Genomic DNA, 250,544 nt, shown 5'->3' on the forward strand with positions numbered 1-250,544 from the left:
CTTTTCTCTGGTGCAGGATCACTGACAATGCCAGCTTTGAGGTTTATTATCTCCATATAACAAAATTAGACAATGACCAAAGAGAAAAGAAAGATCTGCCGTGAAGTGAGGCAGAGATTGGCAGCCATCGATAACTCTTCCACCTTCATGGAGTCCTAGTTTCTTCTCCCTCCTCCCTCAAGGTCTAACTGGACTAGAAGCCCAACACTGTGTCACAGAATCATGGCTGATAAAAGTCTTTATAGTCAACTAATGTAAAGAAACTCTCAAAAGGAAACACGGAGGAGGCCCGGCCTATGTTACCCTTAATTAGCACCCCCATGACAACAGAACCAACAACTGAAAAATGACAATCTCTATTTTGTTGTTGTTGTTGTTGTTACAAAAAAAAACCATAGATTTCATTGGCCCCACACCTCTCTCTAAAACCCAAATCAGTAAATGCTCAAGTCCATTATAGATGATGGAATCATATTTACATTTAGTCTGTACACATCCACTTGTTTGCTTTAAGTTGTCTCTACATTGCTTATAATGCCTAATTATACAGTGTACATACTATGTAAATAGTGTTTGTGACATATTGCCTTGTAAATAATAACAAAGCAAAACTATTTAGAGCAGATATAGTTTAGGGAGTCTAAATTGGAGGTCTCCATCAGGCCTTCACTGGAAAATGCCCAAGGAAGAGGAAGAGGAAAGATTGTAGGAGTCAAGGGGAGAGAGGACACAAGAACATGGCCTACTGAATCAACTAAGCAGGTCTCATATGGACTCACAGACTGACGCAGCAAGCACATGGCCTGCACGCATCTGCACCAGGAACTCTGCATGTATGTTATGGTTGTTAGCTTGGTCCTTCTGTGGTACTCCTAACAGTGGGTTGGGTGTGTCTTTGACTCTTTTGTCTACTCTCCAGACTCCTTTACTCCTAGGGTTATTGTGTCTTGTTTTGTTTTGTCTTTAACAAGATGCGGCTGTGGTCTCTTGGAGGCCTGCCACTTTCTGAAGAGGAAAAGACAGAGAGTCGATCTGGGGATGAGGGGAAGATGGAAGGATCTGGGAGAAATGGAGGGAGGGGAAATTGTGGTAGGGATGTACTGTATGAGAGAAGAATTTATGTTCAATAAAAATAAAAACATTTTTCTGATGCAGATGGTTAAATCCACAGACAGAGAAACATTGGTCCTGAGAACTGACCATGTGCACGTTGAGGAGCTGGTAGGCACAATTCTTTGAAGCAGTCATCTGGCTGCCTGCATAAGAAGATACACACTTCCATATACAGCCAGCGACAGTAGAGTGGTGGCAATCTATGTCTTAGATCACCTTCCTACCTGCCATAGGCTTCAGACCCTTACCTATGGTGTGATGGCAATAGCAGGCCTGTTGCAGAGTTCTGGGGAGTAAGAAATGATGTTCATGCAAAGGTGCTTAGAGCCATGTGTGTGGTAAGCGTTCCACAACTGTTAGCAAGTAGGATCTGTCCCCAAAGTGCAGATGAAAAGGTCATTCTGATGACACAGTTTACTAATCACTAGAGTTTTTCAAATCTTCATGGTTTCTTTTTATAAAAGTATTCTTCAAGCTGGGCACGGTGGTACATGCTTTGATGCCAGCAATCAGTAGGCAGAAGCAATCAGTTCTCTGTGAATTCCAGGGACATAGCAAGTCTACATAGCAAGTTCCAGGGCAGTCAGGGCTACACAGAGAAAAACTGTGTCTCAAAGGACAAATGCAAAGATTCATAATTTACTAAATTTCTCATTATTATGAAATCACTCAGAAGGCAATTACAAAAAGAAATAACTACTTGCCAGATTCTGAGATAACATCTAGAAACCTAAGGAGGGAAGAAAGATGGTACCCACCATCAGAAAATGTACAACCAGTTTGACAAGACAGACATTCACAACCACTCAGGAAGTGAGCTCAGCAAGGACACATAAACAATGGGCAACCCCACACAAGAAGATCACCTTGTTAGGTGTCCCACACAAGCGTTAAATGATGGTATTGTGAAGTCAAAGTTTACAAGCTAATAGGAAGATTTGGACCAACAAACTGTGTGTGACAATACTTTGTCTGGTGAGACGAAACACATTTTTCCACACATCCAAGATAGGGAGCCTGTGACAAACCGAAGTGCAAATACTACCAAAGACCAACTTGGTGAACCAATGAGTTTTATTGCTTTTACTCAGAGAAATATGGGTGAAGGGTTACTTACTGGAACAGAGATGACTCAAAGACAGCTGCATAGACAAGGCCCAGCCCTAAAGCTGGGAACCTGGAGCTCACTGCATAGCCTACAGGCAGCTCAATTGCTTGGGAAGTGTCCTTTCCAGGTGACTTCATCGTAACTGCTTCCAGGAAACTGAGTTGGTTTATGCTGCTTCCTGGCAGCTGGTCTGATCTCAGAATCTTCTTGTTCCTCTGAGAGGGATTCTCAGTAGACTTCTTGCTTAACTCTAGCAGGGATGGGGCCCAGGGAATTTGGTCAGTTTCAGGAACTTCCTGAAGCTGTTTTGAGTTGTTTACATTCCCTGAAAGTTGGAATGTTTCAATCTAGGACGAAACTGTTACACAATACAAATCCATTTCAGTCTTCCTACCTATGGCAGAACTCCCAAATTAGCTCATACTGCTTCAGGTTAAACTAGACTCTTATTTTAAAATATAAACTCTTTCGGAAAGTCAACATCAGGGTTTTCTTCAACATCTATCCCCTGTTCTCTGGGAGACCTACTGTCATTGAAGAAATGTCACATGTCTTCTATTTGTTGTCTGGACACAGATCTGGCTCTGTCCTGGGCAGTGCATGTGTTTTCTGATTCTTTAACAGAGGGCTGGAATTATTTGGACGAGCACTACTCCTTTTCAGTGCTTCTCAAACCCTGCCCAGTATACCAGTGCACACACAGCTCCTGTTCTGAGACCTTCCACATCTTCCCTTTGGCCTTTGCTTTCAGCTATCTCCTCCTTCCATCCCTATCTGAACAATCTCCTATAGACATGCTGATGTCTCATTCTTAAATACTATCCCACACACTCTTTGTTAAAATACTTGGAGAATTTTCTTGGACTCAACAGACATGGGATAGGGAGGCAGGCTGACAGCTGAATATCGGGTCACAGCATCCCAGGTCCTACAGTAGCTAGCATCAATGCCCCTTTTGAGATCATCTCTATGCACAGTTCTAGTAAGGTCTACACCCCAACCTTCTCCCGTCAAAGATTTCCAAACACTCTGGACTTCAGGCCCCATTCAGGGCTCTGTAACCTCCATTCATTCTGCCCTTGTTCCTTTCCAGCACACTGGGAAATTACCATTCTGTTATTCGTATATCTTCTCTCTTCAGTGGCTTGTAGTATATCTTTCATTCCTGAATCCCCCAACTTCTTAATATTTTAAGGACCTGGTTAATATTTAAAGGAAAGCTTCTAGTTTCTCTTTCAACAAGCCTAGGGACTGCAAAGTAAAAACCCTGGCTTTTCGGTACTATTGTCTCTGAAATTAGCTTCAGAAACAAATTTTGGATTCCCAAACCTGAACATTGTATCCTTTGTTCTTTTCTGGGCTCTGCCTCCCCCTGAAGCAATGGATGTCATGACTCAACAGGAGAGATCTGTGGTGCTGAGTGGAATGTGGAGAAGGAAAAGTACCGAGCAGATTTGAAATACAACTCTGTCATTTTTTTTTTATTTTAGTTCTTAATTCCAAAAGACTAGAGAGGAAACAGCACTGAGCACACCTGTTCTCTAACATACCTTTGCTATCCAGTGGCCTCACACTTGGTGTAGCAAGAATACAAATGTGGGGACACATCCCTGAACGGGAAAGCTGTCTCATCACCCTGATATACTTGGGGTGAGTGAATATCCCAACTTCAGCAGAAAAAGGGCTTCCCACTGTGTGCAGTGAGAAAGGCTGTTCTGCAGAGGGGTGAGGAAAAGGGCAATAGGGGAGGCTGATGTGAATAACAGAAGCCAAGGGTACTTTAAAAATCTGTATGACTTCCTGAGGGCCACCATCAAAGACTACCCAGTTGGAGTTTTTAATACCAACCCTACATAATAAGAGCCATTGTTCCAGGCTGCTACAATGCACTAACTGTTATCCTCCCATTATCTTATTTGCTGTTCTGTGTGAAATGGTTATAGCAAGCCAATTTCCCCTCCGTGACCCTGAGGCTCATTCACTTTCTTAAGACCAAAAAGGAGCAGAGGTGGAAAGCAAACACAGTCTCCTCTCTCTGCAGTGGAAGCTCATTTCATACTCTTTTCCTTACAGGGACCAATCCTTCCCTCCCCTTTTCTAGAATCCATCCAGATCTTGACTCCACGACTTACAAGCATTTGTACAGAAAATATCCGCAGATTGCCAGTGTCTCTAACTGGTACAGACTCTACTGTCCTCTGATGTCTCACTGCTTGCTTACCTTAAGTTACATGAAACCATCAAATCTTCATTCCATTATTGTTCATCTATCTTCTGAAGTTCCCTCTCTATGGGGGAGGAGTGTGTCTATCTTCCTCTCTCATGCTCTGCCATCTTGCTTTGCTGGCAGGGTCTCTCACTCTTCCTAGAGCTCATATTTTACGTCTAGGCTGACAGACAGCAAACCCCAGTGATCCTCCTGCCTCCCCAGCTGTCAGGGTTGGCTTCACCGACATGTGAGGGACTATACCCGGCCTTTTTCATAGGCTTTTTACAAGGGACCCTAACTCTGGCCCTTATCTTTGCATACATGGTCTTAAGTGTCCCTCCAGTTTTGAAAACCTGTGCATTCTTCACAAGATTGTTCTCTGAAGATGACTTCTTTTATTACTTTCCAAAATCATTCCAGTTGTCTGTCTCAAATTTCCTATGGTCCAGATAGTTAAACCTAAGAACCTTCTTCCAAAGCAAAGGTTCAGGTCAACCATCACTGCCTGTCTTCTACAAGTACCTTCTCAAAGGACTCCTTTCCTCCCATTGGGCTGCCTTGCCCAGGCCCCATATGAGGGCTCTTGCCTTGTCTTGTTGTATCTTGTTTTATCCTGTTTGGCTGTGGTCTCTTGGAAGCCTGCTCTTTTCCAAAGGGGAAGCAGAAGAGTGGATCTGGGGAAGAGGGAGGGTGTGGGGCAGGGGAGACGTAGGGGAAAGGTGAGAGAGAAGCTGTGGTAGGAATATATTATATGAGAGAAGAATCTATTTTCTATCAAAAGAAGAATATATATATATATATATATATATATATATATATATATATATATACTAATTAACTTTTGCTACCTAATAATCCCAAATCATAATGGCTTACAAGAGCGTTTGTTTAGCTTACAATTCTGTAGGTTGGCAATTTGGGTTGGGCATGGCTGGGAGTTTCTGGTTTCAGCTGGACTCAATCAGTGCATCTGTGGTCACCTGCCAGTTCATCTGGGAACTGGTTCTTCTAAAATGACCTCATATAGATGACTGCCCAGACATGGTCATGGAACAGTTGAGCAGAATCTCAATGGTTTATCCTTAGAACTCAAGCAGTATCATTCCTGCCACATTCTATTAACTAAAACAAAGTGTACGGCCAGCCAACAATCAAAGATTCGATAAAGAGACTCCATGCTTTTAATGAGATGCTTACTAAGTTGCAGAATAATTCAAATGTAGCAGAAATTCAAACAACTGTAACCACACCACCAAAGTATCTATAACTAAATCTATAACTAAAATTAGTCAGATCCACCCCCAAAAAAGTCATGCCAATTCATAAGTCCCTTCCAAACCTTCATTAACATGAGATAAACATTTAATGAAAATGAATTTAGTTTGTCAAGCATCCCTCAGACAAATGGATGCTGATATGAGCTACCCATGAATCACTGTCAAGAGGAAGTTATGTCCTAATAGAAAAGAGAAATAGGTGAATATATGCAATTATGGATCTAGAAGTAACTATGGGATTGCAGAGGAAGACCAGATTACATTCGTACAAGTATCCTAGAGGAAACTGGGGGAATGTTTGTTACCTAAGAACCTCAAAACACTAAGAAATGTGGTGTTCTTCTGTGGACAGATATCACTGAAGCCAAACCTCCCAGATTTTTTGCATCACTGACAAATCTGGGTTGCCATGAGTGGTATATTTGATGCTATGGTACTAAAATGATTCTCCCCATCACCTCCCCACCTCTGTTACCTTCTATTACCTAATGATACCAGGTATATTTTTGTCTGTTTTTGTTTATTCAACTATTAAATATTAGCCAATGTTGCTTGCTTTTTGACTCTAAAAAGCCCTACCACTCAATGTGTTTTTAACATGCACATTCTTCTATTTTTAGCACTTAGTATCCCAGAACACACTTGTTTTCAATATGGAGATGTGACTTCCATTTTAATTGACTCAAGCAATTAAGTATGCATGCAATATTTGAAGTATCAGTACCAATCAAATATCCATTCATGGAATGATTTATCAAGGACCAGTTATAGGTTAGAAGTATTATATAATGGTTAACAAGACAACCAAACCCCTCTGTTGCCTTTACTCTTTATGTTTATAGAAAGATATTGATACTAAAGCAAGAATTACAAAGATGACTTTAAACTATGCTTAATACCCAGTAAAGAACTATATAACAAAATATGAAAACGACACAAGGAACATTTAATTAGTCATATGACAACTAAGCAGATATTAACCTCAAATGAATTGGAGAGTTCCAGGGGAAGACCTCTATGATGAGGACATCAAGTGAAGACATGATGTGAGGATATCTTGTGAAAATATCATGTGTGGACATCATGTGAAGACACCATGTGTGGACATCATGTGAAGACACCGTGTGTGGATATCATGTGAAGATACCATGTGTGGATATCATGTGAGAACATTGCGTAAAGACATCATGTGAGGACATCATATGAAGACATCATGTATGGACAACATGTGTGGATATCATGTGAGAACATCCTATGAGGGCATTGTGTGAGGATACCATTTAAGGATATCATGTGTGGCATGGGTCTGCTAGAGCCTAGCACACTGGAAAAGCAGGAAGAGGGCCAATGTGTCTGTATCCAACTGAGTGATTAAGAAGTAAAATCATTAAAGATGGGGTATAAAGAACAAAAAATACCTAATCTTCAGAACAAGACCACCTTTTATCTTAAAGATACATTTCTCTAAATCATGTCCTATTTGTGATGTGTAAAACACCAAACAGCCTGGACATACATACAATGTCCTATTTAATTTTCAGTTTGTCATTCTGAGGGCATCCAACTTCGCAGCCCACAAATTCACTGTCAGTTCTGACTAATCCCAGTTTCTTGGGTATTTCCTCAAAATAAGATTAGATGAACTTTGATCAGTAGTTAGGATCTAAATAGATTCCTAAGAGAGAAAACATTTGACAAGACAGACAACAATCTCTCGGAGAAGTGAATGAAGGATGCTAGAGGTACACAGATAGACTCTAATTTGTTCAATTTTATCTTTCCTTGGAGTTGGTCAAGATAAAAAGCCATGCTTGCAATCCCAGCCCTTCCACTCTGAGGTTTGACTGACTCCCAGGATGTCTAAGGATTCTAACAACCGCCTCATCTGCATCTACTCTCCAAAAATTCTTCTTTATTTGGAATCTTCTGTTTTAACTTTTCTTGAAATTAGAACTTGGAACAAATGTGCTTCACATGCAATGAAAATATTTGGCTGTTGCTGCATGCAAAATGAAGCTGAAAATCAAAGCTATAAAAACAAAAATAGAAATCTTAAAATCCTGGTTGGGGGTGTAGCTCAGCTGTAGAATACTTGCCTAGTATGTGTTCCCTAGTCACACACACACAAACACACACATACACACACACACTCACAAACACACAGGAAGAGACAGACAGACAGACAGAGACAGAGACCAGAGACAGGATGCCTTCCACACCCAAGTAACTTAGAAATGAGTTAGAAGTGGTAATGGGAAGCAAATCTGGAAGTAGGGCCCAAACCTTCTTTTCAGGGTGCTTGGAGTTTCTCACTACATAGCTCAGGCTGGCTTTGAACTCTAATCATCCCGCCTTAACCTCCTTAGTGTTGTGTTGGGATTGTAGGCCTGTGTCAGCCTGTCTGGCTTTCAAAATTCTGCCTTCCCTGAGGCTCACATATTTGGCATTGTTAGAACTGTTTTTCTTCTCCTTCTGATCGTATAGTCTCTCTAGCAAATAATTAATTTAAAATCATTGTTCTCTACCCCCAAATACGACGGCCTGCCCCTTCACAAACAAGCAGTGAGGTCACTCTGTCCCGAGCTGATTGTCACTGTGATGTACCTGTTGTTACCTGTGGCTCAGTCCTTTGAATTCAGCATCGTTTTGCTTCACTTACTCTGCATGCAACCCTTTGGTCCATACCATTGAGTTCACCTGAATTTAAAGCAATCTGTCCAAATTCTTGGCTCAAAAGTTTCTCGGGCCATCTTATTCCCCTGAGGTCACTTTTTCTGTAAGTCAATGTATCATCAATGACCAAAGTTGAAAGTGTAGTGCAGAAACCCCTTCTATTTCAGAAGCTTAGCTCCCACCCTGGGTCTTGTTATTTTAAACCTTCAGCTAAAAGTTGCCTGGAGGTGACTGAGTTTTCTCAGTCCCTGGGGAAGCTCCTGTGAATGGCTGTTCACAATGCTTTTTCTCGGAAAGTTGCCAAGTTCGGTTTTTGCAACCTAAGTGATTATGAGTTTAAATGCATGCCAGGGGCCATTCAAATTAAAGGCAGGAATGAAAGTTTGAAGCAGAAAGCTTAAAAAGAAATAGACAGACACACAAGGAAAAGAAAGAACAGAGTCAAAAGCAAAGCTTAGGTTCTAACCTGCTTCACTTCACTCTCTCCTTAGAGGACTGAAGTTTGAGTTCTAATCTCACCCTAAGCAGAGGATCCCAAGGCAAGCCACCTCCAGCCTCAGTTCTATCATAGGAGCTACATGCAGACCCACCATCCCCTGCCTTGAGCTTAATTAATGTCAGCCGACGTAGCGGCACAGGAAGTAACTCACACTCTGTTTTCCAACGAACTAATGGCGATGCGTTGATTTATGCCGTCAATTACAAGTGTGAGCAGCAGCCAAACATGCAAGTTACTTCAGGAAAGAAAAAAAAATTCCTCAGGTCACTGAAGTGGCAATTAGCATGTACTATGAAGAGAATGAAGAGGAGAGGAGAGACAGGAGAAAGGGCTGATGAGGTGAATTGCCTTTAATTATCCTTAAATATTTTCTCTTCTTCTTTTGATGCCATAAGACCCCCTGCAGCTCCAAAATAAAATAAGTCTGAGTTTTGTTTCACTCTTGCAAGTAGGAAGGCAATAGCCACTGTGGAAACATGTTCTTAATCAAAGGTATTAAGCTCCTGGCTTCTCTTCTTTGTTTGAAATTGCCTGGGCTCATTATTACCATGGGGAAGAGAAGTCTAGTCACCATTTAACTCACATCTTGGTAAATTAAAATATTAATTACAAAATCCGTTATTTTTATCTGATATCATAAGCGATTAGTTTCTGTGGCTGGAGAAAAGAGCATCTTCCTTCACCCTGGGCTAAAGTGGTTCTCCTCACAAAGCTCTGAGAACATCTCTCTCATTCCTGGTGGAAATCAAATCAGGGCGTGACATGTGACATTTCTGAGAGCCATTCGAATAAATTAGATACCAGCATTGTTTATCTTTTATTTTTTTTCCCTCTGAGATAAGTGCCCACTCACAGTGGCTGCATTCACGTGCTAGAACCATGTGACTCTGTATGCTTGTCCCTTGGCTGTTCCAGGGTCTGTGGTCAATGCTGGACAGAGCTGAAAGGAGAAGGAGGAGGAGTGGTCTCTGTTCCCTTTTGTTTCTGCCTCACGATGCAATGAGCAATCTTATGGCCATAGACCCAAATGCTTCATCTCTGGCAAAAAGGCAAATAAAGCCACAGTATCAGCGTCAGAGCCCACTAAACCTTTCATTGTCTGCTTCCTCAAAGACCCAAATTACCAGCAAGGTATTGAGGCTGCGAGAGAAAAGGTAGGCTGCTTGCCAACAAACTCACTAAGCAGGAGATTAAGTGGTACCAGGGTACTTACCGTCAGCTCAGATGATCGAAAGCTGAGTCTTTTTTCTCCTCGTGACGTATCTACATCAGCCCTAGCCACCATGCCTGTTGTAAAATAGTCCCTGCTTTGCTCACTACTTGTGTGAGACTTGTCCCCTCATAACTGGAAAGGTTCTCAGTGACTAAGTCACTAGTTTCAGAAAGAACTGAAATGTTGAAAACTATAGTCCCAGCACCATTTATGGAAGACCCTCTCTGTACTAAGTGCTTCAGTTTCTCGTTATTCTGATACTTTCAGCATACAGTGCATGTGAGTGTACACATGTGTGTGTGTAAATCTTTGTTTTTGTTTCTGTCAGCTTCTAACTTTTGAGGTGCTGGGGGTTTTGGTGGGCAGAATATAGAAGCTTTTGAAAACAGAAGAGACTACCGAAATTAGATAAGGACAGCAACCTAAAGAGTCACATGTCCTCTGAAGAGAGCCCCCGAGCTTTCTAGGTTGCTAGATAGAAATGCTGGTGATTGGTCTTTTCATTCTCTCACTAAACATCACCCCCCTAAAGACCTCCTTTATCCATCTTAGTGTCTATCTCTCAAGAGATTCCACATAGCACACGAGAGCTGACAAAACAGTCTTCATTCTTTCACATACACATGCTCCTACCCTTAACTACTTAAGAAGTGACCCATAGGTCTCTACATTTCACAGTCACTGGGAGGTTGTAAAGCTTGGAGAGGATGCCTGGCCCAACACCATAGTTTAAGAGACCTGACTCAAGCACCCAAGCCTCATACTCTTCATATGAAAAAGCAGGTCATGACAACGCCTCGTTCTCGGAACATCAGGGACTAGCAGAAAGTTTTGCCAGGATGCTATAGTAAAAATTTGCACAATCCTCTGATTTTATTGGGTGGAGTAGAATCGCTCCAAAGTGTTCTACAGAACAATTCCCAGGCCAGGTAAGATTGGAAATGTTAACTCCTCAAACCAGCTCTTGCAAACACACAGTGAGTTTTAGCATATAAAAGTCACCCCAGCAGAGAAACCTGTTTCAATATATTTAACATGAAGCACCCTTTGGGATTAGAGTTCTGAAGAACTCCCCACAGGAATGTGAAGAACTTGAATGGAGGAGAGAGAACACTGGTGCATTTAACGCCACAGGCTTTACTATAAACGTTACAGGGAAGGAAAGTGATGTAGAAAAATTACATTCTTCAGAACCAAAACCTTTCTTGATTTAACACTCAGATTAGGAGACTCGTGTCACCAAGGAGAATAGCCTTGAACACACGGCTGAGCTCTGACATTTTAGTTTCTAAGGACATGAACCTGAGTATGTGGCAAGGAAGACCAGGCTCGGCCTTATTTATCCTTGAACTTCCAGCATCTCGCAGGAGAAAAATACTCTTATCAGTATTTAAGATACTGTGGAATGAGAAAAATGAAGCCCCATTTTAGAAGAGAACAGCACAGAAAGGGTCCAGTAGATCATTGACCCTGTACTTAATCCCGTACTTAATCCTGTAGTCCCTTGCAGGAGACTTTCTCATCCTCCTGGAAGTGAACTTTGGCATTGAGGGAAGAGTACAGGAGATGGGTCCAAGATGCAAGCGAGACCGAGCACAGAGGGACTCAGTCTGCAATACGGAGCCAAGCGACACTCATTCAGCTCAATGAGGAGCCCAGCAGAGACAGGATACTCCTTCACTTAGTTCCCACCATGCTTTGGTATTGGTTGGCACTGCCCGGAAGGACATGGCACAGCAGCTGCAAGGCTGATAAAGTAAGTAGCTCTCCACAACACTGTTCCAGGAAAGGCCATTCTATCCACAGAGTTGAGTGAGACATTCTTTTCTTCTTTACCTTCTCCTCTTTCCCTTCCATCCTTCTTATTTTTCCTTCTTTCTTGATATCTATTCATCATGCACAGTGATGATTCCATAAAGATAAGGGTTATCTTTCTACTTCAGTCTCTCTGGGAGGGAAGGGAATGAATCATGGAGAAAGACAAGGCTGGGCTGACTCACGGTTCTCTGTTGCTGCTTTTGAGACAGGGTCTGGCCATGCAGTCCAGGCTGCCTCCAACTCTATCTTCAGTCTCAGGCTCCTAAGGAGGAAGCCACCTCCTTAATCAAGTCATTGTGCCCCCCTTCATAATTTCTTTTTTAAAATAATATAACTTGTATACATCTGCACATATTTATCATATAAAAATAACATTGGTTTCTAAACCTACTGAAGTTGAATCCACTCATATGCATTTGGTTGGTTTTTTTTTTTTTCCGTTTTAGCTAAAATGATCATTTGACCTGTCTAGAATGTTCACAGTATTTAAAGTGAGGAAACATCTTTATGAAAATCTCTTTGAGTGTTTACCATAAAATTAGTTCTCACTATATTTCATATGTTTACCCTAAGTGCTCTCCATTTGGATCCCAGTGCTGACTAAGAAGAGCAGCAGAGAGTGCTGGGTTGATTAGCCAGGTGTGGTGGCACATGCCCATAATCTCAGCAGACTCAAAGCTGAGGCTGGAGAATTGGTAGTTCTCAAAGAAATAAAGCTATCTAGTGATACTCTGTCTCAAAAAAAAAAGTGGGTTTTCTGAGGGTTATAATGAAGATTGGAGGGAAGGGCCAAGTCATGAATAACAGCCAGCTTTTTGGGCCAGCTTCCCTGGGATCCAGATGATGCTGTCTTCCCTGGGATCCTGACGATGTTGTCTTTCCATTAACCAAAAGACAAGGCTGTGTCCCACATCCCTGCCCAGTATACATATCTTCAATAAATGAGACTTTCATAGGATTGTGGTACCCCTGTCACTTCTCAAATTTGATTTTGACTCCTGTAAAATCTCTTTATTAAAGCCAGGTGTACCTTCTGGTTGCTTATGTAACAAATCACCTCTTTCTAAGCTGATGAACTGTTTTTCTATTTCAAACACACTATCACCATAAGTGCTGAGCATTTTCAAATCACAGGGAGAGAATTTTCTTTCTCACCTTGTCTCCTGTTGCTATGAATTCAGCCAGGACTCCCTGTGTTCTAGGCATTGTGGTAATCTATTAGGAACGCAAACCATAGGCCTTTGCATCATGAATCTCACTACTTGTGGTAGAAAAGAAGCAATTAAGCAGGCAACCGGATATAGGAAGTTATACCAAACTGGTCACTCCCCAAGACTTAAAGACATCACAGGGAGGTTATATCAGCATGGGAAGCACAGAAACCAACCCCTCAGCAATGATGCTAGTCAACTGTTACCGTTTAAACTGAGTCATCTTAAAAATAAAGGTCAACAGCTAGCCCTAAGTACGGCAGAACTGGGTCTAACATGACACTAAGGCCTTGATAGAAGTAATCAAATTCAAATGGGTTCATGAGGGCACGCTTTCATCCAGCGTGACCAGCGTCTACACCAACATCCCCACAGAGAAAGGATCATGTGAAATCACACAAGAAGGAAACCATATGAAGACGGAAGGCTAGAAAGTCACAGGTACAACTCTCGGATCCTAGAGGTTTCCAGCAAACTAACCGAAGCTGGAAGAACCACAGACAGTTTTTTCTTGGACAGAGGGACCAAGTCCTGAAGACACCTACGTCTTGGCCATCTAGCCTGCTGAGTCCCCCAATGTGCTGCATAGACATGTGGAATCAAGGCCCATTCCTGGGTTCTTCCTGCAGCAGATGAGCTGTCCTCCGTTGTGCCCCAGCCTGTGGCATCCCTTGTGCATCCACTGTGAAAAGTTTCTAGACTTGGTATGCTCTCCCCATCAGCTGATAAGCCATAAACAGTGAGCTTCCTCCACGGTCAGCAGCCTGGAACATCAAAGAGCGTGGCGCACCACATCAAAAGTCAGGAAGTGCTAGCTGGAAGGAGACACCCAGACCAAGGCGGGAGGAAAGCCATGCGCGATCTCAAGAATCCTCTGAAAATAAATATCAATGGACTTTCAGTGAAATCCTGGAATGCCCTTTCAGTCTCCATGTCTGCCCTAGCCAGAAACATAAGGTGCTGTGTCCCTTTAGTCTGAAGTTGTCGCCAACTATCGGGAGTCGCGACTCAAGTGGAAGGAAATGTAGCTCTCAGGCCACAAAAAGCATGTGCTCTTCTGCTTTGTAAAGACAGCAAGCACCCTGAGCCACAAAAACATGTTCTCTTGGGAATGTGCTTTCTTCCTTCCTTCCTTCCTTCCTTCCTTCCTTCCTTCCTTCCTTCCTTCTTTCTTTCTTTCTTTCTTTCTTCTATTAAGATTTATTTATTTATTTATTTATTACCAGTTAAAAACTACTTTTAAAAAAATTTTATTTTATTGGATATTTTCTTTATTTACATTTCAAATGTTATCCCCTTTCCCTGTATCCCCCCCCCCCGAAAACCCCCTATCCCATCCCCCTCCCCTGCTTCTATGAGAGTGTTCCTCCACGCACCCACTCCTGCCTCCCCACTCTCGAATTCTCCTACACAGAGGTATCAAGCCTTTACAGGACCAAGGGCCTCTCCTCCCACTGATGCACAAGGCCATCCATCCTCTGCTACACATGCAGCTGGAGCCATGGGTCCCTCCATGTACTCCTTGGTTGGTGGTTTAGTCCCTAGGAACTCTGGGGGTCTGGTTGTTTGATACTGTTGTTCTCCCTATGGGGTTGCAATCTTCTTTGAAATATCTCCATACCACAGAAGGCACTCTTAACAGACTTCCGTGAGGTCCAGCCACATGGATACCCTGCCAGGCACTTGAATGGAGGAAAGGAACTGATTCACCAGAATAACTATGTGTGTGGAAGAGAATGGAAATTGAATGGAGCTAAGAGGAGGTTAGAAAGGCCTGTTACAGGACTCGCTGCTCCCTGGAGATCAGGGATGCTGCTTTAATGAGACAAACCACATTAGGAAATAAAACACAGGATAGGTAATAATGGACCAAAATCAAATCCCAGGTCTCTTAGTCTAGTAGCTCAGTTGCTGAGGCAGCCTCTGGAGCAGTAGCATCAAGTTCCTCTTCTTCCTCCTCTTCTTCCTCCTCCTTTTCCTTCTCTTCTTCTCTTCCTCCTCCTTCTTTTTCTTCTTTGTTTTTCCATTCTTACTTCAGATATAAATATATGCTTTCTCATGGGTTTGTTTGTTTATATTCAATACATCCTGATCACAGTTTCCCCTCCCTCCACTCCTCCTAGCCCACCCCACCACCACCAATCCACTCTTCCTCCATTTCCCTTCAGAAAAGAGCAAGCCTCCCAGGGATAGCAACCTAACATGGCATAACAAGATACAATAAGACTACACATATACCCTCAGGTCAACGGTAAGAGACAGAGTCTAGGAGGAAAGGGGTCCCAAGAGTACACAAAAGAGTCAGAGCTATCTCCACTCCTACTGTTAGGAGTCTCACAAGAGCACCAAGCTAACTGCCAGAAGATATATGCAGAAGACCTAGTGTAGACACACACAGGCTCCGTGATTGCACTTTGGCTCTCTGTGAGCCGCTATGAGCCCTGTTAAGTAGGTTCTGTGGGCCATGTTCTCCTGGTGTCCTCCACCCCTCACTTCTTTAAGCAGATGAAGCTCTGCTCTTAATGACTGAAGGGATGAAGGAAAAAGGCAACCAAACCAAACTAGACTGAAGCTAAGGAGAATTAAGGGTCATCTTTGTGCTTCTGACAAATTCATATAGTGTCCAGAGCTGTGAAGTCTGTTTCAGTCACATTGTGTTTACTCATAGTGACTGGATTTCCCATCCCTGGGTCTCCTAGTGGGACCATCTGTATCTCGTTCTCAGAAGTTTGCCCAGTTTGTGAGGCACTTGCCACCACTTTATTGTGGTTTATGACCAGCTTACTCTGAAGGCAGCATCTGCACCTACCTATCTCTATGCCCCCCAGGTAACAACCTAGAGCACATACACACACCATTAATTATTCTGTAATGAATGACTGGCCTTGAGCCACCAAAACACTATTGCACCAAATTTGCTTTGACAGACTGTGTCTTCTCCTGGAAGCAATGCTAGTTTTTCTTCTGCCTGGGATTGTCAGGAACACAATAGTGTTAACCTCGATACTTTTTGCAGTTCAGTGATCAAATCCAGACCTGTGCATGGTAGCCTGCTACTTTACCACTGAGCCACGCCCCTAAGCTGAGTCCTCTTTCCTGTCCTGCATTCTTCTGTAAGTCTTGTTTAGAAGCTACAGTAAGACTAGGCATATACCCTATGTGCCTATGTATATATATGTAACTCTATATCTTAGAACACAGAAAATAGATAAACTGGCAAGCAACCTGTACATTGTTTTACATATTTAAAGGAAAGACGTTGAGACTTTACAGTGCTTGATCTGTACAGATGTTGCCACTCAATGCTTTTAGAAATGTGCCTATGCAAACTGTGTGCTACTCATAATTTCTAGTCTTTATTTAAAGTTATTCTATATAATACACAACAAACTCTTTTATCATTACAGTACCTTCACTAATAATAGCTTGCCTTAAGAATTCAAAACACTTCATAGACATTCCCATGTGCCATTTACCACCCTTCTCATATAGGGATTTTGAGGCCGCAACCTCCCTGCAGGAGTGTGAAGGAAACACCAGCCAATTGGTGTCTGATCTTAAAAGGTAATGCACTGGAGCTTCTCAGAAGTTAGTTCATGGACTTCAGTAGAAGGCTGAGGCAGTTTGGTTTCTGCCAAAACAGGATTTGTTATGTAAACCCTGCAAAATCTTTGCTAATGAGAGAACTATGTCCAAACTATACATTTTATAGTAGAAAATTTTATTACCAGAGTTCAAAATAGATGAGGTATTGAGACTATACTCTAGACCATAAGTGACAGAGCCAATTCCTGTCTTCATCACATCATCAACCCAAATTGAAATCATAGCAAATGAAAAGAAAATGATGATTCGAAGGGTCTCTGGGTATATGTCTAAGTTAGGGTTTAACTGCTGTGAACAGACACCATGACCAAGCCAACTTTTATAAGGACAACATTAAATTTGGGCTGGCTTACAGGTTCAGAGGTTCAGTCCATTATCATCAAGGCAGGAACATGGCAGCATCCAGGCAGACATATTTCAGGAGGAGGTGAGAGGTCTACATCTTCATCTGAAGGCTGCTAGCACAACACTGGCTTCCAGGCAGCTAGGATGAGGATCTTAAAGCCCACGGCCACCGTGACACACCTACTCCAACAGGGCCACACCTACCCCAACAAAGCCACACCTTCTAACAGTACCACTCCCTGGGCTGAGCATATAGAAACTATAACAGTAAAAAAAAGATAAAATTTGGCTTGGGGAGTCTGAAAACAGAATTGATCAGATAAACTTCTTGATACTTGAAGAAACATGTGTAGTAAGCAAAAGTATATGTTCCAGTGTTCTCATCTCAAGACCTCCACCTCTACCCAGGAACAGGAAGTGAGTATCCAAGAGGCAGAGCGGGAACTATGTGTCTTATCGACCCCTCCCATAAGAGTCAGAAATCATGAAAGGGGAGAGATTTTTACTCTGTTTTAGGGCTCTACATAATGAAAAGGGAGAATGGGGGAGAGTGGAAAAAGAAGACAGGTTTGGGGACCAGCCCATCCAGAATGAGACTCTGTGTGAAGTCAGCTAAATAGCCTCACCCAACAAAACCTTACTTTTCCTCATTAAAAACAAATAAAAATAATAAGTGCAACAGTATTTACCTGGTGGCTGTGAAGATTTGAAACCATGAAGGAAAAGCAGCTAACGTGTTTCCTGGTAAATACCAGATGTTCAGTGGAAGGCAACTATTATTACAGCTAGAATATTAAATTACATTTGCCATCAGCATAGACTTGCAGAAAATGAGATTCAGTTGTATTTATGCCCAAAAGCAATTTGTCCCCTATTAAAAAGATTTCAAATGTCAGCAAACAAAAGGGGAGAAAAGTTCTATTTTTTATGTAACAGAAAATGATACATAAAAGCTAAGTGGCTGAAAGGTTAAAACTACATTAAAATTAATAAATCAATTGCCAAGTGCAAGCTGTTGAGATTCTGTCCTCTCCAGCTTTGTTCTATTTTACTCAGAAAAACAGGAAATATGAGAAAGAAGAGGAGGAGGAGGAGGAGGAAGAAGAAGAAGAAGAAGAAGAAGAAGAAGAAGAAGAAGAAGAAGAGGAAGAGGAGGAGGAGGAGGAGGAGGAGGAGGAGAAGGAGGAAGAGGAGGAGGAAGAAGAGGAGGAGGAGGAAGAAGAGGAGGAAGAGGAGGAAGAGGAGGAAGAGCAGAAAATAACCCATAGTAGAGAAGAAATCTGGGAAAAAGTGAATGAAGTTACTATAATGGAATTTATTAAACTGTTAAAGACAATTTTGCAGAAAAAAATGAGGTGAGAGAGCTTATTTAAATCTTATGATTCATACATTCTTACAGTTTCCTATATTGAAATGCCATGATACTAGATAAAATCTTAAAGCATTTTAAAGGCTATATTGTACAAGTGCGCCATTAAGGAGTCCATAGAAATAGGAGCAAAGTAACAAGACTCATGCAAAGTTCAGTCCACACTTGACCTTTGCTTTGAAAAACCTTGTTAAGTGTGGAAGTCTTAAGCTCCATCTTTGACAGATACAGTACAGCTAGGAGACAGAAGATTCAGCCTAAAGTTGTCCCAGGTATAGTGCAAAGCAGTAAATATGTGTGTCCCCAGGTATAGTGCAAAGCAGTAAATACGTGTGTCCCCAGGTATAGTGCAAAGCAGTAGATACTTGTGTCCCCAGGTATAGTGCAAAGCAGTAGATACGTGTGTCGAGTCAGTATGAAAAATGAACATCTTTAATGTTAGGAGAAAACAAGAAATAAAGCATTCTGTGTCAGTTAAAATGATTTAAGACATGATCTTGATTCTGGATTGATAAGACAAGAAATGATCCCAGACAGTAAACGCAGCTGGCCCATAGACAGGTGATTGACTAAATATGTGTTCTTTATACGTCAGAAAGTTCAAAAGAAGGCAATTTCATTGAATATAATATTTCAGTGTTGGTAATGTCAAGAGTAAGTGTCAGAAGAAATAGGAGTCTTCTTTACAGGAATTAAAATTTAACTCAGTCCTTAGAGAATATTATGGAATGTATAAGGAAAATATGCCACCCACTGTGGAAAAAAATCACAAAATACATCAAAAGAGAAGATACTATGAATGAGAATCAAGCAAAACAACATAAATAAAATATACCTAAAAGGACCCCATAAGCTCATAGCCATACACTGAGTGTGAAATAAACCTCGTCGATCTGTGTAAATTTCAAAAGGATGAAAATAAGACTATTGTAATCGTTCAGGTACAAGAATGGACAGACATATTGCAATAAGAACCAAAGTAGAATTCATAGAAATTGAAAATTGCAATTATTTAAGTTAGAAGAATCACTAGAAAGGATAATATTACTGAAAAAATTAGTTAGTAAGAAGATAAATTTTAAAAACTATAAAGAGTGCCCTTAAAGGAGACATGATGTAGAAAATACACCCAGAAATAGATGTAAAATAAGGCAATCTGTTCTCATTTCCTTCTATTGTTCTGATAAATGCTTGGCCAAAAGCAGCTTAGACAAAGAAAGGATTTCTTTTGCTTACAATTTTAGGTCACAATCATCCTTATGGCGAGTCTGGACAGGAGCTCGGAAGAAGAATCCATGGAGGGACATGATTTGCTGGCTTGCTCACAGCCTAGGCCCACCTACATAGGGAATGGTGCCCACACACAATAGGCTAAACTCTTCTAGATCAACTGATAATCAAGACAACCCCTACAGACATGCCAACCAGCCACGATGACTCAGACAATTCATCAGTGATGCTTTTCTCGAAGAACACTCTAGACTGTGCCAAGCTGAAAATTAAACATCGGATCAGAAGTTGGGAATGAGTTAAAAGAAGAAAACAGAAAAAAATCAATAGCCAAACACACAAAAGCTGGGATATTTCTAGAATCAATGAAGCAATACCAATAATCAGATATAAAAAGCCTTAAAAATTTCCCAAAGACAAAATCATAGAGAAAGTACACTTAGAGAACATAAAGGAAACTAGATGGTACAGAGATTCCTTTAAGGAGTTTGCAAAGCTTGAATACAGCCAGAGGAAAATGGAGATTCATTCATCTACAAAGAATAAAGGTGGTTAAAATAATGGTTGATATCTCTGTCACTGCACCAGCAGAGGCCAGAGACACTGAAAAAATATTTCATGTTTTCAGAGAAAAAAATTGCTATGTACATTTTTTTATTTCTTTGAGACAAAGAAGCAAATGTTGAAGGACTGGGTTAGGGGTAGGCATATGTGCCATCTGAAATCCAAAACATTGAGCTTTGGGACCCAGTGTAGATCTTCACTAAAGGAAATGTACAGTATCTTCTAGAAATACTCATTTGATGTATCCATCAGCTCCTCTTACCATGGTTCATCAGTCTGGTTTTTCACTCCTCATCAACTATGAAACTTTAGAAGGAAATAATCCAATAGTTAAGAGGAAGCTGAGGACACTGATTGTTAACTATGTAAGTATTGATGACCTAGAGTCATTAACTGCAGATTAACTGTTGAATTGAGCACTGATGTGTGTGTATGTGTGTGTGTGTGACAGAGACAGAGAGAACAGAGACAGAGAGACAGAGACAGAGAAACAGAGAGAAATGGAGACGGAGACAGAGAGAGAGAGAGAGAGAGAGAGAGAGAGAGAGAGAGAGAGAGAGAAACAGAGAAACAGAGAAACAAAGAAACATAGAAACAGAGAAACAGAAATCGACAGACAGAGAAACAGAGAGAGAGAAACAGAGAGAAAAGAGTTTCTGTGGGGGTTGTATGTGTTGGGCTGTGGATCTGTGCATTTATGTACATCAGAATCTCAGATGCAATGTCTCAGGTGCCTTTCGGTTTTCACTGATCTAGAGCTGGCTGGCTACCAAGCTGAAGGTATTCATCCGGTCTGAACTCGTATCCCATCTGTCTATGCTAGGATGAGAAACATGCCTCTAGACCTGTCTTTCCATCGCTTGGACACTGAGGTCCTTCACCAAGTGAGCTTTCTCTCCAACCAGAGCTGAAGCTTTTTTATTTCCTCTCTTGTTAGATGAAGGGAGTTCCTGAGGGCCACATGTATGCTAGGTGATCGTGGTGCCACTGATCCTTATCTCCAACCCCCAGTGGAATTTTTTTTGTCCCTCTCCAATTCCTCCTTTTAAGGAGGGCTATGAATCCAGGCACAGTTATGGCTGTCCCTTAAACAAGACGTCGAATCAATTAACTTCATAATGTCACACAGCTGTCATCTGACATCACTACACCTTTCTCTTCTCACCTGAGGAATGTGACACATACTCAACCCATGAGTACAAAGCACAAAGCAGTTCGTGTCTCTAAGGGACAATAGAAATTATTGATAAGTGATCATGAGAAATCAGCAAATAATACCTCAGTCTGGAAATCCTTTAATAAAGCTTAACTTAGAGTGTTAACAGGTTGTCCTCTGGATCTGATGAGAAGCCAAGAGTGCATATTAGCTCTGGCTTCTCCTCCATCCTTCCTATTTTCCTCACCTTTCTTCAGAGAACATACTCCTAGGTAAACAAGTTGCTTGTAAACTTTTCTTCAAGTTCTGCATCTTGGGGGCACAGAATAATGTAAAACTTACCATTTATGATAATGGGTAACAAATTTATTGAAGGTGAGGGAATCATCTAATAAACAGGGTCATATATATTTTAAAACAAAGGCAGGTAAGTTGATGTTTTGATTGGGACTCTGGAGAAATGGACTATAAATTATATTATATTGTATTTGTTATATTCTATTTATAAATCATATGGAACATGTAAGATTAACTTGCTTGGTTATTGCAGTTGAGAAATCCTATGATCTGTCCTTCACAGCCAGGCACCCAGGAAAGGTACTTGTGTGATTCAATCTGACTCCAAGATGCAAGGACCAGAGAAACCAGTGATTCAGACTACAGACAGTCCAGAGGAAGACAAAGAGACAAGGTATCCTGGCTCAAGTCAGGGAAGTAGAAGAGAGAAATGAGTTTTGTTTCTCCTTTTTGTTTTTTATCCAAGCCTCACTGGATTGGATGATGTTCAGTCACACTGAGGACAGAGGGGAACCTACTTTATTGAGTGCATCTGTTCAAAACCTGGAACTGTCCAGAAACACCCTCACAGATACCCCCAGAAACAGTATTTTGACTCTGCTACCCTAGGAGTCTACCCAGAACAGCATGAAAGGAACCATCAAAGTCCAAGAGTTGGTAAGAAATTAAGCTCTCTAACATCCTTTTACAGTGTGAGCGATGAGCAAAATAGGAAAAACTTTAGACTCCGTTAAGTGTTGTGTTAAAATATGTATGAAATCACTGAAGAATTAAAGTAATACAGCGTAAGATTTCCAAACAGGGGAGAAGGAGAAATGGGGCAGGGGAGGGGGGTGGCAGTCAGAAACGAAATGGAAACCATAGAAGTGGAAAACCAATTCATATAGATCAAACATAAATTAGACAAACTCCTCCAACAAGATCACAGTATCAGTGCGGAAAATAAAATCCAGCTGTAAGGAAGAGATACAGCTGAAGCATAAAAGCAGAGGAAGAGGCAACTAGAAAGTGAAACGGGAAAGCGAGGTGGGAAGCAGATGACAGCCATGCATTCTCCTTGCTGGTTTCTGATGTCAACACCCAATTGTTTTCCACGTTGTCACCCAGTTACTGAAGAAAGCCCAGGATCTTGTTCTTCTTTATGTATCTATCGCCCATCATAGAAACAAGGCAGTGTCTACTGAATACATGAGATGAAAATTATACAGGTGTGCAATCCATCAGAAACTTGTTGAGTCTTCTCGAAGGAAGCAATGATATTTCATATAACTTATGAAGATTGATTTCTTCTGGTGTTTCTGTCATAATAAATGGTTTTCTTTCTCCCCGGAGAAGAGCATCATGGCATAACTCAACCTAGAAAATCTCTAGATATGAGGTCATTTGAGAGGTGACAGAGCATGCTCATGAAAGATGGCCTTCTTCATGCATTTATTCTGCATGTATTTATTTACCTGATCAGTGTGAGATTCTGTGTAGGCATAGAGCATACAATGAAATTAGATAAACACAATCCTTGACAGTTTGGAGATTACAGACTAATTTTTGTAAGGCAGATCTGCCATCAAAGGTAGTTTAATGTAGGTATTATACAAGCATCTTAATACAGTTTAAATTTTATTTCCCTTAGATTATACTTCTTTTAGGAAATTCCCTGTCTGGGAAATAAAATTCCATCTTGTCTTAACACTATTAACTAGATAACTCTGGGCTCATAATTCAGTCAGTCAGATCCTTTGCTGCTGAGGAGTTCAAGTTTCTTATCACTGAATTTGAAAATAATCTTTACCTCTCATTGTGACCGTTACCTAAGATCCTGTGCCAGGTGTGGTGATGTTTAATAAATGTCAGTTTCCTAAGAATCAAATTGTTCCTTCTATGCCCAAAGTTAATATGTACCATATCCCATTTGTAAATATTAACCATTATTCATGGCAGGCATCAAGTTTCAGAGAAAGGGAGCTGTCTAGATGGAGCAAGGCCATTATTTATTAGAAGCAGGTTTTGAGGACGAAGCAGACATTAGATGTATGCGTACCTGCTGCTATTTTGTATCTGTTACATAGCTGTTAGACTGTTGGCTATGCTTTGAATAATCTACTGGCATTTTTCTTGCAATAATGATCACATTATATTCTGTATAGTTAACTCAGATAATTTTAGGCATTGTCCCCACACCACACCACACACACACACACACACACACACACACACCAAGGCATCTGACCTACACGAGACTTACAAAGTGCTGTTTTGGCCATTGTCTCCAAAGCTCCGTCTTTCCACAGCAGATGGAGAAATCTATTGCTGGATATGCTGCATAAAACTAAAGGCTTTGAAATTAATAGAGACCTGGTTGTTACAGGATACAACTACGCCTAATGGGCTATTAAAAATGATTAATATATGTCCCATTGGGACAGCAAAGAGAAGGGCCATGATTGTGCATAAAAACGAAAAATTAATTTGACTTATCATGACAACAGAAAAGGTTGATCCAAATTACTGTACATTGACCCTGAGGAGAGTTTTACACATCTTATGAGTTTCTAAAAATAGTGTTTTTTTAAAAGTGACAAAAGCCCAGAGTTTATTAGAATGAGCCATGTCTTCGGCTTAATCTTTCACTAGTAAGTGGTACCTTGCCTTTCATTCCCCATGCCAAAGTACTCCGAGTCAACAGCATGAGAGAAACATTAAATCAAGCCTTTGAGGAAACCCTGAAGTTCTAAAGATGCTGGGATGAAAGATGCTTTGTAAACAGGGGAGTTTGTTAATAATTATTATTATTCCAGTGTTCATTTCCCCACATTTCCCACTTTAGGCAAACAATACAGAAAGTCATTTTTGCTTTCCAAAACAAACTAAAGATGCTTGAAATACTGCAAAGCTTTGTCTCACTACTCCTCTGTATTCAGGACCACGGAAGAATAGATGATTTCTTTCTGCTCAGCAACTATGAGATGAGCTATTAAATCTCTCAGATAGTTTGGATGCTTTAGTCGTTGAATGGGACATTTTAAAATTGGTTTCTTTTTATTGTTTCTTTTAAAATATTCCCATCCTAGCTTCATCTGTAACACACATTATTTCTTCCTCTAATAACCTAAACATTGCCAGTCAAGTAATAGATATTCTAGAAACCATGCATGATAGAATATGTTGCAGAAAATACTTTTTTAAAAAAACATAGAAATGCATTTCTCTCATAAAATTAAAATCATTAATTAAATATTTTTGATATTTGGAATATATATATATATATATATATATATATATATATATATATCCATTCATCAGTACCTGTTTTAGAATTCCAGTGGGAACTAGTGAAACACTACAGAAAGTAAGTAACCATGTAGAGGTTATCTAACTATAAATACTGCCCACAATCACAGGAAATCACTCCTGTGGCAGTTGGGAGAATGGGAGCCTGGGAGACTTCAGAAAAGGCTAAATTACCTACTTAGAGATTCTTCCATGGACTAGACTTCCTTCTCTGTCACACTAACACAAATTCACACATGTGCATGCTCACAAGAAAGGTAAGAACTATATTTCTGTTTATTTTGTGCTAAATTCTCGATATATATTTATTTCAGTTAAGATTTACAAGAAACTTAACAAGGAGATATTATTAGGTGCATTTCACAAATGCCTGAATTACATGAATAGAATGTGATCTAGTTCACACACAAATATAACAGTGTATCGATGTGTGCTCTTTGCAGGATTTTCATCCACTCATTTATGCATTCATTTAGGTCCTCAAAAGTTGTCTGTGTTCTCATCATTTACTGGGACTACAAATACTTCTCAAGTCCATGTCCACACATGACTCCCTCTTCCTTCTCTGTTGTCTGTCTGTCTGTCTGTTGGTGTATGTATGTACTATCTGTCTATCTGTCTATCTATCTATCTATCTATCTATCTATCTATCTATCTATCTATCTATCTATCTTATATTTGTGCTTCTTGTATATGTGTATGTGTTTGTGTGTGGGTATTGTTTGTCTGTATACATCTGTGTGTAGGTAAGATCAACTTTAGGTGTCCTTTCTAAGATTCCCTCGACCTTGTTTGTTGAGACAGTATTCTCATTGGCCTGGAACTTGCCAATTAGGCTGGGCTGTCAGGCAACCTAGCTTCAAAGAGCAGCCTGTTTCTGCTTCCCCAGCACTGAGAACTAGATAAATACTGCCCACAATCTTAAGAAATCACTCCTATGGTAGGTGAGAGAACGGGATCCTGGGAGACTTCTAGAGAAGGCTAAATTATCTGTTTAGAGAGTTTGCCACTGACCTCAGACTTTCATCTTTGCCACACTAACAGAAATTCACATGTATGCATTCAAACAAACACTGCCAGTCCTGGTTTTCTAAATGTGGATGAGTCTAGGTCCAAACTCAGGCCCTCATGTTTATAAGGGAAGCACTTTGCAGTCTGAGTCTCTCCCTCATCCAAAACGAAAGGCTCCTACAAGAGAGCCGCTGTCTTGGGTGGTGGTGGGGAGCCCTATCCTGCTTGGAAGCCTGTGAAGGCAGAGGTGTCTGTAGTTCTCCATGGTTAGAATGGGTATTGGACTGTTGAGTCTTGTCACATCAATAATCCTGAATTCCATGCTCAGACAAATGCTCCTAAGGGAATAATTGTATTTATTTCCACTCTTCTATGAATATTCACTTATTTATGAGAGAAAGACAATTGAAAGTTTTCTCTTTTTCTCAAAATTTTCTTTATTTTCTTTTATTGAATATTTTCTTTTTTATTGGATATTTTATTTATTTACATTTCAGATGTTATCCCTTTTCCCCATTTCCCCTCCCTAGAACCCCCTATCCCACCCACCTCCCTCATTTTTGCTTTTATACCATTTTAGTTACATGCAAGTATTATTGTCAGTTCTAAGTTAAGGGACTAGCAATATAATAGATGCAAATAGTTAAGGAACAAGCAAGACAATAAACACACATAGTCAAAAAAAAAAACAAGCAAGGCAATAAACGAAATTCTATGAACACTCTCATGATCACTGTTTCTAAGGGCTTATCATGATGACCAAAATATTTGAGCCAACTTCCCTATCCTAACCCAAAGTCATTTTTATGTCTGAAGCCTACTTTCTTGTTCTAGCTTAAAATTTAGATTCCTGTCTGAAGTTACTTCTTTGTTCTAGCCTAATGTCAGATTCCTGCCTGAAGCCTACTTCCTTGTCCTTGGCCAATGTCATATTCCTACCAAACAGCCCATTTCCTTGTCCTTGGCCCATGTCAGATTCTTGCCAAGCAACCCCGAAGGCTTGAGAGTTTTCTTATGTTTCTTCTACCAACTCAATCCAATTGCAAGAAGCACAAACAGATGGACCGTTTCTAAAGGAAGCTGTGTACTCACTGTGTGCATACTCTAGGCCTCCTGGTCTCAATACCAGTGTACTCACTGGGTCTACACCCTAGGGCTCCCTGGTCTCAGCACCCATCGACCTTGGGGGTTACCAAGACACATGACAACACTAAGAGAGAAGCTTAAAATGTGTGGGATCAGTACTTCCCTTTTGAGGTTCTCCACACTTCCCAGCTACTCCTGTGATGTGTTCCCCATCTGTCTTCATGTTGGGGAAGCTCACCAGACTTCTTTTTCTTCTCCCAGACCTGGTCTTCACCCTGGAAGTGAAGGTGAAGAGGAACAAAAGTGACATTCCCTGATTACAGTGCCCTGAACATAGCAGGAAACTGGACAAAGCCTGACAGATTGGCTAGAGTTGGCACCATGTTCCTTGGGACCCTTCCAGAAACATCTATTGTGCTCTTTAACTGTCCTGACCGACAGTCTCCCAAGGACCAGGACCTCAGCAGGTTTCATAGGAGTCAGTCAGCCTCTGTACTTGTAGACCAGCTAGCAGCAATATGCTTGGTTCTGGGCTGGGTGACCGAGTATACAGAATGAGCTCTTTGTCATTTCTATGTTCTTTGCATCTCTGATGCTGGACAGATGAAGAATGGTGAGCTACAGACGGACGTAACAAATTACCCATAAAATATATTCATAATCATCTGATAACCAAAAATGGGAAGCAGGCCACCGATCACATTAAACTTCTGTTGCCTTGGCAAAGACTGTTAAATTAACCTTGAAAACACCCATAATCCCTTGGTAGTTCACAGAAAAACAACATTTCCTGTCCAGCACCATGGCTGCTCCTCCCGTGGCCTTCCCTCCTTTCCCCTTCTGTCTCAGCAATTGTCACTTGCTGTCACTCAGCCTTTTTCTATCAAGGCACGCTTTCTTCAGAATTCTGTCCTCATCTGGGAAGTTTGTGAAAGGGCGTCAATCACCACATCCATCATGCCTTCATGAGCTAAAAAGAAGCCTGTAGGTTCCTGACCAAAGCAAGACCCATCCTCAGATTTCAACTATATCTAGCAACAAAATGAGTCTGCAAAATCATTTCCTTTTACAGCTCTCTGAAAATCAAGGGAAATAAACAATCTCCTGCAATGAATGTTTGTGTCAGAAGATAAGAACATGGCCCAACTAATCAATCACACAGCCAGCCTTTTTCCCATTTATTTTAAGCAATATTTCTTCTTGCCAAATTTTCTTCTGCTTTCTTTGGAAGGGTGGAAGCTAGTGACTTCCAGGCACACAGATATTGTTTCAGGCTCTGGGGAGAGAACTTCCTTGTGACACACACACCACATTTAAAAGTTTATTTATATCTATGTGTGTGTGTGTGTGTGTGTGTAGTATGTATATTATTACTCACCTCCTAAAGTGAGTGAATGAACTCATTATCTGTCTAATCCTTATTTCTTAAAGGTAGATTTGTAATGAACTATTATATGCCCCTAACTAATCTGAAGTCCCAGCAATGCGGTTCTCCGCAGTCTCAGCATGCCATGGGTGCCAGCTGCATTTATAAGACTGACCTTAGTTTGCATACTCAGTATCAGGTATGTTTCAGTATTTTCATATTTTCTACACTGGCTTGAAAAGGCTATTTATTACCACAGAGTCACTTCACCAGTAAATATTTATAGGCAGTTTTATTTCCAGTTTAGAATTTGAGTATCGTATCTTATGATACCTACAAAAGGCATTGTTGATTTGCTATTTTAGCTTTTGATAGAGAACATGTTTATAGCCTGGTGGTGGGAGGTTTCTTCTTTAATAATTTACAAAATTACCTGCAGTAAAAACTTTCACCTGTTCTTTGTTTCCTTAGTGCCACAAAATTGGAATTACATATAAAAACCTTTCCTCCAGGAGATTTATAGCTACCAGAGACAGAAACTCTCCACTTAAATTTTTATGAAACATCAAAATTACAGCCAGGCTTTAGCAAAACAATAGAAAGAAGCCTTCATTGGGCGAAGAGTCTTTCCAATATTTGAAGACATCATTCTTTATCTCCCGTTTAATCTTTATTTTCCTGTGGCGGCTTCTTTCTTTGGTTCTATCGATTCCCCTGTGTGGACGTGCCGTCTGTTCATTTGTCTTTCATTACAGAAGGTTCTGAGTCCCAAGCACAGGGGCTAACTCTAGCCACAGGATCTGTTTCTCAAATACTTGTGCTTTTCCAATTTAATTTGACATTGTTCTACGAACACACTGATGCCCAGTCTCTTTCTTTTCCCTAGGATTGACCACTGCATGCTTGATTAGAGTGATGTGGAAGCAACCTGGTGGCCCCAAGTAAAAAAATCCAAAGAGATACAGAGACAGAAAAATCCAAAGCCTGTCCTTTATAACTATTCAAATTTTAAATCTCTCTTTATTGGATTACATTTTAATAAAGGGTTTATGTAATATCCACAAAGCAGTTATCAATTAATTGCCCATGGAAAGTTAAGGCATGTTACACAAGAGTAGTTATTGTACTCAGGACATTAGACATATGTTACATAAAAGATGCAGTCACCTTGAAATTATACTAGTAAGGCTGCCTTGTTCCTATAGAGTATTTTATATTCCATTGTGAAAATTGAGTTAAAAACCTATCAGGAGATGAAGGCAGCTTGTTCCAAATGGTTCAAGGTAGGCTTAAAGGTACTTACATTTAGCTCAATAGAATTTGAAAGCATTGCATTCCATAATTGAAGAATTTCTGAAGTTCTTCATCCCCTCCTAGATTCTGTGGACTGAGGCTCTGTATTTCAGAGAAGAAGCAGGTCTCACACTTGGGACCTTGGTTGGTCTCATGCATCAATACAGAGTTACTCATGGATACTGACTCTGACCTTGGCAAGGTAATGTGTTCTATGCAGGCAGCTGTGTCTGGAGGACTTGAGAGCACCAGGACATAGGTCTAAGGTCCAGAGAGAACTTAGTGGCAACATAGTCCCTAGGTCTGACATACAGAGATAAGGAGAATGGTAAGCTTCCAGCTTCAAAATGGTGGTATCACTCTGAGAGAATAGCAGGGATCTCGGAGAAGAACAAGTTCAAGTAAGAGAGGAAAGAGGACAGACTTAAGATATACTAAATCTGTGGACAACAGAAAATTTCAGCTCCAAATAATGTTGTCATTTAGGAGAATGGAAGTTTAGCATACTTGTGGGGAGGTTATATACCATTGAGTGTGTTATTTTTGTAGTTACCGGAAGTAACAATCACCCCCTCGTGAGTCTGAAGAAACGATGGCAATGTGTGCACTATAACTATAATCTAAAGCATCAGAAAATCAAAGTCATTACTTTAGGGCATTATACTACATTGATTTTTAGGGAAAATATTACCTTCATGGTTATAGTTTAATTTAAAAATGCCAGAAACCCATTTAACTACTCATTAAATTAATTTGAACAAAATCTAAGTAAAAATTTAAAAAATATACCCAATATCTAACTACTTGAAAACAATGATAAATGATAAACTCATTCATGCATCAGCCTTTATTGCTTATGTATCTGTTCCTGGGGGTCACTGAAGGGGAAATGGGACACAGGATACAACCATCACCTCTAGTGAATGAAAGCAAGATCAGGGGGAGATGAGCTATCATTCCAAGTTGAGAGTGATCTGTCAGGAAACCATACACAGGCATGTGTGTATCTACAATTGTCTAATTCTACAAGGAAGAAAACCTGGGAAAGCAAGGGTGCTGGGCCCTGATTGGCTGACATCACAGTTTCACATGAGGAGGGATGTTCTAGGTAAGAGATACCAGTGTCCATGACTGATTCCCACAACTGCTTATAAAAAGCAACTTACACTAGATTGGACTTAGGTTCAGGAATCTACAGGGGATTAGGACTTAGAAGGGGCCTTCTTCTCATGCCCAGGAGCCAAACTTTTCTCTGAAGAACCCAATGGCTCTAATGGAAATATTAATGATTCTGCGGAACTATAAGTGTCATAGATTTTTGCCTGACAAGCTTTTCATCTAAGGCCTAATTTCCCTGTTGCAGTTTTGGTCATTCATTGCTGTCAAAAGTAGCTTCAATGAAAATTCAGCTAAGTACTTATGACCAGTTTTGAAATGAACTATAGCTGATGTATGAAATGTGAAAGATCATCACATTTCTATGGAAATAACCTGCTGAACTCAGGGACTTGATGATGAAGCCTCAGAATTGCAGCTACACAGTTAAATTTGTTGTCATGTGACAACAAATCCCTGATGAGTAACAATGTACTTGTATCCTGGGGAATCATAACAATACCCAGGAGTCAGGAAAACAGTGATTATCATCATCGTATAGTTCACGATGGTTTGATTTACCAGGACTGGTTTGATAATGCTGTCTATAATCTTAAACCCTAATGTCTGTGTCTTACATTAAAGGGCCCCAGAGTACAAAGGCACTAGAGTGAATGGATAGATGACAGAGAAAGATACACCTAGAGATAGGTAGGTGATGAATAATATATAGCTACATAAGTGATAGATAGTAGATACATAGTATATAGATAGTCATATAGATGATAGAGGTGGAGAGATAGAAGATGATAGATAAATAGATATAGATTCATAGATAGATTAGGCACATAGATACCTAGATATAGATAGATAGATAGATAGATAGATAGATAGATAGATAGATAGATAGATGATAGATACATACATACATAGATACATAGATAGATGGATGATAGATAGACATCGATACATAAATAGATGTTAGATACATAGATAGATAGATAGATAGATAGATAGATAGATAGATAGATGATAGACAGGTAGATGAGAGATAGATAGATGCATAGATACATAGATAGATACATAGATAGATACATAGATAGATGGATGATAGATAGACATAGATGGATGATAGATAGATAGATAGATAGATAGATAGATAGATAGATAGATAGATACATAGATACATAGATACATAGATACATAGATAGATAAGGGTTGCTTAACTGGGTGATTAATCAAGTGTGATTTTTTAGGTAGAACTATCCCATGAGGACATCTGGAAACAGGAACCTGCTAGTATGGCTGAATGCAAGTCTAATGGCCTAAGAGTCAAGGGAGACAAGACTATAAATTAAAATGTGAACTGGAAGGCCTGGCATCAAGAGGCAGAAGAAACAAGACTTCTGATATCTAAAGGTAAGAAAAGGTTGTCTCAGCTGCAGAGACCCACAGAGTACATGATCTTTCTTATTTGATATTCTGTTTGTTTCCCCTAACTGTTAAATATTGTCATCTACCACTGTGATAGGTCTTCCCTATTCTCCGGCTATGGAAACTTCCTCCCAGGAAGTGCCAGGAACACTGCTTTACAATGCCTCTAGCCACTCCTCAGTCAATTCCTCTTGACAACTGAAAACAGCCACCACAATACTGAGGAACATACCTCGTCCAGACATTTTCAAATGTCTGTGTTAAAGTATAAAATTTGATCACAATCTCTAAAAACTGTTTAGACTTTGGGAAAGAAAACAAAGATTATCCACTAGCTGGTTCAATTTGCATCCTGTCTTAGACATGTGTGGCTTGACGATTCTTGCCATTTGCCTAGGACAGAAATACCAGGAATTGCCAAGAGATCTGAGGGTGTGGCAGGGGGCTGATCCTGACCGAGAGAGTGGCTGAGAAACTCTGAACTCTGATGTGCAGCAGACATTAAGAAGATGAAAGGAGATTAATGCTTATATTAAGATGGAAAAATGTTTCATCAAGTTTCTGACCAGAGGAAGTCAGAATGAAGCATAGTTAAACAGATAATGGATTCTGGGCACCAAAGAAACTCAGAGATTGTGGTAGCCTGAGTTAGCCGGTTTCATGCCTTTCTTTGAATAATTTTTAAACATTTAAATAATTTTTATTTTTATGTTTATGTGTGCTTTGCTTATGCATGTGTATATCTGTGTATGTACTCTGTACATGCAGTGTCCACGAAAGCCAGAAGAGTTCCAATGCTCACCATACTTCTGTCTAGTACATAAACTTATGACTGTTTATTATAAAGTGAATCTTATAGCTTTATTCTTATAGTACTTGAAGTATGACTTTTGATTCCAGGTTGAAATGTAAATATGTCACTGATTGTTTCAGCCCTGCTGCCATATTCTTTACTTGAAAAGCAATTGGCTTTGGGGTAGGGGGAGAACTGCTTTTTGTTTGAAGTAAGGTCTCACTACACAGTCTAAGCTTGCAATGATTTTTTTAACATTTTTAAACATTTAAGTAATTTTTATTTTTATGTTTATGTGTGCTTTGCTTATGCATGTGTATGTCTGAGTATGTACCCTGTACATGCAGTGTCCACGAAAGCCAGAAGAGCACCTTGAATACTTGAACCTGGGTTGCAGATTGGTTTAAGTAGCCTCATGCATAATTAGAATATGACCTAGACTCCCTAAAGGAACAGCAGGTGCTCTTAACCTCTGAGTCACTTCTGAAGCCCTGGAAATGAATTGATGATTCTCCTGCCTCCATTTCATGGATGCAAGGTTACAGGTCTTCAACCCCACACCTGACAAATGTCAAGTTTGGTAAGGAAATTCAAGGCAATTAAAGATGGGCAGGAAGCTCTTTTAAAATAGTATGTGAGGGAGCTGGAGAGGTGGCTCGCACAGGAGCCTGCTTGTCTGTAGGTATGAGAACGTGAGCTTGATCCTTAGAATCCTTCCTTGGTTCTGGAAGCTTTCCTAAGCTTAATTACTGAATCCTAGGTTGATGATAACCTTTGAATTTATAAACATCTGATCAGAAACTTGTGGCTGAAAGGAAAAGAATAGCTCTGTGGAGGACTGGCCTCTTTACTTGTGAAACTTGTGATCTTCACACAGTTGATGTCAGAGGCCACAGCTTACTTAACTGTATTTCATAGGTGCCTGGTACAGTTCTGAATCCTGCTCTCTCTAGTTAACACACACTAAATGAGAAAAAAACACAAGTTTATCAATAATTTTGGAAGCAAGAATCCTAAAATCGATTTAGTGTCATGTTCCTCTTATAGCAGCTCTAAGAAGAAATATTTTTCCTTTCCAGTTTTCTTTTTTAGTTTCCCTTCAGTGAAAATACCTCAGAATGCCATAATTTATGCTCTCTTCCTTCCGATGTCATCTTCTTTGACATTGACTTTTCTGCTTATGTTGAATGGAGATCAGAGGATTACATGCCAGAGTTATTTTCTACCTTGTGGATCCAGGGATTTGAACTCAGGTCATCAGGCTTGCTAGGTAAACACACATGACCTCTGAGCTGTCTCGCAGTCTGCTTCCTACAAGGATCTTGTGGTTCTCTAGAGAGTTTCCCATCTCAGGATCCTATGTCCATCCCATTTAAACATCTGTGAGCACATTACAGGTTTGAACATAGGCTTGTTGGGGACCACTGCTCTGCCTATTACAAATACTCTTCTCAATGGAAGGAGATTCAAAAGCAGTGGGGTTAAAGCTGAATTTGCATTTTTTGAAATCCTTCAAAAGAAGCAAGTGTATTTTGTTAAATGTAATTGCTTTCTGTCTACATAGTCCTTTCCTGTTAAAATTTAATTATTACTACCCTTAGGGTTGACTTTTTAAATTTTTTTCCTTTTTATTTCCTCTTACCTACCTATTATTATTAACCTAGATCTCTTACATTCAAAGTTTATATCTGAGAACGGAGAATAGGATTCTAAATTCTATAGCTAACTTCATTATTTTTCTTCTTAAAATGGCTTCTGATCTTAATGCCCTCATTTTTTTTTTATTATTATTATTTCTGCATTACCGATACAGCAGCTTAGCCAGTGAATGCAAACATGAGTAGAAGCATTGGGTGTGTCTGATTTACAAGTTGGCTTCCACATGAACTGCTTGCATGTTACTGGAGAAGTCGGTCTCTCGAAAGTGTAGTTGCTTTGCCTACACCAAAGAAATAACAACAGTGGCTTGGTTACAATGTGCTAATTAGATTTATCTAAGCATCACCTTACAATAGTGGACCTGGAATATATTAGGCTTCCTTTGCCATCTTCCCTAGTGTTCAGCTGAAGTGAAGTCCTATTTGCTCTGATGAGAAGCAGTTGACACAAGGTCAAGACGTCAGGTGTTCTACACCAAGAATCCAGTGTCCTGGTACAGGAGGTCAGATGCCAGTTCTCATGGTTAAAAATTACTCTTTTTTATTATTTACTCTTTCTCTTTGTTTGATTTCGTATTTGAGAGTATTTGAGAGACAATCTCATCCAGCCTAGGCTAGCCTTGAACTGGCTATATAGCTAACCATGGCCTTGAGCCCCTGATCTACACCTTCCCAATTGCTGGTTTCATAGCTGTCCTCATCACATGGGGTCTTTGGAACAAGGGCTTGCTGGCTAACACAGGCTATCCTAGGATTCATCATCTTCTTGCCTCTGCCCAAGTAGTACGACTGTGGAAATGTGCCACCCTATGCCCATTAACACCAAATTGTTTTGTAATTCACGCAAGCAGGTATTCTTCACTTGGCTGTGCTTGCAGAGATGAAATAAGAGACAGGAAGTGTCTCCTCTGGTCTTCACTCTTTCCTGAACTTCAGTTCATCGTATTCTTTGGCCAGCATTTCTTCTCTGTAATCTCCTCAAGGAAAGAAGCAGTCTGCCCTACTGGCCCTCATTCTGCAGCACCTAGAAGAGCAGGGCATGCATGTGCATCTCGTACTAATAATGAGTGAACTAGTAAACGCCTTGCTTGCTCTTTTCCTCTTTTGACCTTTCTCTTGGACTCCATTGTTATTTCTCCTCTCTGAACTGTAGTAATGGTTTAAGGGCTAGCCTAGTCATTTACCCACAGCGTGTTGCACTTTTGATAAGACTTTGCCATCCTGGGGGCTGGTTCTGTAGGCTTGCCAATGCTAAGCAAGTTCTTTACCATTGGGCCACAGCCCAATCCTTATTTTTGGTAAGGTTCCTCTGAGTAGTCCAATAAACGTACTCTCAACTGCTTTAAAATTCTTCCAACTTTCTTATTTATCTAGAACTTACTTTACATTACACGTTTCATCACCTTTTCACCTCTATGAAGTATGCTCTCAGAGTCCCCCAGGGCACAGAGTGCAAACACATACTTGCTATGCTCAACGTGCCTGACACTGGAGGCAATGGAAAGACATCCTCTGCCCTGCTCACCCTTTTCCAGATTCTGTGTAATTCCTATTAACTTGAGAAAAATATCCATCCATGATCAATAGTAGTTGCATTATTTTGACTGATTTGACAAAATTGTTCAACAAAATGTCTTCTTTGAAACAATATGGCAGATTGTTACTCCCCATTGATCATACACATTTCAAATGCAACCTCCTGTTTGCACTTTGCAACTCTAAAGTGTGAGCGGTGCCTGTTGCTGGGCAACCAGTGGTATTCTAGGGACATGGTTACAGAATTTTTGCTTCAAATTTTTGGGCTCACCAATGTTTCCTAAAGTAATAGCTCTGAGGTATGAGTAAGGGGTTGGATTGTTAAAGCAAATAGCAAACCAAGCTAACGAAGAAAGTCAGTGAGGTATTTAATTATTCTCCCAATTTCCAAAGGCAATGATGTATCACGCTAATACTTTTTGCCTTTGACTCTGCATCACGCTAGTAGCTGAAAGCAAAATGATGTCCTGTTCCCTCATGTGTCTGCAAAGGTGTCTTAAGCAGCATCTCTGTGACTTTAGTAAAGAGGTTCTTTCTCCTGTTGCAACTTATCCCCAGGTACCAAGGGCAGAAGGACACAGCCCCCAGGAAAAAAGAAATTGAGCACTGATTCCCAAGTTATTATAGGAGGAGTCATCTTTAAATTTGGATAATTTTTTCCTAAGTGATTTCTATTCTGCATAGTTGATTGTCCTTACTGATATTCTAAAGATGTTGTATTTTATTAACATATTCAATTAACTTTTTACCATCATTCTCAAAAATCTTTGAAATTTCTGAAAAATAACAAGAGCTTTTTACATAGAGTGGCTCCATTTCTAGAGTAGAAATAAAAAAGATCTGGAGATAAAGACAGCTAGAACCTTGGAACCTCAGCCACACCCCAGTAAAGCTAATCACAGGCTTTGAAATATAGTGGTGGGACATGTCTAAGACACTTAGCTGATCAACTATTTTATTTTTGCAACACAGGGACAGTAGAGCACCAGGTTTTTTGTCTTTGTTTTGTTGTTGTCTTAGTTTGTTTTGTTGTTGTCATCGTTTTTTGTTTGTTTGTCCTTCAAATGTCATGGTTGACTGGAAGATGGGGCTACCAGCATCTCAGGAGAATATTGTAGTCCCCCAAATCATTAACATAAAAACATTGAGCTATAGCTTCTATTGAAAGCACACTGATTTCCCCACGTGTGGGGTGAAAAAGGTTGAAAGTCAAATTGTTAAGAATGAGCACCAGGTGCCCTGTGATCAGAGAGGTTAACATTCAGTAAGGGAGGAACAACAACAACAACAACAAAAAAAAAAAAATGCCTGGGGTGTTTCCTGAAGGAAGAACCAGGTTCAGTGTTCCTGTGTCACTCGAAAAGCCTCTCACAGTGGGAGGTGTCAGAACCTGAGGCCTCCCACAGTGTGAGACTCCTTAGCACACCAAGCCTTGGGTAAAACTCACTCACAAGGCTTCTCCAGCTGGTACCATCAATCCTCTCCTTAGGACTGGAACCACTGAAGCACTGGAAATCTGTAGAAATCAACATTTCCCCGAATTTGAAGTCTTATAAAGTCAACAGCATTGAGTGAAAAACTTTGTTTAAAGGCAGGACATTTTCTACGGAAAAGTGGAAAAGAAGAGAAAGAAAGAAAGGGAAGGGGAGGGGAAAGAAAGGCTGGGAAGGGTCTAAAGAGAGAGGAAGGAAATGACCCCAGAGGAGCTTTCACTCCACAGAATGAACTCTGTCCAGCATTTATACTGAGTCACTTCAGAGTCTCTTCTTTTGTGCTTACCTCTGATTATTTTCTATGAATCATACTAAGTGGAAATGAAAATTGAACTTCACAGAAAAGTCCATACAGCCATGCCCCGGCCCGCGGGGATTCGATGAGACCTTAGGGAAGGGGTGAAAGAATGAAGGGACAAGAGACACAAGGAATGAGAGCAAGTCTGGGGTTCTGATCAAGCACTGAAACTTTAATTTTGGGTGCAGGTTATAAAGACACAGCAAACCAGGAAGTTTGGGTGAGGGTCATTGCTTAGGGCTATCTCACTATTGAATGCTTATTGCCCTAGACCATCCCACTGTCATGACCAGCTTCCAGGAAATGCCAGACGTTCTTTAAGTTCCTGGGGCCTGAGACCTGTGAACGTCCTTTCTTAACCTTGCACTGACTAGGCTTTCAAGAACAGCAGGTAACTTCCTGGGTTCTCTTAGAACAGCAGGTAGTTTCCTGGGTTTGGCTCCCGACACAGCCAGATTTCCTACAATAGACTTTAGTCAGCCACCCAAGATCCTTTGCTTGTTAAGAGAGACAGAGAGACAGAGAGAGACAGACAGAGAGAGAGACAGAGAGAGAGACAGAGAAACAGAGAGAAAGCGAGAGAGCGAGAGCGAGAGAGCGAGAGCGAGAGCGAGAGAGAGAGAGAGAGAGAGAGAGAGAGAGAGAGAGAGGGAGCGGGGGAGCGGGGGGGGGGGGGGGGAGAGGGAGAGAGAGAGAGAGAGAGAGAGAGAGAGAGAGAGAGAGAACACTGGGGCAGGGCAGGGCGAGGTGAACAGAAAACGGAAAGGTAGTGGGCGGATGTGGTAGACCTGCCTTTAATCCCAGTTCTTGGGAGGCAAATGAAGGTGACCTCTGTAAATTCAAGGCCAGCCTGATCTACACAGCAAGTTCCAGGTCAGCTACTTAGTGAGATTCTGTCTCAAAAATAAAGTTACTTTCTTTGTTTCTTTTTTGATGAAAAGTGACTGAAAATGAATGTAAATTTTACTTTTCTTTAATATTTCTTTTATTGATGATATCAATGTATTAATTTACATCATCAGTGTTTCCAGACATATTAACGAACTAAGGGCTCAGCTGAATCAGAAAGAAGCGGGAGAATTCTTCCTTTCTAGAGAAGAACTGAGTCCCTAGCTCAGAACGAACGCTCCAGGGGCTGAGGTAGACAATGAAAAATGAACGCCATAGCCAGGGCCATAGTTGGTTTGCGTTCTTTCCGATTTAAGGCCCTTTTGTCTTCTACTGTTTGTTTCTGCTTTCGCTTGGTCTGCTTGAAGCAGTTTATTGAGCTCTTTTAGGTCAGTTCAGTAACTTGAAATTTTGACGCTGACTGACAAGTAAAAGTAGCTGAACTTGACCAGGAGTAAGGAGTAGGATGGGCCCTGGGTTGCCCATCTGCTGCTTTGGCCCGTGGCTAACTCAGCTCTGCTGCCCTGGCCTGAGTGGCTGTGGGGAGGTAACGTGAAGTCTCTGTTATGTTTCACTTCTGTCAGTAAAGCAACCAGGGGTGAGACTGTCTTCCTCACTAAAGAAGACGTGGGCCATCAACATAGAAGGCTGCATGTTTACCCATCATATCCACCGTGAGGGATGGGGACAGAGAGGATGAAAGATCCGTGCATGAATCCGATTCAATGCCTTGAGTTCCCACAGAGAGAGACACAAGGGACTGTTCACCACTTGGCTTCACCGAACTGTAGCTCCTCTTATTAGTATGGTCTTCAGTGGTTCCAGAAAGAGAGGGAATTTCTGTGAAAACTGTGGGTGCTGTCTGTTATCCTTTGTGTGTTATTTATATGCATGAAGCCCCTAAGCAAGCCAAAGTTTTAACTTAAAAAACAAAATGTAAAGTGGAATAGCCAGACTCTGAAACACAACTATCACATGTGTTCTTTCACAGGGAAATCTAGGCTTATATTTATAAACATATATACATATACAAACATACATGTAGAGATGTAGAGGGAAAAGTTATGGATACTGGGTATATAGAATCCTTTTTAGATATAAAATATTCTTTAGGCTTTCTTTAGGAATGTGGAAAGACCAGTCACCATTACTGGAACTGGCCGACCTGCAAAGAGAAAGGAAAGAATGCAATTTAGTCAGGTGGAACCAAGCTGAGAACCATAGTGACAGGGCAAGGCCACAGTGACAGGACAGGACTACATTCTTGAGAAAGATAAGTGTACAGAGAGTTTTCATCTGATCCTGACTCATGTAGGTTGGGTTCCTTTGGAATGTCCCACTATTTTTATGTTATACCACCCTAGCAACCCCCTCACCCCCTCCTCATTTCCTTGGTTTGTGGTTTTTCCCTTTAAAAACACCCCTCAAACTGGCAGTCGGGGTCAATTCAGCTCCTGCGTGGGCATGCGAATTGACCGGCAGCTAGTTGTCACGCCCTAATAAATAACCTCGCAATTGCTCCGGTATATGGTGTCTCGAGTAGATTACTGGGTGGTCGCGACTTTCTGAGACTTGAGAGAGGGTCTCCCCTCTGCGGAGGTCTTCAGAGACATACATATACAAACATGCATACATACATCATAAATACATACACACATATATGTGCATACATACACACATGCATACAATATACACATACATATACACAGAAACAAACACATGCATACATGAACATATACATACATGTGTAAACACATACATAAACATATACATACACATGGAAACATACATACATAAACATATACACATACGTTTATACATACACATGCACACATTCGTTTTTGGTTTTTTTGTTGTTGTTTTTTTTGAGACAGGGTTTCTCTGTGTAGCCCTGGTTGTCCTGGAACTCACTCTGTAGACCAGGCTGGCCTTGAACTCAGAAATCCGCCTGCCTCTGCCTCCCAGGTGCTGGGATTAAAGGCATGAGCCACCACCTCCCGGCACATGTACACATTTATATACACACTGTGATAGTTTGAATAAGAATGACCCTCATAGGCTCACAGGTCACCAGGGAGTAACAGTATTAGGTGTGGCTTTGTTGGAGTGAGTCTGGCCTTATTGGAAGAAGTGTGTCACTGTGGGTGGGCTTTGAAGTTTCAAATGCTTAAGCCAGGCGCAGTGTCTCTCTCTTCCTGCTGCCTGTGAATGCAGGTGTAGAACTCGGTCACCTCTCCAGCACCATGCTTGCCTACCATGCTTGCCTACATGTGGCTGTGCCTCCTGCTGAGACAATAATGAGTTAAATCTCCGAACCTATAAGCCAGCTTCAATGAAACGTTTTCCCTTATAAGAGTTGCTGCAGTCATGGTATCTGCTCACAGCAATAAAAACACCAGCTGAGACATATACATGCATGCATACATGCACACGGATACATATGCGTTTGAGATATTGAAACAGAAAGGTGACCCTGAGGGGAGATAGAAGTGTAAAGGGATTGTGGGAACAGGACAGAATGTGGCCTGTGGGACATGAGAGCAGAAGGAGGAACTATTTGGGTGAAGAAGAGACCAGTGGAGAGGAGAAAACCAGAAAGAGTAGGGGAAAGGTAAGAAATAATGTTACAATGATAACATCATTTTGAATGCTAACTAGTAGTAATGGTAATGAAGACCTCCGCAGAGGGGAGACCCTCACTCAAGTCTCAGAAAGTCGCGGCCACCCAGTAATCTGCTCGAGACACCATGTACCGGAGCAATTGCGAGATTTATTAGGGCGTGACAGCTAGCTGCCGGTCAATTCGTATGCCCACGCAGGAGCTGAATTGACCCCGACAGCCAGTTTGAAAGGGGTTTTTAAGGGGAAAAACCACAAACCAAGGAATGGGGAGGGGGCTCATGGTTGTTAAGGTGGCATAACATAAAAATAGCGGAACATTCCAAAGGAACCCAACCTACATGAGTCAGGATCAGGTGAAAACTCTCTGTACGCTTATCTTTCTCAAGAATGTAGTCCTGTCCTGTCACTGTGGCCTTGCCCTGTCACTGCGGTTCTCAGCTTGGTTCCCAGCTTGGTTCCACCTAGTTCACTTGCATTCTTTCCTTTCTCTTTGCAAATAGGCCAGTTCCAGTAATGGTGACTGGTCTTTCCACATTCCTAACTTGCTTCATGGCTCGGTTTCTCCATGTCTTTATAAAGAAAGCCTAAGGAATACTTTATATGTCTAAAAAGGATTCTGTATACCCAGTATCTATAATTTTTCACTCTACAATAATAACAAACCAAGTTTCCCAAAGATTTAAAGAATTGAATCCTGAAGTGATTCTCCAACACAACAAACTTCAAAGCTAGGATGGCTTACAGGAGACAGTGTCTAAAAACAAATTAGAAAATAATTGATGGTGATCCAAACAGGGAAACTGTGTTGTGCTGGATCTTCTGCTGCTGGGTTGCATTAAACCCTGTAGGAACTGGAAGCTTGGGATTTGTCTTGGAGGTCACTGTCTACCCCTGTGTGAGGACAGGGGATGCTGGGGGGAGGGGAGCGGGGGGCATACCTACTGGAGTTACTGTGCACTTCAAGAAGAGATAGAATGTCAAAGATCTTAGTGCATGACTCTGAACACTGAAAACAGCACACTGAATCTTGCCATTCCCCCCACTGTTTTATTAGCATTACCTGTTGAGGGGAGGGTGATTAAGCAGCGAGTGTTGTCTTTACTTGCAGAGTTAGAGGAAACAGTGCATGTGGGTGGAACAGTGCCTGTTCTGTGATTAGTGAATGACTCAGACGGGAGAGCAATGGAAAGGGACAGCAGCCTAAAGCAGGATGAAGGGACACCCACCACCTCCCTGAGGAGATATGAGTGCTATTCAAGTTTCATTCTGTGGTTGTGACAATTACCATGACCAACTGTAACTTAAGCAAAGGAAGGGTTTATTTGGCTTGCACTTCTAGGCCACGATCCTTCATTGGGGGAAATCGGGGCAGGAACAGAAGTAGGAGCTTGAAGCAGAAACCGTGGAAGGACACTGCTTGCTGGCTTGCTCACAGGCTCATCCTGAGCTAGCTTTCTTCTACAGAACAGTCTGCCTAGGGATGCTGCCCCCCACAGTGGCCTGGGTCTTACTATATCAATAAGCAATCAAGGCAATCCCCCACAAACATGGCCACAGACCAACTGAATCTGATAATTCCTCAATTGAGGTGTTCCTTTGAGACAACTAGGCTGTGTCATCTTGACAATTAAAGCTGACCATGACCGTGGCAGGCTTACAAAATGGGGACAATAGACACATGTGACTTTATTTTCTTTCATCTTTCTCTTATACTCTCACTCTGAATCATGAACCCTTCATGATTCTCAGCGTTCAAACACTAGTTTGAAAAACACAAATATATGTAGCCAAAATCTTACTTGCCAGTAAGCTTCAGCCTTATTCCTGGTACCCAGTCTCCAAGATGGTCCCATAGCAACGCTTAGCCTCATCTTGCACTTAGTACCGTTGCGTTGTTCTTCTGTGTTTCCCAGTGAGTTGGATACAATCAGTTCCTACCCTCTACAGGCCTGCACTGCAGACCGCTTGATGTTACTATGATGACGAAATAACAACCATCCAACTTGCGTGAGAACAGAACAACGTTAAGTCCAGTCTCCATGGGCATCATGTTGGGTTTTAAAGTCAGCATCTGCAGTGTTTGCGGCTTGAAAAATAAACAGACCAGAACAGAGGAGGAAGAAAGAACAAAGACATCACACATGGCCCGCCTGAGGGGGGTTTTGTGGGGGAACAGAAAATGGAAGAAATCTCTGATTGCCAGGTGGGAGAAGGTATTTGGCAAACCCAGGCAGAAGAAACATGTTACACACAGGTTAGGGAAGACATGAGGGTGGACAATGACAAGAAAATTAAAGTGTCTTTAGAATGAAGGAGAGCAGAAACTGAAGGAAGGGTGTAAAATTGAGTGAGATTAGTGGAGGAGGAGAAGGAGGGTGTAGAAACCAGGATGCTGAGAATAAGCAACTTGGCTAGACAAGGGTGTAGGAGAGACCTCTGTCCTTTGTTCTTGATACCCATCTGTACAGGCTGTTTCCTCTCCTGCTGAGTTAAAAGGATTGGTACTCAAATTTCTTTTTCCCTTTAATTCTCTTGGGTGTTATGAAGCACCGCATTCCTGTGATTTGTGGTTTTGTCATCTGAGCTTTCGATTAGACTCAAAACTTAGCCTAAAAGTCCTCAGCTTGGTCAGAATGACCTGGGAGGGACTATTAGCTCACCTGCCCAAAATAGACTCTTTGATGGATTGTTCCAGTTGGTGGATTTGAATGTTCGAATCTTAGCCACATATTCAAAAATGTGCTACTCATTGATCCACAGGCATAAAAGGCTTGGGCAGGACGTTTCAAATCTGAATAAACAAATTAAACTCTTATGAAGGTTAATGAGTAGGACAACCCATGCGTTTAAAACATGATACTGTTTGTGATATGCAATCCCGCATTTTAACTTTGAATGTGTTTATTCAGCTGACACAGAGTCTCATATAGCAAGGCTGAAATGGTACTGAACTCCTGGTCCTCAGGCCTCTTACAGGCAAGCACAACACATTTGAATCTCTTATAAATTTACATTATTGTGAATGGGCATGGTAACTCATGAGCTAGTCAAAGGACACATTTAGAGAGTTCTCTCAGTCTGTTGTGGGTTCAGAGATTAAACTTAGGTCTTCAGGCTTGCACAGCAAGCTCCTTTACCCTCTGAGCTGTCTTGCTGGTTCCCTAATATCAGGCGTTTGAAACTAAATTTATGAAAGAAAATGTCTTCAATGTCTTTACTCACTCCTAGAGATAACAATTATCAGTTAACATCCTGCAAATCCATTTTCTATTATTTCTCAAGAAAGTTCTCCCCTGCCTCCCTCTCCTCTTTTGCTTATTATTATCTGAACCATCTCTGAATCTGAAGAGTAAGGCTCTCACTTCCAGAAGCCACTGGCCACTAGTGTGAAAACAGTACATAATGCTATCACACATCCCTGTTTCCCTGTCCTGTAGAACGGGCACCACACTGTTTTTAAAACCGTGTCTTAATGATCCCTAAGCCGTCTGACTTCTCTCCTTGATGGTATGTCATTCTCTCTGCATCTCCTCACTTCCTGTAGCCACTCTTCGCCATATCGGGGATTCTTAGAAAATGACAGTGATAGTTCCTTTTTCAAAACATTGTTTGTGCATGTGTGTGTGAGTGTGTGCACGCACATGTGCATCGGTGTGTGGTATCCATGTCTATATGGACGTGCCCATGTGGATATGCATGTGCACATACACATATGTATGCCCATGTGGAGATGATACGTCAAGCCAAGTGTTTCCATCTTAGTTTTTGTGTCAAGGTCCCTCACTGGATCCAAAGCTAGGCTCTGACTGTCTCCTTTCTCTGGTGATGGAATTATACATACATGCTGTCACACCCCCAAAAGAGAGAACTCAGATCTTCACACCTACTTGGTAGGTACTGAATGCACTGAGCTATTTCCCCAGTTAACATGTGTGTGCGTGTGCGTGTGTGTGTGTGTGTGTGTGTGTGTGTGTGTGTGTGTGGTGTGTGTTCCTTTGTTTCCATGATTCTTATTGACTACGTGGAAGACTTGACTGGCTGTTGTCCTCTGGCCTCTTCCTTCTTACGCAGTTCACGTGTTGCCTCATCTCATTTGTTCCCTATAAACCAGAGAACACCCGCCCTTCACAGACCCTGGAGAAAGTTCTTCTAGTGAAGCAAATAACTTGCCCTGTTCGCTTGATCTCGTACCCAGTCAAGTGCTCTGTGTAAGCAGACTCCAGTACATTAGAAGGATATGACAGCTGAGTGCAGGAAAACCAGTTTTATCAAAACGTTCAATCTATTTAAACCATGCTTTGGTAAAGCTGGCTTATATAAAGTCTGGCCTTGGAACCTCAGCTCTGAAGGGGTGCTTGAGAAGGGTTTGGAGCAGATCTCCGACCCTAAAACAGAACCACCTGAGATAGAAGAAAAATCTCTTCTGTTTTAAATAGAACACAAAAAGATTTTCAAACCACCTTTCATAACCCACTGCAAAATTGGTGGCTTACCAGACCACCTCCAGCATAATGTAAATCACCCTGTTTTCGTTCTCTGACAAAACTGAACCCAGTTAGTTCCTTTTGACACTGTACTAATCCCACTTCCACAGCCTATAGCATAATCTTTTGGGGAGTTGCTACATAGTCTTGACAGTCTGATTCTCTCTGTGTTTGTACTGAATTCACTTATAAGTTTCTCACGTAACTTCCTGAAAGTAAAAACAAAGCAAAGTATGGTTGAAGAGCTTAGTAAAAAAACGGTAACTCAGAAATCTCAGCCATCTTGCTCTGATGCTGGAATCAGTATTTTATTAAATAACTAGATCTTCATGGCCCTACTTATGTGAGCATGGTAATAATAGCTGTATTTTAACCTTTTTATTATAAGTTTCTTATTTTATGATCTTTCATCATTTCAATATATAGTTTTATATATTCTGTAATCTAATTATGTTTACACAAAAAACTTATTTATTTGCAAGTGGTGTTTCTCTACCCAGATCCCTTTACCTGCATTTTTAATTTAATTTAAAGGAAAAAAAATCCTAATTTTCGTGTTTCAGTTTTGTATATGTGCTGAGGAAGCAAGGCCCCTATTTCAGGTTTGAATGCTCATGAGTTTTTGGTTGTTTTTTGCTTGTCAAGTTATAGTTGTCCACCTCCACAGAAAGTCATGGTGCTTTTATGGTGTTATCAGATTCTCTTTCATGTTCAGCACTTCTCCTAGAAACCTATGGCCTACCTTATGAGCAAAACTAATTTTAGTTGGTCTCTGGGCCTATCTTATATTACTTATAAATGGATTAAAATTAATTTTAACTAAATAATTGATGTTTTACGCTAAAGAACTAAAAATGCCCAAAGTGCCTTTTAAAATTGTGGCAAAATAAATGAGATAAAATGTATTATTTAGCTGTGGCTAATCATGAAGTTCAATGCAGTTTGTGCAAAACCTTTACCATCATTCATCACTAGACCTCTGCTAGCTTCTCACAGTGAAACAATATATAAAAGAAGAGAAACCTGAGTTCTTTCTTTCTCTTATTCTTTATGCTTTATCATGCTGGCTCGTCCCATTTACTCCGTAGGGGGCTCTAGTCATTGGCCCAGTTCATTACTCTTCCAAAAGTAATAGGTTCTCCAGCCTGTTGGAAGGTTACCATAGTTACTTCTCCAAATCCCAATGACTAGCACATATTCTTGGAGATGAAGGCTTCTTCTTTACTGAGGCAAGACCAGGCAATTCCAGGACCCTTGTTGTTTGGCATTGATGAGACTCATGAAAAAGAACTGGTTTCCAGTGTCTGTACTTTCCCTACCTTGTGTCCAGAAACAGTGTATCATCTCAATTGCAAAATTGTTACACAGTTATTTATTCTAGATGGAAATGTTTTCCTGTGAAGGAAATGGGAAGCTACTATTACTATGGAATCTCAGGAAACATATCAACAGGCCTTTCTGGAGAATTCTGAAAGGAGTAAATAACTGAGGGGCAGGGACAGGACAGCTGCCATGAGTCCTAACCAATTCTCTCTGTGATGCAGCTGTCTTTCAGTCACCCAAGCTTCTATAAGCAGCCTCTCACCCATGTTCCTTCCAGAGTCCCAGTAAGCTCATCGCTTTACCAACGTAGATGTGGATTTCTCTTATGGGTCTCTCCAGGGGAACAGGCTTTGGTGCACATCTTGCCAGAAAAGGTCATACAACCAATTTGCTCTCATTTTTTACTGACTAGATTAGGAAAAAAAAAAGAACAATGAGTGTTAATTTAGTATTCAGACATGCACAGGACACAAGATGTGGTACTGGAAGCTGGCCTTTGGGATAGCGTGTCTGGTTAAGAAACACATATTTAGAAACTCCTACTGGTTTTGTTTGTTTGTTTTCATGCAAACATGTCCTGTCACTGGTCAGTGGGGTTTTGTTATTATTGTTTGGTTTGTGATGCTGGAAACAGAACTCAGGACCAAGGCATTCTAGATAAACATTCTACTGCCCAATTACACACTAGTTCCAGCCGAAGAATACTCTTTAAAGTACTATCAGATGTACAAGTGTCCAAGGATGCATTTGAAGTAAACACCATTTTAGATTCCATTTGAGGTCATGTTTCAGAAGAGGTCCTTAATTCCTGTACCCCAATAGTAAAAAATAATAATAACAAGCCAAATTAAAGTTCATGTCTCAAAGTGTAGCTCAGTGGGAGAGTGCTTGCCTCATATCAGTGAGGACATAAGCTAGATCCCCTGCACCATGGAAAAATGTAAGACAGGAAGAAAAGCAGCGGCAGCAGGAGGAGGAAGAAGCGGAGCAGGAGGAGGAAAAGGAGGAGAGAGAGTAGAGGAGGAGGAAGAAGAGAAGGAAGAGAAGAAGGAGGAAGAGCAGGAAGAAGAACAGAAGGAGGAGGAGGAGGAAGACTAGGAGGAGGAAGAAGAGAAGAAAGAAGAGGAGAAGTAAAGTGACAACTATGATGCCTTAAGATGTTTTTTTCCGAGGTCTGAATAAGGGGTGGTCTCACAAACCTATAATCCAAGCATGAGGGAACAGGACTGATGCAAGTCTGAGACCATTTTGGGTTACATAATGAGTTACAGCATAGCCTCAGCTACAAAGCAAGACCGGGAGAAACCACACACACACACACACACACCACACACACACACAGAGGCACACATGTACATATGCACCCATATACACACATGCTTACACGCACATGCCACACATGCACATATGTATACATGCACACATCACACATGCAGGAACACAAACATACATACACTTGCAAGATTCAGTACAAGTCCCTGATGAAAGCTACAAGATTTATTCTGTGTCTATTTGGATCATTTTGTCTCTGGAGACTTTATATTCTTCTCTATAGTTTTGAATTTACTGCCTTGCAAGTATATTAACGCTTTCTAAAAGATATTATCTATTTATATACTAACATTTTAATTGTGCTTGACATAGTATAAGACAAGACAGCTAGTTTTTACCTGCCAAAAGAGAATTTTGTCCATTCAGATATTTAATGTGTACATAACACATGTCAAGAACTCACGTAAGGATCCGGGGCTGCTGCTCAGAAAAGGAAACTTGAGGAACTCCCTAAGTTGGGAGCTATATTTAATGGAATTTAAAACCCTAAATCAGAAATGCATACTTACATTAGGGAAAACTTCTTGAAATTGCTTACTGCTGATGGGATCATGGTGCACAGAAGTCAGAGAAAAAGCAGGCTGCTAAGACAAACATAACACAGGAAAGGGAGCCCACCATCTGGATGAGGGGTAGGGATGTGGGGGATGGTCAGATGAGGATGTCTCCTCAGGGTCAGATCACAGGCAGCTCTGAAGGTCAGGGCTGCAGATTTGACTTTGCTGCCCATAAGAAGGATGGCAAAGGAAGAGGGGAGCAGAGCCTTGGGAAGACTTAGCTGGACTGTCTAGCAGCAAGGGAGTGGAGGGGCTTTCTGCAGGAAGGTTAGATGTGATGCAGTATGTGCCCAAGGCAGCATGATGGAAGGGGACATGGGATGGGCTGGAGACAGGGGGATTGAAACAACTTGTCCAAATAATAGGTGCTCAATAGGCCCAGCGTTCCCTTTCTTCCTTCCATGAAAAGGGAGCCAGGTTGAATTGGTGAGTTGTTCAATGCACAGGATAAGGAGGAAGAGCAGGGGGACCCCAGTCTTCTCTGAGGCCCTCTCTTTCCGTGTCTCAATCTCTGAACACTCCCCATTCTGTGTTCCGGCTTCTACCTTCCACATCTACTTCACCACAGTCGTTTCTGATTCAGATGTGTAAAGTTCAACTATTTGTAATATTTTAAAAGGTAAGTCAAAGCAAAGAGGCCACAGAGATATTCTTTGTACATGTCTCTGATGGAATATGAACATGAAAACTCTAAAACTTGGCATTGACAATCATGGTCACATTCATCTTGGCTTGAAGGCCCCACAGTGGCTGTCTCTGTGAAGACGACTTTGGAAGACACTAGCATCTAAATTTGTGAACCTAAAAACAGAAATGACTGGCCTTCGAAGCATGATAGTTCTTACCCAGTCTCTGAAAAACCTGAGTAGGACACACGTCTATCTTCTCAGCTTCACAGCTGCACACACAAAGGTGAACAGTGGCTGTTCCTAAGTCCCCGGAGACTATGACTTACCTTCTTCCCTAACCTGATGAACCACACCCTCAACAGACACACACACACACACACACTCACACACACACTCACACACTCACTCACATGCATAGAGACATGTACAGACACATACACACACACATACAGACATACACACGTATACACATACAAATGCATAGAGACACAGACACACATATACACATACATACAGACACGCATACTCATATGCATAGAGACATGTACAGACACATATACGCACATATACAGACATATACCCTCAACCACACATACACACTCACACACACACATATATACAGACATACACATTCAACCATGCATACACATACACACACACTCACACATACACACACACTCACATGTATAGAAACACATACAGACACACATACACACACAAACACACACACACACATACATACACACACCCTATTGGTTCTGCATCTCTGGAGGCCTCTGACAACGCAGCAAATATGAAGTTTTAATTTTATTAAGAAAATCAGTGCCTTACGTGCACTGCTAATTTAGGGCAAAGCTTATACTGCTTCTCTGATGATCAAACTGGATTCAAGAATAAAAAGACCTCTAAGTGTTAGTGGGTTATAAAAACCTCAGGGATACTGTACTTCATTTCAAACACTTTCACTTCATAACCGTGAATCTTTCTTACAATATCCTGTTAAACATGGGCCCAGGAACATTGAAACTGCACCAACTTGCTATTGATAAACATTCATATTTACAGCAAACCAATATTATTTAGTACCAGTTGCCTTTTTAAAAAGGAAGACAGGCACTTTAACCGGCTACATAAATGACATTCTTAAATCTTGCAAACTTTATCTCTGTTCTTTTTTCTCTTCAGCACATGCTCCGTTCTTATCTGCTCCTGCCTGCACTGTTTGTGTGTTCCTCGGTGTTAAGTCAAGATTGGGATAATTAAATTTCACTTGAAGTTCAGAGAGAAAGTGATTAAATTTGAACCTAAATCTTTCTGAAATCGGCACCTCTCTTCTTTTTCAGAGAGGAGAAATTTGACTTGCATTTTAGTACAAATATAATTATCCTGTTCAAGATACTAGATCTTTGGAGAAACAATACAATATTATCTTGGGGAAAGAGAGGGTAATCAGAAATTCAAAGCAGGTTTGTCTTATGATTATTTTACATATTCAGGGAGTAATTGAACTTTGCTCATGTGCAGACATTTGCCACAGCCAAATGATAGGCCTACCAAGGAAGCCTCTCTCTACCTCTCTCAGCATAAAAGCAAAATGGGAGAAAAATTGGATGCCTCTAGGAAGCAAGATGAGGGAAAACAAAGCAGTATAGGTGCCAAATGCTGCAAAATTAGGGCTGGGGCTGAGGCTGGGGCTGGGGCTGGGGCTGGGGCTGGGGCTGGGGCTGGGGCTGGGGCTGGGGCTGGGGCTGGGGCTGGGGCAGGGGCAGGGGCAGGGGCAGGGGCAGGGGCAGGGGCAGGGGCAGGGGCAGGGGCTGGGGCTGGGGCAGGGGCTGGGGCAGGGGCTGGGCCTGGGACTGGGCCTGGGGCTGGGCCTGGGGCTGGGCCTGGGGCTGGGGCTGTTAGTATAGTGCGTGTCTAGCATGCTCGAAACCCGAGGTTCAGTTCAATCCCAGCATCCCATAAATTGGACAACATGAAGACAACCCGCAATCCCAGCACTTAAAGTTTAAGGCAGAAGGCACAGAGTCTATCCATCTTCCTCTGCTCCCTGAGTCGCTGTCGTTCAAACAAACAGTGCTACATCACCAAGCAATGGCAGCTGCGATTCATTCCCTCCAGAAGTGACCTGGAGGTGACAGAGGTGACTCTGGGACTCTACAGATGTGGGGGTCAACTTCCCACTGCGTGACAGCACTTGGAAAGGGTGATCTCTAGCCAGAACTGGACATGGTGAATATATGTAGCTGGACTTTCAAATCCATTTTTTTCTAGCAGCAATTCAACCGTTCCCGTCCCCCAAACTGAAAGGCCGTTCTATTCCCTACAAGCTGCAACTTTAAGTTGACTGCTCCCCTCACCCTCCATCCCAAGTTGATTAGGGAATCTGAATGCAGAACTCACTCAGAGTGCATTCCAGCGGAGGCTGAGAGTCGGTGCCAGAGCGACAGCTAGCCCCATTCTCGGGGGTGGGGTGGTGGGAGGTGGGGGGAACAAGGAGCAAGGGCTAATTAAAATTACAAGCTAGAAAGAGCAGGCATTGAGTAGAAGAAGCCAACCCTAGCCAATAATTCCAGAGATAAATCATACTTGATTTGCTAACATATAGATGTGTCCAAGAACTATGATGTACAAATGTCTTGAATACAGTTCCAATCAACCTGCAGAACAGTAATCAGGGAGGCAGATAATGAGAAGAAGCTCGTGATGATGAATAACAGGAAACACTGGGTCACCTTGAAACAGAGCAGGACACAGAAGCCCAAACCATAACTGATCTAAACAGGCAGCTTCTTCAAAGAAAATGTCCTCTGTCAGATTTTGGACTTTCCAGAAAAAATCAAAAAAGAAAAAACAAAAAACCCCAACAATCTGTGACTTCCAAAGAAAGTTTTAGTTAGTTGAACAATCAACTTGACACAGTCCATAGGTTACCTGAGATGGGAGACTCAGCTAAGTATTGCCCAGGTCAGACTGCCCTGAGCACGTCTTTGGGGGATTGTCTTGATTGTAAGAGGGCCTAGTTCATTGTGGGGGGCACATTGGCAATTCTGTGTCTGCAGTTTTCCTGAGCATAGAGTCCTGGTCTGTAGAAGAAAGATATCTAAGCACGAGCCTGCAAGCCAGCCAGCAAACAGTGTTTCTTCATGGTTTGGGCTTTAAGTTCCTGCTTCAGTTCCTAGTCCGACTTCCCTCAGTGAGGGACTATGACCTATAACGCAAACTAAGTAAGCCCTTTCCTCCCCTAAGCGGTTTGTAGTCAGAGTATGTTGTCATAGTAACAGAATGAAGCACTAGGTATCTTGGTCAAGTTTCACAGAGCCTCCTGCTCATTCTATCCTCTATGCCCGTAACCTCTTGAAGGGGCGTTGACTCTGAATGCCTATTCAAATGGCTCAGTTCCAAACTGCAGTTTACAACTGCAGTCAGTGATGGAAAAATACAGGCATGGAACTGCAAGATATGAGCTAGTCATATTCTCTCGCTGACTATGGGCCTTCAGCAGTTCATGGGAGGGTGGTGGTGGTGGCAATGATGGTGGCGGAGGCAGTGGTGGCGGTGACAGGGGCAGTGGCAGCAGCAGCAAAGGAGGAGCATCACTCCAGAATAACCAGAGTAAGATAAAACAAAGTTTGAACATTGACACCTTGTCAATGTAACAGTGTGCTAGCCTTTGTGCAGATAAAATATGTGTTACGCTCTAGAGACCAATGTGCTCAATTAGGATGCAAGAACCCAGGAAGACAGCTACCCGTAGATCCCACTCCTCCATCCATGTCTCCAGGATCCCAACCACACCTGGTTAAGCCCTCACTCTCTCAGTCTTTGCTTTATTTCTAGTCGTTCTGTACGCTACCCTCATTCCTGACCCGGGCTCTTTTTTTTTTATTATCTCTGTCTTCTGTTCGCAATAATGCCTCTCCAGAGTCATAAACCAACATCTCTTCTTCACTATTCACCTCTCTATTGGATATGTCGGTCCCTCATTGAATCCTGGTTAGGTCGGTATCCTCACTACAACATCAGTTATAACTTACATTTTCTAAAGGTGTGGTTGGTACACTGGATCACGCTCCATGCCTGGACGTGAACATCATTCCCCTGCTCACTTACTAAGGATGGGGTAGGAAGAAAGAGCCACACAGCATGGCAGAGCATCTTCATCTGCCCACCTCCATAGAGTTGGTTTTGGGGGGGATGGCCCATAGGAATAAATACAAGTGAAGTTCTTAGACTAGTGGACCTGCTACCAAAGATGCTGTACACGGGTATCAGTGTTTTCATGGCATCTGCTGGCAGCGTGTTTATTGGAATATTATGAGGAATCTCCATTCCTTACGGTGCTCTTGGAAGCTAGGGATCTTCCCCAAACATAACACGTCTTTGATCAATTCATCAACTATTACAGTTCTTGTCTAAATATGAAATCAAGCTTATGGTATACTGCCCTTTAGGCTTTTAAGTAAGATGACACTGGCTCAGACTCCCCATACTGTACTTTCTAGCTCTATGGCTGAAGACTGAGTCTCTAACTTGTTGAGGTTTTGGGCTGACCACATTTTAAAAGGACAGAAGGAAAAGAATCCAAGGGAAAATATGCAATATACAATAATATTATCCGTGGAACTTTATATAGCAAACACAGTAAGAGCCACAACTGTACACTCTTGCAAGGGGGAATTTGGTGAACACAATGTTGATAAACCACATATAAGGTTTTATACTGCAATATCCATGCTTATACAGTTAAGTGTAGGCAAGAGTGAACTACAGAGCTGGAAGTCAGATGTGTTGTATTTGGAGTTGTAATATACAGGACAGAGGAAGTTCCTGTTTCTGCATTTGTTTCTTGATGTTCGAACTATTTATATTATGTTCTTATGGAGGAAATTTAAGAAGTATCAACTGTGGTGTTTTGTTTTGATAACTTGATTGGATTGAGAAAACACTCTCTTGATGTGGGTAGCTCCATCATACAGGCTGAGGATCTCCGATGGGATTCAGGGAGAAGGCGGCAACCAGCTCCTGGGTCTCATCAGCTGTCGTGATGGGAACCGGTATGGCCGGCACACTCTTCCTGCCAGGACGTTCTGACACCCGCCTGGATCAAGGACTGAAACAAAACTCTCTTTCCCCGAAAAGAGTCTCCTCAGGAGTTCCCTCACAGCCACAATGCACAATGAAGGGTCTTTCTCTGAGTTAGTCAGGACTAAATGATGCTGACAAGGCAAGAGGCTCCCTCCGTGTTCCTCCTACACCACTCACAGTCCGACTCAGGCTCCCTCCACGTGCTGTGTCCTTGGTTTGCAATGATGTCTGTCCAGGGCCTCAAGCTTGAAGAGATGATGTGAGAGAATGCACCCAGAGCTAACACTGCTTCGCCTTCTTTGCCGTGACCTGGGCACAGTGCAGCAGCTCCTGGCTCTCTATGCAGAGCTCACTAGAGCATCAGCTTAGGCTATCCTGGGCTGTCTCCCTGACCGTGTTCCACTGTGCCTTTCCTCTGCAGATCACCCCACCTGCTGCTTCTCCTACACTTTTCCATCTTTCTAACTCATTCCTCTGCACTGGGTTCATCCAACAAAATCCTACCTATCCTCCAAATCCCAGATCCAACACTGTCTCCTTAAATTTTCTCAGGACTCCATCAGTCAACTGCTCTCTCCTATGTTCTCAAAGGAGCTAAGCCTTTGTGTTGTTGGGTTGTAAATATCCTTGAAAAGCAAGGTGCTTTTCCTTAACACTGGGAGAAGGGAGGATTGAGGCAGAAAGATCAAGAGGTTGGGCTTAGCCTGGGTTTTATATCGAGACTTGTCTAAATAACAAACAAAGAAATAATTCTCTCTTTCCTGTCTGGGACAGCCATTTGCAGTTAATAAAGACCTCAGACTTTCTCTTGACTCAAGTTTTCATCTTTAACAGCTATTCCACCTTGCCAAACCTATTTTTCACTTACAAAATACAAAAATTATTTGGTTACAGACTTGGTACAAGAATGAGAATCTTAAAGACAAGTGAGACAATGCTCTCCATAAAGAGTTTAGTCAAAAAACGGGTGCTCAGTAGATAATCATCACCGTGACCAGGGCAGGGTAAGGCTGCTCATGTCTGTGCAACCATTCTCATAGTACCCGCTAAATTAACTCCAGCCACTGAGAGAAAGGAACTATACAACTCTATCCAGGAAAGAGTGAGAAGGTGTGAGAGAAAGAGGATGCGGACTCAGGTGAAAGCTGGGCATGTGTACTTTGTAAATTAGCTAAATTAATCCTATGTGGGGGTGGGGGGCTGGGGCCTGTTCTCCTTTTTCTTTCCCTAACATAGATTACTGCGAAGAGCTGAGGAGCCCATTGGGCCACATGAAGAAAGGCATTCCTTACAGACAGGAGCCTGGTGGCCCAGGGCTGTTGTTCACAGGATGCACCTGAAAATGTTTCCTGGCCAGGAGGCTGGAGGAAGATAATGGCGAACCAGAAGTCTCGCTGGCTGATTGTTTTTCTCAAACTTGAAGTCATGAGGAGGTATTTATGCTGCTTACGATCTTCCTAATGAAAGAGGCTGCTATGGAGTCACTGCCTGTTCTGGCAGCGGATGGCAAGGAGGCTCTTTACATATATTACTGATAATCCTCGGGCTAACCCTGGGCAAGGTAGGCTGATTCCAATTTTCCGGAGGAGGAAACAATTTAGGAGAGGTTAAGTAAGAGAGAAGAGGCTTAAGCCCGTGTCTGTGAGCAGCCGAAGCCGCACGGATTCTAATACCTCCGTTTCATTAAATGATCGACACTAATATATTAGCATATAAAGGAACGCTGAAATCGGGTAAATACGTAAGAAAGGGATAAATATTTTAAAAACGTTAAATATAGATGTTTTAGATAAGTGTAAGATGTTGTAATTATTATATTAGTTAATCAACTCTGAAGGTATGTTTACACGATTAAACCAGCCCGTTCAGCAAAAGTCCTGGCATTGGGTGGGTCGTCAAAAGTCCGTTTCTGCAGAGTCAAAGGTTTTCCACCCAGGTTTGTAGTTTTAGAGCCCCAAACTGATGGCAAATCCACCCCCGCCCCCCGTAAAAAGTGACACCTAGCAAATCCATCTTCTCTTTTGAGTGAGTCAAAAATCAGACAGTGATTTGAACAGAGGCCAATGCAATGAGGTCGGACCAATGCAGCGAGTCTGGCGTGCTTGTTCTCACAGTTAGTTTGACTACATTTTACATGAGCTGATTCAAGTAGTTAAAACAAATGTTCCACGGACTGAAGGAAAATGAGTCACTCGAGTGACCCTTCTAAAAGGACCTGTAGGGGTAAGATGAATCAGGGTGAGTGTTTAGGGTTAGGGTTAGAGTTAAGTTGTATCAGATACGGGGAAGATGACTGGAAAGATCTGAGAGTCACAAAAAGTGTCCCAAGAGGACACAGTACACGGGGAGTGACCCAGCTGCCAGCCAGGACGGCAGTAGGGGCAACCCACTTTATGTCTCTCTGTCACTGAAGACTCATCCATAGTCTACACAGCTTCTGCCATTTAAGGTGCTCTCTCCTGATGTGGCACCTGCTGCTGCAGGGTAAAATGGCAGTTACTATAGAAGGCAAGGGAGAGGGGCAGAGAGAGGAGACTTCATTTTTTCAATGAGTAGAAATAAGGAGAAATGTAAATACAAGCAATTTTATAATTTATATATTTTTGAAATAACAAAAATATATGATTTTCTTTCTTTCTTTCTTTCTTTCTTTCTTTCTTTCTTTCTTTCTTTCTTTCTTTTTTTTAATTCTTTTTGACAAGTGTCTAGTATAGTCCAGGCTGTCCTTAAATCCCATTCCCTTGTGGAAGTCTCCTGAGTGCTGCTGGGATTCCAGGTAGAGCTGCCATGCCTGGCCAGTGTTTAAGAGTTTTGAAAAGAAAGTTATGACGCTAGAAGAACATAGAGGCAGAAAAGAACAGAGGCAGAAAAAAATACATATACATGAATAAAAAAGGCTAAATCATAAAACAAAAAGATGAGATATTAAAAAGTATGGCCATAAGAGTAAAGTAATAAAAAAATTTCAGGAGAAAAAAACCCTCAAAATTCGGAAAGCACTTGATGGGAAGAAAGGGATGGAGGGAGGGGCAGAAGCAGGGACAGAGGCCAGAGCATCAATAAACCATCCAGCAGCCAGGACAGCTGGCCAGAAGCTACAGACTGTCTCAGCCCGCCTGGAGCCCAGGGAGCAAATTCCCTGCTCCCACTGTACCCTCCCTTCCCCTCTGAAGCAGTCCTGAGTAAGCAAGGTGTATAAGGCTTAGTTGCAGGCTGGCTGAAGGGGAGCTCTCAGGGGTCGGAGGGGGTGGGGGGATGGGCGTTTAGTAGGGTCAGCCTGTGGCGAAAGCTGAAGAGAATTAAGCACACTCTAAACTCTAGTTCCTAGCCACTAGACCACGTGGCCTCGGGAGCTGAGAGCAACTGTGGGACTTATTGCCAAGGCTCAGAAAGAGCAAGGGGCCAGTGGTAACCCTGTGAGAGGCAAATGTCTATTGCCCAGCATGTGGGAAGGCTTAGTTGGCATGGGACACAGAACTGTCACAAAGGGCCACAGGGGTAGGGCCCTGAAAAACATCTTATTTTAGTGAACGTTTTACTTGTTTAAAGCAAAATATCACGTTTCTGTTCAGACAGTGAAAAGACAGGGAGATGACAATATCTGAAAACCCTCAACGATAAAACGAACTTTAAAAATGTAAACAACACATCAAAAGAGCATAAGGAAACAGAGGTACTGTGATTTTCTTCACACAGCTTTGGCGGGTTTTAGTGCTTGGTTGTTCAGGGAAATAAAAATAAAGTCTTTAACATCTTAGGGGTGTGTGTGTGTGTGTGTGTGTGTGTGTGTGTGAGAGAGAGAGAGAGAGAGAGAGAGAGAGAGAGAGAGAGAGAGGCGCAGAGAGAGAGAAGGAGGGACGGCAGAAGAGTGTGTGTGTTTTGGCTCAACTGCAAAGTGTGTAAGCAGTATTATTTTATTAGTCATGTAAAGATCAGAAATTGGATGCTGTGATTCAAATCTTCATATTTTTCCTATGTTACAACTTCTTCTAGAAGATTTTTTGATTGAGTTATAGCCAAAGTGATAAATCAATAACCAGTATGGTCAGTATCACATTTGATTTTCAGCCTGGTTAACGGATCTGCTTCCGGAAACTGTTTTTTGTGTTTGCTTTATTTTGTTTTGGTTTTTACTTTTTGTTTTTAGCTCTTTTGTTGTTGTGTTTTGTTTTGTTGTTTGTTTGTTTGTTTGTTTTAGTCAAGTAGACTATCTTTACCAGGAGTTTGTATCTCAGAAACTGTCTCCAGTTCATTTTCTTTTTCCAGCTCTGTGGATTCTAAACCAACAGAGATACCCTGTCCCTGAAGGCAGAGACCAAACCATGAGATAGAGGGATCTTCTCTGACCTCCAAGCAAATTAAGTTGGTCAGAAGTTCAGACTCAAAGAAGACTTCTGAAGTGGGTGATGTCATTTGCTAGCCAGGAGCCCTTGAGAAAATTCTTTTTCTTTCTCTCTCTCTCTCTCTCTCTCTCTCTCTCTCTCTCTCTCTCTCTCCCTCCCTCCCTCCCTCCCTCCTTCCCTCCCTCCCTCCTTCTTTCTTTCTTTTTCTGTAAAAGTTTGAAATTAAAATTCCAGGAGGATTGGGAAGAGGACTGAGTAAATACCACGCAGCGTTAGCCGCAGCTGGCCAGCTCCACCAGCAACTATGAAAAGGTACATGGTGGCAAATGTATTCCTGTTTCAACACGACACAGTGATGCCACAAAACTACTTAGTTTATCTTTTAAAAATCAGCCTATGTTTGGGTGTAAGAAGCTATGATTATTGCTCTTGTTAGATCTCTATGGTTCTTGTCAGTCCCTTTATTATTGTTATTATCATCATTATTATTATCTTTAATCTTTTTTTCACAGTCTGATCACTATCCCCCTCCCTCCCGGTCCACCCTCTGACAATTCCTCAACCGATTTCTCCTCACCTCACCTTCCCACCCCCATCTCCAAGAGGATGTCCCCACCCCCACCCCCAACTCCCAGGTCTCCCCACTCCCTGGAGCCACAAGTCTCTCAAGGGTTAGGTGCATCTTCTCTGAGGCCGGACCAGGCAGGCCTCTGCTGTCTATGTGTCAGGGGCCTTGTACCAGCTGGTGTATGCTTGGTGACTCAGTGTCTCAGGGGTCCAGGTTTGTTGTGACTGCTGGTCTTCCTATGGGGTCGCCTTCCTCCTCAGCTTCTTCCAGCCTTTCCCTCATTCAACCACAGGGGTTGAACTTCAGTCCATTGGTTGGGTGCACATATCTGCCTGCATCTGACTCTTTCAGCTTCTTCTTGGACCTTTCCGAGGGCAGTGATGCTAGGTTCCTGTTTGTAAGCACATCATAGCATCAGTAATAGTGTCAAGCGTTGGGGCCTCCCTTTGAGATGGATCCCAATTTGGGCTGGTCACTGGACCGCCTTTCCCTCAGTCTCTTCTCCATTTTTGTCCCTGCAGTTCTTTTAGAGCAGCAAAGGATTTTTTGTTTGTTTGTTTGTTTTGTTTTTTGTTTTTTTCCTAATAAAGTCAAATGAGAAAGCCACATGGCTGGAATTGCTAAAATGCTTTTTCAAGAGCCGGATTCTGACTCATAATTCAAAAATGCTTGTGAAGAGCTATGCACAGACTGATCCGCCATCGCTGGTCTCTTAGGCTCACAGCACTGGCTTGCTTAAGGATAACTACGCCTTTTAAACATTTCCACAAGGTTTTTGTCTTTCAGTTTCAATAAGCACATAATAGAAAGATGTGCGTAGGTGTGTGTGTGTGTATGTGTGTGTGTGTGGTGTGATCTATAGCAGCTGTAAGCTCACTGGCACTGACTTCCCTAGGTATTAGTTCTAACTTTAAACACTCATCTGTAACACTAAGGCCTGTATACATAATGACATCTTACACTCTATTGAGAAAAACTTCCAGAAACAATAGGCTTTTAAGATCAAACCTGCCTGTCAAGACTTCTGAGAAGAACAGGAATACCTTCAGGGGAGGGAGGAGTATGCCAGGGAGCTGGGGAGAGGTCTACTGAAAAACACACACATTAATTACCTGGGAATGTCAAAGTTATTGTTCATGTTTTGTTTGTTTGTTTTTGACAGGAAGATGCGTCTCTGGACTTCCCAGTTCAGATCAGTGGACACATTACCTCCAGGTGAACTTTGGGTGCCTGTCAGCTCCTACTAGTAGGATGTTCTCCCCAAAGATGCACAAGTAATATGGGCAAAGCCCAAGTTGCTTGAAGATGCTGTACCCTCCAGACGCTCACACTTTCCGGCTTGGTGGTGGTCTCGGCTAACCTCGCGTATGATCTTTTGGAGACTCAATCTGACCCAACAGAAATTCCCACTGTGAACAGTAGTGAAGACCGTCATGATTTCTCTCAGATCTGGTCCTAGCCATCCAAACTCGAACGCTCACGCACTGGTCTGTGTGCACTTTGAGGTCTCAAAGCAATGGGCAGGGAGCATCTGGGAGACACTCTCACCCAAAACATCTTAATTTTATTACACTGGGAAGCAACCTCATCTATTTTTTTCCACTCGCCTGTAAGTTTTCCTACTGAAGCTTGAGATTTAATGCAGCCATTCGATGGAAAGGGGGGTGATCTGGAACTACTTTCTTTGTGAAATGTGCTGGGGACCATCCTTATAGAAAAGGAAGGGTCAAGAAATAAGACAAGATGGCTTCCTTCCAGAAATCTTGCTGGGTGGCAATTCTTTCAAGTTGTTACTTTTTTAAAGAAAAATTATAAGGAGTAAAAATTTTATAGTTCAAGTATTTGGGCCCATCCCACCCCACTGAAGCAGAGTAAAGTTCACGTGTAAGCCTGAGTTTTAAGCTTGAATTGAGAGAAACATAAAATCACCCCCCCAACCCCCACTCTACACATCTGAATACATGAAACATCTTGAACATCTTCCTTCTGCCCTCAGAAAAAGAAGGCACATGAGATCTGCCTTTTTGAGAGCAGGCAAGGAATTTGTCCGGTTTGTATGTGTGTGAGATTGCAGTAGTTTTCACTCAAATGATCACTACGTACACTGACGTAGAACTGTGTAAACTACACTTTCCCAGACAGAATGAGAGGCTTTTCTAGAAAAGGAGACTCTAGATGAACTGGTATCAAGCACATCTAAGATAAACAGATGACAGCTTTCTTCTTATTTCCAGACAGACAGAAGTTATTCCTAGGGAAAGCAATGGCAAAGCGACATTTTAAGCTCATTGAGACAACCAAACAGGGCTGTAAGAACTGTGTATCCAGGAGTACTTGGGCAGACTCAAAGCAAGTGGACAAATAAAAAAAGCTATCAGCAGTTAAAAACATTAAAAAAAAAAGTTTGGGGCTGGAGTTATGGCTCAGTGTGAAAAGTGACTGTGACAAACAGGCTTGAGGACCTCAGTTCGGATCCCAGCCTATGTTAGTACCCCAGTGCTGCAGGGAGAGACAGGAAGATTTGAAAACTCTCAGGCTAGCTATTCTCTCTAAAGTGGTGAGCTCAGAGTTCAGGGAGACTCTTTCTCAAAAATAGACTGAAGTAATTAACAAAGATACCTTAAAGTTAACTTCTGACAGACACATGTGCCCATCCTTAGAGACAAGTTCATCCATCCAACACATGAGTGCCTGTGCACGCATGTGTGTGAGCATGTGCTCACACAGACATGTTCGCATACACATCTAGCCAGTAGATTCATAGTTTTAAACTTAAAAGTTACCTTGTGCTAGGAGGGATCCTGTAGAAGATTGAAAGCAACATATACATATTCTTTTTATTTTTTTTAATTTTTGGCAGCAAAGATGAATGAATTTCTAAGTTGTATTGTTTGGGGTAAAGACTAGTGAAAATGATTTTTATAAACAGACCACTAACCACTTAGATATCAGGTACTAGTTCTCATCATTTTAGAGTTCTGAGAACTGACTTGGGAGAGAAACAAACGGGACTAACTAAAAAGTCCACATGACCTTTCCTTTTCTTTTTTCTTATTAGTTTTTTTTTTTAAATTCATGATGAAAACAGGCTGATGCTGTCTAGTTTATATACAAAAATTAGTGTGGAGTTTAAGACTCTGGATTTTGCAACAAGGCTGAAATGCCAGTGCCTGCTTTTTGTAACACTCTTCTAGCAATGTTTCATAAACGCTGGGCATTTTAGCCAGTCAATCAAATGGACTCTGAGCTTCTGATGGAGTCCGTTCCCACTTGGATATTGATGACACGTGACCGTATGGCTTGCCTTCAAACATTTCTAGGGTCTACTGTGTCCTCCAGGAGCTATATGAATACAAGTTTGAAAATTATTTTTCTTGCGGCTCGGGAGATGGCTCAGCACTTCAGATGCTGTTACAGAAAACTCAGGTTCAATTCCCAGCACCCACATGGCAGCTTACAGCTAACTTCAGTTTCGGGGGATCTGGTACTCTTCTCTGGCCTCTGAATGTAGTAGGCATGTGTGTAGTAGACACACACACACAGACAAAACACTCACACACATGAACTAATAAATATCTCTAAAGAATACCCATTTAAAATTCCATAGGCATATCCCATTGTGTTCATGGAAAGCAATGTCTTACTGAGAAGCATCTGAGACCACGCTTGAGAAGACTTTGGTAGAGACGACCACATTACAAACCAGAAAGATCTGTCTGCGGAAAGTTAATTGTAAGTTTTACATCTGGAGCAAGATCTTTCCATCATTATAGACCTTGCCACTCCAAGGAGTCTATTTTTAACGATTCACAAACTGGGAGCCTGTGTTTCAGGAAACTATCCTTTGCATAATACTTAGAAATCTATTGAAGGAAAAAAAATCAGGTGTATTTTTCTGTCCAAATTTAGTGTTAGAATTATAATCCTTCATTTATTTTACAGAATTTTTAGTTCCCACTACAACTCATTTTACAGATTTTGTGTCTGTGTGAGAGATAATTAGGATACAAATCTATTCTTCTCACTGTAAAGGATAAGTGGGCAAATTTGCTTGCATTCTTTTAGGTAACTATGGTTACAGTCTGAAGTTTCCTAAGCAGAAGGGGGGATGGGGTAGGAAAGGACCGCCTTGGTCGTGTCTACTGCTTAACATACATAAAAGTGCACGTTACTACTTGAAAAAATTCACATTTATTTACTGTCAAACCGTGTTAAACTTTACACTGGATATTAGTGGTAGGCTCGATACTAACAGCTTTACACAAAGGGCTTGAAAGGAGAGCAGAGCTTTGCTGAAACAATTTACACGTCGTTAGAACTTTACCATAAAATAAATTAATTACTAAATATAGGCAGAAGGAATATGGAAGAGTAATATTTCTGTTTTATTTTATTTTTATTTATTTTATTTTTTTAAAAAAAGAATAGGCACCTTTTGTTCACTAGAAAGTTTGTGAGAAGTGCCAAGTGACCCCTTCCCCTCTGTTCCAGAATAAACAGAGGGTTGACTCAAGACCTCCAGATTTCCCCACATTTGTGCAAGGCATGGCAGGACTTCAAAGAGTTTTTCTCCCCATAAAACACACTCTTTTGGCAATAAGAGATTTAAATGTACGGAAGGGGACTAAGTGTTCCCAGCAGACGCTGTCTACAGCGGGAAATCAACAAAGATGAGCAGAGGTCTCCAGGACGGGTGGAGGAAGAAACATTGTCTATTTTGTGCAACCAAGAGCTCGACACAATATTTTCTCCAAACTCTTTTAAAATTATTTTAATGATATCTTAGTTGGACACAAATGTATTTATTTTACCCTAGCAATAGAACAAAATATAATTTCTTTAGCCATTTTTTTTCATGAGAATAGTTCATTGTACAGTTGAGTAGACATTGAAATAAGGCCTGTGGCTTCATTGCTACTGGGTTAACATGGTTTCAATGGTTGCCTTAATGTAAAAGGTTTGCAGGGAAGTGCAAACGGGTGCAGAATCTCTCTCCTGCTTTTCCAAGTCGTGTCAGGAAAAGTAAGATACAGTCAATTTGTCCCACAGGATCTTAAAGCCTACGTCTTGTATATAATACAATGCAGGCCTACAAAAACAAAAACAAAAAACCAAAAAACCGGTAGGGCCCTATTTACAGACTTAGTTCACCAACTGCCGCAAGTAACATGGCTGGGAGGGGCTCTTGTTTCTTTTACAATCTCTCTACACAGCAGCAGAAACGTAAAATACCTGGTTGGCATTTCTTTTTTTTTTTCTTTGTAACAAATAATTCAATTTAGTATACTCTGTGTATATACAAAGTTTTTGCATGTTTTATAAAAATTCACAGAACTGCGAGGTTCAGTCTGTTTTGTTTTCCTACAGTTGAGCGCCACGGGCCAACACAGCCCATTCTTCTGGCCGAGTTGGAGGGAGCTGCAGGGCCCGCTGCCAGCGTCTTTATCAATTAATACTTGCGTGTGGCCCTAGGAATTCCTTAGCTGTACTATTAAAGACTTGTTACCAGCTGCATCTGTCCTTCCCTGACGTCACCCTCCGGGATGCACCCTTCTTTGTTGATGGGGATGATGTAACCATCGCTATTGCCTCTGCTGATCTGATAGCACATCTGGAGCTGGCGGCCAGCTCCAAGATTGGGCATACTTTTATAGTAAATGTCCTCGTTCTCACTCCTCCTGGAGGGAGACAGGTCCTCCGCCATGTCCGGGCTGCTCTCCGGGTAGGGAGAGTCTCTTAGGTTGGGCATGCTCGTGTACAGAGAGTCTCTGTTGGGGGACTGGAGGTGATCGTCAGCCTCGGCCGTCAGCTGGGAGACGTAGCTGTCGGTTGCTTCCGGCTTCACTTTTTTCTGGGGTTGGTACAGAAGCGAGTGAGTCCGCTGAGGGATGAGCGGCGCCTCCAGCTCTTTGTGGCGGAACTCCAGCCCAGGGTTGTCTCCGTGCATCAAAGATGAGGCGTCAGCCACAATGGCGTCATCTTCACTGCTGCTGCCGCCGATCACAGGTTTAACCGGGAGCTTGAGCTCTAAGTTGTGGGTTTTGCTGCCACCCCGGAGGTTGTTGTGCACTAACTCTGAAATGATCATTTTCTCAAACGCGGTGTCATTCAGACTTAGTCCACAGTCCACGACCTGCACGCCGTCGTGGTAGTCCGCCTTGCGCAGTGAATAGCTGTTGTTGAAGTTACCATTGAGCGGTAGAGTATCCATGGCACTTGTGTCCCGGGCATTGTTCAGTGAATGTCCTGCAACAGAAAAGGGCGGGGTTACCGTTACTGCCTCAGCGCCTTCCTCGAGAAACTTCACTTTTCCTATACAAAACGTTTTAATGTCGTTCAGGACAAAGTTGAATTTGAAACCTAGCACTCCAATGGTGCCAGGCTTTCCCGCATTCCCAACGGTAAATAGTTGCCACCCTTAGATAACAGGGAGAAGTGTTATAAAAATGATACTGTTTTCCAGGGAGGGAAAATGGCATACAGAATATTACTTTATCAATTTGGGGGACACAGTAGTTCATCAATCAGGTTTTGGTCCAATTTTTTGACACATTTACAAACAAGACTTCACTCCATGCCCTTGCATAGTTAATGCAAAGCAATTCGTAAGTGACGTTTACGTTTTGAAATACAAGACCATGGTTCATAAAATAAAAATCAACAGAATTTGTCCTAAACAACACTAAATTAAAAAGGAACAAGCCACAGAACGGAAACCAAAAAAAGGCAACGCACAACAGAAGCCCACAAAACTGGCAAGCAACTTTTAAACAACGTTCTAACATTTCCTTTTTTCTGGAGATGAAGTTAAACAAAAAAAGGGAATGGGAAAAAAAATGGACAGATACAAGGAATTCATGTGGAACAGAGTCAGGCATCTTTCATACTGACAGGACCAGGGTCCACAAGCACCATCCAACAACAAGACAGACAGCAGGTGGGGTGACTCACTCTGGACAACTCGCATTATGTCTGTCTGCTCAGGCTATCTGGCCTAAGAGTAGCTGATATATAAAAGAAAGTAAAATGATTTATTGTAACATGATGAAGGATTTCTGAGTTTCAGCAACTTAGTCAGAGCAAGGGTTCAACAAATTAGATTCCCAGCAAAAGCAGCCTTGACTTTTCATTGTGAGGACTTCTCGTTATTTCGAGTTGTGTTTGCTACTTAATAGTATGTTTAATAGCAATGGCCTTAGGCTTCTCAAGGTCAAAGTTGGCCTGCAGCCCTGCAGACTGCATCAGTCACAGTGACAGTACCAAATGATCCAGCAGAGATTACTGTGCAAGACTGGCCCAGAGACACCATAGGCATGGAGGGCAAATGCAGAAATGTTGGAGGGTTCCTAAGTATGGGTCACAGAAATTAAACCAAGACACGATATTAACTATGGAATGGGAGAAGGGTTTAGCCTTCGCCAGTACATATTTTTTTTAAATAATTATTATTATTTCTAAAAGAATGAGAGATTGGATACATCTGCTTGAGATATGAAGAGAGATTCAGGAGGAAAGAAAACAATGGGAACATGCGGTATTTGAACTGGATTTTCAACAGACACGGAGACATGTAAACTAAGACGTCACAGTGGTTTGTCAAGCAAATGGGGAAAACGTGAGAGAAAATTAAATGGTCTACACGATGGGAAATTAGGCTCTTCAACCTCAAAGCCCTAAAGGGGGAAAACAAAAATCATCTAACAGAGAGGTCTGAAAAGAAAAGTAAAAGAAAGCAAACAAGTCAACAGAGTGGCATGAGGGTACGGAAGGAGACTGGCCACTGTGAGCCTGCTGCATTGTATGCAAGGCTTGGAGAGGGTCAGGAAAAGGGGGAGGGGCTCCCGCTCTACTGCTCACTCCATTCTTAAAGCTGCAGTTATCTTAGAAAACAACGTCCTTCAAAACAACAGGGCTGTGCGAGCTACGAACTTCATGACCCATACTAATGGATGGAGCTGGCATTAGCCCCTGTGGGAACAGAGGGCGAGGGCTTGCCTGTCACTCGCTGTTTTATAAAGACTCAATCTCTACATTAGGAAAAGCTGTCCATTCTGTTTAAGGCACACTCTGTGCACTACGGAAATGACGGTGCAACTGTTACCTAAAAGGGCTTCCTTGGTATACTTGAGTTGGGTCCCTCAAATAAGTGTGAACGTGCCACACTCTTGTTTAAGGCTATGGATAGAACACGACGGGCACTCTTCGGTTGTCACGCACGGCTAAGATGTCGGCATTCGTTTCCCCTGCAAGGAGGGTCAATCGTTTTGATTTCTTTTTGCCATCATTGCTCCCAAAGTGTAAAATAATACACGCTGGGTATAACTCAAAAGGTGTTTTCTATGATATACTGCAGATTTAAGACCTCTCTGGTTTTAAAGGGGCATCTCTTTCTGCCCATGTTCTGGCAATTCACTTGAAGACTTTGCATAGCCTGTAGCAAGATTACTGTGGGAATGCAGAAATGATAAGTCAATTATTAAGCATTTTGGCTGACAGTACTTGAGGCTTTTGAGAGCAAATTATTTCAGCATTACACAGACTTCAGTGTGGACAGCATGTGCTACAGAACTCTGGGACTAATGAAAGCCAGTACACAGAGATGCACTGTTGGAATTTGGTAACATTTTTTGTTGTTGTTGTTACAAATTGTGAACCACTTGCCCGCTGAGTCTACTTCATGACTGCTAGGTACGTTTTAATTGTGCCCGTTAAAAAAATCATGCTGAAAAAATTTACATTTGATAGGCAAAGTTAAGTTTGACTCCCATACTTGTCTCTCTGTAGGTTGCTAGAGGAGAGCATGAGGAAAGTAAGGGAACAAGAGAATGAAAAGAGAAGCTGCAGTTACGTTAACCAGGAATCGCAAGAAGAACAGAAACAACAGACAAACCGGAAACAAAATCCTCTGTTTAATTTAATCGCGGCTGTTATTCACAAGCATTATAAGCTAGGCTTAACCATACGTTTAAAAATTTACCAAGATCTTAAAAAAATTACTCTTAAATAAGGTTTTTAATAAGCTAGTGCATATAGCAAACAGGACAGGTGAGTGAGACCTCCCCCCTCCCCTTATTAAAAGCCGTGGGTACAGACTGATTTAATAGTTCCTGTACCCCCAGAGTTCCTTACAGAACAGGAAAACTCCATAAAGCTGCACTATACTATAGTTTGATACCACTGACAACACCGGGTGGAGCTCTCTATACCCGGACATCCAAGTCATCTTTAGCTAACTCATTCCAGAAGCAAAATTTGTCAGCAAGGTTTAGAGTCAACTGAACAATATATTATATAGATAGGATACCTCTAAATGATATAAATCTTGAAGATGGGCTCTCGGACCATGTGATGTCAGTCCTGTAATAATATATTAAGATTTATGCCACCTGTGTCAAAAACATGGACAGTTACTGCAAACCTATCACGACTGAGGGCTTACTATAATATAGTGCAGTTTTACACGCCTGGCACGGGCAACACCTTACTTCTTAATCTGAGACAGTAAAGAGGTAAGAATAATAAATATATAGCCATGAGTTATTTTAGAAATAGGCTCAGAGCTCTGCTTAGCAGCACAGAAAGATAGTTTTATTTGTAAGTGTAAGCACACCTGGTGAGTTAAACACGGGAGCTGAAGGGGGATTACATACAACTGTTTCAGCGAGCAATGTGTTATAGGGGTTGTTAGTGCCGTGGGGTCGAAGAAGAGGGTTTGTTAGTAGGTAATTGCCAGTCATTCCTAAAGCAAAGAAACAGAAAAAAAGAGTCCATCAGTGCTTGTTTCAGGGTTACAGTTGCAGTATTTTTTTAGTTCATTCATCGGGCAGTGGGCAGGGCTGGCAACGGAAAAGTCTGTCGGAATTTTCCTGACTGTATTTGAACTACTAATTTGGAGGAGAGAGGGGAGAGGGAAGTTAAATTCTGGTAATTCGCAGGTGCTTTCTAAGTCTCCCAAGTAAACACCTGCTGAGAATGACGTTTACTAATTTATACAAAATCACTGTTAAACAAAAATGGCAATTAAATGCACGGAGATCAACGTTATGCTTCATGATGCTACTGCTTAATATTACAACCCTAACCACCGAGGCCCAGCAGAGGGAATCTCAGACTTTCAGACTTACAGGTGTAGGACCGTCCCTCATGAAAACATCTGTGTTAATACTGACTCGCACACAAGCAGGGGGGAGAGCAGCTTCCACAGACATGTGAGAAGGACGGCAAACTGCAAAAGGCTGCACTTATTAAAGGCAAAAGCACACATGCTGGTGGGGACGGGGGGAAGGGGGGAAGGCACAAGAATTATTAGACCAGGACAAGCATGTTTGTTCTGTACTCTCATTTGCCAGGTTTCAGAAGTGAGTCTAAAACTTTCCTATGTGACAGCCATGTCAAGAGAATGAGTGTAACACTAGACAAAGGTGCAAAGGAGACTTCACTCACTGAAACGGCTATGTCAGACACCTATGCACCTCTAATGTTATTTGACTAAGATGAGGGTAAGATTAGGCTGGTATGGACGGCATACAGCTACCCTTTCCACACACAGCTGAACCTCGTCACGGCAGTTGTATCTACACAACTACGTAGCTATCCCAGGTCACTAAATCAAAACTTAAAACAATTCAAATTCTCCATACTTGACTGAAATGCCGTCCGAAATTCTATTCGGAAGAACCGGTGGTTTTCATATTTATGCCTTAATCTTGTTTGGCTTGCCATCTCTGACCTTTATCGTGTAGGAACTAAAATGGTTTCTATTACGCATCTAAATTGGTTATACTCAATCCATGGAACGCTATGGGGGAACCTGGTTTATATACTTCCATGCATTTTAATTTACTACAAATGTTTTACCACTTAATATTTGCACTAGAAATATAAAATAAAGGATCTTTGCCAAAACTAAGCAAATGTTCAAAGTGAGCTGGCACCATTTTACATAAATAATAGTTACTTTACTTCTAGTAGTAACTGAAGGAAGATAACTTGCCTGGATGCCTTAGGAAGGAGAGGTGTGCACTATTCAGAGAAACATTTTGCTCTGTAACGAGGTGCATTTTCAACAACTAATTTTTCCACCCACTTTCTATTAATTTGGAGCTGTAAATTAAACTTCCTTCCACTACCTGATGGAAATAATATAAAACTATACATATTTTGATGACTGATGCTATACGCTGACCCCCCCCAAAGTTTAATAACTGGTGATGTAGAGTCACGGGTAGGAAGACCATCTCTAGACTTAGTCTACGCTCACACAAGCACAACCTCCGGGCTGTATCACGCTGTCCCCTGGCTTCCCTCAGTTTAAGCTCGCACAAGCACAACCTTCACGCTGTCCCCTCGATTCCCCCGATAACTGACCTTGATTAAGGGTAGAAGTGCTATTGATGTCACCTGAGATAAAAGACGATTCAGACTGCTTCCTCACGGTGTCATTCCACATCCTTCTTATACGGCTCTGTTGACGACAAACAGCAAGACGAGCACGTTACCTTGCTTCCTGTGTTTCCTCGATGACAGCACATTGATCTCCCCCCGCCCCCCATCATCAGTGCACCACTGCGGTCTGGGCCTTTTAAGAATGTGTTTCGTTGTTGGTCCAAAAATGAGGACAGCAATACCTCTAGTACAGGCTGTAATTGAAACACCTTGTGTGGGTCTGTTTGTTTGTTATTTACTTATTGAGACGGGCTTTATGTAGGCCACTCTGGCAGTAATTCACTCTAGCCAAGGATGCTTATGCATTTTCACCCTCCACCTCCCTAGAGCTGGGATTACGGGTCTGTATCACCACACCTAGCTTTCGTCTTCCTTCCTTACCTCTTATTTTATGGTCTCGTTTAAAGTGGAGAATTACTAAATGAATGTGTTGTGTCTATTAAAAATTGTCCCTAGATGACCTTGGAATATGAACAGACTGTGCTTCTCAGAAAAGGATGCACATACCTCAATACCCAGAATACATATTTAAGAAGAGACTGAAATCAAAAAAGTGGAGCACTTACTAACTACATTGGGACAAGGAGCAAACGATTAGTGTGTCTAAACAAAACATGTCTCTGCGGGCTTTCTATAAATAAGGCTAATGAAAGAAGATGGTGTCAAGCTCTCAGTTACCTGTGTGCCAGAGGAGTACCGAGCACTGGTGCGGGTGGTGGACGCCTTCACAGAGCTGTGCGGACTCTCGGTCGGGAGGCCACCACAGCAGTACCAGTGTCTGAAGCACTTGCCGTACTCTTTTCGTACCTGGATTGAGAAAGCACAAGACAGAGGATTGATATGAGCACACACCGGCTTCTCCGTTCTCTCTGACTGAACGAGCAATGAAGACAACTGGGAAAGGCTAAACTTCCACGGAAAAGATAGGTTGAACTCAACTCAGGTTAAATGCAATGGAATGAAATATTTTAGTCACTAACGTAAACCTTTGTCCATCCTGAAGCCAGGCTGACGGTAGCTTTAAGATTTTATCTGGAGGTGCTTTGCAGTCTGTGACTGTTACGCAAATTCTGATTATTAATACAAAAGTGATACAGTAAAGGTTTGCTCTATCTGAATAGTGACTATTATTTTGGCGAAATAATGATACAAAAGATTTAGCATCTTCAATGCTTGTCTGTAGGGTAACCAATTTGGAAGTCCATCATGGATGTTTTATGAGTTTAGCCTTCCTCAGGAGTCAATACATGAACTTCTACATTGCACAAACAAGGCACCTTTGGCACTAGGACAAAGGCAAGAAGAAGTACTGTCATACGTTTGTCAGTAGGAAGGTTGTTTTCCTGGTTTTCTGCTCTGTCACCCTTGGCATTTGTGGGGACCTACGGCACTCTGCACTTCACGAGCACACGGCACATTAACGTGTGGCTTCCGTTCATAGCAGCGAGTTACCCAGCTCATTGCTCTGTTCCCTGAAGCTGGCGCATACGATTAGACACAAACATTGACTAGCCTAAAAGGAAGTTCAGTTTAACCTTCAAACTGTGAAATCAATGCCACTGAGATGCACCCCCAGCTCCCCCTCTCTCAGACAGCGAGTGGTATAAAGGGAGGGAGCCGTGGAAAGGGGCTGCTGGGTGGGTCTCACTATACTGGTGGGTTAACATGGGTTTTGTGCATTAAAGTTAGATTTTGAAATTAAGGTAGACAAGGAAAAACTGAAAACAAAACAAAAAGATTTTCTAGTAGATTACAGAACACTTGAAGCCATCCCCTCCTCATATTTAATCTGTTACCTCCCTACAAAGGTCCAGACTGAGACTCCTTCCAAAATGAGAGAATTATTGCCAACAGACGACCCTCTAAGCCTAAGCACGACGGCAGGTCACCTTCTCAGTTCATGAAGTGATACATGTTAGAACAAACAGGAACAGCATTAAGCTTTCCTGGGCCCTCCTGTGCACCTTCAAGCATCAAAACAAGCTTTTATTTTATTTATTTTTCAACTTAACCATTTTATGTCATATTCTTAAGAATCTACCATGGCAATACTCACTAAGACACACATAAGACTGTAGAACATGTTCAGAAGAAGTGCAGGACACATGATGTTTTTAAAGTGTAGTTATTAACGTAACAATACAGTGAGCACTCCATACTCAAGGGTCACACAGATATAAGAAGAAGCAATCTCCTCAGGCTTCTGATGCTAAGGCTTCTGCTGCTTTACATCAAAGCTGATGGACACAGCCTTTGGGAAATGATCAATCTGTGATGGTATGCTGTATGCAGAATGCTCATTTACATAGTATGTCTTTACATAGAAAGACAGTGGTTACCAAGGCTATCCCTGGACAATGTTTAAGATTTTTCAGTACATTGCTATTAAAACACAGACTACCTTAGAAAAATTTCCTACATACGTAACAGCTATTAGTAGCTCTGAAAGGCTGTATAACCAAGACAATGGCAATCAAAATGGTATTTTATCCAAATACCATCCTCCAGTGTTGGTTTTGCCTAATGCCTATATTGCTGTGACTGTACATTATCTGTCAGTATTCCACTTCCCACCATCATTATCTCAAAATTACAGCTTATTCAAAACCGATGGAAGTAACAACACTATCATCTTGTCAGGGCTGAAAACTTAATAGTTTTCACTTTCACAGTTCTCTCTCTCTGTTCAATTTAGTGACCAACTAGTAATAACGGAATCAAAAGACTCCATCAGACATGCAGGCGGGGAAGGGCGACTCTGGTGAGAGGCACAGACATCTTACACTTACATGACAGCTAAGTGTTCCCTTGATTCTAGCTACAGACTCAAGGTTTTCATCCTCAGCTTTCTTTTTCAAAATCATATTTGCTGACTCCACTTCATGTGCATGAAATCAGGACAGAGTAATCAGAGGTGAAGCACTAAAGGATGGCTGGTTTAGATCTTTCGAAATCTCTCAAAAGGCAACAACAATATTAATCTTTTGCATGTCTGGGTCTTCAAAAATTAATGCTGTTTTCATTTTGGACCACTGCATTCTTGTTAGTGAGCTACGACCGAAGTTAACCTTGTATTGCGTGTGTGTGTGTTTTTGTGTGTGTATGTGTGTATGTGTAAGCTTTTACCTATGCACAGATATTTCACAAACCCTTCCATCAGAGGACTCTTAACATAAGTGTCTAGTTTGCTGCAGTTCCAAACAGAGATTCAAAAGATGATCGTTGCTTTGCAACTCTGCATGGACGCTTATGTTTCTACACAGGTATTACAGACAACTGAGGTATGACGCTGTTGATGAACGAGCTAGCTTCTGGAGAAGCCTTCCATAGACCCATTTTCAAGTGAAGGCCAAGGGCACTGAGGCTCTCCTCAGAGATGCCCTTTACTTACTTTCTTTTGAAGAGCACAGTGGAAGATGAAAATGAACAGTCCCTGGAAAGCATTAAAGGCGGTGAAGAGATACGCCATGACAACAGTCTCCTCGTTAACAAAAAGCAACCCAAAGGACCAGGTTAGGCCCAGGAGACACAGCAGGGCAAACGCGCCAAGCACCCAAGACCTGGAAAAAGAAAGTGGATTGGTGTTTTGTTTTTTTTTTAAACAGGTTCAATGAAGGAAGTCACACTTATTTCTCATTTAGTAACGACTCAGTGGTAGAGGGCGACTTGCTCTATGTTCACCCAAATTCAACAGCTTTTGGCTTTAACCTTTCACCGATTAAGAGAAAAGAGCATTTAGTACTGCAGCTTCCAGTGAGCACAGCAACAGCAGGTAGGGCCTTTTCTCGCTCCAGAATGAACAGGTATCAAAACTATATTAAAATGCAAGGTGTAAAAAAATATCCCCCGTGGCTTTATTGCCTTTCTCGTGAATTTTAGTGGAAGAAAATAAGGAGTCCTTAATTAGTTTACTCCTGTATTTTTCTTCCTGTGGTATACTCATATGATATCAGATAACATGACACACCCACAGAAAGGTTAAATGGCAGATAATCACAGAAAGCCTAAACTTCAGACTCTAATAAACTAGTCGGAGGTGGGCCTACGAAGTTACAGTGAGAGTATGAAAAGACCTAGCTGAAATGAGATTTAAAAAAAAAGAAAAAAAAGAAAAAAACCACACACTTCAAAATAAAACTTCAAAATAAAATATTCTGGCAGAGATTTCATCATGAATAGCTTAAGGCGAAAGGAACTGCAGAAAACAGGGCGGAATGAGAAGGGCTTAAAGTCATTGCATTCCACGTCTAACTAATGATCTTACTTGATAAATGGCTTATTATCTTCATAGCTAGAAAGCATTATAAGCAGAAAAGAGAAACAAAATTATTAGACAGAATTAAAATAGAAAGTAATAAGAACTCATTTCTATATTTTATAAATCAGTCAAAATTAAGGAAGTCAAAATGCAGAGGCAAGCAATTAAAAAAAAATAAAGGCACATTATAGTTTAAGGATACTACAGCAAATTAGACACTCCAAAAATAACTACAAAAATTAAGAGCAATTCATGATACTGACGGATTTGCAAAAACAAAAATATATAAAATCATGCCATAAGAAGTTTGTTAATGTAGGGTTCTGCCTTACCCAGGTAAGTCCGTATTATAGTAGCCATCACAAACACGGTAATTACTGGTATAGGTGAGAAGACAGAAAGAGGAAAGGGAAGAAAAGAGAGAGACGCTAATGATTAGCTCTCTCTCTTACCATGCAACATGCAATGAAGCTGGCACTAACCTATTTAAAACATCTAATTAAAAAAAAATATTACCCTTACTATAGATCTGCCATTTTTAACATTAAAAATAGTATTTTCACAATCTTGGCATCCCCAAATTTAATATCTCCTTGAATCCCATACCAAGAGTCACATTTTAAAAATAAATCTGAAAATGCTTCCATAGCTGATTTAATGAATCAACAGCTATCAATTTTGGGTTAATTAGGTAGCATTTTCACTAATAGAATATTGCAGATTTTATTCAACGTTGAGATAAAGTAAACACGGTTTAATTAGCATGAAAACAACAGATAATCTTCGAGATAACAATAGTAACAGAGTAAATTCTCTTAGGAAAACAGGATTAGGAGGAGGAACTGCTCAGAATTCTTAAATCAAAGTCATTTAACAAAACAAACTTAATATAATCATATCAGCCATGCAAACAGGACCATTATTTGGAATCACATTTTAAATTCAAATAAAATCACTACAGTGACATGAAATTTCCACGAAGCCACAGAAACAATTTCTCTGCTCTAGATCCCGTCAAAAATTATCTACTTCTGGACCAATGCCTGCAATTGTGGTCACGGGGAAATTGAACCTTGATCAGTAAAATTTAATTCAGAATCCCTTCTATAGTTGCCAGAAGGCAGACACGCCTGTGTTCCCTGTGGAGAATATCTTTTACTGTGGTCGTCCAGTATAACAGTTCAAATACAAAATACTTACTTAATGTTTTCCAACCTGCTAGAATCTGGTTTCAACGTGTTTGAATGTTTCACCATTTTGCACAGCGTGATCACCAGGAAAATAATATTAAGCTGTTTTAATAGATAAAGAAACATGGGTTAGATCGCTATGGACTGCGAGAAGAATACATTTTGTGAATGTCGTTAATGAGTTCGCCCAGTTCAGTCCCCGCAGCATATGGACACCGTACACAGTGAGTCAGTTTCATTTATGCGTACAGTGATAGATTCAGGCTGTGAGGAAAACCACCCCGGCTGTTAGGACAGACCTAACAGATCATTTGACACGGAACTGTAGGCTCATTAAGCCAGTATCATGTGGTAATGATTACATTAATTAAACAACCTAGATTAGTTTCTTTAGCTAAACATAGTCCAAGGCCTGAAAGCCATCGCATAGAGACCCTGAAGAAAACTCTGAGAAGTACATTTGTATCAAGTACCTGCAGTAGAAGAATTGCTGAGTTCTAGAGACCTGGCTGATAGCCTACTTCCTGATGTTGACCAACTAAACACAAGAAATGGCATTTGTATGATCTACACTAAGGTAACTGAGAGGCAACCAATTACACACGGTACACGAAACAGTTACTATCAATGAGAAGGTAAAGTTTTTATCGTCTGCATACTTCCTACCTAACGCTAAAAGCCATTCATCTTTTCTTCCCATGTTTACACTACAGGAAACTTAGATACTTCCAACAAAGTAGGTCCTACTAAGTGTTCAGCTGAATGAACACTTTAGGGACCATCAAACGCAAACCATGAGAGATGGAATTTGACTCAGAAGGCCTGGATTCCCTACAGGTTTGACTGAGGAGAGATACAGGCTGGTGAAATGCAGTAGCTCCCTGCCCCAGGCTGGGAGCGGAGGGGAACACTATTCTATTTAGATCCTAAAACCAGAGCTAAGCTTGACTACCCTGGTACCATGCTTGTGACATTTCATTCCTTCATTCATAAATCCATTAGTTCATGGTTCTTTGAGAACTCAGCAAGACCTTGGGGCCTACGGAACCCGAGGAAGACTCAGGAAACACTGTGAGGAAATGGACTGTTTCTGGGTAGGAGATACCAATGTACTTGTATTACCATCATACCCCTGTTCGCCTGTTCACAGTGCCAAACAAGTACATGACCTCACACGAATCCATTATTGCTTTTATAATCAGGAAGCATTATATAGCTCAATTCATTAAAAATCTCCAGCTGTCCCCACTAAAGAGTTTGGGAACAAGGCAAATACTTTTTAAATTATTTTTGTCTGATGTGCTTTATTACTCCTCTTAGATGTAGAATTTCCTCCTTTAAGAATTAAAAACAGGTTCATAGGCACAACTACACATGCTAGTAGATGGTCCACCCTTCCATGCTAGTTACAACAAATATCTATTTTGCCCTTAAGGGTATTTAACTTCTTAAAAGAGTTATCAGACAGGAGATAAAACCATAGGAACATTTCTTGCTTGATTTTTACAAGAATCTTCCAGCTGGTTTATAGACATGCTTTTATCCTCAGAGATGGACCACAAAGTACTTTTTACCCAACAAGTATTTTATTGACTGGCCTGTGCTATACAAGGATGTGTTTATCCTACTGTGGACACCAAAGATGGACTTGGCCTCTGAGAAATTATAACTCTGTGTAGTAATGGAGTAAACACTGATGACTTTTTAAAGGATCGTGGTAATAAGGATTTCTAACACTTTTTAAAAAGGCAAAAAAAAAAAAAAAATCAACAGTGCCATTAATGTTCTATTTAAGCAGCAGTATCCTTAACTAGCAACATTAAGGAATGGCTGAAGGGCAGAACACTGTAGCAGCGAGGCCAGGCTCTGCTGTGACTCTCAGTTTGGATACCTGTGTATTAGTTAGGGTGGCAGCCGCTTGAAAGACACTCAATTTCCATATAAACCACCCAACATCAAGGTAAACCAACAAATGGACTCCAATTCTTGAACGCAATGACCTTCTTTACAAAAGTAGATGAAGTCTTTCAACCCCCTTTATCTTTCAACGCTCTGAATTGAGAGGATGTGTTTGTTTGTTTGTTTTTGATACAGGGTCTCATTATGTAGTTCCGGCTGGCCTAGAACTTTGCCTCCCAAGTGCTGGAATTAACGATGCGTACACCACACCTTAACTTTTAAGGCCAAGTGTTTTAAGAAGACTGAGGTGGTAATAACTTTAATGATAAATATACAATATACTCCACCAAAACGTATGATGGAAAAAATACAATGCAAAAAAAATGACAGAAAACATAATAAAATGCCCAATGGGTTTTGGTATTCAAATTGCTTTTCAAACGTCTACAAAGTTTCCAATTTAAGGAAATGAAAAAAGGCAAATGATAGCTAATGACATACTGTCATAGAACTCTCAGTTAACTCACACACGGCCTTAGCCTCTGAGGAAAAATGACTTGAAAACACAGAAATAAAGGAGCAAGGGTATATTTAGTAAGACAAAATGCCATGAGTTCTAAACAAATTAATTATGAAAGGAGGCTCACAGGACAAACTCTTAAGGCAAAAAAAAAAAAAAAAAAAAAAGTCCGTCTAAGAGTTTCCTCCATGCCTATTAAATAACAAAATTTCACTGACGTATATTATTTGCAGTGTACTGAAAATTGGAAGAAATGTTTATGGCATAGATATTGAACAGTGAAGAGTCCACCCACCATCACACACAGCATGAACATCCTCCTGGACTGGCAGAGAGTCCGGGGTGAAGCACAATGGTGTCTCATACTCTCCGCTGTTTTCCAACGTTTGAATATTTTAATGCTAAATTCGTGTCATAGAATAAATATTGTTGCTATGATTTTTCAGGAGGCAGCACACCCCACCAAAGAATTATGGCTTTTCCAGCTAGCATATTTCAATATACTTCCACCTCTACCTTCTCCTCTACTTCTTCCTGACCCTCTTAAAATGGAACTGTGGGGCTTAGATCTAGACACAGAAAAGCAGGTAAAAGCAGCTTTCATGTATGGTTCAGTAAAGTCACATCAAGACAGAACAGATGGTGCTCAAGTACATGACTGTCCACACACTTGAGTTTCCTTCTGTACACTTTTCTCAAGACATAAATGATGTTCTAGTCCACACTAGTATTTTCTGCTTTGTCTTTTTTAAATAACAAAACAAATTAAATGAAAAAAAAGTGAATAAAATTTACTTTTAACTTTTTTCTTTCCCCATTTTATTTTTCCTGTCTTCAATAAGCTTTGAAAAAAATCAAAGAAGTAATGACAGACATTTTCCTGTTTCTCACTGGAAGGCAGACAGTCCCTGCTCCTGTCCCTTGTCCTGTCTGAGTAGGACAGCCTCTGCCCCACCCTCTGTTTTTTTTTTGGTCTCCCCCCCCCCACAAATACTTCTTAATGCTAATGAGTTTAAACACAATATTTGAGGATAGCTTAAAAGAGTACATATCAGGGGATAAGAAAGTGTGCTAGGGTAGACAGGCAAAGCTTTGTCTAAACCCAGTTATTCACATAAATCAGTAGATTTACGTTATTAGAACTGTGTTACGTATGCATATCAAACCTGCAGCCTCAGCGGACAGTGGTAACTGGGGAGCAAGGAGCAATTCATTCAGGAATCCATAGGAATCAATGCTACATAAACACCACACTGTGGGCTCGTGTGTGCATATGGGTGAGTACACGCCTAAAGGGGGCAGCAGAAGGGATAAAGTTCTACTCAGCAAATAGAAAGAATAGATAGATCGATATAGATAGATAGATAGATAGATAGATAGATAGATAGATCGATAGACAGACAATTAACCAATCAACTAAACTGGGGCAATCTTCCAACGACTACTAATACCCAAATCATAATTGCATAGAATATTATTCAAACCTGACCTTGTTAATTTAACAGCACTAAGTTAAATATCACCTATAATGCTAGCATGACCATACAAAAGGGTTTTTACAAAGGAAAAGTTCCCAGGGACTAGAAGAAAGCACAGTTTGTTTCATGGTCATCAACTTGCTCCATTGAATCAGATCGGCCTGGGCTCAGCAGCTTAACATTCATCCCATAGCTTGCAGGGCTGACATGGATATGATAAGACAGAAGACCAGAAACAGCGCTCTGAAATAACCTGGCTGAACTGCACATGTCCGACCCTCTTTGTCCTCCCTGGAGCTTTTGCTACCTGGCAAATGCGAGTCTAAGACCAGGCTTGTGTCTCCAGATCTTTGCTGTTAGCCAAGCAGAAACCGATTTCCCCTGGACGAGCGGCAAGAGAGGTGTTCTCTGAAGAAGACTTCTAAGTGAGCATGCGAGCTGAACTCTCACTGAACTGAATTAATTATTAATGATGCAGATGGAGCTGTCCAAATGATAAGAACAGCTCCTGACGCGTCAGGATCCAAGGCTTCATTAAACCACTTCAGGCATACTAATGGCTTCCCCTGCTCATTACTAACTGGCACTTTTCTCATAGATATAATAAGTCCAGTGCCTGTAGGCAAGACATTCTATAGAAAGGCATTAAGTAGGAAGTTTTATTTCCCATAGCCTCTTATTCTTCTTCAGAGATCAGTAATAGAGGTATACCTATTTAGTACTATTGAGTTAAAGTGGTTTTAACTCAGAAAAGTTATAATTCAAAATGTATTTTCTTGGAATCACAAGGAATGTTTGGTTATAAGGATATTCCTTATAGACACAGTATAAAATATAGCTTATATTATTAAGATTCATGTAAAAATTAGATTCTAAGTGTCTTGTATCACCACAGTATCTACTTTGGTAAATGTGTTTTCAGTATACATATGCTGTAAGATCTTATTTCTCAATTTAGGTGAGACATTGTGTTTCAAGATACTGTTCTGCATTCTCTCTGTGCTGGGATGATTAAAAGGCAAAGCAATCTCAGAAGCTCAAGGAGATCTGTATACAATAGCTACCTGCTGGTTTCTTTGGTTTGTTTTTAGGCTGGCAACAATGTTACCCAAAGCCCTTCATAGTTCAGTCTGAAGGCGGAATAGAGTATAAACGGAACCAGAGACTAATAAACAGTGAGCATCCATGAAAAATGGGCAGTGCACTAAAGTATCTGTACTCTTTCTTACTGAGTACACATTAACTTACTTTCCAAATGAAATGGTTTTTATGTATTAGTGCTCACCTTTGGAGATATAAATCTTAGTCAATAGAAGTAAACACGAAACATTTTCATGTCCCAGACATCCCTAAAGCAGCCTTTGTATTTAATTTCTTTTTTTTTTTGTTTTTTTTTTGTTTTTTTTTGAGACAGGGTTTCTCTGTGTAGCTCTGGCCGTCCTGGAACTCACTCTGTAGACCAGGCTGGCCTCGAACTCAGAAATCCACCTGCCTCTGCCTCCCAAGTGCTGGGATTACAGGCGTGCGCCACCACTGCCCGGCTGTATTTAATTTCTAAGAACAAGTGGGTTTGTTTTAGGAGCTATGTCTTTAAGAATGGTAATGTTACATGGCAGCCATTAGTTCCTTCATTCTAGAATGCACTGAGCATGTGCTCACAAAATTAAGAGCCAGAACCGGGGACATGACCTGGACAGAATAATCTAATGAGAAAGCATCAAGAACGCTGACGATATGTCAGTGGTTTACATGGGCACCAGTCACCATTTTCAGTTTCCTCTGTTAAAGTAACTATGAGAAAAAAAACTGTAGTAAGAATTAAATGAACACAGTAGTTTTAGACATTTTAAGTTTAGTTCAAGAGCAAATTCTACTAATTGTTTGTGTGAGCTCCACGTCCGGTGTTCTTCCCATGGCTTTACCGCTTGTTCTGAAATGAAGCTGAAGACTGGACTGGTCTGCCCTGACTGAAGGACCAGGGGCTTACTGTCTCTGTCCTGCCAATTCTGGGGTCACAGGATCTCTGTGCTACATTTACATGTCTTTCACGTGGCAACTGGGATGGCACTTATTAGGTCTTCATGCTTGCATAGCAAGGACTTTACGGATTGAGCTGTGAGCTTTCCTTTCAGATTTTTTTTTAAAAAACACTAATATTAAAACACCCTGAAAAGTCTATGAGTCACTTTTTTTTGGAAAAGAAAATTTAAAAAATTATATAGCAATGAAATTTAAAATAGCAATACCCAGTCACTTTAAGAATATGAATTCTGAAGAGATGATATTTAAACTTGTTATGTTATCTTTTCAAGCTTCTAAAGGCTAGTAATGCCCATTTCTATCTACACTGTACTATAACTGGGTCAAAAGTTTAAATGATAAATCTATATGACTATAGATTCTAAGGCTTGAAAAACACATTAACGTAACTACTACAGAAAATTCATTTAAAAATAAATTTTTACTGATTTTTCAAAATTATTTTGAGTCTTCAAAAATAATATTTTTAGTGAATTTAAGTCATTTGCTAATCTAAGCTTTATAAAGATTTTTGATCTAAAAGAATTTAAGGTACGAACATTTTCTTAAAATACTAAGTTGCTATCAGAATGGAAAAAATATAAATTATGTCCATGTGCCTTTTAAAAAAAAAAGGCAAATAATTCTTAGCACGGCTGATGGTTCTGTTTGTTTTATTTTATTCTGTTTTTTTAAATTTTTATGCTGATTCAGCAGACTGAATTAGAAAAATAGCACAGTGTAATTCTCACAGGAGAGGTCATCTTCAGGCATAATTAATTAGCCAATGTACAAATTTAAATAATGATAAGAGTCTAAACATGCTATATACAACGTTGTCCTTGTAATAGGAGTGCTTCCGCATCTTCGACTGTAGAAACAGTCAGCAGTGAGAGGGTCCATCTTTGTCTCAGTAACCCTGTTGCAGAAGCAACTGGAAACGCTGTGGACATGGAGTTTACTTACCAGAATAATGAAAGTGACAGGCCCAATGAAGCTCCATATGAAATAGTTATCCACGTGAAGCCAGCAGCTATTGGACAGGAGAGAGAACCCATTAAGTACCTTTTCCAGTCCTTAAGTTACGAAAAGACACAGAGCCATCAAAACTCAGCCAAAAAACTGCCCCTTCATCTGCCTTTGAAAATACATTAACATGGGCGGGAAGAGTTTTATGAATGGTTCTGAGTTGGCCTGGACCCAACGTTTAGTGATTCATCTACTTCATCCTATAGCAGGTTAACATGGGACTGGATAGAAGTTTTCGTAGGGAAAACTGAAGGCGAACCCCGGCCCCCAAGGCCTGGGACCTCCCCTTTGTTAGAAATGATCCCAAACAGCACTCCACACTGGGTTGTCATTCTCAAACTCTGGATGTAGTCTTCAGAAATCTTTCTTGGGTTAACCAGAATAGAACGGCTCAATGGAATTTAAAGGGTGAGCATTCAGATGGTGTCAGTGGCAAAACAGTATAGAATAAATACCTCCATCAGGAATGGACAGATATGTGGGGAAAAAAATAGAAACTCACAGCTCTGTCACATTAAAAGATATATGAAGCATAAACTCGTTAAGACACACTGTAGCTAGTGGTCCATATTTCATCTAATTCTAAATCCTTACTGAGTTTTCCTTATATTCACTATCTGTACAGTCATGGGTTCTTTGACCATAAATAAATCTTATTAGATAATTTTATCGGAGGGGAAAAAAAACCAAATGGAGTTGGAAGTCAGATTTATGACTTCAGCAAATGAAATACGGCTATGTCTTCCTTCTGCTGCTCTCTGTACATATCTGTGTTTTTTAGGAACAAGAGAGAGTTAGCATATTTTAATCCTCTCAAAGTCCCTGGTCAAAATCCTATCAAAGCACAAGACACAGGAAGGAGCGTGCTGGTGTCGCCATGCACGGGAGTCAGCCGCACGCGTGAGTTAACGAAGCGTTAGCTTAAGTCAGATGTGTAAGTTCAGGAGAATTTTTACTTAATAACTTTCTGAGGCCAAAAGTTATTTACTTTTTCAATTTGTTTCAGGTCAATCTTTTGTGTTAAAAAAAGAAAGTCCATAATTTAGAATCTGCCTCACCAGAGAACAAATCCTTTGAACCCAGAAAATTACAGAAGACTTGATTGTAATTTGTGCACGGCATGCCCATTCTCTCCCCAGTAAACCTTTCAGATGCTATTTTAGTCTGTCAAGGACCCTCGCTGACAGCTAACAGGCTTTAAAAAATTATTCACTTGAAAAACACTCAGGTCACTTGCAATTACTTACGCCTTTACTGTCCCGTAACTCTTGTAGTCAATAGCAGCTGAAACGCCGACCACTGTGGCAGGGAACAGGTACCCAGCGACATAGTAATACTTCTTCCTTGAATATTCGCTCTCGAAAACTTCCACCAACATTAAGTAGAGCTGCACACCTTCTAGGCACATCCAGGAAAAAGCCGCCAGGAAGAAAAAGTGCAGAAGCCCTGCAAACACGGGGCATGCAATCTGTGAAGGAAAGACAATGACATCTGTGAGTACACAGTGCCTACTCCTCAACCTTAACAGGCAATGGCAGAATCGCGCTAGTGTCTTAAATAACTCAGTATTACACACGTAAGCACGCATGCATGCACGCGCCACGCGCCCACCCACCCACCCACGATTCGTTCCTTAAGTGGACACAAGTTAAAGGCACAGTAAATATCAAAAGCACAATGCATAGGGAGTGTACCATCAAGTGTGCCAGACATCCTCACTGAAAACCATTACCATTTTGAAATTAAGTATCGAGTAGGAAGTCAGAGCTCTAAAGTCCCTCATCAAACCTCTGACTCGGACCCCTCGTATCCACCTGCAGGTGTTGTGTGCAGACACATTACCTCTAATCTCTATAATGGAATTTAAAAAGTTTGCTTTAATGACAGATACCCTCACTCTAATTATATAGGATTATTTCCCTTTTCTTTTTTTTTCTGGAGCATTCTTAAATTCATCTCAGATGAATGCAAGGTAATACAGAGATGAATTATGTTCTCTGTCTGACACTGAGGCCTTGTGATGATGAATAAACAGTTTAAGTATGAAGGAAAGACTGCTGGTCAGAATGCCTGTCTATAAGCTAAGTAGGAATTTGGAAAATGCACCTTTTTACTTCAGGGTAGGCAGAAAAGACGTACTTGTCCTTTAATACATGGAATGAATACATTCATAGTAACATTACTGACTGAGCTGCCTTATAGTTTATTACAATTCATCCTTCACCATGACCATCAAATTGCATCAAACAACAAGAGAAAATACTAATGTCAGCATCACACGAACATTCACAGCTAACAGACAAAACCACCAAAGGGCCGAGGTCAGCGAACTCAACAGGTGCTCACCGTGTATTTTGTCTTATTAATGCCTATTAGAAAAATAAATTCAGCAATGAAGAGGTTGATGCAAAGGTTCTTGTGGATGGTATTGCGGTCACTTTGCAGACCTCTGAAGAAACAGAAGGTGAAGATGCAAATAGCCAGGCAGACGAGGGAGACAACGATGCCCACCCAGGTGATGACTGTCAGCAACAGCTCGTGAACGCCATCTTTATACTGGAAGACAGAAAGCGGGATTAATGTTACAGCTTCCAAGAGGGTCTGATGAAGAATATTCATGTGTTCAAACACAGGCTCCTACATAAAGATGCTGACTGTGTAACGGAGGTAAAGTTTGTCTTACAGGATTTCCTACTAGAGAAGGGGGAGATTTTATTTAGAGAATGGTGCAAATCTTTAAAAATAACTACTGAGGGGCTGAATTATAGCTTGCTGGTAGAGTGCACTGGCTGCTCTGCCAGAGGACCTCAGTTCGATTCCCAGCACCCACATGTTCAAAGCGACCAACTTTAAAAATAAATACTGAAGCAGTTACCTTCACGGATATTTCAAAAATATTTACGTGAAATAAAAGAAAAACTAATCTCGATGGAAATAAAATGGCATTTTAACGATTTTGCAGCTAATACATAATCCAACTTTAAGTTGGTCTTTGCTCTTTGAGTATCTACAGACTTACACAGTGAGAGATAAATAAACACCATAGACACACCTGATACACCTAAGAGTTTTACATCGGACTATGGTTGGAGTGAGCAGAGTCTAGGGATAAAGACCAGAGTCTTTCTCATCCCTGCCCCCATACTACATATACTGAATATTTTTCATTATCCACTATCATTCTCTTTAACAACAGAAAGAACTATGTAGGCATATTCCAGAAGCTTCTCTGATAGAAAAGTCTGCAGCTCTCCATAATGTGCCAACTATTAAAGCAACATTGTGAAAGGGGATTCCATCATTCAAGATAGGAAAGGGACCCAGCACATGGGAGCCTAGGTTGTGCGCATATGCCCCCATTTCTATCCGTTTTTTTTTTTAAATCCTTGGTGGCCTCTGAAAAACATCTGCCTGCAAGGGTGAGGAAGGAAGGTAACACAAATTTGTTGACTGAAAAAGTACCAAGCCTTCTGAACAAACAAGGACAGGGTAAAAAACAATTAGAAACCCATATTACTTTGTTTGCTTTTTAGTTACGATAAGCACCCAAAGACGGACTATTACACAAGCTGTTTCGAATCTCGCAGGTCTTTCCCTGCGACTAATTAGAAGCGAAAATACTTACCACAATTTCCCTGTGGGCCATGAGAATAGCAAAATTGGTTAGGTGGCTGCATGCACACGTCGTGCGACTTTTATTAGTGTCAACCAGCTTGCAGCCCTGGGTAGACCAATATCCCATCATGGTTCTCTCTGAGTAGTTCCAGAAGGAACAGTTTGCATTGAAATAATTGTCAGGCTGGGAAATAAAATGACAAGATAAAATTAGGATTTCACACTCAAAGACGGCAATAGCAATTGTTTAATATGTGTAAAAAGGTAATTTAGATTAAACTTTGCATGTTTCGGACTATAAAGTTTTTCATCAGCAAAATTGTGGACTACGATATCCAGGCCCCATATCTAAGCTTAAAGGGGGTTTTATAGTCCGAGACATTCTAACACATACTCTAAATTACCGGGGACCCATTTCACACGATTACAATTTTCATCTGATGATTTTACCTACTGATAGGTACATTACAAGTGCTAGGTTGCCCCCCCACAACCCCTGCCCTTTCTCTGATACAAGATTAAAGTTGTAAATTTGTTCTGAGAAAATTCTGTAAGGACTGAGTGTCTTTAAAAAAAAAGTACTTTGGTTATTTGCAAGTGACACATTTGAAATGTAGTGGCACTGTAAGGCTCTGAAGACTAAATCAAATACAGCAGATAACAGGTTGGTTCTGAGCACACAGCTTATGCTTGGCTGTCCTGGACACTTGGTCATCCTCAGGCACTCAGTCACTCTATTCTCAACAGTGCGTCTTCTGACATCACGGTCATTAAGCGATGCCGTGAGGCCCCTTAGATAAGTCATGTCTCTTCAATTCTGAATTTTTTAAACACAATCTCTGATTAAAGCTGACCTAATTAGAATTAATTTTTATATGTATACATGCATGCATTCATAGATATGCATGAATGTGCATGTGAGTGCGTGTGAGTGTGTGTGTGTGTGTGTGTGTGTGTGTGTGTGAGATCTGTCTGTATGCCTGATCATGAGGCAGTCAGAAGACAGCCTCTGGCAATGTCCCTCAGCAATCACCTACCTTGTCTCTCAAGTGTCTCTCAGAGGCCTAAGACTATCCAAGTAGGCTAAAGACACTTTGAATTTTACTCCAGCTAGCTTCTTCTCATGGGTTTGACTACAAACTTAGGTTTTCCTGTTTGAAAGGCAAGCGCACTTTACCAGATGAGCCCGATATAACTAATTTAAAAATTAATGGTTAGCCACACGACAAATGCAGAGTCTTAGGAGTTAACACTCAGCTATCCTGCTGCTAAGGTAAGAGTTAATTTTCATCCAAAACCAAATTAAAGTCATTTACATTTTCCTGTTGATTACTGAATTAGCTTTCATTAAGAATACACTTAAGTTCTAATAATCACTGAACCGGGCTCATTTAATTTTATGTTCACAGACTTAAATAAACTTGTGTCTCTGACCCAGCCCAACATTTAAATTTCAAATGGAAAGGTCTTCTCCCACCCAAGCACCCCAAGTGTCCAGCCTCCTCAGCATGACAGCCTAGCCTTCCTTTCTCTGGGGTTTAGAACCTTCTGTGACTTCATTAGCATACATTAGCTTACATCAATGTGTGGCAGTGTGAAAAGCACAGGGTCTGTCAAGTACACTCGGCTGGACTCCTTATTGATGGAGACGGAAATGACGTGTGAGTTCACCGCAATGGTGCTGTTCCGACCCGTGAGGTCTGCACCCAGCTTTATGGTCGCGTTCTCAGTGCTGAGGAATTGTCCCAGACTCCGGTAAATGATAAATACCAGCTTGGCCAGCCCTAGGAAGGAAGACAGTCACAGGACTCACCACACCGTTGCTTAGGTGCTTAGGATGGAAAAGCAAGCGGTAAGACGAGGAGGAAAAAAATGAAAAAGAGAAAAAAAAAGGAGAAAATGTGACAGATTCTCTAAATAGCTGTGCATGAAGTTTATTGAGAACGCGATAGGAATTATTTTAAATGCTAAGCCATTTCTGTTGTGTTAAGGATGAATTATCAAGGAGGAGAGGGAAGTAGGGTGAGAATCAAAGAGGAGAACCAAAGGAGAAGCAAAGCAAGGTAGTCTCCTGTCTCACCATTCCTGCTGTTCTGCTTGACAGTGTTTGCTGAGAGCTGGATGGAGCTGCCCTTGAAGCCAAGAGGGAATTTAAAGTCTTGGACCTGCCCTTCCGTGCTGAGGACAGCAACTTCGAGAACTGGATAAAACAAAGAAAAAAGGGAGGGTGGGGGAACCCATTGTTTAAACTATAAATAGACAAAAGAGAATGCCACAGGAATTACACTTTCTCCTTGCAAATCCTTATTAATTTGGAGTTTGTGTATTAAGTAACTTTTCAAAGACCTCCATTAGCAGAAACCGAGTCTAAAGTACAATCTAAAAGTCATCACCACACAGGTATATCTCTTTCTAGGTAGAGAGATTTTAATAGCATTCTATACGTCAGGTTTGCGGTAACACATTTTTTTTTTCTAATTTCTACAAGCAGTGAAATGAGTAAAGTACGTTCATGGAAAACTGTCAACAGAGAGATATGATTTCATTCCCTTCCTTGATATAAAAATAGGGTCAGATCCTGCACTCTAGGTACCCTTATATACTATTTTAAATTTTTGTTTTGTTGTAAATATGAAAACATTGGCGTTCAAAGAGTCTTGGAAGCCATTCAGCCCCGAACCAGAACACTCAAGTACAAGCTTATGATGATACTCCTGTAACTCCTGACTCCCACCAGTGCAGACACAGGTCACTGATCTTACTGGTTCAAGCTGGAAAATATCAAGCAGCTGGCGGGTGGATGTTCTCCCTGGTCATATCAGATTCTTTGTGTTGGGTAAGAGATCCAGTGGGAAAGCACAAGTAACACATGTTTCTCCAAAGACAATACTCAACAAAAAACCCCAGAGAGTCATCGCAGAGTGGCAGGTGGGGAACAAGACAGGAGAGCTATGAGTTCAAAGTCATCGTCAGTTACACAGAACATCCCAAACCAGCTTGACTAGATGAGGCCCTGCCAACAAAACCAAATAAAGCAAAATACTCACCACACACATGCAAACACACACACACGCATGCATGCACGCACGCACGCACGCACGCACGCACGCACGCACACACACACGCACACATGCACACTCTTGCATCTCTGACATATAATTATTTCCTCCCTACACTGAATGGGGCTATAATTACTAATTATTTCTCTTAAAAAGCACATAAAACGAAGTATTCTTAGTTTTCATGCAAATTGAAATGTTCCAGACATGCATGTAAGAATGAACTAATTTCATCCAAGTTATATTTACTTTTTAGCTTAAGAATTACGTTCATAGAAAAGAAAAACTAATCTGAAATTTCTACAAGCAGATTATTACTGTACATGACTACTGGTTTTAGAAGAAATGAAGCAATGTTATGAGGTAATTAACTTAATCAAAATAGGTATGCATCACCCAATAGTAAGACAGAGAATAGAAACATTTGGGAAGTTAAAACTGATTGAAAGAAACTATAAAACTTCAGTGGTTTCTGACCATCGATGTATCAATTCATAGATTACTACATACCTAGTTTTAAATAATTTTTCCATTTTCCTTCAGAAAACAAGACACTCATATATACTGACCACTTAATAAGCTTCTCGATGATTCAATTGTTGCAAAAACAATCCTTAGTAAACTATGCAATATGGACACATTAAATATAAGAGCCTGAAGAAATCAGCAAGTATAATTACTTAGCATATTAGGAAAAAAGTAACTTTTCAAAATAATAGGAATAAAGAAACCACTCCCTGAGCATTTCCTGTCAGACTATCCTAGGAAGACTAATAAATACCCTAGGCTGACTAAAACACACTTTAAGAAAGAGTGACCCTTATCAGTGTGCTTTATTTATCACTACCATAGGATGCTATGTGATAATAATAATAAAAACAACAACAACAAAGGAAACGTAGGCAGCAATGGAATAGCAACTCTTTACTCACAGTGAGCATAACTAAGAAAGAAGCTACCATGTAAGAATGCTTTTTAATTTGAAGAACTCTCGTACTTCAACAACCTATAGGTGAAGCTTAATTCTAATAAAACTTTGAACAGGACCTTATGAGTACATGGAACTTCAAAAACTGATTTTAAAATTCATACACATGAGATGTACACAAAGGCAGCCAGGGAATCTGCACAAGGAGAACTGCTGAAAGGCTCACAAGCCACTAGTATCACAGAAGACAAACAAAGTATTATCATAGTATCAAACAAAAGCCGGGAGTGTGAGACCTAATGCACACGCTGACATGGGCAGAACCTTGATGGATGGAAGAGACGGGCAAGAGAGTACATTATGTGCAAGTAAAAGTTCAGAAAGAACCGGGTTATCCGGATAGAAAAGGCCAGATTACTTACTTCTACCACAAAGGATAATCAAACAAACTTTAGAAAGACGAAGGCCAAATATAAAACTACAAAGCTTTAAACTTACCAAGGTGCAAACTTACGAAGGATGCGATACTTATGAAGAGTAGAGAAAGGTTTTTAAAGCAGGAAGCCAAGATAAAATTTCTTAGATATCAAAAAAACTTCAGCCCTAAAATTAAAGACTAATTAATTGTAACCTACTACTATGTAAAAGAATACCTTTAAAATTGCTAAAACAGGAATCTTCAACAAATTAGTGACCAGAGCGCATGCAAAACACAGAGAAATAGAAAAACTGGGAAATGCTGAGAACAGCAAATTCACAGGTAAAAAAAATAAAACAGGCCAATGAAAGTAATAGGAAGGGATGCCTCAAAAACATCAGGGACCCTGCAAGTCAGAGCAGTCAAGGGATCAAGCCAACTGATTAACAACATTTATGCTAAAAGTCAGTGTTAGCCTTGACACTGTAGTGTTTTAACCAAGGAGCACAGAAAAATTGGAAAAAAAAAATCGGAACAGAGAAAAACCTGGAAAAAAATTTGATAAAATGGATTAGCATAGTTTGTCTAGTTTGTCCTATAAAATGTTTTAAAACGTTTACATACACATGCATGTATGCCTAGAAACACACTGAACAAGACGACACACTAGAACTTTGGTCTACTTTTTCCTTACCAAATATTGGCAAGTCACTGCAATCCCTTTGAGTACACTTAGCCATGGTGTATTCTTAGATCAGATGAAAGAACTAGAGATATACCTATCCGAAGATATACATATGAAACTCCTAAACGGAACGGGAAGACCTTCAAATGTCATTTAAAGAATGAAATCACTGATGTCATAACTATAACTACTGTACCCACGTGAAGCCTCCCAAGTGAAATAGTTTACAAAGAATCTTAAGCAGGAGTTGAGTCTAAGAGTTTGAAGTCAGCTAAGACAACATACAGGGGCTCTCATCTCAAAAAAAGATCCCAGAATGAGATAAAATCTTTTTTTTTTAAATAGAGATAAAATCTTATAAAAACAAATGTTTATAATTATCCTCTGTTTGATCTGGTCTCTCATGGAGAATGTCCGTCATCAACTTTACCACCATGGGAGCTTCTGTACTGCCTGTGTGTTTTAACTAAAGTACAGTATCAGATGGCTGACTGGCCAGTGCAACGGTGTTTATGTTGGTTGCTATGGCACATGCCTTAGTCAACAGATAGTAGCACATACACTTTCTGGAGAGCGATCCAACTCTTACTCACCGTAGCTTTTTTTCTCCACTCATCTAAGACCCTGGCTGCAATGTGATATAGGAGAGCTCTGAGGAAGATACTGATGGGGCCAGAGGACCTACCAAGTCCTAGGTGAGCCCTGGCTCCACGAAGAAGGGAATATACAATAGGTTTTAACAGATCCAAGGCCAGCCTCCTGTCTACACAGCAGAAAGAATTACCATTGCTGTTGTAAATCATATTTTAATTTTTTCTTTCCAGCTATAATACAACGAAGTCTGAAGTGACAGAGGTGGGGGTTGGGACGATGGATATTTCTGGCTATTCTGAAAATAAAGGAATGGATATCTTATAATGGATGTTTCAGGCTTATACCTAAATTATCCAATTAATCTTAATGTCACAAAGAAAGGCAACGGAACACTAAGTATCCCACAGTGTTCTGCAACAGAAGTTCCTGAGGTGAAAATATCACACTTGGCCTGATCAAGCCGTTAGTTAACTAGTGTATCAAATGCAGATGAATGATTAAGTCAGGCGAAGTCAGACAAATGGAACGGTGTCAATGTCTACAAGGGCCAATCGCCTGTCAATCGCTCTCCTCATTTCTCTAATGAAACAATGCAATCTTTAACATGCAGTCTTTTAATGGAAAGGAATTAAATATGGAATAGATATATAGACAGACTATTATATCAACTTAATAAAGGATTAGTACATCCACAAGAAGAAAAGGGACGTGATTATTAGCTCCTGAACTTCCTTTCTTAATGTTTAAGTGTAATTTTTCTTTCTCTCAATAAGGACATTAATAATGATAGGGCATTATGATAATTATACAGTGGTAAGAAGTGTAAGCAAGGTAGGACTAGGCAGATGGAAGATGCTGAAACCCTTCAAAGTCATATTAGCAAGTTCTGCTATTCCCAAGACAGCAAAAGAAAAAGAAAATTCTCTCACTGAGATAAACATTCATAAACATTCAGTGTACAGATTTCTGGCCAAAGGCACACTATGAATACATAAAGAATCCTTTCTGTCCATGAGTCGAAAAACAGCTGAACTAGAGCAGAAGAGAGTAAAGATCTTTATAAAAAAGATGAGTGGATGGGCCCTAAACACAGGCAAAAATTCACCAAGTGGATGATTCTTAGTTACCTCTCATCCCAGCACTCAGGAGGTCAAAGCTGGAGGACAGAGTTTAAGATCACATCGGCTGTACAAGGAGACCAGGTCTCCATCATCGACACCCCCAAAATAAACACGGGTTGCTTAGTAGAAATGAAAAGGAAACCCATACGAGATACCAATGCAAACCACTGATATGGGCAAAGTCAGAAAGCTCCAGTCTCGGAAAACACGGAGAACTGGTGAGACTCTCACTCATAGCCTTTAGAGACCAAACGGATATAAGAGCCACCAGGTGGTAACAGCTAAAAGCCGGAATGTGAACTGTACACTGACGTTGTATGTTCTTACAATAGAGGAGCAACACTGAGCAATAAGACTGAACTACAACCGTCGGTCTGGATGGGGAGATCTCAAAATTAACTCAACGTAAAGGAAGCAAGATTCCAACAGAATGCCAGGCAAAGTCTAGGGGGCCAAGCTCACTGACAGGATGCAGTGGTTTCCTGGGGCGGAGGTGGGAGGGAACTGCCTTTGGAAGATAAAGATGTAGCCTATGCTGATGATTATGTGGGGTGCATTTGCTCAAGATTTAGGAGAGCCATGCATTCAAGGAGACACTGTCGCGTATGAGGTGGACCTCAGTGTTGACTGCAGATGCTGTCCTCAGACACTCAGGCCACTCTGTGGGTTGCATGGCACATGTGCAAAACACACTAAGAAGGAAACCTCGTTTTAATACTTGAAGATATAGCCATCCTCTAAGTTTAAATAAGAGCTTCAAAAACTATATGAGGAGACAGTAGGCTATTCTCATAGTAAGTTTAAAGACAAGTTCTAGGAAACACAAAGTTTGCTTTGTGCTTAAAACAACACACATTTTTTAAAATAAAATGTTGATGATGAATTGGAAATAAAAAATACATAACTACCTTCCATTCTGATGACATTGGGGTAATAAGTGCACAGAGAAAATAAATTCCAACTATGGGTTAGAAATATCAGTGAAATGTTACACTGTATCCCAAATGAACACTCACATCATGAAGCTTAAAACTTTAATAGGAAAAACAAGCCTTTCAAGCTCAGAAAGATGTATCAGGGAAATAATTCCCAGACATTGAATCTTCAGAGTTTGTCTTGAACTGGGACAAAATGTATGTGGTGTATAGAAATAAAACATGTTCTATGGGTATGCAAGAATTAACACGGCCCTTCAAATATTCATGCACAGTTGAAGTTAAAGAAACATTTTTTTAAAATTAACTTTTAGAAAATTTGAGAAACAAACTGAAGTCACAAAATGTCATGCTATGCAGGTCCAGGGCATATTCACTAAGAGGATGGGGTCTACCCCACTGTGTGCTTAGGGGATACCACTGGACACCACTGAGTGGTGGTAAATGTGCATGAATCTGAAGAATATGATCAGCTCAGATAATTGCCTGAAAACAAAGAAAGTTTTGGAGTTTTATTAATTTTTTATTATGAATAAACTATGTGAATACTTTTTTGGGTGGGGGTGTTGATTTTTAGAGACAGGTCTCTCTGTGTAACAAGCCCTGGCTGTCCTGGACTCTCTTTGTAGACCAGGCTGGCCTCCAACTCTCAAAGATTGTCCTGGTGCTGCCTCCCAAGTGCTGGGATTAAAGGTATGAGCTACCACACCCAGCTGAACACATTTTTTTTAAACAAACAGGTTAAGATTATATAGTAGGTACATCTTTTTACTTCACTTATATACTGAAGTTATGGAATAATTTATACACCCTGGAAGAAATTCTTAGTATTTTATTTCATTTGAAAAATTTATATATATGAAATAAACTTAAGTTTAAAATTTCAATTCAGGTGCCATATTAGAGTTATGTCTTTTTTTTTTCCTAGCTGTTAATATGCAACCATCATATTGATGGTCATGAAACATCAGGATGACAGGGCATTCCAGCCAGAGGACTTCATTCTTTCTGTTCTAAAAGAGTCATGGTTTCTGGTGGAGAAATGAGTGGTCTTTATTTTTTCATGTTTCTTTTCTTTTTCACTGATAACGGGAACCTTTGATTTTGGGATGCTATCTAGTAAGCGTTGGGTAAGGCCAACCTCACCAAATAATTATCAACTCTAAGTTGGAGAAATTTAAATATCAGACTTTCCCCTCCTACCAAATATTGGATTTCTGACATTCATTGGCAATATTTCAACTCTTGACTACCCTTCAGAAATATTGGTATCGTTTTGACAATGTGGAAAGAAGGCTGAAAGTATGTCCTTCACTGATAATACCTTTTAATGGGAAGAGGGAGAAGGACAGCCTCACATAGACCAGGCTGGCCTTCATCTCCCGACCTTCCACCATCCCTGAAGTAGTCCCTAGCCCTACATGGTGCTAGGGAATCGAACCCATGGCTTCCTGCATGCAGGATGAGCACCTCATCAACTGAGCTCCAGCCTCAACTGTTTTACTGTGTGAATCTGGCTCTCACACTATAGCCCAGCGTGGCCTTGAACTCACAGCAATCCTCCTGCAGCAGTCTCAGAAATGTTAATATTACAGATGTGGAACTCCAGGCTATTAAATACCGCATCTACCTAAAGGAGGTTGTGTTTAATGTAAACAGTCGCACTGAAGTTTGTGAACTGAAATATCGGACTGGGAGAACATATTCAGTGATTTAAGTTTGTTAGGAACGTTGGAAGAAGGGAAAAGCGTTTGCCACCTCCTCCCATGAAGCACTGTCATCCCGTAAACAATCCATAACCTCCGTTTGAATGCTGCTAGGTTTTTTCCTTTAACGATTTTTCAATTGAAAAACACATACTCAGAACAACAACTTCTATAAGATATAGGCAGATATCAGCTTAAGCATTAATTTTATTAAGTATGATCAATAGTTTCTTTTCCTTAAATAACTCAGCAAAAGAGAAAGTCTGACACTGGGAGGCAATACATCCAGAACACAACGTCTGTTCTCTCCAACATCTGCCTTCCAAATTAAATGTGACCACAGATACACTCACCAATATTTTCTGTTGGCATTGAGACCTTGGTTGGTTCCAAAAGGTTGTCTGCTAGGACAAATGCTCCTTCTTCCAAGGTATCCAACAACATTGTGGCAGTGTGCGCCTGCTCTGAAGAATTCATGTGTTTCCAGGATTCCAAAGCCTCGGATCTCAGAAGGTTATCTACTGTGTCCACAATTGCCTGCGTCCATCAGAAAATGACCATTAGTTCTGACGGCCTCTAGAACACAGGGCATTGTCAATCGCTGACTGGTGACAACTGTGGTGTTTACCTGACATGAGGATTTACTTTTCTTTCACGAGCTGGCCAACTGTAAATACTACTTCAAAATAGCACTAAGTAGACATGCGCGAACAGCTGCCTGATCTGAGGAGTCCTTAAGGAAGGTGGCTTGCTTCTCGGTTCTCTAAGCATACTGCAAGTGTTGAAGGGGACATGGAATTCTCAATAGCAGCTCTGACTTACACGAGTGGTCACTCACAACTATTACACTGTTTGTAAATTCAAATTTTAAATGTATGACTAGAAAACACTGATGTTTCTGGAATAGAGAAGCATCTGCTAGAGATTCGGTCACGGTGTTCTTTTGAACTCAAGTAAGTCAAACTGCTTTCCATACTAGAGGCTATGGTGTTCTAGAGGCTGTCTGTTATCACTCGAGTGGAGGGATAGCTTTATAAAAGTTCATAAGCTACATTTTGGTCCTTCCCATCACCTATATAACACACATACCTATATGTGTACATATGTTAACTCCTAAGGACAGGTCTGCTTTTACAGGAATGAAGGAAACAGGCAAAATACTGAAAGGCTATACTGATCATTCAAGGAGCATCGAAATATATAAAGTGCTGAAAAACAACTGGGCTGCAAATATCCCTAAGTGTGGGTGTAATTTAACCCCATGCTAACCAGCATTAAAAAACAATATAGCAGGGTGGACTAATCCACTGGAAGCAAGTGCTTGCTGTAGATAGGCTGCTGTGTGCTGTGCCGCGTAGCTGGACAGTGGAAGTCACTACGTGCGTTTGCTATTCCACATGCCTACACATAATGTGTCACTAGGCCAGTATATACATTGTTCTGATCTGTTGGTAATCGCTGAAGAAAAAAGAACATGCCATCTACAGAAAACAGCAATGAACTGGGATTTTTTTTTTAAGAAGCTCTGTATGAGCAAGGGGACAAGTTGTTTGAGGCTATTGTCAGAGTAAGATTAATTAGCTTAATCCATCTTAATACCCTGGTTCAGTCTGCCTTGTGAGCCGCCATGACCTCCCCGGCAGGTGGAAGGTACTTCCAAGTGGTGGTAAAGGCTTTTTTTTTTTTCTGTTTCTAATGGGAGATAGAATAGTCCAGAATGCTCACACGGATGCTTCTTTAGCTAATAACTAGACTGGAACAGAAATTGGTCTGCTGAGGCCAGATTCATTAGTCACCCAGAAATACAGACTCGGGCCTCTAATCTAAGTTACAAATGAATCCTCTGTAGCCAAGTAGAGACTTGCTTCATTTGCATAGAGTATGTCTGATTTGTAACTTAAGGAGGCTTATTATTCTTGTCTGAACAGAGAAGCTCATTTGAAATATACTGAAAATGACACTGGTCAGAAATTAAGGTCATATTGTGGTTTACCATGTGTATTTACTCCTCCTGATAGCACGCTAACATCAATGTGAAACGGTCCTTATTTATTATCACATGTGATTTTCGAGTAGGATCAAGGTAACCATTAATCTAACCATACTCCTGCCAGAGGCTTTCCTTGCCAAAGTTGGGGGAAGTTGATCCTTGGCTCAGTGAGGTATGTCTTGAGCAACACATTAGTTGATCTGAGTGTGAATTACTCCTCAGATCTGCCTCAGTTTCATCAATAATCAGATTCTTAACACACTTTTTAGAACATTACTACCTGCAACCTGATTTCCCTCCGCCTTTTCTTGCAAAGGGCTCAGATCCAAAGTTGTCATTTGCTAACAGGTGAGATGTTGTTCTCAGTGCCCATCCCTGACCTTTGCTAACGGGTGAGTGGCTGTTCTCGGTGCCCATCCCTTCCTAATGGGTGACTCCCTGTTTGTTGTGCCCAGCCCTGACCTTGCCAACCAAGTTTATGAGGTTTCAGCTTCTGAGTAACTTCTCATTTTGAAAACTACAGAAGTTCTTTGGTTTGTTCCCTCACTATGTGAATTTATCCTTTTGGGTTAGATATACTAGGGTAATAGCTAACTCTCCCTCCCCAACAGCAAGAAACTTCTAACCTACAGAGCTAAACCAACATACAATAGTACTAGTTTGGCTTACTGACATGGAGAGCCTTGGTATGCTGCCTATCATGTCAAAATAGTAGGTAAAAATACTGGCCACGACACAGAAGTGCCTCTTTGTTCCGAGGAACCTGAGAAGAACTCCCACCCAGCATACTGCAATCACCATTGCAATGTTCATGTTTTACTTCTGGATACCCACACTCATCAGCCTGCTTCCAGAAGCGAATTCCCAAAAGGCCAGAACAAAGTTTAATTTATTGAACAGTACACCCCAGAGATCAGAAAGCAGTGACTTTTACATGCACATATGTTATGCCCATACAGTCTTTGATATGATAAACTGCCAAGAATATATCATAGCTGTTTCAGGTTGTTGAATCCAGAGATGGTAACAGAAAACAAAGGAACCACTATGTGCTTTCTTCCAATTCAGAGGATATTCATTAAAGTTCTTATATTTTACTTTTTTATGAATGGGAAACCAGCAAAAAAAAAATCAGTAAAATGTTATTATTGGCTTGTTCTGAGAGAAGCCAACATTGGTACAGCTGATATGGGGCACATTATATAATTATCAAAGACTGAAAATTCAGAGTCATGCAGCAAGATGGCATAAGCGTGGCAGGCAGCCGAAGAGGGGAGGAAGCAGGGGGACAGACAGGAAAGATACCTTAAGGTAAGCCCTGCATGTCTTCTCTCGTTTTTGGAGCTTTTAAGTAAAAGAAAAGAAAATCAGAGGTTAGATTTTATCTGCTGAAAAAAAAATGAGGAAAGAAAAAAAAATCCTCAGAAATCAAGTTGGTGTTCCTCAGTTCTATGGTGACGAGGTACAAATATCCTCCGGGCATCTGGACCACTCTGCTCATGGCCAAACTATCTATTTACAGGTTTTAGCTCTATTTTGTCAAGTGTCTTTTTATTTTTTTTTAAATTTTTACAAGAGAAAAAAATGAGAAAAAGTAACAGTCTGCCTATCTGTGACTAATTCTGGATTCCAATGAACACGACAAAACCAATGAGGTGAGGTGCACTTAGCATTTCAGAACACTCAGGGGGATGCTCACCTTTCTCCCCCAAATGGACACACCTTTCTCCCCAATGCTGCCACTAACACCACTGTGTATCACACCTTTGCTTCAAGCACTAAGAGCTGCATGTTTTCATACAATTCATTAATCATGTGACCTATAATCACTCGTAGGCACGACGAATGCTAACTCCGCAGCGACAGTGCTGACCAGTCGGATGGCTGAAATCGCCACTCAAAATCTGGCGTAACTGGTGTCATTCACAACTTTGAAGGAGAGGAGAACTCTGTTCCTTTCTCAGTCATTCTCCGTGAGAAATGAACACACTGGGAAGCTGGGTCTCTAAGTATGTGTCTGGGTCCCTGGCCCCAAGTGTCGCAGGGCAGAGAGCTGCCACCCACTCAGACCCATGTCCTGTGGTGCCAGGATCCTACCTTGTTGTAGCTCCTCCCAGCCGAGTCCTTCTCACTAGGTTTCAGCTCCTGCAGCTGAGCGTCCAGGATGTCCACCAGCTGTTCCATCAGCCTCACGGAGGAACTCACGTCCCCGGCAAACACGGACCCCTTGGTGTGCTTGGCCAGTTCATTGGCCAGACTTGCAGCATTCTCCCCACTTCTGATCTGAAAAGGCAATTTGTAGTATCTCAGTAAACTCTTTCTACGTGGCCTTTAGTTCTCTTTAAACACCTCTGTTGTGGTGGGGAAACAAAAACATCTGCAAATATGTCAAGATCTGCAATTCATTGAGACTGGTAACTCTGTCTTCATCTCAGAAGATTAAAGGCTTTTAGATCCTTACCACAAAGAAACTCTCTTACACACACACACACACACACACACACACACACACACACACACCAAATAGAGACATCCTTTTGTTTTTTTCTGTTGGCTCCCATTTCCCTGTAACCACTTTAAGTTGTTGTTTTAATTTTTTTTACTTATTCCAATGATGCAGATTTTATATCTGAAGGCAGTGTGATACCTAGAATTATCAACGAATGTCTGTATTTCAAAAAACAGTAGATGAAGAAAAAAAAATAAAAGAGCACTACAGTCGAATGCAAAATTCCAAGCAGAGGTTTCTAGGCCTGCTTCAAGATCCTTTTACTCATTGTCTGGTAATCGTGTGTGATATAAACATCTGTTTGCGTTCTGTGGGCTCAGTTGCAAACTTAACGATATTTGATTTATGGGGCCAGTATGCTATTTGTCTCATGAACATCAAAGGAATCAGGACAAACTAAATGCAAATGAAATTAAAACAAGTACGTGTTGGTTAAACAGCTTAACACAGAAAACAGTGTAACCCCAAACAAATCTAACATTCCTCGACTAGTTCACAGACAAAACTAAGCCTTAAAAAACAAAACAAAACTTTTATGCTGAACAAAGCCTGGTTTAACATAGAAAAAAACTGTTTATGTTAGAACATCAAGTTCTCAAACAATGTATCCCATCAGAACAGTGTAACAACCCACCTTCTGGGCCAGCTGATTCACCCAGTGAGACGTGCAGTTGCTAAGATCCGGACCCTTTGGGTTCCAGGTTCCTGTGGATGCCATGCAGAGATACGAGGCCGTTCCTGCAGCAGAGGCAGAGAACAGTGTTGAAGTTGAAGCCCTGTCCTGCTAGCTTCTGGGAAACTGACTTTGAAGATCCTAGACTGGGCATTACAGTTTGAATGAATGCTATTCGAAGTAGTTGGTATTCGCTGACAAAAAGTAGCAGGCAATGCAAGAGCTTGTAAACTAAATATCAAGTAAGCATGGGAGAGTGGGCATTTAGGGAGGGGAGCGGGGACCAAAAAGCCCCTTTCTTTTCTTGGGGCTCATCCAATGTGATGGCTGTAATGAGAAAGGCAGCGGTAGGGGAGCCTCACTAGAGTCCTGGGACAAAAGACTCAGGTTTGACATAGGAAATGGAGAGGCAATTCTGTACTTGACCCTAGGTGACACTCAAGAGTTTAAAACCTTTATATTGTGGTTAAAAAAAAAACAAAAACAACAAAACAAAACAAAAACATAACAAAAAACCTGTATAAGTAATATAATAAAATAATGAAATCGGCTAGTGTAAATAGCTCCCCTAATGAAACTTTTCCGTTCTTGTTTAAAAGCTACTTATTAAACTATAAAAGTGTGCATTGCATGTTGCAGGAAATACCTCTTGTTCCCTTGGGACATGGTCGCTCAACCATCATCCCCCTTTGTGTCTGAGGCCACTTTATCCCCTTCCTTTCTAAGGCTTCGCAGAATCTCTCTGGCAGGGGAAAAATATTTGTTACAGGAGGAATTTTGGTTGTTGAGGCTGCTGGAGGTGGCTTTGTCCCTCTGCTTCCTTCCTGAGGACCAGCTACTGTGCTGCTCACGGGGCTTCTCTGTGAAGTACTGCTTGTGGTTGACACTGTGGTTTTGAACAGCTCAGCTGAAGAAGTTATTGTCACAGCTGTGGTAGGCACTATGAAAAAAAGATGAATGCATTAATCTCAAACACACCCTCAAGCTCACCTAGAGGCGTGTGTATGTGAACATATGCAGGCACACACACTTGCACACCCCTTCACCCATCCATATACCCCAAATCAACAAATAGAATTAGAGAAGGAGAAGAAAAAGAAAAAAAATCATACCTATTACAATTTATTCATAGGGTTAAAAGGTGATCATTTAAGCTAGATAGTAGCTCAGGTCTCGGTGAAATATGGTCACATGATTTAACTGTCATCTCCCCATAAAGCTCCAAGGTTCTTAATTCTCTAAGGCTGTGACCCTGACTACAGTTTCACATGTTGTGCACACACCCAACCATAAAACTATTTCACTGTTGCTTCGTAACTGTAATTCTGCTATGGTTACGAATCATAACGTAAGCCATCTGATGTGTAGGATGCCTGCTATGCCATCCCTGCTAAAGAGTCACTTGACCCTCAAGGAGTCGAGTGACTCCTTGCTCTAATAAAACGAAGAAAATGCAGGAAAATTGTATTGTACAAATATATTTTATAAACAAAACCAAAAGATCAAGGGAGAAAAAAAACAAAACCTCTGACAATTACAGATAATTAGGATGATAAAAAGATTTGAAGTCACCCACTCTACATCCTGGAGGAAAACAAACACTGACATCTTTCCAGCCAGCAGCCATTCTTGCTTGAGGGATTTTCAGCATGCCTGATTACATCCAAACAGAAGATAAGTTTGGCACGCTTATTCTGCTCTGGGTTTGGCATCTTTACTTCGCAAAGGTGGGGATGAAAGGGCACAGCTCCCCGTGTAGTCTCTTACCCAGACAGGGCTGAGAACAGACCATGAGTCAAAAATCAACCTTTCAGTATCTCACTGGCCCGTAGCAAGCAACACAAAAAGAACTATAGTCACACATTTCAAAATAAACAAAAAGAAATTGTTGTAAGGAAAGGGTTTGTCTTCTAAAATTGCTTTTAAGTAGTCAAATCAAGCAGATTCTAAAATAAGAATGCTCAATTGTTTTCTCCTTTAATAACTAAGCATTAAAAAAATGTCGCAAAAATATAGTGACATTTATAATCTGTGAGAAAATATCCAAAATCTTTATCTATATTTAGAGTTATTACAAATTTATTCTTAAAATCTTACATGTAGGTTGCCTCAAATTTAAGATCCACAAGTTATTCTTAAGTTATAAAAACACTGATATGCTCAAATGAGAATAACTTACTGAAATCTATCTCTATGTACAATGAACATATGTGAACTAAAAACATTTTTGTTTTACCTATACACAACAAACTACAAAATTGAAAAGTACATTCAAAACCACTCCTATGTTTATTTAATACTTGAGGCTCTGTCTTAAAAATATTTATGTAATTAATTCTCGCTGGCTGAAAGCATGCTAAGATGATAATAAAAGATGTATATATTTTTGGGGTTTTAGGTGTAGCCAACTTCTAGTTCTCATTAAATATATCACACTTAGGTTTTCCTCCCCCTCCCATCTCACTGGGAAACTTTTAAGCACGTGTTTTATTTCTGAGCTAAAATGATTGGTCGTACGAGAGGCTTCTATGTACATCAGTCAAACAACATGGCTAGCCAGCTGCTGTGGAAACTATTCAAACCTGTCCATCTCTGTCTGTGAAAGTATCCTCCTGACATCTAGTTAAACCTGTGTAATTTTCTTTCGATTACAATGCAGCGAGGCTTTCAGCGCGTTCTCAATTAACATTTGTCAAAGCACCACAATCTTTAGCAAAAGTGTCAGATGACTGCAGCGGAATCAAGTCTCCAGGAGGGAGCCAGGAATCAGGGAGAACAGAGCAAAGGGCAGGACAAAACGCCTCAGAGTTACAGCACCTTAGGCATCCCCTGACACTATACTAATCGGTACACAGGGGACCACTCACATACGTATTAATACCACAAGTACTCCCTGCAAGCTAAGCATCAGTAAAGACCCAGGCGATGCAAATAACTGGATCTCCACTGGATTTACAAACCTCTCAGGGAGCATGCTGCAGCCGGGCACTCATATACTCTTCATCAATATATCAAACCATAGGGAGTAACTAGAATTTGTGGGATGTTGGTAGACTGAAATTTGGTGATACCTCAAGGCGTAAGTTTTTATTTTTAAGAGGTGTTTCAAAGAAACGAGTAGAGACAAATGGAGGCGGGGCATCTGGCAATGATAAAAGCTGCTGGTATTTCTTCAGCATTCAGTCAGATGTCATGACAACCCGCAGCCTGGGTCAATAATAGAGCAAGTCTTCGCATATACATGGAAGCCTGGTCATGGAGAAGTCAGGTAACCGGTTTAAGGTCACCCGGTTATCATATTAAATGTTTGATCTTACCTTTCTAGGTAAGAGGTTGTTCAAAGACCAAGAAAAGGACAGCCCTATATAGCAATGTGCCTGTATTCTGGGACACGGAAAGTCCAAGTTTCATCATGAATATGACAAAAGGTTTAGACTTTGAGAACACTCTCCAAAGACCAACACAAAACAGAATTGTAATATGGATACCAACCCCTTTTTTTTACAAGGTTCGGTTTTCCAGGGCGTCCTAGCAAACATTCAGTTGGGCTGACTTAGCACTCTCATTACCATGCAGCGTTTTAGTGATACCAGAGTCAGTGCTAACACATTGACTGGTACCCAGGAAGACTTTAATGAGTAGAAAAAGATTGTGTCTACCGAGGAAGCCAGGGATGAGTGTGGATTGCCAGGCTCGTCCTCTACCGGTTTGAGAACAGTATCACAGTGCGTAAGGGTAGTGATATTCTTACCAAGTCTGATTGTTCAGACACTGTCGAATGAATGATCTCCAGCTAGATACTATCCAAGTTGGTGAGAAAAAGCGCACATCCATTAAATTTACCCTCATGCTGTTGTATGAAGAGTGTTTACTATCAGTGGGAAGATATTTAGAAGATGTGATATATTGAATATTTTATACACATAACAAAACAGCTCCTTTGCTTATGTATGACCTCCTGCTACATAATTATCAGGCTTTTCATAGTCAAGACAAACAAATATTCAGGAACTGCTCCACACTAAGTAAGGATAGGACTATTTTGTTGTTAGTATTTGGAATATCAGATCTATAGGAAGAGTAAGAAATATCATATTATACGGATAGACTGGAGAGTTAGAACAGGCCCAAAAAGGTTTTTTACTTTTTCTTTTTCTGAGACCTGTTCTAGACAGACCAAATTTGATGTAGTTTAAGACAGCAACAACAACAACAACAATGACTCACGGTGGAGAAGAAAAGCCAAATATTCAAATATGTATAGAAAAATCTCAGGAGACAGAAATACTACACTTCTGGCATCAAAAGCTGGAGTGGCTTGAGCCATCACTGAGAGCAGTGTTGGAAGGGATGAGCTAGCAAGCTCCACGAGCACGAGAAAAGAATGATGCTTTCTCAGGACCCTTTGTTCCGTTTGCCACGTAACATCCGCAGCCTTTGTACTTCTGTTTTGTTTTATCAGTTATACAGGCTAGGCTTGTCTTAAATCCTGTAGCATCTGCTTCATGAGAACCCCACCCATTAAGACTTAACTACGGGTTTTAGCCACACGAGCCAGTCTTGGCTTGTGTAAAACAAAGACCTAATTCCTCTGGTCGCTCCATCCCTTGCCTTATCCATTTCTTGGTTCTGACTTCTGGAAAGCTACATGTGCCTTGTTAGTTTGACCTTAATTTACTGGCCAGGATAGTTCTGGGAGACGCCACCTTCAGGCTGATAAAGCACAGACCTCAGAAGAGAGAAACGAGTCTCTGGAAGTGTAAGTAGATACATTATAAGGAGAGCAAATAAGAATATGGGTCAAACGGCAGCAAGAAAAATTTAGGTCAGGTAAAATGTTTTATTACTTAGGGTTTAATAAGGGGTCAATATGAATTTTTATGTTCTGGGAATATGGAAGAATGGCTAACTATCTGGAAGGAGAAACCACTGTCGTGGGAATGCTCACTGGCTGCGTGCCTCATATTAAACACTAGCAAGTACTCTTTCAGAAAAACACCTCAATTAGCAAAGCCTTCTTGACTATAATGGCACGGCAAACTGTATTAGCACATAGATCACATGCGGGCAAGCCGGTGCTCTTAGATTTAATGAAACAAGTGGGTGCGTCATTGTGCTGTGGTGACTGGACCTATACTCAATGAACAGAAACTATACATCTTTCATGACCTTTCAATTCTTGTCTGATTAGGAATTTGTAGTTGTTAAGGCTGGCTTAACAACTTCCTTCCTTTTCCTCCTTCTCCACCTTTCCCACCCCTCCCCCCTTGAACAAGGGGGAAAGATTTTCTGCCACCCAAAACAGATGTAACAGGGTGTCAGGGTGGAGTAGGCTACAAAAAAGGTGAACAGGGGATCGATACAATTTTAGCCGATGCTGAAGCTGAGTAGAGGCTGGAAAGATGAAACAGAATCAGTGGAGTTAGCTTTCAGAAAGATCGAGATGCATGAACCATCCCAAACTACTGGTCTCCAGAGAAAACAGACATTGTATACTTCAAAACGAATTATTTTAAGAAGCTCAGTAAAAACTTAAGCTGGTAAACGACATTTCCCTGTTGAAAATTTAACAGCAGAATTTCCCAGCCACATTTCTAAACCAAGAACCCAGGCGTGTCTTCATCTGCCTGCCACCAATGGTCTTTCTTTCCAAGTAAAACTGGACACATCTTTTGGTACTCTTTGAAGATTCAAACTTGAAGTTCAGTTATGAAAAAGCTCTGATTTTCCCTTTTAAGGTTGTGGCCATAAAATAGTATTTAGGGCTTAGTAATAACATATCTAAGAATAAGTGTTCGTATGTTATTGATGGTGAGTGTAGCTAAGTGTAGTACCTTTATGAAAGGGTAAAAATTCACCTTGGTGAAAAGATTAATTTCATAATTTGACAACTATTTTGGTTTTTCATTTTTTGAGTCACTTCCAAACTTGAAAACTTCAAATTATCCAGTAAACTGAAATATTAATTTGTATCTTAAACCCACACCACTATTCATTTGGAAAGATACCATTAGTACACACTATGTAATACATTGACAAGTTACTCACTCTTTAATCCTGAGTATGGGATAATTTTTTTTAAGTGAAATGTTGATGTAATTACAGACAGAACCTACTTCTCATGGAACTGAAATCACTTGATAAATCAGAATATAACTCTAAAATAATCTAAATTTCTAAAATAATCGTCCTTCTTAAATATCCCTGCAGGGGACGCAAATAGAGCAGACACGAGCAGAGTTAGCATAGCCCACATGGAATCACGCAGACCTGTAGTCTGTGTGTTCCAGTTAGAGTTACAGAAACGCTGACTTAGAATGGCCGCTCACTGTAAGTTTACAGGATGGAAGAGAAAGAAGTTTGAAGATGCCCTCTCCCACCCTGTGAAAACTTCAGTACACACAGCCCTGGCCACATGTGTCACACCTATTCATTGCCTTGGGACATCTCTTTCCATATTTGCCTTACCCACTGGTGCCAAGCTGTTAAAAGGTCTTAGCACACACTGGAATCAGCTCAGAATACAGGTAAGGAAGAAAGGCATTAACAAGACTGGAGGTGTTACTATACGCTTTGCAGTGAGCCTAACTGAGTAATGCTATCATTACTTGGAGCCAACCTGTAACTGAAAATACAGAGTAAAAGAAAACTCTACCAAACAGGGCTGTAATATATCAGACCATCTTTTGTGATTCAACCATGAGAGGAAGACAAATGATTGGGAAAAATTCTAAAATCCTAAGCAGTTCAAATCCCAGAGAACTAACAGCAAAGAGTCTTACCTTGGGCGGGGTCAGGTGGACCAAACTCCAGAGAATACCGTAAAATGAAGTTATTGTTCCATACGTAGAGCTGGTTATCTCGTGGATTGTAATCCACTGCGGCGATATACTGGTACTGGTTGGGGAAAGGAACATCTACATACTCTCCCCGGCTTAACCGCGTGTTGTAAATGTAATCAATGGTGTTCTTGCCTGCTTCGCTTTCATTGTCTTGGTACACTGACCTGACCACATAGAGAACCCCACATATCATGAAAGCGTTGGACGCCGCACGCTTGTCATACGCCGTCTCCCAGGTTGCTTCGAATCGAAGTGTGTACGGATTGAGTTGGCTGATCACGATCATTCCATTGTTCTGCTCGGTGGCATAAATGACCCATAAGCCGTTTTCATCCACTGCGAGGTCAATATCTGTCTTCCCTCCCCATCTGTAGGGTGAAGTATCATGGTAGTTGGCATAGTTGATTATGGCCTCGCCACTCTTAATTCTAGTCCTCAAGTCAAATTTAACAATGTTTCTTGTTCTTTCCTTGTTAAAGAAGACAGCTCCATCGTACACCACAAATCCAGTACCGTCTACACGGTTTGGAAGTTTGTATGTTGTTGTCTGGCGGCTGTTTTGAAAATCTTCTAAAGAAGCATATTCTATTAAAGTATCGGTGCGGTAGGGAGTCCAGGGCATAAAGTAAATTTTATCTGCGGCCTGAAGAGGGTCCTTGCACCAAGCACCTGCCTTTTGCTCAGCTTCATAAATACTGGGTGAGTCCACAATTGCTTTCAAGGTTCCAGGACACACAAAGACTAACGTCACAGAAAAAAAAAAAAGTCAAGAAGTGAATAAAGTTAAAAGAAAATGACACAGGTCACCACACATTTAATTGATCACAAATCAAGAGGAAAATACATTTTACCCGGCATTCAATCTTTAAAAATTTATACCTTATACACACTAGCCTTGTTTTCCAACGCTCTTCTAATCGAGATACCAGCAAGCATGATGGCTGGCCTTTATTTTCACAAATACAAACCTATGTTTAGGATGGCTCACTGCTAAGACAAAATTTAGATTTCTGAATTGTGTCTTTATCTAATAATTTGGGAGTGAATGCAACCAAATTTGGAGCCTGTGCTTATGAATGGATGAGCATTTTGTCTTAATCCAAACGTTATGACTTCTAAGCCTGATCCACCTTCACCACCTCCCATGGAACAGAGTGAATAAGGCAGAAAACTCAGTGCGAAGACTTATTTTGAACATTCTAGAGAAGTTACAGGTGCTTCAGGTTGGAGACTATAAATTTGAGGAGTATGCAATCGGGATCAGAGAGAAATCAACACAGGGGAAGCGTGATGAGATGACCAGGAGACCCTGTAACCATGGCATGCTACGGAGAGGGTTCTGGAAGCCAGGCAAGAGGACGCTTCAATAACAAGAAAATATCCAAGGGTGTCAGAGAAAGAGACAGAGGGTAGAAAAGAAACAGAGAGGGCAGCTCCCCTTCGCCGACTTCCGAATTTTACCCCATCGCCAGATTTAGCGGTCATACAATTTCATTGTGAACAGCTGACGCCTTTATGAGGTGCATTATGAGGTCCTGCTGATCATTGTAATACAGGAGTATAGCAGGGACAGGGAAGGGAGGAGGGCCACATCCATAAGGCACATGACAGGGAGCTGGGGTTGAGACTGTAGACAGTATTTACCTTTTTGCTCCACTTCTATTTTAAGCATCGGAAGAAAAATAAAACAAAAAAAAGGTGCAAGGGAAAAAAAAAGAAAAAAAAGATTAAAAATAAATTGACTATTAGTTTAAGATTGAATTCGTAATAGATGCTAAATATAGGAAGAATAGGGGTGCTGTACTACTTTGGATAAAGAGAAACACAGGAGAACCTAGCAGGAGAGAGATTCTAAAGTTACATAAGAGAACACGGAGCGATCATTTTAGTAGATTAAGGAGGCAATACAAACAAGCTGGCATGCTGCTTCACTTAGTGTGCCTGAATAAATAATGAAACTCTCCACTAATGCAAACTAAACATACGCTTGCCTTGCCAAAGCCACCCTGCATCCTGACCAGGCTCCTTCATATATACGTATATGAACAGTACAGACATAGAAGCATGCACAGGTGTGTCATCTCCATTTGGTATCTAGGAACTCAATTATCAAGCTGATTCTAATTACATAAACATGGAAGGAAAATACGTGTGTAAGGCTCACAACTTGCCTCTGGAGTTTAAGTCAAATTTAATAAATATTGAGGTGGCTCAACTGCCTCCCAGAGATACTCAGATAAGAAAAAACTATACAACCATGCATCTCAGTACACTTTAATTATTTTTCTATTATTTCCTATTTCTAGAAAAATGTCTTACCCATTTAACAAAATTCTCCCTTTCCAGGAGTCTAGAAGTCTCCCCTCACCCAATAGAGATTTTGAAAGGGTAAATAACACCCGCTAAATATTAGCAAATTTACTTAAGATTACATATAGTTCAAACTACACATTCTAATTAACTTTCTACATCATATACAATATATTATCAAACTTGCAATATTAAGTCTATAAAAAAAAGTAAGCAAAATACATACAAGGGAAAAGCAAGCACAGGTTGCAGGGAGAAAAAAAGGAAGAAAGAATTATGGTTAGCTTCTTAGGACATTTTATCTACCATCATTTATTTACATAGAAAGCAGGCTAGCATGCAACAACCGTCATACCCAGCATTCTCAGCAAGTACCTCGATCCACAGACCCCAAGAAAGGGAAAGACTTTCACAGGGCAGACCTGGACAGGGCAGGACAGGAGAGTAAGGGCGAGGAGAAGCCCTGTGTGGTTACCAAGGTGAATTACGCACTAGGGAAAGTGCCGATAAAATTCTCATTGACAGGATCTCCGACAATGAGGGCCACATGATATAACCGTGAGTGAATGTGGGCTCTGAAGTATATTGCCTGCGTGCTACGAAATGATTCCACTGGGTTTTGTCTTCTTCCCTCTCAAAAGGCATCAGTGTGTGACTACCGATTAACCAGAGTGCACGTGTACATTTTATTACAATCTCAGCTTGATTACATATTTTTTAGAATTATAAGTATTCGTCAAGATAAAACAGGGATCCTCCGGAACTCCTTTGAGAGAAACATCACACAAATATTTTTTTTAATTTTTTTTTTTTTGCCATGGCAACAGGATATAATTTCTAAATTAAGGCACAACCTATGGTCTATTTAAGCACTTTCGGGGAAACACATTTGCTCTGATCTGTGCAATTCCGACTGAGGAGGGAAACACGTGCGTTTTGGGAGTGTTTTGAAAGCAACTCTTGTTTATGTAGTGTTCGTCCTAACACCACTCCTCCATAAGGAGCACATTGTACCTGCTCAGAATCAATAAAGGACCGGCATAGTGGACGAAGGGCACAAGAGAGGTCAGTAGTATCCAGACTGTTCACTCAGACTGTACTTATAGACAGCTGTATTGTTCCTTAAGGAACCAAGGACTTTACTCACGTAAGGCAATTATGTATAAAGGACGTGAATAATGCTTCTAATGATGCTTACTTATAGACTAGAGAATTTCGAGTTCAATTTAAAAAAAATGTAAGAAATGTACACAGTATCATCCATCCACTAAAGATTACTGCATTATTTTTAACTGATGCAGTAAAATGACAGAGCAGTCAATGAGAGAAACCCAAAACAGAAATGTTTTCACTTCTTTATGATTTGAATCATACCATGAAAAAGAAAAGGAGGATGGGTATCAACCGTATACAATTTCAAATCCAAATGAAAAGTGAGAGATTATAACCAAAGGTAACACTTTTTAAAAATGTAAGTAAAACCTTTGATGATGGATGGATGGATTTTTCAAAAGGAAAAGTCTCCATATAAAGATTTTTATGAAATCAAAAAGTGTAGCTATCTGTCAGATCAGCCAAAATTCTATCTACCAGATGACTATAAAAATACAATAAAATTAAAAATAATCTGCAGTCACAATCACATGCCAAATATATGCAACTTGTCTTAGGAGGCAATATGAATTAATTTACAAGGCTATATTTAATCCTCTGTGGACCAAATGGACAAGTACACACACATCAACATCAGCAGAGGACTCCGTGGATGCACAAGAAAGAAACTGACCCACATCAACTACCGCCTACATACTCTGCATCTGAAGTGACACACTATTTCATGTGAAATAATCTCACGTTTATTCAATGAATAATTTAATTCAACAACATAAATGCAATTTTCTTATCAAATGAACTTGTAGGTAACATTCAGATAAAATTCTTACATACTGTGACCATTTAAAAATAAATAGGCACGAGATTGAAAAGTAACCAAGGCCTGCTTATGGCATGTGAAACTCCAGTCTGGCCAATCCCATTTTTCCTGGAAAGTCCCTATGACTTTTGAAATGTACACGAGGAAGAATGTCTTGCATGTGTGTGATTTTGCTACAGTGTTACCTGGATGAAAGGTCACACAGAAAGCACCCGCCTGTTGGCAAACCAAAGAGGGGCGTTTCAAATGTTCTCTGCTGAGTATATTTACTGCTGTGTTTTCTGAAGTCATGGAAAGCCGATGAAATTGTTTAGAACGGGATGGAGTTGTTTGCAGTACATGAGGGTCCTGCAGAATTAGTTACGGACAGACTGAGGTAAAGCCAAGTGGTAAGGCGTGCATGATAGGCTTGATATGATGGTGACACTGTTTTATCTAGGTAATGTGAGAAAAGGACAATGTAAAGGCTACAGAAAAGCAAATGCACTGTTAAAAAAAGGGGAGTGTCAAGGCTGGACCCTTGAAACAAAAGCAAGCATAAGGAGACAGACAGGAGCATAAGGAAGGAGGAGATGGGAGAGTAGGAAGCAATAAGGATCTACGTAAAACTATGAGGAATCTATAAGACTGCATTACATCTGAAGATGAGCCGAAATCATGCAGTTTATAGTGTGTCACTACTGTACGGTATATAGGACCACTTCCAGTCTTCAAAAAGAAAAAAAAGTCATTCACTTATATCTGCCTCTTCCAAACATCTAGAAAGGCAACAGCAAATTAATTACTGGGTTGACTTTTTATTTTGAAGGACAAAAACTAAATTAAAAAAAAAAAAGAGCAGATACTTCTCTGAGTAGAGTTATTTGCAAGTTTAGTGCACAATATACAATACTTCTGGAGAACTGGAAAAGTAAAATTTTGAAAGTTAGATGTTCCAGAAGATATCCCCATTTTTCTTTCTTAGACAGCGCAAGAAATTACTTAAAGAGTCTGAAAGTAATATTCGCTTAACACTGTTCTTGGTGTCTTAGACTAGGTTAACAGGAACCAGGTCGCAGAAAGACACAACTCTTGGCAGCTCTGACCGGGCTCCACTGTTAGGAATGGAGGCTGTAGTCCTCGTCTAATTTGAGGACAGAGACCAGGCTGAATTCAAGGGAGAGGGACTTCATGGAACAAAAATTTCGGTTAGCTCAAAAGAATACAGTTTTCATGTAGTGGCACAGGAGGGTGATTAAGTAAAGCCACCGCACTGCACAGGAGCAAGTCGGGGGCTTCCAGTCCTACAAATGGTACAGAAGATATTGAAAATAACCAAGTGCATCCGTTTCATGTAACACAAGAACACAGAACAGGGACGAGAAGAGAAAGATAATCTGTGTTTGGCCTTTAACTGACACCACACACACACACACACACACACACACAAGTCACACTCAAAATCAATTTATCAAAACTGTGGCAGAGAGGGCAGTGGATCTTCACAGTTTATGCTAGAGGATGCCATCAACTGTCTGGACCTGCCGTATTTAGCAGACTTTGGCCTTTTAGGGTTTTTATATTGAGAAGGGGGTTGTCTCTCTATGATGCCCAGGATGACCTCAATCATCCTGATGCCTCTGCTTCCCTCCTAGGACTACAGATACACATACACCATAGCACCTCACTCCAAGTGTCTGTCTGTCCCCTTTTCTCTCAAGGTGGAATGTTTAGAAAAGAGTTACAAATCAGTGGCACTACTGTCCTATCACTCCCTTTTCACAGGCCTCTGCACTGATGTGACACACTAAATTGTCATTCAACAAGGCAAAGAATAAAGGGACTTCTAAACTTGCTTGTGACAATTAGTCAACATATTCAAACTTTTAGGTTGTCTAAACTACTAAGGTATTTTCTCCTCTATCCCACATATGAACTTTAATGGGGGAGTTATGCATTCCAATACTGAAAAGGAAACTACTGATTCTGCTTATAAATTTCCAATTGAATTTTAAATCTTAGACACAATCTAACAGTTTAAAAAATAGAAAATGGTAAAAACTCTTGTCTGATCCGTCTGTGCTCTTGGCTTTGTTTTAAGCATTGAGACTTCCTCACTGAATGTGGTAAAGAACGCCTTCCTTCAGGGACAACTCTCGCCTCAGTCTCTGCTCTGGAAGCTCTTACCAAGCATTCATGTTTCCAAGACACCAGGTAGCTATTCAAATCCCTCAGGATTAAACCTGAAGTCAATCCTTTCTTCAGAAAACTGTGAGCCAAACCAATTTGTCGGCAACTGGTATTGGGCAAAAGTACAGATTTCTATCTGCCCTACTGAATAGCTAATTCAAGTTTGTTTTCTGGAAAAACACTAGCCTTAAAAGCCAAACACTTAAGAACACAGACAGACACTTGGCCAGCATCACAAGATGGCTTTCTTCCACACTGGAATCCCAAGGCAGAGAGTGCTTTGCATGCATAATGGTTCTGTAGGCCATAAACATACGCTTCTTTCACATGGGTAGTCTTTCAGCTCCAACAAGAAATGCTGGAGAAAGGAGAAAATGCAAACGCCATACTTACTGTAAGGGACACATTCATATTGAACTTCAAGGTATTTGTAAGTTCCGGGACATGGATCAGGAAATACATCTGACCCGGTAACTACTACACACTGTGTTCGATTGTTGCACCTGGAAAACAGAAATCATTCAAGCCTGTGAGACAATATGTATTTTAATACTTGGGAAATATAATACAGAGCTGAATCATGAACCAAAATATGAAGGTGGTATTAGATGTCCCTATAAAAGTCGTATTTTCTTTGTATTTTAATTTCTATATCCAGGGACACACTAAATTTTAACTAGGAGTAAAAAGAGTTGGTAGCCTCCAAATATATGATACTCTTAGGTTTTAACTTAGAGTCTTGTAATATCCATTAAGTTCAGAGAGGATAACCCACCAGGCCACTTGATAATGTATTTAAGAATTAAAAAATTACAACCAGAAAAAGGTACAAGCAAACACAGGGTGGTATACTGAACAACTAAGCAGAGAATTGTCACAACATACCTGAACATACACAGACCCAGATACCATACTCTACAGGCCTTTATGTTACATGTTTTAACACAGGCACTGCCTACACTCACAAACATGAGGTGCTTGCTAGTACTTTCCACCGTGCATGGGATGCCTGCAGAGATGACAGAGGCACTGAAAATACCCACCAGCACAGTGAATGTCTACGCACTGCTGCTGCTTCTCATAGAAGCCGTGCTTCTGTCTGTGCTATGACTGTGCACCCAGTTCTCCATCGGATGCCCCGAGAGTTAATATTACAAACAAAGCTGTGAATGAGATCCCCAGAAGAGGAGACATTCATCCTATATGTCACTCTACAGAGGGATTCTCTTTGTTGCCATCATTGTCAATGAGTCACCAAGGATCCTGGAATGAGGCTGGGATTCCAGGCAGGACGATGTTTAAGTTCTGTAAGTGGGCCCAGATGTTCTTCTCTTAAGCTTTGTAAAAGCAAGAACTATTTCTTGTCTAATTTGATTTGATTACAACACAGTGGAATGGAATGTTTGCAGGAGTTTCATTACGCTTCTCGATAGTCTATACATTAAGAACGCAAAGCAAGCAGAACCAGGGCATTATTATAAAATTTATTCAACAATTTGAATACCAAATAGTCTATGGTGCATAAAATAACCGAAGTATAAAATAGCACTGTAAAGCAGTCTGAGAGAAGTAGATCCCCCAGCACAAGGAACCCCAGGACAATGGGAAGCACAGTGACATTCAGGCAGCGACAAGTTAAGTCACACATAGTGGTGCCACAACTCCAAACCCCAGAGAGCTGTCCCGATTAGCAGCAGGATTAAACAGCTACATTTTTAAATTTAAAAAGATATTACAGTAAAATTGTAACTAAGACTGGAATGATACATTGTAAACATTAAAATAGATAAGTTTGAACAACAATATGGCATTTTATTTTAAGACATCCTGTCCCATACATTTCAAAGACATGGATAATCTAAGCAGGATATCCCGTACAACATAACATTTTGTTCTTTCTGCGTGTGTGTGTTTTTTTTAATTTCACTCATTTGAAGAAATTTCCTATGGATCATCATTTAATAAATCATTTTAACATGAATCGCAGAAACAGCTTTTTATTTAAAACAATTAAAATGAACACTGGATACATATAAGACCTCAGTGGGTCAATGTCTAATATTTAACTCATACAGAAAAATAGCTCTGAGGTTTCGTTTTGGTTCTTTCTTCACAGAGCAGTGAGGAGGAGTCTTCGTGCTTCCTAAACCTAATCTGATCTTCCAGGTTCCTCAGCCCTGATTATTGATGGTACCTATCAGTAAGTCCTTAGGGCCCTCTCTCGTACTTACTCATACCTACAGGGATTCTCCTGATGCTTCATGCTCTTATTTCTCAGAAAGCAAGAAATGTAAACCCCCACTCATTAAATATCTTTCATATTACCCTATTGTATATATTTTATAACCACTCAAACGCATTCTGCTATTATTTTCCAAGGGTTTAAATTTAAATACACTTGGAAGGAACCCATAAAATAACAATTCAATGAGTGAATGAGCTTCTCATAGAATGTCACTTCCCCCTTCACACTGAGAGCTCCTTGCATAGAAAGAGCAGAGAAAGCTTGTAGTGAGGCTGAAAGGCATTAAAGAGGCTTGGGAAACAAAGAGAAAGCCCACACGGTAAAAAGACTTGTGATTTATATTGTTTTCTGAAAAATAAAGATGGTGATGAGGTTGCAGAGATGGCTGAGGGTTAAGAGTGCTTCCTGCTCTTCCAGAGCCCTGAGTTCTGCTTCCAGAACCCACTTCAGGTGGCTCATGACCATGTCTTTGTCTCTGTCTGTCTGTCTCTGTCTCTCGCTCTCTATCTCTCACTGTCTCTCTGTCTCTCTCTGTCTCTCTCTGTCTCTCTCTCTCACAAAGACACACACCACACACACACACACACACACACACACACTAAATATCGTGAGCTTGCCTAATCTGTACCAGGATTTGTGTTCAATCCTCATTCTCATTGGAGGAAGAAAGGAAGAGAGGTTTCAAGAAGGGAGGAAGGGGAGGGAGGGAGCAAGGGAAGGAGAGAGAAAGAGAAAATGAAAGATGGAGAGACAGACGGAGGGAGAGAAAGGAAGGGGGGCATATTATGTCAAAGAATACATCAAAGATAGCTAACTTTCTCTGCATCAGAAGTAAGGAAGTAATCCAGTGAACAAGCCTAATTTTACTATGTGGTTTGAGCTCACAAATATTTCTCAATTTCATGGTAGGTTTGCAAGAAGCAAAGTTGAGACAAATCCCATTCCCTTCTCCTGGCACTTTTACTTGAAAGACTACCACTGGAAAACAAAAATATTGCTGTCTAGATTTAATATTTTTCTGAGTGACTTTGTTTGATTCATCTGACCACAACTACCATTTCCAATTAACGCTGAGGACAAAAGTAATCCGTCGTCCTAATCAAATTTATTATCTAAGCATACTGTGCAAAGGACTGGCTACAAAACAGGGCAGTGTGAAGCATGGAATTACGATCAAATTGTTTTAAATTTATGCCCCAATATATCACCAATGTTTACTCTATATTTAAAATTTACATGTGTGTTTTTATTTGCAATTATGTTTTCATTTACAAATATGCATCTTTCCATACAAGATAATATATGTATATATGTACATGCATGTGCACACACACATACATGTGTGTGTATGTATATGGGATGGATATATATACACACACACACACACACACACATATATATATACACACACACACATAAAAATAAATTAATTAATATTGATAAAAGTTGGAGTTTTAGACTAAATCAATAAAGAGCCAATAAGAAGAGGAATGTCATCGTGAAAGGGTAGGACAGTCATAGTTGTGGACACCAGTATCTTTATACACACAGACAAATGAAAGCTTTTTGGAGGATCAAATATAGCACCAGTTGGGCTCCTGAAAAAAATATCCTGTATGGGTTCTCCGTAGGAGGAAAAATCTGGCAGTCTTCTAACCTGAGTGTTGTGGGAAAGACTGTAAAACTGGAAATTGCTATAATTGAATAGATCAAGAATGAGAAAGCAATTACTTAGCCTCAAAAGCAAAGTAAATTTCCACCAAGGGCTCAACGCTCAATTTTCATTGCCGTGGAAATGAAAAGGCAACGTGAGCCAAGAGATGGACACAACTGGGGAGTCTGTATCCACACAGGGCGGAGATCGAACTTGACTCCTCATTCCCCACATATAGAGCAGTGTGCATGAGTGAGGTCAGTGTTGGACTAACAGTTAAAATACTGGTGCATTTTGGTAACACCTTGTGGGTTTACAACGTCAACAACCTGACAGCAATCATATTAGCTCTTGGGTGGTTCTGTAGCTGTATCTGTTCTGATGAAGACACACAGATGACTAGAGACAGTTAAAGTAGTGGCGACCAGAACCTGGTCCTCAGCACAGGTTCAGTATCAGCCAAAGGCGTTTTAATAAGGAAAATGATCAGGACCCACCCTGGAGAGAGAATTCAGTGCTGAGGAGACCCCAGGGTAGTTTTAAATAGCAGGAGGATGTATCTCATTGCTCTGAAGACTACCAAAAGATAGAAAATTTAAATACTTCAGAAAAAAAGAACACGTATGATAGCCGCAATTTTCCTTCAGAAAATTTTATGAAAACAGGACAGAAAATACATAGTGAGCACAATTTATCTAAGCATGTAATTGGGGCTTGCAATGTCAGCTCATCTTGCTTGGCCACAGAGTCAAGAGTTTCTGTTACCACTACTTTGAGCAGGCCTTCCAATCACTTACTGGTGAGCTGAAGTGAATGTGGCATAATGACACATAGAAACCTACTTTATAGGCAGGAGAAAAAGAAAGAATGTTATCCTAAAAATTTGTTCACTATTTAGAAATTCCTTTCATTCATTAAATGTGAAATTAAGATTTTTGACAATATTTTTCTAATAGGCTGTTTCTCACAGGCAGATGTAATTTAAGACTATATCTATCTACCTATCTACCTATCTACCTGCCTACCTGCCTATCTATCTATCTATCTATCTATCTATCTATCTATCTATCTATCTATAATCTATCTATCATCTATCTATCTATCTATCTATCTATCTATCTATCTATTCCATTGTACCTATTGCTATTGCCTCTGCATTTAGTTTGACTTATCTAATCAAATGAACACGGTGCCTCAATTTTAAGAAGGTATAAATGTAACTATTTAGAGTGGACTTGGGAAGGAATTATGTCTACTAAACTTAGGGAGTGTATCCCACGACGCAAGTGCCATGAAAATAAATGTAGATATGCTAACGCCCCACCCTGAATTCAAAACCTTAACTTAGGGTTTTTTATTAAGTTAAAGTCCTCTGATCTATCACCTTGATGTAGAGCAATTTCAGGGGCAGAGTGCTTTCTTAGACATTGAGAAGTCGTGGATTTGACCCTAAGCATGGCAATACCAAAATTAAACAAAAAATCCTAGTGTGAATATTATTTCTACATTAACTCTGACTGCAAACTTCTCACTACCATACTAAGAGGTCACTCTGAATAGGCATACGGGGAACATCATACTGAACCTGAGATTTCCACATGAAATTAAAATAAATACAGTAATAAATGCTTCTAAATATCAGCACATGCAAATAAAATGAGAGTCATCATAACAATGACCCGCATTAATACTTTAAAAACTTTCATCTTATTCTTAGAACGATCAATCACATCAAGAAAATACTAAATCCTGATTTAGAGGCTGTAAGTGAGTTTAAATATGGCAAAGCACTCTATGTTGGACATAAAAAGCCCATTATTATAGGCTTTCTATGTTATCTAGAGGCAGTGAAATGAAAGAAAGGAAACCCAATATTCATCTTATAACCAAAATTTTAAAAACCAGTAAGCCTGAAGAGGTTTCTCCATTTATTGTCAAGCTCATTCATTCTCCTCTATAGTATTCATTAGAACTTTTTTTCTAAAATTAACAGAGAAATGAACCCACACATAAAGACTCATAATTTAAATCACTAACTATTCACAAGAGAGTATCAATATATTTTATGATCATCAGAAATTGAAGCAAATATTTAAACTTGGTATCGATGCTCAAAGTTATATCCAAGTGATGAGAGAAAAAAAATTACAAGATACTCCAATGAGTAACACCAATTTCTTTGCCACCACAACCTGCAGGTTGCTTACAAAGGGTTTTTAAAGCATGTAACTGGACCCCTACATGATGTCAATGTTGATATGAACTTTTAAAAATATCCGCAGAATTTCCAAAATTAAATAAACTGCCTCAAGAAAAATGTGTACTTGATGAAAATGTATTTCATGAAAGCATGTTCATTTACACAGCAGTACACCAAAATTACTTAGAAAGTAACAGGTGTACTCTGGCACAGTTCTGAAATCTCAGCTGTCAAAGCTGAGGCAGGAGAATGCTAAGTTCAAAAGCAGGCTGGTCTTCTCTGACGTTCAGAAAATGACCTACATAAATTATCAACTGTTAATTGAAGAAACACGGTCTTTTTACTTAGGGGGAAACAAACTACTTTCTGGTTCACATGCTATTAATCATAACTGTACTGAGAAAGAATGGAAGACTGTACAGACTCTGTGCTAAGGTGGGACGATGTGTGCCAAAATACCACGCTTGGACATGATGAAGAACTGCGTACTCGGTTCTAGCCTGCAGTCTGTGAGTCCATAAACAGTGCCCTAACCAGTCTGAGCTCAGTCTTTTCATCTAGAAACACAATTGCCTTCCCTAGAAGATTGTTGATAAGCTTCAACTGGATAAGGAAGAGGAACTTTGTGCAACTCCTGAATGACCAGGAATTCCTGACATCCTGGAAAGCCTAGGGAAGAAGGAACATTCTAGAAACCAGAGCCAGAGCTGCAAATCCAGAGTCACCTCTTCCACCGTCATCCCTGCACGGTGTGTATTCGTTCCTGTGTGTATCCATCTTTAAAAGCACGCAAACCTGTTTCCCGTCCAACTCGAATCTTGAATTGGACAATGCCCGGCCAATTGCTTTTCCTCTGCTTTTGATTATCTATACGCTCATTATTACACGTTACCAAGTGCAAAGGATGGAGACGAGATTCCACGTGTAATCTAGTGTGAGAGCTGTTTTAATCAATAGTCTTGTTCTGCTGATTAAGCAGAGGCTTCTGTTTTGGCAAGATAACATTAGCTTCTCCAGTCATGCTCCAAAAACCATTGGGAATCTTCCCCAGATCATTAGATATGCTACAATAAAGCTTTGGTGCATTTTCTTTTCTTCCTTAAATGACTTCTTCACTGTCCCATCGTTCCCCACCACCGACGGCACCACATCATTACTGCGGCTCCCCTGGAATTTGCACTCGAGCTATGTCTCCGGGCCATAGGATGCCATTTTCAATTGAAGCTTCTACTTGAAAATATAAATTAAGAAAATTTCATTATCTCCTGCCAGGGGCCATTATTCACCACAGTTCTAAGGAAGATTAAAAATGCAAAATCTACCAACTTGAACAAATACTCCAACATTCAACAGAGGGAGAGAGGCTTGGTATCATCCAGACAGGAAACTAAATTTGGGTTTGCTTAAATCTGAAATGATCCCGCAGAATTAGTCCAATTCTTTCCTGAGTGTGCGTGTTCAGCGAAGACTGTTTCCACAATTTCCTTCTCTAATTGGCATCTGCTATTTTTAAACTTCAATTACAACGAACTAGCAATAATAGGCTTGTTGTTCCCACACTCCTGAATGCCAGCTACCTTCACTCTTCAAACGTTCAATTCTAGAGGAAATACAGACTTTCGAGTTGTTAGGATACAGGGATACACGAAGCGTTACCTTGTTCACAGGGCTAACTATAAACAGGAAAGTCATGATGGCAGTCCAAGCCACATCCATGGTGAATTGTACATTGTAAATAAACAGAACACCCACACCTGAATCTTCTATCGTGGATCTAACGGATGGGGTAGGAATAACCTTAATTTCTGAGCTTCAGGTAACAATACAAAAATAAATGATGCCGATTGGTATACTTAATCTTATTCAAGTACACAGGCTAAAGGAATGTAGAGTCCTTGTAGCAAAAAGGAGGGGATGAGGAACAAAAACCTAAAAGGAAATGAAGAGAAAAGAAAACAGGCCTTGCTGGCTTCTAAGACTCTCAGTGGAGGCAAACACATGACAATCATGGAAGAATTCAGTCCATGTTTCTGAAGAATGGAACTGATAGTAAACAGCTAACCTGGTTATTTCTGCTTGGTTAACAAAACATGCACAGCAGACACCCAACTCTCCTTCGATCGGTTTACCTGATCTGATAGAATTCTGTCAATCTGGACAAATTTTTATAACATAAAAAAAAGAAGGAATAAGAAATCCGTAGGTAGGTAATTAATATATTAGGGGAAGTACCCTTTAGTTTTTGATGATGCTCCCGCATGCTGACATTTCAAATGCTCTGGTTCTTTCATCCTTACACTTGTCCCTCTTAGCACAGACTAAATAAAACATCCCCCACACAGCATGCTGGATGACTCCATGAGTAGGTGAGAGCCAGTGCAGAGAGATGAATGGAAACCAAGTACTCAACTCAAGCAAGAAAGGGAGACAAAGATCCACCCAAGACCCAGGAGACAGCCATCTTCCCATGTCAGGAGGGAGGCTGCTGAGTGCCCAACCCAGCATCTCTCTTTTCTGAAACAAAGCTTACAACAAAAAGTCTTTTTACCATTCAAACTTTCAAAGTGTTACGGAAACAGATCCTGCTTTCTTTAAGTATTTATTAATGACGGTATGAGCACTTACCTAATTGCTAGGTAAACATGACATCAGGAAGTTAAATGATGTGGAATTAGCATGGCAAGAAAAAGGTGTTCTATAGGATACTGCCATTTGTCAAGTAACCATGTTCTCATGACTTACTTAGTAATTTGTGTGATCTAGAAGAGTTCTACCACACAGAACTTAATACCCTAGGCATGTTAGGCTAGTACTTAGACAAATTATAGAATAATGTCTTATTTAATGAATTTCAAAAACAGAGTTGCTACTGTACCGAAAAATAGAGTTCCCATGCTTGCCACACAGAGACAAATAATTTGAAAAAACAAACTAATTCAAATTGTATTCCACTTGATCTTCTACATGTTATCTTATGAAAAATTTTAATATAGTCCTGGTTTTTCCAGGGTTGTAAGGATTAAGTCTTGAAAAAACCGCTGTGTGAACAACTGTAGAAAAATCTCAAATGTGTATTTTTGTGCTAGGAGTGTGTGTGTGTGTGTGTGTGTGTGTGTGTGTGTGTAATTTCACTATTAAAGACTGTTGTGTGGAAGAAAAGTAAAAGGCCCCTTCCAAGTAGTTCTGGGTAAATCAACCAGTGTCTGACAACAAAGTCTTATTTAAGCTTCTTGCCATCATTTGTTGATGTTGAAAACAAGAATAATATGAACAGTAACACCATCTATGAACAGTTTACACCTCTGTAAACTACCATGCCAGAAAGTACAACCACAGCATATATGAATTCTAAACCACATGCATGACTTGTGTCGTGGACTGCTGAATTAACTTGAAAATCCACATTAATTATTAAAAGAAGCATCTAGAAGTGGTGCTGCTGTGCTAAAAACAACTTTGTGTGTGTGTGTGTGTGTTAGAAACCAGTGAAACTCCTTGCAGTTTTTACTGGACCTTGGGGTCAGTTTAATGCAAATGAAGTTTGACTCACTCTGAGCCTTATTAATCCAAAACAAAATTTCTTGTTTGCAGAAATGCACATTCAACACAAATGCACTTGCTTTTATTAGCAAAATCAGGGGTATTTATTTACAAAGCACGCCACTGAGACTGCTCCGTGCATAGGGTCATGAGGTCTGCCCGTTTAAGGAAAAGAGTAAGAGCATATAAGTGAGGACAAAAATCCATATATGTGTGTGTGTGTGTGTGTGTGTGTGTGTGTATACATATATATTAAATATATATGTATATATAATTTCTATGCTTTTAATAATTAAAGAAAAATCACCTGTAAAAAGTAACAGTATTTTTAACCTGCTACAGTTTGCACTTGCAAAAGTTGTCACATTTTTAACAAGGGAAATGGGAACTCACTACGGGATGCCCTAGTTAGATGAAATTAGCAGCAGACTTGTTATCAGACTGTATAAAAGACACCACATAACAGGATGTGACCTTGTACAGCCACACGGGCCACTCTGTGATGTCCTTCTCTCCTCTACCCCTTGCTAATTATCTGCAAAGTTACAGACCCTTTTGTCCTGGGTTATTTTTCTTCAAATTGTGAGGGGATTTTGGTTTCTAAATATTTAATTAGTTTTGTTCTGATGTGAGAATTGTACATGCCAGGCGCTTCGATTTCCATATTCCACTCTGTCTAATTACCCTCAGATTTAGATTGCTCTTCCCAAATCTTTTTCCTCTGCAATTATTTACTTCTGAAAGATCATTCAGTGAAGAAATATTTTCACCCTTATGGCTCTTCTTTGCCACAAATGGCTCCACTGGTCCCTTAATTACCCGCTTGGAGGATTAGAGTCGGAGATAAAGCAAAGGAACTGGAAGGGGAAGGAGCTTTGGAGGGCAGGACAGAGTCAGGGATGCATGTGGCGCTGTTTAAAGGCAGGTTAACGATGACTCCCCAGGTTGGAATACAATTTGATAAACAGGAAAAATCACACCATTGAGATGTGTTTTTTCCGACTCTTTATGTTAGATAGGTTGTCATTTAGTCAGTATTATAATGAACATAAGACAAACTCCTAGTCTAATTGATAACTAATATAAGTAGTTCCTGCTTCTACAGGTCTCGTTTTCATTAAACACGGCAACAAATGTTGGGTAAGCGTGCTCAATGCTCAGAAATAAAACGCTAACACTTTTGAATGTGTGGCTTATTAAAAAACTTTTTCAGCTGTGCACAAAACTAAAAAAACATGTAACTTTTGTTAAAAAGTTTTTCCTATTTTGTTAAAATGCTTCTAACACTCTGGATGTTTTATCAGGTGTCCAAAAAGCACTATTGCTCGCTCAAACTCAGTTCTAGATCATTTTGAAGCCTGACTTTTCTTTCCCAAACTTATTTATCAAAACACACATTTATTAAGACTTCTATATTACAGCTGGTCCTGTATTCAACTTCTTGAAGCTTCGAAAATGTTTGGCAGTAAAAAATAAAAAAAAAAATGTCATAGTTTACAAAAGAATCTATCAAATATGTACTGTTCTGAAAAAGGGTGAACGTTATGAGAGAATACCTTACTGTGTCTTAATATAAACTGATTACTAAACCAATGTCGCAGAGAAACAAACATATGAGGTATGGATGCTTCTCTCAAAGTTCCATAAAGGGGAAACACCTTGCTCTAAAGACTACCTGTCAAGCGTTGGGATTGGCTCTCTATGCACTTTAAGTGCACCCCATAAGAGCCATGACCCCTAGGCTCGCTCATGCTGCAGGAGCTTCTCCAAAGCCAGAGAAATCCACGTTATGCTTTTGCCAACTGAAAATCTACTCTTGTGTTCAAATTCTATCCACTTGCCAGGAGCATTCCTACAGACACTCAGTGTGGGTGGGGTGCTACTCCTTCCACCGTCAGCAACTGAGTCTTGGTGACATTCAATTACCGAGCTGCACCCTACGTACACTCACATTTTCATGGCTCATCCCAGGTCTTTGCCCATGTAACTATTTCCTGCTGGGCAGGGACTAGAGGTTCCCATGACCAAAGATCAAGTGTGGATGGAGAAAGACAGTGAAAACCACACTGGCCATAAGCATGAAGTTTTCCCCTGGAACTAAAACCTGAAGAGATCTTTCTCTGTTTCCTTTGTCTACCATCTACAAGTGCCCATTCATTTATTTGCAAATTATTTATATTCTTATTTTTGCTGGTACTGAATTTCTCAATGTCTAGGACAAAACTGTAAACATAAACATGCCTGCTTGTTTAATAGCATTTACCTCTCAAATACTCAGCGTTTTCTTGTTTATTGTATGATTTTAGCGGTTTCTGGAGCCTCAGTTTCCCCCTCCCCAGGTAGATCTTAGATCTTGTAAATCCCCATAATGCTCAGATCGTTTTATTATGTACTTTTACTTCGTGTGCACTGCTATGATGCCCACATGCATGTCTATCTGGAGGTACCAGATCCCCTAGAACAGGAATTAGAGGCAGTTATGATCTGCCATGTGGGTGTTGTGAATTGAACTAGGACCTCTGGAAGAGCAGCCAGGGTTCTCCAGCCCCACTTAGAACTACTTTAACCAAGAAGTATTCACTAAATGAGTGCTTTCATAATAAGATATCTTATTATGTGTTTCATCTTTGTCTTAGTTAAAGATTGAAAGACTTAAATTGGCTTAAGATACATGTCAGTCATCTCCCTTTTTAAAAAGCTGCAGAAGTTTTGGATAGATACAGATGTTGACCTGAGGATTAAAAACAACCTAGGCCAAATCTGAAAACACAGACCCTTGGAGTACTGAAAGAGGTTAGATGAGCTGAGAAGAGGGCCTCAAACAATCCTTACCACCCTCATCTGAATATAAAACATCAAATCCGTAAGTGACAATATAAAGAGATGGGTACTTTGTGATTCCCACTCAAATTTAATGGAGTCTCATCTGACTGATACATAGATGGCAAATTCCACTGGCTTACTTCTGATAAGTCAGAAGTAATATTTAATCATGGCAAAATATTCATAATCTAATCTTTTTATCAAATTGACTACCACCGCAGGAGTCTCGTGTGTTTGCACAATTAAAAACCCTGTGTTAGCAGCATATAATAAGGCGTCACACTCGATGCAATTCCTTTCCAATTGAAATAAGTGCCCAGCTGACAGCAGGAAGTAGCTGATAAGAAAGCAACAGGGCGATACTGACGGCATTCTCGATAACTGAACACAACTCATGTGCTCTCATTCTGCAGCCTGGTATCCAAGGAGCTCTCCTAAAGAGTATGGAGCGCCAAGGGAAGCATCCCTCTGCTGCATCTCAGTCACAGAGGACACATTGTCTTAAAAAGATGACAGACGGTAGATAGAAAGATGATAGTCAGACAGACAGAAGAATCTGCAGTTAGAGGCAACGATACCCCGAAATAACCATGTGCAAACAGTATCTATATATATAGAAGAACTAGCAAGGTGAATGTGGAATTGTGTATTTCTGTTCTCTGATATAAACAAATGAACTCTTGTGGCTTTAGAGTTAATACAAGCTCCCCCTCCCCATATATGTGTGTGTGTATTTATGTATGCATATAAATAGATCCATATCTATTTTTCTCTGTGTGTGTGCACAATGACTGCATATATCTTTTAGGAATGAAAGGAAGGGGATATTTGAAAAACCCTGCTCCTTGGCCAAAGGGCAATGCAGGAAATTATAACGCTGTGAAGAAGGTGGGAGATGGCAACCCTGAGATGCTGGAAGGATGAGGAGCGCAGGTGACTGCTCACAGACCTCAGTGTGCACATTTTCCATTTGGTCACTCTGGCCGTTCTCTCTCCTCCATCCATATTTGGAGGTATGCTGTACCATGCTGGAGATCTGACGTATCTCTTCTACCTTAATCTGAGTGGTTGGCTACGGTTTGAAGAATATCTGTGCCGTGTTCTACATGAAACGTTACCTTTCTAAATTTAACCCCACACACCCATCTGTATTCTTGGAAACGTATGTTCTTGTCAGGTGTTCATGGATGCCTTTGGCTGACACATTAGGGTTTGCAGTGCATCAGAATATAGCAAGCATTTGACAGTGCACACTAGTGAAACCTGGACAAAGAGACTCTTCCTAAGTTAAACCCGGCTCCAGAGCCCTGAGCTACAACAGTTTAGAATTGGCTGGTTTATAACATGTACTAATAACATAAACTGTTTTTAAGGTCAGTGAAGGCAGAAAGCATCCATTTGATAACATACTTACAGCTTGAATTAGTTCTCTGTCAGTAACTTGCGTAGAAGGCACAGTTTATGGGGACCTTACGAGCTTTAAACGCCACCACCTTCATGTTCAAGGAGAGGACAAGCAAAGGGTCTAATGCTCTGAAACAAGCAACACAGCACCTTTGAAAGCTAACAATGCTGCACATCTAGAACTGGCTGGAATCTTCATCAGTTCAGTTGACAGAAGACAGGCCTTACCATACTGAACACAAACAACTCTACTGTTCAATCGTAGGACTTTCATGACTTCTCAAAGTGATGAGTACATATGATACCCAGATGGAACAGACAGCATTCTAGGTAATACATACAGCTTCCAAAGTATGTTCACTTAAAAGAGGAAGAAAGGAAGGAAGGAAGAAAGAAAAAACCAAAAAGATTAAACAATAAACAAGCTCTACGAGAGCTAATACAGTAAAGCAGTCCACTCACATTACGTATGTTTTAGTAGAAATTGTGGCCAATGTATTAAGCACATTTGATTCAGAATTGTCAAGAAAAAGAAATCTTGGGAGACCTTACTCTTCTCTTGACCATTAAATGTTTCTATTTCAGCAATGTCATTAATGTCAAACGACCATTAGGATGCCTGACAACTCCTGAATCTCTATGGTCTCGCCAGGGCACCATCTTCTGGGTTCAATCAGGAATGTCTTCCTTTTGTATGCAGCTAAAAAGCTTAGGGGAGACACAAAGGTCAAAATACTATTTTCATTAAAGGAAAGGGATAACATGGTAAAGATGAAAAAAATCCATTTTTAGACTTGAACTGGGCAATTTTCCCTTTGTCTTCTGCTTTGAAATGCTTAGTTTTAAAACTTAACAGCTATACTTAAAACATATATAACCAATATCCTTGTTGGGCTTGTTTTATATTTAATATCAGCACTGTCCTTTGGTGGGGCAACCCAGGATGTGAAATTTGAGGTCGAACTCTCTAAGAGACTAGCTGGGAGGAGAACTGTAAACTCTATTGGGGAATCTAGCAGAAGCAGGTTTAAGCACCCTGAGAGGCTGAAGTTATCTAACTGGGGAGTTGGGGGGGGGGGTACTCTGAGTGATGGGGTGAGGCTCAACCTCTTCTCTGTCCTCTGGCACTAAATAACAGCTGTCTCACAGGGGAAGGCTGATGTTCCCAAAACCCCAGGCAGGTTCTGTGAGAACATCAGCCTTGAATCCCCCCACAGGCAAAGCCACAGGTCCTAGAGGAGAGGAGGACCAAGCAAAGAAGGAAGAACGGAAAGACACACAGCACCCTCTCCAGCTCCCTGACAGGACTCAGGCCTAGGAAGCATTTCCAGTACATCTCATTTTCATGGTTTTTATTCCATTTTATCTTCTTGTACACACTAGCATGTCAATCCTGTTTACTAAGCGATAGTCAATGGGTTTCCTATAGAGCAATGAACCTTAACAGGCAGCTTTTAATTGGCCCACATAGGAAACCACATTACTATTAATTCCTCAGATACAGTATAAAATAAAACCATCGCTTCTCAAACTCTAGAGCAATTAGACCTCTCGGCTATTTGGCTAACTCTACTTCATGATACCCAATGCAGTTAATTATATTTTTTGATGTTAATAGTCTCTGTCAGTCTTAAGCATAACTTCGCTTTGATGAATATTTAAACTATATTTGAATAAAAAAATAATCTTGGTTACATTTCACATTCAGTAATCATGGCGGCTTAATAAAGGTCTGTTCATCAAGGCTGGAGATGAATGGAAGTGTACACACAAATGTCTTGAACCACTGTATATTAGTAATGACAGCAGGCCAGCACTCCTCATATGCTCATCTGTATATCTCTTTAAAATGTGGGACATCCCTCATCTAAACCCTGATGAGCTTTAGACCACAAGTGTGTAGTTCCATAAATTAACGATGGAATGATCTTAGGGCTAGATCAGGATGTGATTTAATGTGTGGAACAAGCTCATCAAATAACAAAATAGGCTTTTAAAAGTCAGTAGGCATTTTCTTATCTTCTCTGGATCTATGGTGCGAGCAAGTTCCAAAGGTAATGAGGAGCATGAAAACTCCTTTGAAAGATCTCCTGATTGGAGATTATATCGAAATTATTATTAGACACGTGACATAAGACATTTTCTTGATACATAGGCTATCCGTGTGTAATAGTAGACGCTACTGATAGTGTTATCTCTAAATGGGCAGATTCGTGAGGAGTGAAGGAGAAAACAATATCCGTCGTTCTCATTGGGTTAAAATTCACCGGGTTCCATCCCTGTTATAGTATCTAGCATCAAATGGAGAAAGGGGCTACTCGTGCTCATCATTTTAAGTGAATGAATACACATTTTACTATCACATAATTAATGTCCTTTAAATACATTTAATTATTAGAGCTTTTACATTTCCAGGTCTTTTTCCTAATGTTGCATGGCACGTTTTAATTTTACCTGCTGGACGTGGCAGGTTCCCTATGTAATCTATGTTCTAACCAGGAATACTCGGGGGTAATGTATGAAAGCTGAACGACTAATGTCTCATACATTTAATGACTGTTGCTTGATACACAGTATCAATGCTGTTTGATATACTATTAGCCTTACTCCTCTTCTTCCCCCCCACCCCCATATAGGAAATGTATACATTGTGGTGTAGCCTGGCACACTCAGGCCAGTATTACTAGAAATTATACAATGAGTCACATGAATATTTCCCACAGGCCATTTCTTCATCAGACTAGCAAACAACATCATAGGACATAAAAATAATAATACAACACGCCCAGACTGAATTTATCACAAGCTAAGATTCTATTTAACAAGATCTTCAAATGATCTTAGCTGTTCTACAGCCACCACAAAGGAGGGGATGTAGAACAGAATCAAAACCAAAAGAGAGTGGTTGGAGGTTGTACATTCTGCAATGTCCATGAGAAGCAGGCCCTTCTCTGCAGCACTCTCCTTGAACCAAGATATCCCACCTCCTATTAGGACCAAAGTAGTGGGGACAGGTGACTTTAGACTTGACAACCTTAATCCCAAATAATTATTTTCTCCCTTAAGTCTTTCTCTTAGGTATTCATCCCAGTAGTAAGTCTGAGTATTACAGGTGGGCAGTGTTAGGGAAGTCCTAAAACCATGTCTCTGGGTGGCATGTGGCATGACCAGAAACGCTCAGAGATCTTGTGTGCATTAGTTACATACTATCCTTGACTGGTTCATATGGAATAGACGGTGTTGAGGGGCGACAGAATCTCTTTTGTCTTGCTTTTTGTTATAAATGAGATTTCTCCTAGAAACATGGGAAACAGATATTATTAGCTCTAAAATTAATTGCAGAATAGCAAATAGCACTGAACAATTTAAATTGCTATAATATATTTAAAGAAGTGCAGAGTAAGGTAAGAAGGATAGGCTGTTAAAATCTGTAAGACAGCTAAATATGCATTAGTAAAATGCCACCAGGAAACTCATTCTTCACAATAACTTTCCTTAGCCAAAGTGCAAAAGAAAAACCATAAATACTGCTGTGATTTTGCTCTTACTATTATAGTCTTTATGTTAACAATTCCAATATAGAATTTCTAGAAAATAAGGGGAGTCGTGATTTTTTGACGTAAAATGCTTTAAACTAAAGAACTGAGTTTCTGTATTTAATAAAATTAACCAATAAATGCCTGGCGTGAAACTGCTAGTCAGAAAATGAAATACAGATCCAGGCAGGTTGGTTCCTTTAATCCCAATACTTGGCCAAGCAAGGCAGGTGGTGTCTGTGAATTCAAGGCCAGCCTGGTCTACAAGAGCTCCAGACTACCTGGTGAGACCTTGCCTGAAATCACCAATAACAAGCCAAACAAAACCAAAACAAAAATAAGGAATAAGGGGAGTTTCCCTCTCATGTATATATGTGTATAAAATTTGATTAATAATCTCACTGAATATACAACAGTATTATTATCAATTTACCTGGAATATAATTGGGCTTATTATTCATTTTACAGTAAATTCCAAAGTGCCAATGTACATACGCAATGCATTACTGATTACAAAGTTGTTCTTTATATTGGGAGAAAACTGGTAGAAAGTATATTCCATCACACTTCAGTGGTATGGCTGTATGGATGGAGGGTGGAAAGTGTCCAAACAGAAGACAAAAGAAAAACTCAAATCCTCACCAAAGGTTATAACTCATAAAGTAAGTTCCCTTTTCTTTACAACTCTGTTTACATGTCCATTCTCTGTGCTTGCTTGATGGCAGCTGCCATGTCCATTCTCTGTGCTTGCTTGATGGTGGCTGCCAGAAGACACGACTTACTTCACGCTTTCTTTATCCGCTACCGTTTCAGATTGAGAGCTCATTCACAAGTCCGGTGGGTGGGTTGTGGTAGTGGCGGACCTGTCACTCCAGCACTCAGGAGACTGAGGCAGGAGGCTTCCTGTGAGCCAAACAACAAGGAGCCACCCTCCAAGAAAACCCCTAACTTTCTTTATCTCCAAATACTCTGTCAGAGATCAAAAGGAAAGGCAACGTTGCAAAGCATGCATGCAAGGCTGAGTTTCACCCAGCGGCCTTCAGGTCGTACAAAAAGCAGTGACACCTTGTCCTCAGAGAAAAATGACAGCTCACCACCCAAACAAGGACCACAATAGGATCGGGGCAAACTCTGTATGTGAAGAAGTGTCTGTGACATCAAGGCTGTAGCCTGGGACTCTCTGTAGACATACTCTAGTAAGAGAAGTGCTCCGCACACTTGCCCTTTACAAGAAAACCTCCAGGTCCCCGCAGTGAAGAACCCCTGATGTGACCCTAAGGCTCCTTCCCCATTTGTTCATTTCATTGGCCCATAAGGGACATTTAGATGGCTTGGTTCTAAGCTATTTCATAATTCATTGGTCTGTCTTACAGAGCAACTGTGAATGTTTAATATGGTTCAAGATAGTCAAGTGTTCCTGTTTTTTAAATTGCCAGTAATCGCCCTTTCTACAACAAAATCTACAGTTTACATTTCCATCAGTAACATATAAAGCATGTGTGCAATTAGACATACCAATTGAAGCTGCAATATATATATATATATGTGTGTGTGTGTGTGTGTGTGTGTGTGTGTGTATATATATTGCTCTAAGATTCAAGAATCTATGCTAACAACTTAGAAACCTGCAGCCGAAGAAGTCATTCCAGTCAGTGTCTATAAACAAACTCAGCCAAGGGCTAGAGAACTGGGGAAACCCGCCACCAGGACATCAGTCTATTTTGCATAGAAACACCGAGTCCACCAACCCTGAGTTGCTTCTTCTCCACATCGGTATTCCATCCTAATGGACCAATGGCTGATACACCTGACGGCACGGATGTGTAAAAGCACACGAGATAAACGCACTTTCTCAGAAGCTACAGGCTTGGATCCTGTGGGAAAGGCTGAGTGGACTGAGGAGTCCCGGCTAGCAAGCCCTTACAGCAACTCCCCAGTTCCATGAAACATCATCACCTCAGATGAAAACCCAGACTGAGCTAAGGTTATTGCTCTGAAAAGATGATTAGCATGGAAAGAGAGCTCGGGTCTGAGAAAGGTACGCATAGACATTATTGTTGTCTGTAAAGAGAGATCGGTAAATGTGTACTAATTAAATTAAAGGAAAGACCAAAAAAAAAAAAAAAAAGAAAGAAAGAAAGCATCGTAGAGCCTGGCATGGAATGGATGTGGAGCCTCTTCACAAAGACTGATTGATCAATATAAAGGCTGAAAGGTTTGGATGTCAAGAAGACTACATACCAACAGAAATCTATAATCATGAAGTCCGCCAGAACTGTGGCTGCATTTTAATGGGCTCTTCAGGCTAACGTCTGAGCTTTGATATTTACCACTACCTATAGCAACGTTCTCTACGTGAACTGTGTGTGTGTGTGTGTGTGTGCACACACACACACATACACTAGCCTGTATTTAGTTCACATACAATTGCTATCTATTAGTATATTTGAAAGTAAGTTAGTTTATCAACTTTAAGTAACAGACTGGAACTTCAACATTCTTGAAGAACAAAATTTCACCTTCAGGTATGATTGTAATTCTAGCACATATGGGGGGGGGGCTGGAGAAGTAAAACTGCTGATTAGGGGCTAGCCAGGGGTATACAGCCAAACCCTATCCCAAAAACAAACAAGCAAAACCCAAAAGATATCCCACGATAGATAAACAAATTTCACTAAGGAATTAATCATTCAACATATAATTGGTGGTTTTACCCTCCGTGCCAAGTAACTCTACCCTTCTCAAAGGCTCACAATGTTTAACAGGGGGGCTGGGCGGAGAGGATATCACACTGCCGGTTTTATACACACACAGGAGAAGATGCATACAGCAATGAACTGACTGTGTTGTGCACAGGACAGCTGATTCAGCAAGGGTGGTGAACGGCAGGTAAGTAGGATGAAGGCCTCCTCCCCACCTTAGTGAACAGCTTGAAGCTCCACACCTCTTTCAAAAGAGAAGCTACAGCCGAGCTCTACTAGAATGGAATGTGCCGGGCTGTCATTCCTGCAGGCAGCAGTGTGGGAACAGAGCAGACTCTTCCTACCTTCAGTCTTACCTGACGTCACATATAATGTTGTACCTTGAGGTTTAGGATACCAACCAGGCTGCACTCGAGCGTCACAGAGATTCAGAACTCTTGGCAAATTTCGAACTTGCTTAATAATTAACTAATCAAAGTTTCAGAATAAGAGCTGAAATCATGTCAGTTACTGACATGAAGGAATTGTAACTGTTTTATGTGAAGGTGTCCCCACAATAATCTTCAAAGATTATTGAAAGCCACCGTTATCTGTAACGGGGACCATCTAAGAATCTTCAATTATAAATAAATATTTTTTGAGAAAAAAAAGCAATTCAACCCTTTGAAGATGAACTGCTGAGAATACTTTAAAGACAAGCACACAGTTTAAATATTACTCATTGGAAAATTTGGAATATTTCAAATATAAATTAGAAATACTCAGGACTTAGGTCCTTTATGGATTAGGATATTTAACCAGGAAAACTGGGACAAATATTTCAAAATCTGGTATCTGAGATATTTCTTGTACTTCAGATTCTGACGGAGGGACACAGTTACTACCACGGCCACTGTTCACTCTAAATGACCGGGTACATAGAAAGTAGAGTAACAGTAATCTCACCTCTGGAATGGAAACCTGGTTAGCTCATTCTTACCAAATGAGGTGGTGAGAACAGAAATGAAGGTCTAACACGCACAGCAACCGCCATATTGCACTGAGATACCCGTGTCCCTCACAAGACACAGGGAGGGGGCTTTGTAACACAGTGGAGAATTTGTAGTATTGCTACTTGAGCCTTCCAAAAAGACATTTTCTATGTTAAAGAATTATAAATGTCTCTCTTCAGTACATTATTCAATGCCTCAGTTTCTGAGGACTTATACATAGAAAAATTCACTAAACTACTTGAGGTTTTGTGTTTTCGGAGTCAAATGGTAATATGTGCACAGTAATTAGTCATTGACAACCCAGCTGCAAAACCACTTCCTCCCTGGCTTCCTATGGTTCCTTCCAACTGCACCAGTCAAATATGACAGAGTTCCTTATGCTTTACATTGTGACATACCATGAATAGGGTACTTACATGCTTCCACTATGAAAATGTTTTTCAAATAATCTCAATCTTGCCATCCTCTTTTCAATACAGTGTTTATGTTCAAATTGTCATAGTGCTGATTAAATAATTATAAACCAACCAGCCACAAGTATACTACAGTTTAAAAATGGTTCTTGAGCTGCTATATTTGTAATGATTTCTTTATTTATGCCAATGCCCCATACCCCATTTGAAGATCTGATAATGGGCCAACAACATGTAGTACCAGAATTTAATTTTTTTTTCAAGTTCTGCAGCAACCAGATATGGAGCCCTCCCGCACTTAGATCCAATGGACGGATGTGTGCTTTTTACATCTAGAATGAAATTCGCCTGTAGAACACTAAGCTTGACACTTGCACTAAAACCTGCTGTGTACCTAAGTGTGTGTATGGTGTACATGTCTTGCAGTAGCCCTGTCCGAGCCCAGGGGCTAGACTTGCCAGACACTCTCTTTGCTCCCCACACCCACCATTTTTGCTGCTCCTCCCTGGCCTGCTTCCAGATGCTGCCCTTCATGACCGAAGTGGGCCAGTAAGAGAGACGGAGAAAGGGTTAGTCATTAATGTGTCAGAAATGATCCAAGGCACGGACAGCTCCCCACACTTGAAACACCACATGTAAAATATTTTCTGTGTATATGGTCTCTCATGTGAAAGAACTGGAAGCAAAGATGTCTCCAATGTTTTCGGGTTACAGAAGGCCTGCATAAAAGACCTTGCAAGCCACTATCCACATTGGAAAGTCTAGCTATACTGCCTGTCAGTGAAAATATACCAACACATAATCCCAATCCATCCTCTCAAGAACACGTACTTTTAAAGCATAGACAATCGTAGGAAGTAGTGTTCGCATGTTTTCCTCCATGCCCTCATATCCTCTGATGTTTCCATTGTGTCTGTAATGACGACTTGCACATAGAAGTCTTGTTATTCTTCTAGGTGATCTGCTAATCAAGTTACAAATCTCATTATGATACTGTGTCCCAGAGGAAAAGAAGCAGGCAACAGAGGGGAAAAACATGCATGGAAAGATCAAGGGTTTTCTTCCATGAAATTTAAAAATGATACTAATGGTAAACTATGTGACCGTTAGGTGTCCCTTTAGTGTACTTACTATGTTCTAAATAATGGGGACCTCTGGACAAAGCAGTGCTGGAGGACCGAGGTACTTCAGAACTAGTAGGTTGCAATGACAAGAAGCAACTGTGTATACATACATATGACAAGGTTCACTGAGCTGCCATGAGTTCCCAAATTTAAAAACTACAATGCCAAGAGTCAGGTGGCTGGTGTCTTAGGAAGGCGCCCCTTGGCCTGTGATGTTCACTTTAGGATTTTCTTCAGTCTCACCATGGTTTTTTGTTTTTGTTTTTTTATTTTTCTCATTTTCCTAAGCTAGCGATATGGAGGTCACGCCTCACAGGGGTCAGCAGTGTACCTCAGCTCCTAGCCAGCTGTGTGGTTACATCAGCCTCCAGAGGCATGCACCCTAGTCAGAAATAAGTTTAAGTTCAGAATGGATTTTGGGGCCACATGGCCACGGTATGCTGAAGAGAGCCCATCTCCATTATCAACTTTCTGTTAGTAATCATCGGGGGCTTGGGAGGGGAAGAAACAAAAAGGCTCAGATCCAGTAAGGCGGCTGTCCTCACAGTTTACGTCCCAGCCCAGGCGCTGAGGTGTCTGGCACACCTGTTGTACACTCAGCCCATCAGACTGAATGGCAACCCTTTAAATGTAGTTAGTGCCTCATCTACAATGACGTACATACACACTTCATACAGATGCACTGAGCACTCAGTGGGACCACACTGATATTGCCTTGAACGTTTATTTTCTTAACCGTGGACAAAATTATTTATTCAATGACCAATTGTAAATAACATATTTATTCTCAGAATCATCTTGAAGAATGAATAAAGTAATGAAGGGGAGGACTTGCTTGGATTACAGAGCAGAACCTTATTAGAATATGTTTATCCATGTACTGTCTGAGGAAGGCAGATGCTCTCATTACTATGGAGAATTATACCTTGCATGTCAATTTTAGCCTATGTATTATATGGACAGCATAGCTCCAATCTCTACTAACCCACCCTGCAGTTATGGCTTCACAAAGGTAAAACTGTTAAAACAGACACTGGAAATTGTTTAACTGTTGAGAAGGATTTCCTCTTTTGTCCCAGGAAGACACAGTAAGCTGTATGCTTTCTGAGCTTGCATCTGTCTGTTTACTGTTGTTGCTTTTAAGGTAAAGGACCAAGAGCACAGAACAAAAGCCAGCAACATGTTGGAAACATTTACATATGACACAACTGAGAAAGGAGTTGCCACCCTAAATATACAAAGAATCATTAAAAACTAAACTAGCAGTGCCAGTTATAGAAAGGGGGAACGTACTGGGAATAAGTAGACACTATCTCAAGGAACACACAGGAAGAAAGGAACACATGAGAAGGAGCTCTGTGCTCTGGGTCATTGAGGGATAATAAACCAAACAAGGAACTGTTTATAAAACGACTAACATTCGAACACTGTCAACACTAAATGGATGGAAAGTGCGGGCAACAATCCTGTCCTCTCTTTTACTGTAATTAAGCAAAACAGTAAAGACAGTTTGTGGGTCCCGCACCATGCCTCCTCTCACCAATGAGAGTTGGGGGAGGAGGAGGATGCAGGAAAAAGGATTTCTCCTTGTAGTCCAGGATGGCTTAAAACTCATAATCTTCCTGCCTCAGCCTGCTAAGAGCCAGGATTTACAGATAGGCTATACCAAACCAAAATAAAAGTTTCTTATAAGTCAGAATGGACTCTTACTATACAATGCAAAAGTTGCAAGAATGAGTATTTAGCCATGTAAACTTGAAAACTCAAGATTATACCAGAATCTACACAAACACACACACTCAGACACACACACAAACACACTCACTCAGACACACACACACATCACACATACACACACACACTCAGACACAAACACACATATACACACTCACTCAGACACACACATCACTCATACACACTCACACACACACAAAAATACACACACATTCACTCAGACATACACAGTCACTCAGACACACACACACAGTCACTCAGAAACACATACACACACACAGATACACACACACTCAGACACACACACAAACACACATACACACACACTCAGACACACACACACATATACACACACTCACTCAGACATACACACACAAACACACACACTCAGACACACACACAAACGCACACACACTCAGACACACACACACACACACACACACACACACACACACACACTCAGAGTACTCAATTTTGATGTGACTCTGCTGTAAAAACCCACTGAAAACATAGTAAGGGTGAAGAGCAATTACTGACAAAGTTCCAGACATATAAACATTCTTTTTAACTACAGAAAATACTTCAGATTTCTCAAGTCCCAAGAAACAAGCTTAGATTTGAACTCTTCCTTCTTTTCATTTTCTATAAAATAAGGGTATATGTTCTGTATTCCTATATATTCTGCCATCTCTAATAAGACGATATACAAGATATATGTGCTGCAGAAAACATAATATAATGTAAATGTTGGCCTAATTCACAGGCTTAGCTGAGGGCAGCATCTGCTCACTTTGGGCTGACAGTAACTTTAACCCTCGGATACAATAGCTAACACAGGACATGCGTACACACACATCTACCTTTGAGTCATGATTTTGAAGGCATCGGGGAGGTAGCAGTCTGTGTTCTCCATCTGAAAGGGGTCTGCATCGCAGATCTTGTCGTCCGTCCGACCGTAGTTCGCACTCTCGATCATGATGACGTCACTGCCCGGACACCGCAGGTCTATAGAATAACCCTCACAGGACAGCTCTCGTCTAACTAACCCGAATGGTAAGGCTGCTCTGCTGAAACCTAAGAGAGAATTAACACAGAAAGTCAAGCTTTAACTCAAGTATTAGACAGGTTATTTCATCCAGGCATTGTTAAGAGATATGATATACCTCAGTCAAGAGATGTTAAGAATCCATGTGTTTATTCTTAATTAATAAACTAAAGGTTACTATGAGATACCTTTATACATCTTTATCTGGTCTCATCACCCTTATTAGATATCTTAAAATTACCTTTAAGAGTCATTTTCTCTATAATCTATTATAAATGCAAGTAAATCTCTTTTGTTGGGTAATTTCAAAGATAAACCCAGGAAGAAGTGTCACAAGTGTGAAGGAGTAAGACTGCCGTATACCATCCTTACTGTCTCCCTTTTAATGTACACATATTAAGTGTCAGCATCATTACTGTAAAACAACTTTATATTAGCAGTCCTTCCTAAGATAACTAAAAAGGTTATGACAATAAAAATTCTAGGGCATGGTAGTATTTCCAACTTATAGACACTGTTTGAAAAGTGCCATCATTGAAAAGATTCAGAAAACGAATATTTACAGGAGACAGCACTAAACCAACCCACTCCAATAAATGCCAATGAGCAAAGGTTTTGGAAGTTACGCCATCTACAAAATGAAGTGAATTACCTATTATATTAGCTGGTCTACCTGTAAAACACAAATGCTTAGGTGCTATATGAATCCCACAGGATACAAAGGTCCATGGGCTAGAGAAGAATCTTGAATGGCACAAAAGGATAGAATTTTAAGGGGTTCCACATTATTATCAATGTGTGTGTGTGTGCGTGCGTGCGTGCGTGCATGCGCAAGTGTGCACTTGCACGGGCGTGCACGGTATATGACACATGCACTACGGATGTATGAGTGAAGGTTGGGGACAACTTTCTGTAGTTGGTTCTTGTCTCCACCTCACGTGGGTTCCAGATTCTTAATTCAGGTCATCAGGCTTGTAGGTCAAATACCTGAGCCACCTGTCCAGCCTAATCTATGCCAAAATTCCAAACCAGAGATCCCAAAAATCAGTACTAGAGCCCAAGGCACCAATGATCAGTGACAAGGAAAGCGAAGAAGTGTGACAGCTATGATCAAGAAAGACAAGGGTTCCAGCTGCACTAGAGTGGTACCTGGTGATTCGCTGGCATAGTAACTGCCTCTTCCTGTGCTGCCTGAAGTCTCACTTCCATTTTCTTGCCTGTCTCAATCTACAGCATTCCTTTAATAACTTTAATTTCATGTTTGTTTTGGAGACTGGATCTCCTTGTGCAGCTCTGGCTGGCCTGTAACTTGCTATGTAGATCAGGCTAGCCTTGAACTCAAAGAGATCACAGGCCTCTGCTTCCAAAACTTGGGACTGAAGGTGTTCACCACCCTACCTGTCCGGCTTTACTATCTTATAACAATTGTTTTTAATTACTCTGTGTGGCATGGCTCATCCATTCTAGCAAAATTACAGGAAAAACCCCGACACGATCAGAAGAAACTGCTTCAATTTACAAACTTCAGCCTTGAGTGTTGAGCGTGTCACTAAATCAAAGCCTTCTCTGAGGTGCTGTGTCCTACAGAAACGTTCCTGGACCACGCCCGTAGGATCAGCACAAGCTCAGGCTCAATTCTGCTGAGGAAATGAAATGGGTACTAGATTTCAGAGGGAAGAGAAGAGTTCCATAACCTGGGACACAGCCATGTTCAGGGGCTGTGGCAATGTGCAAGCCTGGGACGTTTGCCCTAAGGTCTATGGTAATAGGAGAACAGCAGACCAAAAGAGGTGTGTGCCAATAACAAGGATGGAGCATGGGCACAGAGCGTGGCAACTCAGGACAAGGTGTGCAGCTGGACCAATGTATACAAGGTGTTTCTTCCACTACAAGGTCCTCTACATATGACCCCTTTTCTGACTCTATTTAAAAAGCAATGTAACTAATACAGTTACATTCGCCTTAGTTAAAAATATTTGTATGGCTTCACCACAGCTCTTATTTATTTGTGGGGAAAGGAATGTGCAAACTCAAACAAGTGACATCAAATAAAATTCTAGAGTGTAACCTACTTTAAGACAGAGGCGATTTGCAATTATAATTCTGTAATAAAAAGTAATAGATCATATTACTATAAAATCTTAGGAATATTAGAAGATGCTACTAACAGCTTAGCTTGGAGCATAATTCACACTTGGTACTATTTTGTTGAGAACAACTGATTGCAAGGTTGTGTGATTTCTAGGCTTTACTTTTGGCTTTTGCCAGTGTGCAGGGTACAGATCTAAGTGAATCTTCTGCTTGTGAAAGTCACTATAGGAACCAGGCAGCTCGACGCCTTGCAGGTTCGTTAATACAGGGAATTTTACAGCCTCTACCACCGTCACCCCAAACAGTCAAGAAACGGAAGGAATGATCAGCATCATTTACTAATTTAGAGGATTCTAGCATGGAATCCACAGGAGGGAAAGAGATCAGGGTTCTGGTGTTTTCACTGCAAAGAATGTAGGAGTTTGTTACGGCAAATGCTGTTTACCTAAAACTATAGCATCCACTGTTTCAGAGAGCCTCTCTTTGCCAGATTGTGGTTCTAGGCTGGTTTCTTTGAACTTTGTATTTACCAACAGGCTTGCTGGCCACATGTCTGTAACACACATCTACCTGTAAGACACTGATAGGGCTCTTTGAATTCTACTACCTCCTACGTACATGTGTGACTTCAATGAAAGGTACAGAATCATAATGAAAGTGGCACTTGTGGAACTGTAAATATATAGAACACTAATACGACATAGACAATGATTAGACGCATACATGTGAATAAACAAAGGTTCCTGAATTGTGTTTGTATGTATGTGGTGTGTTTGTGTGTATATGTGTCTGTGTACATGTATGTTTGTGTAATGTGTTTGTGTTTATGTACATGAATGAATGAATGTGTGTATATGTGTGCCTGTTTGTGTGTATGTTATGTTTGTACATGTCTCTGTGTGTATGATATATACATTTGTGTATTTACGTACATGTGAGTGTGTCTCTGTGTGTATTTACATGTGTTTACATATGTATATGTGTCTGTACATGTATGCATGTGTATGTGTGTGATGTGTTTTTGTGGTTTGTTTTTATGTGTTTGTATGTGCATATGTGTGTGTGATGGTATGGTATGCTTTTGTGTACATGTTCCTATGTGTGTGTCTGTGTATATCTGTCTGTCTGGGGACCTTGAGAACTTCAGCCAATAATCCCTGTGCTTCTCTAAATTCTCACTTCCTTTTCTAAATAGAATCAGTTAAAATTGTGTAAGATTTTGCCAGATTATGATTCTAAACTAACGAGATCCTTCTAACTAATCACATATGTGATTTTTCTATGTTTTTCCCCAGTGGCTCACATTACTCTAGCATGCACTCCGCTTCCCCAAGCTGTGGACCTCAGGCATCAGTAAACGGATGCAGTGTGGTAAGACAAGGCAGATCCCTGGGTACTACCAAGAAAAGTCTCAAAATTGCTTATAAACTCAACAGGCTTCTCATGGCACAGGGGAGTTTCACTCTGGATTAGTGACTTCATTCACAGACTTATGGAAGTGAGAAAAACCCTCGGCAAAAACACAACAGCAAACAACCACCAACAAAATAAATCTGTGCTTCCTTTAGTCACTTCCCATTGCTTTGCTGAAAACTTTGACCTCTGACCTCCCATGTAACTCAGAACATCTTCACTATAACTCAGAGTTTGCACTAAGCAAACTCAATGAGTCACAAAAACATATTCCTGGAAAAAAAGGGGGATACCCTTATTTTGTCCCTGACCTACAGGACAAAATCATCAACACGGTGTGGCTTTCATTACTTCATGGGGCTTTTCTTGTTACATGAGAGGTCATTTTTATACAGGAGTGGCCCTTCTAGAATGTGCATGCTAGAACACTGAAGGTGGCCATGTTAAGTCTTCAGGTAAGTCTTAGAGGGCAAAGTCTGCAGATCTATGCCAGACCCATGCAGGAAGAATTCAGAAGCAGAGTAAACTGGGACATGTGTGTTTGTGGGGAAAATACTAATTTACTTACAGCCGTGATAGAGCGAAGATGTGCCAAGACCGTCTCCAGGGTCTTTTAAAAATAGTTTTATTTCTCTGTGGAGACCTTGTATTTGTTAACTCTCTGTCACCATAATTCCTCTTAATTCTCTAATATGGTTTTATTCTAATCTTTGAACATATCCATAATAGCTACTTTGAAACGTTTACCAGCTAAATCTATCAACCGTGCCTCTCTCCGAGGCAGCATCCACTAGATGCCTTGTCTCCTGAGTACTGCGAAACTTTCTTGTTTGTGTATCTCATAAAATCGTTGTTGAAAACTGTGCTTTTTAGACAATATCCTGCTGGCAACTCTGGATTGGATCTAATCCCTGCCGCCGCCACTGCTGCATACTCTTCCGAGTCTTGCCCAGAGATCTACAGCTCTGACTCTTCCTCATTCTTGTCTCTTCTCTTAGTTTCTTAGCACGTCTTCCTAAGATCATCTGGCACTGTGTACAGCCTAATGGATCAACTAAAGGCGGAGCATCAGGGCTGCCCAGAAGCTAGGAGGCCTCACGACTGTCATCACACGCTTTTGATGCAGTATGTGGGGGAAGGAGGAGTAAACACCGCTAAGGCCTTCTCAGGTCAGCTTTGGAAATTCCTTCCTGTCAACTCCTTTCCTGTCTCTCCTGTCTTGATGCTCTTCCTGGCTAGTCAAGCATGCATGGAATAGATACAGTCCCTATCTTGTCCAGGACTTGCCTGCTGCACATTTCAGAATGCATGTCCACACTGTCCTCTTGACTGAAACCACAATCCGATAGGGCTAGGGAACTAGGAGACACTTTTCCTGACAACAGTGTTGGGTTGCAGTTTCAGTCCTCAACTCCACCCAGCCGCAGCTTAATAGGAACAGCGTTACCCTGCCAAAGAGCTACCCTGGTGCAGTAAGGAGAAACGGGAGTCAGAGGGGGCTTCAAGGTAGAGGGTGTGAGTTCCTATGGTTTCTGACAAAAGTTCAGCAAATTTTCACAAGCAAATGCTCGTCATTGGCGGCTGTGAGGCTTCAGTTCATTTCCACAGCCCCCAAATGGTCACTGCAGACGGTTTCACCTCACCACTATCAGAACCCCTATGAAGATATTTCGAACGTTTAATGGCTAACGATCCTTCAAGACCCCTTATTGATGGGAACTATTAAAGGTCACTGGTTTACAAAGGAAGAAACAGAGGCTGAGTCAGATTTAAGTTCCCCACGGTTTCACATGCTGTAAGGATGCTCTGACAGGTTGCTTTCACGACTCTCCATGTCATGACAGCTATGGGGCCGTAGGTTGCTACAGAGGGCGGGTTTATGGTGTGACGAGTGCTGCTAGTCTTGGGAGAGAGAAAGAGCAGGAAACTGCGTGTGATGGTCAAATATTCGGTTAAACGGCTGAGTTGCCATGACCAACATCACAAAAATCCCTAAATTAAAGCCGTGTAACCAGCCACATTATTACTGTGGCATTTATTCCTAGCTGTGCTAGCGATCTATTTTTATTTCGGTGCCCCTCACCCCGCCAAAAGCATTCCAACCAGAAAAGTGTAATCCAATCCATCTCGCTGACAATTGAAGAAAAAACTAGTAGGAGGCTTCTGTGAGAAGAAAAAAAAGATCGATACTGCGTCTTGGAGCTGGGCAAATGTGGATACCGCCAAAGACCAGCGCTTAGACCGAAATGAACTGCTTTGCTCTGTTTCTCGCTTCTGAACAAATGATTCTTCACACAGTTTCTTCCCCCCAAGCTATAAAATGTCAAAGCTATAACTCTCCCTGCTGTAGGCTAGTGATTAGAGTAAATACCTCCAGGCAACAGGTGCGGGGATTTGAGCCTCAAATCATCTGCATTTAGGACGAAGCTCCCAGAAACAGGTGCACCGCTATGGTGGGGACCAGAAAGGTCACAACTGGAACGACACCACTGGCTGTCACGACCATAAGCATCTTGGCAAAATGATATGGCGCTTTGTCAACAAAGAGCACACTTTGTTGGACTTGCTGTGAGTGATGAGAAGCATTTCCTCTTTCTACCCTTGTCTCTACTCAGACTTGTACACAATTCTGTGAGAATCGTGTCTATAAAGGGGGTTCTGATTAATTAGAATATAAGGTCTCTGGGACTGCTTTTTTTAATGACTCTGGACTAACCCGTCACGGATGCCACTGCTCAGGCTATACTCAGGTCCTGGCAGGAACGGTGGGTTTTCATTATCAGGGACCTCTGAGGGACTGGGGCTGTGACTTCAAGCTGTACTGAGACATTAACTCGGGCCACTTTTTATTACGAGTGCTGGCCTATGAAATCCCTGAATTACTTCCATTCACATATGTTAATGAGGTCTCTTCCTACAATGAAAGAGAGCTAAGAGCAAGTCTCGAAGAGAAATTAGTTCTCTAATAGTTCGACAGTTCCGTTTACTTCTGCATATTCATGATGTCAATGAAACACAACGTCTAAAATCTCGAGAGCTTAATAAAACTCTCTATGGCTAAAGGCAGCATGTTAGAAACATAATTTCATGGAAGTTTGTGGGAGCTCAATGCTGCTTCAGTTTCTTGACTACTCCAGTTATGAAAATACCCTTATCAGGGCTGATGTGATAGCTCACTGGCAAAGGTACTTGTCTGAGGCCGTGAATTCAAAGTCTGGGACCAACTCAGCAGACAACTGACTCACAAAAATTATCCTCTGACCTCTGAAAGTTGTAATCTGACCTTTGAGATACACCATAGCATATCTGCACATTCACACACATGCACACACACACACACACACACACACACACACACACACACATAGGTTAAAAAGGAAACTCTAGAACATGAGGGTTTCTGTGGTCACTGATACACAATATACAGGCGTATATGTGCTCAGAAACCCAAACTATGACACACAAGACTATAAATACCATTCAACCGTGGCCTTGTTTTCAATGCTAACAATAAAGAAAAATAATGCACAATTCCCATGGGCTAGTGTGCATTTCTATACTTTTATAGAAAATGTAGAAGTCTTTAATGTACAGGGAGGTTACATGAACCCTAAACTCAGAGAGGGTTTTCAAAAAAAGAAAAATTGTTCAATTTAAGATCACATGATAACACAGCTCAACACAGAGGCCTGTCACACTTTAGTTTCTGTAGTCTTGTTACATGCATTTAATTAAGTGTCTTTGTGTGTGTAGGCCAAAAGACAACCTGGGGAGTCACTCCTCTTCTTCTACCATGTGACTCCCAGGGACGGGACTCGGGTCATCGGGCTTGGCAGCAAGCACCTTTACCATCTTGCCAGGCCCTGCCTTTCCTTCTTGGGTCATTTGGGTTTAGAATCAAGTTGTTTATTTTAGATAAATAAATGACTCAACTGGATGCTCAAAAAAATCACAAAGTATTTCAAAAAGGCTTATTACTTTTAAATCTTAATAGTAACTTAAGTAAAATCAATTTAAATCCAAAAAATGCTATAATTACCTTTGGAAATATATTTCTAACAATTCAAATAAATATATAATGAAAAATTGAAAACTCTAATTACATAAAACTAAGTACCACTAATCCTGGTCACCCTCTGGACACCCCAAGGTAAAATGTTAAGACTCCCACCAGCTGCTAGGTCAAATATTAGCACTTCAGAAGTCCTCTCAGAATGCTGAAAAAAAATTCATTATATGAGTCCTTCAAAACATTTGGGATTAAATTACTTATTAGAAAGAAATTGATCCCACTCTCGTAAAAACTTCTAAATTATCCACCACTGGGTAATAATTCACAAGTGTCATTAAGACACTGCAGTTTAAGTTATAAATATGACAGGTTTAATCCTGAACTTTAAAGGAAAACCTCCCAGCAAGGATGTCTACAAAAATAACATTAAGCCTCAGGAAAAGCTGTTTTTTTAAGAGTCTCAGCATGCAGCCACAACCTCTCCAAAGCTCAGAAACACAGGCTTCCGGAATTCCAATCTGCTTCAGAAACGTTTCCAGTGGACTGCGTATCAAGGCTCAGTTACCTTAGTATTGTGGAGTTGCCTGTAGACTGTAGCTTAGTTGCTGGAACACTTCCCTAGCATGCAGGAAGCCTTGAGTCTACACCATGGGACCTCACAACTCATGTACTATGGTGTATATCTGCACTCCACCAATTAAGGAGGCTGGAGAATCAGAAGTTCAAAGCCATACTCAGCTGTGCATTCAGCTTGAAGTCAGCCCAGGCTACATGCAACCCTCACTCAAAAGAAAAGGAAAAAGAATTCAAACAAAAATCAGCTCAAGACTTCCCTGAAAATGAGAAAGTCTGACCTCAGGCTTCGATACTCACACTGGACCTACTGTGTCCTGCTGCTCCTGTGAACAGTAGGACTGCAGCGGAGTCAACGTGATTATGGACCTGTGTCTGGATGACTGTCATGGATGGAGATGTCTCCTTGGGAAGAGGTCGTCATCTAACTCACCGACTGAAACGAAGCCTACTGAAGGATGGGGAGCTGGAGATCAGAGTCACTCCGCCATTCGGGTCATGAAAGCAATTTCGGGACAACCGAAAGCAATGATCCACTTGATTCTCTTCGAGGTAATAAAATATTCCTCACAACATTTCTGTTTCCAGCTAGCTAATAAGGAGTTAGCATCGGGAACAAAATCTTTCTAGGTCATTCACTTTTGTATGACTAAATGAAAGCTCTCCAGAGCGTCTCTATAATGCATGCACTGTCAACAAAGAAACTAGAAAATAATTACAGAATAAGTAAAGAATAACAGTTTCTTATCTCAGGTAGGAGACTGTCACCTCTTACTGAAGAACACAATCGATTTTGCAATTCCCTTTTCTACCCCCTTTATTATCAGAATCCCATTAATTCTATGGCCTAGACTCGGAGAACTATGTCCTTCAAAGCAGTGACGTCAGAAGAAAGAAGACAGACTGTGAAATTTCCTTCTGCATCCAGCACGGCACACCCAGCCAGGGCGACTGAACAGGACTCCATCCTGCCCTGTGACTTCATTAGAGTCCATTTCAACTACACACCAGGCAGGTCTCCTAGATCAAAGAGAGTACAAATCTGAAGCGTTACTCTACCCCATAGTGTATTCAGATATAAACAATACTTTTACTAAAATACAAGAAAAAAAATGGCCAAAAGCTACTAATCACAACCTCATTTTTTAAAAATTGGAAGTAAAAGGGTTCACACCAGAGACAACAGTATATTTCGAATGCAGAACTTTTACATCAATGAAGTTTTATTAGGCAGCAATAAACTCTAAAAGGTGTGAAACAGTTCTACCTAGCATCGAAAGGAAGCCAATTAATGCCGACCCCAGAGTCTGTGCGCTAACAACTTTGAAACCACAATGAAGCCACCCACACAATTCTCTGTGTCCTGAGCAAGGAACCCTAAGGTGACTGCACACATCCTCTGCTGACTCAAACAATTGGCCTAAAAGTGGAGGGCCGATGAGGCTCCTTCCCAAGGAAAGGAATCCCTGGAAAACCCTGCCTTTCCAGTTAGCCATGTAAACCATTTATCATTGAGAAAAGCCAGGCCAATTTCTTCCACTAAAGGGCCAAATGCTTTTAACTTTCCATCACACACACTTTTAATTGTTATTATTAGTTTGGCTGGGTTGTTGTTATTTTGTGTGTTTGTTTTGAGACAATGTCTCACGTATTCTAGGCTGCCCTCAAACCTACTCTATAGCAGTAGCTGCCCTTAAACTTACCATCCTCCTGCCTCCACCCCTAGAGTACTGGAATTACATGCTGACCATCATAGTTCTACAATCCTTTTTCAAGATACACTTGTTTTCTTTAAAATCCCAAAGGAGTATCTAACTTAGAATCTTTTGTTTAAAAAGGTAAATAAATGAAGGCTACTGAAGACATCAGAAAAGGTTTTTCTGCCAAGAGGAAGCAAGAGACCTTCCCTCCGGTGTCCTCGCCGAAGAAAAATTAACTTCTGAAACCCGAAACATGTCAAAATGTTTCCTTTTATGTCCGCAAAACAGTGTGGCAATTTTGACTGACTGGTGCTGTCATCATAAAAGTTTAAGATACGAAGAGTCACTAGTGCGGTGTCGGTTTCTTCTGGATCTAAGGTGGTGTTGGTGTAGATATCCAACGCAAAGATAATGTTCTAAAGGATGGTAGGGACTGGCAAGGAAAACTAACCAAACAAGTGATATAACAGATCCATACACATAAAATGCTCTCGAGCAATGCAACCACCATGCTATTACTCTTAATAATACTACTGAAACTAATTAAAACTTCCAAGACGTACCAACACGTAAAAGGAGAAGATCGGCAAGCCTCACCTCCCTTCAGAATACAAAGACAGGAAAATGGCCACAAGGAAACACACTACTCTGTGTTCAAACAATAAAACAAAACAAACAAAAACAACAATATTTAAAATTTCACCTCATTAAAAAAAAATCATCAGGTAAAAATAAGCATTTCTTTACTGCTCAGTGACTTTCCCCGTTGTATTCATGTTTCTTGCTTAGATCACTCTGGAGTAAGTTAAATAAGGTAACAAACTGGGTAGAGGCAATGCCCTGTAAGAAGCCCACCCAGTGTACAGAAACGCCCTAAAGCCACCAGGTGACTCTGGCAACAGTCACGCTGTAATTTAGGATGGAATTCTAGCCCACGATCGGATGCAGTTATGATTTGTTAAATGACAATATGGTGGCTTTGACATTGGAGTGAGTCTGGGTACCATCTCTGCATTTGTCTTTGAGATACGTCTACATTTTGATGAAATGGGTGAAGTTTAAAAGAGATACTGAAATTTTGTAAATTGTTAAGATCATTAACAACATGGGACTTGTCTACACAGTCAAAAGGTTTTGTGTGTGTGTGTGTGTGTGTGTGTGTGTGTGTTGAGCTGCCAAGCACATCCATCAAGAAGAAGAGGCAGCCTGGGGTCATACCCAATAGAAGAGTTCCTATCCCAACACAGAGAGTATTAGCTTCTAGCTCCAGAGATTCTAACAAATTACAAGAAAATACAAGAAAAACAGTTTAGGTAGTGTATCCATGCCTTGGTGAAGTCCTTTGCAGAGCTCTTCCTGAACTTCAAATGTTTATTTTCCTTCATAACTTAGAATACTTTTAATCCTATCCTTATAAAGTGGACAGTCTGAATTAAAAACATCCCTGGCTATTAAAAAACTGTGTAAAAAAGCAGAAATTCAGCGCCACAGAAATCAATCGACTATTGTAGGGCTCTTAAGGGCTCACAGAGACTGAAGCAGCAATCACTGGACCTACAGAGGTCTGTACCAGGTCCTCAGCATGTCTGATATGGCCCTTAGCTTGGTGTTTTCTCTGGGACTCCGACAGTGGGTGTGAGTGTGTCTCTGAAGCTTGCTGCTCTTGGGTCCCCTTTCCCCTTATTGGCTTGGCTAGTCCAGCCTCGGTGGGAGGACTTTCACCTTGTCTTACTGCTTCTTGTTTTGTCCCCTTTGGTTGATGTCTCTTGGGAGGCTTACTCTTTTCTGAAGGGAAACCGGGGTGGGGGCAGGGGCGGGGATGGAGATGAGGTGTTGGATCTGGGGGAAGAGATGGAGCTGGGAGAAGTGGAGGGAGGGGAATGTTTAGTAAGAATGAATTACATAAGAAAAAAATCTATTTTCAATTAAAAAAAGAAAGAAAAAGAAAACAAGTGTTTAGGTGAACATGATTTGTAATAACAACAGGCAAGTCTAGAGAAATCACGTTTCTGAAATCGAGTCAGCATTAAAACTAAGAACTATGTCTGACCAGGATACAATCTTATTGGTCAGCATACTCTCTGCCATTTCATGTTGGCACAGAAGAGTTACTGCAACCACAGATACAATAAGCACTTACAGAAGAGTTGGTTTTACATTCCAGTCTTGTGAAATGTAAAGAGGTAAAACTTAAATTTTCATATACAGTGAGTGTGAATGATCACTGTGTTTAATACAGAAATGCTGTAATGAATGTCATACAGAATGACTGCCAGTGATCGCTGTATTCAATACGGAAATGCAGTAATTCTGCAAATGTTGTACAAATGAAATACAGATCTGGTCTAACCAATAACTAATCCCACTACTCAGGAGACTGAGAGGATTACTCCAAGCTCAAGGGTATCCTGAGATATCCTATCACTGGTAAGACCCAGCGAGTCAGAGCTACACATTAAGATCCAGTCTCAAAATTCAAGAAAATGACTTTAATGTTGGCAAAAATTGTATTTAAATTTTTTAATCTTTGACACAATCACAATAGTATTTAATGATGTAAAAATTATACAAAATTTGAATTTCAGTATTTTATTATAAAATTTTTTGGATATTCATTTCCCTTATTCTATAAAAATATATAACACCATCAGTTATACATTTGGACACACAAAGCCAAAAAAAAATATTTATGGGCAGCTCTTCCAAATACATTAGGCAAAACATAAAAACTATCTAGTCTCTTCTCAATAAATACTTGATATTAATTTGTTTTGGTAATTGATATTGCCCTGATATTTGATATTGAATACAGATAAATTAAAAATAATAAAACATGATATTGAGGTTGGAGTTTCTCACAGAGCTCAGTAAGTGTGAATCCTAAGTGGGGGAACTGAAGAATGATCAGATGGATCAATGAGTTTTAAAAATACTTTCCATAAATATCTGACCTTCTAACTGACTAATTTAATGATCTGTACAGTTGTAAGCAAAAGGTTTGGGTCTACAGTATGCGAACTACTTTAGGGAAACAATTACAAACTTCTGAACAAGAAGTTACTTGGCTTGAGTTAGAATATTTATCTCTATTCAAAATACAGCATGCATAGTCCAGATCCTTCATTTGAAAACTAAGCACGCTACTGAATAACCCAGTGCCAGTTCACAGACTGATAATTATAAGCCGGTTTACCCTAGAATTATTACCCAAGTTGAGACTCATCAGAAATTAAGATCAGCAACTCCAAATGTTGAAGACTCATCCCACTCTCTACATAGTTAACACGTGTATGAAGCTAAGTATCTATTAAGTTCCAGTTACCACGGGCAAACTAGCATATGGGCGAATTTGCTTTTGAAATTGCAATGAAGTCCTATTTATGAAATACAAGCTGCCATCTTCTTGCAACAGATGAACAGCTGTGTCTCTCTTGGCGTGGAGTGCTTTATATAGGCTTGGACCAGGAGAACCTAAGCACAGAAGGAACGCTGACCCCAGAACACAAGGTCAAAGAGTTTGTAGGAAAAATGCCTACAGAGCCGAGTACCCTGTTATTTTACTTGGTTTTGTTTGGTTGTGGTTGTTTTGTTTTAGATATCCCTGCCTAGCCTTGACTGGCCTATTAGGCTAGCCTTGAACTCACAGAGATCCGCCTGCCTCTGCCTCCCAAATGATGGAATTAAGAACACCATTACATGTGGCAAGAACATCCATTTTACTTAGGGCTGGGATGTCACTTACAGACCAAATGGAGGCCAGGGCACGGGCAAGAGCCTGGATTAGAGCCCCAGTAGTGAATATCAACATCCCAAGCCCCGGAAATGAAATGAACATAAATAGCAAAAAAACATAAAATACTGTATTTAATGGACAAGAACAAAAGGAATTTTTTTAAAAAAAATCAAATTTGGTCACATTTTCTCATATCAAATTACCAAAGATCTAGTTGTTTATTGTAACAATTGGGTTTATAATTTAAGTGCTTCATATTTTGAGTCATTTTTAATGTTGGAGATATATCAATCCTTTTTTTGCTGCTTTTATTTCATGAATAGGAATTGAATGCAATTAAGATCACATTTATCCACATTTTCATTATGTTTATGCTATACTTCAGCTATTTCTGAGATCATGAACTCATACAATCTTTCAGAAAAGATCCTTACCAAATCCCATTTATGATAATATATTCTAAAAACAATCTAACAATCTGACAGTAATTTGGACAAAAGGAGACAGTACAAATTTTAATACCGGATAATATCCCACAATAGAAGAGTAATTTAGAGGATCCTGATAAAAGAGAATAGTTTACTCTCTGAAGTTACTATAATATTAGATAACATGATAAAAAATACAAGTCACATTGTAGAACTTGATCAGTTTGGAAGTGGACTCAGGAAAACCAGGAACTAAGGTCATCATCTGCTACACTGTAAGTCTGAGGTAGGCTTCAGCCAAACGAGATTAAACAAAACCATATTATGATTACATTGAGTGATTCAGGATTGGACTCACAGGCAAAAAAAAAAAAACCATACATAGTAACTACATACAAATATATGCATATGCATATGCAAATGTATATGTAGCTAGAGAGGGCTTTGAAGAGTGCTTGCTGCTCTTCTGGAGGACCCGAGTCTCTACATTCATTTTGGGGAGCTCACAACCAACTGTAACTCCAGTTCTAGGATATCTAACACACTCTTCTGGCCTCCATAGATACTCAGACATATGTGGTGCACACACACACACACACACACACACACACAAAGACATGAACATACACACAAATAAATACGAAAATACAACCTTAAAAACAGAATTATAAATTTATTCCAATATAAATACGCAGAGAGTGGAGAACCGTTTAAGGAAACCTTTTTTGGCATAACAGAAAGCAGTCCATATAAACCAAGAGTTCTCAGGCATCAAGATGTGCATAAAACCTTACCACTCACCCCCAAAGGACCAAGAAACAGAACTGAAGCCAGTTTCCCGTGAGCAGAGTAAAGAAGCAGTAAGCTCAAGCAGATAAGGGAGTGCCCGCCCCTTTATGGGAACATCTGACAATATAACAGGACTTGTGCTGAGACCTGAGTGAAGTTCCGTCACTCCTTCTTTGTGGCTGAGACCCACCATATCCTGCATAGCAGATCCCTGGACGGACGTGTAGACCCATGTGCCTACTCCAAAATCTGGTCTCTATGACTTTCACAAGTCACCTCACCCTATCTGGAACATTTTCCCTGGGTAACTTCTGCCCATATTTATGCCACAGGGAAAAGGAACGTTGGTTAAGCAAATGATTCCTGCAGCTCCCAGGGTTTTCCACATACACAAAACTCCCCCATCTCCCAACTGTGTCCTTGCCGTCTGTTTCCGTCCCCATCTCCCCAGTACCTCCCACAGTTGGCAACACTCTGTTGTGATAAACTTTATATTCTTCAAGGTGGCTGAGAAAGCCATTTGTCTGCAAATCAAGCACATGTATCAAGGAGAGGAGCAAAGAGTTGGCGCCGTCCCGGAATGCTACTGTAGAAGAGCTGCACTTTGTTTATTCCATTAAACTCTCCTAAATGGCAAACACGCACTACACAGCGGTCTTATTTTAAAGTCTCATTTGCACGTCCCTATCTTTATAACTTCATAGCATTCTCTCCGACTGCAATTCCTTCCTGCAGGCTCAGCAGGTTTTGAATTCCCTCTTATCTAAGAGGTATGAGGTCCCTCCTCTTCAAACCCTCCCCGCTTAGCAGAAAACTGCCTTGAGACTTAGCAGAAGACCTAAGGCAGACAGAAGATGTTTTGTACATTCACCACAGGAGCTCAAATCACACTAACAGTATTGAGTTTTTAAGAGACGTCATCTCCTGCCAAAAAAACGGGACACATCTAGGGACAGACGAGACTGATGATTTTGTAGGAGCTGTCTCTGCAAGTCTTACTGAAAAGACAAATAGAACAAGACATCCTTAGTCCTCAGAAGGCCACGCATCTTTTGCAGACATGTTCTCTCAGACTCCTAGGTGACATGGATACAACTCTTAGTTCTACAACTGTGTGCTGCATCCCTATAGGCTAAACTAATGTGTAGGAAGCATCTACTTGACACTCACAGGCTGACCCTTTGCAGGTGTCCTTGTATGGGCTTTAATAGCTAGCTGTCGGGTACGAATACATCTTGGGGGGGTGGGGGGGGGGGCCTTGTCTTCCATGGTAGGTTTACTGCTGGGAACACAGGTCGACTGTCTCATGAGGCCTACCTGGATCTGAGCTAGGCTTCCAATGCTTGCTAGCAGAGTTTTCTGGCTTGACAACTCCGGTATCTGTTCTTCGGTGTTCCCACTATCAAACAGGAGTAAACGAAAGGCCCTACGCTCTTTCTTCGGGTTTTGTAAACACTAAATAAATCACATTTAAGGACTCAAACTTAACTACGTCCAAGTGTTCAGTTTTACTAGCACATTGGAGGAGGAAATGTCCTGATGTGTCAGTTGGCAATTCTGCCACTTGGTGCAGTCTCTGAGAGATCTCGATAACCATGTCCAACTATCCAAGGAAACAAGACTAATTGGTAAATTATACAGCAGATATAACTGACTCTATGTAAATAGTTTGTGTATGATGAAATCATAATTGCAGGCAATTAGAATTAAGCTAATCCTTCTTAGGCCTACTTCTTCTCTAGCTCTTCTTAAAGCTACACTGGTTGGCAGGACAGGAGCACAGCATCTCCCCTTACCCCTTACAAGGTCTGAGTACATTCTACACACACTGCATATTATCTCAATTCTCATGAGGACACTGAGCAGTTCAAGCCAGAGATAACATCCAACCTGCTTGCCGGACTCTCCTTCCTTCCTGTCTGTGATTAGAAGAAAAGCCTTTCCTGATGGATATTCTCTCTGTCACAGCCGAGGAGTCCTGCTGGCCACTTCCCAGACAGAGTCAGCAGCACAACCATGAAGTCCCAGCACTTACGTAAGACCTCTAAAGGAGTTCAAAATATTCTTTGGCTTCAAGATACATCTACTTACTTATTTACTTAACTATGTATGCATTAGTTATGCCAAGCATCTAGCATGACAAAACTCCACATAGAACTCACTTTACAACTCAGAGCAGGAGGCTACGAAGTATTTTCTGTAAAGTCACATGACTTCAAGGCTGAGAGACTGGCTCTAAGGCTGCTTCCACACCAGCATAGCTTGTCAGGTCCTATCAGGAGCACTCTACAGTTTCTAGGCCATTTCCCCTGCACACTGCTAATCTCATTGACCAGGCAAAGCACTGCAACCCTCACATGAATTGATCAAAATCTTCCCTATGGAGCTGGAGAATTGGCTCATTGGTTAACAGGGCATACTGCTCTTGCAGAGGACTGGAGTTTGATTCCTAGGAACACCTAAAGGTGGCTCAGTTGCTAGTAACAGACATGTACACACACATACACACACATACAATTAGAAAATAATTCTTTGAAAGATATTTCTAAGCACTAAAACTAAATATATTAAATACACATTAAAAATAATGATAATTTTAATGCAACTAAAGGTATTCTATAAACTTTGTAGTTATATGTCCGCCCTACACAGTAACACTTTAGAATTATACACAATGGATATTTACTTTAGAAATCTTACAGGAAAAAAATGTCAAGGTGATTTAGCAGCCAGTAAACACTCTAATGATGAAAACATCATGGCTTGTGATGCAGCTGCCATTGTTCTGAGTGTCACTGTCAACAGTGTGTCTTGGGTACCCATGTCAGGTGGTCAGAATACAAGAACTCGGCTGTCTCAAGGAACAGAACAAAGGGTTCTATGCCTTTAGTCTATCGCTAGTCACCTTGACTGTCATAGTCTTAGACACAAAGTCACAGTGCTGACTGAATTGTCTTTCTAAAATGCCATTTTATTATTTGGGGGCAAGTATGCTTGCCTATACACAGTCTGTGTGTGGAAGATCAGAAGTCTGTGTGCTATCCTTTCTGTGAATTGAGGAGAGATCCTACATATCAACCTGTGAGGAGGTTTTCTAAGCAACAGCACTTTAAGTGAACGAGGAAACACACTTTCGGGAGCTGGAAAAAGCTATGTGTATTTTCCTGCGGCTGTTGTCGCTGTACCTACATGCCTGTGTCACAGTCTCCTTGTTCACTGTTTGGCTGAAGTAAAATAATCAGACCCTGAAGTGAGTGTGGAAGTATGCACCTGGGACCCAGCACATGGCAGAAACAAGCAGAAAGACCTGGAGGTCAAGGTCATCTTTAGCTGCCAGTGAATTCAACCGCAGCCCGGGCTGCATTCGAGCTTGTCTCAAAAAAAAAAAAAAAATCTTGCAAATACCTGCAATACTTCTAAACACTTTCAGCATTTTAGATTTCAATGTACACATTAATGATCTGCAAAAATAAAAGAAGTTACAATGTCAAACGTCTCTGTCAATTGACGGAAAAATTACATAACTATCTTTAATAGAAAACCCTGCAGTCTTCTCCAGTATGATGAGAAATTTGGTGTCTGTTTTCCTGGTATCCATCACATTATAGCTTGAATTTGTGTGTTTTCTGATTAGAGATGGAAAAGAAAGCATGCATGAATATAGAGATGGTTTCAATTATGTTCACAGTCCCCTAACAAAGAAATTACCTCATAAATACATATTAATAAGCCAACATAACCAATCATATCCAAACACCATGACATCAAATTTTAATTTTTCAAAACATTAACCTTCTAACGCAATTTCCTCTCCTGAACTGCCTTTACTTATTATTTTAAGGACTGTCTTTAAGTGGGTGAACATGTGTTTGTTTGATTTTATTCATTAACCAGGATCTTATTAAGTAGCCCTGGCTGGCCTGAAACTTGGGGTCCTCATGACTCGTCATCCTGGAAGCTGCCTACCCTGTAGATCTAGAATCTGTAGATCTAGTTTTTTTTTTACCTTGATATTAATAATTCAAACATTTATTGAGGAATCATCATGTTCTAAGAAGGGCCAAACCTTCTAAAATAGACTTGTCCATCTGTACTTTTCAACAGCTTGTTCTTAAAAATACAGAGCAGGGGTACATCCCACAACGAAATAATGATGAACAAAAGAAAAAAATGGATAACTGTCTTGATTTGCAGGAGGGGAATCAGGAAGAGTAACATTATAAAAATCCAATTATTGAGAATAAATAAAACGAAATAGGAAAGACTCTGAACGGAACTTCCATAACGAAAGGTGACATCAGAGTGGTCTGACAAGTTATTACTACCATTTAGCACCGAATATTTTCATTTAACAATACTCCAGGGTCTGGGGAGATGGTCCAGTCACTAAAGTGATGGCTTTGCAAGCAGATAGACCAGAGTTGCACCACACAGTCAGTCATGATGGCAATCCCAGTATTTTAATGCCTTGCTTGTCAGTTCCTAAGGAGCCACTCCATTGTTGTCCTCAAGGGGCCTGCACACCAAAGCACTTGTATGCACACATATGCACATGAAATAATACAAATAAATCTAAAACTTATGTGAGGCGTAAGTTGAAAACACCAGTCAAAACAGTTTTGCTCCCAGTTCTATTAACAGGACAAATCCCAATCTGTCGGTCTCGTTGTAACCATTTGCATTTCTCTTAAATGAACTTAGATACTCTAATACCTTTAGAGAAGATGCAAAAGAAAGCAGTGACACTCTCCAAGACACAATCAGTGTGTTACAGATACGCCATTAGGCACCTGTGGCTTACATACAGTTTATCAAGAAATGCTTCTGACCATCTGGTATCACCGTTTCAGCGGCAGCCATCTCAAATCCTATGTAAGTTACATTGTCTTTACCCAAGCATTTCTCAGCCTCCTTCCCACAAGGACTCACCACATGATTCTTCCAGCCTTGCGGGTCGGCCTGGGAAGGTCTGAAAGCTTCTCTGTCTAGGCATCAAGATCAATTCCTAATTCTTAGGGATAGCGTGTAGGGCTCTGCTGGACTTTCAAACCACATCAAAGCATGCAGAGTCAAATCCCTGCGCTCACAGCCTCAAATGAATGAACTTAGCAAACTTGTCTTTAAGAATATACTCTTAAGAAAATATAAAACCAAAGAGGCTGCTGAGACTGTTTAGCATATACAAACATTGGCCCTGCATGCTTGCTGAGTTAAGTCTTCAGAAACCATGTTATGATGGAAGGAGAGATGTGACGTCTGTCCTCTGACCTATTGACATGAACGCTCGTGTGCATTATATATAGTCTTTTTGGAGGGGATACATTGTTGGGACCGGGCTTTGAGGTCTCCTATGCTCAAACTAGGCCTAGTAAGACAGCCTCCTTCTGCTGCATTGGGGATAAAGACATTGCACTCTCAGCTCCCTCTCCATCACCATGTCTGCCTGCATGCCTCCACGTTTCTTGCCATGATGATAATGGACTAAACCTCTGAACTGTAACCCAGCCCCAACTAAATGTTTTCCTTTCTAAGAGTTGCCACTGTCATAGTGGCTATGCACAGCAATAGTAACCCTAACTTAGACATGCACACTTACAGTATTTTTTCATACTTTTCTGCAGAATCACAATTTTATCTCTGGGCTTCATATTCTGATAAATCACCTGCTTCCTAGACCCACAAGGTTTTACACTAAGGTCTAACTTGTCACACTTAGCAATTAGGAATAATTCCAATTTATACAGTACTCCTGGTGCAGAATAGCAACTCCTTTATCCTTCTTGCCCTTTTAGCGCCTCAAGTATCTGTATGTGACATATTCTACTAAAACACGATGATGCTATATAAGGAAGAGTGAAACACGCACGGTCTCCTCAGGACAGGATGTGCTGGGAAGGGTGTGACAGGAAGTTTTTATTTGCATTTTGATAAACTATCCTCCACTGTGAACTAACTTCTTACAAGAAAATACTCTAGACTTACTATGTCCACAAACTGATATCAATTCCACGGATATCTATAATTGCTTTTGGCTGATGAATCCTGTCAAAAGTTGTAATGCACAAGTTGAAGAGCACTTCCAGGAGGGAAGTGTAGACTGCCACCTCCCCTAAATTAGGCAATGTATATACTGTATATATGCATACACTGTATATATGGCTGTCAGACAGCACCCAGGCTACCTCAGCAACTGCTCTGACCAGTTTAAATATCCGCTGGACACAGTCCATCAATTGGTTCGAAGGCTGCTGGCCAAACTCAGTCCTCTCTTCTAGTTCAGGAAAAGATTCTTCTTAAATAGTATTTAATAGTGAGTATGCACTTAATAATCCATATTAAGTGCACAACCAAATATTTTTGGACTCGTCTATCTTGAGCTAATTACACGGGTGAGGTATGGTTTACTACTGCCAGACTTCAGGCCTAAGTGCATCTTTCTGAGAAAGTGTGCCACATTCCTGGAATGTTAATCCATTACCAGTTTCTCCACCAAGGGACAGCTCTCTTGTTTTCCTTACATTAATTATATATGGAATCTCCAGGCTGAAACTCTTGACAGCAGGAATGTAAACGAGCTAAGCAGAACTATTTTAATTAAAAAGAATACATACAAAAACATCTTTTTTTTTTTAACAGAAATTCAGTAGATGCTTAAAATTATTTTTTTTTAATTTGGAAGGTGCTGTTTCTTAAATAAAGAGCACATGTTAGGCAGTGCGTCACTTTTGATTATTAATTAATGCTGAATAAGTAGCTCGCTTAGAGCTCTTTCTGCAAAGGTAATGAGCATCAGAAGATTTTGGAGAAGCACAATCACAGACGACACAGCATTATCTAATGGTGAGCCGGAGGATGCTGGACTCTCGGTTCTGGCAAAAATATTACCTGATTACAACTAAATTTAAAAGACTGTAATTTGTGAAATATGAAAGGTATGTAATTACGGAGGTTACTACAAAGAAATAACCTGTCTACTTTGCCTCTGAAATGATACACAGAGACCCAAACTAGTTAATAATGCTGCTCTCTCAACAGAAAGGTAAAAATTTCCTTGGAACCTCTGCTTTGGAGGTGCCCAGGGGCTGTTGTTATTATGTTATTAGTAAGAACTGAGGAACAGCATCATCCAGGGTAAACCACACTTCCTTGATGTTAGTTAGCTGTTTCCTATGTGACCCATGCACATTGTCACAGACCCGCACCTGACACTTCCGCTGGCCCTGTTTAAGACACCATGAGCGTGGGGTTGTTTCCATGTACACCTGAACAATAGTCACGGGGTATTCGCATTTGGAAGACATAGATTTTTATGGAAATCTCGATCCTTAATTAAATCACTGAATGAGTTTTTGAAGTAGTAAATAATAAATCACAATGAATCCTCAAACTGGTTGTCAAGGAAACTACTTTGCTTCTGGTGTAATTGCTGTTGTGCCCACTTGCCCTCTCTGCCACCCAGCCTCATCACGCATTCTGGTCAGAGACTGAGAAAGTAGCTTTTCTATTCCTCTCAGGCAATCATGTAACATGCATTGAGCTTGGCTGAACAGGGCCAGGCGACCATACAAATGCTGAATTCAAGGCCTTTCCTCTTCTGTCTGGAAGCAGTAATTAACTAGAAAGCAGTATATTACTGGCGAGACTTCGTTACGAAATGCAACCAAGGTGACTTGGCCGCTCTTAGCAGCTGTGTTTACAGGATGTTTTCACTAATTTAAAAATTTATTATCAGAAGAATCATTTGCGAACCAATATCCCCCAATGTCTCATAAGTTAGGGTCAACAATCTTTAGGTTTCCTTTGAAGACGGACACATGAGGGTTGATGCAGCCCTATGTGTAATGGAGTAAAGGAACAAAATTCCTGCCAAGTAGTTTTTACCAGCTCAACACAGCTTTTCCTTTACCAGTTCCTCTTACCCCTATCCAATTATACTGGCCATTTGGGAGGTAAGAATAATACAAAATAAAATCCTGAGATGAGCCAGCAGTGCCTCTGTGAACAGCACACACCCACTGTCTTCTGTTGCCTGTATTTCCATGACGTGGATCACAATACGAGACATGTGCTTACAGACTTAATGCAACTGAGTTTCAAAAGGCCTTCTTGGCTCCCTCTGTGCTGTTATACTACGGGCATTTTTAAGTTCACTCAATTGATAACTTCTCGCTACTTACTCTAACCATGATTAAGAGGTACCAGCAATATCAGCAATATGATTTGCATCCAACAAGCAGATGTTGAAAGGTCAAAATTATCTTCATTAAACAATGCCCTTGGTTCAATGTTTTCATTCTTTGTACACGCATACCAGGCTTCCCACTCACAGGGCAGGTCTGCTCGCTCATCTGTACAGATGACATGAGTTTCCTATTGGTGAATGAAACCACGCAGACATGTGTTTACCTCTTTCCAATGCATGTTTAGTCTGAAAACTTCCATCCTACCTTTGTTTTCTACATGCTACATTCTTTCTGCTTTGTATTTATTTATTATATAGTTATCTACCTATCTATTTATTTATATGTATGTATGTATGTATGTATGTATGAATTACTAGATCTTCCTATGTATCTTATGCTAGCCTGGAATTTGTTATGTAGGGCAGGATGGTTTTAAATTTGCAATCCCCCAGACTCAGTATCTTAAATACTAGGACTACAGGTGTGCAGCATCACGCGTGACAAATTCTTCTATTTCTCATTTAAAAATAAAACTACAGAGCAATAAATTGTATGATTTTGAAACAGCGGGTCAAAAAAAATTAGCATTAAATTTTATTTTAGGAAAACAACTTCTGCCTGCACGTAACATTGGGTAGACAGGAGATAGATTCTTTAAAAACCATGGATCAGCAGGGGATGCTTATGGTTAGCCTGTGAAGGAAGCAGTTTTGTCTGAAAATGAAAAAGGAATTTAACAATCTAAAGCTTGTATGATATAAAGACTTGCAACTGAGGTTTTTTTTTTAAATAAAAATATTTACGGCAATTTGTTTTTGTTTTGATTTGGTGTATTTATTTTTTTTGTTCCGGGTGAGGGCATTCGTGTAGACGTGTGTGCCTCTGTCTCTGTGTGTGTGTACATGGGTCAGATGGACCTCCCAAGCCTACTACCCTCTCTTACAGCTTTGTGATTCTCCTGCCTTTGTTCAGTCAGAGCTGTGTTCCAGACATGTACCACTATGCCCTATGGTATGACAATAATTCTGGACCTGAGTGTACTATTCACTTTAGCTTTTAGAAAGCAGAGAAAACCTCCATGTTGCTTGCCACAGCATGTCGAGGAGGCAGATGTGGTAATCATGGAGAAAATGACAGCTAGAAATGGGAGATAATAAAAGTGAGTTGGCTAGTCCAACTCAGGTAAGCAAGGACTGTTGAGGTGTCAGGAGAGTGTGCAGGGCTTTCGTCCAGTCTTAAGTGCCACCAGGACATGAGAATCTCATGGTCTAAATTTCTTGTTTAAGGATCTCCTCTTGGTTTTATTAGAAATGAATGAACTCATGCATTCTTTGTAAAACCAGTATTTATACTGGTTCTTGAAAATGACAATGGTAGGAGGAAACTTATATTTCTTCAAGATGGTTCAGTCAAAGTTTGGTTATCTGCACATCAGACTGAAGGGAAACTGATCACAACGTTCCTACTGACTGGTGCTAATATGTAAACTGACTATTGCTATCTGGCTTCCTAGATTTTGATCAACAGCTTAAGACCAGTTATCTTTTGATACTGTAACAGTATTCAATAGTTTAGGATGTCCTGTTTTTCCCTGTTGATGCTCTGACATGAGAAATGTATCCCACTGTAGGTACACTACATTTGGAGCAAAGTGATACGCCCTGTGAAATCCTTTCTCTCCCAAAGAAACAAACTGTACCTTAACTTGGGAAGTTAATTATGTGCTTTGGTTTCACAAACCAACTGCTGTTGCCAGCTGCATTCTAAATAGGAGTAAACAGAGACAGTTTGAGCTGTCAACAAAAGACATAATTAAGTAGGAAAGACGCTGTCAATAAAACATGGCCACATGTAAAACTCTGGGAAGCAAACAGCGCCAACCACATTTGGATTACACAGTATAGTCAATACATTCTTAACCACTAAATAACAGGGTTCAGTAAGAACAATCTGGAAGGAGAAAGGTCTTCAAGCACGAATGTGGAAAGACAAGATACCGAACACGAGAAGATTAAGACCTATTGTTCTCTCCCTTCTCCAGACAGGATTCTACAGGGGAGGAAAGAAGCACAGTGAACAATGTGCACGCCTGTTTCCCCAACTCTTCTGATTTCTAGAAGCATCCAAGAGTTTGCTCATCACAGGCAGTGGACATTCAGGTCTTAATTATCTGCTGGAACTGGCTGAGAAGCTTATGAGGAATCTTAGGGACTATGAACATGCATTGCACTTTTTTTTTTCGGTTGGAAAGATGTCAAGAGTAAAGAGAGGAGACACTCAGTCCCCCACCCCATCATGTTCACATGCATGTTTATGATGGTTCTAATTGTGTCCCTACCCATCTGGGCAGTCCTATTCGGACTGAAGAACGTGATTTAGCTTTATACTTCTTTAACTGTAATTTTTTTTAAGATCAAATTGACATTTTCTGGAAATAACAAAAGAGCTTGAGAGGTGTGTGATGTTGTTATGAACGGTATGCTCACCACAAACAAACAAACAAACAAACAAACAAACGGAGCTAAATCTATACAAAAGTGTTGTCTTGAGTGTGGTGAAAACAGAACTAAAACTCAAATGAATTAGAGAAAGGAGTCATAAGTCATCATTTCCACATCTTCACGATTTCTCACAGACATGATGGAGGAGGAGGAGGAGGAGGAGGAGGAGGAGAGGGAGGAGGAGAGGGAGGGGGAGGGGGAGAGGGAGAGGGAGAGGGAGAGGGAGAGAGAGAGAGAGAATGAATATGAATCAGGAAACTAGTTATACAAATTTTACCTATGCTAAAGGCTTTTCATCGGACATGTCCAAGAAGCCAACAATTAGTAGAGTTTGCTTACAAGGAAGGCTGCGGAGAGGCAGCAGAGACAGCATAGTCCCTATGGATAAGGAAAGACAGGGAAAAACACACAACAAAGGACGATGCACTCTGAGAAGGCTGGACCACTTTCAGAGGCAGATTTGAGAAAGACAGGAAGAGGTCCCCACTTGGAACATCTGCAGTCTCCAGAAGAGCAAAACTATCAAGTACTACGACCTATCCATACAAGCAAGACACAGAGGTACGGAGTGGTGCAGAAACAGACATTAAACTAAGATGAGCAGGACTGGAGCTATGAAGGAAAGCATCTGCAAGGAGGGACCTCAGAAGGGAGTCTGAAGAAGAGGATGGGCAGATCAGAGTCACCAGCAGCATGGCGAGCAACCTTCAAGCCAGTTTTCTTTCCTTCATTCAGGGACTTTGCGTAGCACTGTGAAAACCAGTGACCTGGTTTTCAATAACCCGAACATAGGGTTACTATGTAAAATGCTAAAGAATTCATGCTTCTCTTGGATGTTTTACCAACCATTTTTTTTTTTTTTTTTTTTAGTGTCGGATGAGTGATCACTACGATCTTTAATTTTCAACATGCAAACCTGTTTTGTTTACTCTGTGTTTCATGAGCACACTCATAGTCAACAAATTCAGGGGATGTGTCCTGGGGTAGCCTGTAGTCCATGTCCACTATGTGAGAATTGAAAGATAACACCATTCTGGGTAAAGGTAGAGAGTGTTAGATGGGGAGAAAAAAAAGTATCTTAAAAATACTTTATAATAAGCTGGAAAGAACTTCAGGCTAATGGCCTCCTGCCTTATGTACAAAACAGAAAGGACAGTTCGGAACCCTTGACTTTTAGGAAGACAGGAAGTACGCCTGTGTGAAAAATAACCGTATCAACAGAGAGGAGACAGCAAAACACTATAAAATACCACAATAGAATTACTCAGTGACAAGCATTCTGTGTCCCCCATACAAAGGAAACATGGAAGGACTTCTCACCAGACAGTGCCGAAACTAGAAAGAGTATCATTCCCACCGCCCATCTGGAATGCCAAGAGCAGTATCTTTAAGTAACATACGTGTGCTCACAATGCTAGCATGTGAGAACTGGCTATAACACCCATGGGTTATCTTTCCGAATGGGTTATCTTTCCGTTTCTGAGAACTGGCTAAACATCCATGGGTTATCTTTCCGTTTCTGCATCAGTTATATAAAGAACAGTCGCCACAAGAAGGAACCACCCTCCGATTATTTACCAATACTCTCGCCTCGTCTCAGCAACAGCATTTAAGACTCTCCTTGCTCTGACATGACTAACTCATCCTGAAGCAAATGAAACTTCTGTAAAACTTAGCAAGACTTTAAGAGCTGTTTAACCCAAATGATGGATGTTCTAAATGGGACATAGTCTAATTGACTGCCCGAATTCACAAGTCAGTGGCAGAGATTTTTAACTTTCAACTACATGGACTCTAGTTTCTTCAAACATTGCTCGAGAGTATTCTCACATATTATTCCGAAGTTTGTTTAAAAATGGCTGTATTAACTACAGACACTTCATTTTCTCCAGATTATTTCCCAAATACATTGACTGAGAGTGAGTGTTGTGAATTGTCCAGGAGCCAAAACTAACCCAGGAAGAGAAGCTTCCTGTGAGAGAGGCACAGTGAGGAACTCCTTACCCCTAAAGCAGTGGAAGGCTCAGGCCTTCCGAATGCTGTGACCCTGTAACACAGTTCCTCATGTTGTGGTGACCCACAACCAGAAACCTATTTCCATTGCTGTCTCATCAGTGTAACTTGCTACTGTTATGAGCTGTGATGTAAATGTGTGTTTGGAGAGTCTTAAGCAACCCTGTGATGGAGCCATTTAACCGCCAAAGGGACCGAGACCCACAGGTTGAGAACCGTTGCTCTAGTCATGCCTGTGGGGTGGGAGGTGCTGACTAGGTGAAAGGTTAAAGAAAAATGAGCTAAGCACTAGTCTTCTCTGCTCTTTTCTTCCTCTGTGCGTGTGTGCGTGTGTGCGTGTGTGCGTGTGTGCGTGTGTGTGTGTGTGTGTGTGTGTGTGTAAGAGAGGAGGGAGGGGTGACCAGTTCTGCATGCCTACTGCCTTGACTCAGGACTGGACTGTAACCACAGTGAGCCAGAATAACATCTTCCTCCTATGAGCTGTTGGTATCCTGGTTTTGTTTGTTTTTCCAAACAGTAAGAAAAGAAACTGTGGCATATCTCCCAGCTTTCTCATCTGTACCTTCAGCTCCTGTTCATCCACTGTCATCCTCAGGTTGGTCCAGCTCAATGGTTTCCAAGTCAACCTATTATCTTAATTACAGGAGACCGGAGTGTGACTTCAAGGGAGACAAGTATGTTTAGCCTTCATTTCACTGTGAACTTGATAGAACTGCTTGAGAATACATCTAAGGTGCTTTGAAATGGTTTCAGAGAAGTGTTGTATCTTCTTTAGAAATGTACATATATGTTGAAAAGACCTGATAACTTTTCATCTAAAGTAATCCAACAAGATTTTGGTAGACAAACACTAGTATAGTACACAATAGGTACCTGTTTAAGATTTAAAAAAAAGTAAATAAAGAAACTACAATGTATTTAAGAATAAGCCTGTAAAGCATATGGCCTAGTATTTATTTCATATTTCCCATGATGCCACTTACTCTACCTTTCAGGCTCTTTGCTGGCATTGAGCTATCTTACTGTTATAAACTAGTGGAAAAGAAGAAGCTGATAATTTAAAAGGATACATTACAGAAACTCTCTCTGGCGCTATACAATTTTAATCCCTCTTTTGAGGACAAGCTAGTTGGGAAGTGACCGCTTTCTCTCTGTCCATATTGTCACAGCAAAGTAAGGGAGAAAGGTTCTCCCCTGCCTGCCTGGGGAGCCATTCCATGAAAGAACTCCAGGGGCAGAAATGAACAGACAGAGTGATCCCTACCGTCCAATAAATAAAATCATTCTCCTTACTGATTTTCAACTACAAATAGCGAGAGAAATTAATGCATGTTCCACTTGGTGGATAATAAATAAATCTCCAAAATCTAATTTCTATACATAAGGAAAAAATGCTTTTAAAACCAGGATGATCAAAAGCCAATGGCACTCAATCTTTACGATCTCTTCAACTTCACTGCACAGATATTTCCCCCCAACATATTTTCTAAAACTAAAATTTAGAACACATATTCATGGCAAGTTAAACCTCACAGATAGAATTTTTAATATTTTTGCAAATGTTTCCCAAAACTCCACGCCATGCTCACCAAGATGCTTGTTCATTGATGAATAAATGTTAAGAATTCCAACCAATTCGCAAATAGGAGCATGGTCTGTTGTAATGACGTTTTCCATGTGTACTGTGGGTCTCACAGCAGGAAGAGCTGCTATGTGTCTCCACAGAGGAGAGAGAAGCATGCCACCGCAGATACACTCTTCCAACACGAGATTGTTCTTTCCCTGGGAACCTATGGCTTCTGAAGCTCTCCCACAGCTGACCACTTGAAAGCAAAGCTCCAGCAAACTGCTGATCATTCTAAACTTACCCCATAAAACTACACAGTATTTTACTATCGCAAGCAAGTGAAACATTAAGATTGTGGAAGAAACACACCTACTCATTTTTAAAAGAAAGAGATAGATAAAACATGTGAATATATTTTCCTTCCTTTCAACTGAGATCAAATTGCTGGTGTCGGGTGTAACTCATAATTAACGTACCTGGTAAACGTTTTAATAATTTTAATTGCTATTAGGCAAATAAGTTACACTCAATATACCTATATAGCTAACTATATACCTATATAGCTAACTATAAATGCCTGTAGCAAAAATAAATATATAAGTAATTGAAAAATTAAGCTCAAACTTACTTCTCTAAAACACCAACTGTTCCCATCTCCATTTCCCTCTGCCAAGATTTTTATCTTTTTTTTTTTAACTATCTAAGAGTCTCAAAGAAAAACAACGAAAGCACTGCCCTGCCCTTCGCAAAGTTTATGGTTTCAATAAATGTGGCTCTAAAAATAAATATGACATAGGCTAGGTAGTAAAATATCTCTAGTTCACTGAGGCCATGGTAGAATTCATGTCCCTCCCCTAGAATATCTGCCATGTGTACCGCTTCGTTCAGTCAGATTTTCAAGGAAACGTAAAAGATGAGTATTATTTGAGGACCGGGCAGCAGTTGTTCATCTGTGCGTTGTGTCCTCTTAATGCAAACCAATGTGCCTTTGTTCTGACAGTAGCAAACAGTTGCCAGAAAACGAACCACCTTCCCCGGGCTGACTCCCATTATACCATACTTGTTTGACAAGGTCACTTGCCGCAGGGATTTGTGGGGAGAGAGAACATGCAGCTCGCAGGGTTAAGAGTTTAACCCACAGGCAACCCAGATATTTGTATTTTGGTAGGACGTGTACCAAAAAAAAAAAGAATTACTTGCTCATTGAGCAAAAAAGGCACTTTACCTTTAACGATTTCAGAAACCTAAAATTTGAAGTATACACACAGGGTTTCCATCGTCCTTTGAATGTACACAGCAACCACATACAACATTGATTCTCAAGATAATATTAAGAAGCAAACTCTAATGAACGATCACAGTGGCCCATCTCAGCCTTATAAGGAGACCGCGCCTATGGAGTGCACAAGTGGAGGGGTCAGTGTACCTCAGGCTGAGGCAGAAACACAGCTTTTCTTTCACTTTTAACCCCATCAAGAATTTTATTTGTAATTAATTTCATTAGGAGGAAGATGCAGGGGACCCCAAGGTCAAAAACTCCATAATCCCATTCTGTGTTGATTTGACCTCTAAATTAAACTTCATTAGACTGTTTTACCATAATCCATTGGTGATCCAAAAGGTGGAACTGACTCCACGAAGCAAGGCTCACTTTGAATTTTCAGGTTCACCTATGATCTTTGAAAGGGCATGAGAGCGCACACATGACAACCATCTCAACTAATTAAGGCCTTTCCATACAGAGGCACACAGCAAGAGTGGAATGGCCGGTTTACCACGTGTAGATATGTGCAGGGACAGCAGGGAATCATGGTTTTTTTTTGTGGTTTTGAAAGTTTAAAAGTATGACTCTTTTCATATTCTTGGAGAAAGACTATCCTGAACGTCGCCTAGAAATCGATCTTTTAGTAGTTACTGACAGAATTTACCATGGTTTCATTTTTGTACATTTTCCTCCTAACTTTGACATACAACCATCAGAAGGAAAGCAAATCGACAGTGATTTTTAATACTTGATTCATGCATCACTAAAATCAAATATCATTTTATGTAACTTTGGGGATGGGAGGTCATCACTCTTAAGAATTTGGTGTGTCCATATGGAGAAGGAAGAGAAGAGATAATGATGGCATTTGACCGGAACCTGTGGTCAAACATTGCTAGCGTTATATTCACAGAGAGTGCAGTCCGAACTTCCTGTAAACCAAAATACTTAATGAAATGTATTGGTTCTGATCCTGTGTGAAAGAAACTCCAATTGTGAAGACATGCTGAGGGCAGTAGCTTTGCTTGTCCTTGAATGGGCCTCCCCACTGACTCATTTGCAGCCAAACACTCTGACCTACTGCCTAAGGGCGTTTAAGGAAAATGAGATCCTTTACACACACGTACGTTAGTCAGGATTAACTCAACACTGTCAAAGCATTTACACAGCCTCGTATTTGGAGACATTAAAAAGATAGGTGCCATGATTGAATCTTCTTTGAATTAACCAGTGATAGCAAATAGTTATGTAATAAAAACAGGAGGAAGCTAATGGTAATCCCGGATGACAGGCAGCTGTCAATCAGAGATTTCGACACTTCTAGTGGCTTCCTAACTGGATCTCACACAGGACAGATTGTCAGCTTCATCTCTATTCAGAGGCAGCCAATCACAGGGACTCATTTACATCTCTCCGGTTTCCCTACAGCATGTTAACAGCAGGCGGTCCACCCATACCATCTTTGAAATAGGTAGGTGGCTCAAAATGCCTTCAGATTTCAGTCAAGAGCCCGAATTAAAAATAAACTGGAGCTTCCGTGTCATCGTTTTCCTCTACAAGATGCTCACACAGAATAAGCAGAACGCTTACGTGGCTCTTGTTTTAAGTGACATTCTGCAGGGCGCCCTCCCTGCGGAAAGCTGCCTCCTTTAATCCCCACGCTTTCTCAAGAGCTGAGGATCTCTTAAGCTCCCTTAGTCAAGAACAAGCAAGACATTTTAAGTGTCTCTGGTACTCTTCTTTAACTTCACTGTGTGCTCACAGCAAACATCGAGCAGTGGCATTAGAGCACACTGCAAGAGGAAGAACGCATGTTGTTATTCTGACATTACCCTAAGGCAAGCATAAAAAAACTAGATGCACACGAAAATACCCCTGTCCGGTAGACAATGGTATGAACTTAATGGTACAAAATACAACACTTTCGAGAAGTATATGCCTCTAAGACACAGGGGACTACGCTGGTTTAATTAGCTCCAATATTCAATGTGGCTACTGTTCGTGTGGTAAATATGAATACAAAAATATTACAGGCAACATTCAAACATTACAGGGGATTTAAAGTCAAAAGACAGAGGGTTACGGCCATCCAGATGACTCTACTTTTTCGAGGTTTACAGACTAAAATCAGAATTCATAGGGAACTCTGGTCCCCCAGCTATGGAAACAAACTGTACTGAGTTTCCTTTGCTCTGTCTTAAGGTTTTCATTGTGACTGTGGTCTTGTACATGTCCCTTAGGACAAAGCTGATAGGAACAAGCCTATCTGCATCTAAAACAAAAAATGCTGAGCGTAACTTCTAAACAATGGCTCTCACGGTGTCGCCATCTGGTGACAAATTAATACTTAAAATTTATTTTAAGGCCTACTGAAAGAGTTTCGAATTTACTAGATTTTCATTTATCGGCAATAGCCATTTATTCTAACTTCTGACTAAATAAATGCATCTTCGAAAACGAGAGTGTTCTTAGTGCTTATGAATAGGCAGTATCAAAAATTAAGAAGTACAAAAGTTACAACATGGTTTATTCAAGTAATTAAAGTCAGTCCTATTAAAAAAAAATTTCACAAGCAGTAAAATTAAAACCAAGAAAAACGGTTTGTTTTATGCTATACTGGCATAAACAAAATACAGATTAAATCCAGTTCTGGATAACAGCAGTAAAAATTCCAAGTGTGATCGTTTCATAATACTTCTTGCATGCAAAATTAATATCACTTTAGTAAGATGTAGTGCAGTTCAGTGGTTGAGCATCTGTTTAATATGAACGGGGCCCAGGGGTTCATCCTAGCATCGCCAAAACAACCAAAAGCCAAGCCAATCACAAAGAACTTTCATTAAGGCTAATTGATATTCCAGGATAAAATGTGGTTTACACTCCTGTCTACATTTCTACATGTATTATTTTAAAATAGCTTTTTGCTATTTAAAATGTTACCTCCTGAAGTCTTATATGCTATCAATATAGAGAGACGTTTCGGGGAAAAAAAGATAGATCTCAACATTGGTATCATTTTTATACAATTCTAAAAGTTGTTTGTAAAAAAAAAAAAATCACTGGTTATTCCCAGACTTGAGATGACACAGATAACCCTAAATAAGATTTAGGGGTGCGTGATGTTGCAGAGATGGCTCAACGATTGAGAGCACTGGATATACTCTTACAGGGGAACCAAGTTTGGTTCCCAGCATCCTCTTGACTGCTCACAACCGTCTGTAACTGTTGTTGCAGGACCGAGAGACCTCTCTGGTTCCAACGGCATTTCATACACTCAGTGTGCTTATATCCAAGCAAAGCGCTCCTATATAGATAAACTTTCTGAATTAAATAATTTTTGAAAAGCCCTATGACTGGGCTGAAGAGACGGCTCAATCGTAAAGATTGGAGATTCTGTTCCAGCACTCACATGACGACAAGCCAAGCCTCCCACAAACACAGGCAACCCAAGAGTCCCAACGAAATTTTCCTCCCTTCAGAATCCTACTTCCTCTTTTACCCTTCTCAGGCACACAGGTATTGCAACCATTTGTATGTGTGCATGTGTGCATAACCTTTTCCCGCAAGTAAATCAAGAGAAGGAATCTTTTTTTTTGGAAAAAAAAAGATTTAAGGAATTCAAGTTTTCAATTTAGATAATTAGGAACATGTGAGAGCTTTTCTACAGATCTTCAGTTTTAACCGATATTGAGTTACTTCTTAAAAAAAAAAAAAAAGAGCTGTTCCCTACATTTTCTTCTCCTTCTACAATGTGAGCATGAATGCAATTTATGAACAGGCTCCTGTGCTGGTGCTCGTGTGGATGGAATTAGCCATGAGTAGCAGGCTAATTCTACACAGATCACACCGTGCTGTTAAATTTTTCACTGTTTCATAGGGAAGTAGAGTTTTCTTGTTTAATTTTGATAGGCATCAGTATTGTCCTGCAGAAGACACAATGACCATATGCTAAAATACAGATTCAATGGCCAAGAAGACTTCACACTGGAGAAATCTGAATATTTAACCATAAAGGAATTGGAAAGTACACCTGGCCTCATAAAGAGTTAATTTAATCACCTTTTTGAAGAAAGTTGTCTATGTAAATAAACAGGAAGCGATCATCTAGGTATATTATTCAACGTTAAGTCATTTCATGAATTTCCAATAAGCCAATGGCTTTGATTAATACCCTGACTCTTAGTCACCCTTTGTCTACTCTATGGTAAGGACTTAAAACTAGTTATAAACAATAGACTAAAATAGTCAATCTAAGCCTGCGTGTCACTATTTGGTTATCCAGTTTTTATCTCTGCTTGGGATTTTTTTATGGGTGGGAATCAATGTAGGCAGTGGGCGAGCCACTTCTAATAGAAGGAGTAGCCCAATGTTAAATTGACTTATTGGAGGAGGAAGAGGAGGTGGAGGAGGAGGAAGGGGGGAAGGAACAGCAATAGCAACATAACTAATAAACAATGCAGGGACTTTCTAATTGGGTTGTTTGTTTGCTTGTTTTGGGTTTGGTTGGTTGGTTGGTTGGTGGTTGGTTGGTTGGTTGATTGGTTGGTTGTTTGGGTGGGTGGTTGGGTGGTTGGGTGGTTGTTTGGGTGGGTGGTTGGGTGGTTGTTTGGGTGGGTGGTTGGTTGGTTGGTGGGTGGGTAGTTTGGTGGGTGGGTGGTTGGTTGGTTGGGTGGTTGGTTGGTTGGTGGGTGGGTGTTTTGGTGGGTGGTTGGGTGGGTGGTTGGTTGGTTGGTTGGGTGGATGGTTGGGTGGGTGGGTGGTTGGTTGGTTGGGTGGGTGGGTGGTTGGTTGGTTGGTTGGTTGGTATAAGGCTCTTGAAATCAGAAAGCTCTGATCAGGCAATATCTGAATTTTCCCATTCCTGATATTTGAGAAATGAACAGACTTTCTGAGCAAAACTCCAAGACCAAGTTCCCACCCTAACAAAATCAACCAAAAGGACAAAAAAGTGACTCCAACCAAGGGGCACCTGGAGGACGGGCGGGGTGCTCCTTGACATGCTGCCACCCCTGGTCAAGCCTCCTCCAGCCTGCTTCGGGTCCCATGTGACTCAACTACAACCATATCCTTTCCTCTAGCTCTATCTACTTTCTGATACCTGAATCTACTGCTCTCCTAACAGCCGCTCTGCCCTGCATGTGTCTTCTTACACTTCCAAAGTTCTTCCTTCTCAATCCCCTCTCCTCATAACAACCTTAAGGTCAAAAGTCTCACCAGCAAGAACAAACACCAGTCCTGGAGGCTCTTGGGAAGAACAAATGTGGGCCACCTCATCTTATTGGTTTTGACCCAATTTCCCAAAGACAATTGGTTACATCTTACCGTCAACAGTTAGAGAACCACTGTGCTGGGCTGGGTGGTTCTCCACCAAAGACTGCTTGCACCTGAGTTGGCCACATATCTGCTCAATTGGTGCAGGCCAGCTCATGATTTAGTACACACTACGACACTTAAATGATTTAAACACAGCCTGTAGTACTGTGTTGGTGAAGACAGTGTTCTCCTGCAAATAAACGGAGTGCTCCACCCCCCAAAACCATAAAACACATACAAGATTAATATTTTAAAATGCCAATAATGAAACAAAGACCAAGTCTATACATGAGTACTATGAGGGGAAGAACGTTTTGAATTGGCAGGCAGCATATCAGTGATGGGAAAACACCAGAAAAAAACAGTCACGAAAGGAACTGAAGTACTACGAGGCACGCATCACTTAGGAATATGACATCTACATATAACAGACTTTAGTTGTATAGAGGAAGTAAAACGAGGCAGTGTCTCAAGTCAATGGACCCCCCCCCCGACAAACAGAATCTGCACAGCTGGAGGGAAAGAATATCCAGCTGTCAGATGCCACAGAGTTTGGGAGACCAAAGCCACACTATTGGTTTATAAGAGAATGTGATTCAATTTATCCTTTACCAAGTTGTTAGTTGTGTGAGATGAACAGAGAAAGCAGGGACGGGATGGGAGGATGACAGTGACCTGTGCAGGTCACCTCTGTCAAGTTTCATGGATATGTGTCTCCCTTAGTGCTAAAAATAACTTGTATTAGGGCGACTATATCAATAGTGTGTATTATAATACTCAACATATATAAGTGGCACAGGACATCATCTATTAAGTATCCAAGGTACATAAAAGGAAAGCCAGTAATTTTAACTCGTGCACACGCACACGTGCACGCACACACCCCCCCCACACACACAGAGACAGACAGACAGACACACACGCACTCCTATCAAAAGCAGAGCTTTGTATCACGAAGTGCAATGCTCTGATACAATTGTGTTGATTTACAATTTTATCTGGGGAGAATCACCCAGCTTACATCGTCAATCGCACAATTAGCTTGAAATTGCAAGGATCCACACAGCTGGAAAGAAGCTGAAGTCGTTTGTGTAACACAGAGATAGCAACATGGGGTTCAGGTTGGTGCTAGTGGCAAGGTGTGAGACCTAGCAAGTGTGCGACTCTGGGCTCAGTCACAGGAAGAGGAGGGGGTACAAGCAATAATCTAATAATGATAGATAACATCTAAGATCTTCATAGATATACGAGTTCTAGGGAACATTCTCTGGAATGAAGCATAGCTATCATATGGAGCTTTTAAATTGAATTATGGACTCTTGAGTTTGCAGTTAAGTATTTAGGTATCTGTAGTGACTGTCACTGGTATTACTAATCCTAAGTAAGCAAATGTAGTGCCCTATCTCGTGTCTTCATCTATCCATCTAAAGTCAGTAGATGAGAATAAACTGGGGGTAATCAGACACTGATTCACACCTAACTAAATAGTCCCTCTCAAGGACAGAATTAGACAGAAAACTCAACTCTCATCGGTCTGGGTGGTTTTTGTTTTCCCTCATACATCTGCAGCTCCTCCCACTCTCTTAGTGAGATCTACCAAGAACTACACAGTCAAACACTCCATGGGTAGAACTCAGCTTGTTCTCCTAGGCACCCTCAACAACACCCCACTCGTCATATGGGGTTCATTAAGAAGGCCTTTGTCCAGTAATACAGCAAACACTACATGGAGTCTCCTTCATTATAAAACACACACACACACACACACACACACACACACACACAAATGTAGTAATTATTGAAGAACAATAAAAACAATTATTCGTGCCCCAGAGCAAATGATGCACAAAACACAGAATTTTTTCTACTACTCAGTTTTCATAAGTAACCACTGTTTGACACTTTATATTGTACACAGATCCTAAGCAATTCAGCTCCAAAACATAATACTGTTTTTAACTGTAAAAAAAATTGTCACCCTCGATAACAATATACATTCTAGGATAAAAGGCATCTATTTGCCACTTGTGCATGCTTAGAGCTTCCCCTCGGCTAATGATTGCTAGGAATCATGTACAGATTCCTAGGATATACAGACAAGGTCTTGGACTTGATGAACGTGGAAATACACAAAGCCTATCGAAACTAGGAGTCTGTTTTGTGCAACAAACACAATCAGTTTAACAAGCTACAAAAGTCAATCTTAAGCACACAATGAAAGATTAGCTTGTGTTTGACAAAACACAAAACCTATGGTTAAAAAAAAGTCATATTACATATTACATAAAGAACAGTTTCAATTAAAAAAAAGTTCCTGTTCTAGAAAACACATTTAACTTTCCTGGTTTTCTTTGCTTTGAAAAAAGCATCTCAGCTCTGTAGCCCAAGATGGTCTCAAATTCATAGCAAGCCTCCTGTCTCAGCCCTCTCAAGTCTTGGGATTAAGAAGTGAACCACTATACCTTGCTTCAAATAACTTCCAAATGCCACTGAAACAACTTAAATTTTAATCACAACCCATTATCCTTTAGTTTTTGTTTTAATCACTTATATATTTTTAAAATCAATGTACTTATTTCCACATAGTTAAAGATGTCTAGATATATACAAAGTTGTAGTTTTCCATTCAGTCCACAGTTGCATTGTGCTAACAGGAAACACTACTCTGTGAACCAGAATGAGACACATAAAGTGACAGGTCCCGCTCCTCACAGGGCTTATGAGGGGTCAGAGCACTGGGCTGGGGCATCATGAAGGAAGGGCTCAGCTTATGACATAGCATGGTAAGTGTTCCACCTCTGAGCAGCCTCTTAGAGACTGACAGCAATTACCGCCAGAACCTGAAGGAGGACCTCAGCGGAGTGCCACACTAAGCAGTGGGCACCAGACAAAAGAAAACAGAAAACCTGGGAAGACACAGACACTGGTTTCACATCTAGACTGGGCAGCTCCAGAGACAATGCAGAGACAATAAATAAATAAATAAATAAATAAATAAATAAATAAATAAAGTAGACCACAGTGTTCTCTACATAAGGAAACAAGGAAGAAAGGAAGGAAGGAAGGAAGGATAGATGGATGGATGGGCAGATAGACTGATTAAAAAAATAAATAAATAACCTTGATAGTACACTGTATCAGCATTCTATACCCCCAAATAAAAGGCTAAAACATAGGTGCAAAGAAACAAAAATTCTTTCAGTACTTACAGTTTCAGTATTTTTACTATTATATAATACTTAGCTCTTTTTTTTGGCCTGTGTCATTTTTTTCCCATTAGTTTACATAATACATAGTCCTAATGCTTACATCATGTCAACACTATATACAGTTGTCATTCCTGTTTGTCATTTGATCACCAAAACCCTGATGATACAATTCTGCACACAGCTCACTCCTCAACTTCCAATACTGAAAATGTTGGCTGGTGTCAAAGCGGACTGTAAACACAGTACCGAGAATTTCAGGGAAACAAAATGTGGTACCAGTTTCAGAAATACAGAGGCAAAGTTGAAAGGCCAGAGCCACAGAGCTTGTTCACTGCCTCTTCTGGAGCAAGGCATGGTTGTTCCAGCAGCAGGAGGGAGGAGAATGCTATCCCAGGAGTACTGTCTGCACCCTAGAACACTGGGATATGATTCTTCCAAGACAAAAACATCAAAGAAAATGAGGAAATCCCATTTTCCTACTTCACTGGATTGAAACTTCCATGATAAAAGATATAATGACCACACTGAGCAGTACTGAATAATCACAGAGCTAAAAAATAATGATAAGACTAAAAAGTTTCCACCAACAGCACCCACTTGCCAGTTCATTCTCTGGTACAACAGTCTACACAGGGCAGCAGTAGTCCTCGAGGGAAAACAAAAGAGGCCTGTGTCATAACTACCACAGTGCTGCAGGAGTAAACACTGGGTATACTAAATCCATATGTAGTCGCCCAGACACGGGCAACAGTGAGGAACCTCATGTGGCCTTTATGCACCTATCCCCTATGTTGGCCCCTTCATGTTGGCCAAGCCCACTGGCTCACACCAACATCTCACACTGATAGACAGAATCAAGCCCTGGGATACAGAGAATTACCGCTTAGGGACATCAATGACTGTTTTCCTAACACTATGGTCTGCTAAGGATGCTAAGTAAACAGTGCGGGGATAAAGCTCAGAATGCTGAAAAATCAAACATCCTTGGCACATCGTCTCATGGAGGCTTACACTGATGAAAACCCGAACTGTGGAATTTTTAGCTCTACGCGCAAAGTGGGTGGCATTTTTGCATCAGAAAACTGTAATTTTTAATGCTAGTCCTATCAACACTTAAGATGGCTGAAAGAAGAAAATATCTGCTGCTCTTCAGAGTAATTTAATCTTGGTTCTAAGGAACTGCAAGACTCTGAGAGGTGATTTAATACTTGTGACACATAATTCAATACATTTGGGTCAAATGTATTGACTTCTAATCTTTTCAGACAACTCCATTATTTTTTTGCTCCTAACACTAAATATATACAACTCAACTACCAGGCTTTCTGTGTGGGAAAACACACTTGTCCATTCTGCAGCAGGCTCTCTCTATATGATACCTCATTTCTTGGTTTTAATTGGGCCAATATAAACAATTAAATTTCAATTTATACTAAATCAAATTTAAACAACACCACAAGACTGAGGCTTCCCACTCAGCTGCCGCTTTGCTGCCTGAGACAGCACAGCCCACTTCGAGCAGCCTAAGGACCTACCCAGTGGGAAGCCAGTGCTCTTTGGGTCTCAGTGTTGCCTCCGGTCCTCCAGTGCAGGATCTGGCCTAGTGATACAGAAAGGCAGCCAAACTTGGTTTAAAGAACTTTCTCCAGATTTCCAAAGATGTGGTCTGCACATATCCTATAAAGCCTGCTAGTCTGAAGTATGTGGCAAAAATCTGTAACTGTGGTACTTAAGAGGTTAAGGTAAGTAGGATCCAGAGTTAGAAGCTGGCCTGAGGTACATGGTGATAGCATGCCAGGTGGATGGATGGATGGTCAAGCTAAGAGTCCTTAGTGGATGGATGAATAGATAGATAGATAGATAGATAGATAGATAGATAGATAGATAGATAGGCAGACAGACAGACAGACAGACAGACAGATATGGATGAACAAACTAAGGGTCCTTGGACACTAGCCTATACCTTCGAGACACACAGGCAAAAGCCCATGACCAGACAAGCCCCTAGTTCCATCTACTGTTTAGTTTAAAATTGGATGTCTCCCATGCTTGCAAGACCCTATGAGAACCTAGGTGAGACAGCTTCACTTCATACACACTAAGTCTTAAAGCTAGCTAGTCTGTAAGGTTAATGATCGGTAGCTTAAGAACCATAGAATCTAATTTTTAATGCACGTTCTTACACCAGCTAGCTCCAACTACTGATCACAAATCTCTCACCCAGCTTTGCTGTATAGCTGGCCTTTCATAAGATGAAGCACCTCTTGACTTCACAGACTTGGGACACACAGACACCTAGGACAGGAGTAAAAACACAGCACAAACCACTTTGTCTTCCCTTCGGTGCTGTGACTTCATTCCTAGAAGCACTCGGGTATCCATTTCCAGGATCAGAGCTATGGGTCAGTAGTCCAGTGCTTACCTAGTACGTTCAATGCTCTGGCTTTGCCTGACACACCTTATTTTCCTCACTCTCTTACACATCTGTGTCTGTATTCATTCCTTACTACCTACAAAATTCCAATAATTTCACATTGTAACCTGATAGACCCCCTTAAACTTCAAATCTGGAAGATTTTACCTTTTGCAAGTAAAATAAAATTACAAGACAAAGATATCTTTAAATCAATTATTGTTTGTCATATTCAGTGACCACCAAAGAATAGACAGCCTAATGTTTGGGCAGAACCATGAAACCGAAAACCTTATGAAACAACCCTAACTAGTGATAGAAAGGGTTGGGTCCCATGTCCGTCAAACCTTCAGAGATATTTTCGAAGTGATGCTGACACAATCAATAGAACATAAATTATCCTGCCTGTAATATCGTCAAGCTACACCTTTAACCTAGAACCTGCCTGACATCCTGACAGTACTGATCAAGTGGTAGATGAATTCCTGGAATTGATTTAATACCCGAATCATTAACTCATTTGCGTAACTAGCTGTGTGATAAAACACTGATAGTTAATCATCCAATTAAAATGGCAATAAAATGAGCACATTTCCTAATATTGATGAGAATTAAGAAAACAAGGCAAGGCCAGGCACCGGAAGACAACTGTGCAGAGTGAAGCTGGTGTTTGAAAAGGAGAACAGCCCTGGGTAGCGAGTGTGCCGAGCGTACACAGATTCTAAAGCAGAGAGCACACCCTTCCAGGTTTGTTATCTGTTCAGAGGAAGCAGAAGAACTGGTTCCTTTCCAATCGAACCTCTAAACCGTGTTAACTAGGGATGCTCGGGTTAGAGCATGCATGTATAGACAGTATGCTTTCCCAAAACACCTTTGCCCTGTTTACACAGCAAACAATAAACTCACACACCACAGTACAAAAATCCACTACAGGTTTAAGAAAATAATGTACAGTTAACAAAAAAAAAATGCTCCCAAATCTTAATGTGTCGTTTATTCTTTAAAATACAGAAAATCAACCAAGTAGGTTTTTTTCCTTGTGTTTAGGGATGGGGGTAGGGAGAACTATTTTAAATATTGTAAAATATATATATATATTTCTAGAACTCAAAAACTCAAGCAATTTTCTGTTCTCTTTTTAGGTTTTATAGTCTTTGGATTCGCTTTTTTTAAAAAGTCAACGAAGTTCATAACATAACTTTATGTCTTAAAAAAAACTTCAAGTATTTAAATTTCAAATAACAGAAGTGACTCACTGAAGACACATGAAAAGCCATGTTGGGGTTTTGAGAGTTGTATCTGTATAGATACACAGACTAAGCACTTCGAAAATGAAGATTTAACGTAACACTGTTAATACAATGGTTCTTTCTGTGCCAACTGGGGGTAAGGGACAAAAATAAAAAGAATGAGGTGACACAGGCATGAAAGTGCCACCATGAAGCCCATCGCAGAGAAAAGAGCAGTTGGCCGCAGCTGTGGCAAAGGCATGCAAACAATATAATGCCAAAGATTTAAAACATCATTAAGTTGATGCCTACTTGTTTTTCTCTTGTGCTCTCAGGCCACATCGTCTAAATGCAACTTTCTCCATAAATTTGCTAGGTTTTCATCTTTCATGAGTGGCATCTTCTTAATCCTCTGTCTAAATATCGCAAATAATCTGATGTTCAAACAAGAATGCTGAGCTCTGGGCGACTAATCACATAAATATATACATCAGATTTTATGTGTTCACACAGAAATCTCCCAGTGTGTCAAAAAATAAGTAGTACATGTTATATAATCATAAACTCGGGGGCATGCTCTTAAGACACCACAGCAAGCTAAAAGTAGACCACAGCAACAGAGAATCCACACACCTCCTAAACGAGACAGCACACTTAACCATGCCTTTAATCCTAGGACTGGAGAGGCAGAGGCAGGCAGAGCTCTGTGAGCTTGAGGCCAGCCTAGTCTACACAGAGCGTTCCAGGACAGCCAAGACTACAAAGTGTTTCAAACAGACACAGATAGACGGACGGATGGATGGACGGAGAGACACACACACACACACACACACACACACACACACACAGGGGAGGGGCTGGGAGAAGGATGAAAAGAAATGAGAACACTTTATCACACACTGGCCTGCTCTGTCAGCTCAAACCAAGTCTAGAAGGTGTACCTGTACTTAGGAGAGGGCAAACACTGGATAAAAGAGGAGACTGTGTTTTGGGTGGAAGCATTTGGGGAACCCTTTCATTCTTTCCCAAAGAAGCTGTTTATGTGGAAAATATGCAAAGTAATGCTCACTCTCTGTGTTCTTAATTCTTCATACCAACCAGAACAAGTCTACTTACTAAAACCTCAATGAATGCAGGCCTTCCTGAATGAAATAACGGATGACTTTATCAGCCAATCAAACCGAGGCTCGGTGACTAATTCACATCCCAGTGTCGACACATCTGCCTTGTCTCTTCTTATAAAAAAAAATTGCACATTGAGCCCCACTGTAAGTCAAAAGTGTAATGTATCAAGGAATAAAATAATGAGTATTAGTGTCTAAGATGACACTTATCCTGCAGGTAGTGAGCGGGCTACCTCTCCTTCCTTTCCAATGTCACTGTCATTGACCCTACAGTAGTCATTTTTATCTCTGTACATTCTCATTTCTCTAGCCCAGTTAAACATTCTTTATAGTTTCCTATTTGAGATAAAATGCATTTCTGTGCATTTTCAAAGGACCTTTCTAAAAAATATAACAACGACTGTGTAGTTGACAGCAGGAAGTAAAGATTAACTGCTGAGTAAACACACACAAACATCCCATAACTCGTTATGTCCCTCATCCTCATCTCCCACGATAAAGCTGTCACAGGTTGGGTTTTGTCTTCATGTCTGGTGGCACTGCTGAGCCAAGAGCTCCCTGTTAAGCTACACAGGGGTCTCTGCATTTTCCCCACTTCTACAGTACATTCTTAAGTTATTTACTAAGAAAGTGGTATTTTCAAACTACATGGTAAATTCTGAAATGTATGTGTACTACGAAGAACACAACCTTCCTGCATACAAGCACCCCATCAATGGTGAAGAGGAGACAGTGGCATTATATGAAGGCTGCCACCAGAAAGAGCCATCTGTGCGCTGATAAAGGATTTCTAACATTGCATCTATGTGGTGCCAAAATATCTAGTCAATGCAATTAAAAAAGCAAGTTAAATAAGACGTCTGGCACCAGAGACAAAAGCATATGCTGAATGCTGTCTCTTCCATTTTCCAACATGCTGTCTGGGGCTGTGCAGACCTAGCCTGAGCAGGAACCATGTGTGTACAGGCATGGACCTTTGCAATCGCTTCCTTCTTTTTAAACCAGGGTGGTGAACGACCACTGTAGAGGCGAGAAACACTCTGAAGCAAAGAAATAAAAGTCGATGTAAAGTGTGAGCCGACAAGGTGGTAAAGGCACCTGCAGCCGAGTCTGTCAAGCTGAGCTCTGTCCATGGGACTCACAGCAGAGTGAGAGAACTTACTACTGCAAGTTGTGTTCCGACCTCCATGTCACACAAGGGCAGACACACACACACACACACACACACACACACGCACGACAGAGATGATAGACAGACAGACATACAGATGAATATAATATAAAACTGGATAGTCCTTATACAAATTTACTAGCAATGTGAATTTTGTTAGCTCTGCAGTTGGAAGTATCTCTGCAGTCATTACACAGTATTGACTTCCTCTGCCTATTTCCCCTAACCACAGGTTCATTTCGTCAGCTACAAATTTGACAAAATACTCTGAACTGCATAGATCATGTGAGACTATGACCCAGGACAGTGAATATAAAACATGTAGCCCAGTGCCTGAGATTCTGATGAGTTCAATAAGGGGTCACTATAGCTGTCGATTTTAACTGAAAGTCCTAAGTCGAGAAAAGCTAAAATGTCATCTCTGTACACTCACATCTATTATTTAATCAGAGCAGGACTTCCAGTAAGCACATTATAAATTATGGGATATTAAAGCTTTGGGAATATTTTTAATTCTGGAATTGATTATACTACTGACAAGCTTGGCTCTGCAAATCACTGTGATACCTTATACTTTAATAGTATTTACTTCATTAAACTGACTCCACAAAGATCAAACATGTTTCTCTCAGTTTTCTAATTTGCTTTTGAGCGGGGGAGCTCCCTAGCAGCCCAGGTTGGCCTTGGACGAGTTATGTGTATAATATGGTCTTGAACTCCTGATTTGCCTGCCACCATTTCCTAAGTGTTTCACAGGTATGTGCCGTCACACCCAGTTCATACAATACTGGGGTTGATCTTAATATTGCATACTAGATACACACTGTACTCGAGCTACACCTCTGTCGTCCATTTCCTATTCTCTCAGATATGACTAGGGCGAGTTCATCATCTTCCTTGATGGCTGGCATCAACGCATCACCATTTCAGATACAAATGATCACAGCCATCAGCACTGTGTTTATCCTTATCCAACACTCTAATTACAGACTTTTCTAAGGGGACAAACCCAGACTGAGCATGAGAACCCACAAGCAACTAGAGACACAAAACCCTGGCAATATATGTGGTTCTTTGAAAAATGGTCCCGCCACATTACTGAACGGTGTAAAGCCTATATGCTCCTCGGGAATGTTAATTGGGAAACAAAGGGCAATTCTGCGGTTGGAGCAGATCCCGAGATGCTACATGCCATGTTGAAACAAAACTAGCAGAGACGAAACTTGAGTCAGACAACAGAGTTGAGGAGAAAGCCGAGTTAAGAGACAGGAAGTAGCATGTACAAAGGGAATTTCTGAGCCTGATAATTAAGCCTCTAAACAGACTCTGGGATATACCTGCCACTTCTGGTTTGCTTTCTGTTTCACCTTGCAAACCTCACAGAGTAACCTCCATGGGTCTCTCTTCCCAACCAACAAAAGATTTGAGTGACTCCTGATCCTCTCCCTCATCAGTCAATCCACATCTCATTAAACCTCAAGTCTCAGCCACTGATACCTTCTTACCTGCTCTCCTGCTGTTTGCACACCACACTGGACTCCCTCACCTAGGATGCCTTTCCCACCCCCACCCCAGCCCCCACCCTTCCCCATGAGCAAGTCCCACCCATTTCCATTTAAACAACTCAGCTCTCCAACTTCCCCTCTCGAAAACCCTGTTAACAAAGTCTATAAATGCTAACCCATGTCTAGCACAAGACACCCTGACCTCATGGCAGAAACCAAATAATTACTGTTTGACAGCTGTTTGAATATTTGGTCTTTAAACGTCAGTTTTATTTTTAATTATTTGCATAATATCTATCTATTTATTTATTACTTATGTGTTTGTGCATGAATGTGTCTATGTATAGAAGTATATGGCATACGCATGCCAGAGTGTGTGTGTGTGTGTGTGTGTGTGTGTGTACGTGAGTGTAGGTCATAGAAAAACTTGTTGGAGTCTGTTTTTACCATCTACCATGTACTCCAGGGATTTGACAAAGGTCATCAGGATGAGCAGTAACTCCCAGATTCAATACTGACAATTCTAAAAGGAAGGAATTTTGAAATTGTATAATGAGAATAAAACACAGGCTCAAGCTGAACAACTTTCACAGGTCCACAAAGGTGGTAAACGTGAATTAAAATATGACCCACCAGGCTACAGAGATGGCTTCTGAGTTAAGTGACTTCTCCAGCAGAGGATCTGAGTTCAGCTCCTAGCAACACCAGGGGATCCAATACCTTCTTTTGGACTCTCCAGACACCCACACAGACTTACTTATACATACACATGAACAAAACAAATAAAAATAAAATGTTTTCTAAAAAGATGAATCCTGCCCAAGCTGGATCTGCAGATAAAGTTACTTTCTGCCAAGACTAATGACTTGAGTTCTGTCTCCTGAACTCACATGGTAAAAGGAAAGAACCAACAGCTGCACACTGTCCTCTGGGCCAAGCGCTCTCTCTCTCTTTCTCTCTCTCTCTCTCTCTCTCTCTCTCTCTCTCTCTCTCTCTCTCTTTCTCTCTCTCTCTCTCTCACACACACACACACATACACACCCAAAATGAATATTTTAAATGTCAATAACCCACTACACTAATTAGCACCACATTTTACTGCTTTTGAAATTAACTTTTTGTTGTCCCCATGAGAAATGTCCCTAACCATACTGTCACTGCTCAGTGCTGAGTGAAAGCACACAGGGACTAAGTCAGTAGTGCAAATGACAATAAATGCTAGAGTGTGAGCTGGAATGATGGATGCTGGGAAATTTCCATCTACCATTGTGTGGTCACCGCAGTGGCTAGGAGAACTCTCAAAGGCCAAGAGAAGTTACAGGAAGCCAAATAAAATGTTCATACTCTAAATGCTTAATGAAAGTAAAGAAATATATAATCTTTAGTGGAAAATACATCAAGAAAATGTACTGCCCAGGGGATAAGCAAAAGATAGAAAATACACTCTTCTAGAAAAAATATTTACATTAGTCAAGAAAGCACAATTAACCAAACTAATTAAAGTATCATTCTGTGAGCCAAGTTGTTTAATTTCAAGAATAGTAACACTGTTACAAGTGCATCGAGCATAAATTCATTTGAATAGTTCTGAGCAACGGATTGTGATATACATTCAAAGAGAATAAAATTTTAAATTCTGTCTCCAAATGCCACAGTATTACATTACAAAAAAATTCTCAAAACAATTACATCAACAATTACATTACAACTGAAAAACAAATGTTTTCATTTAAGATCAAAAAATAAATAAATAAAACCTACGAAGAAGCAAGATTCACTTTCAACATTCCTTCATTAACACTTGAGTTGCTTTCATGTTTTTGCAATCCTTGAAATTTTCACTAGTTATCCAAATAGCTTGCAAATCAAAGTATTTTTAAAGACACAAACATAAAGCCGAATTAAGTAGTCTAGCTTTCTTTAAACACAGACTCCCACAATCACAGTCTCCCTGGCATCTCAAGATCAACAAAACACTGGCAATGACCACTTTCTGCGTGTCACTGGGTAAATCCCTTGAAAGCCACAGTCCTCACACAGATGGGCATGCTCCTCCAGTTCTGCTTAGCAGCCTCCGCTCCAGGGGCACCTGCACTCCCTGCACTATCCTGCAAGGCATTCCCCCAAAAACACCTGGGCAAGCTGTTTAGGAAAAGAACTAGACACTGGAAGAGATGCGGAATAATTGGGGAGAAGAAAAAAACCCACTATTCCTGGCACTTTCTCAACACTTGTGCGGAAGGAAGCAAGCTCCAAGCCAGCACCTGGTGAGGGGAACTGGGAGATGCGATGAAGGCAATTTACACATTCAGCACAGCGTTCTGTCTGCCTGTCAATTTGAAACAGTTTTCTATTCAGTGATAACAGATACCCCAAAAGAATGCAGCGTCGAAATGCTGACAGGAATTTTATGCACTAGCTAGACCCTCTCTTCTGGACCAGCTGCGTTTGCCTTCCTAACTCTTGAATGGACTGACAGCTCTTTATTTGTACCATCCTAAGGGAGGGGAGCCTCAATGTTAGATTTAATATTTCAGGTTTTTAATGGAAATACTAACTTTTTTCCCCTAAACAAAGTTAAATATTATTCATTAACTTTCTTTAAAAAAAGATGCTTGGTGGGTGTGTAGTACAGTACTTATCAAGTGCCCAAAGCAGCCAAATTTATATTTCTAGTAAATGGAGAATATACCAATAATTTTTCTAAGATGACAGAGACCATGAGCATAAAGAAACAAGGGAAAGTTGTGAGCAGAGACATGATGGTGAATGAGTACGCATTTACAAACTCTAAATAAAAGAGAAAATCTTAAATACTGGGAGGTTTAATTCACTTCTTTATTAAGTCCGTTATTTGACTGTTTTACATATTCAGACAATACATTCTGACAGCTCTACCCACACCCTCTCTACCCTCATCCCCCACTCTCTCTTCCCTCATCCCACACCCTCTCTTCCCTCATCCTACACCCTCTCTTCCCTCCATCCCATACCTACCCCCTCACCCCTTACTGGTCCCTTTTGTAGATCACCAACTTGTAGGCTGGTTTTGTGGCACATTTAGTCCGATCAGAGTCCAATCTCTATGATCAGGAGCTGACACTATCTACTGGAGCTGGATGAGGTCATTAGTGAGTACAAGACACCCCCTCCCTCTGACTCTGCATAATCATATTTTTTAAAGTATTATAAACATATAATTAAAGTAATGGTTTCCTCAGGCCTCTATAAATCCCAGGAAACTTTTCACGTTCTTCTTATACTTAAATAACAAACTAATCAACTGTCCTTGGAGACTATTAATATTTATTTTCACATATATTCCATATTAAGTTGATAACTCATTCTCCCTAAAATAACTGTATCGTTCTAGGTAATTACCTAGGATTACCCATTTGTTCGCACAGAGCCATTACAACTCCCTTACATCTGTGCTATGAAAAAAGCAATCTATACTTGAGTTGCTTCCAATGGGATCCAACTTTCATTTCTGGAATGGATGACTTTGTGAAATAAATAAGTGCCACGGAGGATTAGATGTGATACAATGATTCTTTTCCAAGAGGTAACAGTTTCCAAGCTAAGGATCATAACAGAGTGCCAGAGAACAGGAAAACTCACTTCGGAAAGCTAAGCCCATGCTCAGTGCATCCCTGGAAACTGCCTTGTCACACCATATTGGAGGCTAGGTAGGGTACCTAGCAGGTGTACAGAACACAGCACTGTTGACCGCACTGTTCTAACTCAAAGGTTTCCCTCTTCAAAATGAATGACATTAAAAAAATGTATCCAAAATGTATCCATGTATTTACTTCAACACAGAGTCTGTGATTATTTTTAAGTCCAACTGAAACAGAGACAACAATGTAACCCAGATATCCACTCACTAACGTTGACTATAGGAGAAAAAGAAATTCTGAATGCTGAAGTACTTGCGTGTGCATTCAAATGCAGGCAGTACACAGCACATATTGAAACTTATGTTAAAACAGCATGTTGTGAAAACTCCCACAACAAAATCTATTTTAGTATCTCAAATCATAAGTACTTTAATGTCTGCAGCAAGGTCACCAAGAAAATGCTACCTCCCAAGCTAGATGTTTTCAGATAGGCTGTGTAAGTCTGCATAAGATATCACAGCAAAATGTCATTACTTGTCAAATGATAAAAATGCCTACTTCCTAAAGGTAGAAAATCACAGGACAAGATCAGGAGAATTTTCAAAGAACTAGAGACAAACCATTGTTGAACATGTCTAAACTAATGTCACTAAAACTATTTCCAAAGCATTATCCCAAAACACAGAAAGCAAGTGTCACGCTGACTTTATCCCTGGACTTCTAAGAAAGAAGCTCCATGGGCAGAGAGAAGCACCAGTGTCAGCTGACTGGGTTTTGAGAAGGTTACTGTCACATACAATTTAAAAAAAAAAAAAACACCACTAGAGAAAGGAAGCTCTGAGCTCTGAGTAGCCAGATTTTGCTACAATTAAGTTCTCAATACACTACTACTCAGCTGTGAAGCCCAGTGACACTTCCGGCAGGCTCGGCACTCCAGAGGCCTCCTATCTGTACTTTGAACAGAACTGCTTGCAGGTGCCCACTAGTCTGACTGCAGGCCCCTGAATGAAACATATTTAAAATCTTACCTGGGTGCTAAATCTTGAATGTGTTTTGGAATCAACTAAAACACAGGAGAACATTAATCTTAGCACTATTACAAATAAAAAAAATGAATAAAATATTGTCACCAGCCTCACGGAATTCACTGGACCATATAAAAGGAAGCAGAAGAGTTTGTAAAATCAGAGCCTTGCCGGGGGTGGGGGGGGGGGGGGGGGGGGGGGGGTGGGAGGGGAAGGTGCCTGTAAATCACTCTGTCCAATAAAAGCAGGCTCTCAGTGCTACTGGTCAGTCTCTGTGCTCATTAACCACTCCTGGGCAGAAGTTTACTGCACTCCACTGTGCTGTTATACGGATTCAGAGGATCTGGGTATTTTTTTTTCTCTTAAGCTTCCAAAAGAAACCAGCTTTCAAAAGTAATCCCCATCAAAATTTAAAACAAAAAATGACCAGAATTGTTTTGAAGGGAACATTATCTTTTGGTTTGTTTGTTTTGTTTGAGATAGGATGTCAAGTAGCCCAGGCTAGCTTCAAATTTCCAAACAACCTAACTTTACCTCACAATTGGTGAGACCACAGGCATGTGCCACCATCCCAGAAAGAAAACATTAAAAGGTCATAGAATTGATGATATTAACATGCAGCTGATGTTTAAAACCAGAAGTATAGGGAGAGAAGAGGGGAGGAGGAAGAAGTTACCACAGCAGAATAGGAATGCCAGCTCACAACTTTGCAAGCATAGAGAGTCTTATAGCTTGTCCTACTGACCCCTTAAAATCAACTTGTGGTACTGGCAGATGTTTGTTAATTTCTGTCCCAACACATACATTAGTAATCAGTAGGCTAGCATCTACCAATAACCAGGTCACAGAGTAGCTTTGGACCAACTGAAGATTTCAAAAGCCTGTATGTGGGGAGTAAGCGAGTATTTTGGAAGGGTATGTGAGAACCTGAGCCATTCTTTTAGCTGTGGTACAACGTCAACCATTTGATGTGGCCTTTAAACTGCTGCGGTATGTCAACTTTGTAAATGAACTCTGACCGGTACTCAATTGAAATGCATTCCAAGATACAAGCGACAGAAGTCACCTTTCCAGTTACATGTGTGGACTTCTCTTCTAAAACTCTGTCTTTTAAACTGTAGCCAAGGACTTAAAACCAAGCGTACATAGTGTCCACTGTGACAAATGTAAATGTGTCTTCTCTTCAGAGTCTTGCTACCTTAGTAAAATATGTGACCTGAAGACATGGATACACTAGTTTTAACGAAATCAGCTTTCCAAAGACAAGGTATTATTTTAATTTAAACCTAGTTTAATTTTTTTTGAGCAAAATGATTAGAACTATCTGTTCACATGTTATCAGAATTTTATAGTATTACACTTTTTACTTGTCTTATTCGTTGAACAGAAGTACTTGGAATTATGATTCTTACATTTGCCCGAGATACAAATCCCTGCAGGACACTAAACTAAAAATCTACTCACGAATGCTAGCAATAATTAGGGTCACAAATTAAGCCAAACATGAAGCTAATTCAAATAGTCAAATGCTGTCACTTAAATGGTTCCGTTTTTGTCTTTGCTTAACATTTCTGAATGTGTCTAAGTGTGCTATACTCTTAAATCTACATTTAACATTCTACTTCAAACAAAGATGGAACCAAGGGGTAAAGATTCACCCCCTCGCAAACTGGCTTCACACCTCTTTCCAGGATTTTCTAATCACTGAAGATTTTCCACTCATTCTTCGCCATCAATTAACCGCACTGTTCAGAGAGCAGAGCGATGGCTCTCGGAGGCAAGCTTTCTAGTAAAGAGAGCGAGCGAACGGGGTTGCAGGAGCTGCAGCAACCGCAGTTAATGGGAGGAGAGTAAGAGCTTCTGAGAGCTATTCAGGATGTTCTATTTGCTGAAACTCTAACAACAGAGCCCAGGATTAAACAAGCTTCCTGAGACCAGGAGAAGAAAGAGAAAGACACCCACTGGCCAACCTGAAGGAGCATTGGGAGGTGGGAGAGGAGTCCTGACTTTATTTGATGATGACAATCACTAAGAAATACAAACTATCTATAATTACTTCCAGGCTTTCAGAATACCAATTGTTTATCATTTCATCAATATCTGATAACTTCAGAGGAAAACTGTACTTAGAAAATTATATGCTTTTTTGCTATAAATTTCGAAGATGTTTTGAAAGTTGCTGACTTTGCATACCTGGATTATTTTGTTACAAAACAAAGTCAATTTTAATATAGCTTTGGTGTTTTGAGGGAAGGCGGTGAGACAGAATCTCCTTATATAGGTAGGGTGAGCCTCAATTAGCTCATAATAGTCTAAACGTGTGATCCCCCTGCCTCATCTTTTGCTGTACTGAGGTTAGAGACATGTGGCTACACTGGCCAGCAAGAGAGTTCTAATCTGTGATCATATTGAACAAAGAAAACCTTGAAATGAATTCTGTCTTTGAAAATCACCATTAAGTTAAAAAAATAGCACAACATATTTTGAAGTATATTTTACTCTGGAGAATATGTTTTATTCCTCCTGAAGTAGGAGGAGTATCTGTCAACTAGCTGAAGCCAAACGTAACATTCTATGGGGACAAAGCTGGGCTTAGCAAAAGGCTGGATAAAAAGACCAACCTTTCTGGGTCTTCGCTTCCTCCATCTGTGAAGGGCAGGATTCTATACTAAATCTCCAAGCTGCCTCTCCAAGTCTAAAATTCTTAACTCTATCATCAATGAAATGAAAAATGCTCAAAGTACTCATATCCAACTTTTTTATTCCAAATTTGCTGTTTACTCTAATCCTGGCTTCCAAGGACTCAAGAGACTACTAAAGACACATTTAATTAGCAATTTTTATTCTCATAAAGTTAAATATTATCAGTAACCTATTTTTGTCCTTGAAAGAGTAAGGATTATATCCTCTACTTTGCAGAAATATTATTATCTGCTATGAAAAAAAGCAAATAGAACCTTTCTGATTACATAGCCAAGGGACAAAATTATTTGACCCTAAGCACACAAAATTTCCTTAAGCCACTTTCCTTAACCAGTTAACACTGACGTCCTCCGTTCGGGCCTACAGTCTTGCAGCCCTAAGATGCTGCAGAACCAAAACAAAAGCGAAATGATGACTGTTATTGAAAACTATTACCAGAAAATAACACAAAATAAACTTTCTCCAAATGAGTCAGGACAAAGAACAGTGTCTCACTTTATGTGACTGCTTCTTAACTGTGACTTTAAAACAATAAAACAATGTATTAAGATGCTATTAAAATAATGTATCTGTGTAGGGTAAAATAAAAGTAGGGCAGACCAACTGGGAACAGAGGGGAATATTAAGGAGAGGCCAGGCTGCATGGTTGTTCAGGGATTTTTTTTTTCAAAGCAAATCATCAGATAAAAGGTCAACACCAAGCATACAAATTGGGATTAAAACGTATCAAAATATAACAAGGCTCCCTGCATCCTGAGGTACCTCCTCCGCTCTTTCCTTAATAAGGGTCATAGAGCTGAGTATGATGCTACTTCTGTATTTCAAACACGTTGTCTGGGTTAAAAAACAAATGACTTGCAATGACTGAAATCACTGTGATGCAAATTCTGATTGCCTGAACATTTTAATAACCACATTTCCAGGATACCAGTCTCCTCAGAGAGACTATCAATGGCTGACACTCGGAGACTGTCAGTCATGATTCAAGCCCACCCCAGACCCTGAGTCAGTATCCAGGTCTTCAGATCCCCAGGAGACTCACAGCCATGGGCAGTAAATTCCACTACACACTGTGCTGGCTGTGACTTTTAAGGTTCAGCATGACTTCTCTCAATTTCTGTGCCACCCCCACTCCCCTCCCCCCCAAAGCAAGAAGATCTTGGTGAGAGAACAGTCCTTTCTGGGACTTAGCTTCTTCACCTGTAAAGTGAAATTTTTTATGCTACTAATCTTCCAAGCTGCCATTCCAAGAAATCCCAGAATCCTTTTTAACTAGGTTCCTGTCTGAATCACCAGACACTACCACTGACAACAGCCATCCAATCTTAAAAACAAAACAAAACAAAGAAACAAACAAACAATAGTGGGTTTTAAAATCCAGTGGACTCTCTGTGTGCCACCAGCAATGAAGTCGCTGGTTTCAATACAACAGGAGAAGCACAGACTGGATCTAACTCCAGGCTGTGAACCACCCACTTTGGATCTTGATTATCTCTTATCTAAAATACTTAGGACCAGAATTAGTCCTGATTTCAGGGTCTTTCAGGTTTAAGACCATTTCCAAGACTTGAGGGCAAAAACCACAGGCAACAATAAAAACAGCACATTACACTCAGATGTTTGGATTTTCAGAAGACGGATGGCCACCAGTCCTGCAAGAAAAGAATAAAAACCAAAGGAAGATGGGGGTGGAGGAGGGACAGGACTGATGCTAAGCTACAAACACACCAGTTAAACAGAAACAGATGATTATGACAGGACAGTTAGCACCTTATAAATAGGCCAGGAAATAAAAGAGAATTTTACTTGGCTTTCCTTTACAGAGTAATTCCTTTCACAAAACACAACCAACCGTTTTATCCAAATCTTTTTCATTCCAGGAAATTCTTTCTTTTTAATGCTAAAGGATTTCTTTGTGCTCAATTTTAATTATTTACTACTTTAAAATTATTTTAATTATTTTAAAATATTTAATTCAGACAGTCACAACTTTCCTCCCTATTACTTTTCTTAACAACCTATCCACCCACCTCTTTCAGAAAGCCAAATCTTGATTTTTTTTTTAAGGCTCCATGCAAAAAGAAATCTCTTCAAAGCAAGGATAAATCACTGAAAATAAAAAACTAATGTTTTCTATATGTTATTTCTCTGTTTTGTTTATAACAATTGTCATAATAATCTGGTCTTATCTTGACTTTATATCAACTTTAATCATACAGAGAATTGGGTTAATATTCATTCACTTCATTTTAAATAAACTAACTTCAGAATTTTGCGGTTGAAGATGTAGCCCAGAGGTAGAGCATTTGCCTAGCATGAAAAGCCCTGGGTTCAACCCTGAGTACTGACAAATTTCAATTAACAATGTTTAAGAGTCATGGGAGAATGCAAGTGAAGAAATATTTAAGACTTGGATGTAAGAGGTTTTAGCATAAAAATGGGGAAGAATTTAAAAGAAAACAGCTATAAAACAAAGGGGTGGGAATTAAAGCAAAAGTAACAACATCAGGATAGTTATGTTGCACTTAATTGGTATCTTATTTTATTACAAAATCTTCTCATTTTAAATTCTTATAGGAATGTGTCTAAGCAATATAAATATTAAGCTACCAGGCAAACTAGAAAATATTTTCAAAATAAAAATGCCATGAGACAACTACCATCAATGAATTAATTAACTACCATCAATGAATTAATTGCAGTCATCAGAAAGTGACCGACTAACAGAACCAACGAGACGTTCACATTAAAATTTAACTGGCTTGACAACAAAGTATACAAAAATGTGTTTAATCCTTACAAGTAGTCCCCAGTTTAGAAAAACAGAAGGAAGGCCTTTATTTTATTCTGCATCAGTGCTAATAAAGTATATAGACATTAGCATCCTCATATACAGGCTATGGACATGTACCCTCCTAGGAAAGGCAATTATGTGCCTACATCTCTGACTAGTCAGAATTCTAGGATTCCAGTCTTAGGAAACAACTCGCCACAAAAGAAGTTTTGCCTATGAAGGTATTTATCTAGTTAATACTTAAGCAAAAGACAGAGAGAGAGGTGGGGGGGGAGGGAGGGAGGGAGGGAACAAATGTCTGGTGAAGGTTGAAGGTAAATCTTTTTACATACATACAGGATGAATTTCATAATAGCTGTTTCAAGCCATTATCACAATAACAGAGGCAAATGAAGAATTTATCTTTGCTTCATATGTGATTTTGTATTTATCTACAACATCACTATGTACACTGTAGAAAATAATAAGATGTGCCTAAAGAAAACAATATAAAGGGTTCAAAAGTGTAAACCTTTTATATTATTATTATTATTATATTTAATTATTTTATATTATTATCATGATTCTTTTTAATTATCTTTTCTCATGGATACATGTTGGGTTCACACTTAGAATAAAAGCGAGGAGATGCTTTTTAAGAAAAATAAGCTCTCAAAGCAAGAATCATGGCAGACATGAAAGTCAAAGTCAGGAGAGCCCCATGCCGATAAGAGGAGATTATAAATGTTGTTTGTGCTTCCTGGAGCGAAGATAGGGAATTCCCTTCTCAGCTTTGCATTTTAGCCACAAGATCCCAAGGCCGGGACTGGTATTCTCTTGGAATCACTTCTGTCAACTTGACAAAAGGAGTTCAGAGGCAGGGTTGAAAGATGTCAGGAGATATTCACTAATCCACACTGATGTCTAATACATGTAGCCTGTATGGCTGTCATATGTCATTCTCTGTCACGCAGAGGAGGTGAAGAGAAATGAGACTGCCACAGGGTAGCGAGCATATGTTTCAGTGAGACACTCCCTTAGTAACATGGAAGATAAATAGGGTTTGCAAGGCATACCAGGGCCTCATTAATAGTTATGTTCAGTCATTCCTAGTATCTTTTTCTCAGATTTTACAACCTAACTCTATGGTAGATTTTAAAGCAAAACTGCACGTTAAAAATAAAGAAAGTGGCTCCTCAAAACTGAAGCAAATGAATGGCAAATAATTAACAGAATGGAAGGCCTCCAAAGGGATGGTGCTTGCAATGCTAGTGTTTTCTAATAAGCTACCTTTGATATGTTATTGATCGTTACCAATATAACTACATTAAAGGCGATAAACAGCTAATCTGCATGCAAAAAAACCAGTATTTCTAAAATATACCTCACTCTGAGAAAAATCACAACATCTATAAATATTTGATACCGTCTTTTCGATTCGAAAATTAAAGCTTGAAAAGTACACACAGCCAAGGACATGACATTAGTGAGTTTTGGGGGTACTGTTGTGACAGATTTATGGTAGTTTGTCAACAGTCCTGGAAAGACTGATTAGTGAACACAAGACAAGCTGAATAATATTTTTGCCACACCAGGGAAGTAAAAATGGAATAGAACAGCGAGTCAGAATTAAAGGCAAAATAAATAAATAAATGAATAAATAAATGAATAAATAAATAAATAAATAAATAAATAAAATGACGTTCTTGAATTTAGTCTCCAATTAGGAAACAGTATGCATTAGCTTTGAAAACTAGTAGATAAAGTGACCTACATAGTGGACTGGAAAGGTACCCCTGTCCCCTGCTCCTGCAGCACACCATGGGTGGCTCACAACAGCCTGGAACTCCAACAACTCAGGCTACCACTGACATGCAGAGCTGCCGAACAGACAGACACACACAAATGTACTTAATTACAAGCAAATTAATTTGCCAGGAATAGTGGTGCACACCTTTAATCCCAGCACTTGGGAGGCAGAGATAGGTGGATCTCTGAGGTAGAGTCCAGCCTGTTCTACATAAGTGAGTTCCACAAATCTATGTAGAGAGACCTTGTCTCAGAAACAAACAAGTAAACAAGTAAAACAACAAAAAAAAATGTTTTTTAAATGACCTAAGTATACTAATAAGAAAGGTTTTCAAAGCACATGTGCATGTAGCTAATATTTTAATTTATTCAACTTTACGTCACACCAGAAAAAAAAACTCGAGCTAGTAATTCTATGCAATGCATCAAATTCAAATATGATCCCATCTTGTATAATTTATAAGTGGAATTAAATTTATATTTTTAAACCCTACTGTACATCACTACCTATGGAGAACATTGTCAGTCTAGTACATAGTCACACTACACTCACAGGGCACAATAAGGACTGTTTAAGGTCCCCTAAGAGGAGGCAGAGTTAAGTGCTTGCTTTCTTAAAGAGTAAAATAGCATCAGTCTGCACTAAAAATACAAATATGGAAAAAAAGTAAATGCTTTGTTTTGAATGGATGCTAATTTGCCCAATCTCTGAGTTTAAACAATGGGGTTGCATTAGCTATGCAACGAGCACAGATGCAATTCCTATTAATTTAATGGGAGTTATGACTTCCATTAAGTTTAATAGGAGTCACACAGCCAAATCCCCATGTACCTTGCTGGAAATTCACATTTTTAGACATCAACTAATCAAACACACCGAAATGAACAGAAGAAGGCAAGCAAGCTAGGCTGTGAAATCGAACATGGCTTCCGAAAGTCAGCCGGCTCAGGAGCCCCCGCAGGCATTTCCAGGAAGAAAGAGAACAAGATGCCAGGCTGAAAACACCAGACTGAGCCTAGGAGCACCACTAAACTCTGCTCACCCCTAGCCGCTAATGGGATTTTTGCAATTAAGTGTGACTATTTCAATTTTTTTTCCTCTTTTCTTAGTTTACCGGCAAAACAGATTAAGGAAACAAGACAAAAACAAAAAACAAATACAACAACAACAACAACAAAAAACAAATTATGTTCAAGGAGCCTGATCACCCAGATTTAAAAATAAATAAATAAAATAAAACTAAAAATGTAAACATGAACCCCAAGAAAGCAAATGGTTTTACAGACTTCTGAATCATACTAAATAATAATTTTTTTAAAAAAAAAATCACAATTTTTCTTTCAAAATTAATTTTGAAACCTTACAATCCAGGATGGGACTAGGAGTTAAGGGCAGTAACTGCCTAGCCTTGGCCTTTTGGTAAGGACTCGGTACTTCTCACACCATTATCGCTCTTCCATTACAATGAGATCTTCGAAGATTCACAGTCTTCCCTGATGGATACAGACTGACTGATTACTGGAAACCAGACATTAACAGGGCAGGGACGTTCCCTGATTCTGGGAAGCTGACATGTTATGTATGTGCATGTGTGCATGCAGGCTCATGAGAATGCATTATTTATTATATTATGTGAATTACAGAAAAATTATTCTAGTGATCTAAATTGTTTCACTCTTGCTTCAGTTTAGCGAGAAAGAATCATTTTCCCCCACAAAACTCAGACCATTCTGAAATATTAGTATAACAAAGTAACTTTTCTAATTCATACTTATCCCTACCTCTATTCCTTAGCTACATATTAAAAACATCAGTTTAGTCAAATAACATTAGTATAAAAAGCCATTTAGAAATTGACTTTCAACTATATCCACCAGTATGTTCTCAGATTTTCTTGATTTTTATAAAAAACTTGAATCTTATTTTCCATTTGCATTTATTACAACATTTTTCTTTGAAACTGTGATAAGCAACAATGTAATCTCGTTAATTAACTAGACTTCAGAGTTCTGAGGTCTAATGATACATTTGTTGCATACAGAATTTGGCCTAAAATCATATCATGGGCTTTGTTGAAGAACTGCTGTTCTTTGTAACCTGTCACTCGAGCAGCTTTCATGTGTCTGACGTATACATGTCAGGGCCCCATTATATAGCATAATTTAATTCTCTAGGACACAAAAAGTCAATTTATTTTTCTTCTTACTGATACATGATTCCACAGTGGGTTACTATGCTTATAAAAATTGGCCAAAATAATCAAAGCATGCCAGGTAAATCTTAACAGAACTAAACAGTAAAAGGCAAAGTTAGCGCTACAGAAATATGAGTCAATTAAATGGAAAGTTTATAAAGCATTTCAAAGTATGATCTTCATACAAGCACTGTTTCCACAGAGACACTGCCATCTTCTAAGTTACATAGGAGACTTAAGAAGAGAGCATTGCTTCTATTAAAAAAAAAAAATCACAGGATAAACTGATGAACAAAGAGAATACAATAAGCAGCAAACTTGTCAAATAATGAGTTAATCATCTTAAAACATAAGAGTATGGAATTTGCTTTTTGGTTCCATAGGAAGCAGCCAGGGCACAATTAAGTGGCAGACTAAACCCCAGCAAGCACGAGGACCCACATTTCAGCCCAGCACTGGGAAAATAATACAAATAACAAAAGTACAAGAATGTGCACAAGAAATACGTCATAGCGCCAAGATGTGTTTAAGCACTGGTAGATCTCTCACAAATCTGGAGGCACACCTATTGTGGGTACTACTGATACAGACCAAATTCAAAACTACATGAAGCCTTCACACTGCTTCCAAGGACAAAGCACGTCCACAGGAGAAAATAAAAGCCCTAAGGATGGAGATGAGGCCATGACCTTCATCCATGCACAACTTGGCTGGGGCCTTGGCCGTTTTTTTTTTTTTTTTCATCTTTAGTGCTATGAAAAATTATTACCTTTTGGATTCTACTGAAAGGGTAAAGAGCTGGCAAAAACAGGTTAAATAATGCCATGAATCCAATCCTGCCCTTGGGCTTGGCTGGCAGGTTCAGTCCATGGCACATCTCAGGGTGTCACACTGCAATGGCCTGATGAACCCCAATGGGCCCTCGAGTCCCCATCCTCAGCAGTGAAACAAAAGCTCCTAAGTTAAAGGCCTACTGTGTGCATGTCTTAATCTCAAGAACACACTCAGGTTCCACAAATAAAGAGAATGAAGAGGAAGAAACCCAGCTTGACAACCTCCTGTGAGCGGTCATGAGGTCGTTGGAAATGGTACAAACTCCAGACCTCTGCTAAAGAGCTTGCTATGTAGACTGAGGGCCTGAGTTCAAATCACAGAATCCACAGAAAAAGTGAAGCACGGCATTGTGGGGGCAGAGACAGCAGGATTACTGGGGCTTAATAGCCTAGCTCCATTTTGACATCTTGAATATAGAAAAATGAGTCTTTAGAGTGTGACAAAACAGGGCCATCTATGTTGTCTTCTGTCCTCCACACACCTAGAAGACCACACGGCCCAGCATGCGTGCACACACGTGCACACAAAATGAAAGGAAGAAAAAGAAAGACCATGTAAGAAGAAGCGTAATGGCTGAGAGTTGGAGTTCTAATTCTGTCCCGTCGCCTGAACACCTAATTTTGATTAGTTTCTCAACGGGCATCCTCAGGTCATTATCTGATTTCTGGTAATAAAGGCCGCCAGTGTCATATGCAACTCTTCTAAGACAAACTCGTATGCCACCACCTTCATGTTCTGGCAGTGTGTGCCCACTGTGGCTACTCTGAAAATCAGCAGTGTGCGTCCCTCCCAGGCTCTTTTCTTGCCAGTAGGAGGGAATTCCTTCAAAAGCAACATACCCCTGGCCTGATGAGGTAAAAATGAAATTTCTCTTATGAGTGGATATGAATCCTGACCTGAGAGGTGACACTTGAAATAAAACAACCGTGTGTCAAGAAAAAGCCTCCGCACACCGCCCCCCACAGAGTGAAGCTACTGTGCTGGCAGAGGGCTCTCCATCTTGATTGGAAAATTTTTCATTATTGGACTAATGAGCCGTTGGTCCACACCTGGAATCTTTTTCAATGTATAAAAACACTCAACTCTAACAGCAGGAATTCAGGCAGTGTTTTTCCCAAAAAAAAAACAGATGCAAAATTATAGACCATACATATGATTTTCACAGCAATCCAAGCCTGAGATTCCTATTATTAAACTCAGTTTCCGCCTGTTTATCATTATAGTACTAGTTATTCCAACATAATACACTTTCAGATTGCCTATCTTCACCTCTAAAGCAAAGAACTGTGGCATCGCTGAATTAAATACCAGCCTGTGTGTAACTTTCAAGTGAATATATATGTTCTGAATATGGAACTATTTTCAAATATTTCTAAGTATGTTAATCATTTAAATTACACCAGTTCCAAAGCAGGAACCAGGGAAAGCAGACAGAAAACGCAACTTTAAACCAAGTAATTTGAACAATTCCTTTTGACAAAATGAAAATATTGAGTTGGTTGGAAGTTCTTCACAAAGACAACAGACAATGGCTTTTTTAGAGTTGATAATGTACTTTTCTCCTAGCATTCTATTAATATGTAAAAACTTAGAATACTGGAAAAATATACGTAAGTCCAGTGTTTTATTTTATTGAGATTTTAAAAAATCCACTGTATGTGCAGGTATTTCTAAAAGATGCTTTAAAGTTAATATGTTTCATGCTAAATACAAACATTGTCATGATCTCCTAGCTGGATTTTACTACGTTGTATCTTCTACCCTGGTCTAAAGAGCGCCTTAGGGAGCTTTTTTAAAAAGTGAGTAATAACGAAGACTAAATAATAAGTATCAAAAAATCTATTTAAAATTAATATATGAGAGTTATCACTATTTAAAACTAAAAAAGAAAAAATTTCATGAGTGTACTTCTTTGAAACTTAGGTCTGTACTGAAAACTACACTCGAAATTATTTATAATTTACACATTTTATAAGGACTGAGGTTACAATTCAGTGGTTGAAATTCTGTCTTTCTTAAGCATAGGGAAAGCTGTTATTTTTCTAAAAGAAATTTCACACTGCAAAGAGTGTGGCTGTGTATTCATAAATGAGGAATTTTATTTCAGATGTTGCCCTAATACGACTTAGAAGCAGAACTGAGAACGGGGACTTCTAAAACAGCTTAAAAGAAAAGGCCAAAAGAATTCAAGTTTTCTGGAACAAAGGCAACTGGTATATGTTGAGAATTATTTTGTAAATTTATAATCTGATATAAAATACAAAATAAGGCATCTAGCACTTTTTTATACCAGAAACAGTGTAATGATAGTCATTTAATGACAAGGAAAAAAAGGAATTCAACACCCATTTTTAAAATAACCAACTAAGAATGAAGCCTCATTATAACACAAAGCGGATGAGAACCTTGGGGTCCTCCTGGGTTTAAGAAAGAACGACTGTGTCTTACCTTCCGGATTTGGTGAGAAACTGATGATAATGAAAAACCACAGGCTTCTCATTCTGCAGCTAGAAGACACCATTATTGATCCCTTTAAATATTTTCTTTGTATTCCTTAATGAATCTAGTTACAAATGCCCAGCTTCATCGAACCCAGCAGTCTGCATCATCGATCCTCATATCTGAAAAAAAAAAAACAAATCAATCAATTACTTTAAGACCTTGGTATGTCATCACAGCAAATGCATAAGTAACGAAACTCCCTTCTCTCCATTTCTTATCTAGGAAATACACGCTGATCGCATATCCAGGAAGGTAGCTGCTCCTACATACACAGTATCTGAGACACGCTGAAAAAAAGCTCCCAAAATGGGTAGACAATCATATTCATAAATATGTGTGTATATATGTATATACCTGTATATATATATATGTATATATATATACATATACATATATATTATAGTAATGATATTATCTTAGGATAGCATGGAAGCTCAGAAAAATCACCTGAGATAATACATTAGTCTCTCTATGATATTAACCTTTTGATTAAAGAACTAGCTTTAGACTACAGAAAATCTCTAGATAAATGATAAATCAGAAAATCTAGATAAATCTCTAGATAAATATAAATATGTTAGCATTTGTTGATGAGAGTAACACCAATATAATTTAATATTTCATATAACAGATTACAGAGCCAACGAGGTCATTTTTTTTCTAGACAAAGGTAAATGGTTGAAACACGTGGCTTCATGTTCATTTACAACACAAGCAATCAAAATACCATCTCCAGCCGCTCCTTCCCTGCTAACTGGTCACAGAATGAGCAGTTAGCTAGTGTTACACCTTCCTTTTAAGGCTTTAGGTTCCCTAGCATGGCTTTCCTCTGAGTAAGGTGGGAGTTAAGATGAAAGTGGCATCACCAAGCCTACTAGACCTGAATATATACCCAAAGGCTGTGAGCACTGTATCTTCAAGGGCATTGGGGGTTTCTTCTCTTTTCTTTTTAAGACAGCGTCTAATTCTAGGTTAGTCTGAAACTCAGGATCTTCCTGTCCCAACCTGAGCTCCTAGGATCACAGGGAGAGACCACAGGGAGCCTTCCAGACAACTGGTCGACTTCTTTGTAGGGTAGTGTAAGGAACCACAGAGGCTTACAATACACATGAAATGAAGACAGCTCCCAAATATACCTGAACTTCCTGGTCCAGCCACCCACAGTAAGGAAACCACTGTTAAAGAACCCTTCACAAGGTGCGACTGTGAAATTGGTTAGTTTTTGCTGTTGGGCATTGGGCAGGACTGGGAAATCGAACCCAAGGGCTGATGTCTGCTAAACAAGACCTCTACCACTGAGTTACCCCAGTGTTAACTGAACTGAGTTTTATAAAGTGGGAAGATAAAGCACTTCTATTCCTTGCCTCTCTCTTGGGCTGTACACATGACTCAAAACAAAGTCTTGCTGATTTACATCCTATCATCACTAACACATGAAAAATAACAGCGATCCCACATTCTCCTGCTCATCGAGTATTCTGTCAAATCACCCGAATCACTCATATTTGTTTGAAGCTGCATGTACCACGTTCGATTAGCAGTTCCCTCTATTCTGTCATGATGTAACTTCAATGGAAAAGCGGTCAAATTCTAAATGGTTTGAAACATAACATTCATCAAACTACAAAGGGATTATCACAGCTGTCAGCAACAAATATACCAAAAAGGATGCAAGAAACAAATTACTCTGAATCTACTCTCTAGCATTTGCATATAAAAATCCACAACGGTCTCAGATGAAAGGCGATGGAGATGTTCCTATTATAAGGAATTGGTTTTATCATGCCTACAGGTTAAAGGATAGAGAACTATGTCTACGCCTCTGTGTGTGCATATATACGTTCAGCCTGTATTTTAGCTCTGAAGAGATTTTTAGGTATGGCTGTGACTAGGGGAGCCTCGGGGATTAGGCAGCTCTAAGAACACCCACAAAAGCTTCACTATCAAAAGAAAGAAAACAAAAACAAAGTGTGCCATGTGTCTTCCTCCTCTGAATGCAAATGACCCAGAAAGAAGGAAGACATCATAACGCTGGATACAAGACACGCCTCCATACGCACAACCAGCCAGCTCGCTCTGATAGTCTTCCCCAGGGCTAGCCAAAAGATAACCTGAAGTAAACTTGTAGTTTACCCTCCTGTGTGTGTCAAAGTTCCTGTCTCCACGCTGAAAGTTATTCTACGTTAGACGGATCAAAAGACTAGTGCTCTGACACCCAACTCTCATCAGTGAGCATTTTCTCACACACTTCAATATACAGCAGCTAAGAAAAAAAATTCAATATGTGAATGATAGGCATTCATTCCTACAACTAAAACTGAGACAGCCTTTGGATGGCTCCATGCTCCAGCAAGGAATTTTGCCTCTCCAAGTTTGCCTTCCAATAGGTTCTTTTCGCCCAGCCAGCTCTCCACACAGGCAGCTCGCCCGCTTGCACCACTCTGAAACCCATTTCCAGTTTCTTACAGCGATCCAAGATCCGTCTGTCTTTGGTCACCCACTATTTGAAAGAGTCCTTGTTTGTGGGGAGAAAAGGAAGGAAGAAATCAAGAGCTGATGTCTGTCTTGTAGGAAACGGCTGCCAAGATAGGATAGCCTGTGAGAGCGAAAGGCAAGAGAAACCACACAACCAAGACCTCTATTGTGGTCTTTGGCCAGCACACTGACTTCAGAAGCAGATTTTATGCACTGAAATCCCATGTACTCTTAAGGCTTGAGAATGTGAAACACACTTTACAATGCACAGTCCACTTGACTGGGAGACCCAGTAATTGGCTGTTTCTGGTAAATAGAAGATTCTGGAATGTGTAAAATTGTGGATTATTTTATGCAGATAAAGATGGAGTTCATCTGTCTGTGCAGCAAAGAAAAAAATATCAAATTTATTTTTCTCATTCTACAACCTATAACGAATCACTTTCACATCAAATAAAATTATTTCCAGAAGTTCATACTTTGAGTGCAATTTTTGAAAACTAAGTCAGATTTTACTGCTGTGATCCAAATTAAAAACAACCCTTCATTGAACAAATGTTAATGAAAACTGAAATACTTACACACCACAATCAGCTAAGAATAGAATGAATAAATAAATATGGTGAAAGGAATCCAAAAAGCTTTGTCCCAGAAGTGAACTGGAGCCTAAGGAAACTCACAGGCATTCATGGGGCTACCAGACCAACCTGCCAAACCACCTCCAAACCTGCAAACGCCAGCTCAAAGCACTGGCACAGCCTGGCATGCTGCTGCTGACCTACAATCTGAACATGCTGGAGACTGAGGTAGGAGGATCACCATTTAAGGGTCACTTGGGCACAGACAGACAGACAGACAGACAGACAATTTAAAAGGGTGCAACCTAAAAATAGAGGAGGTAGGTAGTTCTCACCAAGCAAAATAAAGCATAGGAACAAAAGCAGAAATGGGGTACCGAATATCCTTCCAACCAACAAAAGATTACTTTGAAAAATACCTCAGATTAACTACTTATTTGTGTTTAGATTTTCAGGAAATCTTTTTCCAAGCAGATCAGAAAGCTTAGCACAGCAAGGGTAAAGAATGGGCAGAGAACACTAGGTAACAGTTTATACCTCGCGTCATATATCGTAGTAAAGCTGGCACGGGACTCCTTGAACTGGCTCTATTTAGAATCTTCAGCAAACCCAAGATTCTGATGGACAACCTCCTAGGCTTCTGTCTCATCCTCCAAACAATAAGACCCCGGCTATTTCATCCTAACTTGCTTCTGTGAACCGCAAGCCATTGTCTCCCCTGCTTCGGCTGTGACCTCTTCAGATCTACACATCGTATTACTCAGCCATGTAAAAAGTCAATTAATGTAGCCCTTACTAGGAAGCCTTTCCCAGCTGGGGAGTGACTTCCAGGAATACGGCTCAGCACTGTGCACACCCCTGTGCACAGCCCTGGACAGTTCAGACTCACTGTGGTCGGTAACCTGCTTTTTTTGTTTAACAGCTGCAATAAACACCCCTGTGCCTTAAACTGTCAGCGAAACGACTTGAAAGGGAACCACCACTGACCAGTTCTCAGTCACATCATTATGTGGGGTGGGCCGGAAATCGCATTTATGAGGTCAGAAGATAGAAAGCTGAATCTCCAATAAGCATCATCATTGAGCCAACAGAACTTAACATCCATGACAGTTAGAGGGAGAGGAAACTTAACAAAAACTTGCCAAAAATGGATGAATGAAGCTGGGTTCTCTACCAAAAGCAAGGTTACTACTACGAAGAATCACTTAAATATTGACAACATTGGATAGTAAATGCAGAGAGAATCCTACAGAGAGCCAGGAGGAGAAAGAACTCTGTAAGCCTGAGACTGACCAGAGTCCCAAGTCCTTGATACTGCAGACACACTCATGCTACTGAAAACAAAGCAAGCATGCTCTGGGTAAGCCTGAAGTCGACACATCAATATATTTCAACTCTAAATGTAAACCAAGGATGGCTTCACAAAATCATTCTTTCTGATCTCATTCCCACTATAAAATTGTAATCATTATCAGACAGCACTTCCCAGCTCAGAGGGGGCGGGGGGTGAGCAGAAAGAAAGCAGCTTTTCCATATTTTACTAATATAAATTTGTAGAAGCAAGAGACTGGCCTTCCCACACCCCTCGACCCCAGTAAGTTACAGACTCCTATCAACATAGACAAAGCTCAGTCAAGGTTTTCAGTTTTCCTAAATATTTTTTTGTTCCATCCATTACAGCCCTCCTCACTCAGACCTGAGAAAAACGCCAAGAGCTCTGGGAGTTTTCCACCAATAGATGCCCAGAGTGAACCTTCAAACTCACTAATTAGAACCTTTCTCAACACCCGATGTTTCTTTGGGCTTTTAGTTTATTTTCTTCCCTTCGCAAGGGCAGCATTGGGGGTGGAGGTGGCAAGGCTGAAACCTTAAAACCACGTGGCCAACCAGTAGTCCCACCCTCTCCTCACTCCCTGTGTCTAATCCCAGCAGACAAGGGTACCAATACCCACAGTGCTTTCTGACCACCTTCTACTAAGGTCCCCCAAGAGTCACCGGTCTTACCCTTTATGGAAACTTCCTCTTTGCAAAGGAATAAATCCTCCCCTGTAGCTCAGAGGAGCAGAGTTCGGGAATTCTCCCACTTGCGTCTGCTTTATGCTAGCATCTAGGAGTCTTGCTGAGCCTGCAAAAGAGGCTTGAGCTGTGGACACCAGGCACAGTCGGGGCAGGCTGCCATCCTCCTCATTAAAACCCATCCAGTTGAAATGACAAAAACAAATAGCTGTCATTTTCAAACCAGTATGGGGGACATCTTATGACAGCACAGAAAACTTGCAACTTAAGTTCCAAACAGGGGTGGGGTGTGGGGCGGAAGGCACAGCCACAGAGCAGGCGAAATTACAGCACTGTGTACACTGGAAAGCTGACACACTCCTCAAACTTCTATTTGGAAAAAAAAATTACCAAAGCATTTTGTACTTCTTCTTAGAAAGCATTTGGAGGATACTGACAGGATTCTTGCTGTTATTGTTGTTTTCCTATTTGGGGAAAGGAAAAGCTATTCTGACTGAATGACTTAGGGTTTTTGAAACAGGGGCTCAAGTAGGTCAGACTCACTGAGTAGCTCAGGATAGCCTTATTTCCTTATCTTCCTCCCTCCACCTCCCAAAGTCTGGGATCACAGGGGTGTGTCACTACACCTGACCCAGAAAAGCTATCTCTACCTATGTATGCATTTATAACCTGTTTGTAGACGGCGTGCATGTATCCCTGTTCACATGTATGTGTTCCCATACACCCACATATGTGTACACAGGCCTGAGACGTGTGTTCAGCATCTTCTACACCTCTCTTCCCTTTACTTACAGAAGCAAGGTCCTCCATTGACCCTCTGAGCTTCGTTATGGTTGCTAGCTCACCAATTCTGGCTGGTCCAGTTAACCACCCTGCTCTGGGATCCCCATTCAGAACCTGCACAGTTCTGGCGTTAAAGGCATCCACATAAAACACACCCAGTGCTCAGGCAGGGTTGTTTTGTTTGGTTTGGTTTGGTTTGGTTGTTGTTTGTTTGTTTTGTTGTTTTTAGCTCAATAGCCAAGTATGGGCACCAAGACTACAAGTAAGATCAGAGAGAGGTCCAATCAGTAATCCCTGTACGAATACAGGCCTGGTGCTAGGAGCGCCCATTCCCAGCCCCCTTTGTTAAGAGCTAACATGCCCATCAAGGTTAAGAGGGAAGCTTCACCTTACCCACTACCCACCAACCCACCTATAAGCAGGTTCTTACTGAGCAACTTCTAGTTGTCATCCACTGGAGAGTGAAATAAAACTACATATCATCCAATGGGAGATCACCCTCCAGGTCAAAAAACAAGTTACGTGTATAACAGCCATCACAGCCTAGCAAAACAAATAAGCCAACAAATAAAGACTAAGTCAAACTTGACGGACAAACTACATAGTTTAAAGTGAGAAACATACAGGCTGTTTCAGGGCAGGAGCCAGCAGGCTGGGAAATACACCCATAGTCTAAAGTCACAAGGTCCACTACGGAAGTGGATCAGATAAACGTACTGCCTGTGTTCTGATATAATTTACTTTTGAATAAAATATGTAAACAATGTCATTTTGTGATTATGAAAGTGCAGGAAACCCAGAAGAATAATGAGTTGATTTTCAAAATGTTTACATGAGCAAAGCTAACATCCCTTAGGTAATGATAACCATGTATTAACTTAATTTTTAGTATTTCCAGTTGAGCTACCTTAATTTTACCCATTTATATTGCTATTTAAAGCACTAACAATTACATGTTATAAATTAACAAATTATTCCAGACTGATAAATCTCATGAATCAAACTACCTGGGAAGTGGCTTCTAAGTCAGATAAACAAACATAAACATTTTCTCCAATATAATTAGCAATGCACCTTAATTATCATACAAGAAGTCAGTAGTCAAATTCCCTCTTGGTCTGTGTCTACAACCAAAGTGTAATCCCAACAACCAGGCCTGCTGTATATTACTACACCCTGTCACTATCAGTGTTTCTCTGAGGTGATGAGGAATTCTGAAAAAAGCATCCAAAATTATCTTTAAAAATATGAGAAGTAACTTAAAAAATATTTAGCAAAAGCCTAGCATACTCCTTCCTGCAGGTAACTCCTGCAGATTCAGGAGGCTGACACAAGACTACTTCATAGTCAAAGACAGCTTGGGCTACAACGTCTCAAACAACAAAGAGCTCAGAAGCCAATGAACTAAAGAGAAAAGAAAGCATAAAGCTGAAAAAGAAAGATGGGCATCCAGCGCCATAGGTTTGCAATAAGCCAGTAAGCAGGCTAGCTCTCCCTTGGAGCCTGCCTGTTTTATACAGCACCGTGTGAGTCTGTGCTTCTTTTACACTGAAGTGGGTCGTTTTAGCCTTCTATCTGCTTCTCATTGGCTAATGAGGAACTCCAAGGCCCTTTCTGACCTTGAATTCTGAAATCAATGTGTATTCCCTTTGTTTATCTCACATGCTAGTTAGTCTTGTACATTCTAAGAGAATTGTTTGAAAAATACCCAGATTGTGATTAAATTAAAAACTCTATGGAGAGTTAAAATATGCCAGAGAATGTCAAATGGAGAAGCAAAACAAGTAATTACTAAATTCTTATAACTTCATAATAACCAATATATTTCATATCCAAGTTGGAAGGAAGCAACAGAGTTTCTGCAAGGGCATCTCTTGGAGATGTATACTAAGATCACATGACACCAATCTAACGCATCATCTGAGGCTGAGATGGAGAGCTCAGTTAACATGCCTCCTGTTAAGGAACTGGGATCCTTGACAGACATCTGGGTCTCTAGTTCAGCAGCTGTATAGGAGAGTAGGAAAAGTAGTCATCCACTGTGTGGTTTTCTGATTTTCCCGCTTACAGACTTTGGGCGCTGATTTCATCCTCAGTAATATAAAGGAAAACATTCTTCCTCAACGTGACTAAACTCCTATTCTATCCACAGCCACGATACCATAAGAAACCTGATGTGTATTCTAGTCATGTATTCTATACTCCAACTTTTTAGAAGACTAGACAGTCAAAATCAGCATGGCAGGAGGGACTTCAGGGAAGAACAAGTCCGTGGCATAAAGTCCCCTTAGATACCCAAGTCCTCTCCTCGTCTGGATTTATCAATGTCTACAATGTCTACCTTTTTTTTTGTTTTTTTTGTTTGTTTGTTTGTTTGTTTGTTTTTAGAGAAAGTGAATATATCAAATGTTTCTAAATAACTAAATCCACTACCAGTGTTACAAGATTCTGTTTGAGTCCAAATAAATGAGCAGAACAGAGTGTTATCTTACAAAACCAGAATTAATTCCAGGAACAATGAAGCCTAGGATAGGCTTGGCTACAGACTGTGATACTATTGTAAAAGTTTAAGGCAATGTCAGAAAGGAATTTGTCAACATGTATCTTCAGAAATGAATACCAACTGTGTCATTTTGAACAGCTGTTAGATAAACACATTTTTAAGATTTTTTTTGTTGAAAAATTTAAGCATGAAGCTAGGTTAGTGCTGCCCCACTCAGACAGTTGGAAGAGGCCTAAGGTTTTGAGAAAAATGATTTTCAAAATGAAATGTGATTTCACAACCCCTGGTAAAATGTCAAATGACACATAGGAAACAATAAAGCATAAACAATAAAGTGTCTTACAAAAGGCAAAAGAGGGTTATAAAAACTGACAAAAACTTACTCAACGTTTAAACAACTTTACAAGACTTCGTCATTTGGTGAGGAATTAATTAATATACATAGCATATAGTGTTTATGTATGTATGTGTATATATATATATATATATATATATATATATATATATATTAATGACTTGTTAAACATTTTAATTTAGAGAACTTTGAGGGGTAAATTGCGTATTGTTACCTCATCACATACAAGAAAAAGAGGAAAAATGTGTGCAGGTCTGATACCTGAAATTCCAACACTTGAGATGCTGGAGAAGAAGGCCAGCCTGGACTACAGAGTGAAAACCTGACTTGATAGCAGGATGGGCGCATCGTGGGTGTCTTTTAATCTCAGCTGGAAGACCACACATAGGGTCAGCCTGGACTACACAGTGAGATACCCCCATTCCCAAAAACCAAGAAGCGGATGTGAGAGGAAGGACCCATGAAAGCTACTGATAGTTTAGATCTCCTGCATCTAGAGTTATGAATCGTTTCATTCTATCTGGAAAGAGTAAAACCACCAGGTTATGTGCAGGGACTGCAGCATCGTAGCAATAATCAGATAACATCATCATCTGTCAAGGGCCAGAGAGTTAATAGTTTAGGCTGTAAGAGTCGATAGTCTCCGTCACTACATAACCACTGTGTGGTAAAGGTTAAACGATCAAGCACAGCTAAGTATCAAAGAGGCCAGCTTCATGCAGGCTGGCCATGGCTGACCCACCCTGCAGATGCACAAACTCCGACCAGAAGGACTGGATACTCTCGGTTCTGTAATGAGCATGTGACGATCGTGGTCTACCTGCACTGCCTACCCCCTCAGTGCTGCCTTTAGAAACTTAATCTGAACATTCACCGTGCTGGTGAGAAAATCCAAACACTATCATATGGACAACAGACGGAGGTGTTGGTCTTCCTACAAGCGGATCTACCCGTAAGGACCACTCACAGTGCTGGGGACAATGTTCCAGACAAGAGAACAAAGGTCTTTATCATGGCAATCCTACTACTTTGTCAGGCGTGGGAAAATGCAAACGCCATCAAAAGAGTAACCAGAGCCTCAAAAGTAAAGGGGTTCTGGAGAAGACCCTAGGAATGCACCCAATTCATGATGGGAACGGCTGCTGCAAAGTAGCTTCCAACACTGACTGCCTGGCACTGCTGGCCCTTGCCCACGAGAGACACAGGGAAACTGCTCAATTTAAGTTGGCTGAAATTCTAAAAATTCTATGAGGCCAAATCATTAATATTACTCCAAATATCTATAAAGTCATAGTCAGTATACAGTATACAAATATTAGTTGAAAATGATTATTTTCAAGGTTCTTTATTCCTATATGCACAACCAACCCTCTTTTTTTTTTTTTTTTTTTTTAGCAAATGTGACTTTCTGCAAAGGTAATGCCCACTGAAACGCAATAAACTATAACACATAACTCATAAAAGTCACATCATAAGCTACAACAGATATCATATAAAAGTAAACGAAGGATACACTTTTCTACAGTATTATGCACATAAGACAAAGAAGAGAGGTTACGAATTCTGAATAAGAACATTATATTATGGTAGTAGTAATCTAGGTGTTTTACTGGAAGTAAAGTGGATTACTGTAAATGAAAAATTTAAAATGTCCTTTCCATTTTAAAGATAACACAAAATGACTTTTTTTCATGTCTCTGGTGATAAGGATAAACTTGCCACACATTTAAATGGTGCCTTCGCTCTTCCCACCCAGGCTCATGAATTAATAATTCAGTGCCATTAATACAAGAAGATAAATGATAAAAAGGTTAAGGCGCATGGGCCAACCATATACACATACTTCTTTTAGCAGAGTTAATACGTCCGTACCAATTATAGCTAAAACTTTTAAACAGTTTCCAATAGCGTTTTTACAATCTAAGTAGCAGCTTATACACACACAATTTCACAGGATACATTCCTAATAAATCTCCTGCTGGCCCCAAACAATCATTCTAGGGGATTAAAGCAGAACAACTGTTAGCATTAATAATGCTTTGCTCGCTGCCACTGTCAGTCCCGGGAAAACCTTCTGGACCGGCACACTACTGAGTAAGGATGAATAAGACCTATACCTTTAGATTGCTAACTTACGCTAACAAAGGAATAAATTATCAAGAAATAATAAAAAAGAAAACACTGAGTTAACAATGAACTGTTGGACTCTGTTTGGACCCAGCTTACTAAACGTAAGCAGATAAGCAAGCACACGACTGATATCAGCTCACTCTTAATGTTTAAAGCCACAGCTCCTAGGAAGCACTGTTTGAGTTTGGGAAAGACAGAGATGTGTTTTATAGTTGTAAAGTTTTTGTTTTGTTTTTAATTTTTATCCCAAATACATATAGTGCTGTCTCAATGTGATTTATATTTGTTTAGCAATAGGGAGCTGTAACTAGGGCCTGCTAGGTAGAATGAGAATGTATAAGGTATAAAGACAAATTGAAAATGAAAATGAAAAATTACATTAGTAAAACATCCAAACCGAGCTAGCTCCAAAAATACTTAATCTAATAGTCTGCTTGGCCAAATTTATTCACTCAATAAATTGTGAATATGTCTTTCACGTTGGTGTTATTCCAATGTTTTTATTCATACAAGACCTCTCTTCTACATAAAAGTATTTTATTCAGACCAGACACAGTTATGCCAAAGCAGCCAATCAGCAGACCCTCTTCTCACATTTATGCCAAAACAGAATCGGCAGACCCTCTTCAGTCTCCTGCCACCAACTCTGCATCATATGCTGACAGCTGGTCAGATTATGTCAACTCTTTAACCAAACTCGTGGAAATTTTATTTTTTAAGCTCTTGATAAAAATTGTCAATGTTTATCTTTCTTCAAACTAAGTCTCCTGAGAGTAAAACAGGCCTGGTGGTAGAGGCTTGTGATCCAAGTACCTTGGCAGGCTGAGGCAGGAGGATAGGAAGGTCAACATCACTCTGGGTAGCAGATGAAGTTCAAAGCAAGACTGGACAATTTAAAGACCCTGTCTCAAAACAAGGAAAGAGAGACTGGGGTCAGTGGTGGGGCACCTGCCCAGCAGGGGTAAGGCTCTACCTCCCAAGGCTCCAGCATCCCCACCTGACAAAAAAAATCCTTCTTGAGTACACACTTTGTAGAAGGGACTGAGCCGGGTACCACTGGCATCCAGAAACGGCAGCAAGGACAAGGAAAAGGGCTGACAGAGAAGTGCTTCTGCAGTCCATGTGCTAAAGAAGTAGGTAAGTACTCCTGCTGTATGCCTGTTCTGGGCTGTAATCCTGACTGTGTGAAATGAGTAGTAAACACGCTTGCAGCTAACACAGCAAATAGAAGACAGATTCATCCAATGTGGGGAAAATACCATCTTAAATCCAGGTATCTTTCATCCCTCATCTAGAAGTGAAAACGGTCAGTCGGTCTCTCTGCGTTTTCCAGTCTGTAGAGATGTAGTCTATTCCATTCACGCTCTCAGACCACACTAGGCTTGCTGCTGTGGGCGTCTGTACCACTTCTAACCCCTCTTCCTCTCTGCAACCCCTTGGCCACTTGTCCTTTGCTAGAGAATATCGTTTTCCCCTTACTCGCTTGCCCGTCACTTGGTTTTCTCTAACAGAAGCTTCTGTGCAGCCTCCAACACAAACTAGGGAACAAGGCGATTTTTAACCATGGTACAACGAGCTCCCAGATATCAAAAAGGATGTGGAGGATCATTTTCAGAGGCTCATGAGCTAATTGCAAACAGATCTCAAGGCTTCCTCATCTATCACTTCATAAAGTGCCAGATACCATTCATAAACTCTAGAAGAGAAGGCAAGAAGCCAAGTAGAGAAGGAAGGTTCAGGAAGGAACCGAAGCATGGGAAGTCATGAGATGGATCAGGAGGCCATAAAGGAACTCAGTGGTGTTCAGATGCTCACGGGTAAAACAGAGACAAATTTCAATCTAAATGAGAAACAAACTGACAGAGAGCTTCCAAAAAGTGTATTCCCCCTCCCCCCCCCCCGAAGGCTTATTTTTCAATTAAATACTGAGGAGTATGCATTAACGAAACAGAAATGGGTATTTTGTCTGAAAGATGAACTTATTGATATCATATAAATGCTCACCTTATCATTCTTAGCATCAACAGGAATCAAACCAATCCCTCCAGCGAAAAACTTAGAACCACTGCATCTCCTCATCTGAAGGCTGAGGAAGCAGAGAGACACCACATGACAACTAGAACAAAGCCTGCAGCCCTGTTCCAAGCCAGAAGAACCATCCTGATCAACTTTAAAATGCTTACTTAGAACAGTAATAGTATACACATACATATACACACACACACACACAAACATATGGATGCACACACACACAAGCACATGCACTCGCATACATATGCACACACATACACAGGCATATCCCTCACAATTTACAACAATTTTGAAATAAAGCACGTGAAATTATATGAAGCCGCCAATATTGAATCTTCTAGTTTTGCTTTTAGATAAAAACTGAAAATTACATGAATGAACAGATTAGACACATGTGTTGCAAACTGCACCCAGAAACTCTTGATGATCTTTGTTTCTATTGCAAATCTCTTAAAGTAAGCTGCAACTTCCACATGTTCAATAGATGGGAAAATACCTGCTCCTATCAGTAAAGCAACTCTTTAACAATGATACCATTGAACAGGGTAACACATAGGTTAAAAAATATGGGTCAATGGCACAGTGCTTGTCTAGCATAAACAAGACCCGAGTCAAATGCTAACCCAGAACGACGAATGAAAAAATAAAATGCAAATGCAAGAACAATCAGTAATCCAGTTCAGACACCACTCATGAGCCATCCCGATTCTGAATGACTTGAAGGTAAACACCAGCAGTCTGTAAGGAACCCATCAGGTGTCTTCTCTGAGACGCACACACTATAGAACGTTGCCTTTCACTCTGTGATTCACACTGACTACTGAAAAGCCATGGCTACTTTGAAATCACACCAGCGTTTGCAAGCTAATTATCCGTAATACATAAATTCAACATTGACAATAAGCCTAAGCAACTCATTTACAAAGAGACACATAGGTATTAAATATGAAATTTAGCAGGTTTTAATAATTAGACTCTGTAAATGGTCTGATATGTGTGTCTGTCCTAATTTGGTTAAGAAGCGTTTCTCATGAAACACTTCTTAAACTAAACTCGAAGGCATTTATCTGGCATTTCACTAAATTAAAATCCTAAAATCCTACAGCCTTATGTATAAATTTAGATTTTATTAATGCTTTAAATCAAGCCATAGCTATTATTCAGTTTCATCTAACACAATTTGCAGTAGACTTCTGCTGTGAAAGCAAGAACTCAATGAGACTCTAATCAGATTTTAATATAAGGCACTTTGGGAGGCAGGGAACCACCCTCCTGTCCCCCTCAAAAAAAAAAAAAAACCCTATCATTTCACAATTAAAAGATAAAGATAACCCACTGTTGATGTACCATCACCCACTGAAGAAAAGAGCTGTGGACAAATGGCTCTTCACATTCCAGAACATGCTCTCATGCCAAAAACGTAGCCACCTGTGTTAGCGTCTCCTGTAAAAATTAAATGCCTTTGTTCCACGTGCTGCTAGATGACTCGATGGTAGCACGGTTTGGCAACAGCCCCAGCACAGACTTACTACAATATTATGAAAACATCTCTTTATATATTTTACCTCCCAAACATGTCGTTGCTTATAGTTTCCACAACCCACTAAATACAATGAAACTCACACTTTGACACCAGCGAGAATGTACAGTCCACTCCCTTTGCTTCATGCTGATTACCTTGAACCTTGTCCTCAGCATGACTGATCCTTTCTGAAGGAAAGAGAAACAAGTCCACATCCCAGACCCTCTGACAAGATTCCCTACTGACTCTCTTCTCGAGACACTACTAGGTAGGAGGGTCCTGATGCTGGGGATGATAGGAGGCAAGGCATGCTGGAAGCAGGGATGCTGGAGCTATGACTGAAGGTCCGGGAGAGTCGGCTTTCCTGCTTTCTGCATGGCAACTCCATCAGGCATCACATCACAAAGGGGAAAAGTGAAAGCATTGCCTTTTGTACTTAAGTCCCAAGAAAGGGTGGAGCAAAGTGTTACTCTCCAATATCAAGAGACAATACTTCCTGTTCTCAGTATTAGACCTTAATTTTCACCTGGTAGTTACTGAGTTATTATCTAAGCTACCTGAACTAGGAAACTAAGAAGGGAGGGAGGAAAGAAGAAAGGGAGGGAGGGAGGAGAGAGGGGGGGAACAGAGAGGTGCAGAGGGGTACAGAGAAAGATACCAAGACACACAGAGACTTTGAATGGGATGAGTTGGGGAGACCTTAGCCTTGAGCAGAAATGAGAAAAGAAGGAGAATCTGGCCAAAATAAAACTGACAGAAAACAAAATCTGAAAAGTAAAAACGGTTGCCAAACACACGGACCACCTGAACAATGGAACCAGCATCCACCAGCTTTAAATCTACGTCGAAGTCAGCTATGGGAAGCATTTAATCAGATCTGAGTTTGAAACTCCATCTAACAGACTGCATCACAACATACTGTCTAGAGGCAAGCCAACTTTGAGATACACCCAGAGCAATCCAAGATCGAATGCCTACTCTACTGTCATCACCCCTGTATCCGCGGCAATTCTGAGCTAGCTAGGATGTGAACCTGACTATCATCTTGACACTCAAAGTACGTTCGTCTATGCAAATTACAACGATCAAACTTGTCCCGCTGCAGAAACAAAACTCAGGCTGGGGTAGAGCTCAGTGGTACAGCTTTAGCCTAGCAAAGATGAGGCCTGCTAGGTTGAATTCCTAAGTAACCCCTACCAAAAGGAGACCCTGAGAGCCCACAGTGGCTGACGCTGCTCTGAGCCTACCCATCACTGATAAACCAAGTACAGCCGGGCTGTTATTCAATTAACATATGACAAAGGACCACCAGTCAAACTGAATACTACTGCTGCCTAGGATTGGGACTGACTTCTCCATTTCTGGTGGTCCTGAGACTGGCCCTGTAATAGGCTGTCCTGGAATCATGGCAATCCTCTTGCCTCTTCCTACTGAGAGTATAGGCATAACCTACCACACAAGCTTTGAAATTCCACCAAGTGTTTCTCACTCTTATAGAGAACACATTTTGCACATTTAATTAATTATGTTTAATTCAATGAATATAAGTTAGGAGTTTACGATAACAAAAGAAAAAGATCAACTCAGTAAAGACAAACTGCAATGAATAAAAAAATGAATATTCAGAGGGAGAAAGACTTTTAAACTTCCAGTAAGTAAACAGACTGGTAACTAAGGGAACCTATGAATAATGACTATTAAGTTATTTATGCACAGACTTCTTAAGACAGAAGGACCAGAACATTGACAAGCATCTCAGTTTATCTATCCTGGATGAAGCAGAAATTCTGCTTGAAATAGATTACAAAGCTGATAACTATGGAGACTCTCATAAATCAATTAAGTGATTGAAAATCTAAACGTATTGCCTAAAAACAATGCCTCATTCTATAGGAACATTTGGAAAACACACTACTGAAGTACATAGCCATTCACCCCCAAAACACTTCTAGGGATAGCAATAAAGGAAGAAAAATCTATGTTTGCATAGATATCACATTAAAAATACACTTAGTGGGATTGGGGCTATGGCTCAAGTGTAGAGCGCTTGCCTATCATGTACGCACAAGGCCTCGATTGTATCCTCCAGCATCACATAAATAAGTCCACCTCCTGGTTAGGTTGAAGCAAACTGGAGGCAGGGAACACTTAGTCTTACGCTCTTCTGTTTAGTTTTACACTCTTCCAAGTATTATGAGAAACAGGAAGATGCCTCTCCCATTGGGTGGGATATGGCTAGAACCTTGGTCCTAGTGATTCCTCGCTTCTTTATGTATTTGATTACAATTATTATAATGTCTGTCTGTCTTCACTGTCTCTCAGCAGGACTACCGTCCATCCACAAATTCTAATTAGCTTCCAATAGTGCCTTCCAATAGTGTCTCTCTATTTCGTGGCTACCCTACATCAGAAACTAGCTATTCAATGTAGTACTCTCTCAACTGAGACTATAAACAGCTATGGTCTACATAATCTTAACAGAGCAAGCAAGCTCTTCCCACACGCATCCCAAAGTAACAGGCCAAGTCCAGCTTCTTCCACTTTCTGTGGAACTGTTCTGAGGAAGTGTTTGAACAACGTTCAAACACCTCAAAACAGCCTGTATCCTGCAGCCCTCCTCTGACAGGCCTGAAATTTAGGTCTTTCCATACCCTTCATTCTGAACACACTTCTGGCAGTCTCCACGGCTTTCCTCTACACTTCATTTGGTCAAGTCTTCACAGTGTGTGCAAAGATACTGTTTCTCCCACAAACCCAGTGAGCCCAAATCTCACCCGGTAGTACCTTTCTTCAGGAAGGGGCCTTAAAAGATGTCTGTGCATCTGAAACAAACATAGCGAAAGCCTACAGATTAAATGTAGAAAAGACGAAATGGATTTACCAGGCGTCTTGTTCTTGGAAAAGTTAAAACACAAGTATTTTAAAAGACAGACTTGAAGACCAATGCAAACAAATGCATATTTTTGGTCTGGAAATTTGGGCCAACTTGGTACCAGAAATTGTGTCAAATTTTTGAACCCACATGTGTGGCCACAATAACCTCTGTGGTATTGCAGGGAACCAAAAATAACATCCTCAAGGTGAAATCCAAGTCACTGCAAATACTCTGGATTATTAAAGCAAACCCCAGCCCTCGCCTGCCACTCACACAGAAACACCATCCATGGCAGTTGCTCCAAACTGGAAGAGTGTAGCCTCCTTTGATTACAACTGTGGCCACACATCAGTTAAGTATATAAATTGCATTTTAAGAAGCCTTTGAAAATACTTCTCATGACACCAAAATTTCCTAGTTGTGGACACGTTAATACGGTTTCTTGAAACTGAGAGAGAAAAGTCATAAGAAAATGGCAAAAGCTGAATTATTCAGGATTGGCAATATCTTACAGCCTGGGGAAACTAAGCTATGAAAGACAGAGGGCAGTTGACACTCTGCCAAGTGTTAGGATTTGCTCATGCAAATGTACTGTCATGACCATCACTGAGCCCTGTAATGTCCCTGTAAGGGACACCATCAGCTGAAGTATCAATAAAATTAACAGTCTTATATGCAAAACAATATCAAACATGGCAAGATCTGCCATTCAGGTAAATAAGCCGTCAGGATATCTGATCTACATTTTGGAAGAAAGGGGCAAGTTTCTGATGTTAGTCCTAACTGTGAATATTTGTTCTTTTCTGTTCAATCTGTGAAGTCTACCCGTGTTAGACCAAAACCACACTACTCTAGGTTGCTTGTATTCATGTGACACCTGGGGTAGTCAGCCATCTCCAAACTTTAAGTTTGGATACAGTGAACTTCTAACATCTACTCAATTTCTAACTGTTAGAAAGTGTGAAAATGAAGGGCCCTCTTCTTAAATCTGCCTCCACCCTGCTACAGTTGGTGATTCTAAAATGTCTAATTTCACTTTTTAACACCTATATTCCACTTTGGGCTTTGTCTGCGTTTTGTGCTAGGGACTGAACCCGGGGCCTCAGACATCCTAAGTACACCTGATCCACACCCCACCTCTCCTTTTTTTTTAAAAAAAAACACAAAAAACTATATGTGGTGAAAAATATTAAAGCTTTCGTAAGTGCTTGGTTTTAAAAGAGCCAATTTCCACAAACAAAGAGTCAACATTCAGAGACTAATGGACCCAAAGACTAGGAGAGGCCTGGGTGCTCTGCAAAGTTCCCCTTACTAAAGAGTGCTAATGAACTGATAGTTAATAGCTCAAACTATATATTCCTTTGTGGGACTTTTCCTAGTATTTTCAGTTGGACTCTCTGCATTATTAATGACTGATCCATTACAGCTCCCTACCCAAAAGCCTGTGCTCCAAATTCCATATGCTTTCTAAACTCTTCACAATTTTCTCCTTAGGAAATAAATACAAACTGATGACAACAAAATGCAGTACGTGCCACAAAATTCTATCAGAGTCATAGAGTCTGAGAGAAAATGAGACCTGAGGGGAAAATCGAGACTTGGATCTTACTAACGTGCTAATTTACAGATGAGGAGTAAGGGACAGTGGATCCTGCTTGTAACCAAGGGCGGAGACGGTCAACCGTGCTAACTCCCAGCCAGACGCACTGACACGTTTGGTTAATCATAAATTGGGACGGAAATGACCAAAATAAATCAAAGGTATCAACTGTGTGGAGTACACTCCCCACCCCAACCTTGTCGTTTAAACAATCGTCTCTGTCCTTTAAAGCCACTCCACCACACGCAGAAATTGAAGGCCACGGCACACACACAGCACTCAAACGTCCTCTAAAGAGTTTCAATGGAAACTTCTGTCTCAGAAAACAAAAGCAAAAGCAAAAGCAAAAGCAAAAAAAAAAAAAAAAAAAAGATGTAAAAAGTTTTATTTTTGCAGGCTGACAAAGGCCATTCACAGTTTACAACGAATAAGTACACTGAGCACTCAGGGAAAATTTTCACAAGTTTAATAATGCCAAACATGAGGGGTGGGGTGGGGGTGGGGGGCAACTTCTGTAGTAACCAGGGAGGACATGAGAACATCCAAAGTCACATGAGAATAATGTGCATGTCACCTACATAAAACTGTAATAAGTTATGCCCTGCCAGAAGTCAGTCCAAGCGCATTTTAATCTTTAGGGGTTGAGTCAGATAGCAGAAATTACTTTGGAATGGAAGGAAAACTATCTTTCAGACTTATGGTTTTTATTTGTGTATGAGTGCAAGGCTAATTGGGCTGTGTGCACTGTGTGTGTGCAGGTACCCTGGAAGCCCAAAGGCGTGAGGCCCCTGCCCCTGGCGCTACAGCAGCCATGATCTCCTGATGTGGGTGCTAAGAATGGAGATGAGCCAAACCCAAGTCCTCTGCAAGAGCACTAAACACTCTTAACCTCCAAGGCATTTCTCCAACCCCCAGGAAAAAAAGAAAAAGATTGAGGAAGAATAAAACCATCAGCAATTCAGTAGGATGTAAAGAATATCAGTTTATCAAAAAGCCATCTTAACTAAATTAAAAAAAAAAAGACCATTCTGTATGAGTACATCCTCAAAGAGTTAAAGCAATATATAAAATGCTTTAAAAACCGTTAAGAATAGTGAAGGCCAAAGTGTTCTGATGCTAATGGACCAGTTTTAAGTGCATTATGTGTTCAGGTCTTAGTCTAAGTTATTCTTTACAAACAGACAATATTGCTTAATAAAATACATCAATATTGTGCTTCTGGTTTATTTTTAATTCAACACTAATGCCATGGTGATATGACTACAATATGCCTAAAACTGCCCCTCTGATTGTCATAGAATTAAGAGACCACAGTGCATGGACCCTATAATATTTTGAGTATTGTTTTTTGTTTGCTTGCCTTGGCTTTTTTACAACAGGTTTTATTCTTCTCACTCTGTAGCCCAGGCTGGCCTCAAAGTCATGGCAATTCTCCAGCCTCAGCCTTGACATTCTTAAAATTCTTCAACTATTTAAGCAATAGATGTACTATAAATTATTTAGTTAACTACCGTTTTAAACAGCTCAAACTCCTAATTCTCTGGGATTTTAAGGCTATGCAAAGTATTAAAAATCAATCCCCAGTATTTAAAATGTGCAGTATTTGAAAGCGAGTTCTGGGCCACTGAGAAAACCCTGAAGGTCACTGCATTTACTGCCATCCCTGATGACATGAGTTAGATTTCCAGAACCCGTGGTGTACAAGAAAAGGACCCCATCCTGAAGGCTATCCTTGTACCCCTCTACATGTGTGCCAGGGTGCATGCACACATGTGCGAAAACACACACATACATACACACATATACACACATTAAATACGTTTTAAGAAATTGTTGACTTAGTAGGATGGATACTTAAGTTTTGTTCTTGTGAGTTTTTTTTTTAATGTAATAGTATCTGAAACGAATTAAATCTATTCTCATTTAATGGTTCCATTTACAGGTTCCCAGAATAAAATTTTAAATAAACGATATCCAACTATTTGGCCATAAACACCTGCAATATAGTAAAATACAAAAGGTGCTTTTACAAGAATAAAAATGAGCAATTTCTTTGCAGGGGACCCAGCAACCATCAGTTTCTAAGTCATCAAATGGGTACATAGGATGACTACACATTTAAAACACAAAGCACAAACATTATACTCAGCCACTGTGCTCATTAATAATTGTGTCACCCCATTTATATAAATTCTATGTCATCATAATTCCATAAAATATTTTATAAGCAATAATCAAGGCTAAATTTTTATGGAGGTTATAATCAGAGGAAAGTGGTTTTAGAATGTATTGCTCATATCTTAATGTGTTGCAGCTGTTATCCTAAACCCCAGAGGTAAAGCAAAGATTGTCTTCAAATAATTCAAATAATTTCAGTGGGCCAGGTATTGATGCTTCACACCGGTTTGTTACGACTAAGAGATCGCAACAGCTTTGTCGTAATGCCCACAGAGGTCCTAAAATGACTGGATGAGGGAGCTGCCGTAAGAAAGAGGACCCTCTGCTTTGATTCATATTTTTGTCCAAATAAAGATGTCTTAACATCAAGCATGACTTAAGGAGCCATAAATACAAATTAATTCTTTGAAACTATAACATAAAATCCTGTTGTTAAAGAATTTTACTGAGTTTTACTCTCTTTCTTAAATTAATCAAAAACAGCAGTCTCACCAACCACATTTACAGTAAAACACTTAAGCCACACAGACATTAGAGAGTTAGACATAAAGCACCAGTGTTCATATTTTGAATTTTTGATATTTCCCTCGATTTTATATAAAGGCAAAACTAAAATGCTTCAATGAATGAAAGAAAAATGTAAAATTTTCAATTTCATTCTTTATTTTAAAAAGTAGAAATCTGATACTCTATGACCTTACCCTGTTCACTCTTTTGTTCAGGCTTGAATTGGAAGTATTATGTGAGATCCGTAAAATCTAACAAGGTCCGCATAAATAAAAAGTATTCTTTATGCCTTTGTTAGACTTAAATTTGAAAAAAATCTGTGAGACAAAAGGAATTCTTTTGAAACAAACAATTAGAAGAAAATAAGTAACAGTTTCGCTATTTTATCGTTAAAAATAACTTTTAAAGTTTAGAGGCATGAGAGAATTTTAAATATTTTTTTCCTTTTCCTCATGTAGTTATCAAATCATCCAGATTCATAACTTCTCACTCTTGGTTCCCTATGCCCACCAGCAAGCCTGTGATTACTACTTACAGTTTGGTATCTGCTCTATGCAAAGTACTTGACATAATATCTGACTCATGACTTAAGGATCAACAAAACCATGTTTTTTTAAAAAATAATTATCTTCCAAATTTTATAACCCTTTTATTAAGTTACTTTAACAGTATGTTCATTCATTACCTATTTGTGAGTATTATTCTTAATTATAGAGTCTATTCATAATATATCTTGCTTAAAATAACAGTCTGCTCAAATAAACGTGGGACCAATACATACATATTTACTCTTAAATCATAAATTTGCAAATGAGCATGAGATATTGCATCGTGAATTGATATTCTTCAAGAATATCTGATAAGATTCTCTGAGCATTTACAAAGACTTTCAGGGCTGCTTCAGACTGAAAAAGCGGCCATCTACTCGTTCTGTGATCATGCCCGATATAGTCAGCAACCAGCAGCATTTCTACAAGAACATTGCTGAAAACATTTTGCAATAGATTCAGATTTCATTAAGCTGAAGGGGGAGAGCACCACTGAAATAAATGTCCTATGTTTAAATTTAAGACAATACAAGTAGCACTTACCCTAGCTGTGCCTTTCCAATAACATCACAGAAGTTATGCACTCTGTGACAGCCCCTGCGCCTCGCCTCACAGTTTTTCTGGAATGAATTCTGCAGTAACCCTTACCTCGCTGAGAGGGAAGCTGAGGCATTGACTAGGGGAGGGTAATGAACTGTACTGCAGGCTCCACTTCCCAGTGCCTACCCACCGGGATGAGAAACGTCCCTGCGTCCCTGTGTCCCTGCGTAGCGTTATTTAAGACAATGACACAAACTTGGCAGTAAGAAATGCCTATCAAGAATGCTATTGAGAAGGAGGACGTGCTTGTGGGGAGTGCGGCACCGTAATCCTGTTGAAGAATAATTGCTGTTGGTAACAGTCTTACCCTGTTAGGAAGATGCTCCGCGGAGCTGTGCCACAGACTTGTTGAGATAACGCCGAGTGTAATACTGACACAAAAGCCCACGTCGGTGCCAAGAATCTCTCTATTACACCATTTTTCTCACCTGCAGGGGGATGTTCTGTATACCAGCAACAATCTGACGCCTCGCATTAGGTAAAGATTAGCTAATGAAATAATATATTCAATACAGTGTTTCATTAAGAATCAAAGCCCTTTAAAATACAAACTAAGTATGTTCGTCACACCAATTTGCCAAGGGAAAGAGACTCTTACATCTCTCTTCAAGAATACCTAAGTGGGTAACCCTTTTGCATAACCCTAACAAACAATTTCTCAGATATTACTTCACCAAAATATAAAAACAGACACTGGCATTTTCAGTAGAACGGGATACTGTTAAGCAAATGTACGCAAAGTCAAACAATGAAACTGACCTGCATGCTTACTGCCCTGTCAAAATGCCCATGTCCAGAGTTAAAATGGTTCTGTATATTGAGCTGAGAAGGTCTGAGGAATTCCATGGGCACAGTTAATGAAAAGAGTAGCTTCCAACCACGCCCTACCTATCCGGCCTGCATTCATGGTCCTCCCAGTTATCAAGAGCCTCCTCACCCCTTCCTGTAAGGTCCTTACTGATGCTGGCCTAGTCTAAGTATCAGGCAACTAGGACAAGCATGAGTCTTTAACCTGAAGTGATCAAGTCTTTGGTTTTGAAACAAGAACAGAGTCATGTCATTTAATCTATTGAGGAAGGGCACAGGGAAAGGGATACATTTGCTACTTTGTGTTTACTGGTTGTTTGATAATATTTTACATAACCTGGGAAGGCCCCTAAAATGTTGCCATCTCTTAATGGTCATAGGTACTAGACTCCTTTCAAATGTGTTCTCTCCTACAAATCAAAATAAAATAAAACGTCTATATGAATCTGGTGTGTTTAACCTTACGATTTCTCTAATTATTTGCACTAGTTCAGGGCACACTTGAGTTTTATAAATACAGGAAATGCTAAGTATTGAGCTACTAAATTTCACTGGAATTTGACTAACCTCAAAATACCTGGCTTTCAAACCACCATTTACACACACACAAAAAGAAATTATGTCGTTAGCATAATTTCCAAAGGGTAAATTATCAACGTGATGGGCCCTGACTTGCTTATGTCGTATACAAGCTCCCTCTGCAGGTAATAACAAGGGTTAGCAAAAATACTTGCAATAGCTAAATACTAACTACTCTGTTCTCTCATTTGAGTAAGAGAATGCTTCCTGAAAATTTGTAATTGACAGTCATCTTATTGTCTGCCCTGGTTAAGAAGGTAGCCTGGCTTGGCAACAGGCCTAAACTTATCAGTCACCCATGGGCCATCCATATTATGGGGTGGGGCGGGAGGGGGGAGCAAAACCTGAAAACCTTGTTTATACTGAACGATCCTGAAATGACAGACACCCAAAACTAAGTGCCTGATCCACTCACCATGTGAACACGAAGCAGGCAATGGGGGGTTGGGGGTGGGGGGAGCACCTGAGATCAACTGTCAGAAGAAAGACAAAACAATGTGTGAAATGAAACACACCTCACACCTTATCTTAATCTTTCTCCCTGGAGTCTAAAACTGTAGAGAGCATTTATCTTTCAAAACAAAATTTTACTAATTCAACAACAACAACAACAAATTAAAAAAAGAAAAGCACTCTCTCCATTGTCCTCTTCTGTAAGATTTGTTTTAGAGTTCCTTTTAATCTACCTCTACCCAAAAACCTCTATTGCTAAATGTCCTTCCCCCTGGTTCATATAAATTAGGATGCGCCTCTGCCAACAGCACACAACAGGAACAGGTGGAGACCAGTTTCAAAGTCTTGGGAACAATGTGTTAACCCCAAAACTGCTAAAAAGACAATGTTTGACACCTTCATTTCAGATTTCTCCTCTCCATCACTCACACCACCCCTTCCCAATATGCAAATAATGACTAGAAACTGAAGCCAAGTCTAATAGGCTTTGCCTTACATTAACTGATAAGCTTACAAGCACGATTTTCTTTTGAACTCTTGTTTTGTTTGGCTTGGTTTGGTTTTCTAATTCAAGGACTCCCTATAGAACCCAGACTGATCTCCTGCTCATGGCAATTCTCCTGTCTCAGCCTCCTATGTCCTGGGATTACATTCTTGTATCACCCTGCCCACCAAGGTGATGCTCTCAAAAGTAAACAAACAAAAACAAACCCATTGTTAATAAGCAAACAAAAATTATAGGATGTGAGTATGCTTCAGTCACTTGCCTGTGCAGGGCTCCAGTTTTTAACCTCAGACTGCCAAAGTAACAAAAATATAAACGGGGATTAATTCTCATACGAATTACAGAAACATCACAGAGACAAAAGTTCTGTTTCATTAGATTCCTCCCCATCCCCCAGGAAACAAGAAAATAGGGCAAAAGATGGCATTTTAAAATGTAGGATGTAACAATATGTAAACTGCCTTTTGTGTACACTGAGGGTACCGCAGCGCTCACAACAGAAAAAGCAAAGGGTGGTAATGTTCATCTTTATTCGCCTATTAAAGCAACCAGAGAAAGCACAATTAGCCAGGCATCTTCTTCCCCACAACGAGAAGCCTAGGGTATCTTAACCCTAGGCTACCATTTCTATTTATTGATACAGTGAAGTAGTTTTGTATCTTATCCATCTTTTTAAACAAACACAGCCTATCAGTCTCCAGTGTGTCTTGTGTCAATTCACAGGAAGCCTTCAGCAAGCGCTTGGCAATGGTTAGAACACAGGACCAGAATCCAGCACCACTAAAGGATGCTCCCAACAGCCACAAGAAAACTGCGGACTTTCGGAACTAAACTAACTTTAAGAATCCAAACCTGAGGAGAACAAGAAAGAAGCTGGGGATGTGACAATAGGCAGAGTGAGTCTTGTTTAGTGGCAACTAGGAGGGCTAGGCTCAATTCCTAGCACTGAGGGAAGGGGGCGGAAATTAGTGGAGAAAAGGATGTGTAAGAAAAGTAATTTCAAATCAATAACCACAGCACCAAGCACTAAAAGACAGATGCTTTTAATGCAGAAGACTAAAATTTCCCTGTGGAAGGTATGTGTGGAATGAAAAAAGAAAAAAAAAGAAAAAGAAAATAAATGCTGCTTTTAAGCGAAGACAGAAAAAGCATTTTTAACAGCTCTTCCCTACGTAGGTGGAAGCTAGGAACTGATTATGTCATGGTGTTCTACAGAAAATAAACACTAAGTATTGACTTTATCAACATGGTGTCATGGTTCAGCCATCTTATGGGAGACTAGGATCACAGCTCTTCAGTTTGGGAAAATAATTAAAATTGAAGGTTATTTTCAAAACAATAACAAAAATTTTTTTTGCATTCTCTATGAATAAGCTGTGTTACTATCCTCTAAGGGGAAAAAAGCATTAGTCAAGACCGAGGTCACCTAATTCCCCCCGCCCCACCAGCCAACTCCCATTTTGACAGTAATTGGGGTTAGATTATTCTGCTATCTAATGCCTGGGTGAAGTCAGAGGTGTAGATCCGCAGAGCAGTACTAGGGACAGTGTCAACAGTGGGCAGTGTAGATGCTTTATGGTCCAAAGGCTGAGAACACCTTGGAGAGGAGAACAGAGCTGAACTCGCCAAATCATTTCAAAAGAGACGCATCAAGCAATCAAACACGGTTTGGGTTTTAAACTTGCATTAATTCTTAACCTAAAAACTATCTAGAAATACCACTGTATCGAGAGAACCGGAATATGAATTGTTTGCTCTGGGTATATGTCTGGCAGAGAATGGGGTTAAACGGTAAAGCTTTGATGGCTAAACCACGCCTTTTTAATCATTTATTAGACTGTCCTGGCCCATCTTTTTTGTCACTACTGCGCTAAAAATTTCCTTGTGCATATCAGAAAAAGACACAGGCTCTATACGCTTTTGTTCTGACAAAATAATATTGGTTTGATTTGATGGTCTGTCTAAGGTTAAGCAACTATCTTACCAGCTTCTGCCACCCTTCACAACCAAGGACTAATGTTCTCTTTTATCTCTATGTCTTTTTTTTCCACCATCGGATAATTTAAAAAAAAATCAAGGTTATTTAATATGTTCTAGAATAGAATTAAGACTTGGTCACTGACTCTGGGGTGTTTCTCCAGCCTGCTTCTCAATCCTGCATTTCTAATTTTATAAAGTACTAGACCCCCTCCCTTAAAAAGGCTTCGAGGGGTCCATGTTTTGTCATACCCCACCCCCATCCTTATGTGGGCTTCCTTTAAAGAAACTAACTGCAGTGCTGAAATTTGGAAACTGATGTGCAGTACGGCGTCTGCCTTTTAATGTTTGTAAGATGCTCCTCACAGGTTGGGGTGAGAAAAACATCAATGGCAGAACCAACTGGGACCCGTTCTCGTCCCTCGTTTTCATGTCCTGCCCTGATTAATGCCTTGCTCTGTGGAGGGAGACATTACATCCGGGCTAAGACAGACCTAAATTTTACCCTCAGGCAGAAATCTGATTTAACCATCTCTATTTAAAGTGACATTTGTCCTCCTCCTTTCAACTGGTTTCCCTAGAAATTCCAGGAAGTTGACTTCATGACCTAAAAACAGCCCGGTGGCTTTGGAGCAGCACTTGTGACTATTCCTGCAACTGGGTGAAGCTTCCTAGCAGAATGAATCAAGGTGGCCATAAAACAGGTGCCCAGCTATCTGCACCACTTTATTGTGCTAAGAATTTAAGATAGAGGATTCCATATAACTCCAGTGTTGGTGATAAAAAAGAAATCCTAAAATGTTCCTGAGGCTGCTAACCGGCCGCCCTTTCTGATGGTGGAAGTTTCTTCAGATTCTTAGAATCATGCATAGCATTTCACTGATCCAAAATATTAACTGATCAAAGATTCTAATAAAGCAACCTCTACAAGAAATGATAACACCAAAAAATGTACAGTTTCTTGCATGCTATGTAACAGCTTCCATGAAAATAAAAACAGGAAAAGAAAAAGAGATACATTTAAAAAAATATTAACCCAGTAAGCAAACACATGCATCTCACAGAAGAGGCAACGCCCTCCCTCCCACTGCTGGTGTGACTTCTGATACTATGAAGTAATCTCAGCACTGCTGACAAGTTTCTACTAACCACGGTAATCTAATTTCTGTTGCTTTTCAACCTAAATTGATTTTTTTTCTTTTAGCTGTTCTGGTAATTGAACAAATTTATACAAGTGTGATGGGGCTTTCCTTCCTACAACAATGCATGAAATCCCCTATGAAGACAAACAGTATGGATTCTTTATAGGGCTGTAGGTTTTGTTGTAATTAAACAAACTGTATTTGAATTTGCTTTGTGCTTTCTAGACATTTCCAAAGCTTCTCCCATAACTGCACTTTATCTTAAGGTATTATGAGTTCAGTTCCTTAAACTGATTTTTTTTCCAGGGAGTATTTGATTGTCGAATTTAAAAAAAAAAAAAGTTTACTATATGGAGGGAAGGGAAGAGGAGAAATAATAAGCTTTCAAGACTTACTGAATTAAAATTTGTTTTAGAAATAGCCAGATTATTGTGTTCAATCTATCAGACCAATGACCTAAAAACATTGGTATTTTTAAAAAGTAGTTTTAGCTGATTGGACCTTCCTGTTCTTATGGCCCATGAACGTGCCTAAAAATAACTACTTATATCAAAATTACATTAAGGAATTTCTCTAGTACATGACACATGCTTAAGGACACCTACACATCGGATGCCTAACTGAAGTCTAATAGGTCCTAGTTACTCCTTGTTAGTGACCACTCAGGTCAGTATACAACGTGTTAATGATTCACAGTACCTCATTCCAGTAATTAGCCATCTATCTTTATATTAAACAAACCATTTCCTTAAGCTGGTCTTAAAGCATTTAAAAAAAAAAAAAAACAAAAAAAAATCAAAAACCCAGTCAATTCTTCAAGCTTTGAGGAGCATCTCAGGCAACCAAAGATTTTACAGAATAGTCTCCGTCTATTTTTCTGATAAGATCACTCTAATTACAGTAATCTAATGATTAAGTGCTTTTTCAACCTTTAATCAAGAATTATTTGCAGGCATGAGTATTTGGGTAGTAGGCCTGAAGAACTAGTGTTATGTAACAGAAAGCCGAACCAACCTACGAGGTTCATCTAACTTTCAAGTAGAAATGTTTTAATCTTTGCTCAACACAGTTCCAAAACAGTCGAGGTAATGTGAGCTAGTAAATACAAAAACTGAACTGACCAAGAATCTACAAGAATCCAAGTCCTTCTTAGGCTCAGCTACAAATGTTGCTATTTTTAGTACTTCATCAAAACCTTCAATTTAGATCAGCATGCTTGTCAATAGCCCTCCTCCATGAAAACACACCTTATATCCAGCACATATTGCCTAGAAAATTATGGTTTGTTTTACAAGAATCTACCTGGTTAAAAAGCAGGCAGGTGTCAAATGACCCTTCAAGACTCAGAAGCAGATCGAAAGAATCAAGATCACAGAGTGTAAGCTTCTGGCAGGGAAATTTCTAAAAGTAGCTCTTTGCAGGATGCTCAGTTCTTCTATGCTCCGAACGGTTGGATTCTTAACCAAAATCCACCTAACCTGGGTTCTAATCGTCAACACGTAGGTAAGTGATAAAGGGTTTGTCAAAATCAAACCAGTCTTCATAGGTGGGCGCAGGTGAGCAAAGATCACATACTGCAATAAATCTGTAATGCTGCCTCTATTCCATCTGTTAATAAACCATTGTTCAAATAATTCCTCACAAAAGTTAGGTCACATAAATATTTTTACAGAAAGCAGAGCAGTAACATTTTATTCCTGGGGTTTGCAGGTCGGTGGTTCCTCTGACCTTCACCACATCTCTGTGAGTTTTCTCAGACCCCGTGTTCCTTAAGGACGATAAATTACAACCTTAAATTTGTTAAGAAAGCACACAGAGAGCCAGCACTGATCAAAGTCCTAACCCTAAGTAAGTCTTGGTTCTGAAGGTCTCCATCCCCCTGTGTGTTTTGAGAAACACCCAGCAGCCTGCTGCTTCTGCTGATGGTGGAAATTGCAGCAGTAAAAACTCCAAGTGCTCGTCTTAAATTAGGACTCTCGGTGCTGCATGTGAGATCTATGTATTTATATCAGTTTTTATGACATTCGGAAGTTCTGCTGGGTGCTTTGATGTTACTCCACTAATAAAGCAAAGCGAAAAGCCTGGAAAACAAAAGTTATTTATTGGAGATTCTCATGTCAAAACTTGAAGTAATTGGTTTGGTCTAGCCCACATGATTCAATATTCCGAATTCCCTAACTACCTGCTCCCAGGGCTATCTGCATTTCTAAATCCGTTTTCTGTTGCCAACACATACTAGCCCAGTGATTGAAAATGGCAGCTGAAGTGCTTCGGTGGCACATTAATTTTTTCCTCTAAGTAGCCCAATTTTGTCATCGAAATGCAGAGAAATCCTATTTTCACTGAGTTTTACACCTTTAGAGATTTGTCAAATGCAAGATCATAGAAAACGAAGAACAATGCTTTCAAGGCAATTTTTGAATGATCACTAATAGCTCTCAAGGGCGATGTGTTTTCTCCATAATACTTTGCACTTAAAGCAAAGGAGTTAGATGCAATTCTCGTACAGGGGTCATAATTACAATCAATGACAACCCCCACCCCAATACTTCAGTACTTCTTTGGCTCCAGAACAAAGCAGATTAAAAAAAAAAAAAAAGCTATCATAAAATGATCACTGGGTGAAGCTCTCACCCAGTGGAAAGGCACTAAAAAAACTCATCTTGATCTGAAAACAATTACCACCCCATTAAACAAAAGACTAAAATATTTAGGCAATTAATGGTGGTAGGTCTTCCCCTCTTAAACTGGTCCATGAGAATTTATTTTCACTATTAGAAGCTAGGACTCCTAACCATTAGTAAATAATCCTTCCTTCAAAATAAGACTGTCAATTCCTGGTCAAAACCAAACATCACTGGTAAACCAGAGATTGGGGGTGGGGAGCTTACAATCTTCAACCATTCTGTTTGTCTTTAAAAATCAGTTTTGAGAAACTAACATGAAATAAATACAAGCAGTTTTCCCCAGAAGAAAAGAGTTTTCTCTCTTGACCTCTCTGCCCTCCACAAATGCCCCACAGACTAGTTTCTTATTTCCTTTTTCATTCAAGTTGTGAGCTGCTAAAAGAAATTCAGACAACAGAGAGCTCTACAGATGGGAGGAGATAAATAAATCGAATAAACTAGGTGTCCTTACTGGAAAACAACTTTATGCTAAACAAAAAAGGTGTCTAGTGTTTGATCAACTTTTAAAAATGAAAACAAAACTCTATCTAAATAGAATTACCTCTAGTTAAATACAAGTCATAAAATTTGAGTCTGTCACTTAGAAATGTTTTCCAAGCTGATACTCGTTTCAGAAGTTCTGTTAATAAAGCTCGTGTGGGCCTTTAATTTTCAACAAGATCTATTTCCTTTTTCTTCCCTATTAATTTAGCAAGTATATAAAAAAAAGTTTCCAATGTGTAGCAGTGAGTGTCTTATCACAGAATAGCTATTGTTGTATAGGCTAATTGGACGCCCTTCTAATTATGGTAATAGAGCAAAGTGCGTTAGGTTTTAGAGAAAACCGTTAGGTTACACAGTCAGGCTTTCTCAGTGCTCCACGAAGGGAACCCCAAAAGACAACAGGCAACAGAGAGAATCCTAAAACAAAAGGTCACCGTTTTCCTAGGAACAAACCATTTATCAATAGAAAATAATGGTCTTGCCATCTGCAAGGGCTCCAGAGCAACAGACAATGTTTTTTGGTTCATATAATTACAGAACAGTCAAAGTTCGGCAGCACAGCCTGATTCCCTCTTCCAGCTTGCACCCTTTACAATTCCCATTGCCCTTTGGGCCTCGGCTTGGAAGCAAAAGGAAGACAGGCTGCAGTTTTCTCAATTGAGCTGAAGCTAAGAAACCTTTGATATGCTAATCGCCCCCTTCAAACGGTAAGAATTCACACTTGCATTAATTCAAACAATTTGTGCAGCATGTGAAATGGCACCTCTTTTAAAGCGGAGCAACAAAGGGGGAGATGCGAGCTGTCTGAAGGAACTCAACAACAGAGCATGCGTTTCTGGGGATTCCATCACGCACCAGTTTACTGGACGGTGGAGGGAGGGAAGACAAAGTTCGAAAACACACCTGAACTTAAGCAGATTTTCTTAGAAGGCGTTTCTAAGATACTCAGTAAGCATCAAAGGACACTACATTTAGAGTTACCTTTGGCTAGGCTCGAGACAGTCCTATCCAACCTTGATGCTGTCACGGTCACCCCCAAAAACTTCTGTATTTCTGTGGACGAATTACTGCCTCTTTAGCGTTTGCTTCTTAAGGTTACCCGCCATGGACCCTGACTTAGCAAGGGAACTCCCAGCAGGCAATCATTGACCAAACGGGCGTGCCTTTCTTCAAGGTTGGAGCTAGAGTTATGCAGCGTCAATTTGGAGGGGCAGGCTCAAGACTTAGACTGCAGAGGGAGAAATGAATGAACCAACTACTGGGAACGCGATGCCTCTGGAGATGGGGAACAAGCAAAGGGATCTAGCACCGGGAAAATGCAGAAGATAAAGCAGCGGGGCGCGGGGAGGGGGGGGGGGCGGGAGAGCTCCTTGGAAACCTGGAAACCTGGTCTTTGTAACAGCAACCATCTGGTTGCTGCTGAAGCTCAGGCGCGCCCAGGCTGCATGGAGAAGCTGCTAAGCAGCCTGACACCTTTCGTAAAGCAGGAGGAAAACATTTCCTCCGTCTGAATCTGAGAAAGCATGGTTTGTATCTGGAGGAACGGAATGAAGGGGCCAGGAAAGGGGAAGAAGGAGAAAAGAGGAAAGGAGAGAGGGGAGAGGGGTCCCCCACACGCCAGGGAAGGGCTATGATGGGCAGCTCAGGACGCTGCTTTTGGAGGACAGGCTGGACCGAGGGGTCCAAAACACCCAGGAAGACGCACGAGCCTCGGCCTCTACTCGGAGCCAGTCCAGCACTCGCTAAGGCCTCCAGCGCTTTCTTCTAACCCAAAGCTTGCAGTTCAACGAAGAGAAAAAACTTTGCTGGTCCCAAGTGCACGAGTCCTGCATACTAGGGACTCCTCGTTGTGGATCTCCCCCGGTCAGTTTGGCGGACAGTCTCGGATTCAGGAGCCCACGCCCGCGACCCCAAGGGTCTCCCAGGCCTCGTGCTCCACCCACGACTACTTCTCCCCACTGCTTTCAACCTGAGGCTCGCACCAGACCCAGCAGGCTCCCCACCCCAAAGGCAGCCCGGGAGCCCACGCCCCTTAACTTCTGCTGCAGGCCCAGCGCGGCCCGCTGCTGCCCTCTCACTGCGGGTCCGGGAGCTTCTCTACCCTGGCTCTGGCCCGCGAGTCCCAGGGCCCCGCCACCCTCGGGCTCCGTTGCCGGGCTCCCCTGGCCTCAGCAGCCCACCGTCCCTAATCGCTGCCAGCCTCTGAACCGGCGCCGCCACATCTGGCTGTGCTTTGCTCTCATCCTCGCCTCTCCGCACCACCTGACCAACAAGAAACAACGGCCCGCAACAACTCATCCAAGCCCTCCCCCACTACCCCCTTCCCAGGGACTCGCTCCCAGCGACAACCTACGGACTAGTCCCCGCCGAGCCAGGGTCCCAACACCTTGAGCGGAACAACCCGAGTGCGCACTGGACAGTCCCCTCCCCAGCCCCGCTGCGTGAAGAACCAAGGGCACCTTCTGGTCCCTGTTAAGATTTTTAAGAAATCCGCCACCACCACCCCTAAAAAAATGCAAGGTTAGGCTGGAACTGGCTCGCAAACCTGAAACCCCCCTCCCCACCTTCTCGGTCCCCAGCAGCCAGCCTGATTCCCGAGAGCGTGACAATAGCCGCACGCGGCCCGGCGAGCGGGCTGCACCGCACAGAGTTCTGCAGATCGATGTCGGCGGGAAGGGCTGCGCACGAGTGGCCAGAGCCGGTCTATCGCGCGACACGGCCAACCTCCCGAGCCGTCAGCCCCATCGGGAGGCGCCCAGCAAACAGGTCTCCGAAGCCAGCACAGAGGCACATTGTTGGCGCTTACCTCGGTGTGCGAGCGCGCCCCGGGGGAGGGCCAATCTGGCGCGGGGAGCCGCGCGGGGACACCGGCGCGAGAGAAGGGCCGAGGCGACCGGCGCGGGGTGCTCCTGCTGGCTGAGCGCGCGCGAGGAGGCGGCGGCTGGCGGGCCGGACGCGGCGCCGCGCGGCTCTTCGGCGTGTCCTCCGGCTCGAGTCTCCACCGCCGTCAGCCGCCGAGTCCAGCCAAGCAGCCCAGCGGCCCGGGCGGCTGCCGGGGGCTAAGTCAACATCTTCCCGCAGTTTCCCACACGCCGCTCCGCGACACAGGGGGCTCTGCCCACACACGCGCGCGCCTACCGCTGCACGCTCCCTCCCGAGACGAAAAAAAAAATCAAAATTCAAAACCAAAAGATGCGGGGATGAGAGAGCACGGCTGGCGGAGGTGCGCCGACTCGGGAGTCCCCTAGCCGCGGCGGGAGTACGGCCGCCGGGGAGCGAGGCCAAGTCCGTCACTCAGTCCGGCGGAGCCCGGAGCGCGCGGGCAGCGCCGGCAGGACCTGCATCCGGCGCACGCGCCGCCCCTGCGGCCTGGGGCACGACTCTGCCGCCGGCCCGTCTTCACACGTCGGGTCTCCCGGCCCGGGGGGCGCGGGGGAGGGGGATGTGGATCCGCGGATACAGGAGGTGAGAAACTCGGGTTCGAGGAAAGCGACGGATGGAGCAGGGAAGATCCGCGCCGCTGCACAGCCGCGGAGGGAGGCTGGTCCCCTCAACAATCGCCAAGAATCCTCCGGTAAGCTCCCGATGGCGCTCGGGTACCTCTGCGTGCGGGTGCGCGCGCGTGTGTGTATGTGTGTGAGTGTGTGTGTGCTGAGTGTGTGTGAGCCGGGAGAGAGTGAGAGCTAGAGGAGAGCAAGGAGAGCAGGGAGCAAGAGGCGGGGAGCCCGAAGTCCTGACACGGACTCAGCTAGGGCTGAACTGGAGTCACCTCCTGCCTCCTCCTCCTCCTCGTCCTCCTCCTCCTCCTCCTCCTCGTCAGTCCCCACCCCCAGCCCCCTCAGCCCAGGACTGCTAATCATATAAACATATGAGCGCGGACCGCGGCGCAGCATCAGTCTCTCCCTCCCTGGTTTGCCAGCCAAGGGGCTTGTGCAAACTCTAAAGAAGACAGGCAGCTGAGTACAAAACGCGGAGCAGATAATCTAGAACTCATTGCGCCCAATGGCCATTTTCCACTCCATTGGAGCAGCTGCGGCAGCCGGGCGCCCGAGCGCGGGGAAGGAGCAGGAGGAGGAGCAAAGGGGAACACTTACAAGCGATCTAGCCTTTCGGGTGGCGGTGGCGACGGCCGAGCAGCCGCCCCAAGACTGGCCGGCCCGGGCTCGGCCCGGTGGGGCGGCCGCAGGGCTTTCCGGGAGGCGCTGGTGGCGGTGGCGGCGGGGGACGCGCGCACGGCCGCGGAACGCGCCCCAGAGGCGCCCGCGCAGGCTCGCGCCCCTCCCCTCTCCTCCCCCAGCAATCGGCTGGCGTACCTTCCCCAAGCACCCCCAGCCAGGTCCGGGGGTTCAGGATCCAGCATTCACCCTCTCTGCACCCCGCCCCCTCCCCTCCCCCGAACTCCACTCACAGCGCGCCCGCTGCTGCACGCTCTGCAGCCCGGGCGCACACACGCACTTTCCAAACATCGCTTTTATTTCGGGATCCCAGTGCAGGGGATCCGAGGGAGCTCGAGTTCGGGCCACCGGTGGCCGGGCTTGGGGCCTGCAGCTTGAGACCCGGCTCCCTGTGTCCCTCTTCCCCTCCAGGCCCAGGAGCTCCCTCCAAGCTTGGACTGCTCCTGGCGCTCTGGATGCGTGCTTTACCCACCCCGTCTCCAGGTTTTCTCTGCTCCGCGTGCCCCGAGCCGGAGGCCCCGAAACTTTTAGTTTCCGCAGCCCTCCTTTTGTGTGACTGCTCGCAGGAGAAAGGAGGTCTGTTCGCCGCGGCTGCCTCCGTCCGGCGGCGGCGCGCAGGGGACGCTCCAGGGCTAAGGCGTCTTTGATACCTGAGATTTCCGGCGTGCTCGTTAACGAAAGTTACATTTTTTTTTTTAATTGCGATGACTTTTTCTTTGTAGTTACATAGAGCTAGCTAAACTTTGACTTTATTGACTATATTTCACAAGAGCGTTCTGTTTGTTTTTGATTAAACTCACCAGGATATGCAACGGAAGGAAAGGAGACTGCAAGGCTTTGCTTGCTAGAACATTCACAGTCCTCTTAGGTCTGTTTCCCTCGTTTCCTCATATTGAAACCTCTCTTGTCCTCTCGAAACACTTCCTTGCCCCTCTCTGCTGACAGTGTCAGCAAAGGACAGAAACAAGCCAAGGACCAAACCACAACAGTACCATCGTGCTAGGAGAAAATAAATAAATAAACGTTTAAAAACTAGGTAAACGTCTACTGCCCGGGAGGTAAATAAATAAATAAAATCTGGATTTTCTTTTTAATTATAAGGTTTCTGAGCAGAAAGCAGCAAGTTTCTCAGTGAGTTCCTAAACTCCCGAGTGAGCTAATGAATGCAGCCATTTGCCTTCGAGAGGCTAATTCCCCCAGGTTGGAGACCTCTAGAGAAGTGGGTGAAACTTGAGCTTGTTTGCTTTCAGAAACAATATGTACTTTTTGTTACTGCGGGTAAGCTGCCGTCACCACACTTCGGAAATCATTCCAAACAATGTTATTAAAATGTCAACAGGAGATTGCTCCGAAGACTCGAAGATTCTGAATATCAATTAGCATTTGCATTTTGTCACAAAGCCAAATATTTGCAGCACTAAAATCATTCAAATACTGGTCAAATGCGTTCTTGACTGGAGAAAACCTGAAGGTAAATGTTCATGTATCCAAATCACTGACACGTTACCATGCTCAGATTAGAGAGTCTCCTGTGACCTCGTATTTTCTACTGGATGAAGGGTGCTAATAAAATGAGGAGTGCCAAGAGTACCTGTGCTTTAAAGGACAGACACTCTTCACTTGGAATTTCTTTGACACACCAGTTCAAATACCATCCACGCAGAATTAAAATAGCCTGGAAAATACACACCTTCACAGAGCTCGTGGAAAACTTTACAAGTGTGCGTAGGTTTGCCACTAGTCAAAGGCTGTACAAGGCTCTGGTCCACCTAGTAAAGTTAAGTCAGCCTACTTAAAGTAGCTGAAAAGAAGGAAGACAAATGCTTCTCAGACATCAAAAATCGTTAATATCACATTCCCCTCTTTTAAAAAAAATGTCTTATTTGTGAGTGTAAAACACAGTATGTCAAACTACTAATAATTTGCATTTGCCAAAAAAAATTTAGCCGTTCTTTTGTTCAGCTTTGAAGGTTTTCATTCATCTGGCCTGATTCACAGGAAGCCCCAGTGAGTGCACAGACCCGTCTAATCCTATTTTCTTTGGGGAAGCAAAACTTAGCCTGAAGTTTTTATTTAGTGAGCTTAGTGAGTAATCAATAGACATTTTTGCCTGAATTAAGCTGGCCATATGTTGGCTCGTTTATTTAATTCTTTCAGAAAGAATCTCTCAAAGAAACCACTGTCTACATTTCATAGGTCTGATATTCTTTGATGCCCAAGACATAAAGTGAGTCACTGTCCACTATGTTTCTAAGGAGACAGCATCACACACACACACACACACACACACACACAGAGGAAAATTTGCCAAAAGTGAGTTAACACTCTAGGAAATATAAAATGACCCATAAGCATTTCCAATCTTGAGTCAATAGGGTGTGTATTTTCTACAACTCAAAGGTTCAAAATGTTTTCACCATAAGAAAACTTGCTATGCCAGCACACACACACACACACACACACACACACACCTAGCAATGTGTCTTCTCCAAGATGTCTTAAATATTTAGAAATTTTAAATTCTTACTTTCTTCTTTATATACCATAAGAAAGAATCAATTCAATTGAAATGGTCAAGATGAAGCTGTTAGCCAGAGCCCTGACATTGAAAGGGAGCCATTTTTGATACACTCCACAGATCCTGTTTGCACCCAGAAAACATAACATACCTGATACTTCACGACTATTCAAAACGCAATCTATAGCATTACAGGTGTTGTGGTCATAGAAAAACATGAGCGGGGTGTTAGTGTCTACAGGTGTGAGCAGCACCAGGAAAACTGGAGTGTATCACTCCTTCCTCAAATCCAACGGATCCAACTACTCAATATATATTGTTATTTAAGTAATGTCGAAATCATTGACTTCCCCAACATACTCGCTAATTGTTTTTGTTTTTAATAGATTCTACAAAGGACAAAGAAACACCCATTTCCATTTGTTTTATGTTAAATCAACATCTAGCCACTCATGGTGATTTCATTCAAAGCAAACAGAAGGAATTCATTAGCTCATGTGGTGGGAAAGATTGATGGGCTTCAAACGTCTTACCATACATGTTTTCCCAACTGCAGAAACGCATGTTTTTAATTTAAACAACCTCAAGAAACTAGAGATTATTCTATTCAATGGGGTCATGTATTTCTGATACCGAAATCAAGTTAATTTTCAAAGCTATTTGCCATCCCTGTATCTTTGTTTACAGGGAAGCCATCAGGTACTTGTCAAAATAGAAGTCTGAATAGTAACAGTTTAGGTAAGAAGCTAATGGCTTTGAAGAAATATGAAGATAGTCGTAGTGGCAAAATATTGTGATTGGTATAAGCCAGTAAGTCCAGTCGGCGAGTGGCTTCTTCATTGTCTTGCTGGAGCAAACTTGAATATAAATCAACTAAGTCTAAAAGGGGCTGCACAGGGCTTCGATGGAGAAGATGCTGGGACTTGCCTGTTGGTGACGTGACCTGGTGACTCTGAATTCCACTGCTGAAGAGAACTGTCTCAGAAGGAAAGCTGGATCTGTCATAAAGAACACATTTTTACCTCAGAAGGTGAAAAAAAAAGTGTGGAATAAACCAGGCATAGTGGTGACACCTAATACCAGCTCCTGCAATGCAGAGGCAGGCAGATCTCTGTAAATTCAAGGCCAGCATAGACTACATAGTAATTCCCAGGACAACCAGAGCTACATAGTAAGATCTTGTCTCAAAAAAGAACAACAGGGACTGGAGAGATGGCTCAGTGGTTAAGAGCACTGACTGTTCTTCCAAAGGTCCTGAGTTCAATTCCCAGCACCCACATGGTGGCTCACAACCATCTGTAATGGGATCTGATGTCCTCTTCTGGTGTGTCTAGAAACGGCTACAATGTACTCATAAATAAAATAAATCTTAAAACAAAACAAAAGAACAACAACAACAAAGAAAAGAAAAAGTATGTAAAACTGTTTCACGTTCTATTTCAAAACTTGGAGCAAAATTAGTTAGATTATAGCCTAAATTTGAGCATGGTCCCTTTTCTTGATCATACTGTTTAACGCTTGGGGGAGAAGGTGGGCTTCCTTCTCTAGAAAGCCCTCCACCATAACCCTGTAGAGCAGCTCAAAGCAGTGAGAGCCACAGATTTAAGGAGAGCTGGTTGAAAGTTGCTAGCTTTTTTTTTTCCCTGCCTTGCCATGCATGGAGCTAAAATGAAATCAAAACTCATTTTCCATGAGACCAGAAACATATGAAAGCATTTGGCAAAGCCAATCAGTTTTTAATTATTCTCTCAGCTCGCTGGGCTCAGTAAAGTTTGTCCAAGAAGGCCAAGCCTTACCTAAGAGGATGTGACACAGCCTCAACATTCAGAGTAGTAAAAAGCAGAATATAAGTATGATTATGGTATACTATGCTTAATGATATTATTTAGAAGATATAATCATATGCATTTAAAGACCATCATTTTATAATTATTAGTTTTAAAAAATATCCACCCATATAAGTGGCTGAATGAGTTTTTCTACATACACCAAGTGTTTAAATATGCATAACTGTCTCTAAAGGATAATAAAATTTTTATACCATTACAATTATGAAACTTGAAAGCAAGAAAATTAAAAATGATATCCCTCAGAATCGTTGTTCTACTGAGTTTCTCATAAGTCAAAATCTTTCTTTTCCATAGATTGTTCCCATAACTCTTGTTAATCTCTGTACCGTGAGGATTTTCTCTAATTGGGTCTTATAGATCTTCCTCTATCAATGTTTCTGTCAAACCAAGACTGATAACTGCGCTGTTTTTTACAAAGCTCTCTGTCCTACCTTAACAGTCATTATTTTGTTCATGATCCATACCCTCAAGCATCTTCCCCTTGTTAATGTGTATGGTTAGAAATGAATGTTCTCCCAGTCTTTCTAAGGCATGTAAAATTTACCACAGCAACCATGAAGATGAAACTTCTCTGAGTTTCTTTAAAATTCTTGAAGCTAAACCAAGATACCAGTCTCTGAGTGTGCAGTTCCTCCTAAATCATGAGGCATCAATCGCTTGGGCACAGAACAGGAGCAGATGTTAGCTACGGCGGCGGTTCCATGCAGAACAGCAGCCTCACAGAATCTGAGCAGTGGGATTTTCCATGGCTTTGGCAAATATGACTTTATCTCTTCATACTGCTGTCCACCACAGTAGGATCAAACTTGCTAAAGACTCTAAGAGTCCAAATGCAAACACATAGATGTTTCAGTAAGTACTGGAATGTCGAAGATATCATTCTATCATTTTCTGGTGTCTTCAGATCAAAACTAAGTTCTCATAGCTGCCCAACATGAAGTATAGTGGTTTATATAGTCTTAATATTTTTAAATAAATGAATAAGATGTACTTCGTGTTTGAAAACATTCTGTGGTTTAAATTATGAAACATGACCCCTTTTACTTTGTCTTTTCTGATCCTCTGATTATTTCCTTTAGCTTTTACTGATATTTTCCATTGTTTTATCTCCTTGTTAGTATAACTGTTATTTTTCAACCAGGATTTCATGCAGCCCAGACCAGCCTCTAACTGAATGTGTAGCTGACGATAGGCCCAGATTCTGATCCTTCAGTCTCCAGCTCCTGCGCACAGAAGTTACATTGTGTAATCATGTCCGTCATATGTAGTGCTGGCACGAAACCCAGGGATTGCTCCCAGCAGAGCTACAATGCCAGCACTACTTATAGTTTTTTTGAAAATGATTATTTGTTTTGTATATTTTGGTAAACAAATCTGAGGATGTGAGAAGTAGAATAGCAGTTTACAAAGTAAAATGCTATATAGATTCTCCATAGTATCATACAGTTCTCTGATAAAATATTAAAATGTCCCCATCTTTCAACAACAATTTAAATCATTCCAATGAATTTTCACCCCACTCTAACTCTTTGTCATTCACCACGAAGGCACAGTGACGTCATCAGCACATGCAGTCAGACTTCACCGTGACATCATCAGCACATGTCATTAGACTGTGCGGTGATATCATCAGCACACTCTGTTGTGATACATAAAAGTAGAGTAGAATAGAATTAATATCTCTCTGGAACTAACACTCAAGTTTAGAATCATATCAAAATATCATTTATATCCTAAAAGAGTACTGAAATGGTGTGATAACAATGATGTTTTGTGATGTGGATATTTTTAAGTATTTTGATTTTTAAAAATCACCAAATATTTTTTGCTTTGGATTAAAAAATAAAAAACACTATTATAATGCACGCAGCCATTGTGCATTGTAAAGATGGTGCCGCACTGGCACCTGAGGAAATATTCTTGGGATGCTTTTATGTGTTTCTCTCTCTAAATTAACTTTCCTCTAATTCAATTGTCCTTCCTACCAAAATCACAGATTGCAAAAGAATGAAAACGGACTATTAGTGTGCCAAGAGTTCTGCCACCTTCACTATGAGGATGTAGTTATGGCACCAACTTAATTACTATTGTGTCCTTACTGCTTGAATTAATGGCTCCAATGAAAACCATGTATTTTAAATTGTTCAGACAATATAGAACGACGTACAAAATTAAAACCAATTTCCTGTTTGTTATCTAATGGTAATTGAAATGCAATAATTCATAATGGTACTGGGTCATTGTAGGTGAAGTGACAAGTCTCAAAGATAAAGGTGGTAGATAATAATGAGAAAAAAAGGCGTTTTTAAAAAATAAAATCAGAGAGAAGTTGACTGCTCTCACCAGCTATAAAATATAAATGGACACGGAACCCAAGATTGAGCCTTGTTTGTAAATAATATGAATCCCAGGGAAAATATTTCTTCTTGGGATGCTTCTGTGTGTTTCTCTGAGTGTAGGCATACAATAAATAAATCTGCATGTACTCAAATAAAGACTTTGAGAAATACCTGAAATAATGAATTTTGACATTTTCGTGCCATTATTCAAAGCATACTTTCTCTCCAATGCCCTACTGTAAAATGATTTCAAAGTTTATTGACACCTACTTCTACATATATATGTGTATGCATACCAAGATATTTTATTCAGAAAAGATTTGAAATTGTAAGGAGAGCATATGCTTATATACAGAAAAAATTATTTAATGTCAAAAATGGATGTTGAATTAAATGTTTAGAAAACTATCTTTAACTACTTGAGTAAATATATAGGCTTTCAAAAATCAGTTATAAAATACTGTCCCTTAAAATGGAATCAAGTTTATCTTTGCTTAAATTTTCCAGTTAATGAACGAAATGTTTAAATACTCTATAGATTATTGATGTCTACAAAACTGAACCGAATGCAAGTCTTAATATACCATTAAATTTATGATACACATAGAAGCCTTACATAGCTGATGGAGGGCTGGGGACACTAATTTGCTCTAGATTTATAATAACCTGATCTGGGTTTGTAAGTACTGAAACCCTTTAAACAAAATTAGAAAGCTGTTGTGCTTTGTGTGATTAAAGATGCAATTCCCGTTGGGGTAATGAGAAAAGTTAGAACATGTTTCTTTCTTTATGGATGTTTCTATAATAAACAAGACTTCCATACATTATATATTTTTGTTACTATGATTTCCTTGTTTTTAATTATAAAATAAACCAATTGAATTTCAGTGGAGTCTCAAATTGAAACTATGCCAAATTTGAGCTGAAGAATGTGCGCTAAACTTCATAAAAATGCTTAAAATTGTTCTCAGGGTCTTGGGGTCTTATTGTGCAAATACTAGTTCATGATTTTCTAGAGTAAAATATTGTTCTGATTTAAACCCATGCAGAAGAAAGTCCTGCAAGCCTGATACACTTTAAACCTATACAGTGACATGCATAAAACTGTTCATGGGTAATGATTGCTAGATTCATATAAATTACAAAGCAGAAAACACCAGTCTCTTTTATCTCTTACACAAATAACATTTGTAGCACTATTTAAAGGTTCACTTGGTAGATCGTAATATATCAGCTTCTAAGCCTTAAATCTATAAGAATGCTTTGCTTTAAGTAATGTGAACACTGTTTCCTTTAAAAACAATCAGTCAGAAAATGTTAATACAAATATCAATATAAGCATATACTGTATATTTGTGTATACAAAAGATAAGTGCATGCAAAAGTATTAATTCATTAAAAGTTTATCTCTCATAAAACCTTTATTAGCCCTTGAAGACTTTGCCACTTCATATAAAATGATTTATCTTTTGAATAACAAGGTTCCATTAATCTGTTTGACAAAGGAATTTTTAAATCATTTTAAATAATTTATTTGGATGAATTATTTAAGTTCTGTAAAATATATATGTGAACATGTATATGTATATATCTGTATCTATATATTTGTATTCTAACACAATATTGTTGAGAAAATACAGCATAGGGTTCAGATGGCCTGCCCTTGACATCCCCAGTGTGACTTGGTGTGACTGCCACAGAGGAGGTCTTTGATCATCCAGTGTTGGAACAGGACCCCTGTTAGAGGGCCATTTGTGCTCCGTTTGGCAGCACACGGTGATTTCATGTCAGAGAAATGTACACACTATTTTCTATATTCATTTTCAATTTTGCTTTTTTGCTGAAATTGTAGGCTGACATAATTTTCAACATGTAAGGATAATAAAGGCAATTATTGAACCGTCACAGAAAACTGATTTTCTCCGTGTGCTGCTGTAGGTGCTACTGAAGAATGGCAAACACAGCCCCTCCCCAGACCAATAGTTTTCTGTACAAACAAATCGGCCTGGAGGAGCAGTAAGAACAGACACCAGCCAGCAGAGCGAACAGCACACAAAGCCATGGGACACAAGCAGCCCAGACTGTGCTCAAAGCACATGCCATTCAGAAATTCTTGCTGTCCGCTATTTCTTTATTTATTATTCACACAATTTTTCCCAACCAAATCTTATTCTTTTTCCTCTGAAGATGTGTTCTTGTTTTTTACTTTCACAAATAGTGCACACAATAATTCCACAAATTTGGCAAAACTGCAAAAATTTATGACAGCTTCTACTTGATTTTGATTTTAAGTCAGCTTTTGTTCAAGACTCTCCTGTGCCAATCATATTTGTTCTTTTTGCCAGCTAGGTCCCTGCTTTGGGAGACTCTGAGCAGCTTGATTGTGGTTTTATTTGTTTGTTTACTTTTGTAGGGCAATCTTCTCTCTGTTATCCCGGTTTGAGGTGAGTTCATTTCCTTTTCATTTCTGTTTTGGAGCACAAGCCTCTCAGTGCATGCCCTTGGCTTCCACTTGTCAGAGAGGTCTTCATTTTACACATAGATTGCCTCACACGACTGTAGTATTTGGTAAACTTGCAAGCACCCGTCTCTCACTACGGAAAGCCCGCCTGTAACACTTGCCACTTAACACATGTTATCTGCTGTGTCCACAGACTGAGAAGGACTCAGAAAGCAGCAAGTTGATACAATTGTAAAAAAAACCTTCACCTAGCAAAGTGAGACTATGGCATCTAGGTGTGACAATAGTCTTTAAAGAGATCTTTATTTTTAAAGCTTACATTTTTAAATTATGAAGAAAAGAGAGTAGGAAAGAGACTGTCCCTCTGGAAGTCCTTCTCTGTCCCTGCTGCTCTTTTATCCACATCTTGGGATGGAACCTGGAGCCTTCCGAGTGCTGGGCACGTGCTCTCGCACTGAGCCATATCCTAGGCCAGCACACATTCTGTAGACCTGACTCTAAGCTCTACATGACGGAGAAAGTCGTAGGATTACCTACCACTCAGAATAACATGATGTGCATCACTGAGGTCATTTGGAAACATGTCACCTGTTCTCAGAAGCCTAGGAGAACAGTGACTTCCACAGTATTCAGCAGCTGCCGTTGCTGCTTATGGAAGAAATGGGAGCCAGGATGCTGGCCATGTGGACTTCCTCCTCCACCCTTCAGGTCAGCATCAAGGTTATATGGTCCATATATGACAGTACTTTAGCTGACACAGCCAATTAGAAGCAAAATAACCCAGAAATCTTCTAAGAATATGTCTATTACCATATAAGCGTGCACACCATTGTTACTCATTAACAAATTAAATAAATTTACTTGAATATCTTCTTTTACTCAGTCCACTGAAATATTTTTGTAAGCTATTTGTAAATTTCACATGTGGGTGATTGCAACCAAAATCTGAGTGATTTCCAAAAATTAACTTAATAAGAATGTTGAATGCATATGTTCTTTTTTAACATCACAAATAAGGACAGTTTGTTGAAGGGAGTTTCTAGTTTCTGCTGTAAATGATTTTATTGTTTATATGCATATATGTACATGTGTGTGCATGCAGGGGTGTGTGTGTGTGTGTATTTATTGACATTTGTACCAAGTTCAGCAAAGTTGAAATGATGGTGGCCTTGCCACCTTGTAAAGAGCAGCCTTTCTTCCTGAACCCTCCTGTCCCAGTGACTTTCATGACACAGGGACAAATCTTGTAGCCCAGGACATTCCACAGTCTCTGTTTCTAACCTCAGCACTCAGGATTTGTTTAAAGGCAAACCATTTTTGACAAATTATACATTATGCTAGAACACATCATGCTTCTGTCTTAGCTCACGATGACTTACTTATTTGTCAAGGTCAGAAACCTTACATCCAAGAACCAGAAATGCATTTTTTAAACTTTTTTGGGTTTTTTTTTTTTTTTTGGCCTGACAAATGACTACAATTTGTATTCATTTTATCTTTTTTTTTTTTTTTTTTTTTTTTGGTTTTTCGAGACAGGGTTTCTCTGTGTAGCCCTGGCTGTCCTG

At 40.6% G+C, this 250,544-nt stretch overlaps 1 protein-coding gene across 6 annotated transcripts; it reads right to left on the reverse strand.

Annotated features, from left to right (window-relative positions):
• Nucleotides 1–64,045: 64,045 nt before the first annotated feature.
• Adgrl2 (adhesion G protein-coupled receptor L2) lies at nt 64,046–240,399 on the reverse strand. 6 transcript variants are annotated; one of them, XM_028786264.1, is made up of 22 exons: nt 240,284–240,381; nt 204,249–204,421; nt 140,426–140,639; nt 115,592–115,701; nt 108,727–109,527; nt 102,591–102,884; nt 101,906–102,009; nt 100,860–101,045; nt 100,068–100,106; nt 97,126–97,309; nt 89,407–89,526; nt 88,905–89,110; nt 87,337–87,510; nt 86,058–86,267; nt 84,959–85,179; nt 83,649–83,715; nt 76,777–76,868; nt 74,710–74,878; nt 71,997–72,125; nt 71,241–71,337; nt 69,178–69,230; nt 64,046–66,119 (listed from the first exon to the last, which is right to left on the reverse strand). In XM_028786264.1, exons 2-22 carry the CDS (start codon nt 204,319–204,321, stop codon nt 66,108–66,110), a joined length of 3,555 nt encoding a protein of 1,184 aa, XP_028642097.1. In that variant the 5' UTR covers nt 204,322–204,421; nt 240,284–240,381; the 3' UTR covers nt 64,046–66,107. The 6 variants fall into 6 exon arrangements, with proteins under 6 accessions (XP_028642097.1, XP_028642100.1, XP_028642094.1 ...); XM_028786267.1 differs by lacking the exon at nt 69,178–69,230 and adding an exon at nt 69,484–69,612; XM_028786265.1 differs by having other exon boundaries at nt 66,002–66,119; nt 71,274–71,337.
• Nucleotides 240,400–250,544: the final 10,145 nt, after the last annotated feature.

The sequence above is a fragment of the Grammomys surdaster genome, unplaced genomic scaffold (genome assembly GCF_004785775.1).
Source record: "Grammomys surdaster isolate TR1022 unplaced genomic scaffold, NIH_TR_1.0 125460, whole genome shotgun sequence".
In the NCBI taxonomy this organism is placed as follows: Eukaryota; Metazoa; Chordata; class Mammalia; order Rodentia; family Muridae; genus Grammomys; species Grammomys surdaster.

Coding starts and splice junctions, on each gene's coding strand:
- Adgrl2 (XM_028786267.1), bottom strand. CDS start 204,321: ATGGTGTCTTCTAGCTGCAGAATGAGAAGCCTGTGGTTTTTCATTATC. Junction 140,640..204,248: donor TTTCTCACCAAATCCGGAAG/GTAAGACACAGT, acceptor ATTCTCTCTTAG/GTTTCAGCAGAGCAGCCTTA. Junction 89,527..97,125: donor AATGCCAACAGAAAATATTG/GTGAGTGTATCT, acceptor TGTTTTATCCAG/TTCTCGAAGTTGCTGTCCTC.